General features: G+C 38.0%; 2 protein-coding genes across 13 annotated transcripts; one reads left to right on the forward strand and one right to left on the reverse strand.

Moving 5' to 3' along the window:
• Window positions 1-13,841: 13,841 nt before the first annotated feature.
• PDLIM5 (PDZ and LIM domain 5) lies at window positions 13,842-211,474 on the reverse strand. Of its 12 annotated transcripts, XM_036411287.2 has the most exons (16): window positions 211,327-211,384; window positions 208,190-208,338; window positions 207,433-207,566; window positions 147,331-147,482; window positions 95,454-95,496; window positions 93,427-93,845; window positions 86,805-86,819; window positions 84,531-84,548; window positions 84,098-84,270; window positions 83,396-83,432; window positions 56,272-56,459; window positions 34,964-35,138; window positions 25,711-25,891; window positions 22,429-22,549; window positions 18,756-18,871; window positions 13,842-16,958 (listed from the first exon to the last, which is right to left on the reverse strand). In XM_036411287.2, exons 3-16 carry the CDS (start codon window positions 207,526-207,528, stop codon window positions 16,869-16,871), a joined length of 1,824 nt encoding a protein of 607 aa, XP_036267180.1. In that variant the 5' UTR covers window positions 207,529-207,566; window positions 208,190-208,338; window positions 211,327-211,384; the 3' UTR covers window positions 13,842-16,868. The 12 variants fall into 12 exon arrangements, with proteins under 12 accessions (XP_036267180.1, XP_036267204.1, XP_045426658.1 ...); XM_036411311.2 differs by lacking the exon at window positions 208,190-208,338 and having other exon boundaries at window positions 93,427-93,518; window positions 211,327-211,469; XM_045570702.1 differs by lacking the exon at window positions 208,190-208,338 and having other exon boundaries at window positions 56,272-56,456; window positions 211,327-211,469.
• A 64,529-nt stretch (window positions 211,475-276,003) lies between these two features.
• LOC118722439 (NEDD4-like E3 ubiquitin-protein ligase WWP1) lies at window positions 276,004-286,790 on the forward strand. The gene is given in 5 exon segments (XM_036443931.2): window positions 276,004-276,055; window positions 284,368-284,432; window positions 284,434-284,485; window positions 284,488-284,843; window positions 284,846-286,790. Coding segments are annotated over 5 exon segments (1,530 nt in total). The 3' UTR covers window positions 285,851-286,790.
• Window positions 286,791-288,358: the final 1,568 nt, after the last annotated feature.

Consider the following 288,358-nt stretch of genomic DNA (forward strand, 5'->3'; position numbering starts at 1 on the left):
TCCTCAGCATCATCCCCTACATAAGCCATGCAGCTCCCTGCGGTCACAGCCAACTCCAGTGCAGGGCGATTCTGACTTGGAAGAGAGATGTCTTTCTGGCGGTTGCTTTTTCAAAACCAACAGGGACCAACTGCAACAGCCACGACCAGGAACCTCTTCGACCCCTGCAAGTTACATGACAATAGCAGCATCGATGATAGAAACACCTAGAATGTATTAGCACAGCCGCTTCCTCTTATATCCCCCAAACACGGCCCTGGTTCTGAGCTGCTAACAAGATCCGCCGCTAATGGAGCTCCGGGCTCTGTTCAGACTGGATGGTGAAATGCTTTGGACGCACCCAGGTATGCGGAAGCCCGGGGAGTGTTTTCCATCAAAGCCTCGCTGCAGCGATAAGGCTGCTCCGGGGCAGATAAGCGAGGCCCTCCCGCAGCAATCCATTTCAATATCTGTCCGGCGCGGATCTCTCTGCAGATCTGTGTGCGCCGAGTTTCCATGATGTCACATGGAGGTGGGGATCTGGACGCAGAACTGGAGAGACGTGTTCTGGTGAATGATGGGTCAAGGCGGGTGGTCACGGAGGACACAGCACCCATGAGCCCTCTGATACGGGATAAAAGATACCCTGACAAATGTCCGCAACATCCTGAAGCTCTTGCACGCCGGCCGCGCACACTGGCGAATGCTCACCGTGCTCTGGGGTCCAGCAGGCACAAATACTGGGGTGACCGTAAGACATTCTTACATGTGCTCAGAGAATATTGAGTGTAGAGCTTTGAAGACGTTGTCCCGTGGCCAGAACGCAGTTTGAAGAACAAGAGGAATGTGGTCCAGCTGGATGGAAACTCAAGAAGACGAGCAAAGGGCAGGAGGGAGGAAGCCGTTGCATTGACGGCACTGCACAGCCGCACCACACATTCATACCCTCCACCACCACGCCAGTCCCCCGCACAGACAAAGCCTTCACGTCTTCACGTACTCTCGTAACACGCAGACATGCGTGATATGTTTTACAAATCCCTTCTACTTCTGAACTGCTCCTGATAGCTCTTTTTCCGGACAAAAATGTTTGGGCTGGGGATTACATTGTGATTTCCCAAAAGCTTTGCTTGCTGGCCTCTAGGACAGTGGCTAGAGCCGCTTGAAAACTATGAGACAATTGAATTAAAAACAAACAAGTGTTTTCAATGTCAAGTGGAGTTCCCCAACAGCTCCTTTGGGGGCTCCTGGGAAGAAGGCAGACACCATTCCTTCACCTGTGGATGCAGGTACATCGACTTCACCTCCCGGGCTTCCGGCCACTTACCAGCTGGTCACCTCACCTGCTTCCCCCTCGTCCTGGGCCTTAAGAACCCCATGGGGAGCCCCGTCCCCCGGCCTCAGGGCTGATCTGAGCGAGGGACCGTCCAAGGCCACCTCAATGCGCGTGTGGTGGTCCTGTGGGAATGAGCTTCCTCCAGCCCCAGAAACAGCAAGAAACAAGAAAAGGAAAAACTGGAGACTACTAAATTTTGTGTTACGGAAATGAGAGGGAGTCCAGACTTGTGAAATTTCATCAAGATGAGAACTACATAATTTCTCTTACAAGCCAAAAATAGAGTGTTCAGGAAGCCCTGCCCTGTGAGCAAATCACAGTAAAAGTCCAAGGTGGTTAGTAACGCTGCAGACACACTCGGGCCTTCATTCATTCCGACAGTGGAATGCGGCCCTCCAGTTGCCAGGGACCTGCCTCACAAGTGGGGATGGAGGGGGAGAGAGAGAGAATGAATAACATATACCAACCTAAAGGACTTGTTAACTATTTATCATTAAAGTAAAAGCCAAAGTCCTTAAAATGGTCTACCAGGCACTCCGGGGCCTCCCCCAGCCCCCTCCCACACCCCCTCTCCGATCTCCCCTCTCTCTCCCCCACTCACTCCATCCCCGTTGGCTCTCTGCTGTTCCCTGAACATGCCAAGATTTTTCCTTTGCCTGGAACAACCTTCTTTCAAAGTTCCACGTGTTTCCTCCCCTCCCTCTCACCCTCCCCTCCTTGCTGTCTGGTTAGCCCACACTTACATTCCCCTCCCCCTTCTTTATTTCTCATTTACCATCTGATATTCTGGGTAATCAGTCAGTGCTTTATTTATTGTTTTCTCTCCTGACTGGAATGTAAGCTTTTGGAAGGAGGGGACTTGTGTGAAATCCCGGGCGACCCAAATGGTACCATGTACATTCTAGGTACTCCAATACAGATGTGTTCAATAAACGAATGTGTGAAAGACTGGAGGAGGCGCCAACATATGTGGACCATATTCTCTTCCCTCCCTTGCACATATGTGTTCTGAGAGGAGATTTACTATTTTGCTCTCAAGCAGCTGATATAAAACATGACTTCCTATACAGGACTGTTTTTCCTAGCCATTCAGACTCTGAAAGCATGGGCCGTGTTGCTACCCAAGGTCTCTCACACAAGGACCCACACAATAAATTCCTTCCAGAACCCAGGGCCAGGAGGCTTCCCCAGAATGACGCTAATTTGCATCTTTTAAACCTGACTGTGCAGACCGCATAGTGCCTTTCCTGGAGCTGCCAGGAAAATAACTTAATGCCATTGTTGTTACTAATGCGTGGAAAGGGCGTGTGTGTGTGTGTGTGTGTGTGTGTGTCTGTATGTGTGTGTGTGTGTGTGTGTGTCTGGTGTGTGTCTGTGTGTGTGGGCTCGCACGCACGTATGAGCGGCCGTCCTAATTAAAAGGACCTGTGCTTTTGTCTGTGGTAGAGTTCTCCTTTGCTGTGTTTATACTTCTCTTGCTACAAGAATGCATGTGCATTTTCTAGCTCCTACGCTGCATGGAATCAGAAGTAATATGATTTCACTGTTTCTTAGGGGACTTTCTATTTCTTAAAATTGCTTCTAAGTCCTCCGAGATGAGATGGAGGAAACTCAAAGACAGGGCCAAATATCATTGTACTAGAATAATCCAAAAGGAGAGTCATGTCCAGAGACTGTGTGTTTTTGCAATGGTGGTGGTGGTGGTGGTGGGGTGTGTGGAGAGAGAGAGAGAGAGAGAGAGAGAGAGAGAGAGAGAGAGAGAGAGAGAGAGAGAGAGAGAGAGAGAATTATTTTTATTTTTTAATATATTTTATTGATATTTTACAGAGAGGAAGAGAGAGGGATAGAGAGTTAGAAACATCAGTGAGAGAGAATCATCCATCAGCTGCCTCTTGCACACCCCCTACTGGGGATGTGCCCGCAACCAAGGCACATGCCCTTGACCGGAATCGAACCCAGGACCTTTCAGTCCGCAGACCGACGGTCTACCACTGAACGAAACCGGTTTCGGAGAGAGAGAGAGAGAGAGAGAGAGAGAGAGAGAGAGAGAGAGAGAGAGAGAGAGAGAATTAAAAGAGGATAGCCCTACATGGAACAGACTGGCATACCTCAATGTGGGGAGGAAGAGATAAACCAAAGAATTTATATACTTACATACATAGCCCATAGCAATAAGGTAATGAAGATTGGGGAGGGGGGGCAGGGGAAGGAAAGGAAGGCTGAGAGGAGGGGGCTACAAGGGGGGGGATAGGAGATATCTGTAATACTTTCATATATATATATATATATATATATATATATATATATATATATATATTTTTTTTTTTTTTTTTTTTTTTTTTTAAGAGAGCAGCTCTGAGACCCTGGTGGAGGAGGGGGAACACTGTGCTCCTTTGCCTCCAAACGAACCAAGGGTGTCCTGGAATCTCCATTACTCTGCTGAGCGCAGCATTCAGGCTGGCCTCCGTCCAAGCAGGTTTGGTGGGAAAAGTATTAACGCCTGCAAGGTGGTCCCACAGCAAGGTCCCCGCGGACAGAGGCCGCAGTGTACCGGGGGAAGCCAGGACTAGGCGGATTCCAGCCCCACGGCGTCGGTGGCCCAGTGACAAGGCACTCTATCATACAGCACACTGCCCCTTGAGAACGGGGCGGGCAGAGAAGTGACTGAGACCCGCGTCCGCAGACGGAGGGAGACCGAGTGAGCGGCGCTGTCCTCGAGGAGCGCAGCCTGCAGAGCAGAACAGGCGCGGGTCTGTTTAGGTCTCAGCCATGGCAACACCCTTCAGCTCCGCAGCTCTCACAACAGCTGTGCGAGGGGCCTTGGGCAGGCCGGCACCGGTGTTGCTGGGCTCCCAGCTCAAGGCCCTGCTGCATTATATCTTCAATCAAAAGGCACCTAAGTGTTAACCCTCCAGTTCATTTGCACAGCGCAGCTAAGAAAACAAAGCCAGGCCCAGACCTCCCTGCGTGGCTGCACACACCCTTTCTTCTTACCTCCCCTCCCAGGCTGAAGTCCTTGTCAATAGTTTGTGTGTGTGTGTGTGTGTGTGTGCGTGTGAGTGTGTGTGTTGGGGGGGGCGGTAAACAAACTCCCTGCTTGATAGTTTTAGAGGGGAAAGCATTGAAGAAATAGATTATGATTAAAAAGAGAAACAAGCCGAAACCAGTTTGGCTCAGTGGCTAGAGCGTCGGTCTGCGGACTGAAAGATCCCAGGTTCGATTCCAGTCAAGGGCATGTACACTGGTTGCGGGCACATCCCTGGTGGGGGGGAGGGGTGCAGGAGGCAGCTGGTTGATGTTTCTCTCTCATCGATGTTTCTAGCTCTCTATTCCTCTCCTTTCCTCTCTGTAAAAAAATCAGTAAAATAGCTGAAACCGGTTTGGCTCAGTGGTAGAGCGTCGGTCTGCGGACTGAAAGGTCCCGAGTTTGATTCCGGTCAAGGGCATGTACATTGGTTGCGGGCACATCCCCAGTGGGGGGTGTGCAAGAGGCAGCTGGTCGATGTTTCTCTCTGATCGACGTTTCTAGCTCTCTATCCCTCTCCCTTCCTCTCTGTAAAAAAATCAATAAAATATATTTTTTAAAAATCAGTAAAATAAATTTTTAAAAAGGGGAGGGGCAAATATTCAAAAAATAAATAAATAAAAATAAAAAGAGAAACAACAGCAACAATTCCATAGGATAGGGGTGTCGAACTCAATCAGAGAAGGGGCCAAAATCTAAAATCCAGCCTAAATCGCGGGCCGAATGGTTTACTGAACAGTCATAAACTGTCATTGTGATGGAAACGCAGCGGAGTGCAGTGATGACAGCGCGGTGCGGGCCACATTGCAAGGCCTGGCGGGACGGATTTGGCCCGAGGGCCTTGTGTTTGACACATGTGCCTTAGGAGAAGCCAGGGTCACTGCAGGGAAGGTGACCTAAGTGCAGACACACAACCCCCACATGTGTCTTCTCGTGGGACGGGAAGAACTTTCCCCAGCCTTCCAGGTGAGTGCTGCACAGATCTCCTGAGAACCTGAGGAACCCAGCGTTTTTTTGTTTTTTGGGGTTTTTTTTGGTGCTTTTGCAAATCCGAAGTGTCTTCTGCTAAAGGATGGAGAAATGAGAAGTGCCAAATGCTCACCCCTTGCCTGTTTTCCATTAGGTGTTGAAGATGTTTCAAAGGAGAATGACAAACAAAGTGTAGAAACCACTGAGCAGGTTCATTTTTATAGGAAAGGAAGGCCTGGTCGGGATTGGGTAAGTACCATTCCCCGGATCAGAGAATTCGTGATCAAACTGGGCCGGCACTCACACCCATTACTCCCGGCTCTTCCGTGACTTGCTGTTCCTCCCCCTGAGCTTGAAGTTCATCTTTAAAGGTCAGGAAAGTGCACATTCCTGATCTGAAGTGATGAGATCAAACCCGGAGCTGCCATCTGCAGGCTGCACGTCCACCTTGGGCGCCCAGAGGCCCAGCCTGGCTCAGCCCGCCTGCGGGACCCGCCGCCCGCTCTGCTCCCAGCGGCGCCTGGGAAATACAGATCCAAATAAACCTCCAAACTCCCGGGTACATCACGCTCTCACTGCATCTGATGTTCGGAAACAGAAGGGCGGGACTCTAGTTTTAGACACGAGAGGAAGAAAGGAAATGCTGGTTGTACCTGGAATCGCTGGAGACTCCTCACCATCGCGTTTCAGGAACCTGAGCAAAGTATGGCCGGTGGGCCAGCGGCCGGGGCACGGGGGCGCCTCGGAAGGCAGTGTCTACCCCCCCGCACCCCCACCCCCACCCCCACTAGGAAGCCAGCGTCTCAGGTGGGCCTGGGGCTGCCCCTGAGCACAGCGCAGGGCTGCATCGGTGTGGGTCTGGAGCAGGTGCTTCCTGCGCGCGGAGACCAGCAGGATCCGCTGCACCTGGGAACAGGGTTGAAATGCAGGTTTTCACCGGTTCCACACATGCTGGAGTGGAGCCCAAGAAGCTAGTTAAAAAAAATAAATAAATAAATATATATATATATATATATATATATATATATATATATATATATATGTGTGTGTGTGTGTGTGTGTGTGTGTGTGTGAATACATATATATGTATATATGTGTGTGTATATATACACACACATATGTACAATATGTGTGTGTGTATACACATATATATGTATGTATGTATGTATGTATGTATGTATAATATTGATTTTAGAGAGGGAGAAAGAGAGAGGGAGAAAAACATTGATGATGAGAGAGAATCATTGATCGGCTGTCTCCTGCACACCCCCTGCTAGGGATCAAGCCCACAACCCCCGCATGTGCCCTGACGGGGAATCGCACCCTGACCTGCTAGTTCATGAGTCGACGCTCAACCACCGAGTTACACCAGCCGGGCTTAACAAGGGGGTTTTAACAAGCTTTCCAGAATATTCTGACGCACACCAGAGTTTGCCAACCACTAGTTTAAAATGTGAAGAAAGGCATGACTCAGGGCATTCACCCTAAAACACAGGAAAACATAAGCCAGTATTTCTCAAATGGTATTATGTCGAATAAGGCATTAACAGATGTTCTGTAAATAAAGGGGCTTGTGGTCAATGTATTTGGGAAGTACCTATTTAAATTTTTCATGGCAAGACTATTCTGCTTATATATACATTGCCAAGCTCTTGAGATAGTTGATGGCAATTTCCAGATTTATATGGCAACACAAGATTTAAGCTATCGCGGTTATTTGCATATTACATACTAGGTCTCATTTTCTGAACAAAAGATTGACAACTTTGATTAGTTGTTTGTCTTTTTTGAGTTGTTTCATCTTACCATCTCCTCAAACAGAGGCCTGATGGGTTCTTTGTGGCTCTGGTATGTTCACACTCATTCAAGTGTTGCAACAAACCTCCAAGACATTAGAGAAGTGTCCTTCAAGAGGGTGAGGGACACACAAGTAGAACAAGAACAACAAAGAGGTTCGACACGTTCTGCGGCTTTCCCACAGTCACTGGGTTCATGGGGAGGGAACACCACTCAGAAGCTGGTTGCCTGCCCAGGGTGCCAATCTAAAAACACCGAGGGGAACCTTGTAAGATGGAAAACATTGTAACTGATGAGGGTGACCCTCTGGAGAGAGCTCAGTGGGGTTGGAAGGGGTTGATAAGCAGCTGAGAGTGAGGCACTGAGCCGCCTCAGGGAGGTGGAGGAGCAACACCAACTCCCCCTGATGAAAGGCTGCTTTGCTGAGGATGCAGCAGAGCTCGGTGCGCCCAAGCTTTTTAGGAGGTTATCTCTGCATCCAGGGACCCCTCCCCCCAACCTCCGTCCTCTCCACAAAGTGCTCAGCCATCCCTCTACTCAAATGTCCAATAAACAGCAAAGCAAGTGACACCGTTGATTTGGAGGTGATCCAAATTAGCCTGCCTGTGGCAACCCCATATACGAGTTCAACTGGGTGCAATCAAGATCCACGCTCAGAGGGGTCTATCCAGTGCCAGTGCCAGTGTCCTTCAAAGCAGAGTCCTCTCTCTGTGAGAACCTGACCCATCAGGTACACACAGTGCCCAAGCTCAGTGTAACCAGAGCTGCTCTGCTTGCACAACAGCTTGCACTGATCTGGAGATAAACCGAACTGTGTTCTTGAACATATTCCTGTGGCGTCCGGCCTTATTCATGGGAGAAGGAAATGTATTCACACGAGAGTAAACTTCATTACCATCTTCAGGAGAGTCTTTTTTTTTTTTTTTTTTAATTTTTCAGAACATTTCACTCTAACCTGGAACTCAAGCAAGCATTGCACACCGAAGCCATGGCTTTCAAAGAAGCTGGGAGTCAAGTCAAGCCATGCAGGTTCTTGATGTATCTTAAACGCAATCTTTCAAAGTCTAAATGACAATATTTTATCAAGGTTATTTTGCGGGGAACCACTTTAAGATCCTGCACATTTCAGACTTCAGCCATAGCCGTCCATTCACATAGTTCACAATCCGTCTCATTTTCTGAAAGAAGGATTAACAGCTTGAATGTAAGAAGCAGGTGTGAGCACTCTTGGTAGGTCAAAGCCTTAACACCACCCAGACAAGTCTATAATTTCTGGGCACAATACATGGCATGCGTGAATTTTGTTTCAATATGTTTTCCATAGTGATAGCTTAGAAAGTCATATAGCCATAACCTACCCAGACTTCCATTCCCGGTGGCAGAAGAATTTGCTGATGATTGAAAGGTCATGCAAAACAGATGTGAGGGCAGCTGGATTTTCCAGCTATGCTTCAGCAGACCTCACAGTGTTGCCTGCCACTACCAAATTGCAGAGATTTTATTTCAATTGAGTAAAAAAATAAAATAAAATAAAATAAAAAATGAAAGAATCTTAGGCAACCTGGCCAGTGGACTAATAATTGGATGTATATGCAGTTTCTCATTGAGGTCACACACCTTCTCCATCTTCCGTTCTTCAGATTCACAGCCCGGAACTAACTTTATCACACTGCAGGAGCACGGAGCTAGGCGGCATCCATTCCGGCCTGTTTTCCAGCTTCTTGTAAAGAGCTGTTATGGGGCTCTGTCTGTGGAAGTCATTTTTATTGCATTTCCTGCAGCCTTCCCAGCATTTGCGTGGTATCACATTTGGTGCTACCTACACTTCAAACAGACTTACTCTGATTCCTGCACTTCTTTGAAATGTAGCAAAAGCACAAAGGACAGCAAATGGTGCATTGCGGAGAGGCCGACCACATCACACATACCCTTGCAGAACAGATGGTCTGATTGCAAACTTCCCAAATATTGACATCTGTGTTGCAGGCAACTGCATCAGTCAGATATACAGCTTTTAAGTTTTATGTACTTGATCAAAATTAAGTAATTCCTAAGCCTGTTCTTTACTGACTGAACACTTGGGATTGTCCCTTATTAAGAAGAGAGACGCTAAGATAATGTGGATGCTATAGTAAATTTTCTTTCTAATCTATTGGAATCTATTAGAAAGTAGAAGTCTTGGGTTTGTTTTCAGTTTATGTTTTCAGAGTATCATTTCTTTGAGTTTTCATTTCTTCATCTCTAATATGTGTGTTAAAAATACTTGCCTCTTGGAGTCTCTCCAAATTTATAACCCTGCAGTAGACTAGTGTAACAGATAATATACCACATGAGTTACAAAAAACATAGAAAAAATATGTTATTATAGACTCATGGGGCTTCATCCTTCATGGTTTACTGAGAAAGGGAAATTGTAAATATGTTTGCTTTCTATTACTGAATATGAAAATAATCATTTTTATATGCTAAAGGTTTAGGTTGATACATAAAAACTTTTAACTGAATTCTCAATTAACAAACCCAAACCTTCAATTAAGATTTTATTAGTTTTAACTATAGGAAACTCATTACAGTATATAATAAAATTAAGCCATTAAAAACCCATTGCTTATTTATTAGCACAGATCTAATTAAATCTCTGAAATCTTTAGAACTGTTTGATTATACTAGATGTTTAGAGGATAGACCTTGAAAAACACAACCCATGAAACATTATATTTATTTTTCATAATGAAGACATAATATTAGAAAGGACTGTTGAACCTCAAAGGGAGGGTGGGGATAAAAGGGAGAGATCAACCAAAGGACTTATGTGCACACATATGAGCCTAACCAGTGTTTAAGGACAATAGGGGGGCGGGGGCATGAGTGGGGATGGGGTCAGAGTTTGGAATGGGGAGTTGAGGACAAATATGTGATGCCTTAATCAATAAAGATTTTTTTTTTTTTTTTTTTTTTAAAGAGAGAATTGAGTGTTGACTTTCAACTTTTCCCTAAAAATATGCATAGATGTCCTGGATTATGGAAGTTTCAATATGGTTGAAAATCTAATGTTATTTTGCACCCAGATGTGCCAATTGTCAATTTATTGATTTTCAGTTCCACGTTTACCCTCACTCCCTGCTCTGTGACAATAAACTGGACTCCAAGCTTTTCTCCTTGGCAGTGTGCACTGCTTATCAGCCATCAGCCGAGGGAGCTGAAGCAATGTTTCAGAAGGAAGGTCCTCTCCTGGTCCCAGGCGCTGCACTTTGCTTTTTCTTGCTCCAGCTGTGCGGTCCATCCGTGGTGTGTGTGGGGGGACATCTGGTGGAGCCCTGCCCTGGAGTGCATGCAGAGTGCACACATCGGTGACTTCACATCCCCAGCCGGGACTGGTGGCCACCTTGCTGCAGCCCCTGGATGCGGATACCCTGTGTTCCAGGCCTCAGACCCACAGCAGCACCCCGACTCCCTTTGTACACCCACCCCCTTGGCTTACCTGCATTCTAGAGGGTTGTTGCCTTGTTTCCAGCCCGTCTCAGCAGAGAACTCTGCCCTTCGGTTCAGTAAACCACAGCCACACTCTCCAACAAGGATTCCTTCTAAGGTTGTCCTTCCCTGGATCCTCTCTCTCAGCCCTACAATACCCTTTGGACTGTTCTTTTTTCATAGTTATTTTATCACAGCTTAGTAATTCTTCACACTAAACTTCTCCTAAGTTGCTGTGTGATTTCTGTCTCCCAACTGGACCTCATCTAACCGCCCCCACCCCAGGAGTAATCAAACACTTTTTCCCACTAAGCTCTGATTTACTCTCAACGTCTATGCCATGTGGATATTGTTAAAGATCATCTAGAACTTCCTGGATATTCATGAATAAGCAAGTTATAATAAATTCACAATACTGATTTATATCTTTTCTTGGGACAGAAGCACTGGGTTCACTTTAGTGCTTATTGAGTTCACGCTTCATCTGAAGCACTGATAATGGTGCCGGGAAAAAATTATTCAGCAACAGCAAAATCATTTATGCAGAGCAAAATGAATGGCGAGTCTCAGTTTGTAAATTCAGAATTATTTTAACTTATATTTCCAAGCTTATACTTGAAAGCTCCATGCTTTCTCCTGCTCGAAGGAGGCCTGAGGGCTTCAGGATTCGCAAGCACACAGGGACAAGAGCGAGCTTCCGGGCCAAGTGACATCACTATCGCATCATCGGAGCAAAGACTTTTATTTATATAAAAATTCATCCTTGTGTGGTAAGTACCTGGGGTTCAATTTACCGTCTTATTTACCAAGGGAACAGCTTGCCGTATCAGTGACACACCAGGGGAAAAAATAAGACACCTTTGAAGACATTATAGTCTATTGAAAAACTTGGAACAATGGCATTTTTGAGTAAGTGCTTAGAATAGCACCAGCTGTGTGAGCTTTACAAGCGAAAGAAAAAAAAAACAAAGGAGAAAAAAACAAACCTAAGTATATTTGAACTAGAGAGCAAATGTGACAATTGAGAGCATGAGGATGAAAAACTCATTTGGAACCCAATTATTACACACAAACCTTGTCCCTTGAAACACTGGGTGCATTAGAGGCCGTGTCAATCGGTTCAGGGACCTGGCACAGAAGTCGTTTTCCTTGGGAACTATATTTGCCTGAAGAGAAATTGAAAAATTATCCTCTCTGTGAATGCCAAGTTGTTTTACTTTTCTCCCCCTGGTCAGCGATCAGTGATTTTTCTGACAAGGAAATGTTTTATCCTTATTCTCCTATGCTAAGGAACGGCTCACGGCTTTATTGTATGTGATCACACACAGTTACAAACACAGGGGGGGAAATGCCTTCTTGGCAAATTCATTCATTAGGGCTCCCCCCGTGCTCTGCCCTTGGTGCCAATCACGAAACACACCTTGCTCTCCCTCAGCGCGGCATTCAGGGAGTGGGAGCCACACCTTCCCCTTTAATCATTGCTGTGATCTGGCTACCTACCCGGACAGCTTCAAAATCATGGACGCGAGAGTCCAACTTCAGAAACACAAGACAGCAGACTGACGGTGTGTTCTGTGTTCTCTTCACGAAACAAGGAGTTGAGCGAATCAGACACTTGCCACATTCAAAATACTCTGCATATCTCCTGGGTATGATCACTACCTCACAGCCCACAACTGATTTTTTAGGGGGGAACAGGTCCTTTCACCAACTTCTGGGCATGGTGCTTCCTGAGCTCAATGCTCTCATTCATAAGAACACCACAGCACGGTATGCGTCTGAGAGTCCTGTTGGGTAGCCATGTGTCCTAGCCCCTTTCCTCTTTTAAATTTTAAATAGTGCAAAGGAACCATTTTCCCCGCGAGGCTCCCACACTTGGGATGAAACCTCCTCTGCGGAATTTTGGCACCCTATTAATTAGTGGTTATGAGTGGGAGCTGCTCTCTCTCAGCAACTCCTATTCTGCCATCAGTCAAGTGTGATTCTGTAATAAATTCCCACAAAGCAAACTATTTCTGGTAATTCTCCCTAATTAACACCAGGCCCGCTAATAATACATCAGTACCTATGTGTTTCTGATATAACCAAGATCTTGTCTGAGACTACTCCAAAAGGGAAACCGCCAAGCTAAATTAAGCTTTTGCAGGCAGAAAGGATTTTATATGTAGTTCTGTAGGAAAACCTTTGATAATCTTATATTGGGGACATTTGACCAGCAAACATTGAACGGCAGGCAGGCTTGTTCTGGTCTGAGCACTGAATGGGGATTTATTGTGAACACACACTGTTGAGTCTTAAGCCTATAAATCTTGTACTGGATTACTGTTTCTTAACGAAGGAATGACAGATCTCTTATTTTGTCGGTGTATTTTAATGTGCAATGACGTGATTGATAGAAACCAAACAGCAGCTATTAAAATGTCAGATGTAGACTTGATGCCCTTATAAGTTTGGCTTCTGGAGTTTAATATACTGTGAGCAAATAGACTTGAATTTGTCTTTTATTCCCACTATACAGCCTGCGACAGAAACATTCCTCTTAACTTTGCACAGTTGGGGGGAAAAATTCTTACTCAAACCAATAAACAAATGAGGAATAGGTGAGCCTATCTAGTCATAGGAAAGTTAGCTAATGAGAGTGGGGTGGGTTAAGCATGAAGGAAAGGACCCTAGCCAATGAAAAATGTGAAAATGTAGACTTCTGTTGTTTGAATATAATATATGACACAACAGAATGCTTGACAGAACAGACTGCTCTAATAATTTCAGTAATAAATATTTTTAAAGGACAAAGAGCTTACTTATCGATAAATTCACAATATTTGTGAATGTGTGTAACATGCAGAGTGTAAAAAAGGTTAAAGTGTCCAGCCAGTGTTGCTCAGTGGCTGAGCATCAACCTATAAACCAGGAGCTCACAGTTCGATCTCGAGATAAGGGCACATGCCTGGGTTTCAGGCTTGATCCCTAGTAGGGGCAGCTGATCAATGATTCTCATCATTGATGTTTCTCTTTCTCTCTCCCTCTCCTTTCCTCTCTGAAATCAATAAAAAACACTTAAAAAAAAAAGGGTTAAAGTAAAATAAATGTGACAATATTTTCAAATGTTTTGTTTCTGGGAAATTTGATAAACAAATGTCAAAAGGTGATTCTCCTGAGAATTATTACATCTCTTCCTGTCCTTTGAACATGATTTCCCCCCCCATGATAACTTAGTAGAAACTACTTGCCACCCCAAAAGAAAAACCAGGAGAGCTAGTCTATATCATTGAAGCCATTTATTTGTTATGTGCTCATTAAGGTATTAATTTCTCATGTGATTTTTAATTAGAAAATACATCCAAAAGCAAAACAGCACAGACATATATGTATATAAACTTAAAAAATGTAAAGAAACAGAAAATAGAGATTAATGGATAAGGCAAATGATACAGTGAGAATACAAACCCAAAACCTTAAAATACCTGGGGGATGAAGAGTGACAAATGGAAGCCATGCTGAATATGTGTATCATTCTCAGCATGTGTCCCCCTCCTGCCTGCCAGCCTCTCCTTCAACAGGGGCTGCAAACATCACCGACAGGTTAACAAGCTAGCAGGTTCACGCTTGATCAGGGACAGGAAGACAGGATTCTTTATAGAAGTGACCCAAATATAGTTCCCCTTGAAAATGGTACTACAAAGACATTTTTGTTGTAGATATTTTTTAAACATAATGGTGGTCTGATATTTTGAAGATTTAAACTCTTATTTCTGTTTATCTTAATCCTGGTCAAATGATTAGGTTTTAGCTTTAGACTCTAAGTGTAACCTGAATGAATAGAAAGTATGCAAGCTACTATAAGCACAAGCATAAGCATAAGCATAAGCATAAGCATAAGCATAAGCATAAGCATAAGCATAAGCATAAGCAAGCACAGGGGATTCTTGTTAGGCTGCTCCTTCAGGGGCAACGTTCCGTCCTTGTTATTCAAACTGGGAGGTCCTAACAGCGGGTGTTTTAAAAGTCAGGTACTATGACTTTAATATGTATTGTGCCAGGTACAGCTTTCCAAAATATACATCTAGAGAGATTAAAAGTAAATGCTCTACAATAAAGAGGTAATAATTTAAAAATGCTACTGACAGGGAACATTTATAATCAGAAAAATAAATATTCAGGGAGCTCACCAGAATAAGAAAGTGCTCTGCCTGAGTTTTTAAGAGATTAACGCTGGGGTGTTAAATATGGCATTCCCCACTGGAAAACAGAGATCCTTCTGGGTTATAATCAGTATTTATTTCATAGAATTTAACTGTTTTAGGAACCAACAGTAAAGAAGGACAAAGCACAATGATGATGATACATTAGGAAGTAATGTTATACACTCTTGAGAATAAAATTTAGAGAAATGCAACATCATGCTCTATGAAGAACATGCAGAAAGAAAAGTCTAATAAAAATGATATATTAATGTAAGATAATTTTATATGCAATCCAGGTCAAATAAATTTTGAAGAAGATATCCAAATGCCATAGACTTATCAAATACTATCTGGGCATATAAGCTATAAAGGCAAAACTAAATAACAAAAAGAAGCTTCTACCACACCACAACAAAACCACCAACTACTTTATACTGCGTAAAGCAAAAGACTGACATTAAGATATGACAACGCATATGAGCCAGTATGTCTTCTTTAGGTGGTTTCAGCAGCAACAAGAACTAATACACAATTCAGTTCCAGCGCTTAACACACACACAAACACGTCCCGCTTCCCTACAAGGGGCAGGTGAGAAGATGGTGTGGGGTTGCTACCGGTGAAGCATTCCGTTTGTCATTTTGTGTCACTCTTCTCATTCTTTTATCCCCAGTTAATAATTACCTGCATATAATTTAAATCTGCTAGACCATAAATTAACAGCTTTCAGGACAGATGCCTTAAAAAGTTCTTAGGGAAGTCCAACAAACACCGTAGCCTAACACTCCCTTCTGATACAAACAGGTACACAACGGGAGTGAAGTCATTAGTAAGTGATAGGAGAGGAAGGACTTGGAGCTCAATCTTAAATTTGAAAGCACCTTGCTCCCAACAAATTTAAATTATAACTTAGTGGAATCACGAGCTTTCCTCCATCCTGGAAACACAAAGAGAAAAACTACCAAACGTTGTAATTTCTTTTCTTATTTTTCCACAGTTCTCTGTCTTCGTGTGGTAACTACATATATTTTTTTCCCCAAATGAAGAAAACAAATAATGGGCCAGCCTGAATAATTAACCACCAAACCTCTGTGCATAAAAGTTTTCAAACTTCGCGATCACACCTGGAAGTGGTTCATTTATTACTGAGAGAGAACCATCAAAATAAAAATAATAAAAAAATCTAAATTTTATCACATGTTCAAACCAATCTGTTATTTTCTAATAGAGAATTCGAGAAAAAAATTATAATGCAAAGTCTCAAACCTTCATCAGTCAGTAGTACAACTCTGAAACTAATTCATTGTCAAAAAAGAGTAATTTTGAGAGGGAAATATACTATAATTCCCAATCACATTCTTTCTATTCATTCTCTTTAAGAGAGAGAAAACTCTCAGTCTCAAGTTACTCAATTAGCTCTTTACCAGAGCATGAAGGAAGAGAGAGAAAAAAAGAGTTTGACTACTATAAGTAATAAAACAATGAATAAAAATGGTCATATTTTTAAAAAGGCAAAAATTTGAGACTTACAAGTTGCATGGTGGCATCTCTTATTGGCATGACACATTTTGATCAAAATCTCATTGATCAACTGTAAAATTTAAAAATGCATAGTTTTTAAAAAGGGACACCTACTACTACTGATAAATAAACTCCTATTTACTTTTTGAAAGATGAACACTAATTTTAAAAAATACAATGTTTTGCTTATTGATAAAGTATAAGGCATTTTCATTGCCTTTTACAAATTTACTTTTAACTACCTAAGAAGAAAAGCATAATTATTTCAGCATAGAAGTTGTAGTTTTTATTCTAAAATTCAATTCTTTGCTAACTTATTTAAGATGAACCAGGAAATTGGTTTTTATAAAAGTTACTTTATGGGCAGAAAATACAAGGAAAATGTAATAACAAATGTCAAACTGTCCCTTTACATTACGAAGCCAAATATTTCCTCATAGATTTGGTTTTTAAAGCTAGAATTTATCCCTTCTGGGTTACTATTATTTTTAAAAAATCCATATAAATATTAAACCTAAAAATTAATTGGTAATTTTAATTCTTCTCTTTCTCTTCAAATTTCTTTCTCTTCTCCTGAACTGTAGACTTTCAAAAATTCACAGAATGAGCATGTTTCTTGCAAAGTGGCTTGTCCTTCTTGGAGAAAAAGGTCTGACCTTCCAAACTTTCACAACATACCTGGGGGGGGGGGAAAGCATTATATGAGAGAATATAATTACTTTATTAAATGCGCATGAAGGAGAAAATGATTTCTCACCCAATAGTTAATAAAAGCACTTTAGTTGGTTGTTAGACATCCTGACATTCACAATGACTATATTTCATCAATCTTTCAAGAACAATGAAGAAAGATTTTTTCTGAATGCATTCTAATCTATTTAAATTATTTATCATTATTTATCTTTATTGAGGGTGAAGCAATTGGCCCTAAAGAAAAACTAACGCCTAAGGAGGTCACACTAAATATAATTCCTCTTCCTAAATTCTAATCAATGCTTTTAATCTGCCTCCTTCTGTAGAGAACCAAAGCATTCAAACATAAAACACAACTCCTTTACCAAACATTCTCAAGCCCCAAAAACATAGGCATAGAATACTTGAGAGTTCTTTTTAATACATCTCTTTGTTTTTTATAGTGAAAACTCTGGTCAGTCATCTCACTGCTAGATGATTATGCAGTCAGTTAGCTATCCACGTATGTCTTCTTGTCTTACCTAATGCCTTTGTTAATTATAATGCTCATGAAGATAAATCTGCTGAAAGTTTTCATTAATTTTTAAAAAATGAATTTTTACTGATTTCAGAGAGAGTGGGAGAGAATCATTGATTTGCTACCTCCTGCACGTCCCCTACTGGTGATCAGGCCCATAATCTGGGCAAGTGCCCTCACCAGAATGAGTATGACTTCCTGGTTCATGGGTTGATGCTCAACCACTGAGTCACACCTGCTGGGCTAAAAGTTGTTCTTTAAGTAAATTTTATAACATCTAAGAGACAATTGAGGTAAACTAGAGAGTTGAATGGTAACATTTGGAATAATCATTTGGCTTCAATTAACATGTATTTTCTCCCTTCACACAATAGGTCATAAAAGCTATTTGTTAAAAACCAATTTTTGAAAATTCAAACATCTAAACAAAGTATCTTTATTGATATTTACTTGCTAAATTTCAAAAATATATCTTACATTAATGTTAACCTCTGAATCTATGCTCATAAAAATTTTTAAAACATTAAATGCAATAAGTAAACATATTACTATATGTTTATTATAGTCTCAAAAAATATTCATGGACTATTGCTAATGAAAAAAAATCACCCTATACTTTACTTCCAATGTTAATTCAATAGATTTTTTTAAAATATATTTTTATTGATTTTTTACAGAGAGGAAGGGAGAGAGATAGAGAGCCAGAAACATCGATGAGAGAGAAACATCGACCAGCTGCCTCTTGCACACCCCCTACCAGGGATGTGCCCGCAACCAAGGTACATGCCCTTGACCGGAATCGAACCTGGGACCTTTCAGTCCGCAGACCGATGCTCTACCACTGAGCCAAACCGGTTTAGGCAGATTCAATAGATTTTTTAATAATTATTTATTTCTATTTTAAGAAGTACCTGTGCTTCCAAAAATTACTAAAAACATTCCATTAAGAGATGGCTGTTTTTTTTTGTGTTTTTTTTTTTTTAAATAAAGGACTTTTAACTGTTTTTAAATATATATAGCTTCTCCTTATAAACAAAAATGTATTAAAAATATAATTTTCTCTAATGGGTAAGCATCTTATTCTAAGCCAAATAATTTTTAAAAGTGCCAAAAATGTTTAATGAACAACTTTCAAAATCAGTGTAAAAATATTTTTAGGTTTGAAGGATTGAAGATACAATCACTGTTATTTCCAGTTGGTGTTTATGCTTGAATTGGCCACACGGTGCTCCTTTGTTTGGGAGACTGGGAGACGATTCACTTACTGAGCACACAAAGCAGGTGTCATGCCAGGTATAGCCCAGGGCTTCCAGGAACATGTCGCCGGCTTCTATAGGGAATTCACATCCGCGGCAGATAGTACCAAAGAGGGCATAGTAATCTGTGAGGGAGGAGGAGACGTGATTTAACATGCCGCTGTAGAATGACAAGTCCTAGAAAGCAGCAACAAACTCTGAACTGGATGAGATGATGAAGATAAAGTCACTAATAACCAGAAAACTGTCAGGTGGCATATTTGGCTTGAGATACTCTTGGGTAAACATTATTTATACAACTTAACATTCTTTATTCTATTTTTTCCATGTAATATCTTTCATTTCTCTCCAACTACTTCAATGCCCAAATATGTATAAGAAGAACACATAAGTTATCAATAGACATGACTGTCTCAATAGAATACAACAGAACTTCTAATAACTAGCAATAATAAGACTAATGAACTTAAATCAAGAAGAAATACCTGGAATTAGCAAATTTTATAGTATATCTGACTTGGTAAGGAAGGGGGAAAAAAGTCACAGGAGACTTCCATGAATAAACGCCACAACTGAGTTTCTAGCTGGACTATGTTACAATATTAGCCACGAAGTAGAGTTCTCTTGCTATATTTTCCTTTCAATTTTATGACTTCATGCTTAAAATCATTAGCTAGAGAACACCACTGACTTGACAGAGGTTGTAGTTATAAAATATTAGTAGGACTTCCTCCTGAAGAAAGCAGTTTTGATAAGATGTTTCTTCATTATCACTAAGCTAGAGGCTCAGTGACAGAATTCATGCACAGGTAAGGTCCCCAGTGGCTGCCGGCTGCTGGCCAGGACCTCCCTTCCCACAGCTGCCTGCTGTCCCCTGGGGCCTTCCTTCCTGCGATTGGTCGGCCAGCCCCACCCTCTGGTTCAACTCCCAGTCAAGGGGACAACTTGCATATTAGGCTGTTATTATATAGGATTAGATTTATTGGCATTTTAATTTTCATATATATATATATACACACACTCATGGTTCACTTTGGTCTTTGACGTTTTTAATCCAATCTGGGTTGGAAGAGGATGTAGGCTATCTTGTGCAACTTGATTCACCTTTCTCAGCAATCTTTAATATTCTTTAGCACTATTTGTTCAACACAGCCACAGAGTTCTACTGTGTGCTAGGTACTGTTCTAGGCTCTGGCTGGAGGTATGGTGGTGAAGAAGACAGATGTGATTGCTCTCCTCATGAGGCTTATATTCTCCTTGGGAAAAGATTGTCCTAATTTATTGTATTTTCAAAATAACTACCATGTTTCCCCGAAAATAAGACATCCTCCAAAAATAAGACCTACTTACAGGTTTCCTTCTGAGTGAAATATAAGGCATCCCCCGGGAAATAAGGGCCCCCCCTAAGCTAAACATGAGAGATTTGGTCCACTGATTCTGAAAGAAATGGAGTCACAAGAAATTCACCAGGAAATTCAGGAATTGGATTATTATGATGATGTTCCAGAAGATGATGACATGATTGACATTGAATAAGTGAGTAAATTCTTGATACTGTAGGATTCAGTTTGTCTGGTTTGTGTTGACAACTACCATACTACCATACAGTATACAGTAATAAATTTCCTTTATTTTCATTTAACAATAAATGTATACCGTATTCTTCTTCATGGAAAAATAAGACATCCCCTGAAAATAAGACCTAGCGCATCTTTGGGAGAAAAAATTAATATAAGACACTGTCTTATTTTCGGGGAAACAGGGTATCAAATAATTTCAGATTCTTAAAAGTACCATGAAGGAAAGAAAACGGTGATATAATATAAAATAACTGAGGGATGTAAAATAACTGTTATATAATATAACATTATAGATGGGTTAGAGAAGGCTCTCTGAGGAGGTAATAGTTATGTTGAAACTTGAGAAGGGAAAGAGGGACCACCACGGAAAAACTGGGGAAAACATCCAGTGAGAAGAAAGGGCAATTCAAAAGCTCTAAGGTGGGAAGGACCTTAACATGCTCAGAAGCAACACAGGGGCAGGTATGGCTGGAGGCTAGAGGCCAGTGACTGGCAGGAAGGTGGCAGGAGTGAGGGTGGCAAAGCCGGCCCTGGGAAGGAATCTAGTTTTTACTCTAATGAAAGCCACAAAGGTATTACGCACTATCGGATTCACACTTAAACAAATGTTACTATAACTGGGGAACAGAAGATTATACAGAAGATTATATTGTACAATTTAGTTGTCAATTACAATGCCCAGGCAAAGGGTGAGAATGCTTAGGATTTAATGTTATGGCTGAAAGGAAGAGAAAGGAATGAATTCAATATACAGATTGGGGGTATATGTTAGAACTTATTAATGAAATTGGACGCAGGGAGAAGACCGGTAAGAGCATAATCCCAGATGGCTCCTAGGTGTTGGAATGGTGGACTGGGTTAAGAACAGGTCTGGGAGGTTAGAGAAAAAGAACAAAAATGATTAGAAGTGACATTTAAATAAGTCTTCAATAGTGTTTTTTCCTTCCTGTAAGCAATTTCAGGGTTTCAAAAATATGACTTCTTAGACTATATTAAATATTATATTAAGGCTAGTTTTATATATGTTTTGACTAGATAGGAATCACCGACAGTTAGTCAAAATGTCTTGCAAAGCTTTTAAAACAAACAACAAAAGCTCTTTCTTCAGAAGAATTAAGTGGCATTACAAAATGTGAAATATTCTGGTTGAATCAGGGCAGACAGCTTATAGCCAACCTGTCCCCCAAAAGCTCATGGGAGGTAGTTCACTGGAATTTCCACAGGCTTCTGGCCTGACATAGATCGAGATTGGTCCTAACTAGGGAACTAAGATAAAGGTGAAAACAAGAGGACACTGAGCGAGCAAAAAATGGAGTGGTGTTGACCAGCCTCAAATTAGAAGCTGACTGCTCCTTTAACTTGACTCTGTGGAATAGTTCCTGATTCCAGCATCACACTTTGATATTCAAGGAAGAACAACAATAAAACTCCATAGTGGGAATGCAGTATAGTGAGTGGAGAAAAAATATTTTACTTTTGAAAAAAACATGTATGTGTAATAGTAATATCTAGGTAAGAGTAATATTAATAAATAAGCATTATGAAATACAGCCTTTGGGAAGGAAAAGGAAGTGTCCAGAGTTAGTAGATTGGTCCTTAGAGTCTACTTCATTAAAAATAACTTTACCAAGGGAGTAATCCAAGCCAGGATTACCCTCCTATTCAGTAAAAACACAGGACTTCCAATTTATTGTCAAGGTAATTATCTTAAAGAGAAAATCAGTACCATACCCAAAAGTTGAACAACTGTCATGTTTATAACCAATCAGAATTTACTTACTGAAGTTGAAGATGTGGCTGTAAGCTACATGATTTGTTAGAATTTATAAAAATAAGTTATTGAAGATTCAAGCAAAAATATTTTTCTTCTAAGTAATGCTCACATGCTCAGATCTCTTAGTTAGGTTGGGAATATCTATTCTGACAGAGTCAAATAAAATTACATATAGATTTTTGCTATATATTTAGGGTAACATTAAATGTTCCTAAAAGAATTAGGAAAATTATTTTGCCTCATATTTCCTTTCAACTTTATAGTAATATAGGGGTTGCTGTTTTACCTTCATTCAAAACTTAGGAAACTAGCGGCTTCAGAAGCTTACCGGTCTCACAGTAAGGCTCACCATCCTCCAAGTGGAAAACATTGTTACGGATGGGATTTCCACAGGCCACGCACACAAAACAGGAAACATGCCAAGTTTGTTTCAGAGCATTGATGACTTCCTGTTACAGAAAAAGAATTGGATGTGAAAAAAAGATGACAACATACAAATACTTATTCTACTAGTTAAACCAATAGCCATTCTAAACTGACCCAAAGTAGACAGCTGTAAGTTGTCTTTGTCTTGAGCTTTCCTCCTAAGTAACAGGAGATACGTAAGGACAGACTTGAAAATCACCTCAGCTAATGCACTTTTTGTGCATTTCCCACAAATACTACCAATAAACTTGTTTAAAGAATGATTAGTGTGTTAAACATTATACAAATGGTGAATAAAGGAAGCATTTCATAAGCGCTTGCTATAATACATTCTGCTTTCTCTCAAAGGGTGTCAGGAAACACTAACTTATAAAGGTTTCATAAGATTATCTTGAAAATCTCATGGGTGAAGGGCAAACATTTAAAAACTATAAAACAAACCTATACTTTGGTGCATTATGAAAACAACAACATAATCAGTGTGACCCAATCCGTTTAACAAGTGTTTAGTGTTTTGGGAATCAGCTGTGACTGTACTAAGCATACTCAAAAGAGTATCTAAAATTTGAACCATAAAGCATTGATTTTAGCCAACAATGACCCTATGGTTAAATATACCAAGTATCAAATATTTTAATTAGTAAAAGTCTTAGGCAGTTGGTTTTGCAAGGAATCATTTCTTTGGACTGAGAGAAAGAGATGGAGCCATTAAAAAAATCACTTTTGAAGAATAGTTAATAACATGGGAATTTACTCTTTCATAATACTTATCACTAAAAGAAGATGCTATACATAAAGTATGGTTATTATTCTGTAAGTGATTTATTTATAAGGAGCAAACTGGAAGAAAATCCATCCTAAGGTTAACAGGAATTACCTGGGATTGGTAAATATATAGGTCATTTTAATTTTCTTTACATTTTTTTGTATTTTCTAATAGTTATAAGGAGAGATGTTTTCTCTTTTAATAAAAATATTATGAAAACAAAAGAAAATGATATAGACTACATTAGCCATAGAAAATGCCAGAGTTCACTATGGAAGGATAATGGAAAGAAATGACAGTTATTTAGATCCCAAAAGATTACCATGAACATGTACTACAATTGTGCAATCAACCAAACCATTTCCCAAGGCTTCAAGTATATCCTTCCCTTTATAAACTTGAGACAGGTTACTATTCCTTCTTTAGTAGGTATTCATGTAACAGTGGGGATTGTAACCCACCCCACCATTCTTTTGACATTGTTTCTGTCAATGCTGACTCTGATTAATATGTTGCTTGTAGATAAACAGCATGTTTGTGTAAGAATCCTAGGAACTAAATTCAGAAGATAAGAGACTCGGACCTTTGGCCATCCCAGTTCCAGGAGATTTGCTGACCTTCAACCATACAACCAGGATAATGCAGAACTGGATGACACCAGACCATCACTGGACCACTTCAAGATCCTTATTGGAACGGGCTGTGCTGGTCTTAACATAGAGAACTTTTCAACCCAACTCCCTTGATTTCTTTGTTTTGCCTTCCCTCTCCCTTCTTATAATAACCTCTTCTTTCACTGAGGTGGGGAAACGGGATTTGCAGCATGAGTCCCCTCTGTCTTATCAGGTGACTGGCACTTGTATATCAAGCTTCTTTCCTTTTACCAGCATTTGCCTTGCGAGTCTGGTTTTCCAGTGGCAGGCAGTCGCATGGTTTCGGTGACATTTGAACAAGTAAAACGCAATCCAGTGGCTCTGTCCTTTAGTAAAGGGCTGGCCCACCTCTGAAGCAATGAGTGTAAGGCTTCCATTTCCTAGAGCAGTGGGTGGCAAACTGCAGCTCGCGAGCCACACGCAGCTTGTGAGCCACGGTTTGCCACTCTGTAGACTAATGAGTTTGCCGACCACTGTCATATACTTCCCTTTACCTCTTTGCACACAATATGCCACAACTGCCTAATCCTCATAGCTTCCAACTACACGGTGACATTTAGTCTAGCAGTGGTCGGCAAACTCATTAGTCAACAGAGCGGCAAACCATGGCTTTTTTTTTTTTTTTTTTTTTTTTTTTTGGCCAACCACTGTCCTAGAGCATCATTTGGATCTAAGACTGTTTCTTGACTTTGTTTTATTAATTATTCTAGAATCCTTAGATTTATATACTAAAACAGTATTAATTTTTATTTGGGAAGGTACAGCCTGAATCATTCTATCCTTCTGTTCCAAAAATATTGTATAAATTAATAATATAGAAATATCTCATGTGGTATATTACTGATTTCTAAGTGTCCTCAAAGTTTTAGGCATACTTAAAGGTATATTCTAACACGAAGACTACTCTATAATTCATGCTCACTTTTCTCTTGATATTAATTTAGAGTTTCATTATTATATTTTCATAGTGAGAATAGCAGAATTCAGCAATGCCATTTCCAAATTTTGTGTTCCTGGTATGAATTTCGTTTGAGACCAGGCAACTTGGCTGCTTCTAAAGTAAAATTCCAACTCCTGGTAGCCCATAGGAAATGCCTGACTCTTACTTTGTATTGCAAACTAGGTATTCCAGGGTAGAAAATTCATTCATTCATTGTTATTCGTTATGTGCCTGACACCTAAATTAGTCCTTTTCTTTCAAAAAAATTAAAAAGGTGTGGTTTTATTATTTTTCTATAGTCTCATAAAACTGAGTTATATTTTTAAACATTATATGCATTCAAGAAAAATATATCATTTATAAGCCTGTTTTATATACTTCACGAGATCGGTGCCCTGTGCTTGAACTCTGACAAGTAGGGAAATGCTGCTCTTATAAAAGCTATGGAATTTAATTTAAAACAGTGAAGGTGTCAGTTCTGAGAACTGATATGTGTGTGGTCCTGTACGGCCTCTTCATTCCTGAGCACACAGGGGCCCGTGGAGGTAGCACACCCACGGTAAATTACTTTTCCTCACAGCGGCTAGACTTCCACCAGACAAGCCAACACTCAGTAAGACAAAACCAAAGACAACCTACCACCCATAAGGCCTATCTGCAGAGGTCTGTTTAGTGTTGCTTTACAATAATAAATAGTGATGAAATAGAGAAGGTATCCAGCAACGAGAGAAAAGAAAAAAAAATGCCACAATGATAGAAGGGGTTTATAACAAAAATCATTCTATTTTAAAATTCACTCAGAATGAGAAGATTTCCAATACTTACTCCAAGGATCTTCCTTTGGCATCGGCCACATTCCGGAGCGAAGAATTTCTCGTAGCACAGCTCGCAATACAGAGCTCCCTTTTCCTCCACAAACCCGATGTAGGCCATTGTGTTTTTGCAGTGAGCACAGTTAAATTCCTCCGGGTGCCAGGATTTGCCCAGGGCCACGAGGAACGGCCCCCTGCCAGAAGGACAGAGATCAAGTTGGCTCAGGAATCAAAGTTTCTCAGCTTTGCCTGGATCGGACCTCTTTTATACAATGTCTAAACAATGAAAGATTTGCTCACTTCTCCTTCTCAAGGACTCAATGTATGGGTGCTGTAAAGGTACACGGGAACTCTGTGCGTTTATGTGAAAAGAGGGGAGGAGTAAGAACACTGAAGGGCCATACTCCTGCCCCTTTATTCTATCTTCAAGAGATTTGGTAGGCCGAAACTGGTTTGGCTCAGTGGATAGAGCGTCGGACTGCGGACTGAAAGGTCCTGGGTTCCATTCCGGTCAAGGGCATGTACCTTGGTTGCGGGCACATCCCCAGTAGGGGGTGTGCAGGAGGCAGCTGATTGATGTCTCTCTCTCATCGATGTTTCTAGTTCTCTATCCCTCTCCCTCTCTGTAAAAAATCAATAAAATATATTTTTTAAAAAGAGAGATTTGGTAGTTATGTTTTTTTTCCCCCCTGAGTTATAATGAGTCTGTCTGTGTCATGATTATGATTAAGAATGAGGATGTTAACTGTGATAGAAAATAAAATAAATAGAAAAAATGGTGGTTTAGGCAGAGATGAGAGTTTGGCATTTCTATAAAATAAACAAAATAAAATTCTCAATTTGGTAATGTTACAGTCTTAGAAATAGTACTGCCCGATATGACATCCCACTCAATTTCTCTTCCCCACTCATAGTTTCGTATATTTCTCAACTTTATTAAACCCATCAAATCCTCACTTCCAAAATGACTGTAGAAATTGTAAACTTATATTGGAGATTGTTTGAAGCTCCTTGGAAAGGTTTTATTTAATTGAAACATTACTTATTTTCAACGCACCTGTATATCAAGGTAATAAACGTTTGTAAAGAGCTTTTTCCCCCTACAAAATGCCATACAGTCATGAACCATTAAGATGGATTCCATTTGCTTGACAGGAATCCATTATGAAGCCTTATCTAGTCACGAAGCCTGCAGAGATTAACCATTTCAGCCTCTGCAACGTTCTTTTCAGTAGCTGCATCCCACGAATTTTTATTCATAGAGCAGCTTTACCTCCAAGCCACTCTTACATTTATCTAATTTGTCCGCACAACATCCCTGTGAGAGAGTCCAGGGCAGTCATTAAAAACCCAGTTTAACAGATGGAGAAGCTGAGATAGAGAATGTTTAAAATATATGACAAATTCCGTAAAATCACTGACTGAGTAAAGGCCAGAAGCTGAATTTCCTGATTCCTAGTATGGTGACGGGGTGACAGATAATTTGCATATTACCCTTTTTATTAGATAGGATGAGTACATCTTCAGTTCATCCACAAGCCTGGATGGCCCCATGAGGCCAGTATCCTTAGGCTTCTCAGTATGTAAAAGAATCAACCAACCTCAAACTCTGAATACTGTTAAAGCAAAGGGTTGGTATGTAATTGGAATAAAGTTTTACTTCTGGAACACATCTATCAGTGTTACCAAAGAGTTAATAACATTCATTTTAAAAAAAAAAAAAAAAGAGAGAGAGAGATTTAAGAAAATTGGTTAAGAACAATAAAATTCATTTTATAAAATATGTGTTGAGATCAACGCAAGTCCAGCAGAGAAACAGGTTCTGCAAATCCGAGAGACCCATTCCACAGAATCATTCCTTTAATGGCCAGTGTTCAGTGTGATGCCATCAGTCTGCACTGACACCTGCTTCAGAACATCGCTCCATGGAACTCACCTCTGCTCCCCCTACTGTTCCAGTGTTTTTCCTTCACCCACAGGGCAATTTCCACAGGCTTCCTTGGGAAATTCCTTCCAGACTTTTGCAATAAGAACAATTTTGCTTCTTCTGAGTAATATAAGTATTTATCTCATTGTATAGTAATTTGCAAAATTTAACTCTTTTTGTTGACTACTACAAGGCTTGAAGCCAAATTTAGCCTAACCATAGCAAGTCTGTGTGTCGTTGTAGGTCTTATCCAATCTCAATGACAAATTTCTGTCCAGTGTTCATTTTTAAGAGTCCCAGTCAAGACTTTTATTCTTCTTTTGATCCCTTTTGCGATTTAGAAGGTTTTCTTCATTACATGCATTCTTTTTTTTTGAAAGCTTTCTGGACTAGAGTCCATACAAAAAATAGATAAATAATATTGTCCATTGAAAGGGAAATTTTAAGATATTTCCTTAGTTTCTTTATCATATTTGAATAGTGAATGATCTTAACAAAAATAAAGAAACTCCCTCTGCACCTTTAAAGTGTGTTGAAAATGACCCTTGCTCCTGCCAAATCTCCTTTCTTAAACAAACACGCTCTGTGCAGATTCTGACCTAACCTGATACTCCTTGGCTGCACTGAGAGTATCTTCCATCAATGCCCTTAAAGTTATGTAGAGATTAAACAATAACATCTTCTGCTTATAACAAAGTACTCTCTTCTCTGTGTTGGCAGAGACTAATTTAACAAATTCATTAACACAGGATTAGCACTGAAGCAGTTCTTCTAGTTCCGGGTAGGACTGGGTTTCCATCTGTAAACTGGAATGACAGGCTTGGATAACCGCAAAGTGGAATTAAGTATTCAGCTACCTCTTATGATACTCCGCACCTCATGAGCCCTTACTTAATACTTGTTGACTGACGAAGGGAGGGAGGGGAAAGAGTTAAAGCACTGATTGGCCGAGGGAAGGGCTTTGGCGTGAAACTTTCCTCTCTGTTTCTCTTCTTTGAGACTTATGCCAAAAAGAAAAAAATAAATAAAGAGCTAGGGAAAGAAGCTAAGAGGTAACAGAAAAAGAAAAGATTACAAACAGAAAAAGAAAAGATTGCAAATTCATTTTTTTAAAGATTTTTTTAAAATTGATTTTTAGAGAGAGAGACAAACATAGATCAAGCACGTTGACCAGGAATCAAACCGGCAACAAGAATATGCCCAACCAACTGAGATATACCAAACAGGCACAAACTAACAGGGATTTAACTTAGAAATCAAATGCTTACTTCTTGCTTCCCTTTGTTATTTGGTTTTCACAATAACTCCCAATGATAGACATGAACTCTATAAACAGATGAAGCTAACATCTTAGAAGTTTGCTAATTTTCCTAAGGTCCCAGTGGATGATAACTGTAAAGCTGGGCCCTCTAAGGCCCAGCCACCAAAGATTAATCATTGTATTTGACTACAACTTTCTGCATCAATAAGTGTTAGAAACAAAAGAAGTTTTTAAAAAAATGAAAAGTTAATCAACAAAAGTTTAAAACAAAGCACATAGAAAAGAACTCACATGCTCCAAACTAAATATGGAATCTAATGTTCTACTTAACTAGATATAATAAATAATAAAAATGTATAAGCCAGCATTTATTATGCTCAACTTTTAGGGAGGGCCTACCATGAGTAAACAATCTAAGAAAAGCACATCTAGAAAAACAGAATGAAATAAAAAAGATTATTAGGAGAAGATGCACAGCACACACATTCAGAATCATAAATACACACAAAGACACATGCAGGAAGAGAAAAGAGTAAAAGAAAATGAAACGCAGAGATTATCTTTCAAGATTTATAATACTTCAAAGTAGAAAGTCTAACAATCCTTCTAAAAATTTAGAAACATTGTATTTTGACACCCTTAATTCTTCATTCTCAGTGGGTTATGCCCAAACTTTCCAATTTGGAACACAAAAAATATATAGTTCTTCTTTCATCGAATATCATCTTTAACTTAATAATCCTTTAAAATACTGCATTTAAAAGGTTGTAAAGCCTTTTTATTTTGAAAGACATGCTTGGTAAGAATAAATGCGTAGGTAAAATGAGCCCCAATATAATAATGAATCAAAAGAACAAGTTCTAAAACATGGTTATATAGATAAGTTAAAAACAAGTTTATTGGAGGCAATTATAGTCAATTCTTTATGTTGGGGTTATTAGAAAATTAGAAAAGCAGGAGAAATGTGTGATTCCATATGAGACAAGTGGAATTTAATTTCAATTTGGCAATACTGATATTATTCATTTCTCCAAATATTTTTTTAAAGCAAATGTTTTTTTTTGTGTGTGTGTGTTTTTAAAATATATTTTTATTGATTTTTTACAGAGAGGAAGGGAGAGAGAGAGAGCTAGAAACGTCGATGAGAGAAACATCGACCAGCTGCCTCTTGCACACCCCCTACCGGGGATGTGCCCGCAACCAACGTACATGCCCCTGACCAAAATCGAACCTGGGACCTTTCAGTCCACAGACCAATGCTCTACCACTGAGCCAAACTGGTTTTAGCTGTCCAAATATTTTTTAAAAAGTTCCTTTATCAACTGAACAAGTATTTATTAAAGGCAGTAATATGTGCCAGGCCCTGTTCTCAGAACATATTCTAAAGCAAGAAACAAAGCCAGAAAAAGCCCTGCTTGCATGGAGTCACACTCTAGTATAAGGGAGAGAGACAACAAAAGGATAAATAAAACATACAGTATGTTAGATTTTAAATGCTGAGGATACAAATGAAGAGGGAGGGAGATAGGGGGACTGTGTATGTGTATGAGGGGAGGGGTAGGCCAGGAATACCCTGATAATTGAGTTAAGACCCAAAGGAGAAAGTGAGCTATGCAAATATATAGGGGAAAGAGAATTTAGGCAAAGGAAATAGCAATTTTTCAGTACAGTAACTGAAATTTTGGTCTGCTTTGCTCATAAATCTTGGTCTGAGTCTTTGGTTGTTTCCTTAAATTCAGGGACTAACACATTAGGCCAAAAACCTTTTATTTTCAAGTAAAATCTTAACTGGAAGGGAAAATAAACAAAGCCTATAATAAAGGAGTGCTCAGAGATTGTAATGGATGGTGAAGCAGCCAAAACACCCTGAGATGGCTCTCCTTATGAAATGACTGAGTGAGAAACAATTCAGTAATTTAAAATTCTCTTTTTCGCTGCAATCAACAATGGGTTGACTGAATGTGATTGTTCTAGTGCAGGCAAACACAGAACGATAATACTGGGGCATTTTTTTTTTAAAGCATTCCATATCTAAGAAGAAATTCAAGCACCATAAATCCCTTACTTCTTTCAGAAAGACGCTAAGAGGCTAAATACGAATGGCCCATTTAACTCCATGTAATGCATGCAAGTGGTCAACAGATTTTAATGCCACCAGATGTGACAGGCAAGGAATAAGCTAGAGTTTTCATAAACCCGTTCGACCAGGGACTAAAATGTGGTTTTGGCTACATTAGTCTGATTTTCTGTTTCCCTATTTCACCAGCACTCCAACAGTCAATCTATTCATGGGGTAAGAGTGGAAGAAATGGTACCCCTATCAAAAATGGATTAGAACGGTTCCATAGCAAATTCAATCACTGTTGCAGTATTATTTCTTAAAGTGTAACACCCTACCCATCTGTAAAAAGCAGCTAACTAAAGTAATGCTAAAATAATACAATTTAGGCAAAAGATTCATAATCTTTTCTAGATTCAAATTAAACAAAAATTTAAATATTAGATACAAATAAAATGATTTACGAAATTTTAAACTAAATATGGACTATTAAGAGATAACAGGTCAGCCCTGGCCAGTGTTCTCAGTGGTTAGAACATACTGCAGGTTCAATCTTGGCCTGATAAGGGTAAGTGTGGAAGGCAATCAATCAATGTGTCTCTCTCAAATCAAAGTCAGTCTCTCTTTCTCTCTCTTTCTCCCCCCCCCCCACCTTTCTCCCTCCTTCTCTCCCTCTCCCATTACCTCTATCTAAAACTCAATGGAAAACGATTTAAAAATAATAAAATTAAAAAAAGATAACCACTTCAGCACTAACATTTAGTGATTCAGGTTTCTGAGGTTTTAAAAAACAATTAACTTTGCTAAAAATAAAACAGCCCTAGCTGGTTTGGCTCAGTGGATAGAGCACTAGCCTGCAGACTGAAGGGTCCTAGGTTTGATTTCAATCAAGGGCACGGGCCCAGGTTACGGACTAGATTCCCAGGAGGGGGCATGCAGGGGGCAGCCAATCAATGATTCTCCCTCATCATTGATGTTTCTAGCTCTCTCTTTCTCTCTTCCTCTCTGAAATCAATATATAAATAAAAAAATAAAACACAAAATTTGCCTCTAAACGGCTTCAATAAAAAATGTTTTTGAAAATGTCAAACATTTAAAAACAATATATAAAATAAGCAATATAAACTTAAAACAAACAAAATAAAGTACACTGTGGTAAACAAAATTACATATTGTAAACAAACAATATAAATTCTGAAATCTTAAACTGCTTAGACTTTGCCAGGCTGCAATATCCTGTATGGAATGTATCGAGCTTATAACTGCAGCTTGCTTTTAAAACAGGTGTACAAGAGAATGTCACTTGATCCAACGCCTCCTTGCTTTGGTAAGTGATACTGGCATTGAGGCCAAGAACTAGAATTAAGCTCTGACTGGGCCTATGAACTGACACAGTCTATTCAAGCTGCTTCAGCATCTGAGCACCAAGCAAATGTGCTGTGTTAGTTACTGTTAGAAGATCTTGACATGAAGTAATCCTGGGTCCTATTAATTTCCCAATAAATGAAGCATTAAAGTTTAATTAATAACAAGTGCTGGGATAATTCAGAGCCATAGAAAATCTAACAGGTGGGGAGCAATAAGCAATGGCCACTCATGTAATTAACATAATATATATTGATTTCACATGACAAGGAGATTGTGCATTAAAATCACATCCTGATCTAGCATTAAAACTAAAACCAAGACAGGAAGGGTGAGGAATGTAATTTCTCTCCAGACTACGTTTTTCAGATGTGCTGATGGTGGTGATTACAGGCTGCCTCAGAATTTGATAATCAGACAGCATGAATCAGCAACTGATATAGTTTGACTTTTTGTTAACCCATCCAATTACGTACATGCTACAACAACACACAAATAGCAGCACCTCCTGCCTCCACAGAGGGTGTCTCTGCCCACCATGAGGTATCCCGAAATACCAGTCCACATAACCAGAGCACCATACTTAAAGAAGCAATGTGACAAGTTAGAAATTTTTATTTCATTCATATTAAACCTAATCTAACTAAAAAGTGTTTCATTTACTGGAGTAAAACAGTACCAAACTAAATTTTGTAATAGTTTAAGTATTTCTGCAAGGCAATAACCACATATGTAGTACTTGTAGAAAAATGAGTCTATCTGAATTAATATTACAGCCTGAACGATGAGTGAGTCCGCGTGCCCTGTTCCTGTCAAACATTCGCTGAGGACCTCTGTGTGCCGGATACTGCGCTGGACTGTGGGAACCTCTGATTTCTCCTCTTCCCATGGCCACTGCCGCTGCTAACACTGCTCCTGGCTAATTCCTAGTAAGCAGGCGCTACTCAGTATGAAAAATACAAGCAGCTTACACAATATCGTAGGATGATTCCACTTCTGTAAACAACATCGGTCCTGTGTTTGTTTTAAACGTGTAAATTAAAATACTAACAGTGGCTAGCTTAGGAAATGGAATTAGGGGTGAATTTTTGCTTTCAGTTTTTCTATATTTTTGATATGCCACAATGAACATGGACTACCTTTAAAATATAAAAGCTATTTTATTTTTAATCGCTCATTATTTAAAAGTGGGTTCAGGAGCCAGTTTGGCTCAGTGGATAGAGCGTCGGCCTGCGGACTGGTCTCAAGTTCGATTCCGGTCAAGGGCATGTACCTTCGTTGCAGGCATATCCCCTGAACGGGTTGTGCAGGAGGCAGCTGATCGATGATTCTCTCTCATCGATGTTTCTAACTCTCTATCCCTCTCCATTCCTCTCTGTGAAAAATCAATAAAAATATATTAAAAAAAAAAAAAGTGGGTTCAGGAGAAGTGCATTTATATTTGGTTCTTAAATAAGGTATTGAAGCTTCGTTGGCTCCCTTGGAAGCATTAATTAGATACATGAACTGAAGCAATAATTACATAACAAAGGAAGGGAAAATACAAGTTAAGTCTCAACCTTAGAGAAACCATCATTTCCATTATTTCAAAACAGAATAAATTAAAAACAAGGGGGGAGCATGAGCAGTCATTTCAACTGGTCATTTGCTACCACCAACAAGGCAACTCCCAAAGGCACCAGATCCTGCTGGTGGGATCCCTGCAGTCAATATTCACACCTAAACCTTGGAACTTTTTTATTTTGTGTGTGTGTGTGTTTTTTTTAAATACATTTTATTGATTTTTTACAGAGAGAAAGAGAATAGAGAATAGAGAGTTAGAAACATTGATGAGAGAGAAACATCAACCAGTTGCCTCCTGCATACCCCCTACTGGGAATGTGCCAGCAAACAAGGTACATGCCCTTGACCGGAATCGAACCTGGGACCCTTGAGTCTGCAGGCCGACGCTCTATCCACTGAGCCAAACCATTTCGGCCCTCGGAACGTTTTAAAAGCCACTTATTAAGAAACGCTCAGAGTAATAAGTACCAGTACAGTGCACTCACTTAAGATCTCTGGGCCTTTTTTCCTATGTAGAATTTAAAAGACAATAAGATAAGATTTGGATAAAAATATTATAAAGAAGCAAGTTTTGATATAATTTAAAATTTAAAGCATTTATGTATATATAGACCTGAAGGTAATTATATCTTTCAGTGCTTAGGTCTTCAAAAACCCAATCTTTTTTCCTATAGGACTCAATGTTCTTTTTTTTATGTCACCAGTTATTTTTCATCTAAATGCAAGTTCTCACTTTTATGATTTACAAAATAATGAAGTTCAGATAAATGATTTTCAGGGTCCCTCTGAGTCTTAACATTTTACCATTCCTTGAAGGGCCACATTAGTCATTATTTTTCCTTAGGAATAAATAACTGAAGAAAAAAACACAAAGGTATTTTTAGTCTTAATTTCAAACGCCCAGAATTACTTTTCACTACAATAAATTCTAACAAATGTATTCATATTTTTCTATTTCAATAATAACATTTACATAGGAAAGTGACAAGAGTGTTTTTTCTAATAATATTGTGAACCTTTAGGAAAATAAAATGTAAATGAAAATCAATGTTCTTATCGAGTACTACGGAGAAATTCCAAAGACAACCAACCTGATGACCTGGTTGCAGTGAGCGCACATGGGAGTCCGTTTCCCTGCCGGGATATGCTCCGCTCTCTGCACGAAAGTGTCCTGGTCGCCTGGCTGCGGCTGCCCCCCAGCGGAGTTGGCCGGGGCCACCGCTCCTGAGGAAGTGGAGCTATTTGAGATTCTCCCAGTGGAAGGTGCTAGGGGTCAAACACAGAAAAATCAGAATGAGAACGGGCCAAATGTAAGCTTTCTCTAACAAATAATAATAGTTCTTTTAAAAATAATCTACTCACTGTCTTATTCACTCACACAGTCACTCACATTTAAGGAGATGTTACGTACCAAACGCTGGACTGTGATTACAGAGATTAACAGAAATGAAAATCAAGGATTACAACACAAAGAGTCTCGAAAGACGCGTGCACAGCCTGTTGCAGGAAAGAGAAATACTTCTGTATCCTGGAGGAGATAGTTAAGGTGCTGACAACAAGGTATTTCTAGTCATATATACATCTCTGCTAAGCATTAATTAGATTTCACTTGAACTATATATCACAGGCACATTAAAACTCTCGATGGGTTGAAAATAACACTTCTATATTTTTATCTATATTCTTCTCTTTTATTCTTTAAGAAGACTGTGCAGTCACCCAGTCACATAAGGTAAAGGTCCTACGAAAAATCATCCTAGGACCTTCTTCTCCCTCATCTGTGGTTATAATGGGTTCTGTTCATTTTATTTCACAATAATTCTTAGTTTTGCCCTCTCATCTCCATTCCTACAACATTGTTCTGGTTTAGGTCCTCAACGTCTGCCACCTTTTCTGTCTTGTCCTCCACGAGTGATCCTCTCAACTGCCACTGAAGACTTCAATCTGGCCTAATCATAGACCCACTGGCAGGATTTCTCTGTCCTCTGAGCACCAAATGTAGTATCACCTTCCAATCACCGCAGGCAGGTTCCACTGGCAGTCTCTGCCTGGCCCGCCACGACTGCCTTTTAGTTGGTGCTACTGTAACGCCTAACTGCCTCACTTTTTCTTGTGAATGGGCCTTCACTGTTGTTTCTCTATGCTTCTTCCTCTTCACCTAGTAACTACAACAATTTATTAAGATTCAGCCCAAAAGCCTATTGTTCCAAAAATCCTCCTTGAATTATCTCTCCCTGCTGCCCCTTCCATGTTCGCATAGTTTTCTGTGAATTATTTTATTATTGCTTCTATTACACATATCTGTGTCTTCTGTTCTCCAACCAGCTAGTAAGCTCCCTGAAGGGAGGGACTATGTATTATTCATTACCCTCACATCTAATACAGTGCCTGGAATAAATAAACGAATGAAGGAATAAACAAATAAACTGGAACCAATACGTAAGTAAATGAGTGCAAAACTGTAAAGACTGAAACCAACAGAAGGCCAGCTTGTTACCCACAGGCAATTAAAATGTAATGGAAGAGAAAAAAACATATATATTAAAAGGGTTTAAAAGGAACAACTTTTAAGAAAACCATGCAGAGCCCTAGACGGTTTGCCTTAGTGGTTGAAGTGTCAGCCAAGGACTGAAGGGTCTGGGGTTCAATTCTGGTCAAGGGCATGTACCTCAATCAACTGCAGGCTCAATCACTGCCCGGTCAGGGCATGAATGGGGTCAACCAATGGATGTCTCTCTCACATTGATGTTTCTTTCTCTGTCTCTCCCCCTCCTTTCCACTCTCTCTAAAAATCAATGGGAAAACATCTTCAGGTGAGGATTAACAAAAAATAAGGAAGGAAGGAAGGAAGGAAGGAAGGAAGGAAGGAAGGAAGGAAGGAAGGAAGGAAGGAAGGAAGGAAGGAAAAAGCATGCACAATACAAGATAATATAGTAGTGTATGTACATATACATGTGTGTGTCTATTGACAGGATCTATACTAAAGGTGTGGTCAAAACTGGATGAGAACAATTAGGATAATAGAAAGGACAATTCTCCCTCCCAGAATAGAGCCTGTCAGCAATGACATGCAAGGACAGAGCCAGAAGCCATGCGTTTATAAATACTCCGCACGTCTCCTGAGGAGCTCCGCCTGGCACTGGAGCTGTGAAATGGCACTTTGCAGGCCAGGGAACTCGACTCCTGCCCATGTTTTAAATGAGTCCACTGGACTAGGAATATGTGTTCATTCTCTTAAACTCACACTCTCTCTTCTAGAAACGGGAGAGAAAATTATTATAACATTCACTGTGAACACTCTCTTCCTTGTGACCTCATTCACTCACACAGTGCAACTGGGGTTCTTCCATTGCTGTGTCCGGTCTGAGTTCTCTTGGAGCACCAGGTGAGCACTTCAATGCCCAATCTGGCCTTTCCATTAAGGACATACAGTGTATTTCACCTTCTTGTCCACACTGCCAGCTCTTCACGAGAAATCCTATGGTTTGAATTTTCCCACGTACTCAGACATGGCCTTCTGCCTCCCTGACACGGTCCCCAGATGCCAACAAGGGTTTCATTATAACTGTCTGCAAGGTCTGTCCCTTCTTATTAATCCAAACCCATCCTCTATCGCTGGAGTCCTGGTTTGAATCCCTCCAGCCCGGACCATTACAAGTCTCCTAAGCAGTGTCTCTGCTGTACTCTCTTCTTTAATCTCTTCTGCTAAGTTCTTTTTCCCCAGATACCCTAGTCTGACCATATATTCTTTTTTAGAAAGCTTTTGGTAAGTCCCTGCTCCGCACTTACCAAATGCAGTCCTGATAGTCCAGCCCCTTAGCGAGCTCACTCCAATCTTTCTTACAACCTGGTCTTTTATGATCACCCGTGTCCTTGTCATCATCATCATTCATTCTTGATTTTATTTATTTAATATTTAACTTGTGCTGGCACTATTCTCAAATCCTTACAACAGCCCTATGATTTGGGCATGATCAGTACCCCTTTTTTACTCTGAGGTCAAACTCAGAACAAAAGGCAGTCCGAATCCAGGTGGTGGTCTGGCTTTGGAGTCTGCTCTTAACCTGTGCTCCAGTCTAGTCACTGTCCCCTGAACCTGCCATGCCATCCCCTGCTCCTATGGTCCCCAGGCAATGAAAGGGCCCTTTCTCCTCTAAGACTCAGTTTTTCCATTCTGCGAGGCCACGGATGTTCCATTTTTGTTCCCAGCATCCCCTGAGCACTCCAGCTAGAAGTGCTCTCTTGCTCCCCTTAATGTCTATCAACACCCTGCCTGTATAATTTATTTGTTATTCATCAGTAAGTCCTATTATGCCTTTTTCTTATTAATTCAGTTACAAATGCTTAAAAGACAAACTATATATTCCTTTCTAGCCACTACCAGGAAACTGCCTTAAAGAGTGAAGTCAAAAAAAGTTAATACTTAATCAAATAAATGGAAAAGGTAAGGTTGTGAATCACTTTCATTTTGCCTTGTGAAAAGGCCACTATAAAGAAAGACGTTTTTAAAACATGTACTGGGTTCAAGATTTCAAACAGTGGGAAAGCTACCAATTGAAAAATCTGAAAAAGAGACCTCAAAGAGAGCCCAACCCTTTCATCTACCATATGCCTTTATTTTATCACATTATCTATGCATAAGCCCTAAAGTCCCGAGTCGCTGAGACAGTTTTAGCAATGAAAGTGTGTAGTAATTCTGCATCAGTCATTGTAAAAAGCGACATAACCCATCTGGCCCCTGCCTCCAGGAGAAGGTGCATGGGGAACTAACTTATTTAACATGAGAAGCTGTTCTTAAACTTGAAACATCTGACCATCTTAAGCACATATAAAAAGGCTCTGAGCTCAATGCTGTTCCTTGCTGGTGAAGAAAGCCTCGCTTTCTGTGGCTGCCCCATTTTCGCCGCGTTGGATAAGACCGAAGTTCTCACACCTTCGTTTTGTTGCCGTGTTGCTAGCACACTGGCCCGCACACAAAGCTACCCGAACCTGTTAATTACCAGGCCCCAAACATGCCCAAGCCCCAGTTATTTCCCATATGAATAAAGTGATGATGTTTCATTTCTTCAGATTGAATTTCTCACTACGCTCGCACAGAAATGGGCAGCTTTGGAGCCAGCCCGGCCTCTCCTCACTTGGCTTCCTGGGGGCATGGAAGTGTGAAGAGGAGAGGCCCTGGGTGTGGGGAGACGGCACACAGGAGCCCTGCTTCCTTTAGGATTCCGAGGAGCACTGAGCTACCCTATAGGGCAAGCAGTCTTCCATGGTAACAGTGATAACACTACTTCAAATTTAGTGAACCTGTTCTAAAAATCAACCACTTTAAGGTAGAAAAAAAAACAAACACATTTCTTTAGAATAGCAACTTAAAGATGACAATCTACTTAGTTGCAACAAATGGGGTTTCTTTTCTTTTAAGTAGTAGTAGAACTATTAAATAAGAACATGGAATTAGCCCATTTCATAAGCTAAGGATCTAAGTCAGAAAAAACTTAAGTGACTTACACTAACTGAATAATAAATGAGTCCGTAAAGGTCACAGTGGGAACCTTAGGGAGTTCTTGACTCAAGGTTTCCTTTTTAACCTTCACCTTGAGCTACTTTTATTAAATTTGGCTTCTTTTGTGGCTAATCTCTATCCCATTAAGGTTCTTGTTTTTAAAATAATTTTTTTCCCTTTTGAATCAGATACACTTCAGCACAATAAAACTCATCTAGAAATTGAGAGCCACTAGCTACTTTCCAAACCAGTGTTGGTGAGAATACCTTCTATTCGTTTTAGAATGGCTGAGTCTCCTAAAGTTTTGAATGACGTGCACTCATAATTAATCTATGCTTCTGTTTTTTAGCACTGACAGTCAAACCCCAAATTACAAAGATTATCATTAAATAAGTAAACATAAAGTAGTGGGAACACCCAGCAGCACAATAGACTACTTTCTTAGTTTATAATATGTAAAGTTGTTGAATTAATTGACAAAATAACTACTTAAAAAAAAAAACTTAAGCAACAACAGATACTGCTCTTACTGGACACAGTGCTTTTTAATTGCTGAACATATTCAGTAGAACAAGTGAGGGGCTGGAACACGAACTGCTCACAATGCAAAAGATACATAACTTGATGACTTCTTACCAGCTCCACAGTACATCCTGGTCCAAGCCACTATCATCTTGTTTGATTTATTACAGTTACCGCCTCTATTTTACTTCCACACTTGCCAACAACACAGAGGCCAGATTATGCTGCTACTCTGCTCAAAATCCTCCAATTGTTCCCTCCTAAGTTATAACTAAAACCAAAGCTCCTATAGAATCTGACTCCTGCCATTTCCCTGCCCTGATCTGCCCCTCTCCTCTCTGCCCACTACGTATGAGCCGCACTGGCCTCCTTACTATTCCTCTCAATGGCCAGCATGCTCTTGGCTCAGGGCTTTCGTCCTTTCCATTCCTCTGTCTGGAAATCTTTCCCCAACTTTTGCACAGCTTGTTCCTGCACTACCTTTAGGTCTCTGCTCAAAGGCCATTTTATCAATGTGGCTTTCTCTGACCATCCTATATAAACAGCATCCCCTCCCCACAAACCACATTCCCTATACTCCTTAACTGGTTTACCATCCTCCTTAGCATTGATCTAACCTATTTTACACGCTTTTTATTGCTTTTTACTATCTATCTCTTCACACTTTGAGGCCAAGGACACTGTATTTTATTTGTTGCATAGCAGTCTCTGGCATATTGCTTAATAAATCTTTGTTTAGAGAATGAATGATTCCAGCCCAAAATAATTGTCTTTCCACTAAAAGAAACCAGAATTTTTAGAGAAGCTGCTGACTCGAGGTCTGGGACAAAAAATGAACAAGGAATGTCTAGAATATCTTGTCAGATTAGAAAGCTGTCAGAAAGTACTACAGTTGCATCAAATGGATCTGGCAAAGCAGATAAGACAGTTTCTGCATTAATAAGAATAACAACTCCAAAAGAGCAAAGTGCTTCCAAAATGTTTAAAACAGTTCTGGATTTTCTTTAAATTGCATCACCTTTAGAGAATGCTAAGGAACCAATTCTTTATTTTAAAAATCAGCAAAATGTAAATATAAGGAAATAATCGAGCTTTAACAAAGTATTGTCTCATCATTGATCATGTGTCATCTATATCCCTCACACTCCCTTGCATCTCTGAACTATTTTGAAGCAAATTTAAGAGTTATCACTTAATACAGACTATTTCTGTATGATCTATAAGAGAAATCTTAAAAAAAAAAAACAAAAAAACCCCACCTAACCATAATATCATTATTGCACCTAAAATAACATCAAAAAACCAATCAATTTTCAATTTTTTTAAGACTGCCCTCTGTATTAGTTTTCTACTGGATTGAGCTAGAAGAACTGATTCCAGAGTCATCATTAAATTGCTAACATTTGAGGCTGTGGGAGTTAAGGAGATGGCTCGAGGAAAGAGGAACGTGAAAATTGAAGAGCTTCCAAGGCATAAGGCAAATGACAAATACAAAGAGAAAGGCAGTTGGAGGAAAACCAGCAGAGAGCATCATGGAAGCCAAAGGAGGAGAGTGGACATTGGGACAATTTGGGATCCATGACCACACGTGCCTGACTCCTAAGCCTCTGTCCCTGTGCAATCGTCCATGAAATACTTATCATGTGTCTTCTGTCAGTCAATCAAAATATGAAGGCAGATCTCCACACATGTGATCTAACCCAGGAAGTACTAACTTCTGGACCAGTTTAGAAGGAAGGGATAATGTAATTGAGATGATTAATTTCTCCTATTTTAATTTATTTAATGAGCTTGGTAGGATAGATTAAGGAATAATTGATCAAAATATTATTTTTATTTGACCTGATGCCTAGCATGCTTAGATTATCACTTTTAAAACTTTCCTGTATTCTATAAGAGATTAGTTTAGCATCCTACAGAGATGCTTCTTTCCCTAAACCTGGCTGCCGATAATTATAATCAATGGCTGCAAAGTTGTTGAACTGAAATATAAAATTATAAAGCTAGATTTTTCACATTTTGAGATAATTTAAGAGGCTTCATATAAACTGCTTCAGAAATGAAAATATAATTTATAGATCTAATACTACTTTTACTGAGGATAAACCGGTTGAAACATTAGAATTCTGTATTCATTTTGTTGTACGCTTTTTATTGGTCTAAATATTTCAAATACTACATTTGAATTAAGATACAGGAGCAGAAAATGTAAATTTAGGGATGACCATACTATATACTTTAAAAAAAAAACCTATATTGTTTCATTCTTATTAAGTTTGAAGTAAAACCCACCCCCAAAAAGAAGAGAGAGAAATATTGACAGCCCTGCGACTACAGAGGTCACCTGTGAGGTTTTATGGTGTGAAAAACAACTGTTCAACTGCAAGGGGCGCTCCTGTTATAAACGGAAGCTAATGCTGTCCTCAGAGAAATAACTGGGCTACATCAAAGTGGCATTCTGGCACTCTTGGGGGGATGAAGTATTGTAATTCAACATCGCAGAGAATCTGTGCGCGAAGGCATGGTAGAAATTTTACACGTACTAAATTGGGCAGCAGCGGTGGCAACACACTTGCACGCTACCACACTCGGCCAGCGCTTTCTTCTTCCTCCCATCCCCGGCCAGCTCAAACAGATGGTGGCAAGGGAGGCATAGGATCTGCGCATTTTTTCTGTCAAGCTCCTTATGTTGAAAGTATAAACAACAGTCTACCCTCCATAATCCAGGCATGAAACTGTATCCAGTACAAACAGAAAAAGGTTTAAAGTTAAACCAAGATTTAGGATCAGAGGGAAGTACATTCTGGAGAGGTTTCTGCAAATTTTATTAAATGGAATCAAGGAGTTTTTAATTCAATGATTAAAAGCAAAACTGGACAGATTAAACTATTATCATTTCTCTAAGTAGTGGAGAATGCTGGTATGTGCGCCATAAAGAATTGGAACAGGTGCGCCCAAGACTAAGTATCAAATATTTCCGCAACTTCAGGAGGTTAGTTTCTTCCATTAGCAACCAGCCTTTCAACTCTAAGAACTCTGATTAAATTGGATCTAGAATGTCTTAATTAAAGTGAGTGTGGGGAGCTGGATAAGGTTCCATTCTCTTCTTTTTTAATATGTTGCGTTATACATCATCAACGTTCGGGAAACACAGACTTGCCTTTTTCTCTTCCTTACTGACCTGACAAAGAAAACTTCCATGTGTTTAGTTACAACTAAAAGAAACCCAGTCTGTATCTTGCAAGGAGATGAAATCATAAAATATCTAGTTTACCACGGTTCATTTAGAAGTCAACAAATTATTTGTCACTTATACATAGTAGTTTCTAAATAATCTCAGTATCACTGTTCCAACTTCAAATTTTGTAACGGAAAGACAAATCCATGCTCTATCTGGCAGCGGCCAATATGCTTCTACGAAAGAGCAGGGAGAGAGGTAATGGGTAAGAAGGAAAAAAAAAAAAATCTCAGATAAAATATTTTAAAAATCTAAAACAAATATGAGGCGTGGTTCACGATCTCAGGAATGCTGTAGAGTAGGGGTGTCGAACTCAATCAGAGAAGGGGCCAAAATCTAAAATCCAGCCTAAATCGCGGGCCGAATGGTTTACTGAACAATCATAAACTGTCATTGTGATGGAAACGCAGCGGAGTGCAGTGATGACAGCGCGGTGCGGGCCACATTGCAAGGCCTGGCGGGACGGATTTGGCCCGCGGGCCTTGTGTTTGACACATGTGCTGTAGAGAATCACTGCTGACTGCATAAAGACTGTGCAATCTAAGAAGTTGTTTAACACTAGAGGCCCAGTGCACGAAATTCATGCATGAGTAGGGTCCATAGCAGCTGCCGGCCAGGGCCGCCCTTCCCATGGGTGGCCAGCCAGCCCCGCACCTGTTCGAACTCTTGGTCAAACTCCTCATTGAGGGGACAATTTGCATATTAGGCTTTTATTATATAAAATATTATTCAATACATTTCTAGAATTTTGCTCATATTTGGAGTTCTGATATATCTTATTTCCAAAATAGTCTGAAACCCAAACTGGGCTTGGCTTTTACCATTTTCCGACTGGTGTTCATTTATATAAGTGAGAAAGCAGCCTAACCTCATAAATAAATGAGAAAAGTCCCTCAGGTTTGAACTGCTCATAAACGTAAAATTCTTTTAAAGTGAGCAACAACAAAAACTGAAGCAGAGCTGAAAGCGATTTGGCTCAGTGGATAGAGTGTCGGCCTGAGGACTGAAAGGCCCTAGGTTTGATTCCGGCCAAGCGCTTGTACCTTGGTTGCGGGCACATCCCCAGTAAGGGGTGTGCAAGAGGCAGCTGATCGATGTTTCTAGCTTTCTATCCCTCTCTCTTCCTCTCTGTAAAAATTCAATAAAATATATTAAAAAAAAAAAAAAAAAAAACTGAAGCAGAAAAAGAAGGAATACTTACATAGATTTCCTCATGTCAAGCAATATCAATAACTATATTGCTTTTTACATTTCTATCGCCACTATGAATTCTCTAAGATATCTCTCTCAATTAAAGTTATTAGGTCCCTGAAATAAGTACAATTTTATTATCATAATCCAAAGTTATGTTTGAATTTCACATCTTTTACTAGTAAAAAAGCAGAGAACATTGCTGAGATATCTTATGCCGGAGGAAGCAGTATATATAGAGAAGGACTAATGTTAAGATACCTTGTTCTGCTCGTTTCTGGCTGTGTGAACTTAGAAATGTCAGCATTCTGGGTCTTAGTTTCCTCAAGTGTAAAACAGCAATCCTAACAACTCCCTCCAAGTGTGAGAGAGTTAAATGGGATAGTATAAGTAAAGGGATGACTTACAGTTCCTTGAATGTGTAAGATGTGCTTCATAATTGTCAATTATTACTGCACCCTCTTACCTGATTTAAAAAAAAAAAAATAAAGTGTCCATGCACGCATTCAACACTACTTACTAAAAGAAGATACAAACAATAATTCAGATATAGGAACTCTTCTGGTATGAATGACACACCCAAGAATAAGACTCTTGTCCCAGAAGAGTTTAAAGAGACAACAAAGTGCCTTACTGCTCATTAGTGTTGTCCAGAGTGTGCATGATGCCCTATTGCATCTATTGGGCAGAATTATCAAGCATAATTTTTCTTATTCCTATGGTTTAATTTTGTTGGCAATTAATATGGTAGGCAATTTCTTTTTCTATAAATGACCAGAAAATAAATATTTTAGATTTTGTGGGCCATATGATTTCTGTTGAAACTACTCAGCTCTGTTATTGTAGCATGAAGGAGCCTTAGACAACATACAAACAAATGAGCATGGCTGTGTTTAAATAAAGCTTTATTTACAAAACTAGGTGGTGGCCAGATGTGACAAAGAGCCAGTTTGCTAACTTCTGGTTTAAACCATATGTATCAATAAAAAGTATCAATTCTTTATTAAAAGCATATGTGAATAGATCCAGGTATCTTCCTTTACAAAAAATATAATACTTTAATCTCAGGTTGAAAGGAAAATGGGGAGAAAGACGAGCTTTTACAATGTGCACTGGAAAGCTTCCAACATGGAAATAAATCCCAATAAGATGACATTTAGAAGAAAAATAAAGAAGGCAGTTCATGGTAGTTACTTTTTTTCTCCTCAGAGTCATGATTCTAAACAAAAATCTACTTGCTATATAAAGAGATACAGCATATCGACATGCTTCACACCAAGGTTTTGACAATGGACAGCTCCAGCCAGGCCTTTGTGTCCAGTGGACTGTTTAGTTTAATGATGTCAGAAAGCAGGGGAGCAGATGGCAATAAAACATTATTAGAAGAGATGAAACATAAGCAACTGGTAGCAGTTTACTTATTCATATAAAAATGGAACCAATAAATCTATCCATCTTAGCTAAGCAAATCTAGTTATCTCGATTTATTACTGCAGCGTAAAGCCTACAATGAAATTTGGGATGGTTGGAGAAACAGTAATTTCCTTTCTCACCCCTATCTCCTTTAGATTTCAAATAAAAGATAGAATTTATATCCACTTACAACTGAGATGCACATCATTCAGTTTTTGATCTAATCAGATCTCACAAATATATCGGAGTCTTCCTTGAAAAAAATCCCTACAAAGAATATAAGATCTCTTCAAAGCTCTTTCCGTAATGAGTAAATAAGCTTTTCTTTATTTCTAAAATGCAACACACATCAGAGACAGAGTATAATAAAGGGTCATGCTAACTAGAATCTTGGCTAAATTAGAATGGACTTTAGATGCAAAGAAAATGTTATTTGAAACATCTTAATAGTTGTTAGTCACTAGTTTATCCTCCCTATGTAAGGCAATAATCCTTTCTACACTACCAAGAGACTCAGTTCCCCTTAAATATATTTATTGATGTTATCTTCTAACACAGGAGAATGAACTACTTAGTCAAAATAAGTGATTTGTGTTCAAATCACTAAAGGACCCTGGAAAATTCTTTTGACTTCTCTTAGACTCTGTTAGTTCATTGGTACAATGTCCATTTAAATTTTTCATAGACTTATCTGACTGTACACTCTAAATAAAAAAGATACTTTTAAATTTTGAAGGAATTATACGCCCAGCCGGTGTGGCTCAGTGATTGAGCTTCAACCCAGGAATCAAGAGGTCACCAGTTCGATTCCTGGTCAGGGCACATGCCTGAGTTGCAGGCTAGATCCCCAATAGGGGGCGTGCAGGAGGCAGCCAATTAATGATGTTACATTCTCATCAATGTCTCTATCTCTCTATCCCCCTTTCTTTAAAAATCAATAAAAACATTAAAAATGTTGAAAGAATTATAAAACCAAGTATTACTACCTACCATTTTACTGTTAAATGAGGTTGGTTGCCCCCTCCAAGGCTACCCATTATATTCCTGAGTTCCAAATGCCCAAATAAGGATAGTAAGTAAAATATTCATTTTGAAAGTAATTTTGTGTGTCTTTTGTCATTTTTTATTTCACCCCTCAAAAAGTCCTATGTCCTTAAAATACCTACAAATGATCTCAACTTTTCTGTTTACAAATTACTTGTACTGTGCTTCTTCAAAACACAATTTATATTTTATTAAAGAATCACCAATTTTTATAAATCTGTCAATTAAGAGCTCTTGCCTTTACTACATATGTTAAAACTGTTTCATAAAAAAAAAAAAAGCAATTCACTAATAAAAAGTTTATAAACCTACAAGAGGCCCAGTGCATGAAATTCCTGCATGGGAGAGGGGGGAGGTTGTCCCTCAGCCCAGCCTGCACCCTCTCCAATAAGACATCCCTCTCACAATCCAGGACTGCTGGCTCCCAACTGCTCACCTGCCTTCCTGATTGCCCCTAACCTCTTCTGCCTGCCAGCCTGGTCACTCCCTAACCACTCCCCTGCCAGTCTGATTGCCCCTAATTGCTCTCCCCTGCAGGCCTGGTCCCCCCCAACTGCCCTCCCCTGCAGGCTTGATCACTCCCAACTGCCCTCCCTTGCAGGCCTTGTCCCTCCCAAATGCCTTCCCCTGCTTGCCTGATTGCCCTCAATTGCCCTCCCTTGCAGGCCTGGTCCCTCCCTCAACTTCCCTCCCCTGCTGGCCATCTTGTGGCAGCCATCTTGTGTCCACATGGGGGCAGCAGCCATCTTGTGTGTTGTAAGTGATGGCCAATTTGCATATTACTCTTTTATTAGATAGGATTATATGATACATATAAAGGAAATAATGCCCTAAGTAGAATAAAGGAAAATTAATATTTTTCAATATGGAATATCAGAGCTTAAGCATGCCTACTACTAAATGATAAAATACTACCAGTGTACTGAGCATGTCACTATATCAGCTAAATGCGCCTGTACTTTCCTCAGGGGAATGTCTGCCTCCATGGACACATCCTAATAAAAGAGTAATATGCATATTGACCATCACACAAAGACACAAGATGGCTGCTGCCATGTGGTCAAAGATGGCTGCCCCCATGTAGACACAAGATGGCCACCACAAGATGGCCTGCAGGGGAGGGCAATTGTGGGAAGTTAGGGGTGACCAGGCCAGCAAAGGAGGGCTGTTGGGAGTGACCAGGCCGGCAGAGGAGGGCAGTTGGGGGACACCAGGTCAGCAAGGGGGGGTCCAGGCCTGTAGTGGAATGCAGTTGGGGGGGGTGGGGAGAGAGAACTAGGCCTACAGTGGAGGGCTATTGGGGGGGAGGGCAGGCCTTCAGGGGAGGACAGTTGGGGGGGGAGGGGGTCCAGGCCTGCAGGGGAGGGCAGTTGTGGGTGATCAGGCAAGCAGAGAGGGCAGTTAGGGTGACTGGGCCAGCAGAGGAGGGCAGTGGGGAGGGTTGGGGGGAAGCTGGCCTGCAGGGGAGGGCACTTGGGGGGAACCAAGCTAGCAGTTGAGGGCAGTTAGAGCCAACAGTCCTGGATTGGGAGAAGGATGTCCCAGATTGGAGAGGGCATAGGAGGGAATGAAGGACACCCCCCCCCCCCATTGCACAATTCCATGCACTGGGCCTCTAGTTTAACAATAAAAGTAAAATAAGATAAAATAAATCCACAACTTTTTTTTTTAATTCTTTTGTTTTTAATATATTTTTTATTGATTTTATACAGAGAGGAAGGGAGAGAGATAGAGAGTTAGAAACATCGATGAGAGAGAGTCATCAATCAGCTGTCTTTTGCACACCCCCTACTGGAGATATGCCCGCAACCAAGGTACATGCCCTTGACCGGAATCGAACCCGGGACCCTTCAGTCCCCAAGCTGACACTCTATCCATTGAGCCAAACCAGTCCTGGCTAAATCCACTACTTTTTTGCCAACATCGCAGGACATACGAATAAACAGGGAGTTACGTGTATATATGATTAAAGAAAACATGAAGGTAGCATTATTTTATAAGGCTATAAGTACAGCTAATGAAAACAGCTAAAAAAAATATTTTAGCACATCTAAGTAACACTAACTACAGTGAAAGAAAACATAACAAGTTGTGTGTGTTTTTTCCAATGGCTCTATGAAATAGTCACATTCCTCTATAGAAAACTGTGATTGCAGTATTAGCCAATATTGTAAAGATTGCTCAATGAGTTTTTGAGAAAAAAAATCACAAATTTATAATGGTAATACATTTAAGTATCATTACAAAAGCTCTCAAAATCAACATATTTTAAAAGGTGGAAAAGAAGAAAAAAACCTGTAATTAATGAAAAAAATTAAGGCCTATCTACAGACAAAGCTTTCTGTACTACATACAAATGATAAGCAATTAATTTTTGACCTACAGGGTTCTACAGAATTTTTCTTCTTTTGGAAGAATCAATCCTTTTCCAAGCTCATCTTTGTTTCCATGACAACAAGTAGTATAAATGTTTTGTGCAAAGGTAAGCTGTACAAGGAGGATCATGCCAAAGTTACCAATCTCATATTTGCAGATATAAAGAATGGAAAGAGACAATATTTAGAAAACGCTAATTTAGAGGAAATATATGCACTCCCATGAGGAAATGCTATAAAAATAGACTAGTTATGTTATAAAAGTAAACTTTACCTTATTTCTCAAATACAAGATGCAATACACTCAGTTATATTTTGTAACTAGACACATTACATTTAAAAAACTAAAGATACATTCAACCAGTTTTCCTGCCATAATCAGACTTACTTAGAATGAAGTATAGGTTCTCCAAACCGAATATATTCTCTACCGTTTTAATAGAAGATACATTATACTCTACAGGGAATAAGGCTCCCTGGAAGTGCAATGGCTAGAACGTGCATCCCAGTCAAGTGAGAGTGTAAGCACTTGGCATCCTCTTGCCCCTAGAATGCTCTCCACTGCCATTGCCACAGTCATTGCCCAGGGTGATACTCCTTATCATCCTGTCTATGCTGGATTACCTCAGCACCTCTTAGAGCAAGCATGTCAAACTCGGGTGTCCAGGACTGCAGGGCGAGCGGCTTATCCTTCTCCTGGGCTGCAGCCCCAGCTGCTGGCTCCCAGGACTGTGGGGTGGGTGGCTTGTCCCTCTCCCAAGCCGCAGCCCCAGCCGCTGGTGCCTGGGACCACAGTGCATGCGGCTTGTCCCTCTCCCGGGCCAGGCTGGGCCTGGGCCCGTGGGGTGTGTGGCTTGTCCCTCTCCCAGGCCACAGCCTGGCTGGTCCCAATTAATAAAACTTAATAAAAATGAAACTTTTATTAACACGTTTTTTACACACCGTTATATTGATGGCCTTTGTATTTAGCATGTCTCTATTGAAATAAACCTATGTTTCTATGAAAATTGAAGCTTTTGTGTGTGTTTTTTGCAGCCCACATAAACTTAAACTTTTTATTTGGCCCATGTTAGCCTTTGAGTTTGACATGCTTGTCTTAGAGAGTCTCTAGGACTCCAATCTTAATCTTTTACACAGAGATCATAATGATCTTTTAACAATGCAAATCTGATTGTGTCACTCCCCAGTTTACAAATCATTTAATAGCTTCCTTTCAACATTAATCCATACTCCTGACTTTCAATGACCAGGCCCCCAATAACCCATCCAACCTTCCTTCTGGCTACTATGCACTGCTGAACACACCAAACGACTTGCCCTTTTTCAGAAGCCAAGTTCTCTGTGAGCTTTTGCACATGCAGTTCCCTCTCCACCTTGGCCTCTTCCTAAAAATATTCACGGGGCATTGATTTTACTTCAGACACAAACATTAACACTCTCTTCCTGCATAAAATTTGACTCCGTCATAAAAAGGGACATATTCTACCTTGGAATTGTATCACTGAATTTTACTGGTCCTTTAGGATTGATCCAGACCTCCAGGTCTTCTGACCTGGGCCTTATAATCTGACTTAACTCTTGGCACTTTTTGTGGATTTCTGTTATTTACTGATGCTTTGTATCCAAGTTAATTTTCCCACAGCGACAAAATGAGTGTCATTCCTAATAGTTCCTCTGTATTCGACCGCTTGGTTCCTTATATGCCATAAATTTCCATTTTTATTTTTTTTGGGGGGAAGGGATGCTACCATAGAGCTTCAGATCTATTACTAATTTTTTTAATTAGTGAAAATGAATAGAGTTTTAGCACTGCCTATAGTCACAACTATTAAGTCTTACAGGAGTTTAGAGCTTCCCCTTGTTCTTAAGCAATCTGTGTATTTTTAATGGCAGCCTTTGGCAGACAGCATGCCCACCTTCGTTCAATGGCTGTTGTGGCAATTTCAAGTCTGGTAGGGAAAAAAAAGAACAATATCTTGGTAATCCCTCAAATTATATGAAGGTGTACAAAACAAGACAAACTGACCTACCCACCCACTCATTTATTCCCTCATTGACACTTACTTAAGGTCTATAAACTGAGCCAGGTATTGTTTTGATGCCATAAAACAAAGACTAGTGAGACTTGGTCCCTGTCCTACAGGAGATATACAAACAGCAGTAAAAGACACATATGTAAACAATTAAAATCGTCATGATAAATGCTGTAATAAGGCCATCATCAAACAGAAAGGACTAGCAACTATTTATACGCTCAAGAAAGGTTCACAAAGGAGATAGCATCTGGTCATAAAGAGGGAGTAGAAGTGTTCAGGGGGAGAAGGGTGTAAATGCAGGAGCATGTCAAATAAAAGGAGCTGCTGGTACAAAGCACAGAGGTGTGTGCCCAAGGAATGTATGACCTGATGAAGCTGGAGAAGGCCGGCACAGGCCGTGAAGGGACCGTCCGGCCTGTTAAGGAGCCAAACATTTAACGTGCGTGCAGCAGAGACCCCAAACATTTTCAAGCAGGAAATCACATGAGAACTGTTTTTGTTGGATGGAAACAGCATAAATTATTGATGCTATTCCTAAAAAGAATAAAGGGGTGAAAACTTAACCTTTTTTGAGTATTGTCTATGAATCAAGCACTTGGTTCTATCACATGAGCTTCACAAGAAAGCTCTAAGGGACTTTGTTACCTTTATTTTAACGGGTAAACAAATTAAAGGCTTAAAATGCTCCACTTGGGCTCATTCCTGGCCTTCTGAAATTTAACTCCAGGGGGTGGACATTCCTGTTCTTCAGAATCTAGCAAACTGGGCTCAATGGACAATAGGCCTGATCTATCTAGAAAAGCACTCATATTCTAACAAATTGGTCATCCTCATTTTGTATACAATTAAACTCAACTTGGAAAACTGACGTGCTTCCAACATATAATGGCTCTTTATGGCTTTAATACTGGGTTTGGGAAAAACACCTGACTAGATTGGGTAAGACAGTAATATTTTATACATATACTTGCATTGAATGAACTAATCTGGTATCCATAACCTAAACAGAATCTAGGAAAAACATTACATAGCAAATTAGGTCACCTACATAAATACAAGAACATATTTTTAAACTTATACCACTACATTTACAAAGGTTTTGAAAATACCTATCTAACCACTTATAATTATATATAATATGAAGTTTTCAAATATTACAAAGCCTATTAGACATATAAACATAGTGAATTAAAATGTTTTAAAAAGTATATATATATCTCCAATTCTGAAAAATGACAAGACAAATCTCACCTATTTTTCTAGATCAAGTCAAATTTCTAAAGGGACTATTGCTTCTGAATTATGGAAGTCTAACCAAATATACAGGTGAGTGGAAAGTTTTGTAAAATTCAACCTTGGATTCTAAATTCTTCTGTATCTTAATTCTTTCATGCATACTATGAACTTTTGGACATTTTGCATCCTAAACTATTTAGCACTTTAAAAAAAAAAAAAAGTTGATTTGAGAAAGAGGAAGGAAGGGGGAGAGATAGGGACATCAATGATTAGAGAGAATCACTGATGGGCTGCCTCCTGCAGACCCCCTACTGGGATCAAGCACACAACTGCAACCCGGGCATGTGCCCTGAACAGGAATTGAATAACTTCCTGGTTCATGGGTCAACGTTCAACCACTGAGCCACACCAGTCAGGCAAAATATTTAGCTTTTTATCAATCACCAGTGTGGTAGTATATACTAAACTATAGGCCTGAGGAAAAGAAGTTCCAATCTGAGCTATAATGCTGTTACTGGTATACACACACACACCTGGTTCCTAGATATCAACTAATATAGCAATATTGTGTTCTGAAAGGCTTCTGGTACACAGGCTATGTAACACCAAAATGATGGAAGATTTAAAGTCATACCTTCAGTGGAGGTATCAGAAACCTATGACAGGTTCAGAATATACTAGTAGGTCTTCAAATTCCAATTAGCCCCTTCAATGCAGTCTTTTCTTTTTTTCAAGCTATCATTTCACAACTACATTAATCATCATCCAACAAAGTGTGACTAAATACTATTTAAATAAGTGACTCCCAAACTTTTAAACTATAAAACACAGTATTAAATATACTTTATCTGCTGACCTAAAATATGCTTGTATGAATATATATATTAATATATATATATATAGCTACTTACATACACACGATAACTAAAATCACATTTTCAAAACTTGATACCTCCCTTAATATATTAATATATTTTCTATTCTATTTCATTTTTTAATGAAAATACTATCTATGATCCACTAAACTAATTTCAGGATCAACAACGTGGATCACAGGCTGCAATTCCATGATTTTGATACCATCCTTCTGTAGGAATTATTTTTAAATGACATCACTAGTAATAGTGATTCTTTGGTGATGGAGGGAATGGAGGATTAAAAAAATGTACTTTCCCTTTATTCATTTACACCAGTGCACAACTGTAAATCATCAAGAGAAAGAGCCTAAAATTCCCTGTGAGAGGAGTCAGGCCACCTGCCTTGATGCCTTACCTAGTCCTCCAGCCCAGCCATCGGCCTCTGGAGTTCTTGCATCCCTTTGGATGAGTGCAGTTCTCACAGGTGAACTGTGAGGAGCACAAGAACCCACGAGGCACCCATCACCCTCTAAATCCAAAGAACTTCTCATTTGCATTAGGAAGCTCTTGAAATTGTTTATAAGACTCAGCACAGATTCTGATGTGTTTTCTTTTGTTTTAAAATATAGTACACTGTTAGACAGAATAAAAGAATTTGAGGAGTTGGGAATTTTTTTTACTTATTTCACACTTGTACAAAATAATGTAAAATAAATAACATCTATAATAATAAAAGTATAATATGCTAATTAGACTGGACAACTGAACGACCTTCCAAATCTCCTTCCAGACAACCTTCCAGATGAAGCCACAGCTGTGAGGGCTGAGGCTAGCTGCCTCAGCTGCAAGGGCTGGCCCCCTTACACGAATTTCATGCATCGGGCCTCTAGTTTACATATAACATAATAACTCATTAAAGGTCAGTATGAAGCACCTAGAGCAAGATAACCAGCATGGGCTGAGCTGCAGGTGTTCTGCAAATACTTTCTGATTTGAGTAGAGTAAGCATCATGATGAAATTCAACAGACTTCACAATGGCAAAACATTTTCTTTTTCTAATATTAATGCTTTACAATGTGATAATGCTTTATAATGTTTCATATTGTTATAGTTTTGTTCAAATTAAATTCACTTATACGTTCGTAAAAATGTGTAACATTTTAAATACTGACCATGTGAAACATGACTAATTATAAAGCCTGCCTTGATTCTTCAGAGAAGAAAGGATTCTGTCGCCCTCTTGTGGTAATTTTGCTGTAGCGTATTCTCCAGAAGTTCTGCTTCAAGTGAAATTTTTCCTTTTCACTTTAATAGGTGAAGTGTTATTTTGACCGTAGTTTCTGAATTTCCAGGTTACATGTTTTCTGCCCTCCCCAGTACATAGACTTTGTGCCCTCCTTCAGTTTCTATCTCAGAAACTTAATCTTGTCCTTACTCTTTTAGGACATATTCTCTGTCGCTTTCCAATTACCATACCAGAGAAATCTTTGAGGTATGTTCTGTATTTTAATGCACATACAAAATATTTACAGCAAACCTCTATGGTCATGGATAAACTTTAAGTAAATGGAAATAATTAAAAATGCATGGGCTGAGCTGTCAGCATTTTTCACCAAGGGAAAAGGTCTGCCTAAGTTGTTTAATAGTCTAGAAATTTCAGAGGCTGATGATGTTAATCTAAATATTTAAAGTTTTAAAAAGTAATAAAACTGTGTATTCTTTCATATAGTTTAGATCAAACCCAATTGGGAGCAGCAGGAGAGGAGCTTGAGGAGATAGCGGGGCCAGAGTTAACAGGATCTTAAATGGCAGAGTAAGCAAAGCACCTGTAGCAGGACAGTGATGGGTAAGGTAAGTTGGAGCTGCAGAGAGATCACTGGCTGAAGACAGACAGGAGGGGGCAGGGAAATTAGTTCAAGTTGTTTGGAGAACAAGGCCTGAACCAACGGAGTGGAGAGAAGAAAATAAGTTGGAGAAATACTAAGAAGTGGAATCGTTAGATGTTAATTTCTTGGAGGACAGGGATAGGGAGTGGGAGGTGGCAAGTTCACATCCCAGCTTTGGTGACTGGATGTGTGCACCACTCAGAGATAGGCAGTGACATTTTCGGCCATGCTGCATTTGAGGGGCTCCCTGGAAACAGCAAGTAGGTCAACGTGGTTTGAGGAAATGAAGTCCGGGAGAGAGGACTGTATAAATCATCAGCGACTAATAGAAATCTGGATGGAAAATCATCCAGGGAGAGTGCAAAGAATGGAAAGAGATGAAAGCTAAGTGTGGATCTGGCAACCTTCACTAGTAAGTACAGTCCCATCTTCCTGTTGAAACAGTTACTTCAGTCCGACAGTCATAAACTTAGTTCACGTTGGAACAGATCATTTAGTCTGCCTATATCCTGCAGACCGGGAAACGGGATCAAAGGGGTTGAGTGACTTTATGTAAAGCTACTTATCTATAAAAGAGACTCAAAGCTCAGGTTTCCAGACTGACCCTATGCTGCTCCATCCTAACACCGTTCAAAAGCTCCCTTTCTAGTACTGGGTCCTCCTTCTACTCTGCCTGTGAATCTTCAGAGGACAAGAAGACAATGCTTCTTCCTTCAGTAACGTCTGATGGCAATCAATGCTTCTGTTGTTATGTTTCACATATCATCAAAACTAAAATGTTCTATTTACAAGGAAACCTCCCAACAATATAGCTCGTTAATAAGACCCCAAATTTCCAATTCAACACATGCTTTCTGAGTAACTGGGAAACAAGAAATTGCCCAATTCTGCAGTTATACACAGCAAATGGCAATAACACCAAACACACAGAGAAAATGTTTATGAAACGCGTCAGAGAGGAAAACAGCCGTAGCTGTTCTCTGCAGCCCTTTTAGACAGTCGATAATCGGTTTCACCGATGGACTCTATCATATATCCCAGAACACATTTCCATAATTACACTTAAGGAAAGCAAAAAGCTGGCGATTGCCGTGGCGTACCTGCTTGGCTTGGCCGCTGCCAGCTCGGAGACTTGATGGCACTGGTGTCGCCCAGAGGCTTGAAGGCAGCAGCGGTTGTGAGCCCGGCCACCCCTGGTCTGGCGAAGGCTGGGCTCTCCCGCCTCTCAGGCACACTCTGTGCGGACGCTGCAGACGGCGCCGAGTGTGGAGAAGGCTCCTGGGTGCTGCTGGGAGGAAGATAAGAAAACATGTTTGGTGAAGTGGTAGCAAGCCAACCTAGCACTGATCATTTGATTTTCTCAGTCTATTCAACCTCTAAGGAAAACAAAAATAATCATCACTTAATTGATATTTTAAAAAAGAGTACTCTAAAACCATGACTCAGGGATTGACTCTCTAAAACACACACACACACACACACACACACACACAAAACACACACACAAAAACAAAAAAACACACAAAAAACACACACACACACACACAAAAAGAAAAGGAGTCAGAATGCATTTGTCCAATACTTTAGAAATCCTCTTCTAAAGGTCTACCATGAGAAACTAGGCTATTAAAAAACTTACACAGCCAATCCTTTGATTTCCTATTCCTCTCTATCTCAACACTCAATCATCTAGAATAAAATAAGCCATTATTAAAGAGTCCCTGAAAAATCTCTATGAAACAGCTCAGACGTTTCTTTACTGTTTCCCACATTCTTCTGGTATTTTATGAACCAAGTTTCTCTGACGTCTCGGCAGTCAGTCTTTTGCTCACAGACTCGGTCACTCTTTCATTCAATAAATATTTAAGCACTTGTGCTCTGCCAGACATTGTGCTTCACACTGTTCGCACAGTGGTAAACAGAGAACATCTCCCGTCTAATAGAACATCCACTCTTCTATGTTCATTACACAGGCAACAAGAGGCAAGACCACCACTATCTGCTCTCAGAGTTATTTGCTTAACAGGAGGCCTTATCTGTGCTTGACTTAGAGGATCATGTGGCTTTTATCACCCAGTTATTTATTATTTACGATTATATGTCATTTCCAAAAAAAATCTACATAGCTCAGATAAAATATGCACTTTGGAATGACACAATACAATAACAGATTTTCTCGATTGAAATAATAAGAATTGCTATAAGAAGAAGAAGAATACATCCTAACTTTTCAATAAAAGATTGAGGTCCTGGTAACTTAGATAATTGCATGCACAGAAACTCAATTTCTTCACTATCTGAAAGCAACAGCTGGAGCACCCCATGGACAAAGATAGGATACTGTATTAATGACTTCAATAAAATAAATACTGCTTCATTATTTTGTTTGATTGATAATATTTCAAGGAAAATAGATTTTGAATTCCATCATGTGCACTAAGCTTACAAATGAAGAGGAATAGCTGATTTCCCCAATGCCTCTTGAATCTGGGAAAACACCTAACTAAGGAGCCCCGAGGCTGCCTTCCCTCAGGAAGGCCCACTTGCAAGGTTGGCCTTTGACTGGCATTTGGGAGTTGGCTTGTAAACGGTTCCCTCCAGTCTTATAAAGCTTTCTCTGAAAGATAAGAGCTGCTCACTGTGCCCAAACGATATATACAATATTGTTTATGCTGAATACTGCTTTTCTTCTTGAGAGTCTGAATTTCAGTGTGAATTAGGCACAGCGTGCTTACATAATGAGCCTCATTAAAAACCTTGTCTTAGGTACTTGGTTCCTAATGAGCTTCTGGTAGACAGCACTTTGCACGTTTTGTTAAAACTCATGGCTGAGGAATCAAGCACATCCTGTGTGGCTTTACTAGGAGAGGGCTTTTGGAAACTTGAGTCTTATTTCTTCTAGACTTGATCCCACAACTTTTCCCATTGCTGATTTTGCTTTGTATTTTTTCACTGTAATCAATCTTAGTCATGAGAACAAGAGTTCTGTATCCCTCTAGTGAACTGTCAGACCTGGGGGTGGTCCTGGGCACCTCTGACACTGAACAGTTTTGAAAAATCATACTAATGCTATTTTAACTTTCTTGAAATAGTGTTCTCCTAAATTCGGGTATAATACAGCCACTACCTTCTGTTATAAGTTCTAATCAGTTTTTAAAATATATTTTTTTTATTGATTTCAAAGAAGAAGGGAGATGGAGAGAAACGTCAATGATGAGAGAGAACCTTCCATCGTCTGCCTCCTGCATGACCCCTACTGAGGATTGAGCCTGCAACCCAGAATGCCAACTGGGAATCAAATTGTGACCTCCTGATTCATAGGTCCATGCTCAACCACTGAGCCATGCTGGCAGAGCATCTAATCAGTTTAATGAAAAACAAAACCTGCCTGATGTTAAAGCATACTATACAATGAAAATTTTAAGCACTCTGATAATTTTCATAATAAATAAAAAAATGTGAAAGATTGCTTACTTAATGACAATGCTGGACACAATAACCAAAAAAAAAAAGATGACAGAATAAGTAATATTAACAGAAACAGCTTAAGCATTATAGTATAACTAGAGGCCCAATGCACAAAATTTGTGCAAGAGTAGGCCTTCGTTCCCCCAGCTGTCAGCACCTGCTTTCCCTGTGGCACCCGGGATCCAGGCTTCCCTCCAGTGGGCATCAGGCACCCGGGACCTGAGCTTCCCTCACAGCCCTGGCTTTGTCTGGAAAGTTGGTCTAATTAGCGTATTACGCTTTTATTATTATAAATGGTTTTGAGCAGCTTTTAAAGCAAACCACCACTGATGGTATCAAACCCACAATCTGGGCACATGCCCTGACCGGAAATCTAACTGGTGACCTTTCAGTGCAGGAGAGAATGCTCAATCAACTGAGCCACACTGGTGAGGGAAACAGAGAAATACTTCTAAGTTAATGACTCATTTTTAAAGCTAGTGTGTAATAATTACCTAAATTAGATTGGTATCTTATTTCTAAAGACTCATTTTTCCCCCTAAATTTAAATTGTTTAAGGTATACCTAAATTCTAAACAAAATTAAAATGCGTTCAAAAAGATTCTAATGAGGAAACTAGAAGAGTAAATCCACAAACACCCTTGATTCATGCCACGGAAGGTAAGAATCAAATATGGTCATGTTCACTAGTTTGCCAGATAAACAAACAATGAAATGAAATGTTAAATTAATATTTCTTCCATCTCAAGAATACCACAGTTTTTGTTTGATATTTCAAAAACTGAAAATGGAGAAAAACGTACTAATAAAGCAAAGATTTCTTTTTAAAACTGAGCTAATGAGGAAAAACAGAAAAAAGGAAAGAAGTTTACTTTCAGTGTCAGCAACCTGATTTATCTTGAGTTTACATTCCTTTCCCACATTTGTTTAACTATTAAAACAAATAAATTTCAGCTGCAGATTGAGAACAGTTGGAAATTTTAAGTCTATTTTCAAAGAAAAACTCTGTTTGAAGAATACCCTGGAGGAGACTTTACTCTAATTACATACCTAAATTTTTTAAAGGGCCAATTGTATAGCATGGGTTTAATTATATCAATGTTTAAATTAAACAGTTTTTACTAAATCTTATAAAATTTTGTATCTAATACACAGACTCTGAAGTGGTAGGAAATGAATATTTATAAAGGAGTCATAATTATAAGCAACTTCTTATTTTATAGATTTCTCCATCAGAATTCCGTAAATGAACCTGGACATATATAGGAGTCACGAGTCTCCTTCCTTCCAGAATTCTGTTTACAATTTTTTCTTGTATTTTTCTAAGCAAAATTCTTTAACTTAGACTTCTGTACCAAAATTAAAAGTGTTAAGTACACTACAGTGAAAAGAAACAAGTTTGGTATTCTACGATACTTCATTATAATTTTAAAGATTACTATTACATAAAAGTAACATCCAAGATAAAACATCTCTGACACTGTTCCTCCCAGCTGCTCTTCAGTCCCTTCTCACTGCGGTAGCAAGGCCTCCTCAGGGTATCCTGTGCTCCTGTTTTTCAGAATGCCAACTAGCTAACCTGGTACAGAACCACTTTTCTTTCCCAAATATCAAAATATATTTAGTTTGTGCCAATTGCTGTCAGTAAACAGTGGTGATAATGACTACTAACACTAGCTCAATCAGCCCATAATACCTTTTTTCTTTTTTTAATAAAAACTTTATTTAAGCAACAAGGTGCTTGCTTGACTTGAAGGGAAAAGTATCTAGGATTTATTTCTTTTAGAGTAATTCATTGCTGCTTAAAGACAGATTGCCCTATATGTAGTAGCTATATACAAAAAAGCTATAAAACTGTTCTTAGTTTTACAATAATAAGTGAAAAGCATTAAAAATCTCTAATTGAACAAAATATGCAAGAATTTTTATGTTGTTCTTTTTTCTGTTAAACAGTGAGAGCAAAATAACTTACTGGAATGCCAGAAGTGGAAAAAGGGAATATTTTCACAGAACCAGTATTTTTCCCTACCCCATCTCCATTTGTTGTCGATCAAAACATACCTCTGGCCATTTAGTGTGTATGGGATTTCTTAAAATGCACCAGGTGCTTTTTTGGAAAGACTATTCCAAATGTGGTCAGTAACCAGTCACTGTGCAGTCTTAACTGTGACAATGAAAAAGAACTGCTCCTTTATTACTCATAACTCCACAAATAAAACATAACTTCAGATGTTTCTTCTTAGAGCAAAATGGACAAGGATCTCTCTCTCCTTGTTTAAACACCTCCCTTAAAGTTACCCAGGATTATAATGAAGTATATAAAAAATCTCCATACCAATGGACAGGATACACACCCATGATCAAGAGAGAGCCCATGTGATACCAGGCTTTTACTAACTTCAGTCACAGTTGGATACACTGCCATTAATTTATGTTCGGTCAGAAATCATTTTAGAGTTATTTCACTAAAATTATACCATTAGTAAGGAATACTTGGGATGTATTTACTTTTGGTTATACACAATAATTTTTGCCATGATTGTTAAGTTTAGGAGAAAATTAATTTTGTTTCAGTATTTCTCAGATACTGCCCAAGTACAACCTTCATATTTGAGAACTGCAAGACAGTAGACAAAAAAAACAATTATTCTATTATTCTTTGCCATTTTTTTCAGAAGCTATAAAGGTATGTCTTACTAAACATTTAAATATACTAGTATAGCTATACCCATGGAATAAGAGACAGGGCTTTACTATGATTTAAATACTTGCACTATGACTCATACCTTCATACCAAACACCAACTGTGTTAACAAAAGATGTCATGAAGGGTTAAAAGGCAAGTTAATAACCATACAAAACAGCATGCTGTGCATTAGCAGTGCACTGAATGTAGTTAAGTGAAAACTGGACACAAATCCGTTCTAGGAATTTCACATCTGGCCTGTTAATATGGTGGTTAAGTGGTACAGAAAGTGTCTTTTACAGCAAACCACCACTGTGACATCTGCTCCCATCGTACCTTGTTTTCTTAACCTGGATAGAGCCAGTCGATTTCCTCGAGGGCTGGAGATAGGAAAAAGCTAAAGGCTTGGAAACAGGACTGATGCAAAGTGCATCCAGGAGTGAATGATACTTTACAGGACCGGAGAGCCTGGTGAGCAGTTAGAAAGACTTTTAAGTTGGAAAATCACACTACCAATAGCAAAAAGCAGTGAGAGATACAGAACTAAGCAGTAGAAAGAGGGTGAAAAGAGGGCTAAGAGTGTATTAGATTATTATACTCATTAATATAGAGTAGATTAAATTTTCACCATTTATCAATGCAATCTTAAAAGCATTTGTTGCTATAAAAAGACACTAGAAATTATGTATAAACAAAACCCCACAAAACAATAATCTTTTATTCTTTTACTGGGAGTATTACAAAGAATAGTGATCACTCTCAAATATAGTAAGTTTGTGGGACAAGATAAAACCAGTAAAAACTTAAAATACTTATTTGTACCGGATTCTGTTTAAGATATAAAAACTACAAATTATAACATCCCCAAAGTCAACAAGGCACACAACATGCAATAACCTACATAACTGTTAAGTATCACAGACAGAGGGCAGTTAAAAGGATACAAGGATGATTTAAAGCAAAATCTATAACACACACTGTGGAATGTATATACAACCTAGACAATATGGTGATGATCTCATAACCAAAGGGATGTTTTCTTTGATGTGATGTGTTAAGGCAGTGAAAAGTGTTGGCATCACAACAGACACACCCTGTACACACAGCTCTACCTGGTTTTTGCAGCAAGAACAGCAGACACATGAGCGGCTGTGCTGCTCAGAACTGCAGCACTGTATCTAGCAGGAGAAGAAAAGGTAGGAAAGTTTTGGAAACCTTCCAAGGAACTTGTCACCACGTTTCTTGTAGAGCTGCTTAATTGATAGGTAAGGAAAACAGAAAAACAGAGAAGAGGAACAAAAAGGAAAGTAAGAAGAGGTAGCATAATAAAGATAAGCTTTATCTATATTAATAATTAGACATACACAGGTGTGACATGTCAGAAAGATAATAGGAGTTCAGGTCATTTATTGTGGCTGTGATTTCCCCCCCTGAAATTAACATTTCATATACTAGAATCCTCCATAAAACTTGTTTTTGAGGTACAAACATTTATGAATGTATTTTTCACTGTCTCTAATCCTATTTAAAATTAAATCAATATCACATAACAGCAAACATTTGAAGACTGAGTTGTCAACAACTAAGCAGAAAATAAACTAAACGTGAAGTGTGAGCAGAGAAAGAAGAAAGGCTATGTCGACCATTCCAAACTGTCTCTCCAGAAAGGGTCTAACCTTACAGATGACACAGTCCCAAAGCCTGACATTTTAATGAGACTTGTGTTTTCAGGGGAAGTAGATAACCACCAGCTACCTATTCAAAAGCAGTAATGCATAATAATATGAATAGAAAATAACTGTTTAAAAGGTTGAGAGTAAAGCTGTTTGGGAAGGGCAAGTACCTTCGTAAAATAAAAAGTACAATAGTTAAGACTAAAACAGCACCTTCTGTGTTGATGTTGATAATTTATTTTCAATTTTCTCTGTAAAGATTATTATAAAAATGCTGGTATGAAGTTTTATCTTCAGGACATTTATTACTTAAAACTTTAATTATTTTCCTTTGGTCTTTGAAAAATGGTCAAACACCTGGACAGGAAGGAATGAACATTCCATCATGAGGGCTGTAATGATTTCCAAATTCGATTATCAAATTGGAATTGAGAATTTCTTTTTTATTAAGAAGAAAGTCTAAAGCGAACAGTGTAAAACCTGTAACCTCTCTTCTTCATTTATGTCTACAAGTTATTAATGGATATTCTTAATAGACTATGACTACTTTTGACAGAATTCATGACAGTGGCTACTTCCAACACAAAGTAATTATGTGCCAAATCCATTCCAGGTTAATGAGAGCTCAGATGTAGAAAACTGAGGTTGACATAAATCTCTTCTCCTTGTCAGAAGCTTTTGATAATCCATTATTCCTTATTCCTTTGGCTACAATTTTATAAGCCATTAGTAGTCAAATTAAAGAATGGTGGCAAGCCATGTTTTGTTTTTTTTTTAAGTTAGGAAGATTTGTTCAAGTGTAGGTATAAACTTTTTAGCAAGTCTGTACTTTAATTGAACTATGTGGCCATGTTTTAACAACTGCTGTGCATGGCGAGGAGAGGAGGAATGGGGGCAGAAATGAGAAAGAAAGAGGCTGTCAGGGGCAGAGCAGGATAGCATGCAAAGTGGAAGAATAAAGTTACCAAGTGATGCAACTTTGAGTTTCTCAATTACTCTGTATCTTTGAGGCAATGGCTACAATATTTGGGGGAGTGAATAATAACCAGAAACATAAATCTATTTTAAAAAATCAGCTAAAAGACAAATCAGCTAAATTATCTTTCTCCTTTAAGAAGAAAAGGAAATTTCTTTCATCTTACTGAATCACAATCCTTACTAATAAAAGCCCAAGTAGTCATCACGCCGCCGTGATGCCCTTATAGGGTCACAGGTGGGCTGGGCTTGATGCTACATGCGCTGCATGGAGACTGCCTGGGAGCCCCACCTCCTCCCAGCTCCCCACTGTGAGGCCTGCCTGGGAGTCCTGACTCTGTGTGACAAGGCCTCTCAGCTCCACACAGTGCAGAGGAGGGACCCCCTTCCCCACCCACTACTCTGGCCTAACTCTTTGGGGCAATCCATTGAGGAGCCCAGATGGGTGGCTGGGGTCTACCACTTTGGGGTGATTAATTGCAGGCTCCTGCACAGTGAGAGGGCACAGGCCATGAATTTCATACACCGGGCCTCTAGGTCACATGTGTCAAACACAAGGCCCGCGGGCCAAATCCGTCCCACCAGGCCTTGCAATGTGGCCCGCACCGCGCTGTCATCACTGCACTCCGCTGCGTTTCCATCACAATGACAGTTTATGACTGTTCAGTAAACCATTCAGCCCGAGATTTAGGCTGGATTTTAGATTTTGGCCCCTTCTCTAATTGAGTTCGACACCCCTACTCTAGGTGAATGTGTTTGTTGGTTAAAGTAGACTTATGACAAACTCAAGCAAGTTGACTTTCCAAATCACAGTGAATAAATAAAAGGCATAGCTTTCCTGATTCTACATTAGAACTTAAATCTAAACAAAAAGTGAAAAATACAAATGCAGTGTAAAGCGGTGTTCCAGGGCTCAGTGCCAAGCTTCCTTGTCTACATATTAATGATGTCAGTTCTGTACTCTATGATCTCTTTTGCTTTTTAGTCAAACAGGTTTAGCATTTCATTTCATCACCAGCATTAAAATTTAGACACACCAGGAAGAAAAGAAAAAAACTCTACCTAGAATGTGTAGTCACTTTAGAAAGTGTGGCTACTTGGCTGCGGCTATTTAAAACCTGAGGAGCTGCCAGTGGGTGAGGCCCACTCTTAGGTGGTTCTTCCAGAGAACTGTCAAACCTAAGTTTTCAGAAGTAAAATAAACAGGGCAAGGGAAATACTAATGAAAAGTGCAGGTATTTATCATCTATAGTACCTTTTATTGCACATCGCTTTTATTTTTGGAAACTGCTAGTTGTGTTTTTTAACTTTCTATCTGTATAATGTTAAAAACCAAAACTAATACCCTCACCACTATCAAATGCAGGCTGTTTTCCCCCACAATTTTTTTAACATGTTACTTCCATCTGATAAAGGATTATGACTACAGGGGAAGAAAGGTGGATGGGAATTCCCATACACTATGTATTTTGCATGCATCAGGGAAACTTCGCCTCTAAGAAAGTAGGTTGTCCAATATCATATACCCAATAAGGGTCAGATAGAATTTGTACCCGACCTGTCTGTACCCTACATACTCCAAAATGCTCTCCAGTACACCACAAAAAGCAACATTCCAAGTCAGAATGTTGTGTTTGTAGAATTGGAATTATATGGATGTTGTTTGTTTTACTGTAAATAAAATATTTTCTCCAGTCACACAAATTGTTTGCCTATAATTGTGTTACTCTTAGAATTTTTTACTTTGTTTTTCTTTTGAATGCCAGAATTAAATTTTAGGAGAACTATTACCAAGTATGAAAAAGGATGAAAATTCAGTGTGAGGTTTGAAAGGAGAAAGCACCAAGTATAATACTTTGGGAAGAAATAAACGAACAGGAAACATAGTGTGTTACCCATTATTAACAAACAAACAAAAAAAAGCCTGTGAATAAAAAATAGAATTGGCCAGTCATGTTAAAATGATTTTCAAATGGAAAATGTAATAATAATGTAAAGAAATAAAAAAAAAGAGAGGTTATGTTCCCATTTTTTATTTGGCATTGATCAAACCTTTACCAGTGTTGAAAAAAATGTAGACAACTTAAGTAAAATTTTGTGGTAGAACTAAAATATCATTTAAAAGGCACAGCAGAAAAAGTTAAAAGGGGTCAGAAAACCTGGCTCTCAGGCCAAATTCAGCCGCTACCTGGCTTTGCATGTCCTGGGATCTAGGAGTGATTTATGGTTTAAAAAAAAATAAAAAGAAGATTCCATAACTCATGAAAATATATGAAATTCAAGTGTTAGCATCCATAAATAAAGTTTGATGGAACACAGCCAACTTTATTCACATCCATATGTCTATGGCTACTTTCACACCATGCACAGAGCTGAGGAATTGGGGCAGAATTTATGGCTCCAAAACCCAATATATTTACTATCCAGATCTTCACAGAAAAATTGTGCTGACCCCTGTCCTAGAGTAACATCTAGGACACAGCTAGCAGAGTACAGTTTTAACAGTGCAAATCTTTTTTTAAAAATATATTTTATTGATTTTTACACAGAGAGGAATTGAGAGAGATAGAGTTAGAAATGTCGATGAGAGAGAAACATCGACCAGCTGCCTCTTGCACATCCCCCACTGGGGATGTGCCCGCAACCAAGGTATGTGCCCTTGACCGGAATTGAACCCGGGACCTTTCAGTCCGAAGTCCGACGCTCTATCCACTGAGCCAAACCGGTTTCGGCAACAGTGCAGATCTGATCCTGCCTGTCGCTTAGACCTTCCAGCACAGCTCCGAGGACAACTGTGATGGTGGGCTACCTGTTACATTCTCCAGCCACATCTGTCAGAGCTCTGCCTCGCCCTCCCGCCTGCTCCATCCACCTTGTCTCCATTTCTTCTTAAACAAGCCAAGCTTCTTCCCACATGAAGCCTCTGCACAATCTGATACATCTCGCTTTCTACACCCATCTCTCTACCATACCTTCACTAGGCTAATTCCAAAGTGTCCTTCTGGCTTCAGTTTAAATGTCACCTTCTCAGGAAGGCCCACCACTTCCCCAAATCCCCGTAGGCTGCCCATGTCATATGCTTGCAGAGAACCCTGTACATCCCCCCCCACCCCCCCCCACCCCCCGCCACACACACACAGAATGTTATGCTTGCAATTATACAATTTGTGTGATTATCTGTTTCGATCTGGACTCCTTCACTAGATCAGAAGCTCTCTGAGGTCAGGGACCACCATGTTTACAATATAAACAAAGTGCTTACTACAAAGTGAATGATAAATAAGTATCTTTTGAATCAATGCATGAATGAATTTTTTTTTTTTTAAAGTACAGAACTTACAATATACAGATATCTTTTTTTTCTTTCTTTTAGGAGGATTCGCTTTATTTATTTATTTGACCTTACTGGGATGACATTAGTTCCTAAAACCACAGAGGCAATTCAATGAAACATCATCTGCATGCTGCATCATGCATCCATTGCCCCAAGCAAAGTCTCTTTCCATCCCCATTTCCCCCCAATTTTGCCCACCCCCACCTACACCAGTCCCCTTCCCTCTCATATCACTACACTGTTGTCTATGTGATACACACACACACACACTAGATGCCCAGTGCACGAAATTCATGCACGGTTGGGGGAGTGGTGTCCCTCAGCCCAGCCTGCACCCTCTCCAATCTGGGACCCCGAGAGATATCCCGATTGCCCACCAGGACTGGGCCTAAATGAGCAGTCAGACATTCCTCTCACAATCCAGGACTGCTGGCTCCCAACCACTCACCTGCCTGCCTGATTGCTCCCTAACCGCTCCCCTGCCAACCTGATCGATGCCTAACTGCTCCCCTACTGGTTTGATTACCTCTAACTACCCTCTCCTGAATGCCTGGTCACCCCTAACTGTCCTCCCCTGCCAGCTGGGTGCCCCCAACTGTCCCTCCTTGGTCTGGTCACCCCTTACTGCCCCCCTCTGCCAGCCTGGTTGTCCCTCACTTTCCCCCTCCTCCCCACTGGCCTGGTCACCCCTTATTGCTCTCCTCTGCCAGCATGGTCACCCTCATGCCCTCCCTGCCAGCTTGGTTGCCCCAGGAAGCCTGCTGTTCAGTCATTTGGTAGTCCCTCACTAATCACCCTGCCTGCCTGGTCACCCCAAGCAGCCTGCTGTTTGGTTATTACTGTGAGGGTGTCCTGACCAATTTGCATATTATCCTTTTATTAGTGTAGATGAGAACAAGTAAGAAAAGGGAATTGAAGTTGAGTCTGCTAATTCTTCCAGAAACTATGTTGACTGGAAAAATGGGAGCTACTTGAGAAGAAAGCTCATATAACTCATGAAATTCCTTCGAAAGCCAGATTTCTAATTTCTAAACAAATGCACTTGGGAGGTTTCCCACACGTGTCACACTTATCACCTATTCCTTTGCTTAGCCAATCTTTAAAAATACTAGGCTTAAGAAAATCAAACTACCTCGCTTAATATGGAACACACATCAATATAGACTCTCATTCCCTAACATTTATTCTTTTTAGGGTTGGAGGAAGCTCTGGTTAATAGCACCTCTACAGCAAACAGACTTTTTGCTTTGTCTGTTATATAAGTGAGTTTTCATTTCTCACCAGAGAGGTATGAAGGCTTTCTCCTTCCCAGATACGTCTGGAGATTTGGGCTTGTAGCCTTTTGGCCTGTGTTTCTCAGGAAAAAATGAACAAAGAGCTATTTTGGCATTATCCTTCCCTGCACTGCACCTTTTTCTATGCTTTTCAGTGGAGAACCATGTGAGCAATCTGTCCAGGTTAAAAGCAGCACAAAGTTGCCCATCTCACTACCTTACTGTCCTGACCACTCTGCAGGGCCAGAGAGAGAGGAGCTGTCCTTCAGCTCCACAGTCCCAACAAGTCAGACAGCAACATCCGTATGCTGTGTACTCCATCTCCTCCTTTTTCTGAGGCCTCAATTAGTCTATTTCCATTTCCCTTGCATTTCCCATTTCTCCTTCTCCACTGCATGCTTTGCAACTCTGTTCAAAAATGCTCTCGTTTCTCTTAAAAACAAAAAGAGCAAAACTGACATTGCCTTCAACTTCCCTATTCTGCTCAGCATCCAAACTCCGTTAAACAGTTTCCTCACCTGCCTGTCACTCTCCAACCTCATCCCCCAACCTCTAAAAAACCTACTGTTGTTGAGGTCACTAATGTGGCTAAATTCAATGGAGTTCTTTTTTTATTGTGGTAAAAAAATATATCCAACAAAAATTTTCCTTAACCATTATCATTAATTGAAAAGTTCAGTAGTATTCACATTGTTGCACAACCAATCTCCATAACGTTTTTCATCTTGCAAATCTGAAACTCTGTACCCATTAAACTCCCATTTCTTCCTCCCACACAGGCCCCTGGGAACCACCATTCTACTTCCTGTTTCTATAAATGTGACCATTTGGTTGCCTCATATTAAGTGAAATCATAGTGTTGTCATTTTGTGTGCATTCCTCAGTGTCTTTATCTGACCCAGGAGACCCCTCCTCTTCTGTCTTCTGTGACTCAACCCTATCCACTTGCCTGTGTTTAGTACTATTTCACTGGCTATGCCTGGTTGCAGGGTGTTTAAGCTCTCCATCAGTAATAAAATTGCAAAATCTTAATCTGGCTCATCCATATTTTGATAAAATGACATGTAAACTATATAAGCATAACTTCTTCACAAATTGATCTTTAAAATCCCTGAAAAAGGATACAGAAATTTTCTTTTGAGCATGAAAACATCAATTAAAAATTTCAATATCTCCTTAACTCTCCATATAAACATCATAAAATAATCAAACAGTGTGACTTATTACACCCTTACATGGCAAGCTTTCCACTAAGAGGAGAAATTCAGAAACCGTAAAAAATGTATTTTATAGTAGGTAAAGCAGAAAAACAATAAAATTGTCCTTGGTGTCTTCACTCTTCCCCAAAGCAAACATTCATACAGTAATGCTGCTCAACAGAGGGTGGAATATACGAAGGTCATGGCAGCATTCTAAGCTTTTGGGAGTCATTGGCATAGCAAAGCTATTTATTTCAGCCAAGGAAACCTCTAATCATCTGGAAAAATGAGTATCTTCCACTGGCTTCCTGACAATAAATATGGTGTGTGTGTTCACCTGCAACTATAATTTATTTTCCCTTCTAGAAAATAAACTAAACGAAACCACAGCTGGAAATTCCTGGCACTCTTATTCACAAGCTAATTGATTGATTTCAACAGCTTTTGTTGTAGCAGTCTAAAATCTATTTGAACCTACTAATTCTACATTTATTATGCAGGGCATCTTGAAGAGAATTTAAAAATCAGCAAGTAGGGGCATCCTTGCCCCGTACAGACGGAAGCAGAGAACGCTGACTGGCAGAAGTTAAAGATCATGAAGTAAACATGAAAATACCACCCAAAATGAGGTTTACCTTAGTATTTGTTTTGTTTTAAGAGTTTGCTCTTGGTTGATATATCCCACTTTCTTTACTATCAAATGCTGCCTTAATTCTGACATGCTTCTCGAATGCTGCTTTCCCTAATGATTTCACCATTAAATGTCCAGTCTTAATATTATGTGAACTCTTAAGTCATCTATACTGTTCCTTGATCTCTTCAGAAACAATGTAATATGGGTTCTAAAGAGAAGATAAAAAAAAATAAGCATGTATTATACTATGCCTATCTAAAATACCAATATAATGTAAAGATTTTAAGGTATAATATCAACTTAAAAATCACATGGAACAATGCCCTGATACTAGCCTGACACTCTCAGTAACTTGCAGGATACTCCCCACTAACCCTAGCCCCTCTCACTTCGCATCATCAATTTCTTCCCTGGATCATTCCTGTTAAGTGATTTCAGCACTTTCTAGCAGCTAGAAATAGCTTCTTCTATGGGCAAAAATCTGCCATTTATAGTATTAACATAAGCCTAATGTTATCAAAAGAGTTTATGTATGATAAAGGTAGATTTTCAGATTCAGAATAAAAGGATGCATTATTCAATAAACAATGTTGAGTCAATCTGTTACCTATTTGAAAATATAAATGTATCTGTCTGAATGCCACTGTGAGTCCAGGTGTCTTAAAAGAGCCACCATAGCACCTCACGCAGCAGCTGAGTATCCAGACAATGTTAAAGAACAAAAGCCAAGGGCCACATCCGTACTCTTTAACTGAATATTTTGGGTCATCTATCCTGAGTTCTGCCGTTCAGTCAAACCCTGCATTCACTGATTCATTCGACAATATTACCGTATTTTTCGGACCATAAGGCACTCCGGACCATGAGACGCACCAGTTTTTAGAGAAGGGAAATGAAGAAAAAAAGATTCTGAAACAAATAGTGTCCTAAAATATTTTATGTGCATTAAAACCCAACATCACAGTCATAAACACATGTAATCAACCCTGTAAAGTAAACAGCAGCATTTAGAACCATTTTAGAGCCGGGCAAGCACACAGAGACCACACAAAGCCGGGCAAGTAAAAAAACTTTTTTTTTAAAGTATATGTGTAGGCTATATTTGGACCATAAGACGCAGGGACTTCCCCCCCCCCCCCCCACTTCTGGGGGGGAAAAAGTGCGTCTTATGGTCCGAAAAATACAGTAGTTGAACTGCCACTTCATACTAGGCATTCTCACATACTCTATGTCTACTTTAATTCCCTGCCCTCATGGAGCTTACAGTCCAGTGCCCACTTTCTTCAAACGGACCATGAGGCCAAGCCCATCATAGTTCCCATCCTGCTTCCCTGCCACAACCAGAGATGCAAACCCCTTGAGTCGCCTATCATTCCTGGACTCTAATTTTTTTACTGTTTTGTGCATTTCCTAATCTGATCAATATCGCATTCTTCTCAGCCCTCAAAAGCCCTTTATCATTCTATATCTTCCTTGCAATTCCTTTCAGAGATTCCCTTTTCCCACATCACACACGTTTATAAACCTGGAGGTGATTCAAGCTCCCCCTCATTACTGTTTCTAATTACTGAGTCATCTTTGACTCTAAAATCCTAATTCCATTGAGGCTTCCGTCATCAGACTATCCAACTCACTAGCTAATGTGCATTTTCTTGCCTCTACCTCACCTATTTGCTTTAGCCCCCAGCTCACTGCCTTTCTCTTTACTCAATTCCAATCATCTGTCTTGCTGACTTTAACGTTATCACGTTGAATCACTGACTGCTAAATTCTTTGACTTCTTCACCTCAACCATAATTCCTAGGTTATCTTAATTCTACAATACCTCAGCCCTGAACTCCAGAATTCATAATCTTTACTATCTTATCAACAAGTATGGCATGTCTAAAATCTGGATTGGAGAACCTTCTCTTTTTTCCTCACTTGTTACTCTACCTCTTGATTCTATTAGCTTTTTTACTATAATGAATTGACTCTTACCAATTTTATTGACTGGATTCTTACCAAATTCGCTGACTCAGCAATACCCCATTATCTACCCCACAACCCCTGATATTTCCACACTCTTGCAAAATACAAACCCATCCAATTCTCTACATCTCCATTAGTACCTCCACAGCCTAACCCACTATCCTTTCTTGCCTGACCTAAGGGAATACATAGAACTACTCTCCTGCTTTCATTATTTCTCCCTTACAATCAATTTTTAAGAGTGACCTTTTAAAAACATACACCAGATGTTACTCTCATGATTAAAATCCTATACTTGGCTTCCTATTTAATTGGAACAATAATCTGAATCCCTCAACACAACCTCCAAGGCAATTATTGGATTTGTCTATTATGTATAATATATTTATATGTAATAAACATGCACAGAGACCACTGCTAGTCTATGAGGCCTGAGATAAAAGGAGAATGTTTGGAGAAGAAGAAGACATGGCTATGAATTTAGGGCCAGGAGCTAGCCCATATAAACAGCTAAAACCAATTACTCATATAACTTCTCTGACCAGAGACAGCTTAATTATTCCATGATTTTTCAGTTTATTTTATTGGAATTACTTATGTAATTGTCAGAGGTTAATGCCAAGGATTAAACATATGTGCCAGATGAGATTTTCCTAGTTCTAGTGTGGGATAGAACTATGGCTTGCCTTATAATTTTAGGAGCCTTATCACACAACTAACTCATATTGGGTTTTTCTTCTAAAATCCATAATTTAAAAAAAAAGTTGTATTTGCTAACTATATCTTCCCCCCCCCCTCCTGTCCCACGAAAGTTAGAATGATTTGATACAAACTGTATATAACCATATCAAACTTTTATTTTCCTTTCTTTCACTTTCTCTGTTTTTAAAAAACTAGATCTGGTCCACTGACTTAGGCTTCCAATATGCTGGTTATGGAACATAATTGCTATTCCTTCCTGCTTCAGGATACCCACAAATATAGGCAGTGAGCGGCAGGGCTCCTCATCCAAGTCACCGACTGAACCTTTAAACAATATCCTTTGGTTACATTTCCTCAACCTGATAGGAATCTACACCTGACAGTCATTAGCCTCATTTCATTTTTAAATTCAATTAAACTTGAGTCTTTCTTTGGTTACTTGTTAAAATTAGCACTTCCCCAATCTATCCAAAATGGGTTAATGAAGTTGGAAATCATTTATTTCTGAGGACTTAATTTTAGGTATTGACCAGTCTGCCTTCTGTTCTTAGTGCTCCCTAGCCGTGCTTCTAAGAATGCCTTCTAAACTTTTTTCCAGGTTCAAGTTCAAATTATAGTTTTAAAAGTTAACCTTTTTTTTTTTTCTTTGAAAATCAGTACTATATTTACCTGTTCCCAGTCTTCTATTTTCTTTCCCATTCTCCAGGATTGTTTGTTTGGGGATTTTTTGTTTGTTTTTTTTTTTTTTTTAATGCACATACTGTTACTTAGCAAATCCCACTTGTAAATTCTCTAAATCACATGTGTCAAACACAAGGCCCGCGGGCCAAATCCGTCCCGCCAGGCCTTGCAGTGTGGCCCGCACCGCACTGTCATCACTGCACTCCGCTGCGTTTCCATCACAATGACAGTTTATGACTGTTCAGTAAACCATTCGGCCCGCGATTTAGGCTGGATTTTAGATTTTGGCCCCTTCTCTGATTTAGAGTCTAAATCATTGCGAAAAACAGACTACAGAGAGTTCATTTCAAAACACTTTTTACTGGGGCTTCAATTCCCTCCAGAATGTAAATAAAGCAAAGTCTTTCCCATTTGGGGTGATTTTTATTTGCTTAGTTACATTTTTCACAATGAACACTTACTAATTTCATAACAACCCTGGACATCACCACTTCAGTGTATTACTTTTTATTTCCCAGATTAACATTATCTGGTTGTTTTACTTTCCACATTTAAATGTGTGTGTAGTTTGTTTGTTTTTGTATGTGTGGGTGTACATTTTCTAACATTCATGTGGAATTACTTCAATATCCCTGCTAAGAGATTTGCTGATTTTAATGAGATGTTAGACTCCAGTGCTCTAGGCAAATGCACTGTTTGAGTGTAAAAGTGTTGCTTCTTTGTATGAAAACCTCAAATTCATCCATTATCTAAGTAGTGATATACAACTACTTGACGCCATTAAAATCTTTCAGAAATATTCTCAAACATTTTTTTTCTGATGAACTATTTAGGATATTGGGATAAAAAATTAAAGGACCTGGCTGGTTTGGCTCAGTGGACAGAGCATCGGCCCGTGGTCTCGAATTTGATTCTGGTCAAAGGCACATGCCCAGGTTACGGGCTCAATCCCCAGTAAGGGACGTGCAGGAGTATGTTTAGTAATATTAATGTGTAATATTAAATGGTAACTAGATTCTCTCTCTTCATTGATGTTTCTCTCTCTCTCTCTCTCTCTCTCTCTCTCTCTCTCTCTCTCTCTCCTCCCTTCCTCTTGAAATCAGTAAAAATATATTAAAAAATAAAAATTAAAAAATTAAAGTATGTTAATCTCTCTCTCAAAAATTAAAGTATGTTAACACAAAATAAATGTGTTCCACTAACTCAAAAATTGCAGAAGTGTCATCCTAGCTTTAACACAGTCTTCTGGTTAAAGAAATAAATACAGACATTTCAGGAGTAATTAATTAGTTGCATCTGGGAAATGAACACCCATCAATAAAGTTGGACATAGAAGAGGCACCCAGCAAATAGTTGTTAATAGATATTAAAATGGAGAAACACAAAAGAGGAGACATGGACAGTTGAGGATGCTTTTAAGATTAATTTAATTTGAAAGTAGTTCTTCAATTTGACTAAGAAAAATAAAGATGCCAAAATATACATACCTGTCATAGGTTTTATACTATATTATGTAATATAATTTTAATTTTCTTTTATAATAATCTTAACATTATTATAACACATTTTCACATAACATAAAGGTAGAAAAACCTGGGTTTCTGAAACTTTCAATGTGGTTGAAGTAGTAAAATTGAATAGTGGCAAAAAGTAGAAAATTAAGCCTTCCATCATGGTAGAAATTGCCTAATATCAGTGCTCCTAATTCACTTTAAGTTATGATTTTCTTTTTTAATTTAAAAAAGTAAACTTCAGGAGGTGTCTTCAATATTGAGTTCTAGTCAAGAAGGTGTTTTTTTTTATTTTCTGGTTTAATTCAATAAAATAATTTTGTTGTGTTATCTCTCTAGAGGTAAAGTGGACAGAATTTATCCAAACAACACTTATAAAAGAAGTGTTGCTGGTCTGATAAAACTTCTAAGAAACTTAGTGCATATTCTGGACTATGAAAGCCAATTCTTACATATTACAAACACAGATTTTTGTGAAAAAATCTTTATGTGGTAGTATTTCCAGTGTAATTTGAGAAATGTACATGAGTATTTCCATAATTAAGCAGAGAATTAAACAACTCTGTGTGAAAATATACTGTATATGGTAAATAGGAACTATGTTTCTTGCTTCAATAATTGTAAAGTACTATTCTCATAAGGAAGTGTAGTAATTATTTATGTTCAATAGATGGCGACCTCTCCATGATAGTCACAAAACCAGCATTGGCATAGTGTAATCCACCAGAAAAAAAAATGAAAGGAGGTAAATTACAAATATTCCACATTTTACAATAGACAAAATTATTACTTAATTATATACCCATTTTTATTTTGTCTTGTGGTCTTTTTTCCAGGTTGGTGAAAGTACTTTGCTTTATAATATCAGATAAGAGATTCTATTTGGCTAATATTGTTTTATTTTTATTTTTAAAAATAAGACTAAGCACCCTGGACAGTTTGGCTCAGTGGATAGAACATTGGCCCATGGACTAAAAGGTCCCGAGTTCGATTCCAGCCAAAGGCACATACCTCGGTGGCAGGCTTGATCTGGCTCTGGTCAAAGCATGAGGGGGAGGCAACCATGTGTCTCTCATACATTAATGTTTCTCTCTCTGTGTCTCTCCCCCTCTATTCTACTCTGTCTAAAAATCAATGGAAAAATATCCTCAGGTGAGCATTAACAAAAAAATAAAATAAAATTAGACTATTCTGTGGAAGGACAGGTGTTTTTTGTTTTGGGACAAATTCAATTGTTAAATTCTCATCTCATGAAAATATGAGACTAGGGAATGATTTGTGATTTCTTTGCATAGCTTATAAAGGATAGTAGTTTTAGGTTATTTAATCAAATGTCATGAATCTTAATAAGGGTATGCAGCAAGAGTCCAGTGCATTTGTGAAACAAAGCAATAACAAAGACATGGCATAGGTCAGCAAACTGTCTCTTCATTAACCTCTTTTATGCTGGTTGTATGATATTTGTGAACAAGCCACTAATTTTTAAAAACGTACTGTTCAAAGAGTATGTTTAGAAATGTTTATGTAGTTTCTGTTCAAGAAGTTACTTAAGATCTGTTCTGACAGCCTTCAGCTAGAAATAATGAGGGCATCATCTAGTGCTATGGGGCAGCCTGTAAGAGGATATTTTTCCCCCATAACTGTTTCAGTTTTGTGTAATATTAAGTGGCGACTAGATTAAAACCATTTTCCTGCTGAAAGGATAGGCAGTCACTTTCCCCTTGTAAGTATTTTAAATCTTTGAAAACTGCAAATCTATATCATACACTAGTATTAATTCTTAATCATATAAAAAAATCAAAACCTATCATTTTTTTTCACAATATATGTAGAATCTATCACTTCTTAAACAAGATTTAAAAGACTGATAAAAAGTATGTTTTCGTCATAATATACATTTTTGCCAAATAAAATTACTACCATATACTTATTTATCGATATATAGACCTAAGCCTAACCCCAACGTGACAGTATGTTGAGAGAGAGCCTCAAAGGAGGTAACTAAAGGTAACTGAGGTCACAGCGGGAGGCCTCTGACCCAGTAAGGCTGCTGTCCTTGTCAAAAAGGCAGACACCAGAGCTCTGCTGTGTGCACAGAGGAAAGGCCACACGAGGACACGGCGAGAGAAGGTGGCCATCTGCAAGCCAGACAGGCCTCACATAGCACTTCTGCTAACATCTTAATCTTGGACTTCTACCTTTTAGAACTCTGAGAAAATGAATTTCTGTTGTTTAAGCCACCAAATCTGTGGTGTCTTGTTATGGCAGCCTGAGCTTATAAAGTACATTTCTAATTTAAGAAGCAGTTCACCAGAAATTAATCTTACAGTCCTAATACCCATTTTCAAATTGAATTTGTATATATTTGTATATTATCCTATATAATAAAAGGCTAACATGCAAATTGACTGAATGGTGGAAGGACCGGTTGCTATGATGCACACTGACCACCTTGGGGCAGATGCTCAATGCAGGAGCTGCCCCTGGTGGTCAGTGCGCTCCCACAGGGGGAGTGCCGCTCGGTCAGAAGGTGGGCTCATGGCTGGCAAGCGCAGCGGCAGTGGTGGGAGCCTCTCCCACCTCCATGGCAGCGCTGAGGATGCCTGCAAGGAATGGGCCTAAGCTGTCAGTAGAACATCTCCTGAGGGCTCCTGGACCACGAGTGGGCAACAGGCCAGGCTGAGGGCACCCCCCCCCACATACACACACACACACACACACACACACACACACACACACACACCAGTGCATGAATTCTGTGCACCGGGCCCCTAGTATTTATATATACATTTCTAATAAATTTCCATTTATATACATGGAATTATATATTCAATGTACAGAACTTTACTTACATAACTCCAGTTGCATCCAGGAAGAAATACCATGCCTATTAGAATGCCTTTTCCTCCCAGTTTATACTATTACACAAATATCCATAATACAAATTAGAAAAGGAGGTGCCAAAAAAGGATGACAATAATATAGTATGTAACTTCAGAAGTAAAAAGATTTCTACTGCTGAGGGTGGTGCACTGTGGGTAACAGTGCGTGGTTGGCATTTTAGGAAGGAACAAGGAAACCTCTGGAAGAGGAAGCACTCGCACTCAGTGCCGTTCTCAGTGGCACGCCCTGGCATTTGGAGCAGCATGATGCTCGCATCTGTTGGCTGATTCGGAGCATTACATTTAGCACCCCCAGTCCCTCAGGAGCACTCTCCTGGCCTCATCGTGTCTGTGTTATCTACATGTTCTCAAAGGCTACACAGCACCAGCATCGCTTCCCAGAGAACTAGAGGTAAAATTTAAAGAATGTAAACAGCAGAGATGATCAAATGAAATGTTTTAAGTGACAAATAAATGACTAATACATTTGATTCTAAAATGCTGCATATGGAAAATTATAACATACAAAATCGTAATATTTTATTCAGTGCTGCCTTCCAGTTACAAGTGTTCATTACATTTACTCAGAGTGAACCCTAATGTTCTATTTTAAAGCTTCCCATTTCACTGACTCATTCCTAAAGCCCTGACTCTATTTCTAAATACCTTTACATACTCATTACTCCAGGATACTTCCGATGCAGTCAACAAATATGTTTTCCTTTTGACTTCCATACAACTTTCAGGCTGACTTACCTGGTATCATCTCTTTCACTTAATTATGTCCCTAAGTGGTGTTTGCGATCTGAGTTGAAGATTTAAGGAGAAGGGACAGGTGACCAAGGCGGAGTGAATGATGAGAAGATGAAGACAAGAACCACACTGAAGAGAACCCGTGTAACCCAGGCCCCAAGGTGCACCTAAAAGGTTATGATTCTGCTGCAGATCAGGTTCCCCAGAAAGCAAACATCAGGACTGAGGTCAGCATGGAGGTGCTTATTAAGTGCCCGTAAGATCAACAGGGAAAGGAAAAGAAAGAAAAGCGCTGGATCTAGAACAGTGGTTCTCAACCTTTCTAATGCCATGACCCTTTAATACAGTTCCTCATGTTGTGGTGATCCCGCCATAAAATTATTTTCATTGCTACTTCATAACTGTAATTTTGCTACTGTGATGAATTGTAATGTAAATATCTGTGTTTTCCAAAGGTCTTAGGCGACCCTGCTAGGGGTTCTCACAGGTTGAGAACCACTGCTGTAGAGCCTAAAATTGTAGACAATTATCTCATATTATCTTGTTCATATTTTTATCTATTATTCACTATTGAATCCTGGACACATACCAGTGCTTGGTATTTAAATATTTAATAATTACTCATGTAAGGAAATGAATGCAGACAATGAATGTTTATGATTTATAGAATTTTAAATACACATCAGAAATACAATTGTAAAATTATTTGTCTAGAGGAAATCATTCTATATTTCTGAATAAATTTGAATTTAAAAAAGGACTGCTACTATTTTAATAGTAATATTTTCTTAAGCTTAAATATTTTTAATCTGAATCTTCTTAAAAGTCATAATGTTGCCAAAAAAGAATATGTTTGTTTCCACAAATAATGTATTTTTAAAAATTATATTTTATTGATTTTTTTCTTTTTTTTTTTTTTTTTTACAGAGAGGAAGGGAGAAGGATAGAGAATTAGAAACATCAATGAGAGAGAAACATCAATCAGCTGCCTCCTGCACACTCCCTACTGGGGATGTGCCCGCAACCATGCCCTTGACTGGAATCGAACCTGGGACCCTTGAATCCGAAGGCCGACACTCTATCTACTGAACCAAACTTGTTAGGGCAATAATGATTTTTTTTTAATGTTTTCTCTGAAGGTTTCTTTTTTTTTTTTTAATTAAATTATTATATGTGCACATATCTTATCATTGCCCCTTTCCCCCAATAATGTATTTTTTGAGGTAACAAAACTAATGTGTGGGAAACATTCCATATTCTGACTGTTAAATTTTTTTTAAGGAAAAAAATGTTGAAAATTCTTAAGACTAACTTCCCAATTTTACATTAAACAACAAGCCTATGATAAAGAAAATCTGTACAAGAGAGACAAACAAAAACAAGGTATAAATTAGGCCACTAGACTTACAATAATATTTTTGCAAGAAGCTTTTATAATTGGTGGCTAGTGTCTAAGCTAGGAATATAATATGTCCCAGAAGATTAATTGAGTTTCGGAATTTAACCTCTGACAGGGTCAAGAGGAATATCCTTTGTGATCTTGGCTAAACATTTACCCTAAAATTCAAATACAGACCATTCCATTTATCTAAGTTTATATTTTTAATGCAACATAGAAAATACTTAATTTTCAGCTGGACAAGGTATTAAATTCTTATTTTCATCTGCACCAATTTCAAGTAATACAGTTCTATACACAATTCTCTTCTCTTGAATAAAGGAAACATTCTCTTATTTACCTAAAAACTCTCCTAATAGTTCTTTCTATCAATTCTGTAGTTATTCTAGAAGTTTGGTTCTTAATGGAAAGTACTATGTTCACTCTACTCACACAATTAATTTTCATGAGAATTTAATGAGATTTGATTCTATCTTCTTTCAAATGTCATTTTTGAGATCAATAAGGCATTATTAAGTATAGGAAAACCTATACCTTATTTCTTATAGAAACCAGAAACTCAGTCATAAATGGGACTGATATCAGGATAATAAAATCACCACAGTATATGAAGAAGAACTGAATCAGTAAAAGAAAGACATTTTATTATCTTATGAAGTAGAGAAGAAATGAGCATAGATAAATACTATTATTATTTTATTTTTTAAATATATTTTATTGATTTTTTTTACAGAGAGGAAGGAAGAGAGACAGAGAGCTAGAAATGTCGATGTGAGAGAAACATCAACCAGCTGCCTCTTGCACACTCCCTACCGGGGATGTGCCCGCAACCAATGCACATGCCCTTGACCGGAATCGAACCTGGGACCTTTCAGACTGACACTCTACCACTGAGCCAAACCTGCTTCGGCCTATAGTTATTTTTTAAATGCATTGAGCAGGCCAAATTTTAGATAGTAATCAATCACTAACTGAAATTAATGTAGTTTCTCTAAATTATCAGGCAGTTGTCCTAGTCAATGGTAATATTAAAGTAACATGGACAAATTAAAATACAACCTTGAATTACGGCAAGATCCTTCAGTAATCATTTCCACACAGAGTAATTCTAGGTTGTGCCATCGTCTATGATACTTAAAATATGCTAAATAATGTAACAATTGGGGGGGGAGGGCGAGTTAAATAAGGGCCTTTATTGTACTCTACACTCACCTTTTAGTACACTCAAAGAATTTAAAAGGGTTCCCAAATGACATGTCATGATAATTCTTTATTTTACCCAAGTAACATTATTAACAAATCTTGGCTACATTATTATCAGCTTCAAGGAAACAGAAAACAAGGTACAAAGCTAAGTTAAAAGCAACTTTATTACAATACTTTTCCAAACTTCAAAATGCATTTAGTATTGCATTTAGACCTAATAATATTATACATTATATTACAAGACAGAAAGCATTTCTGGTCAGATATTTAGTTTGAATATATTAAAAAACAAAACAAAACAAAAAAACAGAGCTTACTAGGAATAGCGGCAACACACAATAGTTTATATCACTAAGTGAAATGTTTCTCAGATATCTCAGAAAAAATCACTCATATTTCAATCCATTTTATGTTTACTCCTCTGATTTAGAAACAAAGCAAAGCTATATTTTCTATCACTTACTAGTTAATGCCTAGAAGTTGTCTATATCCTAATTATATCCACCAGCTTAGAAATATTTCCTATGGTAGAAAATATGACATTTTAAATTAACCAAACCAAACAAACAGTGTATTTTTCCCCACTGCAAACAGGGGCAGAAATCTCTCCTTTCCTTTTTTGGGGAGCCAAATCTTGGCTTCCTCCTCTTCATGTAGCCATCCTATATTATAATTAACTGCTCTAAAAGATACCCAAGTCTATAGTGAAATCTATTCTAATAAAGTCTTCTTGTTTTAATTCACAACCCACTCTGAACATCATGTAATAATGAACTTAAAAATAATCTTAGGAAAGGTAGTACCATAAGGAGCTATTTTCCAAATTAGACAAAGGACATTATTTGCTCACCCACCTCTGCTTCAAATGACTAACCCAATTCACCTTACGAAAATAATTCTTTTCCCAAGGTTACTACTCTGATAACAGTAAATCCACTAAACAGCTCTAGTCCTTTAATGTTAATTGGTTTAACATCTGTGAGCTACCGACTAGCACAATACATGTTCATCCTCCTCATTTTCACAACAGCAGGAAATGGTTAGAAAAGTATAGAAAAGGTCCTATTGTTTTCTTATGGCAAATTTAATACAGATTTTGTTCTGAGTTGGAGAAAAGAAAAAGTGAATGAAAAGGTATGTGCTGGCTGCTTGAGGGGGCAAAGCTCATAAATCACTGTACGTTAAGAGCACGTGCTGAAACTTCATGGTGCCAGTCACGTAATTTTGTGTATTTGGGACTAAACACGTGAAGGGGTATCTTTTCCCTGTGGAAATAGAAGAGAAGAAAAAAGAAAAAAAGAAAAGTGATAGAAGAGTCATAAGAAAGAGCAAGAAAAAGTTTCTACACTACGATCATCATGCAGAAAACATGCCTTCTAAAGCTTAATTTCACAAAGCTGTGTTAATTAAGAGCAAAAGATTTTAAGGGTAGAGAGCATTTTTTAAATACAAAAATTAACTATCAGAGCCCTCTTGAGAACTTCCATTTTTATCCCAAAATAAAGTGACTGCAAGATCACATGAATTCATTCATAGACTACAATGTTAAAAAAAACACACAAAACACTCCAAACACACCTTTCCGCCTACTTATTTCAATGCTTTCAATGCTAAAGAGAAGAAACTTTAGACATAAAATCCAGACAATATCTATTAATTATGAAATCTGTAAGTTGTACATTTAAGTTCCACAAAAGGCACCACAGTTAAATGCTTAGCTTCTGGTTGCAAAAACAAAATGCCATACCATTATACTTGCAAATGCAAATGACAAACTGAAACCATTCATGAAAGGAAACCATTCATTCAATATACAAAAAAAACACACACACACACACAACAACAACAACAACAACAACAAAAACGGACAACTTACTTTGCCTTCTTTGTATTATCAGTTTCAGCTTCTTTCACTGAAATATAATAAGCGATATCCAATATTAGTTTGTTTTTAAACTTTAAAATCACTTAAGCCAGTGATCTTCAACTGGTGTGCCACAACAATTTTTAAAACATGAAATACCTGACTATTTGGATCAGGGGCACTGACCTTTTTTCCCTTAGATTGTCAAATTTAAAAAAAAAATGACAACAGCCAACACAATAAACAGCCATCAGGTGTAAATGAATCAAAATTATACCTATTATTTTTGTCAGATCAGCAAAAAACATACTTTTGGTGTACCACAGAATTTTACTAGTTAATGTGTGTCATCAGATGAAAAGGGCTGAAAATTGCTGATTCAAGCAATTACATGCACCAGTCAATAACAAATGGTCAAGTTGAACAGAGCCACTAAAAAAAAAACTAAAAAAAAAAAAACAACAACAATTCTATATCATCTTATCACCTGGTCATAGACTATAATCAGTACTACTATTACTGATACTTTTGCACTTTTCAATGAAACTCTCCTGAGCTGATTTCTTATTTACAATAGCCATGTTATGTAAGGCATAATTTAAAAGCAAACTGCCTCAAGAAAACTACTATTTCCTAATAACTGTTTATCTGTCTAAATGCTACTTCTCTATGGGAAAGAACATTCATCTATGAGAATCCTCGGTATTCACTTACGATTTTCAGTCCCAGTGATCTGGGCCAGGATTCGGAAGGAGCGAGACTGAGTGGTGCCTGTCCTCGGGTGCCAGTCTTCGGTATCCTCAATCAGTCTCTTCTTGCTGGCATCGCTATGAGTAGGTATGTGATAAAACTCTGTGTTACGCTCCACAATGTGTTTTCTCGGTGGGCTAGGATTAGGTAGAAAAAAAATGAATGAAAATTTTATAATTATATTAAGGATAAATATTCTCTGCCAAATTATTTATAATGCATACATTAATCCTTAGTGTTCCTTTTGTATATTTTGCTTTTGCAAGCATACACAGCTTCAATTTTTTTAAGAGCACCCTTCTAAAATAAAGTAGATGGAATTTTTTAAATAGAAAAAAGGCACATATATGCTAATATAATATCAATAGTATAAGCAACTATTCAACAGGAAGGTTACCGTTTAGGTGGGGTTTTCCTTTTTAAGTGACAGAAGAAGGCAGCAGAAGAGAGAGTTCCAACATGAAAAGGAAAAGAGAAGATTAAGAAAAGAAGGAAACAAAGAGAAATCTAAATACCCACAGAAGTAAAAATAGAACAATTTAAAATTATGTACTTATGTTGTTCATCTATTGCCTAACAAAATATAGATATGTACTACATTCAGAACCACTGCTAAACACTGATATGCTGCTAAAATGTATTAGCTTTCACAAAAGTAAATGACCATGTCTTCATTAGACCCAGGAAAGAAGTTTAGTACAGGCTAAACCAGCAATTCCAAACACAATTTGGTGTCATTTTCTCATTCATGTGCACAGATAGATATCTCTCATCCCTAACAAGACTGTGCAGAATCAGCATAGTAAAGAAGAGCTATGGTATATGATAAACCAATGAAATATTTATCAAAGGACCCACATATAAATCTTGGCTCTATGATTTTTCAGAGGTGGGATTTTAGACAAGTCAATCTCACTAGGACTCACTGTTTTCATATATATATAAGATAAGAATATCACATACAAAGTCATATTGTTCTGAGGATTATATGAAATAATAAATGTGTAAGGAATCTATAAACTACACAGTTTGCTAAGAACATTCATTTTTCTCTTAATAAAGCATAAATACTGGGGAACTTACAAAGTATACTTTACCACTTTACCCTAAGGCTGTGGTCAGCAAACTGAGAAGCTCAAGAGCCACATGCGGCTCTTTGGCTCCTTGAGCGTGGCTCTTCCACAAAATACCATGGCCTGGGCAAGTCTATTTTGAAGAAGTGGCATTAGAAGTTTAAATTTTAAAAAACTGACTCTCAAAAGAAATTTCAATAGCTGTGCTGTTGATTTTTGGCTCTGTTGACTCATGAGTTTGCTGACCACTGCCCTAGGGACCTTATCAAAACTGTGACCGTACACTAGAAGTGTTTTTGTCCATCAAAGAACATGATAGAATTAACATTAACACTGGCTTTAGAATGAGGAAGATAAAAGCTCAGGTACTATATCCTCCACTCAGCGTGTGTTTAATGCAAGTCATTTAATTTCCCCAAATCTAGATTTTTCCCATCTAAGAAATGGGGACTACATCTATCTTGATGGGTTGTTTTAAGGAATAAATAATGTATGTAAAGTGTTTTCCACAGTGCCTAACAGTAATTATTTCATATTGTTTTCTCTTATTATTACCAAAATAATTATTAGTTATGCATGCTCTAAAACTATGGATCATCTTCATATACAATGAATAGCATCAAAAGTATTTATCTACAAAATTAGTAATACCTACTAAAATTTATAAGTTTTAAATATACCAGAAGTGAAATCTCTAAAACACCTTTTACTAATATTGAACAAAACCAAATCCTTTTTATAAGACAAAATTTTTAAAAATTAAAAAAATAATAGGCATAGATAACTTCATAACAACAGTCTTTGGCAGATAGAAATTCCTAAGCAGACAATACTTAAACTTATGCAATTACCTGAATAACTTTATTTTAATATTAAACTTATAGCTTTAAATTTCTCTGTAATTAGTGACTGCAGTTTATGCTTAAATGGCAGCAATTTCAGGTATAAGACTACTGTATAGTTTATAAAAGGTTTTTTTCTATAAAAATATAAAACAAGAGTGTAAAATTAAGACACCACGAATTGTAAAATGACACCATTTAAGAATGCTTTTAGCTGTGATTCACTTGTGATCCTCTGTGACATTCACCACAGCAAAGGTCTTGTGTTAAAAGATATGAATTCATTTAGGTTTTTTTTCTTCGAGCTTTCAAACTCTAGACTCTGATTACTATGATTAGAAAAGAGAATAATCTCAATGATTTTTTTTAAGTACTTAAAAATTTAACTAGCAAGAGCAATTTTTTTCAAAATACAGGCATTAAAAATCAGCAAGTTTATTCAAATCTTTTTTAAAACACACACACACACACAAAACACTAAATGGAGAGGCTGAACTACAACTCTCACAATATACATAGTGTATGATATTTATTTATCTTCCTAAGGGTTAACTTAAATGTGGGTGCTGTACACATACCCCTGATTCATATGAAGTTCTCTAGCATGAAAAACGTTCCTGGGCTCCTTAACATATTTGAAAATTCTTATAATGAGAAGATATTATCAAAATTTGCTGATGTTAAGTTGAAAGCAAGATGGAAAGTTACAGAGACAATGATGAAAATGACGAAAGGAACCACTGATTAGGTACTTACACGGTGCCGGGGTTACTGAAAGAGAAATAACACACACACACACAAATGTGAAAGAGTAGAGAAGACATTGATGTTCCCAGGATGATGTAAAATCGACAAAGATGAGGCCAGAAAAAGAAGAAAAGGAAAAAATGAAATAACAGAATTCAAAACAATGAATTTATATGAAGATGTTACACAAGCATCATGCTTCAAAATAACCACGTAAGCACAGACAAATAAAAATGAGCAAATGTTAGTCAAAACTTTGTTACAATTATTGGGACAACAGTCTTATCTGCGTTTTTGTTTGTTTCCCAAAACACTAAAAAATACTTTATATATCATTGCTAACTCAAGTCTCAAGCTACTAATACCAAGAGAGAAAGATCCATTATTTTTTAAACTTTTCTAGGTTTTTATAAGTTTCATTTCAGTATGAATCCAAATTCCTATTATGTTCCTAACAAAAAGCACAGAATAAAACAATTATTAGATGTAAGATGTGAAATCAAATTGTTTTAGAATAATTTTTAAATCAGAGAGATTAGGAGAAAAACATTTTTACATAATATATGTAGTAGTATATTTACTCTTCTCTAGCCCATATAATAGAAATAGCAACTGTAATCACACATAAATTATCCTGAATTAGGAATTATGCACTATTTGAAAATTTTCTTAACTTTTTTAATGTGGTAATTATGGTGAAAAATACAGAAAGCACGGGTCAAAAATAATGGGCATTAGTATTCAATTTTCAAACTCTCCCCTGTCTACCACTGTTACTACTCTCAAACACAAGCAAATCCCAGGGAGTTTAGAACTGAATTTCAGAAACTCCAGTTCTGTCTTACCAACTACCTTATTTACCCAGAAAGGTGTGTCTGATATTATATAGTAAAGGACCTAGATTAATAAGATCTAAAGAGGGAAAACCTCAAAACATAATTCACTCACATAGCCTATTAGTTAACAGAATCATTTAAAAAATATAACCCTTGAACAATGTGAAAGTTAGCTGTGCTGATCATCCACCCTCCCCACCCCACCCCACCCCCACAGCAGTTGAAAATCCAAATATAATTTTTGAGTCCTCCAAAATTGTGTTGTTCCCTGGTATCCTCCAGGGACTGGTTCCAGGACCCCTTGGGATACCCAAACCCTCAGGTGTTCAAGTTCCTTATATAAAATGCATGGAAAAATACATGCAGTCATCCTTCCGTATCTGTGTTTACCAAAAATAAGAATAAGGAGAGTCGACTGTGTATTTACAGAAAAAAAATCTGCATATAAGTGAATCTGTACAGTTCACACCCATGTTGTGCGAAGGTCAACTATATATTCTTATTACGTTAAGGACAGAGAAGATAAAGTATAAACTCTAGCTTTTTTACACACAGTTTAACCAATCGTTCCACAATAGAGTTTTAGTCAGAGTAACTAATAATTCATTATAAACATAGTGAGAATAACTTCCTACCAGTTTTAATATTAAGACTGTGAATGTGCCTATATCCCCAAATGTCAAAGTCAGTTTTATAAGTTCAAGAGAGGCTGAGTTTCACTGAATGGGGTAGGATGTAGGAGTAAGTTTATCTCAACAGTTTATCAATATTTACTCTTCTCTAGCCCAAGTGCAAAGCATTCCCTCCTCTGCCTTGCTGTTTTAAGTAGTAGGGAAATTACAAAGTTTTGGGAAACAGTTGTATGTCAACAGGAAGTTGGAGAGAATGTTCTATAGTATGGTGAGGAGCAGATTGTTTTTCAACATTAATGCCAACTTGAATATGCCAAGTATTTTCATGCATTTTAGAAAGTTTGCCCAAGTAGAACAGCCCATCATACACCACAGTACCATTGTGGCAGTGAGATGACTTGGCTTTTTGCCCTGCCTGTGCTGCCCACTTCCCCTCTGCCCTGGGCAAGCTGCAATCTACAGAAAGAAGCCCCTTTTTCCTCGACAGTGAAATGGACTGCAATTTCTCTCTCCCTTAGTCTCGTTGAAGGGCATATGTTTAACATATTTATTTGAAGGTACTCTGAAACTATACAAATACAGATGTGTTCTTGGGTTATATACCTCCAATGCTCATTATTAAAAACTAATAGCAAACCCAACTGGAGTTTATGCATGTTATGTACTCATATAGCCTCAATTCACTCAATTTAGCTTCACGTCTATAACCATTAAAAACAAATATGAATTCAAAGTAACAGAAATAAGCCCAGTTCACAAACAGGTGATATAGAATAAGATATACCAAAATTTGACTTCAAAAGAAGTAGGTTCCAATCTTAGCTCTATCACTTACAAGCTACCAGATTTGAGAAATTTGAGTGACTTCTCAGCATTCAGTTTAAATGAGAATTAAATCACATTAATGCATTTAGAAACACCTAGCACAATGCACAGTAACACATAATAAATTCATCTGAGTCTGAATCTTAAATACATATTTAACCTAAGTGCTTAAATTTCATTTTCCAAGTCCCATTTTCTCCCCCTTTAAAGTCAAACTGTTTCATTGGAATCTAGTAACTAATCAAAGTCTTTGTGCATAAGAATTTAACTTTAAATAGACAAACAGTAAATCAGGGTTTGGGGATTTTTCACCAGCACATTGGTGTGCAATATTTCTTGTGTATGTAATGTGAAACTATTCAGTTAGCAAGACCAAAGCCACACTGGAACATAGTTGCTCTAATAATTCAGCAGTTAATTCTTGAGTGTAGCTAAGATATTCCATACTCCCAATTCTACTCTCTTAGAGTAATGATAAAGAAATTTCAGCACAACTCAGAACATTAAAGCTTAACACAAAATTATTTTAAATTCTAACCTAATATGATTGTAACCTATTTTAAAGTTAGCAATCACAGGCAGTTTACTGTCAATACCAACAAACAACAGCAAGGTTTTTAAGTTATACTACAGTGATTTCCAATGTCTATGCCAACTACCTGTGACATTTAATAAATTGATAATTATTTATCTTAACTAATTTAAAAGGTGTATAGACTTTCTATCATCCAAGGACACATAACTGCACATATACAGATTTAAATCTTTCAGCCTCATTGTTTGAAAAATCAAAAATGTTCTTAGAGACTTTACCTGGAAAATACTTGTTTTGTTATATGAATTTGGAAATCAACTCAATCTTACATATACCAATACTAGTGGTATATGTTTTCTGCTTTCTCTCTTACCTTTACTTTGTCTTCTAGTAGTCTAGACTGATATACATTCAATTCCCCAAAGCATTACTTTTTTTAGCCACTACACAGCACACCCCACATATATTTTAAAACAAAAGTCAAACACTAATATTTATTACTATAAAACAATTCACCACCACATAGCAATGCAAACCAAACTCACTAAAAAGACTAAATGTGGTTATTCTAAATTATAGCTGTTTTGCAAAATTTAACTTAATTTTGCAAAAATCGGGCATTCATGCTGTTTACTCATATATAAATCACCATATTTCCTCTCCAGTAATGTAGATACTAACTTTGTCACGTGTGTTTTCTGCAAAAAGAAAAGTATTTAAAAACATTACTACTATATCATTAAATGTCGTATCTCCCAAGGCCAGGTTCTTCAAAATACCACATAGGAACTGTTAGGAAAAATTATAGTCCAAAGAAATTGAAATTAATAAGGATACATGAAAGACTTACCTTGAAAGCAGTGGCCATTATAATGCAAGGGCATATGGAAGGGGGAAAGGTAAATCACTTACACTACTTGATGCAAAACAGCTTATCTTCCAGTTTGGAATATAAGTCCCATTTTGCTCTGAGTACAGAGAATGGTAAAAAAAAAAAAAAAAAAAAAAAAAAAAAAAAAGTAGCAAGCCAAGACCAATAATTTTTATATGTTAAAGAAAAATTAAAAACTTCTTCAAGTGCCTTGTTCATTATTATTTATAAGAAACAGGAATGCTGGCATCATATTAAAAAATATTCTGAAACTATCAACATAATCATAGATTTCATATTAGATAGGATGAATAACTATTTCTCAGTTATGGTACATAATTAATAAGCACTTGTTTGTACCTTATGTTTACTTATCCTATATAAATTTGGATGAGATGTCTATCAAATTGGCAAAGTAACTATTTTATAAATATATATTTTTTTTTCTTAATTTTTTTATTGATTTCAGAGAGGAAGGGAGAGAGAGAGAGAAACATCCATGATGAGAGAGAATCACGGGTCAGCGGCCTCCTGCACACCCCCTACTAAGGATCAAGCCCACAAACTGGGCATCCGCCCTTGACCAGAATCGACCCCAGGACCCTTTGGTCTGCAGGCCAATGCTCTATTCACTGAGCCAAACTGGCTAGGGCACTAGTTACTTTAAATCACTTAAGAACTAAGACCTCTTGTTTTGAGGAAAAAAGATAACATGTATTGAGCTTTACATCCTTCTAAACTCTTAAATTTTTTATTAATGGTACATATTATCTTTTAAATAAAAAGAAAGTAACAATTCTCAACTTTGAAAATGTTTTGTTGCAAATCTCTTGTAACATAAAAATATGGAAAATTTAATAATCACATAATTAGTAAAATGTCTGACAGTAATTTAAAAACAAACTGTCTGGCACCTGATACAGGAAATGCAAATATCATAAAACATCTACCCTTCAAAATGACACATCATGGACAAGTGTGTGATCTATTTTTTGTTTCTTTAATTACATGTAGTAAGAGAAAGGGCACTGCAAATTTGTTTTAGAATTTCAGACACCACATTTGTTTTCAGAATAATCAAATTTTCATTGCCCTAACATCTGGACAACATTTGAAATCAAGCTATTTTTAAACACATCCATTTGCCAATGATGGCTGTTAAAGATGCAAAATGCATAATGATCCCTTTTCTCCTGACTCCTGCACAGTGCTGGGCACCAGGCCTGTGCTCAGTAATCACATGACGATGGACTAAGAAGCCACCATGAAGGTCCTGTAACTATACCACTGCCTACAGTTTCGGTTTGAAATGATACGCTTTCAATCACTTCAAGTTTGATCATCAAAGCTATACTTATAAACCACAAAATATAAAACTTGGTATTTTCATATACTTTAAAAGTAGTACTTTACCATAACCTCAATTTGCTTTTAACTCTACAATTTTCCCTTAGGAAGACTTTCATATAAAATTTCAAGATGTGTTAATAAGGAGAAAAGATTTTAGTTCAAACACTTCCTTCAATGGACTTTTTCCTAGTGAACCTGGAATTTAATAAAGGTAGTAAATTTCTGCTTTTAGTTTTCTGAGGGGCTAGCATTTGAAAGGGAGCATCTGTCTTTTCAGAATATGTACTTTGATGACTCTATAGTCTTAAAACAAACAGACAACCAAACACACCTCAACACTACATACTATTCTTCTTCCTCACATGAAAGAATAACTTTCTTAGAAGGACACTAATTTTCTGCAATATACACATCAAAACTTTTTAAAAAGCCACCCACAACCACAGAACCACATGCAGGGCCCGGTAGCTGTTCCTTCAGACCTCCTCCTGCTCTTTCAGCAGCAGCCTGGAACCCTGCCACCTCTCTCTCAAAGCCCCACGGTTGCCATGGTGGCAGTGCTACCCAAAGCACAGTCCCTTCATTACATGAATTACCATTCGGAAGGGATTATCTCAGAAAGAACCTATCCACACAATTATTTTAATTATATTTTCCTGGGAACTGGCATTGGTAAAACCAATCAGGCATGGAGATTATTTCCCTTTGTTTTCCTTTTAAAGTAAATTTTTGCCACAATAAATCTGATCAAATAAATTATTGGCTTAAAGTCTGATCAATGAATTCAACGAACAAAATGACCATCTATAAATAAAGACTGTTGAAAACAAACTTCAAAAGGGAAAAATTATAAGAAATAGATTTTTAAAAACACTTGACATTATATATTTAGTGCCTATTCATTTAAATCCATTCGTTTTAGAAAAATCTTTACAATGAAAATACCTACTAATTTGCTTCTAAAGTTTTTCATGCATCCCTGGACATTATTGTTTTGTCATTACTGTTTGCTTTTAAAGACTCAATTCTAGCATGAGTTTACCTGAAAAGAACAACGCTTGCATTTTAACCTAAGCTAATGCATCAGGCACAGACATGAGTCAAAACTTTGATTTCTATCTTTCTAAGACTTAATTCCTAGGGGGGAAAAAGTTTCTTACAAACTCATTTCCTCTCTGCTTAGGATGTGATACATAAGCTGATAAACTGATAGAAATGCAACCACTGTTGAAACTTTTGGTGACTAATAAAGGAATGGAAATTTTGAGGAAGAAAGATGTAAGATTTGCCTTGCATTATAAGTGCCAGCTGCTCAATGCTGTGCCAGGACTTGGACAAAAAGAGTTACAGTATGTTACACGGTTCATAACATGTCAAAATGCATAATTAGGTTTTGATTAACCTATCATTGCCTTGCAGAAAGTGCAGTATGTGTATAATATAAAGCTACATGCTAACAAAGCAAATAAAACCTCATCTCCCTTTTTTCAAAGAACAGCAGATTTTGAGGGGATTTAGATTGTTTCCTGGAAATTGCCTGAAAGAGTTTTGATAAGAGCAGAAAGCACCCTTGGCCACCTACCCATTTTGCTGTTTACTGTCACCCTGGGATCCTCTTCTCTGTCCCTCCGCTAGCTCCTGAGCAGTCTCGGAACACACGCTGGTGACTGTGGGCTGCCGTGGGACATTAACTGCAGGTTTACCAGCGCTCAGTGCAGGTGAACGCTGGTCAGCACTAAGATTGGCATTAGCATGCAGTCCAGATGAAGCGAATGGGGGAGAAGTGACAGCAGCCACGGGTGGAGGGGAAGCATGTGATGAAGTGGTGGCATAGGCTGGGGTGAAGGCAGACGATGGTGATGGGATGGATGTGACTTTTGGTGAAGACACAGAACCAAAGGGCCGTGGTGCCTTATTGTAGGCCATGTTGGCTGTGGAAGTGACTTTGGACACAGCAGGAGATGTAATGGGCACAGGTTTAACTACTTCCTTAGGTTCTCCCTATGTAAAATAAAAATAAACATATACAAAAACACACCAGATACATGCAAACCAGATTCTCTTAAAAGAACAAAGCTTGTTTTTAAAAAAGACAAACATAATCATGTTAGCAGCTCAAACTTTACAGGTTTCCCGATAAAAACAATTACGTTGATATAGCATAACATGCATGCTAACTGCTTCCAACATGCATAACACAGATGCACACACTGAGTACATTTTTTAAAATAAAAATAAAAGGAGTTTCAAAATATTTAGAAAATGGAGCAGGAAAGCTATCAAAAAGCCTAAAGGCCATCATAAGTGTCAATTTAGACATATTCCAAAAGAAAAATTTTCAAATTCCTCACAATAAATAATACATTGCTAATCAAAATGTTTATTTTAAAATATCCAGAGCCTCAATTATAATTCCATCTTTCAAGCATATTTAATTACTCTCCAGAGTACAATCATTTGATTCAAGCAGAAGCAGTAGCATATTTCTAACTCTACATGAAAAAAAAAAAAGAAATGACTATTTTCAACTAACTCAGAAATGTGCACATTCTAATTAATTATTTTGAATCAAGAAATTGCTTTTTTAAAATCAACATAAAAAACAAGTGAACAAACAAAATCAAAATCAATTCTTTTCTAGTCCTGCAATCCACCAGTTTCTCTCTCTGGAATGTTTTGAGATATCATTCAGGGAATAAAAAGGAATAAAATTATTTTCCTTTTCAAAAAAAAAATATGTTTAATAGTTACATGAGGAAAAAAATGATCTTAGATGTTTCTTCACTGCTATCAGCTAAAGAAAAAATAACTAGTAAGAAAGATCAATTCTTTCTAAAATTAACAGAATTTGTGCTTACAAATCTCTATTCGAAAGCAAGTATTAAGTTAAAAAAAAAATTTTAAAGAAATCCCTACTCATCCTAACATCCTGAAACAAAAACAATAAAAATTTTTAAAAGCATACAACGGCAATTTTATTTACTTCATTTTAAGAAAGCAAAGGTAATCTAAAAAAAATCTTATAAAAATTATAAATCTAACTAAAGGGTAAAAGTAGCTTGTTACCTCAGTAAATCAATACAATAAGCATTTGATAGTAAGATACAAGTAAAATTAAAGAGAAATTCCTAAACAGCATTAAGCAGATGTATATGAATAATGGTTTGGAACAATTTGAGGATATAGATGAGAAAAAAAAGGCATTTGCCAGTAATCTAATTACAAGAATACTCAGCAAATGTAACTTAAAACTTATTAATATTATGAATAAAATAAGATTAAGAACTTATAATATTCATTTTTAGTAAACATTTATTATCTTTAGAATATATGAATAAAAACTAGCAAGTTAAAAGTAATGTAAAAATTTTGTATATAAGTCATTAAAAATACATAATACTGGAAAAATGTTTTAAAATATAATTAGAAAGATTGTAATTCTGTATGTATTGATTTCCATTTTCCCATCATCTTTAAAGGAAAAGAACTGTAAGGAAAACTGTATTGAAACTATACATTGTCAGTATGGCGTGAGAAAGGAATGGAAATTAGAGTATTTCAGGAGGGACTATCAAATGGTAGCCTAGTGACAATAGGTTAGAAACACACCTTTTGAACAGGTACTGGTTCTGGCCTGGATGTAGCAGATGCTCTGGGGGAAAAAGAAGAGAAAAAAAATAAGAAACATGAACTGTTACAAACTTATTAATGGAATTTGTTATTAAATACCTTAATATACTAAATAATCAGAATTTACAGTCTTATAACTCATTATTTTTGACTATTCACAATCTACTAATTAGTTTATAAAACTCAAATGCTGCAAGATCCAATAATTCCTCTACATTCATTAGTTCTCTACACACTCAAATGAGGAAAGACAAACACCAATCATGTTTACTACTGCACGCAAGTTTAATCTTCAAAGGGCAAGGATAATAAATGTGACTTTTTGATCCTTGAGTGGCTCCTGAAACATCATCTGAATCATCTCCAATAGTATCTGCCTTTTCCCCTCACATCCATGAAACCATCCATAGGATATTGGCCTCTTTGTGAAGATACTGAATAAACTCAGGTTGAACTGAGTTACCAAATAAATATTTATTTTGCATTCAGATTCTTCTCTGCTTATCCAAGTTTACTCTTGATATTAAACTGTAAGTTCTTTAAGCTATAATTTCAGCAAAGGTGATGACCATGTACCATTTGTTTCTGTCAGTACTATACCTGCCATGAAAGAGTAATGAGTGTTAAAAGAGAGAGCAAGAAAGTAGGACAAAAATTCATGTACAAAATAGACTTCACTATTTCTAAATCCAAATTAATTATTTTTAATATATGCTTTTTGTATTATTACCGTTCCTTTGGTTAGTGTGGATTAATAGTAGTAATAATTGATTTACAGGAATTATCTCATGCAATCATAAAAAATAACCAAGTGGAAACCGTCATTATCCTGACATTTTAGATGAGGGACTTCAAAGTTAGAGTGAATAAATTACTTATTAGGATGGAGCTGAGGCCACTAGTCAAGGAAAGTAACTAAATGATTGGGAACGCATCTAATGATTTAAAGGCTTTTTACCCAGCATTAGGTACATGTTATGTTTAATAAGCAGTTGGGCTCTTCCATCACACAAGCCTGAGGACAAGCCATGAAGTGCAAAATTCAAGAAAAATAATTATAGTAAGTAAACGAGTAATAATTTTAAACTACAAACTATGAGACTGTTTTACTTATAGAGAAAGAAGATGCCAGCGAAGTGTAATTGGTCTCTGTGAGCATAACTTAGTAACGAACTCCAAACATGTTAGCAGCAACTGATTTTTTCCAATATCTAATTTGGTTAGCTGGGGCAAGCACTGACTGAATAATTGGCTAAGCTAAGGAATGGCCAGAATAGATGCAAACACTTGGTTATGGTTATATAGAATTATATACAATTGCATAACTTTCCATGTGTACTCTTAGGCAGACTTTCCATTCATACTCTCAAGTTTCTCTTTTAGCTCAGAAGGTCATTATAACAAGCAAAGGAAACAAGTTCAGTACAGAACAACGGAATCTTCCTTTCACTGAAATTTCACAATAGGCTGCAAATCACAAAGGATCTATATTAAAAGCACCCAAGGCATTACTGACAGTTTGCTATAATAGAGACGATGGTATCCCATTTTTACTTCTGGACACTTAAACTTTTCTAGCAACATAAAAACAGTTTATGAAAAAGAACATGTTTACAAATAGAATAAAAAGCACAGGTTATATATATAAAAAATAAAATCTCATTTTTTTCCAGATGTTTCTTCTTTAAAAAAATAAAATAAAAATGTTTGATTTCAGAGAGGGAGGGAGAGGGAGAGAAAGAAATATCAATGATGAGAAAGACTCATTGATTGGCTGCCTCCTGTATTCCCTATACCGGGGATCAAGCCCACAACCTAGGCATGTGCCCTGACCGAAAATGGAACCGTTTTTCCGGGGTTCGTAGGTCCACGCTCAACCAGTGAGCCATGCTGGCTGGACCAGATATTTCTTCTTATTTAAACAACGTTAGCAACAACAGCAAAAGCCACATAATTGTTAGTTTTCATTATTTTTTTTTAAGAAGAATACAATAACAATAAGTCCTGATACACTTTACGCATTGAAAGTTCCACAAAAATACTGTTTGGAATTTTAAATTCACAAAAAAATTATAAATCAAAGGCTTAAATCTGTTTTCCCTTCCTTCCTTCTAATAAGGTTTTACTACTGTAGTGACATGAACTAAGACAAGTAATCAGAGAAAAGAAGGGCAACGTGCCCTGAAAACTCCAGGATTGAGTCCATTACACATTAAAAACACAACCGTTTTATAGAAAAAACATAAACTAACTTACAATTAAATGTCAAATAAAATGGCTGACACCAGATGCGATAAAAATTAGTTCTGTTGGTTTAAATTTTTAAATAACCACAAAATTACTCATAGAATCATTGAAACCTGGAAGGTTCTTTAGTGCTACTTTATCACATTGCCAATCAGGTACTCATCTGACCTCAGCTTGAATGTTTGCAGGTGCTCACAATTTAAGCCATGTATTTCCTGAACATTTTTGTTTAAACTGGCCTTCAGCCGAAACCGGTTTGGCTCAGTGGATAGAGCGTCGGCTTGGGGACTGCAAGGTCCCAGGTTTCATTCCGGTCAAGGGCATGTACCTTGGTTGCGGGCACATCCCCAGTAGGGGGTGTGCAAGAGGCAGCTGATCGATGATTCTCTCTCATCGATGTTTCTAACTCTCTATCTCTCTCTTTTCCTCTCTGTATAAATTCAATAAAATATATTAAAAATAAATAAATAAATAAACTGGCCTTCATTTGTGTGTGTTGTTTTGCTTCTTGGAGTAAACAGAGTAAGTCAATCCTTCCACATTAAAAATATTTGGAAAAATGTTTTTTTAAAATATATTTTACTGATTTTTTTACAGAGAGGAAGGAAAAGGGATAGAGAGTTAGAAATATTGATCAGCTGCCTCCTGCACATCCCCTACTGAGGAATGTGCCCACAATCAAAGTACATGCCCTTGACCAGAATCGAACCTGGGACCCTTCAGTCCACAGGCTGACGCTCTATCTACTGAGCCAAAAACGGTTAGGGATGGAAAAACATTCTGACACACAGATTATGTACATAAAATCTATAACATACATTAATTATATTTTAAAATATCAGTCGACTACAAAAATCTTAAAAATTTGCATACTCTTATGACACAAACTATTGTGGTTAAGGAAATTAAGAAAATAGGAAAAGTAAAATCTGCAAAATTAGATTGTAATAACACTAGTATTTAAAAAAAAAACTTTACTAATTATCACAGAATAAAAAAATAAAAAGATTTTTACTTTCAAATATGTAAGGACTAGAGGCCTTTGCACAAAATTCATGCAAGAGTGGGCCTTCCTTCTCCCGGCTGCCGGCACCAGCTTCCCTCTGGCACCCAGGCCCGAGGCTTCCCTCCAGCCCCGGCTCATCAGGAAGGTCATCTTAAAGGGTGCCCAGTCTAATTAGCACATTACACTTTCATTATCATAGATTGGTTTCAATGTTAATACACAATGCTTGTGCAAATAATGCTATAAGTTGCTGGAAGAACTATGTATCTTATGATTCTTTTGGAAACTAATTTGGCATTTATTTACAAAAAAACTCATGACTTTTGATATAATAATCAACTTCTGGGAATCTATCATAAGGAAATAATCTGAAATATGGAAAATACTTATGTATAAAAAGATTTGATCCTATAATTAAAAACAACTAATTACACCATGAGCAAATGTTTAACTTAATAAAAACGTATGATGAATCAGTATACAATGACTAAAGTCATTCTCAGAAAGAATTCTGAATTATGATAACATGTTTTATTTATAATGTCAAGTGAAAAAAGGAAGATATAGCACATACAGCATGAATACTGCAAAAAGGAAAAGGGGATGGAAACACATCAACATTTTAATAGAGGCTCCCTATGAATAATATTTGTTTCTTCTCTTTTGTGTGTGTTTTCCATATTTTATACAATACACATGTGCTACTTTTTATAAGTAAGACTATTTCTCTAAGCTTGCTTAGCAGAAAACTACTTTCCAAAACACAAAATAAATAAAAAGGTTCTGTTTTCAAAGATGTTTGGAAAACTTGAAGTTACAAAAGCATCTAAGCAACATGACTTCTCAGAGCCTTTAAATGCCTACAGAAGAAAATACTGTGGATTGTTGTCCATACCCATTTAAGTATGGAATGCTTATTTATTTAGAATACTCATTCAAGAAACCCTTTACAAGAATGAAGTTAGGAAGTTAAAAAAAAATTCTCTAGGAAATGTTAGTTAAGAGAAAATAAATATATGTAAGTCTGAACTGTTTACTCAGGTCTTCCAGAAGGGGATAAAATTAAGGGAAAGAAATATTACAACCCATAAACTTAGAATATCATTCTTATCCAACTAGTACTTTCTCAAACTTTAATACGATACCCAAAGACTATGTGCATAATTTAATCAATGTTTAAGAAGGAAAGTCCCACTTCCTTCATGAAACTAAAATCATAATATATGAATAAAGAGCCAAAGGCAGTTTGGCTCAGTGGATAAAGCATCAGCCTGTGGACTGAAAGGTCCCAGGTTCGATTCCAGTCAAAGGCATGTACCTTGGTTGCGGGCACATCCCCCATGGGGGTGTGCAAGAGGCAGCTGATTGATGATTCTCTCTCATCGATTTTTCTGACTCTCTATCCCTCTCTCTTCCTCTCTGTGAAAAATCAATAAAATCAAAAAATCAAAAATCAATTTAAATATAAAAAGAATAAAGAAAACTATTTCTCAAAATTAAAAAATTTATAGTTGTCTTTCTAGAAAAAATATATTGAGCATCTGCTCCTTTACTTAAATGTCATAGATTACTTAAAAGCAAACACTTTTTGTCACCTGATTTTATGGTAATTTTGCCAATTCAACACCAACAGGGATCTCCAATTTGGGATGCGGTGAAGAATGAAATTTTATTCAGTGTAAAACAGCTCATTTGTGATATAGCATGGTTGTGGCTATGATGTCCCTCTCTCTGGCTAGACAACTCTGCTCTGCTCCTCACAAGTCTGCTTTATTGTGCACTGGTCTGCTCCATCTGTGCCTGTCTACTCCTGCCTGTACTGGTCTGCTCTGCTCTGTTCCAGCGAGACATGTTGGGTGTTTCAGCTCCAGCCTGGGAAACACAGTCTTCAGTGGAAAGTGCACTCAAACCCAGAGGGGCCTGACTTAACATAGACAGAAGCCACCCCCTCCCCCCTCGTCCCTGCTTGGTCTGTCACTGTGCAAATGAGGGCTTCATATCCTTGCCGTTTGATTGGTCCAAAAGGCACTGTCCTGATTGGTCATAATGGAGTCACGCTCATTGGCTGATGGGGGACATAGCTAAGCAGCTCAGAATGGATGGGGAAAGCCTCGGTCCTATTAGTTGAAATAGGATCCTAGGAGCTCCTTTATAAGGACTGGCTCAGATGGCAGAAACACAGTGCAGGCAGGAAATTTAATGCACAGGCAAGTACTAGTAGTTCAATGCAGACTTCTCTCTGAAGCGCAGTTTGTATGAGAGACCTCTGTGTAGAAAGGGCTGCTAAGCTCTCTGTTTATTTTTAATTTGAGCCCAGTTAGCCATGAGGAGCCCTTCTTAGGAGTTGTCTCCTTTCTTAGGGTCCACTTTTAATAGACTTTTAAAGAAATAAAGTTTGAATAATAAGCTATAATTGTTAAAAAGTATTCCTACATTTTTCTTTTCTAATCCTGGGAAATATGTAATGGGATAATATATCTTCCTTTCAACCGCCATGATCATCACAAGCCACTTTTGTGTAGTGTGTGTTTCAAACCAGCAGAGATCCTGGCCATGGCTTAGTGCCATGAACTCAACAATTTGCTCATTGTTCTCTCTTCCTTAGTGTGAAGCCACTGTACAGGAGTAAGCCATAATGGTGAGAGCCTACTGCCTTGGCTCAGGCCTATCCTCAGCTCATGGAATTTAAAGAACAAAGACGTCACTGTGGCTAGAACAATCTATTTTGAAAGCTGATTGATTTTTATAAGAATGGTATCCAAAATAAAAATCCCTGATACATTACAACCAGTTTCAGAACTTCTGGCTGAACAGTTGAAAGGAGTTCTAAGTTATAAAAGATCATATTAAAAACTAGAATTGTGGTTAGAATAATGTATAGGAAAAATGATGCCATAAATAAGCAATAGTTCTATCCAGGACAAGATTCAAAGGAACCAACCACCCAATGAATGGTGTTATATTTAAGTTATATTTTTCATTAATAAATGCATTTTAATACTGCTTTATAAAGTAACATGTTTTAGTTAATAAAGTAGCCAATGAATGGCCACATTAGTCTTTAAGAATGAGGAATTAAGCAACAAAACTAGACTGATAAAGGTTATTCACATTACTCATTATGTCTTCGTAACTCTTTCAACCATATCTAATATACTTAACTCATAAACAATTGTTCAGAAAAGAGGAGGATTTTTGTTCATCTTCTGTGAGATGAGCTCTATCTAAGTTTCCCACAGTATGGCCATCTTTGGGCTCAGTGACCTCAGGACCCATAAACACTAGGGTACATCATTAATCACTTTAATTGCAAAGTTGTCAATTTGCAATAACAAAGCAACTCCAGAAGGGAAAAAGTAAGCACTCAAGTGTGCAGAGGGATGTCTCTTTATACAATTTCCCCATATTTTATTGTACTTCCAATCAGTCTACTTTCCTAAAAACTTAAACCTTAAACATTTAAATCACATGTCAAAGTACCAGTGGCTTTTTATATATATATATAACTTGAGAATATGTGAAGATTATGTTTTCCATAAGCAAAAGTGCAAAACAGTTATGTATAAGCACCTTTCAGCTTATAAAAAATTATACTTATCACATACACAGGCACCCATACACAGAGTCTCTCTTTCTCTTTCATTGTTTGCATCTTTCCTGTCTTATAATGGGAACTAATGAAGTACATTTTTCCCCTCCAGAGAGAAAGAAATAAGCCAAACTAGACAGACTTTGAAGAGTGGGATAAAGACTGTAAGAGGAAAGAGCAAGGGAATTGCTCAAGCCCATCTCTGCGTGGGTTTGGCTGGAAACTGCGTGTGGATCTGCTATATCCAGAGCAGGCAGCTGCTACTTGATAATTATTTCCCATGGTAAGGGAAAAGGCTTCTGTTTTAAAGATCCTTTTCAGGTTAATGGGGTTTGAGGAGAAATTTTCATCAACCAATTCTGAAACCCAGAGAGGATGAGAGGGAAGAAAGAAGAAAGACACCAATGAGCTTCCCTAATCCACATGGTTACACTATTTTCGGGGGGGAGGGGGGGATGCAGAGGGGAGGAAGGGGGAGTAGACAAGGGAACCTTAGGCAAAATTTAAAATAAAGTATTGATATTTCCCATCATACAAATAATGACAGCATCAGCATTATAGCTACCATTTATTGGGGTCTTACTAGAGGCTCAATGCTGAATTAAAGGCCTTATGCATAATATATCACTTACATTTCAGAAATAAAGCCTAGAAGTGTTAAATAACTTGACCACTAAAAAGTTTGTCTACATAATCCTCCCTCTAATATATCTATTTACATAATCCTCCCTCTAATATATCTATCTCACCCAACAAGAGCCAACAAATTAACAAACACTTTTTTCTCTTGTGGTATACTGTTCTATTTTCTACTAGAGGCCCAATACACGCAATTCATGCAAGGGGCTTCATCCGGAAGGAGGTCCAGAAGGATTTTTGGCTATCAGGTCTAATTAGCATATTATGTTTTTATTATTATAGATGGTTGAAATTCACCAATTCAATGCTATTAAGATCTTCAGAAATGTACACTGAATACTGGTTAATTTAAATAACTAGTTTTGGTGACAGTTTTATACACTGAGTGACCAGATTATTATGAAATCTGAATGCATAATAGTCTGGCCATTCAGTATGTTTATGTATATGTATAGGTATAGGTATAGGTATAGGTACAGATATATAGATATATAGATATATAGATATAGATCTATGATAGAGATATAGATATAGATATATAGATATAGATATATGGATATAGATAAAGAGAGAGGCAGGCCTGGTGCATGAATTTGTTCATGGGTGGGGTCTAGCCAGGGGGAGGGGACATGGGCAGTTGACCGGCCTGCCTGCTGGTCAAACTCTGGTCAAGGGGGCAATTTGCATATTAGCCTTTTATTATATAGGATATGCACTGAGTGGTCAGATTATTATGCATTCAGAGATCATAATAATCTGGCCACTCAGTATATATTACTTGGCATCCTTCACTTGAGATCATCCTTCTATCTGTACAGTCATCAGTATTTGTTGATCCATGGGCCCTGTTCCAGGGTTTAGGAATACTGTGGTAGACAAGTCAAAAAAGGTCACTGTCTGAATCTTTATTCTAATGGAGGAGACAGATAATAAGCCAATAAGTAAGATAGTTTCAATAGTGATAAATGCAAAATTTCACATTATTCTACTTGATTTTAGAACTTTATTTTTAATCAACATTTATGTCCACAAGAACATTTTTATCAGGGAAGAAAGTTTTATCTGTCAATTATGTCTTATGTCCACATTTAAAATAAGCTCAGAATCATTTAAGAGGGTGGGGTAAAACATTTTTTAGAACTAGTATTTATAAAATAATTTCTATAAAAAAAACTGTTGAAGCAATTATTATAGATAATATTTTAGATGTGTTCAAGATTAAATAAAAGAAAATTCAAAGTTTAAGATAATTCATTCTTATCTGGGTAAAGTTCCTCTACAATGAAAATACTATTTTAACAAAGGTTGTTATAAGGAATCTATTTTACATGTCCCATTGTTAAGAAATGGATAACTTTGTAGAAGTCCAGATAGTCAATATTTAGGCTTTGTGGGTCTCAGGATCTGAATTCAACTACTCAGCTCTGCCATTCTAACAAGAAAAAATAACAGAAAAACTCTAAATAGGTGAACATGGTTATATTCCAATAAAACCTATTGGTAAAACTATTTATAAAAATAGTCAGGAGGCTAGGTTTGTCCTGTAGGTCCTAATTTACCAGCCCCTGGTTTAGGTCATTTTATAGTGTTGATTATAACAAACTTTCTGGGATATAGTCCATGACCATAGCTCTTTTGGACTCTACACCTAATAATCATTCTGCAGAATGAAAAAAACCCTAATTATAATTTGTTCAGAAAATGAGTTTAACTTCCCATTATTCTTTCTGTGGTTGCATGGCAGAACCTTTTAATTCCTCTTAACTCCTCTACCTCAGACTTTCGTATACTACTTGCAAGTGAATGATCCAACTAAACTTCCAAACTACCCAACACTGACATCGAAACCTGGTAAAGGGAGAGATTTAATATTATTGGTTTGAAGATGACATTTAAGCACTATTTTTAACTCTTTGACTCAGCACCTCACTTCACTTCCTAATAATGATAAAGGCTACTGAAATCCTTTGCATCTTCTGCTTCTATGTATTAGAAATAGAACCATTAGTTAATTTTGTAATTGAGGTTTTTTTAAATCCTAAAATAACAACTAAAAGGGATGCACATGCATTCTGTATAGGAAGCTGTAAAGTATAATAATGTCTTTCCCTTTCTTTTTGACCAAAACTATATACTTTAGTTCACATTAGACATAGATTATAATACTTGAGTTGCATTTTCTGAATAGTATTTCATTACTGATAGGAAAATAATCGTTTACAAAGCAAATAAACTGCCTGTGAAAAATTAGTTCCATTTATAGATATACAATTTTCTGGCTCTTTCATGACACTATAAAATGCCAATGAGCTATGAATGTGGTATAGATTCATATTAGGAGAGTAGGCATTAATAACAAAACAAATACATAGGCTGGATTTTTAGACTTCAGGAAAACCTTGATAATGGTTAAATGCTTGAGAATAGGATGAAAGTATTATATGCAAAAAAAATGGTATATGCAGGCACAATTCATAACCTGATGTTTGTCTACTTTTTTCTTCTTCATTTTAGGAAAAGCATAGAATCTTAAAGAACAGAGCCTACCTTTCATATAGAGGAATTCTTAAGAAATAGGAGAAATAGCTATATGGAGGCTGCAAGTCTAGGTTAACAACAAAATAACTTAGCTACTCCAAAGTTTTCTTTGTTGTTACAATGAGGATAGTATTCCCTCTCTTGCAGAATTGTTTTGAGGGTGCAACAAGGTCTTGGATACAACACACCTAGCAGAGTGATGGGCACAAAATAAGCAATGGCAGACATTGTCTTCTGACCCCTTATGTAGATTTGGCCCTGGAGTTCTGGAAAGTATTTTGTTTCTAATTATATACTGTTATATTCAAACCAAATTATCCACCAAGCTGTTTCAAGAGAAAATAACAACAAACTCAAAATTGACGAGAAAATATTCTTCCTGAGAATGTAGTATTGTTGTCATTTTATATATAGGAAAGAAAAGCTAAAGTAGGTAAAATAATTTGACCACAACTTAGAATCTGAAAAATGGCAGAACCAGGATTTAAACCCAAGCCCCTCAGATGCTTTATATGCACTTTGCCTTCCAGGAATAATATCCAACTGAAAGTCACAAAAGTAACTTTGGTAAGAAACTTCAGAGAGAAATGGTTTCAAACAGTTAACTTTCTATTAACTAATAACTATTTGTTTTCTATCACATTATTTATAGAATGCCATCTTAGGTTTGATTGCTGTAAACACAGAAGTTAGTATAATACATACATATAGGTATATATGTAGTTAATATAGATATATAGAGAGAATATATGTAGATATCTATCTACCTATTTCTTTATAGAAATGCATATTTTACAGCTTGAGTGATATAATCATAAATAAGTTTAAGCTCTTCAGAAAATTCCCAATTAAAGCTTAATTTACACACACAAAAAAAAATAAAAAGAGCCTTCAATCCGTCCTTATTTTTCCAAAGAGGAGGAGGATTTTCCCCTATAGCAACAGGAAATCTCTAATAACTTCACTTCCCAGCAGGATGGGGCTTGTGGTTCCTTAAGGAACATCATCTGTGTATGAAACGCAACGTTCCGTACAAAATAACAACCAACTTCTGATATTAGTAGCAAAGCAGATCAGATCCCAAGATACCATGTCACAGGATATTGTTGTGGGTATATGTCAAGAACCTCATATTTATATCTCCTCTTCCTTGAGGTCTTAAGGAAAATAAACTGTAATCATAGTCCCCTATTACAACTACTGATGGGATGTGCTACAGTAGGCCAGATGGAATCAGACATCAGGCTGATGAATGCCCTGTGATACAGTGGTTATACTGAGTATGTAAGATTACAGAAATATCTGTGATATTTCTATTTGGTTTGGCTATATATTCACATATACTTAGTCAATGAATATATATCTACATACATAAATGTACATACATATATACCTGGTCATTGAATAATACATTTTTATAATATTCAATTCATTTTTAATCTCTCTGTACTTTATAAACAATCACACACCTTTAACGTATTGTCAGAATCTACCTACTGTTAACCACCATATTTGTTATGACTTGGCTTTCTCTATTACCATGAGTTACTTTATTCAAGTACCTTCTCATTCTGAACAATGTGTACTTTTTTTATTGATTGGTGTGTTCTTTAGAGAGAGGAGGGGCGGGGGAGGGAGAGAGAGAGAAACATTAATTTGTTATTCCACTTTATGCATTCTTTGGTTGATTCTTGTATGTGCTCTGACTGGGGATCAAACCTGCAACCTTGGCATATCAAGGACAATGCTGTAACCAACTGAGTTACCTGGCCAGGGCTCTGACCAATATCTATTATACCCAATGTCATTTCCTTCAAGTTCAAGGGCACTCTGTGCTTCATATGTTTTCATTAAATTAATTTATCTAATTTAATTTATTTATTAATTCCCAAATATTTATGAAGCCCCTAACAAAGCAGGCTCTATTGTAGGAGCTGGGGCCACAGTAATGAATAAAACAGACAAAATCCCTACTGGGAAGGTGTTTACATTCTACTTGGGAGAGGCAGACTAAAAACAAAGAAGCAAAGTATGTCGCATGGTAATGAGTACAATGAGTATAATATATCAGAACACAGGCAGGAATATATTATTTTATATAAAGGAGTCAGAGAAGCCTTCATAATAAGATGAAACTGGAGCAGAGATCTGAAGTAGAGAATTCCAGGCCGACCACAGCAAGTGTAAAATCTCCAAGTCAGGAATGTGCCAATTGAGCTAGAATGAGAGTGAAAGCTGGGGGAACACTGAGAGATGAAGCCAGCGAGATAAATGGGAACCAGAACACATAAGCTACATTATGCCATATAAAGACCTTGTCTTTTACTCCTAAGTGAGACAGAAAAGTATTTCTAAACACAGTATTTCATTTTGTAAGAAAGTTAAATTCAAATATCAAATTAAAGAAGATAAAATCTAAATGAAGTCTTGAGCAATAAATTGCCCTGTATACATGTTTGAACTGTATAAGCCTATTTAATAATTAAGAAGGGGAAGAGAGGGACAAAAACTTGCTCCCAACCTTAAGTATATAACAAGGCAAACAACTATTTATGAAAAAAGCAAAATGTCTATCTAGTTTGTTCTTCATATATCCAAAGTGTAAGATAATGAATGCTCTTTGAGTTTCACATTTATAAATGCTCTCTTGCTAATGTTGTAGGCAAACTTTGCTAATAACTATTTCCAAATATATCTCTTTTTCTTTTCTTGCCTAGGCTAAACACATTAAATTGGAAACATTTTTTGTAAAAAGGATATTTTTAAGTATTTCAAGTCAGGCATTCCAGCATTTAGCACAGCCTTATTAGGAAAAACAAGTCAGTCTGTTGTCTTGTGGAGAGCACAGAAATGAAAAACTTTTCATTCTTCATAGTCTCAACTTAAGTCTTTCCATTTATTTAACCTTTGGGTGGGTTTAAGTTTTTCTTAAAATTCGGAGACTCAGAGTCAAGGAATGTAAAAATTCATAATCAAATATGGCTATATTAGCCATCGATAAAGCCAGATCTACCTTTGCTTAATAATGAACCCCTGACTTCACATTTAATGTTTAGAAGTATTATCTTTAGTATCATCCTCAATTCTAAATTTAATTTAATTTAATGAGAACTAAGTTGGTGAGGGGAACCAGACCACCAGGGGAGAGCAGTTTGGGGCAATGAGGCTGGCAGGGGAGCATTAGGTATCAATCAGGCTGGCAGGGGAGTAATTAAGGGGTGATCAGGCTGACAGGCAGAAGCAGTTAGAGAGAGGCAGGCAGGCAGGCAGGCAGGCAGGCAGGCAGGCAAGTGGTTGGAAGCCTGCAGTCCTAGACATCCCTCAAGGAGTCCCAGATTGGAGAGGGTGCAGGTTGGGCTAAGGGACACACACCCATACTCACTTCCGTACACAAATTTCATGTACTGGGCCTCTCGTCTAACATATTAGAAAATGATCTTAGAATAGTGCTTCTTAGCAGTACACAATTCACAATATATATGACTCATCACACAAGTTCAACACCACCCAAACTGATCTACAACATCTTTCAATGGGACAAATACACTGATTAGATGCTTGAAAATTATGGCTATGTCAAGTTGCTACAAAAATTTCTAAATGCTTATTCTCAATTTCAGCACCCATCTCATTGTAGATCAGGATCAAACAGTTCAAACTGGTATCATGTCCAGAGACAACAAATTGTGTAACACTGACACAGACCCCTATTTTCAAACTTTGTATCACAATATATAGTCAGAAATATTTTTTACTACAGGCCTCGTGCATGAAATTCATGCACTGGGGGGTGGAGGGAAGGAAGTTCCCTCAGCACTGCATGTGCCCTCTTGCAGCCCATAGGGAGGGACCTAAACAGTCAGACATCCTTAGCGCTGCTATGGAGGCAGAAGAGGCTCCTGCCACTGCTGCTTCGCTCACCAGCTGTGAGCCCCCTTCTGGCTGAGCGGCACCCCCCCTGTGGGAGCACACTGGCCACCTAACTCTTAAGACAAATAATCTGAAAGGTATTAGATTCTTTAGTGGGGTAAAAAAACACATCCTTTTATCTAATGGCTCCTTTATGTTAGTGCTAAGCATCCCTAAGAGAACTCTAGAGAATGGGAATAGAAGATTCTTCTCACGTTTACTTTCTCCTTTATTAGATTCAAAGAAGGGCCTGAGACCTCACAAAGAATTAGAACTATTTCATAGAAAAACACACAATGTGCTCTATACTGTGATCTTTAAACACATACACACACAAACAAACAGAAGTATCAACTATTTAAATGAAAAAGTATTTATGTAACTTTGGCAGCAAAGTTCCTAATTCCTTTCCAGATAACTGCAATTCTTTTCTTCTGTAACTATTCTGATATTTAGCTCTTTTGGCTGCTTTTCTAAAATGTTCTTGCCGAATACCAACAGTGGCATCTTAATTAAAAGGATTTTCTCTTCATTAGAGTTGTAGATCAGGATCAAGCAGTTCCAAATGTGCTGCTACTTGGAATGTGTGGTCTGGGTAAAAGTTCACACAGGAGCTGAAACAGTGTTTCAGGGGGTTTTTTCATAGAAGGCTAGACCAATTGGCTCATAAGGTCCCTTCAAGCTCAGGGGAGCATATACACCTTTGTAACAGTTTATATCATATCATGCAGAATTCTTTTTCAGTCTCAAAATCTGTCTATATTAGCTAATTTCTTTCATTTCTCTTAGGAATGCATTACCTATAACAAGGTAGAAGAGAGTCAGGACACACTGGCAAATAAGCCAGGTACTAATACTGGCCACAGGAACATAGAACACATAGATACATTTTAAAAATTCACCTACCGTATTTTTCGGACCATAAGACGCACTTTTTTTCCCCCAGAAGTGGGGGGAAAAAGTCCCTGCGTCTTATGGTCCAAATATAGCCTACACATATACTTTAAAAAAAAAAGTTTTTTTACTTGCCCGGCTCTGTGTGGTCTCTGTGTGCTTGCCCGGCTCTAAAATGGTTTTAAATGCTGCTGTTTACTTTACAGGGTTGATTACATGTGTTTATGACTGTGATGTTGGGTTTTAATGCACATAAAATATTTTAGGACACTATTTGTTTCAGAATCTTTTTTTCTTCATTTCCCTTCTCTAAAAACTGGTGCGTCTTATGGTCCGGTGCGTCTTATCGTCTGAAAAATACGGTAAGTCTTAGCTTGGCCACTTTGATAAGTAGTGCAGCTGCTGGAATGTTCAGTATCTTACAGAGGTAAGAACAGACTGTCTAGATTCTATCCTAGCTCCTCCATTAGTTATCCACTGTAGGGCAAGTGACTTAAGCTCTCTCCCCCTTAGTTTTTTAACCTGTAAAATAAGAATAACAATACTTATTGGGTTACTGTGAAAACTAGATGAAAAAAAGTCCCTAGGTGCTTGCCATATAAATAGACCCTATTACAATCTCTGCCATCCTTCATGACATAAAAACCTAACATAAATGGCAGTTACAATCTTCCAGGCTCTAGCATTTTTTTTTTTTTAGGCTCTAGCATTAAACAAGATATAGTTTTGTGAAAGCCACCTCAGAAGTCTCACTTCAGAAAATGCAGTTCTTAGCTACCATAACAAATAGGGCAGAAATGGGGATGATGGGAAATGGGAGAGAGAACCCAATTCCAAATGATTCATAATATACAAAATCACCCTAGTCCCCAGAGTGGAACTAAACTTGACTGTGTTAAACAGGCTTTCAAACAGCAGTCCTTGGGGCTTCAAGGTGGCTACGTTCACTTCTCAAAAATGAGATTGAGGAAAAAGCAGTATGTTGAATCACCAAGGCGAAGTCGATGATTCTCTTCTTCTGAATTTCCCTCAAGCACTTCACCGAATCTAAGTTACAAGAACAATACCTAGGCTCACCATGGCATGCAATTATGGGCACTTTCACTCAGAGGTAACAATTAGGGAACAGTGTGAGTCTTGGATGCCTCTGAAATGATCCCAGTGATTGAAGACAGTCTGCAAGGATAAGAAACTAGCCAGAGAACTATTATAGTTCTGTTCCTAATCCCTATGTGAAAATCCAGCATATTAAAACTTCTAAGTTCTGGGGGTGGAGGATAATGATGACACAAATAGCCAAAGCTAAAAACATGTATGTTACCATAATCCAACATGTTTGCTTCTTTCTCATTTTGCATCAATGGTTATAACCCAAAGGCTTATACACGTCAATATCGATAAAATATAACAATTAGCAGCTGTGTTCATGGGCCACATCCAAAGCTGTGGGTGAGCAGCATACTTCATTTAATGTTGGGATCCATATTTGAGGAAATTAAACTGGCATTATAACTTTTGTTCCCGTTTGGACATGCACAAGGTTTAAGAGTTTGGCTAATTTCACACATGGCCTTATTTTTTGCTGTCTGTCATATAAAATTGCAATTTAGCAAACTCACTGAACTCCTGTTTTCCAGGGAAGCCTCCCCAAAGCAAACACAGACATATGCTTCTGCTTTGGGGCTCCTATAAAAGCAAGATGTGGCACGACTCACCGCTCTTCCTGTTGAATTGTGTTTATGTGAGTTCTGAGAAAGAGACCAGCAGTTAAATATGCTGAAATATTGATGAGCATGGCTATACGAAACCAGTTATTTAAAAGGAACATTTGTAGAGATAGAGCAAACTTGTAAAAAATAGCACTAGATAGGTCTGGTTCAGATAATTACAGCTCTCCATTTCAGAGTCATCAAAAATATTTGCTGTAACCTAGATATGTGCTCAATAAAGTTGACTACTAAGAAAATTAGAACAGTTTCTGAAAATTGACATAATTCTCAGTAAAGGTTTGAGGAGTGAAACAATCACATAGATCTTCACAGATCATCTAATTTTACACAATATCAACATCAAAATCATAATAATTTTCCTTTTTAATTTTTCAAATTTCCTGACAAGCAAGTAATAATAACTTAGTCTATGTCAAATTATCACAATTTCCTACTAGTCTAATCAAAATCCTTTTTTCTATAAGTTTATTTTATTTAATTTATCAAAAATACTGAGAATGAATATCTATCTATACAGAGCTCAAATATCATTGCTCTAGACTAGGGGTGTCGAACTCAATTAGAGAAGGGGCCAAAATCTAAAATCCAGCCTAAATCGCGGGCCAAATGGTTTACTGAACAGTCATAAACTGTCATTGTGATGGAAACGCAGTGGAGTGCAGTGATGACAGCGCGGTGCGGGCCACATTGCAAGGCCTGGCGGGACGGATTTGGCCCGTGGGCCTTGTGTTTGACACATGTGCTCTAGACGAAAAAAAATTCATCATAACTATTTGCAGAGGAAAGCCAACACATGGTTCTATTAAAAACACTCATCGCCGAAACCGGTTTGGCTCAGTGGATAGAGCATCAGACTGCAGACTGAGAGGTCCCAGGTTAGATTCCGGTCAAGGGCATGTACGTTGGTTGCGGGCACATCCCCACTGGGGGGTGTGCAGGAGGCAGATGGTCAATGTTTCTCTCTCATCGATGTTTCTAGCTCTCTATCCTTCTCCCTTCCTCTCTGTAAAAACTCAATAAAATATATATTTTTTTAAACAAAAACACTCATCAAGATTTTTATTCCCAAACTAGGTTAGTGTTGTAATTCCTGCACTTGAATATATTTCGAAGTCCAATATATAAAACCAAATAAAATGCAGCCTCTTTAGCTGAAGTACAAATATAGGTAGAAACGCAGAACGCCCTCCACTGGCCTCTGGTCTCACCACTCTAGGACCCTTCAGGAGAGAGTTCGATAGACAGAAAAACCGAAGTTCAGAAAGAATATGCTGACTACTCTTTGTCTTTTCTACTACATGAAATCTTTGTCTTTTCTATGCCTCACTTTTTTCATTTGATAATCAGGTAAAATAACAAAGGAACAAAGAATGCAATAGTGCCAGGAGCCATACCTCTTGGTGGTTTTATGATAAGACAATTGTTTATAATAAATACTATCACTAGTTTGATATTTACCTGGGTTTTCATGCCATTCTGGCTGTTACTAACAAAAATATTTATGGCTACATTTTAAGGAACACAGATAATTATGAACTAGAAATCTTTGATATGCTTGCTAAGGATAGTGAAGTTGGCCAAAGGTCACAGTATGAAACTTAAATCCAGGACACAGAGATTGACCTGGTTTTATTCATATCAACATCTATACACATAATTATCTGGAACACTGTATGCTTAAAGTCTGTGTTGAAAGAACGTATAATCTGTGTGTATATTTGTGGTCAGACTAGAAGAACATATACCAAAATATGTTTGTTTTCCCTGGAGGATACATAAATTTCTTATTTTCAGTATCTTCCAAATGTTCTTCAATAGAAAGATAAAAATTCTTTAAATAAAAATAATGGGGGGAAAAAGGAAAACAACAGCATTGATTTGAAAGTCACTTATACTCAAATAATTTGTAATCCTTTGATAGAAGATGGCCTGGTAAAGGGACTATGACATGTTCTCAGGAAAAGGACCAAAGAAAAATAATTAACTACTTTTAAATAATAAAACAATAAAAATTGTATAAAAACAATAGAAAGGTTAGAAGCTCTATGATAAAAGGGAAGATGAATGTTTTATTCCTAGCAAGCCATTTATCTTCCAATGCCTCTGAAATGCTGGATTTCTTTATACACAAGATGGGGCAAAAGTAGGTTTATAGTTGCTCGCATAGAAAATATAATAATTAAATAGTCATACAGGAATAAACTGTTTCATGTACTCAACTACAAACCTATTTTATATAAGAACTAATTTTCAAACATGCAGGTACTAAACACAATACGTGGAGTGCTCTGCAATTTGGCAACAAGATGAGCTCCAGGGTCGCTGGCATGGCACACAAAGCTAATCCGTGTGGATTAAGTGGGCAGTGCTCACATATTCCCCTTCAGGGCTCACAATACCTGGGAGTGCTCCCATGTAGACTCTGACTCAGAGTTCTGATAAACGGTAGACTCTTGTTTAATTCTAATAAACTGATTTCTCCCCCAACTTTAGCTCAGCAGTAATTATTTATATTGCCTTAAAAATGAAAAAAATATAAATTTTAAAAATTTATTAAGTAATCTTCCCAACAGGATGACACTGACAAAATGGTAAGAGAAATAGAGCTATTAATAAGGAAAAATTTTCACCTGCCAAACAGGGAACTAGTGAATAATAGTCAAAACTGGTGATTAAAAAATTAGCAGATGATTATTATTTAGAAATACAAAAGAAAATACCAGAATAAATAACTGGTTGCTGCTGATGAAAGAGACAAGGTACGGGGAGGCATGAAAAAGGAACTGCTGAGGTTTTTTGGCATATAATCCTTTTAATTTATTATACTATTTATAAAATACATTTTGATAAAAATAAAATAACTTTTAAGAAGCACATTTGGTGATTTAAAGTATGAAATAAGTATCTACACTAATAAAAGAGTAAGATGCAAATTGACCATACCTTCATGATGTCCACCAGCCAATCAAGAGTGTATATGCAAATTAACCCAACAAATATGGTGGGTTAATTTGCATATGCAGGTGCTATCATCCAGAGGCGGGTCAGGACTCAGGCATTCTGCCCCATTCCACTCCAGGCCTCTGGGCAGAGTGGGAAGGCAGAAAGGCAGCTCCAGGCCAAAGCGAAGGTAGTGCTGGCAGCCAGGGGAAGGAAGGCCCATTCTTGCACAAATCTTCATGCATTGGGCCTCTAGTTTATATATAAAGAGAGTATATATAGCTAATAATTTCAAATACCACATATGAAAATAAGATTTACTAAAAAAAAAAAAAAGAAAGAAAGAAAACCCACAAAAATGTACATATCTATCAACATATACACCTTCTCTACATTTCTAACTACTCCCCTCCTACTTCAGTTGCACTAATCAAACTAGACAAACTAAAGTCACCAATCTAGCCCTGCTCTTTCCAGGCTCCATGACCACCTACATCACAGATGTGACTGGTATGTTCCCTTGATGTGCCTCTTTTCCTATTGCAATCTTATGAAACTAGATCAATCTTTTTTTTAGCCAATATCAAATATTTTCCCCTTAGCCCAACCAGTGTTGCCCAGTGGTTGAGCATATTCCTATGAACCAGGAAGTCATGGTTCAATTCTCGATCAGGGCACATGTCCCCATTGCGGGCTCAATCCCCAGTGTGGGACATGCAGGAGGTAGCCAATCAATGATTCTCTCTCATCGTTGATATTTCTCTCTCTCTCTCTCTCTCTCTCTCTCTCCCTTTCCCTTCCTCTCTGAAATCAATAAAAACATATTTTTTTAAATAAGACCTTTAAAATATTTTTTTCCATTATATTTTGTTTTATCTTTTCCTCGTCTGTGATTCTATTCTTTCTTAATTTTTTTTCTTATGGAAAATTTCATATTCTGATATATTTGTATAATATTAGTAGTATATACTAAGACAAAATTTTATCTAGAGTAAATTTTGATATACTTAAAGAGATTTTTATATTTATTTTTTATTCAATTAGTCAACAGTCTACTGAGCACAGAAAGTATTATCAGAAATTAATTTCAATATTGTCTCTTTAAGAGATTTCTATTGAAACAATATTTACAGAATTAGAATTTAGACTGTTTTCATTTTGAAAAAGACTCTAAATCTCAACTATAAGCCATTTCATAATACAAGCTTTTAAAAAATCTTTTAAACAATACTTTCATTTTCTCCCTATTTTTTCCAACCACAAGAATGTTGCCCACATTTCTTTAAACAAATCTCTCAGCCACTCAACCTGACAACTTGTGGATATTTTAAAATTATATTACAGTATATATTACTCTGTCAAGGAACAGTTGTTACTAAATGGAATAAATGACTTATAAAGGAGGAGATTAAAGGCCTTAGATTCTGAAAATAGTTAACTGTGATGATGCATAAAATTTAATCACCAAAGTGTTTGTTTTACAACTGCAGGAAAACACATGGACATATTATCTACAGGTCATGTGAGCGAGGGAAGACATTAGATAGCTCCGAGGACAGTGATTGAGCCAGCTTTAAAATTGTTGGCCAAGGTTAAAGACTTACCTCAATTAAACAAACTTTACTATACAGTATCTTTGCCTATTTAATGTATAAGAAATAATCAGTCCTTATATAAGAAAAAAAAGTCAACCAGTCCTTCTGTAGAGAAGAAATAACATTATTTTCTAAAGCTACAAGACAGGACATTTCTTCCACAGCTCCATTTCCTATTGGAGAACAATTTATACTCACTCAACTGCCCAGGAAGACTTTCCTTTCTGAGCTAACCTCAGTTGTTATCATTTTTTTTCCTTTATGGGTCAGATACTAGATATAGTGGCTAGTTAAGTAAATCACTATGTTGCCTGGATTTAATTCTTGTTTATGCATACTTCAGTGTGGTAAGAACATTATGGGTATTGTAAGAACATTATGGGTATTGTAGGAGCTATCACATTGCTGAATAAAAAATTAATCTCTCCTTCAAAGTTCTTAACATTTATTTGGGGAGATGAAATAAACGAACAGTAAGAGCCCAGTGGCTAAATATTTGGGCTGTGGAGTGAGAAAGACTTGAGTCTTAGAATCAAAATCTCTGGGGATAGTACCCAGTAATCTGCTTCAAGCATTTTTAAATTCAATATATAATTTCAGGGCCTTGATTTTGGAGAATCTAAGGGAAACCCCTGGATTTACTGAACACTCATATAAATTCATTAGGATCCAGTTTTAGCACAAGTAGTTTACGGAACCCCTTGCAAACAGTAAATCCAAAACTCTTCAGTCAGATTACTAATTTTTCTATCCTTAGCATTTGGCAGAATGGTTATCATGAAACAGGTACACAATAGTTTACTAAATAAATACTGGTCGATAAATTAAACAATTTTAATTTAAAAAAACTGTGGGCTTACCTAAGCTAAAACAGACTAGCTAGAAACCTCTGAAATGGGAATGATCTTTTCTAGTGGAAGTATTAAAATTCTTCTACAATGTCATATCACCAAGTCTGCACTGCCCTTAGCTTTACATTATGATACATGGTACAGTAATACTCTCACCTTGTTCTTCAAAATTTTCTAAACTCTTCTTGAGTGTCTGCTCTTCCATTTGGATTTTTAAATCCAAGTGTGTTAAGTTCAAGCTTTTATTCTTTTTCTTTTTCTTTTTTTCTTTCCTGTTGGCATTTCTCATTCTCTTCTTTCTGTATCTAATTTTTATTCCAAGAAGGACTTCAACCTCATAGCTCAGATAGTGTCTACTTCTAAGAAAAGTTACACACTATTTTCAAAGATTTCTTACTAGTAATGCTTGTGCAAATATGATGGGTAATTTTTAATAAGAGAAACAATAAAAGCATCATTAATTATAAATATTCCCTTTTCCACTTAAATGAGAGAACTGCTATCAAACACTATAAAATATCAAAAGTAGAGTTTTAGCATTCAAACTTTTTTCCAGAAGTGGACATTTATGGAACTGCAAGTCAAAGCTTAAGTCAATCTGTTGTATGTCTGATGAGTAAGCTAAAAAACCACTGAAGATAATACACGAAAGTTATTCTGAGAAGTGATAAGCTCCAGCCAAAGTCACATTGTTTCCTGCATCTTCCAGTGTGTGACAACAGACAGAGCTTAAAATAACTTTACAAGGACAATAGCACATGTTAAACACTTGGTAACAAGTCTTAAATTCATCATCTTCAGTGATTCATTTATTTTTACATATTAGAAAGTAATTGAAAGGTTTCTACTAAATAATGCAGATATTTTTCTGAAACAACTTAATTTTGAATACAAAAAAATGAGGGTAAAATGGATTATATATAGAAAAATAATTCATATGTAATAATCATTGATTAGGACAACAATGATAAATTTAACACTACAGAGATATCTTAAATCAAACTTTATTTAAAAAGCAAAAAAAAGTATCAGTTTACAATTCTATTGAATCATTACATAATCCTGTATACTGCGTGATAATATAATTAACTCCCATATAATTAATATGTGTGCGTATATTTTATGTATGTTGGATAATGTATCATTGACTTCAGCAAGGAAACATATAAAAAGCTTTATCTACAAATTATTGTGCAAATATGGGCTAATGGTATCATTATCATTTCATTGGAGATTTATATTCCTGAAGATTTACTGAAAAATTTTAGAATCAAGAGATGTATAAGACCTCTCAAGACATAAAGCCTTCTGTTCATGGTACAATTTACCAATCTCAATTTTCCTAGCAATTGTAAAAAATTTGGCCCAAGAGATACTAAGTATTTAAGAATTAGTGTATAAAGTAGCTAGCAAAAACCATTAAAGTTTTAATAATAAAACTCCTCCTTTGATAACCAGAGCTATTAAATATAGCTAGGAAAAGTGACTGCTCCATTCACTGGGCCAAAAGAGAGAAGTGCTCTGATGGATTTACAGCCTCTGTACAATACTGGTAAGTAACAGGTGTTAAAGATTAAAAAAGGAATTCAAAAAGAACAATCCTGGAGGGTAATAAGCCACATTGACAGTGATAAGAGACAGTGTGGCAAAACACCACCACCACCAGGCATTCCCTCCATTAAAAATAACAGAGAATAAAAAAGTGAGTGAAAGTACAAATCTAAATTTAGTACCACAATAGTACTTTGGCCATAGGGCATTTGAGCAGAGCCTGTGTTTGCGCAAGACAAGAGGGAGGGGAGAGCAAGCAGGTAGAGATAGGCAACAGAAGGAAGCTGATAGCCATTTAGATTTCAGGAGTCTTTAAGAGCACCAAACTGCCACATTAAAAATACATCTGCTAAATAAAAGTAGTATACCATAAGGACTATGGACTCCATAGCCAGGCTGCCTCGGTTCAAAGTAGGGTGCTGTCATTTACTAAAGGAGTAACCTCAGCCAAGCTACCTAATCTTTCTGTGCTTTACTATGCTCATATATTAGAGGCGTGGGAAGGGAATATCATTTACTTCACAAGGAAGATGCTGTATTATATGAATTTCTCTATATAAATTAGTTATTATTAATTAGGTATGTGACAGGTATTCCAGAACATGGTTCTTGTTTTCGTTTTTTACCACCTTCCTATAAACTCAGGAGCAAAGTGTGCCTCAGACAATGAATGTTACCAGAAAAGTTCATTTATACAGGCGAAATACAAAACTCTGGGACTATTATAACATGTTAATGGGCCAAATATCAAGAATTCAATTCAAACTAGAAAATAAAATTTTTGCAAATGCTCAACATTTGCAAATGGTCATATGTCAAAAGCAGAAGAACTGCATCTTCTGAAGCCTGAGGAAAATTTGCAAGCACTGGAATAAATAAAGGTGAGGCTAAATTCTTATGTTCATCAAGATTGCACTCCAAGAAAATTCACATGCAAGTAAAACAGAGTAAGGGTTATAAGAAAGTACCTGCTTTCCACTGTGATAGGGAGATTTTAAAACCATCAAAGATAGTGTTTTCAGTCTTGGCATGATATGATCACATGTCAAAGGACATAATGTAACTTTAAAGAATTAATTATTTTTAAGGAGAAAGCTATTTTGGAAATGTTTGCTCCTGTCTCTGAGACACGAACTACTTCTAGAGGAGAACAACCACATAACAAAATCCAAAGGGCTCATTCTATGAGTAGGGGCATATTAAAAGCAACAACAATGCTGACATTCATGTCATCTCAAAAAGCTGGACTCAACTTGCATTCAGCTGACCCATGCCCCACAATATCCTGTGCTTGCTACAGGAGGGACAAAAGAGAAGCAATGTTATTTGAGCACACAAAACACTATCCAGACAGCACTCTAATGTCTGCTGGGTCTGCTCCCTTCTAAAGATAAAGGATGGACATACCCTCTGACCTCCCAATTCCATTTCTAGATATTTACCCCCCTGATATACGTGCACATGTATGAAATGAAGCATAAAGTAAACCATTAAAGCACTGTTCAAAGCAAAATGAATGTTTATAATAGGAAACCAGTTAAATGTATGTTGGTAGATCCATATAACAGAACATTATGTACTATTTTTTAAATGAGCAGGTTTTTATTATTAATACTAGAGGCTCAGTGCATGAATTTGTGCACAGGTGTGGTCTGGCTGGCCCAGCCCCAATCAGGGTCGATCGGGGCTGGGCCTGTCAAGAGGAGGAGATGGCGGGAGGTTGGCCTGCCAGCCCACTCTGACTGGGACTGATCAGGGCCGGGCCAGCTGGGGGAAGGGGCTGAGGGTGATTGGCCAGTGGACCCCGCCCCCGACTGAGGTTGGGGAACCAACTGGGGGTGGAGCCAGCCATGAGGAGGGGCTGTGGGTAGTGGGTCAGTCAGCCCCACCCCTGAATGGGGTTGGGGGAGGGGCCGTAGAAGGTTTGCTGGCCAGCCTCACCCCTGATTGGTGTGGAAGAGTATGATCAGGGGCTGGCCAGCAAGGGGGAGGGACTACGAGGTTGACTGGCCAGTCCCACCCTCTAACCCACTGGTTCAGAGGGCATTATAGCAACCAGTTGTTACAGTCATTATGGCCATTATGGTCACTGGCATTTTATATATACAGATAGAAAGAGGCCCAAGGCAAGCTATGTTTAAAAAGTTTAAAAATATATGAGACAGTATACACAGTATCTACCATTTGTAGGAAATACACATATGTATTATTCTTATATGCATAAAATATTTGCAAAGAGATAGCTGCATAGTGTTTCAATATATGGTTGTATCAAAATATACTTAACTGTCTTCTATTGGTTGCTCTAAAGTTAAGAAATGAATGACTATGGGACAATGGGGAGAACTTTCATTTAAAAAGCTTTGTATCTTTTGGTTTTTGAAGTATCTTTTATACTACTCATTGAAAAATAAATTAACAAAATTTGGCCTTTTAAAAAAAGAAGAAAAAAATTTCATAAGGTCCCATAGCTAGTAAAGGGCAGAGTGGAGAACTAAATCTTGGACTTACAGCCAGATGAAAATTTTTCATTATACCATGCTGCCATCTACAACTGTATCTTTGGCACCTTATAATCCATGTTACTTATATAACTCTGTCAGAAATGTTAAACCATGCATGCTCTAATATAAAAATCAAGTCAATGTTACCAGAATATACTTTCAGCTCTGACACTGAAGCCCGTGTTCTTTCTATTGTATCATGTTTTCTCCTTCAGCTAAAAAGAATAATTCATTTATCCAGGAGACTCTGATAGTAATAATTTGCTATAGCCAAGAAGTTTTCTTAGGTTTTAATTGAATTTTCTAAGCCCCGAATTATTATATATATTTTTTCAAAACACTTTTGCTAGAGGCAGTAGCTACTTGCAGGATATTGACTTGAATAGTTTAGACCAGTTGGATGCCAAACCTCTGTAACTTCAGTCACTTATTGGTTATGGTTTAACCAATGAGGCATAAAAGATTTCTAGATCTCCCTAAAAGAGCTGTCTAAAAAGAGAAGAACAAGAATCCTAATTTCTAATACAGTTTCCTACTTAAAGAATTTTTTTTTTTTTTTTTTGATTTCAGAGAGGTAGGGAGAAAGAGAGAGACAGAAACATCAATGATGAGAGAGAATCATTGATTGGTTGCCTCCTACACACTCATACTGGGGATCAAGTTCACAACCCAGTGTGTGCCCTGACCAGGAATTGAAACATGACCTCCTGGTTCATAGGTTGACACTCAACCACTGAGCCACACCAGCCATTCGAGAATATGTTTTTACATACTATTCTCTTCTACAAAAAGAAAAATTCTCAACTAAAGTAATGTAAATAAGTTAAAATATAAGTTCCCATTGTCTAAGCTCATATTAACCAAGTGTCTTTTCTGAGAATATATACAAATAGGAGAATGGAAATGCATACAGTAAGTTAGAAATAAAAGAGTATAGCTGTGATTTAGCAACTAACCATATATTACTCAATAAAAAAATTCCACACTGTATACACATAAAAACATAAAGATTGCAGGCACAATGCCCCACAGTACTGGCATACAAATAAAGTGTCCTAAACTTTAGGACAGTACAAATATATATAAAAGGTATGTTTTCTGCAAATAATTATTTGTGAAAACCAAGAATGTAGAAAATAAAAAATGTAAGAAGAGCAGCCAATTAAAGAAAAACACAAATTAAAGGACAAAATAAGCATCATTACGTACTTAGTACCTTTGATGGATTTTCAGCTCACAGAAACATTGCTAAGGCAATGGAAAGCTTAGGATTTGGTGAAATATTTGTTCGTCAGGCATTCATTTGTGTAAGGAAGAAACTGAGAACAGGAAGAATTTGGCCAGTAACAGGACATCAAATCACCGCTGGCAAGGTGACTGCATAGCAAAAGTGGTGAGAGGAGTAAGACCACTTTATCCATGAACTATACTAGGCTTACAAGGAAGTGGGTGTGCCATGGAGAAGATTAGATGAATTCCTAACGTGTTTTTAAAGCAGAATAATGTGAGTGACTCACAGGGAGTAAACAGGCACTTTAAATCCTGATGTCTTTTGGTTCACCCTTCATTTCCTCTCTTATCTTCCCTTAGAAGGTCATGAAAACAGCCCAATTGCTTATCTCCTCCTAAAATGAAAATCGGGAGTATGTGAACTATTTCTACTGCATCTACTAAAACATAGGCATTATCCCTTGAACTCCCTTTAAAGGGTCCTGCAGAGTGAAAAGTATTCCATTTTACCATCTTCCTGGCATTCATGTAATTTACATTCAATGTAAGGGTCTCCCTTCCAGTTGCAAAGGCCTCTTTATTAAAATGTTAAAATAAATGGATTTCAAAAGAAAAGGCTCAGGGCTTGAAATGAATGTTGGATAGCAATTCAGTCCAGTGATAAGCATGGGCTCTCCTGGATTAAGTAACCTGGGTTCAACTCCTGAAATAGCCACTGATGAATAACCTTGCGTAGTTACTCAAACTTCCATTTCTTCGTCTTCAAAAAAGAAAGTACTCTTGTATAAAGAAAAAGTGTGAAGAACAAAGGGTGGTGCAGCAAGCATCAAAAAGACTAGGGCAAGACTAGAATCTAATTATGATCAGATGTTTCAAAAAGCTGTCACCTTAAGTGACCTGGAGTCAGACATATCAACTATGGTTAATAGTGAGAGATCTAAGATGGGAAGAGCCTTTTTTTTAGGTAATAAAGACAGTAAACAACTAAAAGATTACTTCTTAGTGGTGTCAAACACTGATCTTCATCTCAACAATAGCTCTTAATGACTTTGGTATAGAAAATCTCTACTGTGTTTGTAGAAGTATAGTAACCTACAACATATACAAGAGAACCACAAAGAAGGCCCACCAAACACGCTGAGGGGAAACCCTAAAGGGATATTTAATTTCACTCCTGGGTAATATGTGGTGATAAAACAAGTCCTCCTACCTCAAGCAATCTGTATAGCTGCAGTCAGTTCAGTATATATAATTCAACACTTTAAAAAGGCAAAGTGTGGTAGGCAGAATAATGGCCTCCCAAAGATGTCCCTGTCTTAATCTCCAGACTTGTAAATAATGCTAAATTACATGGCAGTGAGAAATTAAGGTACTTTAAAATAGAATTTAAACTGCTTATCAGATTACCTTAAAATAGGAAGGTTATCCTGGGTTATCTAGTGGGTCCAATGTAATGACAAGGGTCCTAAAATGTTAAAATGATGTGATGTGACAGATTCCTTAGCATTTGCCACCTCTGAAGATGAAAAGAGGAGAGCCAAAGGAAGCAGGCAGTCTCTGGAAGGTGAGAAAGGCAGAACAGATTCTCCCAGGGAGTCTCCAGAAAGGAAGACAATCCTGCAGACACCTTAATGTCAGCTCACTGAGACCCATTTTGGACTTCTGACCTCCAGAATTATAGAAAAATACATGTGTGAGGAGTTTTCTGCTACTACATGTGCAGTAATTTGTTGTAACAGCAATGGGAAACTAATACTAAAAAAAATTCTGAAAGATTTTTATAAAAATGTTATAGTAATCATTTTAAAGAATTGAGGTATTCAATGATTATTTAATTAGACATTTCAGGTATTCAGAATTAGCCATGCCATAAAGTTTTTGGGATAACAAGTTTTACCACCAACTTTAGATAAATGCTTTTATTTCTAAAACCTAAAATCACTAACCGTTAACTGTATACTTAGATGTTATTATGCTGAGGTAACAACAGCAAAACCCAGATGTGATTTTTAATAACTTAAATCCACTAAAATCTTTTTAAAAGAATGGCCTGTTGCCAAAAGGAATATTAGAGTTGAATATATTAAGTAAAAATTATAATATGTATACTAACATATTAAAGTTTTAAAATTTGAAATGGCTGATTTTTTCATACCTCTTACTATAAATTAAAATTGGCTTTATATTTTAAAAGTTACTTCAAATTATACCTAGGATGTTATAAAAATTAAGAACACATAATATACATATTTCTCAAAGCATCTATCAATTATCTACTAATTGTTTATATTTACTATAATATAAACAAACACAGTATTTCCCTAAAGAGTAGGAGTATCAGGAAACAGAATATGTCTGGGACCTTTTCACAGAGCCTTCCAAAGATTTCCAAATAGCTTTTGTTTTATATATACATACATACATATATATATATATATATATATATATATATATATATATATATATATATATATATATATCGGGCCTAGTAATAATTAATGTCGTTTTTAAACATTCGTTTAAAATCTTGCTTGGCGTTGACTTGTATTGACATAACCTTCAAATACGTGGTATCTACAGAACGTGTGAAGTGCAATTAACAAGTTTTGCTTGAAAAAGTTTGTGTTTGGTTTGGTTTTTGTTGCAAAACTAGAGCTAAGAAGATGGCGGATGAAGAGCATATTCGGCACTGCATGCTTTATGAGTTCCAATTAGGAAGAAAAGCAAGTGAGGCTGCAAAAAACATCTGTAGTGCTCTTGGTCAAGATGCAGTTAGCGCCAGAAAATGCCAGCGTTGGTTTGAGAACTTTCGCGAGGGAAGTTTTTCGTTAGATGACAAGAGTGGTCGAGGCCGTGTGTCCAATTTTGATCAAGAAGCTCTTCAAGCTCTTTTGGTGCAAAATCCTCAAATTACCCAACAAGAGCTTGCGACAACTTTAAATTGTTCACAAAAAAACAATTTCCAATCAATTGCGTGCACTTGGCAAAGTCCAAAAGTTTGGAAAATGGGTTCCTCATGAGTTGACCGACAACAACCGTAATCAAAGAGTCACAATTTGCAGTTCGCTCCTCTCTCGTCAAAACCGTTTGCCGTTTTTAGAGCAAATTGTTACCGGAGATGAAAAATGGGTGCTGTATGTTAATTTGAAAAGGCGGCCTCAATGGTTGGACAAAAATGAGGCTCCGCAGCCCACGCCAAAACCTGACTTGCATGCGAAAAAAGTGATGTTGTGTGTTTGGTGGAATTTTAAAGGAATTCTTCATTATGAACTTTTACCATCTAACCAAACCATTACAGGTGCAGTGTATAGTGCCCAATTGGAAAGGTTAGCCCAAGCTTTAAGAGAAAAAGAACCCGCGCTGATTAATCGGAAGGGCATAATTCTTCACCACGATAACGCACGACCGCATACTGCAAGAATCACTGCTGAAAAACTGCGCCAGTTGGAATGGGAAGTTCTCCCTCAACCTGCATATTCTCCTGATATTGCCCCTTCTGATTACCATTTCTTTCATTCTTTGCAAAACTTTCTTCTTGGAAAAAAATTTAATAATGAAGAATGCCTCAAAAATGCATTGACCGAATTTTTCACATCAAAACCACAAGAATTTTACAACAGAGGGATTAAAATGCTTCCTGAGCGTTGGGCACAAGTAGTAGAAAACAACAGCAACTATATTGTTGATTAAATTTTGTTGTATTGTTTAAATAAATTTGATTTAAAAAAGTATTAGAAAACGACATTAATTATTACTAGACCTAAAATATATATATATATATATATATATATATATATATATATATATATATATATATATATATATTATATATATATAGTAAATACAAAGAGGAAAAATACTACTTACTAGTATATATACTTTTCTAGGTTAAGTTTATCCTCTTTTTTCTACATTGTTATTTTCAATTTTAAATTATTCTTCTTCGGATAGAAATGTGAGTATATGCATATGGATGTGGAGGTCCTGGTGTTTAAATGGGTTGTTGTAGGAATAAATCATTTTCTACTCCAGGAGGAAGTTAATAGTAGGGGCAGTAAGTAATGCAATATCATTTGGATCAGGATACTTTTAAAAATCCATCACTGTATTCACTTCTGTGACAATACATTCTTCTTAAAGCATCATAAATGTTAATGAACAAAGCAAATTTTACATCAATCATTTGTATTATATGCATGAAAGGAGAAAACAAATATCTATAAATACTACTGAATTGGGCTTACAACTTCACAGGCTTTTGCATTATGTAACCAATAATTCCATTTAAAATAAATTACATTAACTCCAAAACTTACAGAGAACTCATATAACTTATCAAAAGGAAGATAAACAATCCATCAAAATAATGAGTAAAGGACCTAAATACTTTTTTGAAAGTGGACATACAGAAGGCCAAGAGACGTATGAAAATATGCTCAAAGTCACTAATCATCTGAAAGATGCAAATCAAAACAACAATGAGGTACCATCTCACACCTGTCAGAATGGCTATCATCAAAAAACGACAAGTGCTGGTGAGGATGTAGTGAAAAAGGAACCCTCCTGCACTGCACTGTTGGGAATGCAGACTGGTGTAGTAGCCACTGTGGAAAACAATATGAAATTTCCTCAAAAATTAAAAATGGAACTCTCATTTGTCCCAGTGATCCCACCTCTGTGACTATATCCTAAGAAAATGAGAAGCACCGATCAGAAAGGATATATGCACCCCTATGTTCAAACAGCACAATTTACAATAGCTAAGATTTGGAAACAGCCTAAATGACCATCAGCAGATGAGTGGATTAAAAAACAGTGGTACATCTACACAATGGAATACTATGCTGCTGTAAAAAAAAGAAAGAACTCTTACCATTTGAAACAGCATGGATGGACTCGGAGAGCATTATACCATTGAAAGGAAAATATCACATGATCTCACTCATTTATGGACTATAATGAACAGCATAAACTGATGGACAAAAATAGATCCAGAGATATAGAAGCACCAAACAACCCATCAAACCTCAGAGGGAAGAGGGTGGGTTGGGGGAAGAGTGTTGTGAGGAAGGGTTAGAGATCAACCAAAGGATCTGTATGCATACATATACATATGCATAACCAATGTCACAAGTAGGAGGGTGAGGGCATGTGCTGGAAGGTGGGAGTAGCCAAGAAAAGGTCAATGGGGGGAAAGGAAATATATGTAATACTTTAAACAATAAAGAATTTAAATTTTGCTGAAACCGGTTTGGCTCAGTGGACAGAGCATCGGTCTGTAGACTGAAAGGTCCAGGTTTGATCCCAGTTAAGGGCATGTACCTTGGTTGCAGGCACATCCCCAGTAGGAGGTGTGCAAGAGGCAGCTGATAGATGATTCTCTCTCATCGATGTTTCTAACTCTCTATCCCTCTCTCTTCTTCTCTGTAAAAAAATCAGTAAAAAATATAAATAAATAAAAAAAAAGAATTAAAATTTTAAAAAAGTGAGACCAAAAAGAGAAAATAATCTATAATAATAAAAGCCTGGGCTGCAAGGAAAGCCCGGATCCTAGGTGCCTGCCTGTGGCCGTTGCCGGCAGCTGGGGGAAGGAAAGCCTACTCTTGTACAAATTTCATGCATCAGGCCTCTAGTTCTATATAATAAAAGCCAAATATGCTAAGTGTCCGACTATTCATTCGACCACTTGACCAGTCACTATGACACATACTGACCACCAGGGGGCAGATGCTCCGACTGGTAGGTTAGCTTGCTGCTGGGGTCCAGCCGATCAGGATGGGCGAGGCGGGCCGGACAAACCCTAGAGCCCTCCCTCAATCCCTCAACGGCCCTGATCATGCACCAGTGGGATCCCCCGGCCTGGCCTGGGCCCTCTCACAATCCGGGACCCCTCAGGAAATGTTGGAGAGCCGGTTTTGACCCAATCTCAATAGGTCAGGCCAACGGACCCCACTGGTGCATGAATGTGTGCACCAGGCCTCTAGTACCATAAAATAAATAATAATACAAGAATAAATTCTATGTTCCATGTACTCAAAAATAAAATAAATTACATTAAAATGAGTCTTAGAGTTTTTATTAAATATCAAAAAATAAGACATTACAAAAAATATACATTTTTTATTTTTTTTCAGTTGACAATAATTTAATAGGATAAGAGAGACAATATGTCTGTGGGGGAGGAGGGAGAATCAGGCCTTTCATTAAAAAGTAGATGATAATACCTGGAAAATACTATGATAAGTCAGAAAAAGACAGGTATTACATCATCTCATTCATGTCTGGAATCCTATGAACAAAATAAACTGATGAACAAAACAAATCCAGAGACATAGAAGCATGCAACAGACTGTCAAATCACAAAGGGAAGGTGGCAGGGATGGGGGAATGTGTAATACTTTCAACAATAAAGGTAAATTTTTTAAAAGATGGTAGATTTCTCAATGTCAAATTCACTTCCTAATAATAAAAATATATTCAAATGTAAAAAAAAAAAAAGGTGAAACTATATCCGACTACCATCACATTATCCAATAGGCGTATGCACCCATGAAAGACAAACAAGCATAAGTAAGAACAACTAGACTGGCACAATTTGTTTTATCAACATCCAATTCTCTCTACAAACATCTGCTATAAAGGACAATAAAATGAAGGATGTTCATGTTTCCTGTCTAGAAAATACTATTCAGAGTTGGAACACAGTGCTCTTAAAAAGAAACAGTGACCAACCTGAATTAGAATGTCTCCTTAAAAAGAAGCTATGTATCACTGACAAATTCTGGAACTATGATGATGAGATATAACATTCTTTCTGATAATTTTCCCCTGTTTGGTATATGTGTCTAGCACTTGGTAAAAGGAGTGAGCCTTTTTTTGTTGTTGTTCTCTTAAAAATACACAAACAATAAAACCAACGTGTGTTGAAGGAGATAACACAGACAGGCAAAGTAAATATTATTTGAGCTTTAAAAAAGATACCATATATGTACATGGATAATGAAAGATGCTGACCGATAAATTTTTTTAAAAGGAGCAAACTTCATCATTTGTGATATAGAGAATTGTTTTAAAATATAACTTTTATTACTAGTTAAAGATGGCAAAAATAAGCCTGAAGAAATTCATAGACATAGGAATTATATTTTAAAGTATTTATATGCATAGTTTAGGCAACTTACTTATTAAATGTTCAGATTTAACATTTTTAAGTAATCTAACTGCTCTACAAAATAGGGATCCCTAATTTATCAGTAAATAAACCGAAGTTCTAAGAATTGAAATAACTTGCTCATACTCCTAGAGCCAGTAAGTGATGAAGTGAGGATTAGAACTCTGATGTTTCTGGTTGGTTCCACTGAACCAGAAAACAAGAATAACACCTGTGTGTGCATCAAGAAATTTCATCAACTAATCCTATGCATATCCTTCCCAGCACACACACTCTGCAGTAAGTAGAAAAAAACTTAGCAGGTGTGAGTCCATTCCTAGAGAAATGACTAAACATACAAGTAATTCCTCAAAACAGACCATTTACAAATAGGGTGAATAAATCAGCATGACATCACCGAGTGGTGGTAGAGAGGCACAGCTCCTGTACTTAAGATTCGCCACTTACTGTCTCCCTGGAAAATGGGGGTGATAAAGAGTATGTACTTGTAGTGGGTTGAATAGAGCTCCCCCAAAAGATATGTTCATGACCTAATACCCAAATCCTGTGAATATTACCTATTAGTTAAAGATCTTGAGATGAGATCTTTACTACTGGGTGTAGAACAGACCCTAAAGCCAAGACCAATCTCCTTAAAAGAGACAGAAGTAGGGAAGACACAGACACTCAAGAAAAGGAGGAGATGAAGTGACTATGAAGGCTAATTCTGTGGTGACACAGCTGGGAGGAATGCCCATAGCACTTTACAGCCACCGGAAGCTAGAAGGTGGAAAGAAAGGATTATTCCTTAAAGCTTCCAAAGGAGTGCAGCCTTTCTGCCACCTTGAGTTCAGACTTCTGGCCTCCCAAACTGAGATAGAATACATTTCCATTGTTTTAAGTAACCCAGTTTGCCGGTAGTTTGTTACATCTTATACAGGAAATGCTTATGTACCAAAACAGTGTTGAAAGGATTTGTCGAGTGTATTCAAAGCACTTTGATATCTATCTATTGTATAATAATAAAAGCATAATTTGCAAATTAGACCAGACAGCCGAATGACCTTCCAGACATCCTTCCGGACAACCTTCCTTACAAAGCTGCAGATGCGAGAGCCGAGCCCCTTGTACAAATTTTGTGCATTGGGCCTCTAGTATACAGATATTAGCAATTACTATTAATGAATATATGAGGGGCAGCCATTCTACAAGCAAATGTCTGTTTTTGCATTTTCCCAATGTGGAAAATATCACCTATTTCTTTCTTCACAGTGAAATGAACTGCCAAAATGTACCTTGTGCCCCAGTAAATACATTTTAAAAATTAGAGCTTGTCACCATTAAGCATTGTTTCTTAAGTAAGACATAGTTTTTCCTCTTTTAATGATTTTTCTCATTTATTTCACTAACTTAGGCTAAAGTTAAAATTACAGTAGCCTCAGAAAAGGTACCATTCACTCTTAACCTATTAAATGCACAAAATAAAGATATTTTATACCATTGGAAATAGAATTATAAAATTAGGGTGAGTAATTTAACAAAAGAAAGGGAAAAGATTCATTACCCAACAAGTGAAATATTGCTTTAGTCAGTGTGTAACTAATGAAGGACAGCGATTTCTTCTTCTAACCCAAAGAGACACATCAGCCCCAAACCTCCTCTCACCTAGAAGGTAGGTGTGTCACCAAAATCTCCTCTGAAAGGCTACGACCTACCAAAGACTGGTTGGTAAGTGAGAAGTCAATGTAAGACCTTTATAAGTGCAAGCCCCCTTTAAGGCCCAAGATGCAGGGCTTCTGCTTTGTGTTGGAGCAAAGAGGGAACTCGTTTTAAATTTCATCTCCTTGACTCCATTCACTTATCAAAGCAATAGATAAAAAAAAGAAAAAAAGAAAGAAACAGGAAGTGAGAGACGGCCCAGGCACATGCCTCACCTGAGGAGAGGTGAAGAAGTGGGACTCAGAGACTATAACCCTACTATGGAACACTTTATTCCTCGTTGGTACATGTGGCCAACTGACTATCAAATTAGGACCAAGAAGGCACAGACTCCAACTCCCAGGAGAGGAGCTGATCTGGATGGGCAGACGCTGTATTGTACATCAGTCCCTCTCAGGTGGGCAGAGAAGCTGTGAATGAAGTTCTGTCCTCACAATGCACAGAGGCAGAAGGAAGGAGAATGAATTACCTCACTCCCCAGCTAGTACTGGACATATAATCTATGTCTAAAAATGTAGGCAGAGAGGAATGTGGCATGTGGGACTGCCCCACAAAGCTGTTCTTACCAATCAGCAACCACGACTTAGTGTAGTATTTATTATTTAGCATCACAAACCTGTGTTCAAAGCCTAACTCATTTCTGAACTTTTCTGTGCTTTCATGTGCTAATTATCGGTAGAAGTATTTAAGTAAACTTTCACTCTCAGGCGCAATTTTCAACAAATAGTTTTGCACACATCCTGTGGTAAGGCTGCAGAAAAGGTCAGGACATACTACTGTACATAGATAGGTATGGCCTTTGCCCTTAGGCATTTATAGTCCAGCAGCAAATGTGAGTGACATTTTGCGTTAACGAGATTTTTTTTTCTCTTAAGGCCACAGTGTTGGGGAATCTGGAAGGGGTATATGGTGTGTGTGTTAGAGAACACTGGGGTACCCAGCTCCGACCTCTTCTGACTCGTTTAGAAGCCGTAAATCTCAACGGCCCAGCTGAATTACCTCAAATGGCTTTAGAAATACAAATGGAAGATGAAGTATACGGTCAAATGAACACAGCTCTACCAGAAGCTTGTATCGTTCCTCTGACCTCTCTCACGCTGACTTGAATTACAGGTTCTATATTTAATCTTACTCGTCATATTACATCAAATCTCTCCTTTAAGGCAAGAACTATGTCTGTCTGTCTGTCTCTCTCTCTCTCTCTCTCTCTCTCTCTCTCTCTCTCCCCACCCCCTGTAATTACACTAATGCAGACTCACACCAACTAAAAACCAGATAAATATTTGTTAAAAGAATGAGTACCTAGGTGTAACTAATAGGAAAGAGGAGAGAGGAAAACTAAACAAAAGGAAAGGACAGAGTTTGCAATGGAGATAAGCAACAGAAAGGAGGCAATAAGACATGGATCAGCACAGCTGCTCAACAGAAAGTTACTCAACCAGTTTTGGAACCTTCAGCCTTCATCAGAAGGCTCACTCCTCCACCCCAACCCTGTCCTAGCCCAGGGCTTCCTCAGTTCCCAGGTACAATTGTGAAATAGTCTCCTCCCTGGTCTCCTGTCTCCGCCCTACACACAGTAGCTCAGCCAGAATACCTGGGCTTGTCATCCAGGTGGGTGACCTTAGGTATTGTTTCCCTTCACTTCTTTATCTTTCATAGGAGACTTGGAAAAGCATCCCTATTTCACAGAGTTCTTAAAAGGATTAAATGAGTCATATGTAAAGCATTTAAAAGAATGTCTGACACACACTACCTGTTCCATAAATATGAACTATTATTATTAAATATGTGTGTGTGTATATATATATGTGTGTATATACATAAATACACATACACACATAAATACACACACACACACACACACACACACACAAATAAAAGGGTAATATGCTAATTAGACTGGATAGACCACACAGCTGCCTGGATGTCCCAGTGCCTCGGCCCTGGGCTCATGGCTGGCGAGCACAGTGGAGGTGGCGTGACCCTCTCCTGCCTCCACGGTAAGGGTTAAGTAAGGAGAAAGAGGTCCTGGGCTGCGAGAGCCCCAGACTGCAAGAGGGATGTCTGAGTTCCAGTTTAGGTCTCTGGGCTTTTATTATATAGGATATATGTTTTCAGAAGGAAATTGGGGGATAGGAATTATATATATAACTTTTTTTCCCCCCACAGAAAATTCAGTACCTCTTGTGACTCATTTATATACTGCCAAGGTTCAAAACTTTCAAGCTTCTTAATGTGTGCTTTATCCCAACCTCTAGCCCAGCTCATCTCATTTGATTCTTGGGAAAACTGAGTACTTTCTGTACTAACTTTTAACTTGCTATGGATATAAGCATGGGATCATTCTGAACTAGGCTCTCCCTTCTCTCAGATCCTGACAAACTTTCTCACTATCCTTAGTCTAAAAAAGTCTCCCTTTTTTAGAACTTCAAACTTCAGGTGACTGAACAATGCTACTTTACTCCTTCCTGCCATCACATTCATCCCACCTGAGTATGTTTGGGGGAAATGAGAGGAGGGGTGGCTGTACTTCATATTTTTAAGGTTTCTAGGTCTCTATGTTCACTGAAATTAACAAATATTTTTTCCATTACATGTAATTCAATTACATATGGTTTATTAAAGCTCCAGAAATGTATCATTTGGACAGGACATTTTGAGACTTTAAAGTGGAAGGGTTCAATGCTCTAAAGAAAGAAAGAAACGAATACAGGAAAATGAGCAACTTAAAGAAAGTTGGAGAAGGTAAGAGAAAACATATTAGTTTAACATTAAAGGCATTTGTTAGAAACCAATATATCACTAAATCCAGCATATTTCATACTCTCAGCAAAAGAAAGCTAAAATAAATAAATAAATAAATAAATAAAAGCAGTGTAATCAGACCACCAATAGATGAAGAAGAGTACAGCTCGCGTGTAGGAGTAGGCTGGCATGGCTCAGTGGATGAGTCAAGATTCAATTCCCAGTCAGGGCACATGCCCATGTTGTGGGCTCGATCCCCGGTGTGGGGTGTGGAGGAGGCAGCCAATCAATGATTCTCATCACTGATGTTTCTGTCTCTCTCCCTTTCTCTCCCTCTCTGAAATCAATAAAAATATATCAAAAATAAATATTGGGAGAGAAGAGAGAAGAGAGAAGAATACAGCAGGGAACACGCATGTCAGATGAGATAGGTTAACCCCAGTCTGTTCTCCCTTTTCTCCTCTGCTGCACAACTCCAGTCCCAATGTCACTACAGTCACAGAGCTGTCACTGTCGGTATGTTTTTACACAGGTCAAGAAGAAATTTCCAAGTATAAATACAGACAAATGGCATAGATGGATGGACTAACAGCTCTACTGGTTGATAGTTGGTGTTGCTTCAAAGTCTAAAATGCTATGAAAATATGAAGTCTGTTCTCTATACTTGAATTTGGCCATGCATTTTAATTCAACTGCAAAACAGTTTTTCAGATGAAGTTACTTTTAAAGCTGCTTAAATTTACCCAGAGAATGCATACATTGGCGCTGCTAAAGGAATGAATGAGGTAATATTACTGCTGGAATATTTTGTGACATTTGAAAACAGCAAATTTTTCAAAGAGCATTCATTGCCTTCTTGCTAGTATTTTCCATGGCATCTGAAATTACTGGAACAGCAAACAAATGTCTCCATAATTGCCTGTTGCTCTGCTTCCTATGGAACAAATTTAATGGTAAAAATTCTTTTGTGGTGTATTAGGAAGAGCAAAATGAACTTTTAGACAAAGGCATTACAATGACTAGACAATAAAAATATTTTGAATTCCTTTATTTAAAGAGACAATGTGATATTGTAGAAAAACAATTATGTTAGGAGGGAAGCAGACCTGAGCTTGAATTCTGGCTCACTTACTTACAAGTTATATGACTCTGAAGTACTTACTTGACCTCTCTGAGAGGTGGGGTGATAATTTCTGCCACAATAATTGCTATGAAGGTTAAATAGCTAAAGAATATAAAGTTCCTAGCTCAGTAACTTGTTAGAGTAAGAATTTAAAATGCTAATTTCTTTATTTTTAATATGCTTTACTTACTGAATTCCTACTGTGTGTACTAAGAAATAAGACAAAAATTGCTTCCCTAGCAACTGAAACACTTTTTTCATCGGATATCTCAGAAAAAAACAAAAAAACTATTATCTAAATTTGGAAATATGAATATTTTATAAACAATATAAGCTTCTTTGAATAAATAAAAATGACCTCTTTTCTGCAATTACTAAAATAATCTCATTGTAAATATACAACAGCAGCAAAAATTAAAAACATCACAGCAAAGTTTCAATAGAGGAACAATTCACTTTGATTCCTGGAAGACAATTCTTTGTCTCACTAGAGTGAATAGACTTCCCATTAGAAAATGAAATCTAAATGAACATTATAGAATTTATGAATCTGGAAAAGAGATATTGCTCTATAATCCAGGTTGGCAAGAGATTAAAATGCTACTTTGAAATAAGCCGTTAACTAGCCTATTTTTCAAATACAAAAAAAAAAAAAAAAAAAAAAAATGTTTTCTTACTTTTAAGGATAATTTGTTAACCAAACATATTCTCAGGATAATAAAAATATTCTGAACTAATGAGTAATCCATTGTTTCTAAGCACAATCCATATAACATAATTCCAGTAAAACAAAAGAATCTGGAAAGTCCCTCATGTCCATTGTAACAGGATGAATTACATGGGAAAACAGTACTATACACTTCGGCCAAAACAATCAAGATAAAGGCAGACTCAACTGTAAGGGAGGTCATTGAATTCAGGGTTATCAGATTTTTGTTGTAATGCAGAAATGAAGCCTTGCTATACTACCCAAGAAACTAAAACTCATAAACACCCAAAACAACAGATGAACAAAAGACTTTTTCATATCCATTTAAATTTCAGAGGAAAGCTGTTCATGGCTGGTAAAAGAATTTATTGGGACTGGTGACATTGAGAAACCTGTTTATAAAGCTGGCTTACTACGAAAATGCAGGCTTTAAAATACATTAAAGAAAATGTAAGCTGCAAAGTTTGACAGTGGAAATACTCTGCCACATATGTGCTTTACACAATCACTCCCATTTACTTTTAAACTCATATAAAGCCTAAGCTATTTCAGTCTCTGAAACCCTTAATAGCAGCAACAGCCACTGGAAACAGTTGGGAATGACTTGAATTTCAATCCTTTCAAAAAGCTATGAACAAAATTTTTTATTTGGAACTCCAAGGAGACTGGTGTCATTAAATACACAAGAATGACCAGTCTGTCACTCTATCTCACTAATAAACTGCTTGTGAATTATTTCTGAATTTCTCAGGCCAAAGCAGAAATACTTTGTTTTTAAATGCTCTACAACTCAAGGTAATGAATATTTATTATATTTTATGTCCAAGCCATGGTGGTAGGCACTGGAGAATGTAATAAATAGAACGTTATTTCTACCCTTCAGAAGTTACACGTGACCTTCTTGCCACTTAATCAGCGTTCACATTACATCTTACTCAGCTATTCTTTTTCATACAAGGACACATTGAATGCTTCTCATTTTAAATCTCTGAAATTTAACTTTTTTTCTTTCTTAAAATGATAATGAAGGTTAATATGGTATTATTCAATGCGTGGAATCATGGTCCTTTTAATCTATCAAGCAGGCGTAACCAGGAGAATCTTCTCATGTTACTCTCCTCCTCCAGCTGTCCTGCTGTCTATGTCCAGCTCCGGTTCCCTCCACACCCTCAGTCTCACCTTCCCTGTGGCTGTCTCTGCTTCCCTGTCTACTTTCAGATGGCTTACAATGTTTTTTGGTCAGTGGTTCCCAATCAGTGAACCACACCTGAAGCAGGTAACATAGTTTCACAAGTAATCCACAAATTTATCTGTGTTTTTGGGTATTTCTGATCTTGGTAGCAAACTCTGTTTAAAATCTGCTTAAATCATGCATATATCTGGATTTTTTAATAAAAGCATATTCCAGCCGAAACCGGTTTGGCTCAGTGGTAGAGCGTCGGTCTGTGGACTGAAAGGTCCCAGGTTCGATTCCGGTCAAGGGCATGTACATTGGTTGCAGACACATCCCCGGTAGGGGGTGTGCAAGAGGCAGCTGGTTGATGTTTCTCTCTCATCGACGTTTCTAGCTCTCTATCTCTCTCCCTTCCTCTCTGTAAAAAAATCAATAAAATATATTTTTAAATAAATAAATAAAAGCATATTCCTGTACGTAGATGTAAACAATCTTCCTCTTCACTTAAAATGGCAATACAGTATTTGTAAAATCTGCAGTTACTAAAAATGCAATTATTAATGTGGTGGGGGGAGGCTTGCCCAGAAAACATTTGACTTTTTTTTTTAAAGGTCCTTATTGAAGGTTAGAAACCAGAAGTCCACTCTGTGAGCTCCCTGAGGACAAGAGTGAGGACTTCCTTTCTATCCCCAGGGGTCAATCAGTTCAAGCAAGTATTCAATTAGTAAATGCTAACAAATGAATCTTAAACATTTCTGTTTAAGATATAGGCATTATGACTAGGAGCTGTGTCTCTCCCCACCACCACAGCCTGAAGCCATGCTAATTTATTCTATTCTATTCACAGTCCACTTTAAGACATATACAAGCAACCTAACAGGTGGTTAGAGATGAATGTGGGAGGTTCAGGCAAGGAATGGGTGTTTCTGATCTTGGTTAATTGGGTGGCTGGTGGGCCATTCACCAAGATAAATTCAGCAGGAGGTGCAAATTGGTGATTCAAGGTGTTGAGCTCAGTTCTGACCTTGTTGAGTTTGAAGAATCTGTGAGACATGCAAGTGTGAAGTAGTTCCAGTGACAACATAGGAGAAGAAGCCAGACACTGGTAAGTAGAAGAGCAGGGAGAGTGAAAGAACAGCCTGAGTCTAGCAGCTAAACCTGAAGGATCTTTGGCTCTTCCCTCACATCCGCACTGTGGCTTTTAGAATTACTGTTCACCACGTCTAATTTTTCTCATTTCTCCTGTTTTCCATTTCAAGCCCACACTGAGCCAAGTCACTGGCATACTTGCCTAACCAGCCTCCCTGTCTTCCAGGGTCTCTCTACCTTCTTCCAAAGTCTCTCTAAATACCGTTTTTTCGGACCATAAGACGCACCGGACCATAAGACGCACCAGTTTTTAGAGAAGGGAAATGAAGAAAAAAAGATTCTGAAACAAATAGTGTCCTAAAATATTTTATGTGGATTAAAACCCAACATCACAGTCATAAACACATGTAATCAACCCAAGTAAACAGCAGTATTTAGAACCATTTTAGAGCCAGGCAAGCACACAGAGACCACACAGAGCCGGGCAAGTAAAAAAACTTATTTTTTAAAGTATATGTGTAGGCTATATTTGGACATAAGACGCAGGGACTTTTTCCCCCCACTTCTGGGGGGGGGGGGGAAGTGCGTCTTATGGTCCGAAAAATACGTATAACCCTAAAAATGTCACTTTTCTGATCAAAATCTTTATTACTTCAGTGTCCAAGACCCTGCAAAGCACTATTCTAACCTAGCTTTCCTTTTATTCTTGTCTCTATTCCCAATTGGTTAATATCAACATGCTCAATCCAACATATGCTGGGGAGCGGCCACCTCCACACTCCCTCAGGGGGATTCTCCATCTGAGAGGTCCTCCTTATCTTTCAAAGATGAACCCAAGTTTCAGCACCCCCAGAAAACCTTTCCATTGGAATGGAGTGTTGCCCCTGTAGTACTTTCTGTCTGCTAATCCCAATAAATAGATATAAATCCCTAAAAGGCAGAAATCATAAATCATGCTCATTATATCTACCTTTTATGATTGCTAGTCATAAGGTAATTCTAGAGGAAAAGTCCAACTTTTAAAAATTTGGAACATTGTGAGATTTTTTTTAACTCAACTTAAGTAATTACCGAAAGTGCTGATGAAAGATGAAGAGAAATTTCTAGTAAATGTATTAAAAACACAGCCCAAAAGTCCATATGTTAACTTGATTTTAATGTTTACCTGGGAATTAAAGGGAAAAGACATGAATTTGGATGAGAGAGTAAGAGAGAAACTTTTTTTGTGGGTGTCATTATGAATTAACTAACCTCAGTTAAAGAAAATTACAGCTGCCTGATTCCTCTGAGAACAAGAGGAATCAGCAAAACAAACAAGACTAGGTGTGTCGTGGTTTCTCTCTGCTGCCATAAATCACTGGATAAGACAATAACTTTAAAGGAAAGCAGCAGTTAGCAGGCAGTAAACATAATGATTGTAACCACTCTTTTAAAAAGCTTTAATTATACTTGTATGATCAAAAATCACTCACTGGACTAAACAAGCCTTTCTACTAACACTTGCATCACCATCTGAGTTTCTCAGATAACTACTTACCACACTGCCCTCTCATTTTCTCTCTGTTTCCCTCTAGTCACACCCATTTTGTTGCTAAGAAACAAAATAAATATGGTCTTCCAGAAGTAACTTGACAATGCATACTCTTATTAATACTCACTTATCAATTAAGGAGAGAAGTAGGAGGAAAGGAGAGAAAACTTATCTTTATTATGTCCTAGGTTCTTTACATGTGCTATTTCACTTTATCTGTATAATAGCCCTATAAGGTAATTATTACTATACAAATGGCTAACTGAAGGTCAGCTACATAACTTGCCTAAGGTCACACAGCTAAAAAGTGGTGGAATCAAGGTTTGCACGAAGTTTGCCTTATTTCAAAGCCAGTGTTATTACCATTCTCCTTCCTTATATTTCCTTATATTTCCATTTTGGGGCCTAATTTAAAAATATGAAAAAAAATGTGCGTATTAAAATTTTATAATAAAGCTTTAAAAATAAACAGGTTTTTTTTTTTTTAATGCTTCCTAGGATTGTTTCCCCAAAGATTACACACTGAAATAATTTTTCCTTCAGAGGAATAAAACTTTTATGTTAAAAAACAACCAAACACTTTCAAGATGCAAAGTTCAAAAGGAAAAAATTTCAAAATGTAAAGTCCACCTTGACAACCTGTTTGCCAGATTTGCAATGCTCAAATTACTACAGACCATCAAAAAAGATGAGCTAGTATGAGCCTTCAAGTTCTTTTTAAAATTTTTTATCCACACTGAATAAAAGAAAAAGATATCAAATAAATACTTCTACACATGCTGATTGGTTTGTTGATTGACAATCTCTTTTCAACAGTGTCATATTGAGCAAAAATTCCTGAATCCTTAATTACTCATGGAACCCAATGATAGAAATCTACTGAAAAACTAAGTCTTTAAACTTTAATCTATTTGAAAATAAATTAGCAAATTTAGTAAATAGGCTTATAAATTTGGGATGGAAAAATAAAAAATGACATTCTGATAAAAGTCAGCAGCCATAAACATAAGTCAGTATCCAAATGAATGTTCCTATCTGGTGGCCCACAAGCCTATTAAGCATCTTTTTTTTTTTTTCTCTTACTTTTATTCTAATATATAGGGTCTATGAAGCACATAGAAAATAATTTAGGTATAATATTTATTATAGAATACTGACAGGTAAGACTGATAATGTAAAGTATGTTTTGGACAGAGATGCTGTTGCTCACGAGTACAAGAGTCAAAGAGTCTATCTTATCAAATTTAATTAAGAAAACTACAGTCACTAAGTCCCTTGCTACACAGGAAAAGTAGGAAGGGCACAGATTTTGAACTGTTCTGGGTTTGTTAAGCAAGTAACATAAATTCTCAAAGCCATAATATACTCTTCTGAAAAATGGGCATCTTAACTCCTTCCTGAATGAACTGATATAAGAATTAAATGATATATGTGAAAAGTCTTGCACAAAAGAGATGTCATTGTGTGCCTGTCTTCTCCTTTCCTAAGCAGCACTTCTAATTTTAATAATGGGGAAGATGCAATCCAACTCAATCCTAGTGAAAAATAGTCATCCTCCAACTGAAGAATTAAAAACCAAAACTAAAACTAAAAAAAAAAAAACACAAAACAAAAACACAAAGAAACAAGCAAACAAAAAACAGTAAAGCCTAAACTGAAGAGCAGACATTTAGAAAAGCATGTAAAATACCCTGGGGGGGGGGGAGGGGGGAGTAACTTGAAATGGGATAACATCCAATTCCAATGAAAAGAAAACTGAACTAAACACCTTTTAATTCACATGAAATATCCCAGATATAACTGAAAACTTTGACTAAAAAAAAAAGAAATACTTTCTGAAGTCTAGCCTCTATGCTATTAGTGAAAGAACACAGTTGAACTCATAAAGCTAATAGTAATAGAATGTTAAGCAATCATTAAAATGAAACAAAAGATGGCTAAGAGCCTCAGTCGGTACAATGACTACTTTTTCTTTTTTATTATAACAAAATGTACCTATTAAATTATTCCAAGTTGTCATTCATTGGTAGTAGTTATTGGACCTCTGACAATTTTCTCTGTTGTTGTTTGAAGGATAAGGAAAAAGGGGGAGTACATCAATATTTTTCAAAACTCAATCCTTCTAGATCTTTCATTTCCAATCATAACAACGTACACACTAAATGAATTCTAAAGAACAAAAACAAAAGAAAACACATATATGCCAATACCAATAATGTAAAAAACAAGGAAGATTAGAAAAGCTATATTCATTCTCTGTGATCATAACAGAATTAATTTAAAAATATAAAATAAGAAAAATTATATAAAGTATTTTAAGTGATTGCATGCTTTTTGAATATCCATCTGACCACGCTTTCATCTTAAAGTCAGCAGAATAGTACAAGTCACTTTGCTAACCTGGTACAGTTTAAGATAACTACAATGAAGAAACTCCAGTTTCCTGATTCTCTCAGCCAAAATAAGCAAACTTAAGTTAGTTTGATCTATTACCAAGCTCTAAGGAACTTATCATTTTACAGTTAAAAAACCAGAACAAGAATCCGAATTTATAGGAAGTTAGAAATCACCCATGACCTCATTTTATGGTCAAGAAAATTAAGGCCCTGAAGTTTAACAACTTGCCCCAATTCATAAAGTTAGTAGCAAGTTTATCTGTCATGTGGAGAATTATGGAAATAGATTGAAATAATAAAAAATCTTATTCATAGATTTAAACTCTTATATATATATAACAGTGTTCTTGGACATCAAAGTTTTAAAAAAGGTGCCCTCGCTAGTTTGGCTCAGAGGATAGAATGTTGGCCTGCAGACTGAAGGGTCCTGGATTTGATTCTGGACAGGGCACATACCTCATTTGCAGGCTTAATCCCAGCCCTGGTCTGGGTGTGTGCAGCAGGCAAACAATATGTCTCTCTTGAATCCATTTTTCTCTCTCTTTCGGTGCCTCCTCCTACCTTCCACCCTCTCTAAAAGTCAGTGGGAAAATATTTTGTGGTGAGGATGAACAAAACAAACAAACAAACAAAAATGAAAGAAGGTAGGAAGGAAAAAAAGGAAGGAGAGGGAGGCAGAGAAACAGAAAGAGGGGAAAAGAAGAAAAGCTTTAAAAAGGTATTTTCTTCTTTTTATTAGTTAAAATAATGTAGTTTTTTAAATGATCCACTTTGACTAAAAAAATGAAAAGCATAGTTAAATGAGTTTCGATATTTAAAAATAAACACATTGCTATCTGCCTAATTTGCACAAAAAGAAAAATAATTCCAAATGGAATTTTTCTCTGTAAACTGTAGTTCTCTTAAGAATCAGTTCCAGCCTGGCCAGAGTAGCTCAGCTGGTAGGAGCATCGTCCCTGATCAGGAGCACATATCTGGGTTGCAGTTCCAACCCTGGGGTCGGGCACATACAGAAGGCAACAGTTCACTGTTTCACGCGCTCTCTCTCCCTTTCCCTCCCTCTCCCTCTCTCCTCCAGCATGTCCTCAGATGAGGACTAAAAAAAAAAAAGTTGTAGAAATGTTTTTATTTCTAATCCTTTTCAAGGATAAAAGACAAATCAAAATGAAAACTTCTAAGCCTCTGCATTCATTAGCTATCCAGAGTTTAGTGAGTCAGTCTTACTGTTCTAGGATAACACAGAAAGATAATGTTTGGTTTATTACATATCCCTAAATTAAACTAGATAGAAAAAAAATGTTACTAATAACCTTAACCGAGTATCTTTTATTTTACTTTTTCCCTCTTAAATTCTATTTAGGATGCTGAGATTGGACCTAAAGCAGAGACAGGTTTTTAATTTTTATTGAATTTATTGAGGTGATACTGGTTAAAAAAATATATAGAATATACAATTCTATAATACATTATCTGTTTGTATGTTGTGTGTCCAACCACCCCAAGTCAAGTCTCCTTCCATCATCATTTATCACCCCTTTACCTATTTCTACCACACCCCACCCCTTTTCCCTCTGGTAATCACTTGGATTTTTTTAATAGATACATAACAACACTTATGCCAATAAATAAATAAATAAATAAAATAAAAATCACAAAACAAACTTGCTGGCAGTGTTCATTTCAAAAAACAAAAGTGGGTTTTCTCTCTCATATTCTCCCCCTGGGATTCTTGGGTGGAGGTGAGCAGGAATGCCGCAGAAGTGGTTAGCAGCCAGTGTTTCTACAGGAAAAGGCAGAGCTGCCACTATCAAGACTGGGACAGGCTTAGTCTGCTCCTTCTTCAAGCCCCTCTTTCCAATATGAAGTCATTTCTATCCCAAGCACGGTAACTCTCCAAGTCTTTCTCACAATTGTTTTATAAGCCCAGGAACACTGAAATTCAATTACAATAGTTCAGTGACCAACAGGCCCTACACACCGTCCCACCCATTTCCTTCCTGCCACCTCTCTGGCCTCACTTCTTACCAGTATGCCTTCACCTGCTCCGCTCCAGGCCACTGGCCTCCCTGACAGGGCCACTGCTGCGCAGACTCTTTCATCTGCCTGCGACACTGAGGACCCAGATATCCAATCACCGTCTCACTGAGGCTTTCCTGACCACGCCGTTTTCCATTGCAATTCCCTACCCTGGCCTTTCCTATCTCCATCATGGGCTTTATATTATATTTCCCCATAGCACTTATCTCCACGTGACATACTATACATTTCTTCTTGTATGCCTTTGATCACTAAAAAGTCAGCACTAAAAGGGCAGGAATTTTTATCTGTTCTGTTCAATGGTGTGTCCCCAACATCTGTAACAATGCCTGGCACTTAGCAAGAGCTCAAAAATATTTGTGGAATAAATAAATGATTCCAATTTGGGGGGGGGGGGCGACCCATAAAATATTTATTAGACATTAAAAACACAAAACTATACAAATACAAATAATGCTCAAACTGGAAATGTATCCAAACAGGGTAACCTCTAGTTTTCATCAGTTCTTATGGGACCTACAAATGGTTTCAATCCTATATAATAAAAGGCTAATATGCAAATTGACTGAATGGTGGAAGGACCAGTTGCTATGATGCACACTGACCACCTTGGGGCAGATGCTCAACGCAGGAGCTGGCCCCTGGTTGTCAGTGTGCTCCCACAGGGGGAATGCCACTCAGCCAGAAGCAGGACTCGTGGCTGACGAGCACAGAGCTTCTCCCGCCTCCATGGCAGCCCTATGGATGTCCAACTGTCCAACTGTCCAACTGCCAGCAGTCGGACATCCCCCAAGGACTCCCGGACTGGGAGAGGGTGCAGGCTGGCTGAGAGACCCACCCCAAGTGCACAAATTTTGTGCACCAGGCCTCTAGTAGAAAATAAAATACTGGGTCCTGGGTCATAAAATAGGGAACACAATATGAAAACAAGTAGGCTGGTTTGAAAAAAATGATACACATTCCAAGAAAAGAGCTTATACTCTACATAAACTTTCAACTTTAGAATTTAAGAAACAGACCATCATCATCTGTATTTGTTTTGCTTTGTTGATATCTCAAACAGTTAAGCTTCTTAACTTCTTGATTTCCTTTCAAAATCATACTTAGTAAAAATACCCATAAATAAAAATGAGTACTTTCATTTATGGGCAGAAAGAATACTATCAAATATAACTTTTTGAGCAAGGTTATATTTCATATTGATTACTTTTATATGCATTAAAATGTATAATTAATAGTTAACAAAATTTAAATTTATACAACCTTTGACTCAACAGTCCTGAAAGGAATTTTTCTCAAGGGGAAAAAAAAGAAACTGGTTAGAAAATCATGATACAACAAAGTAAATCTGTGAGTCTAAGTTCATAAAAAATTTTACTATTCAGTTTTAAGACCAAATTGATACTCCAGACAAGTACATATAATTTACCCTGTATATATCCTTTAAATAGTCCCAGGAGAGATTAAAAAAAGTGGCCATAGCTACATTTGTAAGGCACCACATGTTATTTCCCCTCTTAAAAGATTTACAATACACAAGATAATTTATGGAAGACTTTGAGATGTTAGGGGGAGAAATGGTATTTTCCAGATTTTATAGAACAGAAATACTTTTGCAATCATTAAAAACAAGACTTGTTTAAAACTTTTCATAGCCACATAGTAAATGACAGCCACCTTCCTTATAAACCTAAAGGTTCAAAGCTACACTCAATCACCCTCTCTTCATTCCTTCTTTCTACTTCTGATAGCCAAGATACTGCAGTGGTTTTAACTTTATAATTCATAATAATCACAGGGAATTGATTAAAGTACTAGAGGAGGCCTGGTGCACGGATTTGTGCACCAGTGGGGTCCCTAGGCCTGGCCTGCTCCCTCTTGCAATCTGTGACACCTTGGGGGGTGTCAGACTGCTGGTTTCAACCCAATCTCCACAGACCAGGCCGAGGGACCCCACTAGTGCACAAATCTGTGCGCCAGGCCTCTAGTACGCATAGAAGATCTTTGGTTAATCTTTTCTCACCCTCTCTCCTTCCCCCTCTCCTCTGAGATTCATAATAATCTGTTCCAAGGTTCCAAGCCTGTGCATTGAGTGCCTTGTCCCTGGTGGTCACTGCGTGTCATAGCTGTCAGTCAGTCAGATAGTTGGGTGGTCGCTTAGGCCTTTATATATATAGATAGTTCTTGGCCCTGGCTGGTGGGCTTAGTTGGTTGAAGCAACATCCCATATACCGAAAGGTTGCAGGTTTGATTCCCAGGCAGGGCACCTACGTAGGTTGTATATTTGGTCCCAGTTGGGGAGCATACAGAAGGCAACCAATTGATGTTCTCTCTCACATCGATGTTTCTCTTTCTCTCTCAGGTGAGGATTGAATATATATAAAATTCTTGGTTCTTTCTTGCAGATATTCTGAATCCTATCAGTATTTTTAAAAAGCAATTCAGGTGATTTCAATGTAGGTCAAATGTTGAGATATTCAAAATGCCTCACACATTATCATCAGCTATTTTATACTTAAGGACAGGTAACTTTAAAAAACAAAAGGAAGTTCAGAAAATTTGAACTTCATATGAGTATATTAAAATTTTATTTTTCTACCCAGGAACAAAGAGAAAAGACATACTAAGAAAAGTCAAATCATACCTTAAAAGAATACACTCAAATATAATAAAGATTCTTAGCCTGTGCTCCACTGAGAAATGTCAGGAATTCTTAAAGTTACTGAGCTATACACACAATTTTTGTCAGTATAAGAAAACATGCCTTCTTATGGAGAAATAATCCAAAGCTTTTACCAATTCTTATACTGCTCAATAACTCAATTTAAGAGCCATCATATTTCTTATTTAACTGAAAAAAGGCTAGTAAAAATGCTTTTTAGTTAACACTATGAATTAGATACACGAACACACATGCCTGAGTTGCTTTCTGTCTCAGAGCCAAACAAAAAGCAACTTACCTTTGCAGAGTCATATTCAAAGAGCCTGTACAACCCTTAATCTTGTTCTGGGCTTCAAGATGAGTCATTCCATGGGCACTTATTCCATCAATGCTAAGAAGCACGTCGCCTATTCTCACATTTGCTTGAGATGCTTTGCCACCATCTTTTAACTGTAATAAATAAATTTAATTAAAATTTATTAAGAAATAATAATAAACAGATGAAAATTATACTTCTGTTTACATCAAAAGAAATATGTATTAATATACTATTAGACAAAGTAAAAATTATCTTAACAGGTAAAGTTAAAAATTAAGTAACATTCATGTTTATGTTCTTAAATTTTTATCTGCTCTATAAAACTAAAATCAGCCGAATCCAGTCTTGCTCAGTGGATAGAGCATCAGCCTGCGGACTGAAGGGTCCCAGGTTCGATTCTGGTCAGGGGCATGTACCTTGGTTGCGATCACATCCCCGGTAGGGGGTGTGCAGGAGGCAGCTGATCTATGTTTCTAACTGTCTATCTCTTTATCTCTTTCTTCCTTTCTGTAAAAAATCAATAAAATATATTAAAAAATAAAAATAAAAAACTAAAATCATTTTATGAGAAAGGTCCCCTGATAATTTCTCCATTTCTGTATTGTGTAACAGTAGAGTGTGATTGTTACAAATGAGGAAGAGAAATATTAGCTAAAGAAAAAGACTGTAAGCTTAATAAGGTATTTAATATTAGCTTTTAAAAGTAATTTTAAAATTCTTTAGACAGCTGCATTTTTGTTTGAGCACAAAAAGTAATACAAACGGAGGATCTACTGAATAATCCTTCCTGTTGAGTCCAGTGTTGGGGGCGTTGAATTCTTTCAGATCATAGGCCCAAATATCTTTTCTACTGATGTGTTTCCTGCTCCAAGCACTTAGGCGGGGAAGGAAACCAGTGTGTCTGAGATTGTCAGACTTTTTTTGTGTACCTCAGTCTTTAATCTCCAATCTTTCTGCTTTTCTCTGTAGAATTTTCTACTAGAAAAAAATATCTATTTGAGCAAGGATATGTAAAATCTAACAGATATAAGATATGAAAAATATTTCAAACCTTCTAAATGAAACATTCATATATATGGTATAGTGATTTTATTTTCCTCTTTGTACTAATAGAAAAAAAACAATTCATTTCAGCTGCCCAGATATTTGAAGGTAAAGAAAAATTAATGAAATGTTGGCATTAAAGAAATAAAATTTCCAGATTAACAAAACAAATAAAAATTTAACTCATATACAACTTACCAACCTAACTATATTATATATATGTGTGTGTGTGTGTGTGTGTGTGTGTGTGTGTATATATACATATATATATGACATATACATATACACACTTTTATTACATATATTGTATGGCTGTCAAAGTAGTTTAGAAATTTAATGAAAATTAAATGAATTGGATTTCAGGATCACAGGATCAAGAATGAAAGAAAATAGAACTTTATTATATATTTTTTTAAATACTTTATCAACAGTATTTTTAAAATATTAAAAAAAATATGTGCATGTCTATTTTGGATTTAAGAAAAAGTATTTTAAATTAACAAGTACATTAAGTAATATTGTTTTACTACAGTTGTGCACTGCATAAGGATATTTCTGTCAACAACAACTATATATACAGTAGAGATCCTATCTATAATAATAAAAGGGTAATATGCTAATTAGACCAGAGGTCTTCCAGGCATCCTTTCAGACAAAGCCATGGTGGCGGGGGGTGAAGCAGAGATGGTAAGAGGTGACCAGGCCAGTTGTGGAGGGCAGATAGGGGTAACCAGGCCAGCAGGGGAGGGCAGTTAGGAGAGACCAGGCGGGCAGGGAAGGGCAATTAAGGACAATGAGGCAGGCAGGCAGGTAAATGGTTATGAGCCAGCGGTCCTGGATTATGAGAGGGATCCCAAATTGGAGAGGTTGCAGGCCATGAGGGTGCATGTGAATTTCGTGCACCAGGCCTCTAGTAAGATTATAATGAAACTATAAATTTCTTACTACCTAGTAACATCATTGCTATAGTAACATTGCAGCCCAACCCATTATTCATGTGTTGGTGGTGATGCTGGTGAAAACAAACCTACGGGCAGCCAATCTTATAAAAGTACAGCACATACAATTATGTACTGTACATAATAGTTGTAATCATAATAAATAACTATGTTACTTGTTTATGTATTCACTATACTACACTTTTTATTGTTAGATTCTATTCTTTGTATTTATTTTAAAAAAAAAGTTTGTTGTAAAATATTATGCCATGTTAGGCTGGTAGCTGCTTCGTATACCTCATATTTACCAGTGTCTTGACTGCATGAATCCCTTTCTTCTGTGCTTGATTTATCTTAACCTTGTGTTGTTTTGTACAGTAACATGCTGTAAAGCAAGCACGTCAAACTCAATGTTCGCTAATGACTGATTACTATAATCATGTTGCATTCATTTCCTTTATGTGCCTTACACAAAGGTGCACCATTTCTCTCCACTAATACTAGCAGCAAATATGTTAGCAGTCAATTCCCATGTCATTAGTCTTGTACTGACTTGTTTGGTATGCACAACAAGAAATATTTTGCTTTTGGAGAACAAGAAAAATATGTTTATTTGCACTATGCTTATTAATTTGTCAAGTTATTCAGTGTCTGATAAATTAATGTTCAAGAAGAAGCATTAATTTTTATTAAAAGGTTCTATTATTTTATGTTAACAATTACTAATTTATTTCAGCCCTTTGTATTCAGCATGTCTCTCTGGAAATAAACCTACGTTTCTATGAAAATTGAAGCTTTTGTTTTCTTGCGGCCCACATAAACTCAAACCTTTTTTGGCCTGTGTTAGCCTTTAAGTTTGACAAACTTGCTGTAAAGGCTTGTAGCCTAGAAACATCAGGTTATACCCTAGAGCAGTGTTTTTCAACCTTTTTTGGGCAAAGGCACACTTGTTTCATGAAAAAAATCACAAGGCACACCACCATTAGGAAATGTTAAAAAATTTAACTCTGTGCCTATATTGACTATATATAAAGTAATTCTCTTGAATAGGAATCAAATAAACACAAAGAAAGTATTTTATAATTACTTTATTATGAAATATTAAGTAAACAAAATAGTGAAAAATTATAAAATTCTTGTCTTGTCTGCACCTACGGCACACCAGGCAACATCTGTGCCGCGGAACAGCGGTTGAAAAACACTGCCCTAGAGCCTAGGTGTGTAGTAGGCTATATCATATGGGTTTGTGCACTCTATGGTATTCTTCCCAACAATGAAATCACCTAACAAAACATTTTTTAGAACGGATCCCAGTCGTTAAGCAGCACATGGCTATATATTAAATAATAGATGTGTCCCATCATTTAATAATTAGCATTTCTTTTTATTAATTAAAATATCTTAAAATTATGTAAAATCTAACAGATACAAGATTTCAATTTAACACAGAAATAATAATTGCTCTTCTCTAATGTACGGAACTAAATTGTTTAAATTGTGAAAGACGTTTACAAAGAAAATAGTTCCTGAGGTCAATAGTTTTCTATGGGACTTATTCACAGGATTATTATAATGACTATGTGAGATTACAACTCAATAAATGTTGGCATTATTACCATTCTCATGACCTCAGATTACTAATCTGAGACACATGGATGCTGTACTAGATGGTCTCAAAGACCCTCCTAAGGTCCCTTCCAGTTTTACAAGTTTACCTACTTGTCAGCATGCACACAGGTGTATAGATCTAATCCCCAAATAGGAGTCAAATTTGAAAGACTTTGATGACAGTAAAAAGGAACATCTATTCCCTATTAAAATCAACAAATGAATTAAAATTGAATACTGAAAAAAATATATAAATATAATTTATCCTAGATTTTATTTTAGCCAAGAAAGGCAAGCATAAAAAGAATAAAAATAAAAAAGAGCATAGCTAAATTACATGACCATTTTTAACATAAAATAGCCTTAATATAGAAACATTGAATCCCATGGAACATTTTTCTAAATGTACCCAACAAAAGCAATTTAAATACTTCGTCCTGTAATAATATAAAGATAAAGAACAATGTAGAAAGAAAATTATCAAATCTAGTGTCATTACTAGATAAAACTTTTCTTACCCCTTTGTTCTATTGCCTCACTAGATTCTAAGATCCTATGACCTCAAAATGTTCAAAACCAACATCTCAAAGTTACCTTTTTAATGTTGCTTTTACTTTGCCACCTTCTTATTTGCAGATAGAGCACAGAAATCCTATAACTCCGGTGAATTCTGCCTCTTCCAAGTACCACATCTAGGGAAGCTACTAAATTTTGTATATCCTTCCATTCCCCTCCCATGCTGGTCCACAGCATGATCATCTGTCACCTTGATCTTGCATTCAGCCTACTCCAAGAAGCTCTGTACGTATTCCTCCCCTCTCCTCCATCTTCACATTTCATAATGGTGGCCCTACTACTATTTTACACTGGGACTCCAATCATGTTAAAATAATGGTAAAAAATCTCCAAATATCTTCTTTCTACAATGCAGCATAAAACCGTAGCCTGAAATACATGAATCTATAATCTTTCACCACTGGTTTCTAATTCCGAAACAAGCACCATAATGTCGGGAATCATGCTTTAAAATAAGTTGCTTTTCTCCAAGATCCTTGATTCCTGCAGTTATCAGAAAATATCTGATTAAATCATAATAGAGGAGAAATCAATAAACCAGTACATCAGTTTAATATACTAAATTTAATATACTAATTCGCCAAAGAGCCAAAATATATTCTTATCTGAAAATGGTCATCTTTAATTAATTAGGCTGAACTGACATAAGGTAAAAAATCAAACCACATTTCTAATAGGACAAAGTAAATCCAGTGTGAACAGTTAGTAACGTACTTTTCCTATGACCTCCAAAGTGATATCACAAATCCCCCTTGGTAACTTTATTAAACAAGTATTAGAGCTTAATTATATTTCATCTCAACCCTTTCTCAATAAATTATCAGACATGGAAACAAATACCCATCACCATCTGTGTCATCTTTCATTATTATTTAAACTGTCACAAACTCATTTTTGTCTACAGTTTTTTAACTTAGTAATATTATCTTGGATTTTTTACATTAACTTCTTTTCTTAATCTCGAACTATCTTTATTATTCAATACTCAGGCTTTGTATCACATGACTTAAAGTAAAGATCGTGAAGAGCCTGAATTAATGCTGTACATATAGTGGGAAAGGACCAATGCCTAGAGACAAATTTAAGACTTGTATAGGTCGCATATCCTTGAATACTCCTGAGCTTCACTTATCCTCAGAACTACTTCCCCAAGCCATGCACTCATTGCAAAGATAAATTCCCTCCTCCCTTAATTGGGGATTATGCAGCATTATTTTGAATTGTGAGCAACTAAGGAAAAACGACAAGGTCACTCATTATTTGCATAATTCATTTTTTCTTTGTTTGTACAAGTCTAAATAGCTTGCATTTGTTTGAAGCAGTTACAAGTTTCTGTCATCAGTAAATCTTATACATGCTATATGACAGCCATAAGAGGGTGTGTATTTCATAAATGCACAATTTGTAGGAAGGAAACAGTTGTGGGAAGCTCCTGGGTCAAGCCCAATGTAAATCAAACTAATCAAAAGCAAATGCTTCTCTTTTGATCTTTAAATGCATTTTTCAGTGCTGCTATCCAATTTTCCATAAACTTAACTAAAGCTATATGCTTTTTTAAAAGCATTGCTTTGTGGTCTCACTTTAAGTTGCAAGCATACATGGTGGCACATGTTGGAACTACTGCTGAGCTTCTGTTTATTGATGCAGATGGGTAGACTCGGGGGGGGGGGGGATTTGCAGGAAAGAAAGGGAAAAAATACATCATAGACTTAGGCTTCTCCCACTTTACTCTAACTAGAAAATGCCCAAAGATAAATTTTCTTCAGTCATTTTAGGGGAAGGGGAGGTGGCTCCTTTCACATAGACTTTTTCTGCCCCGAGAAAGAAATGACCTGGAGAAAGTAAACTGTACTATTTACAGAGCACCAACGGTATGCCAGAGACTTTGGAGGCCCTTTATCATTCCTTATACTGCTATCAAAATTTTTACAGGATGGGGAAAGGGAGCTCAAAGAGATTAAATGACTTGCTTACATCCACATAGCAAGTAAAAACAAAGTACTGAACAGAGAGGCTTTGAAGTTAGGCAAACATGAGTTCACATTCATGCTTTGCCTTATTAACTGTGTGACATCAATTTTATAAACCTAAACTTCAGCTATCTCTCCTTGAAAAGTGGGGATTATAATCCCATCTGCCTCGAAGTGCTGCTGAACAGATTAAATAAAATACCAGCACAGCATATATCATACAATGCACAGAAACTGTTTTATTATATATAAAAGCCAAGTGACCAGAACAACCAGAATGACCAGCTGCTCTGATGCTCATGCGGCAGCCAATCAGTCTGATCGGGGCCCCAATTGCTCCCCCCAACCTCCCACGACCCCTGCCCCAGGCCAGCCTGATCCCCAATCAGCCCCCACACCCGAAACTCGGGTGGGGACAGCGGGCCAACTACCCACAGCCCCTCTCTCCAGCCAACCCTGCCCTCCCCCGCCCCCATCAGCCCTCCAGACCTCAATTGAGGGTGGGGCTGGCCAGCCAACCTCCTGTGTTCCTCTCCCCCACACCCCCTCCCCCCCCACCGCCGGCCCAGCCCCAATCAGCCCCCATTGGGCAGGCAGCCAGACCCTACCAGTGCACAAATTCGTGCGCTGGGCCTCTAGTTAATTATAGAATGCCACCAATTCGCACAGGCTGGACACCTGCTTCAAGGACCTAAGGGACAGGAAGACAGCTTTTCAAACTGACCAATCAGACCTTTTAGCTCTTTTCCCTTCTCTCCTTAAAGGAAGAGTAAATATTCCTCTTGATTCTCTTCTCTCTAACCCTCTAAGCCTAAACCTTCCCCTCACTCGGCAATCAAGTTCAATATGTCAGAGAATTAGGAAACCAGCTGACAGTGTCCTCCTTTCCTGTCTACCACTATCCAAGTCTGAATTTTCCAAACTCCATTCCCACAGAATGGTGACTTCATATCACCACTTCCCAGGAGTTAGGTGTTGACATTGCACTAAGAGCCAAAGGATAAGAATCAATAAGGCAATGTTCATGAAGAGACTTGAATTTGGGGGTCAGGGAAGGACAGGAAGGAAAGAAAACAAGAGACATACAATAAGGGGAACATAGGAGGATACTGAGTATAGGGAGGGAGTGGAACAGGGAATAAGACCATGAGAGCAGAAAGGGTCAGGAGGTATCCCAGGCTTGGTAAATTAGATTCTGGCCTTATCTCTAGGTGTGTTATCAATCCGTGTGCATATATACAAAGTAATATTTAAATTGAACAGAACATCAAAACAATAACTCATTACAGAAGAAAGATGTTGCATTTTGATTTGAATAACTAAAATAATCTAAATGACTATAACTAATAACTATAATTTAGAACTAATTAACTCACAGTAATACTTATGTGTATCATTAAACACGTCAGTAGCTTTATTGTACTTAAATAACATTATAATTAAGCTTTCCCCAAATGCTTAGCCTGCATACAAATGTGTGGTTCCAGCAGCATTCCATTTTTTTTTTTTATTGCGGGGGGGGGGGGGGGGGGGGGGTACATTTGTTGTTCTACCTATTTATGCATTCAATGGTGGATTCTTGTATGTGCCCTGACTGAGGATCAAACCCGCAATCTTGGCATATCTGGACAATGCTCCAAACAACTGAGCTGCTCGGCTAGGGCTCTCCTTAAGACTTTCTAATAAAGAGAAAAGTAGCATTGCATACTTATAAAACTGCTCAGAAAAGAAAATATTAGTACCTCAAGATAGCATCCCACTTAGACAAAGACCTAAAAATTGTACCAAATAAAAAATTTATCCTACCTTCAAAGAAGTATGCTATTTGGGATTCATAAAGAGTTAGATATATACTACTATATCAACCTTTCCTATAACTATTACCTCTTGACAACACATAAGCAAACCAATCGCTGGACTCACCAAAAAACAAACAATAAAATCAAGAAAAGCACTATGGAGTTTCATTTTTAAAAGAACCCAATGTGGCAGATATTATTTTAAATAACTCAAACTGCCTAATATTTCTCTTTAAAATAACTATTTAATACTTAAAACAGCTGCTATATCACCCTAAGCTTTTTCAAAATGCAAAATGTTTAGCCATAGTGAAATGTCTCCTTCCAAATCATAGGGAATTCTCAATATACACCCCAAACTTCTATTTCCCCTCCCTTGGAAATGAGCCAGCAGTTACAAACTTCAAAAAGTAGGTATCAGCAATAGAAATGATTTATTAAAGATAAACATGCCCAAGTATATTACAGAAATCATTTTATAATGTAGATAACACCATTTTAATAGTTAGATGTTCACTAAGAATGTCTATGCTGGTTGAAAAGAAACTGACTTTAGTACTTATCTGATCACATACTATGGATAGCAAGTAGGAGACAAATACCTATAAAATGAGCCACTACCAGTAAAAGTTTTCAACCTTCTGCATGTTTTCAACAAATATGGACTGCTTGGAGATGTATGACCCTAACAACATGGGCATGTCAGGAATGCTATCAGACTTACTAGTAAATGTGAAAAAGGAATATATAAATATGACATCTACAGAGGGAAACACTAACAGAAATTTCCCATGTCCGAAAACCATGGGAACTAAACCATGGGAAAATAAAGGCTATTGTTTTTCTAACAGTGATTTAGTAAAATTTGGAGAAATATACTAATAAAATTATACCACTATGACCAACAGAATTATCTTGAGACAAAGAAAACACTGAGAAAAGTCTTATTAAAAACAAACAAACAAACAAAAAACAACCTGATTAATGGTCAATCTTTAACTTTGCTTTAGAATGATATTTTCTAGTACCTACTTAAGAATAAACATTTGAATACAAACATATGAGCCTATGGTTGGAAGACTCTAGGTGTTTATCTCCCACTTATTTCCCAGAAAACCATGAGTGTGACTTTTTGCACACACCCAAAAAAACACACAAGATAGAGAACTCACAGATCTTGCTTTCCTGCTGAACGATGAGTGCTACTCAATCACTACCAAATATCACAAATGAACAAAAGTGGTAAAGTTTTTAACCACTAAAGTGAGAAATAAAAAACATTTGCGAAGTGCTGAATTTCGGCCCCCCCAAACATATCCTTCAGGGCTTTTTCAAATCCCAATTTATTTCCTATCATTCTGGTGCTTATTAATCAGCCCTACAATATTATTTAGCTCTTAAAGTTGTTCTGTCTTGAACTATTTATTGCTATATAATGTTGGTGCCTTGACCAGACTGTAAATGCTACTCAACTATATATAAAATGCCAATCTCTGCCTTGGATGTCTAATGTGAACACCTTAAAAACTTGAGGCTACATTGGCTCAGATGGTTGGAGAATTGTGCTGGACACCAAAAAGGTTGTGGGTTCAATTCCAGGTCAGGGCACATCCCTATATAGAAGGCAACTGATTTTTCTCTCTCACATCAAAGTTTCTCTCTCTCTCTCTCTCTCTCTCTCTCACTCAAATCAATAAACATATCCTCAGGTGAGGATAAAAATAAATAAAATAAAATTGGAGGCTACTCTGCATTCATTTTAATACCCTTTTCTATGAAATAAAATGATTTGGCATTTTATATGTTAGAATGGTGAGTTAACACAAGCGATTACTGATGTCTGTCTGTGAGTAAAATCCTGACTCATATAAGAACTGGTTACTTTAACTAAGGGCCTTATTTTTTGGCTTATGAGTCAAACTGTAGTCAGTTTTACCCAAAAGTCTGAGCATTTACCTTATATGGTAGCAATGGAGCAAATACCTCAAAGTATATGTCATTGTGCCTTACAAAACCAAAGGAAATAAGCAGATGATTATGCCTCTTTCCCGTATAGCCACTGGACTACCTCATTTAAACACAGGGCTTCTGCTTATAGTTTGTCCCAGTTGTCTAAATGCATTTCCCAAGATGAATCCTTCTTTTTGAAATAACATCTTTATTTTTCTCTACCACCATCCTACCAAAATTGATACATGCCTTCTTAATCTGTAATTTACTATTAAGATACCACATAACACATTCATATAATAGCTAATCCATGTGTTTAAGGCAAAGATTTAATGTGCTTTTCAGTTAATGTTTGACTATAATTCTACCAGAATTGTAAAAAGTAAAAAGTATGGTTGTTTAAAAAAAAAAAAAAAAGAGCACATCTACAAACATCTCAAAATCAAGCAAACTTGTTAAGAAAAGAGAAATTGGTGTTTCTCTGTATTCACTCTGTAATAATAAGGAAAATAGTAAAGAAAACAATTAGATAGCTACAATGGTTAAAAATGAATTAGTGAACTCTCGTTTACCTGGGAAGAGATTAACACTGAAATCCACACATTTCAACCCTCCCTGTTCACTTGGTTCTGTTCAATGATGAGATAAATTCCTTAAAATTATGTATAAGTATGCATAGCTTTCCCCAAATTCTCTAAGGCATCTATGACCAAAAGACATTAAGAATTAATGATTTAATGAAACCTTAGAACAGTGTTTCTCAAAATGTGGTTTCTAAACCACTATTGCAGCATACTTCTGGCAAAATAAATAAATTTTTTTAAAATCACAAACCGTTCAATATCCACAAGAGTAAGATGTTTCAAAACAAAAAAAAATCCATTAACATCAAGAAAATTTCAGAACTCAAAGCAAAATTAATGTTTATTCAAAATGGTGCAAAATCATGATTTCACATGTTAATGGAAAGAAAGTGTAGCTTAAAAAATTACTTGCTTTTAAAAGAAACTTTCAAAATATTCATGGTGTAATTCATTAACATTTAATAAGAGCCTATTATAGAGATTTTCAACTGGTATGCCACAAGAATTTTTAAAGCATTCAATACCCGACTTTAAGTCAGGGGCACTGACATCTCTGTCAAGTAAAAAAATGGCAGTAGTCAACATAATAAAAGCCGTCTGGTGTGAATATCAAAATTATAACTATTTTTGGTAAACAGACAAAAAAATATATTTTTGGTGTGCAGCAGAAGTTTAGTAATTAGTTTGTGTGTGCCATGAAATGAAAAGTTTGAAAATCACTGGCCTATTCTAATAAGGCACTAGCTTCGACACTGAGTCTTAGAAAAGCCTAAAACAATGGGTATGGCCCTTTCCCTCATCTACTGTTGTACACTATTTAACCTTTCACATGTGCATGCAACTCTCCATAAAGTGGAGTTCCTCAAGCCATCTGTGGTGGAAGACACTATTTGTGGTGAAAGTCACCCACCCCCTGACTCTGCCACGTCTCAATTGTTCTGGAGCCTATAACAATGATAAGTTACTGGAAAAACAAAATTTAAATAAGTCAGACAAAATACAAAATCAAATTTCTTATTATCAGATTCAGTAGACATAAAATTACTGTCAAACTACAAAAGTTTCTAGACACTTATTCTTCATTTCGTTTGTCCTTATTTCATCTCAAACTATAACCATTAGACCAGCAAGGATGCTCCTTCTCGGAAATGACTATATTTCTCTTTAGGTCCATTGTACATGGACTGAAACATAATACAAAATATAAACATTTGGTGAATTACCACACTGGAAATGAAAGGTATTTAATACATAGGCAATTATTTAGTAATTTAACTCATTTCCAATTTGTTTTACTCTTATGTTAAACATAATGTGATTAATTATATTATACATTTATTTTGGCACACTTATCTGACTTTTCTTTGGGAGTTGTTTTTTAAAAGGTATGCACATTAAGTTTTGATTCATGACACTAGACTGCCACAGGGATATCTGTGGCCATTAATAATTCTGCGAACTGTGTAAGAAAGTGACTGTTATCCATACCCTTGCAACTCTTAGTATTATAAAAGAAACCTGAGGGTAATTCTAGCTTTACCACTAATAAATCCTGTGACCTTGGGCAACTTATTTACATCTCTGGCCTCATTCTGCTCAGCTATGCAAGAAAGTTAGACAAAATGTTCTAAGGTCCCTTTAAACTCTAAACCTGGGGTGGGGAATGTCTGGCCCTGCCAAGGCATTAGGGCTGGTTAATTAAATGTTTGACCAAAGATAGCAGGCTAATTTTTAAGTTGATAATTTTGTATAGCCCACAAATTATGTTATGAATTCCTGGAAACATAGCAGAAAAAAAGGTTCCCCACCCCTGTGAAAGCCCAATAAACCAGTGCATAGTTGGCTTTTATCTAAGTAGATGACTTCTAGCATTCTTGTCCCTAGTTACAAAACACTAATTTATCCTATGTGTTTCACTTCCTCCACAGACAGCAAATGCACAATCACAAAGGGCAACTAGAAATGGAAAGAAAATGTTCTTCAGTCAGTTCCACTGTTTTGGTGCTTCTTTTCATTTTTTTTAAATTAAAATACATAATAATTTTGTATTATGCTGCTTTTAAATTAAAAGCAACACTAACTAGTCTTGTTCTGGTGCCTTTGGTACACCATATGCTTCTGAACTTGGGATAACAGGTTCATGACAGGGGCAGTTAGGAAAATATCAAGCAATGTCCCTGCTCCCAATTGTCCAGTCAGCACAGGGGTGGGAGTGAGGCAGCAGAGGGGGCTAACATTTTGATTTGCCAGGTAGAATATGCTTGATGCATACTGTCTGCTGTTCCATTTCACTGTTTCCACTCATGACATTACCACTTTGATTAATCAAACCACCTCTTCCCATCAGAGTAAGAGCCCAGATTCACTTACATATAAAGAGAAGACTAAATCCACTATTGTTAGAGAAAACAAAAATTTACTAGCAGAACTAAGTCTAGGATCTATAAAGAGCTTTTCTAATGTCAATCAAAAACTATCAATACTGATCAGTTTATAACTCATCATTATTGAATGATGAGATATCAGTTTTGCTTACAGTATTTGAATTATGTTAGAGTAGCTGACATGAAATCCAGTCTTTCAGGAAATGGTTAATGGATATATGGTATACACCAGCACATAACGTATCTTCTGGGGATTTGGGGCACGGAGGGGTTATACTTTTTAATTGTTAAAAATATATGTAATTAAAAACTAATATTTAGCTTAGCTGGCATGGCTCAGTGGTTGAGAGTCATTCTATGAACCGGAGGTCATGGTTAAACTCCCAGTCAGGGCACATGCCAGGGTTTCAGACTCCATCCCCAGTGTGAGGCATGCGGAGGCAGCCAATCAATGATTTCCTCTCATCATTGATGTTTCCATCTCTCTCTCCCTCTCCCTTCCTCTCTAAAATCAATCAATAAATATTTAAAAAAAAAAAAAAAAAAACAACTAATATTTATAAGACTATCATTTATTGAGTACTCACTAAAAGCCAGGCACACCAAAACCGGTTTGGCTCAGTGGATAGAGCATCGACCTGCGGACTAAAAGGTCCCGGGTTTGATTCCGGTCAAAGGCATGTACCTTGGTTACAGGCACATCTCCAGTAAGGGGTGTGCAAGAGGCAGCTGATCGATGATTCTCTCTCATTGATGTTTCTAACTCTCTATGCCTCTCTCTTTCTCTCTGTAAAAAATCAATAAAATATTTTTTTTAAAATAAAATAAAATAAAATTAAAAAGCCAGGCACTATTGCTAGGGAATACTTTTCTGCTTTTTCTTCTCACAAAGTCTTCCATTTCTACATGTAAAATGACAAAGTTCAAATAGCAGGAAAAAAATGTTGCTTTTGTTCTATTTCACAGGTTAACATTTCAGCTTGATATTTTGATGTATGCAAACATTGATTCAAAAAGTTAAACATTAAGAATATATTAACAAGAAAATCTAGCAAGCCCTTGTTAGCTTAGGTATTATTCTCTGCTGCCAATTATTATAAGCCATTTCCTCAACTTCCAAACAAGGTGGAAAATAGTATACAATATTATTTGAATTAAAAAGCTCGGACTCCAGGAGAAAAATCTTCTAATTAGTCTATGAATTCTCCAGCTCCACTGTCCATAAACTAGAGAACAATGTGCTCACATGTAATGTCTAATCTCTCAGAAACACATTCCTTGCAACAGGTAAGAAAGACACTCCTTGCACTAGATCCTTTAACTACAGGCACACTTCGTGGACTAAAAATTGTTCTGGCACTAAACCAATGGAATAAAAACACTTTTTTTTTTTTTAACTGAGAATTCTCTAAAGCATTACATAGCTAGTTCCAAGAGTATAGATTTTTTCAAATAAGTATCATTTTTTCTTTTGTTATATATATTTTGTTTGGAAGAAACAAGAAAGGAAGAAGGGATACTAAGCATTCTGCCTTACCAAAATGGTTTGCAAGCCAAAAACTTTTTCCCTTAAAGCAATAAAAATAAAAAAGAACAAAAAGCCTGGCAGACATGACACAGCCCTAACTGAAATGGGTTTTTTTATTATATTTACCTTTTTCACTCTGAAATCTGAAACTGTATTTGGGTATTAATTTAATGCATGAAATCTCCTTTCTTGATTTTTACTTAATAATCACTCTGTAATCATCGCAAATCATTTCTTAGAGCTGATTCAATATTTGTTCCCAGCAACATGTTATAGACTTAGAAGGTATGCATGTAAATTTGTAGGTGCCAAAAAGCAGGGTAGTATTGGGCTGTGGAAGAAGAACTTAAAAGCTTTTTACTGACTTGAAGATACATAAAATATACAAGGATAAATCTATAAACCAGTATTTAGATTCAAAAGCAAGAAATTTTTTTAATTCAAATTCAATAAAAGGCTGGACACGAAGCCCAGAAAAATAGAATCAGGAAGATTTTAGAAGGCTATGCTATCTCCATGAGTCAACAGTTCAACGGTCTATTGGTTTTTGGTGGTTGTTTTTTTTTTTTTTAATACTTTTTTAATACTTAGTAATATAGCCTTAGACTGCATTAAAAAAAAAAAAAAAAAAAAAAAAAAAAAAAAAGCCCTATCCATATCAGGAAAAGAAAGTGTTGATCCCACTGTATTCTATATGTTTTGACCAGATCAGGAATATTATGTGTAATTCAGTACCAGAGGAACAATCTCAGAACAGTAAAAGACCCAGAAGCAATATCATTCCAGGAATTACTTATTAAAAATGAGTGATGTTTGAAAAGACTGAGTGTATAATATAAGAATAGACTAGAAGTATTATGTTTTACAAAGCAGCAATTCATACACCTGGTTGATCAAAATCTCTCAGGAAACTTTTCAAAAGTTTAGACTACGGAGACTAATTACAAGAGATTCTGATTTAGAAACTCTGAGTTGAAGACAAAGGACTATAATAATCCTATAGGCAGGAACTAGGATCCATGGGTACAAATTCCAGAAAGAAAGATTTTTCTCAGCATAGTTAAGGATTTGAAAACATTCAGAACATTCCAGAAATAGAATGATTTCCTTTCAAAGTAATGAGGTTACTATTTCTGGGTATGTCTAAGCAGAAGGCAGACAGCCATGTGCCATGGTACTGCACAGGGATTTATCTGAATCTGAAAATGACAAGTATTGTAAGTATTCAATAAATTATTGGTGAGTAAACAACCAGACATAAGAACATCATTACACAATTTTAGTTACATGATGTAAATGGTCTTTTGCCATGACAGTAACAAAACCATAAGGCTCTGATTTTCGTTACACATCATAGTCATTTCAATCATATCAAAGATATTTTGCTTTCTTATAGCAAACACTATATGTTTCAATCTAGCTAGAGTTCAGAATACCTCGATTCATATTATTAAAATAAATAATAAACATAGCTTTAAAAGACAACACTAAAATAAACTGTGATGATACTGGTAAATAGAAGAAACAAGAGAATACATCATCTCCTAGGCCAGATAGAATTCTAATTATTCAGGGTTTTATATATTATCTCTACACAGGACATTTAAATTGTTCCATAAAGATGTAATAGCCATCACTCCAAACAGGAATAAAAAGATGTTATGTGAGCTAAATACATTTAATTTCCCTACTGTTCTGCATATAATAAACTGCCATGTTAAATAAGTTGATGCTAACAGCCCATATTACAACTTGCAGTTTAGGAGTCAAAAGAAATCAGCAGAATAAAGTGAGAATAGAAAAGAGGGAAAACTCCAAGCAGTCTGGAGTTAGATGTCCCAATGACCTTTCTTGCATATTTTATAGATAAAAAAGCAAATCTTGCTCTAGCCAGGTGGCTCAGTTGGTTGTAGCATCATTCTGAAAACCAAAAAGAGGTTACAGGTTCAATTCCCAGTCAGGGCACATACCTAGATTCCAGGTTTGGTCCCTGGTCAGGGCACATACAGGAGGCAATGGATCAATGTTTCTATCTCACATCTCTCTCTCCCCCTCCCTCCCTCCCTGTCTTCTTCTCTCTCTAAAATCAATAAAAGCAGCCGAAGTCGGTTTGGCTCAGTGGTAGAGCGTCAGTCTGCGGACTGAAAGGTCCCAGGTTCGATTCCGGTCAAGGGCATGTACATTGGTTGCGGACACATCCCTGGTAGGGGGTGTGCAAGAGGCAGCTGGTCGATGTTTCTCTCTCATTGACGTTTCTAGCTCTCTATCCCTCTCTCTTCCTCTCTGTAAAAAATCAATAAAATATATTTTAAAAATAATAAAATAAAATCAATAAAAGCATATCCTCCAGTGAGGATTATAAAAAAAATAATAAATAAATAAATAAATAAATAAATAAAAACATGCAAGTCTCAGGTAACATCAGAAATTGGGTGGTTTAATGGTAACAAAAAAATAACTTCTGGTGGCCAAGTGACAGATACAAGTGGCAGATCTCTAAAATAAATTCACATATGACCTGGCCAATATCACTGCTATCCTTGTCCCAGTGAGAAGTTGCACTATCTAAACATCTTCCTCCTACATGGTGAAAGACTATTATGAAACTAGAGACCAGGTGCATGAATTTTGTGCACTGAGATGGGAGGAGAAAAGGTCCCCTCAGCCAAGGGGATCAGGCCTAAACTGGCAGTCAGACATCCTTCCAATAATCTTGAACTGCTAACTCCTAATCACTCACCTGCCTGACTGCCTGGTAGCCCCTAACTGACCCCCCTGTCAGCCTGGTCACCCCCAACTGCCCCCCACTCCCCCACTGGCCTAGTTGCCCCTCACTGCCCGCCCTACCAGCCTAATTGCCCCCAAATGCCCCCCTGTCAGCCTGGTTGCCCCCAACTGCCCCCCTCTGCCAGCCTGGTAGCCCCTAACTGCTCTCCTCTGCTGGCCTGGTCACCCCAATATCTCTCCCCCGTTGGCCTGGTCGCCCCACACAGCCTGCTTGTTCAGTTGTTTATTCGCCCCTCACTAACCCCCATGCTGACCTGGTCGTAAGCAGCCATCTTGTGAGGGCATGAGGGTTAATTTGCATATTACCTCTTTATTAGATAGGCTATTATTTTGGGGAAAATCCCCATATTACTCAAAATGTACTGTCTAAAGAGAGGTCAAGGAATCTTCATGCAATAATAATTTAAATACTGAATTAACATTAAATAGTTATTTTTAAAACTAGATATACCTGTCAGTGAACTCAGCTGTCTGGAGCTTTTTCAGCTGTTCAGAAAAAGTGTGGTGGAGGAGAGGCAGTTTCGACTATATAATCTAGACTGTCTTGCCACTCTACAAATTTATTTTTTCATGTCTCTGTTTTGTGATAATCAATTCTATGGAGATATGGGATATAATTTAAGAAATATCCAAAAGCTGTCCTAGTCAGTTTGGTTTAGTGGATAAAGCATCAGCCTGTGGGTTCGATTCCAGCCAAGGACACATACGTTGGTTGCAGGCTGGATCCCTGGCCCTGGTCAAGGCACCTATGGAAGGCAACCAATCAATCTCTCTCTCACATAGATGTTTCTCTCTGTTTGTGTCTCTCCCCTTCCCTTCCACTCTTTCTAAAAATCAATGGGAAAATATCCTTGGGGGAGGATTAATAAAATAAATAAATAAACAAATAAATACCGTATCCCTCCCCTCCCCCCACCGCGCATAAGACAACTTTTGAAATGAAAAAAAGTCAACCGAAAATCAGGGCAAAAGACCAAAATTGCCCAAAAATTACCTGCAGATCTTGACTGCAAAATAAATCTTTTCTTTGAAGTGGGGGGGTAGTCTTATACAGCGAATATAGGCCTAAACCTATGTTTTAACTGTAAAATTAGGGGGTCGTCTTATACGCCGGAAAATACGGAAAGGCAAACCCACCTTTAAAAAAAAAAGAAACACCCAACAGCTAATATCTCCAATCTTGAAAACAAAAAGACAGTTACTAGCACAAACTTCTATTTGCTGATAAAAAGCAATAAAACTTCCAAAATGGCAAACTAGAAAAGAAGAAACCTCACCACGTGCCCATCCTGTAGTATATTTGGCTGGGAACTACACCGATGGCAACACCCACAAAGATATCTATTTCAACATGAGAGCTAGTACAGACAGGCTTGATGCCAATAACAGGGAAGTAGAGGAAGGAAGGGAAAACAACATTGCTGCATATTGATATTTTGCATGTTTAACCTCAACAAAACACTGCAGAGTAAGTACCAGCATTCCCATTTTACAAGTGAGGAAACTAAGGCTTATAGTACAAGCACAAGGCCCCAGAGCTAGAAGTCATAGTTCTTGGGGGTTAGAATCCAGGAAGTATGATTCCAAAGTCTCATGACCACCAGATGGGCTGCCCTCCCACAGGGCACATCACCTGACACTCTCCCTCCTAAGATAACACATCAGACATCCAGCCAAATGCATTGCTTATCCTTGAACAGTTTATTCTCTAAATCCCAGTAATCTGTTCCTCCCACTTAGATAAACTATAATAGACTGGATAAAGCAAGATAAGCAATATCTTTGCTTTAACCTTACCTCTAAATTGCTACCCTGGTTAACTGTCTCTAAGCCTTATCTAACTTCCAGCAGGAACACAGGTATCTAACATCACACAAGTTTAAAAAAGAGCTCCTCACCCAAACCAAAAAAGAAAGAAAAATAGAGGAAGTTGAAGAAAAAAAGGGAGAAGGAAGGAGGAAAAATAAAGAAGAGACAGTGAAGGAAGACAGGGAAAGTGGCAGAAACTGATGGAGCTCCCGAAATCTTTATTCATTTTAAAATCCCTGAATTAACCTTACTGTAAAATCTAACTGATGGGCTCCTCTGGTGAAGAGAGAAGTCAGCCTGCACAGTTCTACCTCCCAGAATGGGGCATCACCTCCCAGCATTTTTATATATGTTGGTGAGCGGATCTTCCCTGGCGCGTCCTTGAATGATGATGAAAGCCTTTCTCTGAAGAGTCCAGTGGAGGAATAACACTAGCTCAAATATGATATATCAATGACATAATATAGAGTATGGTTTCTCAAAGTATTAACCACAGTTACTCATCTGGAAGCTAGGCACACAGGAGAGAGGGGGGGAGGGTAAGAAGTCACTTATTTGGAGCACAGCAGAGCAGACAGTGGTAACAAAGAAATTATTATGTACCATACCTGGCTCTATACTGGGGTTTTTTTTTAAATATGAACCACATAAATGTATTACTTATTCAATAAACAAATAAATGAATTAAAGTTTAAGTTTACTGTTAAGAAATGGGAAGAAAATATATGAATAATTATTTTCTTCCTCTGTTTTATGTTTCATCTCCCATAACTGACTAAAGACTTATGCTGCCCTAGCTGGTTTGGCTCAGTGGATAGAGTGGATAGACTCAAGAGTCTTGGGCTTGATTCTAATCAGGGGCATGTACCTCGGTTGCAGTCTCAATCTCTGGGCTCATGTGGGAGGCAACCAATCAATGTGTTTCTTCCACATCGTTTTTCTCTGTCTCCAACCCGTCCCTTCCACTCTCTCTAAAAATGTTGTTAATGAGGATTAACAACAATAAAAGACTTGTGATCAAGGCAATAAAAAAAGATAATAATTTATGTACTTCTTGACCATAAGAAATATCTTCTACAGAGATGGCTTCACTTTTTTCAGAAACATCTATTAACACAAAGTATATTGTGGTGAACATTTGGTCTAATCAATCTTAATCAAATTATTTTAAAGTGTTGAAGATTATTTTTAAATTGTTCAAGCGCTCATTCATAAATGATCCATTTACTAAAGTACACCACAATGCCCAGCCCTCAGGGATTTTTCCCAGGAAAAATAATTTGCAATAAAAAACTATGGACTCAAATAAATAAAATCAGAAATAAAAGAGATGTTACAATTGATACCATAAAAATACAAAGGGTCATGAGAGAGTACTATGAACAAATATATAACAAACTGAACAAGCTAGAAGAAATGGATAAATTCCTAGAAACATACAACCTACCAAGACTAACTCAGAATGAAATAGGAAATCTGAACAGGCTGTTAATAACAAGGAGGTGAATCAATAATCAAAAAGTGTGTAACTCAGACAGAGAAAGACAATTACCATATGTTCTCTTTATTCATGGCATCTAAAGAAAGAAAAAAAACACAGATGCTCATAGATAGAGAACAAAGTGGATTTGCCAAAGGAGGAGGATAGAGAGTGAAATGGAAGAAATGAGTGAACTGTTTCTTTGCTTAACTAAACTGTTTAAATTTTTTAAAATACAACCTTTGGGTAAAGTTTTTTTTCCCCTGTATTTATACCACCAACAGGTTTTATACCTATTGTTTGAGCTATCAGACAGTTATAATTATGAAGTCACATAATGATGGGAAAACAGCTTTGATCAAAAACACGTAATTACTTTGTGAAAAGTCACACATTAAGGACTTAAGAACTCAGTTCCAAACACAGCTATAAGATAAAAAGAACCTCAAAACCTTATATATTATTCAGAGATCTTTCCTCCTAATTCAGTTTCACCTTCCTCATCTTACAATGGATACATGCATGCATTCATTCATTCTGTATGCATCCATTAAGCACAAGTAGGCAATGAGAAATGGGCAAGACAGCAGTGAACAACAACAAAACAAATACAGTTTCTATCTTTGTATAGTACAGGAAGTAGACTAAATAATTAGCAAAATTATGGTACTTCAATACAATTCTCATAAATGTACTACCTTTTTAAATATAAGGTATCATGAGAATAAATAATATAGGTATCTCATCCACTCTAGGTGTCAACCAGGTGGCAAAGTCCAGGTGTTAGCCAGGCAGAGAGAATATCAAAAAGAACAGTATGGCCCTGGCCAGTGTGCTCAGTTGATTGGACGTCATCTGAGCATCAAAGGTTGCAGATTCAATTCCTGTCAGATTTCTGGTCAGAGCACATGCTCAGAGGGTATGGGGGCATTCAGGAGGCAGTCAATTGATGTTATGCTCTCGCCTCTCACCTCTGATCTCTCTCTCTCTCCCTCTCCCTCTCTCTTCCTCCCTCTCCCTCCCTCCCTTCCTCCCTTCCTCTTTCTATAAAAATCAATAAACTATTCTTTTTTAAAAAAAAAAATCAGTATGTATGAAGATTCTGAGTTGGGAATATATCATTACAATAGCAAAATAAAATCAATGAAATATTATATATGAAAACACAAAAGCACCTGTTGATTTAGCCACTGAATTTGAGTGGAGAATAAATGTAAAAGTAATATTTCTCTGCAGGTACAATCCAAATGAGCCTATTTTTAAAGGACACACATTTGGTTTCTCAATGCTTAGCCCTGATCTCAAATCCCAGCTCACTCTTCAATTGGATTACTGGCTGAACATGTAGGTTTAGCTAAGCAGTGGCAAAATAACCATTTTAGTTCTCCAAGAAGGAGTCTTGGATAATTTCCTCTCAGGCTATGTGGCAAGTTAAAACTCCCTCAGTGCCTGTAGCTACACACTTGGTCTGGCAGCTTTGAAGAGAAAAGTGCTGGTGCTAACAGAAAAATCTATGATTTGAAATTGAAGGCCAGCACTCTAGATTCATATTCTTCTATGTGGCAATAACATATAGTTTAACACAAAACAGATTTCCATTTTATTAAATGAAGTTGTTTCCATGTCTTTGTGATATGTAGACCAGAGAAGTCACACTATAAGGAAGCTTTAAGCTGAACTCCAAAATAATTTACAAAGATGTTTTTCCATTTTATCTGGGAGGAACATCAAAGTAATCATACACACAAAAATAAATCTTAAATGAAAACAGTAGATAAATTCATTATCTTTCCAAAATGAATTTTGTATTGTACAACTGGTAACCATTTACCTATCATGATCATATCAAGTTTTAAACCGTTCACTAGGTTTCATGACATATCAAGTTTTAAACAGTTCAGATGTTTCTTTACCTTTTTTCCTATAATAGGATACTGATGTTATATGTCTGTATTATTTCCACTTCTTTAAATAAAAGGCAATTGCTACTAGTAGGATAAAAAAATCTATCTTCTCAACTTTAAAATACAAAGAGAAGATTTTACTAATAGTAAATATGTTGATGTTAAAACATGCCTACATATGTTCAGCAATATCACTTGGAAGACAATAACATCACAGGATTTAATTCAATTAAGTCCATTGACAATGCCTTGTCAATGGACTTAATTGAATTTGAGAAAAATAGTATCTATGGCAAAGAATCATACACAAAGTAGTCCTCAGAGGGGGGAAAAAACCTGCATCAGTGTATAAAGTCTTAAACAAATTTTAAATCACAATTCACTAATTTAGTATGAGCTTGAAAGTATCACACCTGCTGGGCTTCTGAAATCAGAAAGCCTCAAATGTAAACGCTTTTTATTTAACTATCAGTGAAAATGTACAGAGGAACTATAGTTGAGATATAATTTTAGATAAATCTGACTTTTCTGAAACTAACTGAATTTGTAGGCTGTTACCTATTTATGCTCTAGTGTTTAGGATTAAGTCAAATGGAACCTGAAATTGGCAGAGTGGATGGTTGGTTTTGCCTTCATTAGGTCAGATGTGCATCTGGCAAGCCATCAGCCCAGACATTTTCTGGGCATCGCTGTGTTGGCCAAAGAAGCCCCAGAATACTTCAACTGCTGCATTAGTGTTGTTCAAACTGCAAAAATAAAACATTTCCCCAGACTTTACTGGAAAACAGCTTGTACTGATCTTCATAAAAATGTCCTCTTACATATTCCTCAATTCAGTACGACTACCACAAAAATTCTATTATTGGCAATGGAATAGTCATTTCTGTTTTTACCTACACAGCAAGTAAGTCAACTACTTTGTAATTTCCACTTCACAGTCAAAACATTCTAATTTTTTAATAATATCCTAGATGGTTCATTATATGAAAATTATGTTTTCACTGCTTGATGGACAAATCTGTAAGCCTATAGGAGACAGACAAATAACTACAATGCTGAACCTTTAAAAACAAACTAAGTTCTGCCGAAATCGGTTTGGCTCAATGGATAGAGTGTCAGCCTGCGGACTGAAGGGTCCCAGGTTCGATTCCGGTCAAGGGCATGTACCTTGGTTGTGGGCACATCCCCAGTGTGAGGTGTGCAGGAGGCAGCTGGTCGATGTTTCTCTCTCATCGATGTTTCTAACTCTCTGTCCCTTCCTCTCTGTAAAAAATCAATAAAAAAAAAATTTAAAAAACAAACTAAGTTCTATTTTAATTTTTGCCAAGCTACGTAATAGAAGATGTTGTTAAGGTCAACTTATAACATAATTTTAATTAAACCATAATTATTAAAGTTACCATAACTTAAAAGAAAATCGTAAACTTAAAGTTTAACAAAATATTTTATTCTATAATTTTAAATAGTAAAATAAGACTATGTTTATACAGTTGGGTCACTTGAGATTATAAAATAATATTTTAATATATATGTTGATGTCATCTACATTCTCAAACCGAAGTGGGATCTTTAGTATAATGTTAGTAGTTAGGGGACATAATTACATTAATTATCTTTGAATATAGCATTATTACAAACTATAGAATATAATATAGATAATAAGCCTGATTTGATCCAGGCATAATTTAACTAATCAGCATTGAGGAAAAACCATTTATATATGCGAAGCATGATGGCAGTTTCTGGAACTCAAAAATAAATATTTAAAATGTAGTGCATGCTTACAATAAACTTATACTATGGGACTGAAATTGAGAAAGAATTCATTGAGGAAGGCCACATTAGTTTCAGCTCTAAAAAATATATGGGAATATTTAGGCATACAGAGCAGAAAAGCACAGAGATGTAGCTATAAAAGTCTTAACAATATATAAAAAGACACATATTACAGAAAGAAAAGTTTCAATGACCTGGAGACAAGAAAGTCAGTGTCTACTGTGTAGAATGAGAAGGTAGATTACGATATTCTATGGTCAATGCATACTTCTAATGTTTTTTCTGCTTCTCTATGTATTTCATTCTATGTAAAATAATATATGAATGATGTAGACTGTATTTTGAATATTTTAAAAATCTGACATTTATATATACCTTTTATTCAATTATTGTTGGAATAAAAGTTTTCTTAAGAAAAATTTGTCGCCGGGACCGGTTTGGCTCAATGGATAGAGCGTCGGCTTGGGGACTGAAGGGTCCCGGGTTCGATTCCGGTCAAGGGCATGTACCTTGGTTGCAGGCATATCCCCAGTAGGGGGTGTGCAAGAGGCAGCTGATCGATGATTCTCTCTCATCGATGTTTCTCTCTATCTCTCTCCCTTCCTCTCTGTACAAAATCAATAAAATATATTTTTTTAAAAATTGTCAATAATTATTGAAAACCTTAAAATTACATAAACTGTGACCACAGTAACAAGACCTCTAACTACTTACTGTCATCAAATAAAAGTGCAAAATGTTTATTTTATTTTTATTTAAAAATATATTTTATTGATTTTTTACAGAGAGGAAGGGAGAGAGATAGTTAAAAACATCGATGAGAGAAACATCGATCAGTTGCCTCCTGCACACCCCCAACAGGGAATTTGCCCACAACCAAGGTACATGCCCTTGACAGGAATCGAACCTGAGAATTTTCAGTCCGCAGGCCTACGCTTTATCCACTGAGCCAAACCGGTTTCAGCCAAAATGTTTATTTTAGAACAGCAGGTTTTATAATAGTAAATGGCCATTTTTAAGGTTTGGATTTTTTTTTTAATTGTAATGCAGTCATGAAATTAAATACTATTCCGTAATTAAAATAATTATGGAATTCTATCTCTTTTTATGTCAATAAATATATGATCTTTATCCTTAAATCTTAATTCATAAAATATTAAGTAAAAAAGTAGAAGACACATCACTAAAGAAAATACACAAATAGCAAAAAAGCAAATGAAAACGCTCAATCCAGTTATAAGATGAATAGATTCGGGTGACCTAATATACAAGATGATGACTATAGTTAATACTATGTTATATACAATTGAAAGTTGCTACAAGAGATCTTAATTATTCTCACCACACACACACACACACACACACACACAAACACAAACAAAAACAAAAAACTACAATTATGTGAGGTGTGATGTGTTAACTAAATCTTATTCTGGCGATCATTTTACAATATGTACGTGTATACCTCAGTATGATTAGCAGACATTTGGTCCTAACCGAAATGTCCGCAGAGACATTTGATCCATGCCAATAGTCTAGTTTCTTCTGGGTAAAATTCAAATTAACTTACTCACTTACTTATTCCGACAACATTGTTACTTATAAAAATGGTAGTTTAACATCTTGATAGCCAAACTCAAGAATGAATTCATAATTTATATATTTACCATTCATATGCAAATGTCTGTCCAGAATATGAATAATATACATATATATGCATTCATAGGAACTGCCTGTATATAACCTAAGATGATCAAACATTCCCAATCAATCTATAAGTACTAGAACCTAGGATAGGGTGTCCCAGACTGATGTCTGTTTCACAGCTGCTAGAACAACTACTTGTCTCAATTGTCTATCCCAGTGGTCAACAGAGCCAAATATCAACAGTATAATGACTGAAATTTCTTTTGAGAGCCAAATTTTTTAAACTTAAACTTCTTCTAACACCACTTCTTCAAAATAGACCTAGGCCATGGTATTTTGTGAAAGAGCAACACTCAAGGGGCCAAAGAGCCCCATGTGGCTCTCAAGTCGCAGTTTGCTGACCACGAGTCTATCCTATTCTCCTAAGACTAAAGAGAGCCCGCATACTATTTGAGACTAAAGACTGTCAAATCTTTTAGGACTACTTTTATTTTGTCAACAGATGGAAACACACCTTTATGACCACTCCAAAAGTGACATCTTCTGAAATCCCTGACTCTCAGTGGGGAGGTGTACAAAGTAATTCTTCCTGCAAAATTGTTTTCCATAAAAGGAGATGAGCTGTATTCTCTGGTTTATTTCACTTCCTTATAGTCTTACAATGGAGAGATAACTGCCCTTAAGGCAAATTCTTTATGGCATTTGGATTAGTAAAAGGCAAGGCATTTTATAATGACTGAAACAGCCCAATAAAGAGGGAGAATGCAAAACACATGCTTAACCAGGAGGCCTCAAAAATGCTACTAGCCAAACTGAAATTGGCATTGAAGAACTGACTCAAAAAGTATGAAAACTTTAAAATGTGCACGTGTTCTATTTTAAAATGTCTAAATTCACTTTCATAGAAAGGTCTGTTTACTTATGTCTTTTATTTGGAAGTGTTCCGTTCACCATCCATCTTAGTTGCTATGTCCTTTAAGAAATGGTCAGGCTGCAAGAGGTAAGAAAGTTGCAAGCAACTCACAGAAACCAAACTGCAAGAACTTAATCTGGACCCTAAGTTTTCAATTTATTATTCAGGAGAACAGTCTTGTATCATTATTCTTGGAGATATAATATGTTCAAATTACATGCCATTATGTATGTGTTTTCCTTATAACTTTTTCATCTGAGCTGATCAGGTTCTACACTGCCCCAAGTTCACTAACAAAATATCTGTGAGGTACTAAAAGTTTTTAATAACAAAGGCTCTGAATGAGATAAAACAAAATGTTTCTTATGCAACAAAGTTCGTACTGTATTCAGCTGCACATACCTAAAAACCCTTCTACAGTAGTTTTAATGAAAAGGAAATTATTTTCTTCATAAAGAGAAATGCACAGATAGGCAGGCAATCTGAAGCCGCTCCACAGTAACGTCACTACCCCAGACTCCTTCGATCTACCCTCAGTAACCCATATATATAGATTTCTTCTACTTTTTAATTGCCACAAGTTAGCAAGAAAGTCCAAGCACATATCCATTTTCCTGAAAAGGACAAAAAGAGAATTAATAGGGAGTGGGGTTAGGCAGGGGGAGCTGTGTTTCTGACTCAGGTTAAAATATAGAAATACTAGAGGCCTGATGCACAAATTCCTGCAACAAGTGGGATCCCTAGGCCTGGCCAGCGATCAAGGCCCCTTCAGGGCCAGGCCCATTGGGGCTGGACGGATCAGGGCCGAATAGATCGGGACATGCCAGCCAGAGGGTAGGGACCAAGGGAGTTTGGCTGGCCAGGGAAAGGGGGGGACACGGGCAGTTGACTGGCCGCAGGAGGTTGGCTATGGGAGCCCACTGACCACTAGTGGGAGCTCCTGCTTTTGAGCATCTGCTCCTGGTGGTCAGTGCACGTCATAGCAACTGGTCAATTGGTCATTCCAGTCATTCCAGTTGTTCAGTCATAACAATCACTTAGGCTTTTGATGATAGATAGATAGATAAAGAGATAGATAGATAGATAGATAGATAGATATAGATAACTTAGCCAGCATGTACTTAGACTATACTGCAATGTGCCTACAAAGGCAATTTCTTAGCTGGGCTCATTGTTATCCCCCCTGCCAAAAAGAGGGTACTGGAAATAATAAAAAAAGAAGCATGAAAAGTACTGAATAGGAAAATTCACTTGCTCCTTTAAGTCTGTATCTCCCACATGACTATGATCTCTTCAAGGAAATAAAGTATATCTTATTCATTTTATATCCCCAGAACCTATCAAAATTCACCAACTGAATGAAATGCACATTAAACTTCCCAATTATAGAAAATGAGCTCCACAGAAAGCAAATTGTGATTAAAAAAAAAAACATATAGAAATGCCTTCTAGTTAGTTTTATTAGATCCCTATGAAAACATTTTTTTAAAAGCAATGAATCTTTATTTCTAAGTATTTATTAAAGATTGTTACTAAAATGAATAAAATGTTACAAAAATAGATAAAATGATATTAATATGAATTTTCAAGAGAACTTATTTTGTAATTTTTTTAAATTTCATATTGCTTTTACTGACACATTATCTAATTTCATTCTCAAGAAAGTTCTGCAGCAAATCATTCTAACTTAGAATGACTGCTGCTTAGTTACTTGAAATAAGTTACCCAAGCTTATACAGCTTAGCTAATAAATAATAATGGAGCCAGAACATCTGACTTGAAATCCAGTGTCTTCACTATGGTATAAAACAAGACTCTACATTGTTATCAACTTTGACTAGTTGTGTGTCTATGGGCAAGTCACATGATTTCTTTGAGCTTCCCTAAGCTTCCTAGTTTATAAAATAAGAATAACTCCTTTATAGAATAACAAGATACAATTAAGAATGTATATACAAGAGTTTTGTAAGTCCTTTACAGCAAATATATTTAGATATAGGAACAAGAATATTCCTTACATATAAAACCTAGTTAAACATATTAATCTACACAAAGTAAATTAATAAATCCCATTTTCTCTGAAGTTCATATTTTTAAACAAGTTATTCTATTGAAATGCCTTCACAAATTTTGAGACACTTAAATAAATCACTGTTTCCTTAAACTACAATCTTCAAATTGAACTTTCCCTAAAAGTTCGTTCCTATTCAATAGAAAGAGAAACGTCTTCAGCCATTTATCAACAATAAACTGAAGATTTCAATGACAATTCAAAATCAGGTTCCTAGTGTGTGTTTTTTTCCTTCCACTATAAAATTACATATCACACGTAATGGAATCTGAACCTGAAAGATTAATATTGCTGAGCTGGCTAGACCATGATCTCAGATTGGTAACATATCTCACTAGCAGTGAACTAGTAAAACAATACTGTGCACAGAACGTACTATATGTTTGTGGAGACATGCACAAAATATATCTAAGGTTTCAAATTGGTCCCTCTTGGGGTAACGTTAGATTTCAACACATGAGATCAGTGGAGAAAATAAGGAGAAGCATTAATATTAATATTAAAGCAGTGCTTTCCTAGTATGTGGTATTCAACATGATTTTAAATGGTACATAAATAAAGAGGTTTGTCCTAATAAATTCATTTTACCATATATTTTAAAATACAAAAAGATACAACATTTCATTATTGTAAATAATTAGAATGATAATAAAGTATGAATTCTGGTTTTAAAGTGGGACGATAACTATAAGATACTAAGCAGAAAACAAATCTAGGATATGGCAAAAATCATGAACATAGTACTGTATTTTCCAGCGTATAAGATGACTTTTGAAACGAAAAAAAGTCTGCTCAGATTGGCCAGTCAGAGAGGTGGTCTATTAAAAAAAGAACTGGTGTTGCCTCGGAAGTGGGGGGTAGTCTTATACAGCGAATATAGGCCTAAACCTATGTTTTAACTGTAAAATTAGGGGGTCATCTTATATGCCCGGTCGTCTTATACGCCGGAAAATGTATAAGCAAATTACGAATCTAGAAAACACTTGTTGAACTATATTTCTGTAGCTAAGTTTTCCTTCAGTAAAATGTTTTTTTATAACAAAAATGATCTAGTTTCTTTAACATAAAATGTTAAGAAATACAGTCTTGTGGAAAAGGAGGTTATAGATTTAAGAAATTTATAGGCCCTGGCCAGGTGGCTCAGTTGGTTGGAGCATCGTCCCAACACTCCAAGGTTGCATGGCAGGTTCAATTCCCTAGTCAGGGCACATACAGGAGGCAACCAAGTACATGGATAAATGAGAAAGCAAACTAGCCAAAACCAGTTTGGCTCAGTGGTAGAGCGTCGGCCTGTGGACTGAAAGGTCCCAGGTTTGATTCCCGTCAAGGGCATGTACATTGGTTGCGGGCACATCCCCAGTAGGGGGTGTGCAAGAGGCAGCTGGTCAATGTTTCTTTCTCATCGACGTTTATATCTCTCTCTCTCTTTCTCTCTCTCTCTCCCTTCCTCTCTGTAAAAAATCAATAAATATATTGATAAAAAAATCAATCAAATAATATATTTTAAAATATATTTTAAAAAAAGCAAACTAATGTTTCTCTTTCCATCTGTCTCTTACAAACCAATAAATAAAATAAAATAAGCATCCTATCATTGTACAAATACTTTATAATGATGTACTACATTTCAGAAGCAAATAAAATAAAATAAAAAGTGATGACCTCTCTATTTAGAGATTTTCAGAATTCCAATATCCTCAAGTCAATAAATTCACCAATGAAAAAGGTAAGGAGTTAAGAATTTAGTAATCTAGCCTTACTTACTCTTCACATTTTGACTTTTACCTCTCTACTAAATTTAGACAATGTTCTATACCACAATTATCAGATTAATATGATTACAGCAACTGATTTTAAAAGGCCAAGTTCAAAATACATTAGACACTCATTACTCAACATGGTCACCTACTCTCCCACAACTAAAGTAAATTTAAAACATAAAAAGGACTGCCATGGCTGTCTTTTCTGGACCTGCACATAAAAAGCAATAAACAGAGATGCATGCATCAATACTGAACTTGTACCAATTTGTTAGTTAACATCCAAAGGTATTAAAATTAACCCAAATCACAACATGACATCCTAAACTTTTTCATCTCACTCATTTGTGGAATGCAATGAACAATATAAACTGATGTACAAAAACAGATCCAGAGACAGAGAGCATCTATCAGAACATCAAACCTCAGAGGGAAGGTGGGGGTAAAGGGGAAAGATCAACCAAAGAACTTGTACACATGCATATAAGCCTAAGCAATGGACACAGACACGAGAAGGGAACAGGGTAATGAGTGGGGGACCAGAGGGAGACAATGGAGGAATAAGGACACATATGTAATACCTTAATCAATAAATCAATCAATAAACTCTTTTCTTTTTCTTGAGCATGGTGGCCTGGTATATCAGCCATGGTCTGAGAAAGGAATGGTGACCAGGAGCTCACAACTCTCAGTATTGTCACTTAAAAAAAATTTTAAGAGGGTAGATCTTATGTTAAGTGTGCTTAACAAAATAAATTTTTTAAAATAAAATAAAATGCGTAATTTTGCTGTTTTAGAATCATGGCAAATGGGGGGGGGGGGGGTAAAAATCTCTTTAAATAGTCACTATGAACATATTTAAAAATGAAAGTACGGCCCTAAGCAGTTTGGCTCAGTGGGCAGAGCATCAGCCTGGGGACCAAAGGGTCCTGGGTTCAATTCCAGTCAAGGTCATGTACCTTGGTTGCAAGCTCCTCTCCTGCCCGGGCCTTGGTTGGGGCTCGTGCAGGAGGCAATCAATCAGTGTGTTCGTCTAGCATCAATGTTTCTCTCTGTCTTTCTCTCTCTTTTCCACTCTCCCTAAAAATCAATGAAAAAATATTCTCGGGTAAGGATTAACAAAAAGCAAAAAAATTTAAATTAAAATTAAAAAATGGAAGTACATTTAGTCAATAAATTAAGGAATTAGCAAAAATGATACTTCAAGTAAAATTTGAAATATTGCTATGTATCACTATCTACTAAATTTAGAGAAATCTAACATAGACAAGACAATTGAAAAAATAAAGACTCTCAAAGCATCAGTAATCATTAAAAACTGATAGTCTCTAAAATAACACATCAACCCACACCATTTCAGATGGATTAAGAGTTTAAAATGTTGAAATGCTAGAAAAAGCAGATGACAGGACAGACTACTCATTAAATATCTCAAGGGAACTGACTTTCTTATCTGTGAGGAAATGTTAAAAAAATAAAGGAAAAAATCTGAACAAATGAAAATGATACACTTGTGTGTCCAAAATAAACAAAAATGAAAAGAGACTGGCAAAGTAGATGCGGCAAATGTAGTAACAGTTTAATTCCATTAAATATAAATGGTTCCTGAAAACTGAGACCATGTACATCATAATTATTTCCATCTTTTACAGGGATCTGGAGGAAGAGGAGTGTCTTAGAATAAAATATGAAAGCATTAATAATATCTGTTTCCAGGAGGAAAAAATCAGCATGTTTTGTATTATTTGTGCTGGTCATTTATCTATCTGCTCTCAGTTCAAGTCCCTGCCCTTCACTGTCCTCTCTGTATGACAAGAAACTATTCCCTGGCTCTGGCTATCTGGATAGGTTCCAGCAGTAGGGGCACAATGGAAGAGGTCTGGAGGGTAGAAAGAGGAGAAAAGGCTTGGTATTTTCCCCCTTCCTGCATCTTCTCTGTGATTTCATACCTAGTGAGTTGGCCCCTGCTCCGGACCAGGATCCTTTCTGTGGTTTTAGCTCTTGTCAGAGAAGCCCTCTGTCCAGGCTCTAGTCACCACATCTTCCTACTCTCTCTTGGTCCTAAGGATTACAATGGGTTCCTGGTGCTGCTCATCTCTAGATGCCCAGCCACACCCGGTTCTACTTCTCTACTCTATCAAAACTTGTTCACCAATTCCTTGTATTAAATTTCCTGTTTAAAATACCTGAAGTGTTTCATTTAGTTCCTAAAGTCATTCTTTTCCTAAAATCAAGGCCTTAATGGGATGGGATATTTCAACAAAGGAGGTAGGTAATTCAAAATAAAACTTACTGTATCTTACTTTTTATGTGCATTAAAACAGAAAATTATAATGTATAAATTATCCATGATCCAGAATTACTTAACACTAATGACCCTCTGTGGCCCACATTTATCTAAAACGTCGTCATGATGAGTAAAGGAATTAGTGTTTAGAAAATGTTTTAAAAATAAATTAAATTAAAAGACGGTTGCTGATTTAATGACCAACTAGCTCTAGCTTCCTCTAAAACTCTCAACTTTTTTCTTCTTCCCCCACTCACCCTCCCACCACACGCACAGTGACATTTTCTCCAAGAGCAGGAAAAATTCAAAAGCTGGTGAAAGGCAGTGGAAATTTTTATACAGTAGCTTAAAACTTAGACTTATAACAACCTTTGCCAATATATTTCTACCAGGATTAAAAAATCAGAACCAAAGCAAAGACAAATGCCATAAATGATGACAACATGGATTGAAATAAACAGGTATGTGAAAAAATTCCCTAAGATATGATAGAATATTTTACCTATATCTTACATATATCTTAATATAAGACAGAATAGTCTAAGAATAATTTAGCTACTCATCATGGTTTACCTTGAAAACAATCCAATATACTTTGTATATCTCCTCATCAAACTCCTTTAAAGAGCCATTTTGGGAAAGAATCAAGAAAAATGTAAGAAAAAAAAAAAAAGAAAGAGATACTTTCTTTCTATCTAGCATGTTTTACAAAATGAAACACACCAATGTCTCTAGAAATCAGGACTCCATAAATTTCAACCAGTGGCCGAACACTCCCAGCCAGACTGAACTTCACTGGGACCTGCGTCAGTTGTATCAGCACATTAAACCATCTTCTACAGTCTTTAACTTCCTATGTGCTGACCTAATGATCAAAAGTGGAACAGGTATAAAAAGTAGTAGTCAGAAATCAAACATTATTTTACATGTATACTTACAAGAAAATGAAACCATGACAAAAGTAAAAATAAGTTCATTTGATTAGTAACTTTTCACTGACTTTAAGGATGTTCACAGAAAACTATGCCAAAATAAAATGTTACTAATATATGTAATCACAGGCCAAATATTCTTAAATAGTTTGTTTCATTGCATGTATTATATTCCAAGCCACTTTTTAAAAACCACCTTAAAGTTTAAAACTAAAAGTCACAGCTTCTCTCCTTTCCTCTAAATTTCAACTTTAAAAAAAACTATAAAAATGGAGAAATCAAAAAGGCCATTTCCAAAAAAGGAAGTGTCTCTCAAATAACACAGCCCACTATTAATGCTTTAAGAATGCTGAAACACACAAATCAAGTAAAGTTCAGTAAGGTTACAGAGTGCATCTCCAGGCTGGACTACATGCCAAAATTCACTAACTCATATTAACTAAATTGACTTTTACTGGCCTTGGGTTGAGAGCCTTTATAGCAATTCCCTAGATTCTAGGATATAGCAGGGCTGGTTCTACTTAGAGCGGTTCTAGTCAAAGGCCACCCATGATATGCCAAAGGCGATATGGCCAGAAAAGCAGGAATAGCTGCCAACAGTAACTCTACCCAGGGCTCTGAAACCCAAAATTTCCTTCCTACCATCCTCCTCTCACTCTACCTCCATCCAACAGACACATAATAATGTGAGAAATTTTTGAACAGATAGGGAACTAATTTGCAAAGAATTTACATGAATGCTTGGACTAAATCCTAATAATTTGAAACACATCTCTATCCTAAAATATGTGCAATACATAAACTTCATAGTAACAACAAAAATAGTTTTATACTGATATTGCATGCACTTTTTTTTAAGTATTTCAAGTACTGAAAAAATATGAACTAAATTTTCACAGCAATCCTATAATGTAAGTATACTGAGTCCCAGAGGAGTTTATAACTTACTCAAGGTCACAGAGAAATAAAGTGTTGGTATCAGAATTTGAACACTTGACAAACAGCTGGGTCCAAAGTACATACTCCTTCCTAAGCACTATGATATCCTCCTGCCTCTGTATTTGTTACACTGCTTCTAAACCATCCTATCTAATAAAAAAGTAATATAAAAATTGACCGTACCTCTGTTACACCCACAAGCCACGACCACCAGCCAATCAGGAATGTATATGCAAATTAACCCAACCAAGATGGCTGCAGCCACAGAGAAAGCAGGAGGCTTGGGTTTCCCCAGCAATGGAGGAAGCCAAACTTTCCACACACCCTGGCCAGCCCAGGCCTGCACTTAAGGCTACAAAGCTTCAATTATAGAAGATAAATAAATCCCAACAAAAATTGCGGCAGCCACAGAGTTGGAGAGAACAAGAGGCTTGAGTTTCCCCTAGCGATGAAGGAAGCCACATTTGCCTTCACTTGAGGCTACAAAGTTTTAATTATAGAAGATAAATAAATCCCAGATACCAGGGCCTCCATTTGCTTTGCCAGGGGGCATGGCCAGCCTGGAAACCACCACAGGCCCCTCACCCAGGCCGCCCCACACCCCAAGGGAACCCTCACCCTGATCCAGAAAACCCTTCAGGGCAAACCAGCCGGCCCTCACCCGTGCTCCAGGCCTCTATTCTATCTAATCCTATCTAATAAAGAATAATATGCAAATTGACTGTCATTCCAACACACAAGATGGCTGCCCCCATGTGGACACAAAATGGCTACCACAAGATGGCCATCTGGTTCCTGTTGAGAGGAACCAGATCTGCAAGGAAGGGCAGTTTGGGGGAACCAAGGCCCACAAGGGAGAATAGTTGGGGGACCAAGCCTACAGAGGAGGGCAGTTAGGGGCAAACAGGCTGGCAGGGGAGTGGTTAGAGAGTGATCAGGCTGGCAGGCAGAAGCAGTTAGGGGCAATCAGGAAGGCAGGCAGGCAAGCAGTTGAGAGCCAGCAGTTCTGGATTGTGAGAGGGATGTCCGATTGGAGAGGGTGCAGGCTGGGCTGAAGGACACACACTGCGTGCACAAATTTCGTGCACCAGGCCTCTAGTCAATACTTAAACTAAAAAAAGTATGAAACCAGAGTAAATCAATATAAAACAAACAAACAAAAAAAGGTGATAAAAGTATTTTTATTCTAATGATGCTAGATGATCCAAGATGCGTTGCTACATAAAGAAAGTCAGCCAAAACTGGTCTGGCTCAGTGGATAGAGCATCAGCCTGTGGATTGAAGGGTCCCAGGTTCAATTCTGGTCAAGGGCATGTACCTTGGTTGCAGGCACGTCCCTGGTATAGGGTGTGCAGGAAGCAGCTGGTCAATGTGTCTCTCTCGTCAATGTTTCTAGCTCTCTATCCCTCTCCCTTCCTCTCTGTAAAAAATAAATAAAATATATATTTTTTTAAAAAGAAAGTCAGTGACATGGCTGTTCTTAAAGATATTCATGAAAATGACCACAGTAGTTTTCTGAGTACTTGGATTTCAGGTTTTGTTTTTAGCTTTTTATTGTCATTGTTCCTACACAGTTTCAAATGGAATGTGTGTATATTAATTTTCTAATAAAATTTTTCAAAATTTTATACTCAAAGTAAATAAGTTGTTTCCCCTGAAATTTATAATTATCAATTACTACTTACAAAAAAGAGAAAGAGAACAAGCCTTAATTTAAAAAATAGCAATTCTTCATAATTCTACAAATTGTATTTTAGGTAGAAAGAGAGATTTGATTTATGTAAAAACTGAAGTTAAATATCTTATCCACCCAAGCAAAAACATTCAAAATATTGAAATTGTAAAATACATCCAATCAGAAAAATTGCTATAAAACTATAAAAGAAAGAGGATGACTCCAGATGGTTAAACACAACACTGGCTTTCTCATGTATGTGTATGCTATGTGAAAAACCATAAATATGTGAAGAACCATGTTTTCAGTGTGTTCAACAATAATAGTAAATTGTCAGGTAAATCCATAATTCACACTCATGAAATATGTGACTATACTTATGACTTTTTTTTTTTTAGTTTAGATATCATACAACTTCAAGAGCTACCTAATAGTTTAAAAGATCTGGGAGCAATACATATGCAACATTTGTGGCGTATGTGTGTGTTTAAAGAGAAGGCAGAATTGAATTGCCTTAAAGCTACTGAACTGAGAGGCAGTTTGCTAATTCTGCCAATCTTTCTACTGTCTTTAGAGGCTATTCCCTAGTAAATCTGTTCAACTTAGTTAAGAAATTAATTACCACTGTTATACCAATCCCTACAGTTAAATTTTAGTTTCTATAACTTAAAATAAAAGTTAATAATAGCCTGACTGGGGTGGTGCGGTCGTTAGCATTAACCCATGAGCCAGGAGGTCACAGGCTCCATTCCTAGTCAGCAGTGCCCATGCCTGGATTGCAGATTCCATCCCCAGTGGGGGTGGTGCAGGAGACAGCAATTGATGTTTCTCTCTCATCAATGTTTCTATCTCTCTGTCCCTCTCCTTTCCCCTCTCTCTAAAATCAATAAACATATATTTTTAAAGTCAATTATAATTTGCTCTCTGTTCATTCTATCTAAATGCTATTAAAATATTTATCAAATTGAAGATAAAATATGTATCTGTAATGCATATAAGAAATAACAAAGGTTTATAAGCTGATAATGTTCTGTTGACCAAAATAAAGTTAGATAACTTGTGTAGTTCTGCATATGATATTTATGATGAATTTTTTAATCAACAGAGCAGTTCAATATTCCACTATTTTTTCTCCAATTTTTTAAGTCATCTTAACCATTTTTAAGTCTGCAGTTCAGTACTGGTAAAATATATTCACATTGTTGGGCAACAGAGCTGCAGAACTTTTTAATCTTGCAAGACTAAAACCCAATCCCATTAAATAATTTCCCATATCCATCTCCCACTAGTGTCCCATTTCCACCATTCTACTTTTATCCTATTGGTTATTTTTATTTTCCTTCTTAAAGAAACACTATTAACTTTATTAAGGTTAAAAAATTAACCCCAATGCAAGTAATCATCCTCATTTCCAGTGAAGGCCAAATGTGATCATGAAACTCCAGCCAGCCACATTTGCAAAAAACCTAAATTACCAAAAACTGAACAAGCAGAGACCTTATTTAACCAGCCTTAATCAACTTCCAAATTTTGTTGGAGAAACTACTTGTTTTACAAAATCACTGAAAAATAAATTTTAAAACTGTAACCAACTCTAGAGGGGCATATCATCTATATTACAAACAAAGCTTTACCATTAGGCTGAATTTAGAAAGAAGCCCTCCATTAAATAAATCTGTCCTTTAACCATTTCCCTTGATAAGGAAATTTCTGTTTGTAACATTTCTTACCTCTCCTTCAGGCAAATAAAAGGGGTAGGGCTTCAATGACACAAAAGGTAATTCAGCTGATTATGAAACTTTCAATTAGGATAACTTAGATAACCGTCTAGAGACAATAAAACTTAAGTCTTAAAAAGAATGAAGATTAATGACGATGATAAAATAAAAACATTTCAAAAAACTACCCCTCCCTAAGAAAATATTTAGCTGTTTTTATTTAAAATTGGAACATAAACACAATCCCAAGGACTGTAAAAGAAGCCAAGAAGATTAGAATATGGTTATCAGATGACCTGATAAGTTAGTTGACTTCAAAAGGTCATTCCTGCCAGATTTAAATGAAATGTTTTAATGATCGTCCACTGTATTGAGACCAGTGTCCCAGAAAATGTTTCTGAAAACAAGCCTTAAAAGGGTATTTCAAATATTATTTGACAAATCCCTAAATATATATAATCACGTCATCTTTTAATATGCCTCATCTGTGTACATGTTACTTCAGTGATTATGCAAAGATATTAAAATTTTTCAATCTCTGTTATAAAGCTGAAAAATAAGGGCTAAGACAAAATCTTGGAATAAGGACAAAAATAATTTTTGTTTCACCTTACCATGAAAGTGAATATTATTGAAAGGGTGATGGCAATAAAACTAAATAAGTAGTCACTATCCCATAAAACTTATCATCACTGAATATTATATTTAATCTGACCCCACCTCCTTATAAGCAGTTACTCTTCCTACAAAAATAACCAAAGTAAGAATACAAAGACCCATTATTTATAACATGTTAAACCTTAAATACTATTAAAATTAACATCAGTCCTGAATGAAATAACACTGCAATGACGTTTCAGTCTTCAGAGAAAATAACTGCCCGTACCACAGTACCCTGGTACTGTGTTCCAAAAACAAACAAACAACCCTATGTTGATAGGCCTTATTTTAATTTCAAGGCAAAATGTTTCTGTCCTATCAACTAATCTGCTGTAAATGTTAATATTGGGAAATAACTACCCTTAACTCTCTAAAAACATCTCCCACCACTCTCACCCCTCCATCTTCTTTAGGCACTTGAAACTTGCTCTTCCTCAGAGAGGCCACACAAATGCTCATCTTAGGGTTTTTCACTCTCTGCACCCCAAGTTCTTCCCCCACTTCATCCAAGTCTCTGCTCAAATGTCACCTTATCTGTGACACCTTGTTTGCTCATCTTCTATAAACCGATAACCCCTATTCAACCACCACTAACTTTCCCTGTACTTTTTTGTTTTACCCCTTACTATTTATCACCAGCTATTTTTGTTTGATCACTTCTTCACTCACCTAAAATGCAGGTCTCAGAGAACATAGACTTTATTTAATCACACCACTATATCCCCAGTGCCTCAGCACAGTGCCTGGCATATAAAAGATGTTCAATAAATGTTTGTGGAATAAACAAATAAATCCCAGAGTGAACAATTTATATTTATTTGTATCACTCAAGTTCTGAGAAGTTAAATTTTATATTTTCAAAAATTTTAGAGCTTGTAAATAGTGTGATCACACCCAGATCTGCTGCTAACTTTGTGTACAAATGACTATATTTGGGTCAAGCAGCCATCCCAAGTCCAGTTGGCTATGGCCAGAGAAGCATGAGTACAAGATAAGGAGCACTCAGACCTACACATAAAGGCTGTTGATGTTACAATAATTCCTAGAAAGAGACAGTTTAAATGACAGACACAGTGCCTGATTTGTCTCCTCTACATTTCACTTATATTGTATTTTCTCTTATAATCACACTAGTGGCCCAGTGCAGGAAATTCATGCACATTAAAAGGGAATTAGAGGAAATATTTAATATTGCTACTTGCATTTTCTCTATAATAGAAGTATCAGATATGAAAGAAAATTAGTAAAATGTATATAAAAATCTTCCTCTTGTCAAGACTCTGGGGCATGCTGGGGGGACCCAAAGTCAAGTCCCCGCTCACCTGCACGCACCTAGAAATCACGTGAAACCCAGACCCGGCCGGCCCCACCCCCATTGGGCAAAATCCAGCCCTAACCCTGTCAAGCCCCGCCAGATGAGGGGTGCAGCCTCAGGTCCCCTGTCAAGCCCCACCGGGTCGGGGGCACAGCTTCAGGTCTCCTGGCCCGGCACCAGGGCACAGCCTGAGGTCCTCCGTCAAGCCACACCAGGCGGAAAGTGCAGCCTCAGGTCCCTGCTGATCACTCGTTATGGCTCATTACAGTAACCCTGGCTCCACTGTGGGCACAGCCATCTTGAGTTACGGGAACCCTGCCTTAGCCGTGGGCACAGCCATCTTGTGATGGTGTGACAAAGTAAGGATCAATTTGCATATTACCTCTTTATAATATAGGATGTATCCTTCAATGGAGAAGAAAATTGCTCCCTAGAGCAAGTGTCTCTCACCAGCAATATAGTTTATCATGTCACTTTAAAAATGTTTTAAAAGCCGAAACCGGTTTGGCTCAGTGGATAGAGCATAGGCCTGTGGACTGAAAAGGTCCCAGGTTCGATTCCGATCAAGGGCATGTACCTTGGTTGCGGGCACATCCCCGGTGGGGGGTGTGCAGGAGGTGGCTGATCGATGATTGTCATCGATGTTTCTCTCTATCCCTCTCTCTTCCTCTCTGTAAAAAAATCAATAAAAATATATTTTTTTAAATGTTTAAAAAAACAACAATATAGTGAATGGCAATTAGAGGTGCTACTGGTACCAACCCTCCTTTCAAATCATTTCAAATTTATGCCAGGTCATGACAGGTGGAAGAAGAAAATACCCCCTACATTCAACAAATATTTATTATATATCTTCTATTTTAAAAAGATGCTTAGTGAAATAATTCTAACTGCAGAGTCTGTGTATGTTATGTGTACGTACGTGTGTGTGCACACACATTGAAGGATGTTTCAAAAGAATCCTATATAAAAACCGACAAAAATGAAAACCAGAATTGTATTTTGAAAATGAAGTTATCTAACAAGGGACAGATCTTAAAATATATTTTTACAATACTTATTACTATAAGGTAACTTTTATTATTAGATAAACTTCACTGAGTACTATGTGCCAGGTACTTTACATGTGTCAATTTATTTAAATCAACAATACTATGATGTAAATATTATTTTTAACCTTCATTTGGCAGTTGAAGAACCTGGAGCACATTTGAGTAATTTGTCTAAATATACAAATAATTAGTAAATTACAGAGCCAGGATTCACACCAAGGTATTGAGCTCCAGGCTTATACTTATAGTATCTACAAAAAAACAGTACATAGAATCATGTCCACTAAAATCATAATCTTAAAACGGTGTGTTGGGGGGGAAAATAACCCAAAAGAATCATTGTAAAAAAATAAAAATACTAATATATTAGCTTTAGTAATACAGTGTTTACAGATGTTTGACCACTTATATTTTTATAATCACAAGGGCCTAAAGAGTTTTTTTAAGGCTAGAAGTTAATTGCTATTAGATTACTTTAAATCTTAAGATAATATCATTAAGAAAACTATATCTGTATAACTATTCATGGTGTCAGATAGATGCTAGATTTATCGAGATGAACACTTCATAAGTTATATAAATGTCTAATCACTAGGTTGTACACCTGAAACTAATATAACATTATACATAAACAATAAATGAAAAATAAAAAATAACTTAAAAAGAAAATTAATCCAAAAATATAAACTACAGCTAAAGTAACATTACTTTTATACTAGTATATTATTTTATAATCCTTAATATAATATAAATAATTCTTAAATTGGTTATAAAGCATTATTTTGAACCATATCCCCAAAATCATAGGCAACCTTTTTTCCCCCGGAATTTAAAAAAAGCTGACCTTAAATCTGAAGTTGCATCATTTACTATGGCATTATGATTTATTACATCAGACCTGCAGCTATAAGATATTGATGACTTTTATCCATTAACAAAAGGTTTAGGCATAAAAATTTGAATTTATGTGTCAACTGTCAGCCTTCCCTTATTAGATAGTAATCTGTTCAAATGACCTCTCTGAAAAGTTCAAAAATGAAAAACATTAAATCTCATAAACTGTCTCCACTTAAAATAATAAGAGGGTCACAAATATAACTTTTGGCAGTGGGAGCACTAACCAACCAATAGGCAAGAATATTCATTTTAAGAATAGACACATTTTAAAACCTCTTCAAATTATCTGAACTAGAATAAACAACCTAACACATCATCTTTGAGGCAAACTCAAACAAAAGTGCTACCAGCATAATTTGTAAACAATTCCTGAATGTGTACACAACATTTCTTTATTAAAGTAGAAAAGGTCATGACATCACAAAAAATGAAAACAGAAGCCATCTGGGATAGAAGCTGCTTCGTGGAGAGATAATAAAAAAATTTTGAGGAATACAAAATAGGAAAAATGTAAGCAGTGGATAAATAACAATAAAAATAATCATGTGTGTGATTTAACCATATATAACTTTTTAAAACAAACATACAATATTAAAATGGGTAAGTTATTTCTAAGTAGCTACCTTGGAAGGCTATACAGTTATTCCTTTGCTCAAAAAATTTTTTTTTTAATTCTTCCCCTGAAATGCCTACAAAAACTAATTTAAAAACACACCAATTAGCAAATCTGGTAAAATTACAATAGCAACCTACTCTCTCTAGAGCAGTGATGGGTAACATCCAGCCTGTGGGCCTGCCATCATTTGGTCTGGCCCTGCCGAGCCATTAGAGGTGAGTTAACTAAATGTTTGACCAAATGTTGCAGGCTAATTTTTCAGTTGATAATTTTGTAAGGCCCGAGAATTATGTTATAAATATCCAAACAGCCCTTGGCAGCAGAAAGGTCCCCCATGCCTGCTCTAGAGGAATCAAAAGCAAATCCCAAGAGTTGTCCCATCACCCCAATGTTATCTTCCTCACTACCTCAAATCTCCTTCTCTCTCATTCTGGAACCAGATATACTTTTCCTCCTTGCTCACTGCACTCCTGCCACACTGGCCTCCCTTTTATTCCTTGAACACACTAAACTCTTACCTATCTTAAGGCCTCTGCACTTACTGTTCTCTATGCCAGCAATGCTGTTCTCCTAGCTCTTTCCATGACCAGCTTCTCAATCCTGTTAAATCAATATTGCCTCCTCAGTCAGAACAGCCTGTCTGGACCACCCAATCTAACTAAAGCCTTTTGTGCACTGAGTCTCTAGTATAGGGGTGTCGAACTCAATCAGAAAAGGGGCCAAAATCTAAAATCCAGCCTAAATCGCGGGCCGAATGGTTTACTGAACAGTCATAAACTGTCATTGTGATGGAAACGCAGCGGAGTGCAGTGATGACAGCGCGGTGCGGGCCACATTGCAAGGCCTGGCGGGACGGATTTGGCCCGCGGGCCTTGTGTTTGACACATGTGCTCTAGTATGTAAATAAATAAGCAATGCAGTTTAATAAGGTAATGTGCAAGGGCATAATTGGGGTAAGATCAGTGTATTGGGGATACAGACAGTCCTCAGGTTATGTAGGATTTGACTTACATCATTTCGTGGTTACATCGCCATCTCCAATTTATTTACAAAAAAAAAAAAAAAAAGGTTCCGTCATTTTGACGTATGTACATATGTGCTTTATGTTTACTATTATTTATTTACCACAAGTAAAGGTAAAAAATTATTATCTTTCTTTTAAATTTTTTTTTACTGTTTCACTTCATTACTGCTATATATGTGCTCCAACTGAGTGACATAGGTGCTTATGTAGGTGGGTTCCAACTTAAGGCAAAAATAGTGTTACATTTCACAGTAGGAACAGATCTTCGACATAACCTGAGGAATGCCTATATCCCCAATACACTGATCTTCTTACCCCAATTATTCCCTTGCACATTACCTTATTAAACTGCATTGCTTATTTATTTATATACTAGAGACTCAGTGCACAAAATTCATGCACAGGAGAGGTGATCCCTCAGCCCAGCCTATACTCTCTTTCCCAATCCGGGACCACTAGCTCCTAATCGCTCACCTGTCTGCCTGCCTGATGGCCCCTAACTGCTCTCATTCCTGCCCGATCACCCCTAACCACTCTGCCTGCCTGCCTCATTGCCCCTAACTGATTCTGCCTTGGCACCTGCCACCACAGCTTCATCCGGAAGGAAATCCAGAATGACATCTGGAAGGTCATTCGGCTGTCCAGTCTAATTAGCATATTACGTTTTTATTATTATAGATTTGTAAGTCATTACTCCTTCTTACTAGAATATAAGGTCCATAACACTAAGAACTTGTTTTGCTTACCTCTGTATTATCAGTGCCTAGATCAACACTGAGCATATAGTAGGTGCTCAATAATACCAAATAAATGAGTCCATGCCAAGATTAAGTACAGAAAATTCTGTCAGTCACTGCTACATGTTTCTTCATCATGGGTTCTATAGAGCTAGTCTAGAAACTTCCTGCTATCATTAAAGGGCCTGAATGATAAAAGTACACATTACCTTATGGTATTTTCCCAGATATGAATACTTATATGTCCTCTCCTACTACCAAGCTCCTCCCTATACACCATATCATTTCCCATGTGCCTCTGGATCAGAAAACAGAGAACCATCTTCAAGGCCTAACACACAGTAAGGGATCAATAAATACAATATGTGTCGACTAACACCTTCTCCTCTCAGGTCTCTGGCATAAGTGATTCAGAAGGGTACCGTAGCTGTTCCAAGAATTTACCCATCACTCCTAAAACAATGATAGTAAAATTTCCAAGGACTAACCTTGACTACACCTCAATTGTTTCCTGAATTTCTTCCCATTAAGTTCCTTGATTTTTCTTGCATACAATGCAAACGTGGACAAACACATTCCTCTTAGGCTCTACTACCATAAATGTCCGGACAAGCCTGAGTTGGCACATGTATAAAGCTTAGGCTAGTTTTCGTTTTCTTCTCTTTTTAAATAAGAGACATACATACTGCAAAAATTTCAAACAGTACAAAAGTATACAGAGAAAACAATGAAAGTTCCATCAAGCTCATTGCACAGAGCAGATTCTAAATCCTGTACTTCAGTCACACACAAAAATTAGTTTCCTTACTACAAACTATATTTCTGCATCAGGCTTTAATAGGTCTAACATTTCAGTTCTAGGAGTCATAAAGAGGCATTTAAAAACTGACTTTAGTACTTTTAAAGGCAAATGCTCAGGGGCACATTCATACATTGTGTCATGATTGAAACACTTAAAGAATTGGCTTCCAACAGAATATCCACAGGACTCAAATAAAAACATAGCTAAGCCACCTCTTTGAAAAGCTACCATGTTACAGGGTCATTCTGTGTTGTGCATGACACTAAAGGACAGAAGTAGGACCCTTGGGTCAAATATATAGAAAACACCTGTGGAAGACTGTACCTTGGAAGCAGGGAGCTATCACACAATGTAACCAGTGGGAATTCTTCCTAGAAACTTAAACTTTCAATGAAATTAAAAAACAAAGAAAACCAAAATGTTTCATCAGCTAATTCTATCAATCATGTAAATTAACAAAACAAATGTAGAAGAAACTTGATTTCAATTGCCACCATTTATTCTCCATTTTCATTATAATAATTGGTCAACACTTACTGAAGAGTTACTGGGAATTCTAACATGATCTTGATTGAGTAAGACCCAGGGTGTAGGGGCCTTTTTATCCCTGGTGAGACATTCATGATTTAACAAAATATATAACCTATTTACTAGGTGTACTGATTAATAATGTGGATTTTTTTGTTAATAGATGGAGTTACATGTTGATAAATATGCAATTTGATATGTATGCTATTTTGCTGTACTGACAAGCTTCAAAACTTCATATGTCAAATTTGCTGAAGGTGTTAACATCATAGATAATTTTACACTTAAAAATGTTGAATTTCATGCACAAAAAAAAAGCAGTTGCGGTTAGTTATAATTCATTACTTTATTTTGAAGAAAAGTACTGCTGAATACTTCGGGAAGCTAATGGTGAACATGTTCCATCTCAAGATACTTGTGAACACTGGTTTAAACACTTTAAAAGTGATGATTTCAATGTGAAAGACAAAGAACATCCAGGTCAACCGAAAAAGTTTGAAGACCAACAATTACAAGCATTACTGGATGAAGATGCGTGTCAAACTCAAATACAACTTGCAGAAAGAATAAACGTTGTTCAGCAAACAATTTCCAACTGTTTACAAGCATTAGGAAAGATTTTAAAGGAAGAAAAATTGGTGCCACATCAACCGAAAAAAAGACAAATGGAAAACCGAAAAGTCATCAGTAAAATGTTGCTTCAGCGGCATGAAAGGAAGTGTTTTTTGCATCAAATTGTGACTGGCAATGAAAAGTGGATTTAATGTGAGAATCCTAAATGCACAAAATTATGGGTTGATCCAAGTCAACCATCAACATCGACTGCAAGGCCAAATATCTTTGAAAAGAAGACAATGCTCTGTGTTTGGTAATATCAGGAAGGTGTGGTGTATAATGAGCTTCTAAAACCAGCTGAAACCATTAGCACTGATGGCTATCGACAACAAATAAATCAATTTGAACCATGCTTTGATCTTGAAATGACCAGAATTTCTAAAAGACACGGCAAAGTAATTTTGCTTTATAATGACACACCATCACACACTTCAAAACCAGTTAAAGACAAGTTAAAAGATCTTGCCTGGGAAGTATTAACCCACCTGCCATATTCACCAGACCTTGCTCCTTCAAATTACCACTTGTTCCAATTGATGGCATACACGCTTTCTGAGCAGCACTTCAAAACGTACAAAGTAGAAAATTTGGTCTCTAAATGGTTTGTCTCAAAATAAGAAAAGTTCTATTGGGACGGATGCAATCTACAGTGACTGAACAATGAAAAATAGGAAAAGATTGGTAGTTGGAGCCAGCAAATCTGTCACATTTAGTCAATGACAGTTCCATTGTAACTTAGCCTTAATCTTTTTGCTACAATGATCTAAGTAACAAAGATCCATAATAAAATATTTTTTTGAATCAAGAATGCATTTGGTTCCCAAACCTTACTGTACAAATAGAACTCACATGGTATCAATACATAAAAAACATCTATAGAAATCATGTGAGAATCCCTAAACATACTGAATTTAAAGTCTGGAGCCTGGAATCTACATTTTTAAAAATCTCATTGATGATACTGATGATTAGCTTGGAGCCCAGTCATATTTTTTCTTAATAATCTCAATTATTTCCATACATACAAGTCTTTGATTCTACAGCATGTGTTCTCTCTTTAAGAAATATACACACAAACCTGGCTGTCAGTAGTGAAAACACTCATCTATTTCCAGAAAACAGAGCGTCCTGGTTAAAAGCATTACTTATTACTAGGGGCCTAGTGTACAAATCCATGTACCTTGAAAGGAACTGTGGGCCATGAGGCTGTGGTAGGCACAGGGGCAGGTCTTGGCAAATCCTCCATGTCCCTGCCTGGCCCCTCCTGCCACGCACCCCACCCATTCACCTGTCTGCCGGCAACCCTGCTCCTGCACCGCTGCTCCCATGCATTGACAGCGCCCGCACCGCTAACACCCACTGAAGGCGCAAAGCAACTGGGGCCAATGCCAGCAGTGGGTGCGAGTGGTGCCAGCGCCATTAACAGATGCAAGCGGCAGCTGCTGACCGGATTGCCCCTCAGGAGTGGGGGGGGTGGGAGTGGAGAAGCCCTCAGGAGCGATCAGGGCTGGCATCCACCACTCATATCCACTGATGGCGCCAAGTGATCGGGACTGGCGCCAGGCACCGGCAGCAGGTGTGAGAGGTGGCTTCTGTGCTGGCAGTGGGTGTGAGTGGCAGCTCCAGCACCAGCACCAGGTGCAAGCGGGGCCATAACCGGCAGCAGGTGCAAGAGGCAGCTGCTGGCCCCTATCTCCCCTCAGGAGCAGTGGGAGGTGGAGAAGCCCTGAGGGACAATTGGGACTGGCAGCTGCCACTTGCACCTGCTGATGGCACCAAGCAATCTGGGCCAGCACCAACAGTAGGTGCAAGTGGCAGCTATGGCAATGGCAGCAGGTGCAAGTGCCTGGCGAAACCGCGGCATGTGGGAGCAAAGAATTTTCAGTAACCATCAGAAGCTCACCTGGATGACAGCGACTGGCACCTCGCCTTGGTCTAGCACCCCACCTTGATCTGGCGCCCTATTCACCTGCTCCACCATCCCACCACAGCCAACACCCTCCATGTTCTGCCCACATCCCCTGGTGGTCAGCACACATCATACTGACCAGTTGTTCAGTTGTTCTGGTTATTCCGCCATTCGATCTATTTGCATATTAGTCTATTATTATATAGGAGGATATATATGATTACTCAGTTTGACTGGTTTTGAACCCTAAGCTTAACCAATTACTAGTTGTGTACAACTCCAGACATGTTTTTTAACTTCTGTTTCTCAATCCTAATCTGTGAATCAGAAATTTAAAACCTTACTTCCTCAGAGGGTTGTTATGAGGATTTAATCAAACATGTGCAAAAACCTATAGTAGGGCCTAGACAAAAACAAGGGCTCAAAAAATGTTAGCATACTTCTATTTTTATTATTTAACAGAAGAAAGAAAGAAGATCTAAGCGAGCCAGAGCACTCAAACATTACAAAGAACACCAGGTATATGAGTGTGCCTTGAAGGATGGACAGGGCTTTAGAGATAATAGGAAATAAAGATACGCTGCATACGAATAAAGAGATCAAGAACTTCAGAGTTCAAATTGGGCATTTTAGACTAAAATTCAGTTGTAATAATTAGGCCCGTTTATATGTAGCCCAAATGTCAGACTGAAAAGGTAAGCAATAACTCAACAGATAACAGGAAGCCCTTATAATCCTGTCTAATAAAAAGGGAACATGCAAATTAGCCGTCACTTCACAACCAAGATGGCGGTGTCCATAGCGGTCATGCGGGATGCTGGCATTGTCACCCGGGCAATAAGGTCAATGGTTTGCCCTCTGTATCTGCCTCCCAGGGGCGCACCTGTGCCAGCAGCTCCTACACACGGTTCCAACTACTGAGGAGCGGTCAGACCCCACGGCCACCATCTCTGCCTAGAACCAGGAGGCCGAGGTGAGAGCACGGTTCTGCCTCTTGCTTTTCAGACCCAGCAGGACACAGGAGCAGAGCCCAACCTTCACTGTCTCTCTGGAAGCAGCCTCCTGGGGCAGGGGAGTGGGATGGCTCAGACTCTGCGCCTTCTAGCAGGCGGGGAAGAGGCAGCTCCACCCCTCCTCCTCGCCCCAACCCCCTCCTCCCTTTCTAACCAGGGGCCTCACTGGAACTTAACTTTCTTTGTTAAACAAGGGAATTCTGGACAACGATTGTCCGACCTCTACGAACCCAGCAGAACACGCCTGGGGCCGGGTGCCCCCACCAGGCCCGGACCAGGGTGTCCCCATCAGCCCGGGACCAGGCAGTGACTGTGCACAAGCACACACATTTCTTCCCACGGAAGATGGGCAGCTGCTCAGAGAGCTCTGCCTGGGAGAGGTTACGAGAGAAGGGTGTCTCTCTGCCACAGGCGCTCCTGGCCAATCCCTCTGACACCCCCAACAGCAAGATTTCCCACGGAAACCGCAATGCAGGACAAGACCTGCATTTCCTCACCACCAAGGTCTCTGAGAAACTAAGGAAGAAGCTTCCAAAGCTGTAACTGTGAGCGCTTCATGCAAACCCACATGATCGCCTCCCCAGCCAACAACTGGCGCCTGTACCCCGAATAGGGGCGGGGCCAGCCAGCCAACCTCCCACATCTCCTCCCCCGGCCCAATGGGCCCCAATCAGGGAGGGCCAGCCAGATCCCACCCATGCATGAATTCATGCACTGGGCCTCAGATAGATAGATAGATAGATAGATAGATAGATAGATAGATAGATAGATCTTTTATATCCATATAAATAAAAGCCTAAGCAACCAAACCACCAGAACAACTGGTTGACCAGTCGCTATTATGCACACTGACCACCAGGGGTCAGATGCTTAACACAGGAGCTGCTCCTTGGTGGTCAGAGTGCTCCAAAGCCAATGTCCTATGGCCCCTGCTCCTGGCCAGGCAGCCCCATTGGCCCCTGGTGCTAAACCATTTGAAGAGACCTGCTTCTGTGTCTGGGTTTCATACATAGCAGAGCAGCTCCCTCGTTGCAATCTATTCAAAATCAGCCCTCAACACAAGGGTTTGTCTCGCTCCTGTCCTCTGCCTTCCCCTGGGGCTGCCCACCACCGACAGTGGTGAGGGAAGGAGGAGGGGGGAGGCAAGGAAACGTGTGGTGGTGGGACACCGACGGCAGCATCAGCATCCGGCATTCGTTCCTTCCACTCCCGGCCTGGAGACCATCGCCGCCTCTCCCGACCCCACCCAGGCTAGGACAGGGAACCGGAGGTGGGTGGTAGCAGACACAGCACCTTATCCAAGGGGGCTAAGGGCCAGCTCCCTCCTTGGAGCTGGCAGCCAACCTCCCACCGTCCCTCCCCCAGTCGGCCAACCTCCCACGGGGCCTACCCCCCCACACACCGGGCCTCTAGTGTGTGTGTGTGTGTGTGTGTGTGTGTGTGTGTTATTGATTTCAGAGAGGAAAGGAAAGAAACAGAAACATCAATGATAAGAGAGAATCAGTAATCAGCTGCCCCCTGCATGCCCCACACTGGGGATCGAGCCCACAACCCAGGCACGTGATCAAACCCACAAACCAGGGACCCTTCAGTCCAGAAGCTGATGCTCTATCCACGGAGTCAAACGGCTAGGGCCTCCTTCATTTTTAAGCATATAATATACAAATATCCCTGGTAGCCTCACTCTTTTTGTCCCAAAGTTAGCAACATATGCCTCTGCTGCTTACACCCAGGTAAAATGAAGAAATATATGGTGCCACACTTTAATATACCTCCACAATGTGTGACTCATTATGCTATAGAACACTATACAAACCTTTGTGATTTCATTTAAGCTCCACTAATTAAGGTTGATATGAAAACACAGTGAGGCTTCTAAGGGTGAGTTTCACTGTCACAGGACCATGCCTCACCGTGGCCAGTCTCTCTGCCACATCACTGAGAGGGAGCTAGAGAAGAGTAGGATTCGAAGTTACACACAAATCAATTTATTAAATGTAATTTGCTTATTTTTTCAGAAAATCTACAACAGGGCAGTATGCCAAAAACTGTTCTAAAAAACAAAACAAAAAGTCTTTCACCATGTTATTGAAAGTAATACATTAACAGAGAGAAAAAAATCCATTTTGAGATAGAAACAAATTATAGAGATAATGATTAACCAAAGTTCTGGGTGAAAAATTCAAATAATAGCATCCCTGGAAATTAATAAAATCATTTAAAGGCCATCACACTTTTATTATGTATATTCTCATGCAAAATGGAAAACAATGAACCACTTAAAAACATAGAATCTTCGGTAGACTACCTGTGACTAAGACCTACAATAAGGAGAAAGGTGGAAAAAGGCCCATCTGATTGGAAAAGATCAAAGTCTGTCGAAACGTGTGCTAGCACAGGTATGAGGAAACCAGCACTCTCATACTGTGGGTAGGAGTGTCTCTACAGAGTTATTTGGCAATATCCATCAAAATTACAAGTGCAAACAACCCTTTAAGCAATTCCATTTCTAGGAATATATCTGACAGATATCTCATATGCATGTAAAATAAATAGTAGTATATGTGCAAAAATCACACATATATAATTGCTCATCAATAGAAACTGGTTAAATAAATCATGATAAAGCCAAATATAATGTAGCTGTACAAAAAAAAAGATACATTACTGACTTAGAATTAGTAAAAAAAAAAAAAAGGCAAAATGCAAAAATATAAGTATATTTTTGTTGAAAAGCTGGGTGGTGAGACCATATATGTATTTACATATATCTATACAAATTATTTCTGCAAGTACACACAAGAACTGATAACATGGTTCTTCCAGGAAGAGGAAGTGAGTAGCACGGCAATAGGAGGCCTGTTCCGATAAACCATATTATATATTTTGGACTTCAAACCACATGAATGTCTTACCTAAAGAAAAAAATAAATTAATCAAACTTTAAAAGGGAAAAAGGAGAAGGGTTAAGATTTCTTAAGTACAAAATCTGACCTAGCAAGTAACTGGTCCCATTTTGACCTTTTTTAAATTGGCTCTTTCTCCTCTCCTTCCATCTAACTTGTTCTTTTTCATTCCCTCCTGTCAACTGTCCCAGGTAATTTTACTCTTCTCCATTCAGACCTATCAGGGACATTTGCTGACACTGCTTAACCCAGCTGGGAGTACTATTTGCCAACAAGGTTGATGAACTTTGTTCCGGTAATTCTAACACAAAATGGGCAACAACATCAGCTGTAAAAGAGATCTGAGTATTTACAGAAGGCTAGGTAACTCCACTTATGCAACAGAAAGAGGAAAAAAAAAAAAAGTTGAGGGAAGAAGGGAAAGTAAATAAGAGATTTATTTTTTAGATATATATTTATTATTATTATTATTATTATTATTATTATTATTGATTTCAGAGAGTGAAGGGAGAGAGATAGAAACATCAATGATAAGAGAAAATCTTTGATTGGCTGCCTCCTGCATACCCCATACTGATAATCAGGCCTACAACCCAGGCATGTGCTCATGGCCAGAATCGGTCCTTCAAATTGCAGGCCAACACTCTATCCACTGAGCCAAACCAGCTAGGGCTAAGAGATTTAGTTTTAACAATTTTTAACAATTCTTTCAAAACTATTTTTAAACACTCATTCAATATTATCAAGTCCACTCATAAATATTACCTAAAAAAAAAAAATCTTAATGAAAACAATATCTGTACTAGAAAAGTGACTTTTCTACTCCATAATTAAAATCCAATCTTACATTTCCAGTAGGGCTGTAGAGTGAGGGCTCTGCACCTAAATAAAGGGTCATCATGGTCACAACTCATTAGCTGCTTAAACCAATGTTTTCTCTTTTCATCTCCATTATTATGTCATTTGTTTGCAAAGTATACACAGGGAATGGGCAAAAGTAGGTTTACAGATAATACAATAAATAATAATACAAGTCTAAACTGTTTCTCATCCCAACTGTATACCTACTTTTGGTATATATTATTTCACATGCTAGGATCTTATTTTGTCATTGTATATTATATATTCATTATTTCTCATCTCTTCCTTGTCCAGAGCAATGTTTGCCTCTAGATTAACTAACTCATATCAGATTTCTCCTCCATGCAGTTGTAACTGGGAGAAAAGGTCATGACTGGTCCTGCAGAAATGGGAATCTGGGTAACATCTACTGCAAACATGATGTTCTGGAGTCATCTAGTTAACTGTATATTCACACTGCAGCCTGACCAACAACTATTCCAAAAAAAAAAAAAAAAGCCTTTTGCCTTGAAAGTTTTGAAAAATAACTGATAAAAAATTAAGTCCGTAGGCTTCAGTATTCAGTATTTTGTTTTAGTAACTAAATATTATACCTAACTTAAGAGTAGATGAATAGGTTATATGAAACTCGCCTTTGCAAAAACAAAAAGGACAATTAAAATAAATAAAATCTCCTTTGCTTTAGTCTAAAATGCTATTATTTTTTATCTTTATTCTTGAAAGTATTACTTATGTCCCCTTTTTTAAAGTGCTATTCTTACTTCACTCAATCTCTATAATACTATTTCCTTTAGCAGTTACAAAAGTACTGTATGCTAGTAAAATTCCTCTCATTTTAACAAATAACTTTTAAATTCATTACAATCTATAAAAGTTCCTTTTCAGCCTGAAACTATTAATTTGCAATAAACATGGTGAGAAGATTTTCGTTTCTTTACAAATAACAGACCAGAAAAACATCTTCAGAATTATTTTGACATTCCTGACCTTTTTGGTCAAATGATAGAAAACTGCCACACAAAAGGTAATTAGTATTTTAAAAGCAAAGAATGAGCACACTTGTGAAATACATATTATGAAGTTGCACAAACTAAATTATTAACTTTCCAACTTGGCATAATGACAGAGTAGTTGGGAGGGAATGTGAAGGAAAATACTCAACAGCTCAAAATTAACAATGGGCTCATTTATTCAAGGTGGGATGGTTCTCCCATTTCGGTGTGAGAGGACTGAAAAGTCTCCTTCCATCCTCCTCAAGGAGGGAAACTCTGCAGCTGGCCCGGCTGGAGAATCACTCAACTACATTCACAGCTTCACTCAGTCAAGGAAGAGCAAGAAAAGTCCTCTTCAATTTGCACTGAACCAACAGAGAAATGCTGACTTTGAAGTGTTCAAATTTCATCCTTCAAGGACCAGTTCAATTCATTTCTCCTATAATAACCTGGCCCCCACAAATACAAAAGATCTATGCCCACAGAAAATGAGGAATGCTTATCTGTATCTTTGCCATTTCATCAAGCACTGTCTTGTGACAGGTCCTATGACACTCTAGTACTGTATGTATATCTTTTCTCTCCAACCTTTGTATACTCCATTACTCTGTATCGTCTTCAATGGCTTCTAAGAAGTATTCCTTGAACTGCTGGATAAATGAATTCACAGTAAAATAGTTCATGCTGTGTCTTTCTCTGTTCTAGGTCACACTCCCAAACAGGAATCCAAACCCCAAGAAACAGTAAATATCTTCTGTTCTTCAAGTCCAACTAAAATCAAGTCTGAGCTGGTAACAAGTGATGCTCCCCTAACTCTTGAGAATCAGTTATTATTTGGGTATTAAAATGCCTGTCCTCTCTGTACAAAAAAAAAAAATCAACGAAGTGAAGAGAGCCCATTGTGTGGGAGAACATATTTGCCAGTGATACACCCAATAAGGAATAATTTCCAAAATACATAAGGAATTCATACAACTCAACAAAAGGAAGACAAACAATCCAATTTAAAAAAAATGAGAAAAGAACCTCAACCGACTCTTCTCCAAAGCGGACATACAAGAAGGCAGCCAAGAGACATGTGAAAGCATGCTCAAAGACACTAAGCATCGAGAGATGCAAATCAAAACGACAATCTCACACCTGTCAGAATGGCTATCATCAACAAATCAACAAACAAGTGCTGGCGAGGATGCGGAGAAAAGGGAACCCTAGGACACTGCTGATGGGAATGCAGACTGGTGCAGCCACTGTGGAGAACAGTATGGATTTCTCAAAAAGTTAAAAATGGAACTCCCATTTGACCCAGTGATGGCACTTCTAGGAATATATCCTAAGAAACCTGAAACACCAATCAGGAAGAATATATGCACCCTTGTTCACAGCAGCACAACTTAGTACAGCTAAGATTTGAAAACAGTCCAATTGCCTATCAGCAAGTTAGTGGATAAAACAAAAACAAAACAAAAAACTCTTACCATTTGCAACAGCATGGATGGACCTAGAGAGTATTATGCTAAGGGAAATAAGCCAGTCGGAGAAAGATAAGTACCACATGATCTCACTCATTTGTGGAAACTGATGAACAAAATAGATCCAGAGACACAGAACCATGAACAGGCTGATGAGTTTCAGAGGGTGAGGGAGAGATTAACCGGGAATATCATATACCCATAGCCCAAGGACACAGACAAAGGTGGCAAGGCTTGTGAGGGGTGGGTACGGAGGGGCTGGTGGCAAGGGGGGGGGGGGGGGGGGGGACAAAAACACAAGGGACATCTGTAATGCTTTCAACAAAAATTTTTAAAATAACCATAAAAATAAATAAAATGCCTGACCTCATTCTTATCTACTAGAGAAACATTATAGATGTTTTTATGAAAAATGGGAGATCCTCAGAAAATCCAAATACTGGCATTTAAATATTTACTTTAACATCATATATCAGAAAATAACATGCAACAAAGTTATATTCAAGTCTTGGATACTGTCTTAAAAAGATGTTACTCACAAAAATGTTATCCTTCTTATAATTCCATCATGAGAAACATCAATTTGCCAAAATATGGTCTTGAATTTTGCAACAGGTCTCCTATTTCTTCTTATAAAATATACTGGCAAAGACCAACAAACCCACACAGCTACAATAAAACCCATCTTCACATTCCATGGTTTCTAAGCAATTCCATAAATACAGGGTCATAAAAAGAGCCTGCAAACTCCTGTAGCCAGCACTCCATTTTAAGAATAGGAAACTGAAGACAATGGCTCCTGCCGACGCAGTTGATGGCAATCTGAGACTCTCTTAAGAGTTTGCAGAAATTACCAATCTTATCCTAGAAATCAACATACTTAAAGGGAATACAAAATTCATATAATATAGGTGACAAACAAATTTGGGTGAAAAATCAAAATTTTTACAGTTCAGATGCTTTAAGATACAAGTCATGTTTAGCATATTCATATGCTGGTAACAACAAAATCTCAAGAAACAGAATAAATAGCCGTTTGTAGTTCAAAATAATAACTGACCCAAGGGAAAGCTGTATACGTTTGAACTCTAAAGAAGTAGCTTCCTAGCTAACCACAAACTAGTGATTTTTTTTTTTTAGTTCTAACAGACAATAAGATAAAAAATCATAAATGTTATGTTTCCTACAATTATTAGAGATTTGATATTTCAAGTTTCTAAATAATTTTTTCTTTTTAATTTTATAATAATGAGAGTTAAAATTAAACTGCAGTATTTGTGTAGAAATGGGCCTACATTTAAAATTAAACTCTCATTATTTGCAACAGCATGGATGGACCTAGGGATGAGAGAATACTATGTTCCAGAAAGTGCTAAGAATTTCATACACACTATTAAAATAAAAGAAACAGTAAATTACATGTTTTAAGGCATGCATTCAGGTTTTAATTGCTTCTTGATAACTATTAATCTGGTGACCATTAAAATATATTATATAAAAGGCAGAATAAATATAACCATAGAAGTAATTAAGATGAGGTGCAACATTAATAATCTTACTACAATATAAATTAGTTACTAGGCACACATCTTTATTAGGCAATCTTACTAGGCATGTTTGAACCACACAAGGGGTTAAAAATAACTACAATGAAAAGCCAACAGCTTAGCAGCACAGTTGAGCCAACATTCCCTTCTCCTCCCCCTGCCCTCCCCATCCTCTCCAATCCAGAATGAACTGCATGCCCCACTGCACAAGGCCCAAAAAGGTCACAGGAGATGGCAGAGACTTTTGTAAGAGAACAGAAATAACTCAGCAGCTTTGTTACCGTGCTTTCTCTGAATCAGTATGTTCAAAATCCTTTAATTAGCACTCTGTCTACACAAGGAAAGCATTTCTTCTGTGCCAAGGGAGGGCACATATATACGTAACACAGTGTTCTGTTTTATCAGCATCACAACGTGGAGCTGGTGCCTCAAACTGTCTGCCAGGGAACTGAAGCACAGAAAACTTTTAAAAGACACAGTACCACATATTTACATACCCATTTGCATTTCCATTACCAAACAACAAAGTGATGATTAAGTTTGTTTCATTTAGGCTTCAATTATTTCTGAACTTTTTTTCAGCACAAATGGAAGTATTGTTAACTAAAAAATGTTTTTTTAGTCCATTATGGTAGAGTAGGATATTTGATCTTAATATAAAATAATGTTAATAGTACATAAAAACACACAGTATTCAAATATTGTTCCTTTGCTCATAATAGATCTTCCGTAGGGGAAAAAAAATTTGCCTCACTCAAACAGAAATAAACCAAAAGACCCATTTCTACACAAATACTGCACATTTAAAATTTAATCCAACCACAAAGTCTTGAAACTTGCAGGCTGGATTATATGTATATATTTCCTTGTAAAGTCTGAAATCAAGATAGAAATTAGTGATAAATCAATTGCAAGTATTTAAAAATCCACAGCCAAGAACATTTCATTAGTAAGCTGAGATTTGAAGTATTTTAATAGGGACATGTAAGTGTTACAAACTTATTTTTAATCTTTCAAAGTCAAGTTGAATATATATTATAAGAAGTAGCATGTACATATATGTTTACTTATATATATGTAATTAAATAAAACAATAATCTTCTAAATATCTGATTATAGAAACAATCTACTTAAATTTAAGGTAAAGTTTATTATTAGGGAGAAGCATAACATAATTGCTTGAAAGCAAACTCTTCCACACATGTCTATTTGTCATTTGAACTAATAGGCAGTTTTGGACAATACCACTATTTCGCAGGTTGGTATGAAAATTAAACAAGATGATGCATGTAAAGCACATTGCAAAAATCCCCAAGTTTGCTGGCAAGGCTATGAAAAGACGGGAAAGGTATTTTTATGCACTGCACAGAAGTGTAAATTATACAACCTATCATACTAGAGGCCCAGTGCAAGAAATTCGTGCATGGGGGGGGGGGGGGGGGGAGTTGCCTTCAGCCCAGCTTGCACCCTTTCCAATCCGGGACCCCTTAGGGGATGTCCAACTCCCAGATTGGGCCTAAACTGGCAGTTGGGACATTCCTCTCACAATCTTGGACCGCTGGCTCCTAATTGCTCACCTGCCTGCCTGCCTGAACACCCCTAATTGCCTCCCCTCCCCTCGCTGGCTTGGTTGCCCTTAACTGCTCCCTGCTGCCATCCAGGACACCCCCAACTGCCCCTTCCACACTGAACTGCTCCGTCCCCCCCCACCACCAGCCTGGTTGCCCCACGTTGCCTGCTTGTGCAGTCATTTGGTGGTCCCTCACTAACCCCCTTGCCAGCCTGGTCATCCCATGTAGCCTGCTTGCTCAGTCGTTTGGTCATCCCTTACTAACCCCCACTGATGGCCTGGTTGTAGGCAACCATCTTGTGAGGGCGTGAGGATCAATTTGCATATCACCTCTTTATTAAATAGAAATATATGCAAAACTACAGATATATTGTATCTGCTGCAGCACTGTTTGTGATTGCAATATTGGAAACAATATAAATATCCTTCCACAGGGGATAGTTAAATAAATGTTACTCCCCTACAAGAGAATTCTATATAGTTGTTTAAAACACACACACACACAGGCACACGCACAGGCACATCCACATGCGTGCACACACACACACACACACACACACACACACACACACGGATGCACGCACACTCACATGCATGCACACACCAAAAAACCCTATTAATAGGGGAAAATCCTATATTAATAGGGATAGTTCTCTAAGATAAACTGTTTAGAAAAAAGCAAGGTTGGAACAGTGTGTACAATATGCTACCATATAAGTAAAAGGGGAGTAGATGTTCACATTTATTTGAATATACAAAAAAAAAAACCTCTGGAAATTTATACAAGTAATTAATAGCAATAATTACCTACAAATGATGAAATTGAAACAGTACAAGCTCTAATAAATGAAAGCTATCATTACTCTCCTCATCATCATCAGGAAAACATATCCTTAAAATGTATATACAGAATTCATTCATACTGAGGTAAGCAGCCAAATCTCAAATATTCATAGACTATCTAGTTGGAGATCCAAGTCTTTTATTTCTTCTTCAAAGATAAGTAGCTTTGGGCCATTTTACTATTGGCCATCACCTTCACCAGAAAATAAGCTGAGGAATTAACACCAAAAATAGTCATTTCATTAATAGTGATCAGCAGTTTTTAATAAATAGCTTTGGAACTGAAAGGAACATGAAAAATTCCATTAATACAACCTTTGATTATTACATCTAAAGAAACTAAGATCCAGAAAATTCCCCAAATTAGTTACAGTTCAAAGATCTGAAGTCTACCCCCTAGATAAATGCTTTGCATTTTCTTTAAGGTGATGAAGGGAAACTGACAATAAACAAAAATTGAAATCAATTATCCTTGTTAACTTCCCTCCCACCACATCCTATATTTCAGGTAACTAAGTCTGTTGAGATCAAATCCCATATGCAATTGTAGTAAGTAGAGAATAGGTCATCCAGAGAATTAGTCCTGAGGTTTCCAGGATTAAGCATTGAATAAACATCTGTAATAAAATCTGTAAAGTTTGCTTACACTAGAGATTGTCAGAGGCATGTTGAAATCCTTGCCACCTTGCAGGCGGAAACCCCAAGGAGCTGGGCCAACCAAGGACACACTGTAGTTGCTCATGGTGTTAGTGGTTCAAAGTCCTATCCCAGAGTGTGAAACTGTGAAAAGAAAATCAGATGGTTAAAAATATATATTTACTTGAAGCCCTATTACATATTTAAATGTATCTAATATAAACCCAACTAAATTATGTTCAGTATTTTGTTTTGGGGTTTTGAAGGACCATAGAGCCTAAGTCTATATTGAGTTCTCATTTCAATCTGAGAAAAGGAATAAATGACCTAACATACAATTTCTAAACTCACGCCAATTTCCATAGTATAAAAATTCCACATCAGAATATATTTCTAGACACTTGATCTGTTTTACAACAATCTGTGGTTTCTTACAAACTTTAACTCAAAGTACTTTACAACACTGTTATATTTAGAAGAGCAAGATTTCATTTCATATTTAATTCAATATGATTTTCTCTTTCCTTCCACCTCATGCATTCTTTTGCCTGCAGTTGGCAAAAGATCTTCAATTTCACTTACTTAAATTCTAAATTACTCTAACATATGAAAAGGACTGCTAATTCACAGACTCTCATTCATGCTTACTAAATTCTTTAAAATTAAGTGTTTTTTCATATACAAAACTATTCTCTCCAATCATAAGCTATAACTCGAATTTCCTCTTATAGGGATGTGATATATCCCACACTAGGAGTAACATTTACTTTTTCTTCAGGCAGGCCATGATAGGCAATACTCTAGCACAGTGATATTCAATCAGAACCTTTTTGTTTATACACACACCTCATCAGGCAAAGTAGAGGGTGAGCACTTACCACATAGTGAGACTGACTAAATGTGATAGGAGTATAATCTTAATTAATGAAAGGGAATAAATTTAAAAAACAAACAACTTGATTGCCATCTTTTTTGTTTTGCTGTAGGTGCACTTATAAGGACTCTCATAGTAGCACATTTTTAAATATATTTTTATTGATTTGAGAGAGGAAAAGAGAGGGAGAAATAGATAGAAACATCAATGATGAGAGAATCACTGATCAACTGCCTCCAGCACACCCCCTACTGGGATCCAGCCTGAAACCTGGTTAAGTGCACTGACTGGGAATTGAACTCTGACCTCTGGGTTATAGGTTGATGCTCAACTACTGAACCACACTGGCCAGGCACGGTAGCACTTTTACATTAAGAGATAGATACAGAGACAATACAGAGACAGTAAAGCAACAAGCAGATTGTCAAATTTCAGCGGGGAGGGGAGGAGGATCTGGGGGAGATAATAGATCAACTAAAGGACTTGTATACATGCATATAAGTACAACCAATGGACATAAAGCTCTGGGGAGGGAGGGGATGTGTGGGAGGGAGGGAGGGGGAAAAATCAATAAAATATGTAAAAATAAATTAATTAATTAATTAATTAAAATAAAAAATAAATAAATAAATAAAAAGCAGGTAGAATTGGATAAAAAAAAGTATGAGTTCGAGTTTGGGGTTGGTTGTTATGGTGGTTACACGTGGGTGGGAGAAAATGGGAGAAATGGAGATTTTCTAAGATGTAATACTAAGAAACATAATATTTCCCTCTTTCTTTAAAAATATAGCACATGTACAACTTAATCATTTTAAAACTATATTTTCAAAAAAGCTTTTAAGACACACTTCCTTAGAAAATCTATGCTGTTTAATCAAATCATCACCTTGTATTACCTGTCTTATAATATTTCTTTAACCCATTCAAAATGTCTATGCCATCACATCAAATTGACAGTAGCAAATGTAGATATTAAAACCACTGGGTATATTAAAAGCAAATACATTCCATCTTTTCATAAGAAGAAAATGAGGCAATACTTTTAAATAAGTCTGGCTATTGAAAAATTAAATTCGTGAAAAATCCACGTGGCATCTACCTAGAAACTAAATTCGCAGTATACTGAAGTACTATGTAAAAATATATTACTTCAATACTGATGTATAGGCACAGGGCATTCAAAAACCAAAGGCCAAACCAGAAGGAAAACTGTGAAATACACATGAAAACAAATAGTAGGGAGATAATAAAGAGCCACATGTAATTTAAATCCTTCCCCCTATAATAAAGATTTTCATAGAACTAGAAAAGACTCTTTTGATACAGACACATTATGCAAATCAGAGGTTTATAAAGCCAACAGGTATTTCACAGTCAGCCTATTCTTCCTTCTTTTTTCATCATTAATTTTTGTCAAGAGAAGAGGGTTTGAGTTGGGCTCCACTTCTCCTGGCCCCACTGCTTCCTTACAAGAAAATGTAACTTATGTATCCGCCCGTGCACATGCAACCTTTTTTCACTTGGAAGTTCCCTTCCTGACTTATCCCATTTGTTACTAAAATGTCTAGCACTGGCCAAGTCATAACCACACTTACACTTCCAGTCAGTGTAGTCTCTAAGCATTCTCCCTCTGCTGGTTTCATTTGTCTTAAAATAATCTACACACACCCCCACCCCCCCACCCAGCAATGGTAATATTTCTGGCCTTTTCCAGATCTCCTTCATCTGGCGATCAGTGCCCAAACTCTTCCTAAAATACCGAGCAAGGCAGGAAATAGCAGCCTATCCTGCTTTCAAACTCGCAGAAAATGTTGGCGCTTCTGTGTAGCTCTGGATTTTCTCTTAGGGGAAGGCTAAAGGATGTATTCGCCCTGGTACTTTGGGAGGGAAGCTTGGTTATTTCCCACACTCCTATCCTCTAGGCGGGGAAAGAGAATGAGGGGGTGGGGAGGAGAAGAGAGAGAATTCCTGATGAACTGCTCAGGGTATCGAGAATTTCTGGGTCTGAAATTAAAGAGCAGCATCTTGAGATTTCTCTTTTTTTTTTCCCCAGACGGAGGAGACACATCGGAGGTAGAGCTGAAGAACGGAGGCCACAGGCGCGGGATGGGAGCGGCCAAGGAGACAGTCTCGCAGCAGATGTTCTCGCCTCGCCCCGCGGCCAAATAAGGCTCCTCCGCGCCGGCTGTTTCGGCGGCGGCGGCGGGCGCGCCCGGCGGCCCGCGGTCAGGGAGGCGGACCCGGGACGGGACCGGGCGCTCACGCCCTATAGACCTGCCCGGCCCGGCGCAGCCACGAGTGTTCTTTCCGAGCTCTGCCCCTCCTTTTCCCACTCATTGTCAAACGCGCGGGAGGCGCCGTCTTAGAAAAGCCCCAACAGGCACACGAGTATGAATAAGTCTGGAATGGTTCACGACAGATCTGTGTGTTTTGTTTTGTTTAAAACCAGCTTTATTTCGGGACGCGCGGAAGTTTTCTCCAAACAGGTTACAAAATCCTAAATATCTGGGGCGGGGTGTGGGGGGGGGGGGGGAGAATAAGTGCTTCTCCGTAGGGAGAGAGGAAACAAAAAGTAGCACGCCATTCCCACTGAGTCCCGCTCCCTCTCCGCACGCACCCCCGAGAGAGATCGCGCTGGACGGAGTGGCCGCGGGCGCCAAGGGGGGCGCCTGGGAGCGCCCGGAGCGCACGCCGGCGGGCCGGTGCGGGGCGCCCGGGGGGCCTCCCCGCGCCCACGCTCCCCGTCCAGCGCGCTGCGCTCCCGCGTCCGCGCCTTGGCCGCGCTCGCCCCGGCCGGCCGGACTCCGGGACGCCCCGGCCATGCCCGTCCACTGGCCGCGCCGCCCGCGCCCCGGCGCTCCTCTTCCCACGCCCGCCGCGCTCCCACCGCCGCCGGTCCGCGTCCAGAAAGCACCTGAGAGACCGCCCCGCGCAGGAGGCGCCCCCTCTGCCTTCCAGCCAGCCAGCCGCTACCTCCCCTCCTCCCGCCGGGGAATCACGGCCGCGCATCCCGCGCGGGCGGCCGCTCACCTCGGGTCCCGCGCCGCGTTGCCTTCGCCTCAGACGAGCGCTGACAAATGATTCGCGGTGCGTGCGCCGCCCTCACCAGCCGCGGGGACTTCCGCCTCCTCGCGCGGCAGGCCCCGCCCCCGCCCCTGGGCACGCCCCCTTCGCTCCAAGGACACGCCCACTTTGCCCCGGGTCTCGCCCTGGGGCCGGCCGGGCCGGGCCGCGCCGCGCGGGCGGGGAAGGTGCCCCAGAGCCCAGTGCTCCGGCTTGCAGGGGCGAGCTGAAGCCTCCGCCGCAAACAATTGCGCTGCGCAGGAACCTAGTATTGGTGAGAGTTGTCTTCCGCCGTTTTCGAGCAGTGCCCAGCAAAGGTCTGCTCGGCGAGTTTATTTTGCATTGGATGCGTTTCTCTCCGCAGGAACTGAATTGGCAAGCAGTTGCTCTGGCTAAAAATAGAAGGGGACTTTGGATAAATCCCTATCTGCGCAAGTTCAGCGGCGGCTGCCTGTTGGTTGTTGTTTTGAGAGCTTTCTATGCCCTGGGAAACGCAAGCCCTCAAGTTTGCTCGACAGGAAATTGACAATCAGACACTTTGATATCTCGAAGTTAAATCCTGTGATCACACCAGAAGGCAGTGATTGAAGTTCAATTACTATAGCCTTAGCTTATTTTTCTAAATCCAAATCAATAATAGTCCAGTTTCTATAAAGTTGCTTGAGTTAGCTTAAGGGATTTTTTCATAAACTAGTGGTCCAGTGCATGAAATTCGGGCACATGAAAAGGGAATTAAATTAAGGAAATATTTTAATATTGCTATTCACATCCCCAGGCCTGGCTGGCCCTGGGCAGGGAGGCAGCCTCACATTCCAGGCAGGTGCAAGTCCCCGCCCATCGGCACCTGCCTCACACGCAGCCTCTTGCTGTTCAGTTATTAGGGTGTCATGGCTTGATGACCATTTGCATATTAGTCTTTTATGATGATGATGATATCTAGCCCAGCTTTTTTATTATTATTATGTGTGATAAATTCCCGGAAATGTAATCATCCAGCCCAGGAGCCTGAATATTTGCTACATCCTGTCAAATAGTCTCCTGAAATGCTGTCCCCTACACTCCAGAGCAGTGCTATCAGGTGTCTGTTTCATCACACCCTCTCCAGCACTGAATATTGTGATTTTTTAAATGTACCAGGTATCTTTCCTTTGAAATTACTTGATTACCTTTGAAGTTAACATTTCTCATGTATATTAGTTACTTTATTTCTTCTTTAGTTCAAGGTCTTTGCTTGTACAGATTCTTCTTTGATTAATCCTATTTCCTTTGAGTTCATGGGAAGCAATAGCAGCTTCCATGGAGGAAGGCGGGGGGGGCTAGAAGGGGGAAAGTGGTGATGGACCGATGTGGTTGGCAATGGCTCCTGTTAAAGGTTAGATAGTAGGTGAGGGTTAGGTTCTTAGACTGAAATGTTAAGGTGAGGGCTTGCAGTCAAAGGTCACCGTTTGGGAGGTTGGGCCCCTGAGGGTCAGACCGAGTTTGGTGAGAGATGCAGGAGGGGAGCGGTCTAGCTGGGAAGGCCCATGGGTCTGGGCGGCTCCCCAGATTCAGGCGCCCCGCACTCACCGCCAGCGACAGGGCCACTGCACTGTCCAGGCCCCATGACAGCCAGACGGACCTGCAGCTTCAGCTCTGGGTGCGCTGCAGGGGCTGTGAGGAGTCTTGTAGCCCCCAAGCCTGTACCTCCTCACCTCTGAGCTGGGCATATGCCCCTCTTCAGGGAAACCGCCTGAACAGCCCCTCTAGATGACGTCGCCTGGTGACCAACGGGCACTCCCACACAGCCTGATAGTGCATGGGGTGGGGGAAACTTTATGGGAGGAGGTCCTCTGTCCCCTAACCCCACCACCACAGGCCCACAGCCCTCAGACCTATTCCCACGGTCGTCTGTAACCGGCACCCAGAGGCCAGGGTGGGGGCCAGGGATTCCCCCGGCGTCAGAAACCACGCATCCCAAGGGTCCCACGATCTCAGTGTTGCCACATGACTGCATGGCCTCGGTGTTATGCTGCTACTTTCTGATGCCATTTTTGCACCTTAAACTCTTAAATTAACTGCAAGGACAGCTTTCCTCTTTGCCCTCCCGGGACTCACAGTTCTGTTGCATACTCTCCTTTCAAACAGCAGTTTCTAGTTCTTGGCCATGTGGGGTGTTGCTGGCTTTTCATTCTAGGTTTGCACGTGGGACATCCTGAATTCTGTAAGGATGCTGACTCTGTCTGTTCTACAGCAAGCCTGTGAGTGAATAAATATGATCCCCATTTTACATCTACTCTCAGACTGTAGTAACATTTCCCCAAGTGAGACTGGATCCTATAAACCAATTCCCATGCTCCACTACACTGAATGAGAATGAGGATCCAAGCTCACCTGTCACATGAGGAGCCAGTGAGGCAGCCTCACGTCCCCGGCCAGTTGCCGGGCTGAGTGAGGCAGCCAGGTGCCGGGCTGGGAGACAGCCTCATGTCCCATGTCCCAGTGCACAAGTCCCCACCCCCGCCCTGAATGCTGCAAGTCCCTGCCCACCTGCTCCTGCTGTGCATGCTGCCTGCTGATCAGTCATTAGGTGACGGTGTCAATTTGCATATTACCTTATTATAAGTATAGATAAACTTGAATAATATTTATTGAGTATACTAGAGGCCTGGTGCATGAAATTTGTGCAAGGATAGGGTACCTAGGCCTGGCCAGTGATAAGGGCCATCAGATTCTCCACCTCCCTAGTTCTTCACCTCCTCCTTCCCTCGCTCCCTCAGCACCCTGCCACTGCTGGTCACCCACCGTATTCCGTGCTGCCCCCTGGTGGTCAGTGCAGGTCATAGCAAGCAATCAAACTTCCAGTCTCCCAAACTCCCAAGGGGACCATTTGCATATTAGCCTTTTATTATATAGGATGGAAAGTCACTTGACTTTTTAAAACTCTGAGTTAGCTTATAAAATATGAAAAAGGACAATTCCTAACCAAGGCACACAGAAAGCAAGGGTCAACTTCAAGGGGTCCGTGTATTCCTTAGAAGTGCAAACAAAATTCTAGAGAAAGTCCAGAACTTCTCTGTCCAAAATGGTAGCCCGTGAGCCACATGTGGCTATTGAATATTTCAAATGTTGCTACTGCAACTGAGGCACTGAATGCTTTGTTTTATATAACTTCCATTAATTTGAATTTAAAAACAGAAGCAGAGTAATCTATTTCCATTAAACACAACTTTATTGCCTGAGTAGAACTATATTTCACTTTACCTTTGAAATTTAGTGCATAAACTGACATGTGATGGAAGTGTAAAAAATGCACATTAGATTTTGAAGACTTGATATGAAAAATATAAAGTATAATACTTCATTAATATTTTATATTAATAACATGTTAAAATTATAAGATTTATATACTTGGTTGAATATATTATTCAATTAATTTCACCTTTCTTAATGTGAATACTAAAAAATTTAAAATTACATATGTGACTAGCATTATATTTTTATTGGATAGTGTTGGTCCATAGCTTTTATCACATTCTCCAAAAGATTATATTGGAGGAAAGGATTTCCTAGTGTGTGTGTGTGTGGGGGGGGGGGGGGGGGGGGGGGTTACATACTGCTTAAAATATGGTATCATGTACGACATCTCGCCCAAATTAAATAAACAATAACAGTAGCTGCCTTTTACAAATACATACCATGTTTGCAAGACAACGCCTGTAGTTACATCTCTGCTCCTTCCCCTCTGTTTGCTGCTGATACAGTCAATTTGAGCCTGTATCAACAAAAGTTGACTAAGGACATCAATAATCAGGTGGGCCCGGCCAGTGTGGTTCAGTGGTTGAGCTTCGACCTATGAACCAGGAGGTCATGGTCAAATTCCCAGCCAGAGCACATGCCCAGGTTGTGGACTCGAAGCCCAGTGTGGGACATACAGGAGGCGGCCAATCCATGATGCTCTCTCATTACTGATGTTTCTATCTCTCTCTCCCACTTCCTTCCTCTCTGAAATAAATAAAACATATATTTTTATATCTTTTTTTAATATATTTTTTATTGATTTCATACAGAAAGGAAGTGAGAGAGATAGAGAGTTAGAAACATCGATGAGAGAGAATCATTGATCAGCTGCCTCCTGCACACCCCCTACTGGGGATATGCCCACAACCAAGGTACATGCCCTAAACCGGAATCGAACCCGGGACCCTTCAGTCCCCAAGCCGACACTCTATCCATTGAGCCAAACCGGTCCCGGCTAAAATATATATTTTAAAAATAATAATAATCACAGGTGGTGTGTACTACCAGAGGGTAAGTATCTTGAGGTGATGAAGAAGAGTTAAGAGGGAAGTGTTGCTTAGTTAGGCAAACTCAGTTTTAGCCTACAGAGGCTAACCTGCCTCTGAATACTCCTCCTACTACTACAGTTTAAAGCTTGGGGTATAGAATAAATTAATCAAATTAAGGTGTGATGTATAGACCAATATTTACCCAAGTATTCTCAAAAAAAAAAACCCCAACTACATTAAAAGGACATGGGCAGCTTGTCAAAATTGCATTTTCCTGGCCCCTCCCAGACCCAGGATCCTTGTAACAAACACTCCATTTACCCCTCCTCCCCAACTCCACCCTAGGTAACTATTAAACTACAACATTTAAAAACCAGTTCCCCAGAAACATTTCTATGTCCCCAATTTACTGTGTATTGTGCTTAAGTGAGAACCCTGCATCCCAGATAGCAGCAACTTATTTCAGTTTCTTCATCTTAAAAACAAAACAAAAAGATAATTATAAATAACCTTTTCAGGCTAAAATGAGGGGTAGAGATAATTAATATATGTAAAGTACCACACAGCATACTTGGCCCCAGGTAGATGTTAAATAAATAAATGGCATCCAAACGAAACTTTACTAACCAATTGATTAGATTTATTCACGTGTCACAAAAGACAACTTCCACATTTATTATGCATGCACTTTGTTTTCACTGACTTATGTACATTATCTTAATTCTTATAACAATATAAAGTAGGTATTTTTTTCAAAGGAAGAGTGACTTGGAGATTAAGCAGTTTAACCAAGGCCACACAACTGATTAGTGATAGAGGGAGAGCAGGGGGTCTGACTCCAAAAACCACGTCCTTTTCCTTTCAACCCACTGCCTCTCGGTAAACTCAATAAGCCATCCGGCTTTAAAGGCCGGAGAAAGCTAAAGCAACACTGTTGAAGGCCAAAGAGGTAGAATGCATAGCAGATTAAAGAAATTCAACAAATGCTGAGTTATTTGTATAAGAGTTAGGATGAGCCCAAACCGGCTTGGCTCAGTGGATAGACTCGCAGGGGTCCTCAAACTTTTTAAAGTGGGGGCCAGATCACAGTCCCTCAGAGAGCTGGAGGGCCAGACTATATGAACTACTAATTCCTACTGTAACACCTCGGCTGCGCTCACTGCCCAAAAAACCTGGCGGGCCGGATCAGACTCCTCTGCGGGCCGCATGTGGCCCACGGGCCGAAGTTTGAAGACCCCTGGGAGCCTCGGAGCTGTGGACTGAAGGGTCCCAGGTTCGATTCTGGTCAAGGGCATGTACCTTGGTTGCGGGCACATCCCCAGTGGGGGGTATGCAGGAGGCAGCTGATCGACGATTCTCTCTCATTGATGTTTCTGACTCTCTGTCCCTCTCTCTTCCTCTCTGTAAAAAATCAATAAAATATATTAAAAAAAAAAAAAAAAAAAAAAAGAGTTAGGATGAAACTGCTGAACCACTTCTGGCAGGGGCATGTGCCTTAACTTGTTTAGAATGAATCTCCACTGAGCCATTCTGACTCCCTTCTCAGTTTCACTCTTGACTAACATCTTTGAAAAGGCTGCCCATATTTTGAAGGACAGTCTGTGAGGACAGACCAACAGGAAGAGAGCCGATCCATTGGGAAATCAGAGCAATGTCCTTAGCCTCGTTAACTCTGCCTGCGAGGCAATGAGGCCTTGCCGTAAAGAAAACCATACTAAAGTCTTCACTTTATTGTGACGGGAGCAGAGAAAGCTGAAATAGAAAAGAAAAAGTATATTAAAATATTAATAATTTAGCAGGAATATTTTTAAAGAATATTCCATCTAAACAGTGTTTACCTAAGTGTATAAATGTTTGCTCTAACATTTTACTATCCAGTGCATGACTCAGAATCCTCTCGCAGTGCTTCAAAAATAACAGAAACTTTTAATTGCAAAATGGTATGCTGTGACAAGTTTTTACAGTTTCACTCAATAAACTATAGAGTACCAGTCCTTAAAAAGTCCCTACATTACTCTAAGCCAATTCATCTTTTAAGTCCTAACCCTGAAAGGTAAATAAACCACTCATTGGTATGATTATTTAATGTTTCAAATCTAGAACGGAGAGGAAGTATTAACTATTCTAACACCTAAAGAAACATTTGGTAATCTAGGGAGAAAGAGACTGAAGGCATGGTGTCATTTTAAAAGTTCAGTACAGAATTCTGGGAGAAGGCCAGAACTAAAGCAAGCATAGACTACAAAGAAATAAGTGGATGAGAAAGGTTCTACGAACAGATCCATGAAGCCTAGTCAAACGTGTGACTGAGGAAAAAGTTAAGAAATCGAAGCTTTTAAAAATTAGATTCAAGCCCAGTCGGTGGGGCTCAGTGGTTGAGCGTTGAGCTGTGGACCTGGAGGTCACAGTTCAATTCCCCGTCAGGGGATATGCCCAGGTTGCAGGTTTGGTCCCCAGATGGGGGCATGCAGGAGGCAGCCAATCTATCAATGATTCTCTGCCATCATTGATGTTTCTACCTGTCTCCCCCTCTCCCTTCCTCCTTGAAATCAATAAAAATATATTTTAAGAAAATAAAATTAGGTTCAAAGTTTCAACTTCAGTTTTTGTGGGTGGTATTAATGACTGGTACTGAAGGAAGAGGAGCAAATTTGAAGGGGCTATGCATTTCACTGGAAGTTTCTAGTAAGAAGGAAAAAAAAAAAAAAGCGAATTCGTAAGTGAGGGATATGAATAGGAAGAGTAGAGAGTAACCGAAAAAAGTACAGGGAAGCTCCAAGTTTGAGATTTCAGAAGGGAGGACTATTACCTATAATAAGATCCGGATTTTGCCAGACTTGTTTTACTTAGATTGAATCATTGTGGGTAGTTGTTAGGACAGAGACTATGTGAATTTAGAGATGAGATAGAAACATGTATGTAGGTCAGTCATTACAAAGGTTTAGTATATGAAGAAAGATCGTATTTGAAGAAAGTGAAAAAAGTTAGAAAAGAAATAGGCCTGGGCACTGCTTCCCAATAACTTGGCCAAGAAATTAGTCTCCTCAGCCTGGGAGTCAGGACTGGCTGGAAAGAAGCTTTTTCCATTTTCTTCACTTTCCAAGTTCGCCTTCATGTAAAAAGAGTTGAGAAGCACTGGGATAGGAAACCAAAGAGAGATAAAGTAAGAAAGTGTCAGCTTTTCATGTACTCATTATAATGTCTTGTATCAATACATTTACAGTAAACTAGAGGCCCAGTGCATGAAATTCAGGGGGTCCCTCAGCCCAGCCTGCACCCTTTTGCAGTCCAGGAGCCCTTAGGGGATGTCCAACTGCTTCGGAGGAGGGAGAGGCTCCTGCCACCACTGCTGTGCTGGCCAGCTGTGAGCCTGGCTTCTGGCTGAGTGGCGCTCCCCCTGTGGGAGCGCACTGACTACCAGGGGACAGCTCCTGCTTTGAGCATCTTCCCCCTGGTGGTCAGTGCACATCATAGCGACCGGTTGCTCCTCCATTCGGTCAATTTGCATATTAGCCTTTTATTATATAGGATGAGTTAAGGGAAATGGAATGAAAGATGATTTAGAATGCTCACTGTGAAAATAGTCACTTAGAATCATTAATACCTCAGCATAAATCATTAAGATGCTATGCGTATTTCTTTTTTGAGCGCTTACCATGCTTCAACTCTGTTTATATGAGTGATTTTAAAAGCAAATTCCTTTTCTGGGGGGAAAAAATAAATTTTTACTTTTTGAATTTCTAAAATTGATGACTTTTTAAGTTAGGCATTTTACAAGCATCTTAAATTAAAGTGTTGTAGTATCACCCACCATCTCTTAGTACCTGGAAATAAATGTTTTCTTTTCATATTGCTACTTTATAACCAATGAAGGAGTTACTAAAAATTGTGTATATTCTGAATCACAAATAAAATATGTCTTAAATCAAGACCTTGTATATGCATATAAAGTTTTTTTTTAAGATCATTAGAGTCTTTTTTTAAATATATTTTTATTGATTTCAGAGAGGAAGGGAGAGGTAGAGAGAGACACATCAATGATGAGAATCATTCATTATAGTAAAGTATCAGTAGCAGTTATCTCTGGGAGATGGATTATGAAGCTGTTAATTTTTCACTTTATAGTGTTCCATATTTCTAATTTTTAGAAAATGTGTATGATATCTATAATAAGAATAAAGCAACACAAATTGTTTTATTAAACTATATGAACCCTGACTGGGTGACTCAGTTGGTTTAAGCATCCTCCAGTACACCAAAGGTTGCGGGTTTAATTCCCAGTCAGGATGCCTAGAAGGCAGCTGATTAATGTTTCTCTCTCTCTCTCCCCACCCTCTTTCAAATCAATAAACATATCCTCAGATAAGGATTAAACACACACACACACACACACACACACACACGTAACTATATGAATTGACTAAATTCATTATGGTAACATAAATTTATATTAGTCTCACATTAACTTTAATTGTTAAATTTCAATTTTTTTAAGCATGGTTTTCTCCCATAAGATTGATTAATCTCTACTGATCCATTAGGTGGTCTTTTGCATTGTCTGAGTTTAGAATTTTTAAAACATACATATTTTTTATTGATTTCACAGCTGGAGAGAGGGATAAGAAACACTGAAGATCAAGGCCACAACCCGGTCATGTGCCCTGACTGGGAGTCAACTGTGACCTCCTATTTCATAGACTGATGCTCAACCACTGAGCCATACCCACTGGACTGGGTTTAGAATTTTTTTAAAAAACATATATTTTATTGATTTTTTTACAGAGTGGAAGGGAGAGGGATAGAAAGCTAGAAACATCGATGAGAGAGAAACATCGACCAGCTGCCTCCTACACACCCCCCACTGGGGATGTGCCCGCAACCAAGGTACATGCCCTTGACCGGAATCGAACCTGGGACCTCTGAATCCACAGGCCGATGCTTCATCCACTGAGCCAAACCGGTTTCGGCTGGGTTTAGAATTTTTAATGTTTTTTTTTGTTTTTTTGTTTTTTTTTTGTTTTTTTATGTATCTTCCCATCAGTGCTGGAACTATGAAGACATAATTATTAATGAAACAAGTGTACAAATAAGGCCATTTAAACAAATGGTATTTGGGATTGGAAAGATCCTTGGGGGACTAATCTAACATGCTTTCTTTTCTTTTTTGGGGGGAGGGGGGCTGAAAACATGTTTATTGTGGTAAAGGGACATGTCAGGACCACTAATGAGTGTCTGTTGGGAAGGAGGGTGCAAGGAAATGGTTCCTAACACCCCCAGGGACTCATTCCTGAATGTAGATGTTGCTGGGAAGTGTAGGATCATCTGCTGGGAGTGTGTCCACCACCACAGGCCTGGGAGAGCCAGGCAGACGGAAGGTGAGGGTGGGGTCTCTCAGCTCCTGAAGCAGCTGGTCACAGCCTGGAGCCCACACCTGCACGCCTTGCTTCCAGAAAGCCTGGAGATGCCCTCCGACCATGGCCACAGCCTCCACAGCTTCTGTCATGGGGATCTCCAGAGTTCCAAGCCCCCTGAGTGGGGCTCCCTCTGGCGTCACCAGCTTCAGAGACCTGTCCATCGACACCGTAACTTTGTCTTCCTCCACCTGGGTCACCTGCACTGGTCCCTGGTGCTCTGTTTGGGAGAAGGAAGTTCACGGACAGACTCTGTGGCACTCGCCTTTCTCCTTAGCACCCTCTCCATCCCCACACAAGTAGGCTAAACCCCCACGGGTCCTCTCTTAACAAGCTTTATTTTCAATAAAATCTCTCCACCCCAAAAGACAGTACATCTACTAAGTGTTTATAAAGTTTTTGTACATACTCTGGGAAAAGCAAAGAAACTAATATTTTCATTGGAAGTTATCCACATGTGTAGACATAGTGGAATGCATAAAGGCATGCCACTCCTAGCCAAAATGTAAGGGGTGTAGTACGAAGAGTGATGAATCGATTCATAAAATATCCGATTAAAGTGTACAATTGTTTTTTAAGATAAGGAGTGATTTAAAGGAATGAATATAGATGAGTAACATAAACCAAAACAATACTTACTTTTACACACCACATCCAATTCTTCCAGGGTGTAATATGCACCTACCTATTGGTATTTAGTTCCATAAAATTAATTATGTGAAGTTCCTCAAATTCACTTTGTGCCAGCTGTGAAAGGTTAACTAATGAAGAAAGTAAGCAAGACTTAATAAACACACACACACACACACACACACAAAAGAAAAAAAAACTATGAGATATGAAACTGGAATTTTTAAATATTTTCATAATCTGATTACTTCACATAACAGCATATTTTTATACTACAGGTTAGCCAAAGTTTTATGCCTGCATCTTCTCAGAATTTAATAGCTTTAACAAAATAACTACAGTTTTGTGATGTATAAATAACAAAATTCTTCTATTTTTACTTTAATATTAGTACTTTAAATGTTAAAGTTTGCATTTTAAAATTCATGAAAAAAGTCTAGTATAAATGTTACCCATGTTTCCCTGAAAATAAGACATCCTCCGAAAATAAGACCTAGTGCTTGGAAAGATAAGACATCCCCTGAAAATAAGACCTAGCGCAACTTTGGGAGAAAATATTAATATAAGACACTGTCTTATTTTTGGGGAAACAGTATTATTTTTTAAGGTATAAATGTTATTAATGGTTGCTTCTGGGTAGTGAAACTTGGTGTAATTTTTTAATTCACTCTTATAATAAACTAGAGGCCCGGTGCACGAAATTCATGCATGGGGGTTGGGGGGGTGTCCCTCAGCCCAGCCTGTACCCTCTCCAATCTGGGACCCCTCGAGGGATGTCTGACTGCCCAGTGGGATTGGGCCTAAAAGGGCAGTTGGACATCCCTCACACAATCCAGGACTGCTGGCTCCCAACTGCTTGCCTGCCTGCCTTCCTGATTGCCCCTAACTGCTTTTGCCTGCCAGCCTGATCACCCCCTAACCACTCCCCTGCCAGCCTGATTGATGTCTAACTGCTCTCCTGCTAGCCCATTTGCTCCAAGTTTCCTCCTCTGCGAGCCTGGTCACCCCTAACTGCCCTCCCCTGCAGGGTTGATTGCCTTCAACTGCCTTCCCTTGCAGGCCTGGTCCCTCCCAACTGCCCTCCCTTGCAGGACTGGTCCTTCCCAACTGCTCTCCCCTGATGGCCATCTTATGTCCACATAGGGGCAGGATCTTTGACCACATGGGTGTAGCCATATTGTGTGTTGGAGTGGTGGTCAATCTGCATATCACTCTTTTATTAGATAGGATAGAGGCCTGGTGCACTGGTGGGGGCCAGCTGGTTTGCCCTGAAGGGTGTCCCGGATCAGGGTGGGGGTTCCCTTGGGGCATGGGGCAGCCTGGATGAGGGGCCTATGGTGGTTTGCAGGCTGGCCACGCCCCCCCACGTGACCCAAGCGGAGGCCCTGGTATCTGGGATATATTTACTTTCTACAATTGAAACTTTGTAGCCTGGAGTGGAGCCAAGCCTCCTGCTAGCTCAGTGGTAACAGATGTTTCTGTTTGGATTTGTTTACCTTCTATTATATAATTGAAACTTTATAGCCTTGAGTGGAGACTTAGGCCAACAAGGGCAGGCGGAAAGCTTGGCTTCCTCCGTTGCCAGGGAAATGCCTCCCTCCTGCTCTCTGTGGCTGTAGTCATCTTGGTTGGTTTTATTTGCATACTCGCACTGATTGGTTGGTAGGTGTGGCTTTGTGGAGTGGAGAGATGGTTAATTTGCATATTACTCTTTTATTAGGTAGGATTGAAAGTCAGGAGTAGCCTTTTTAGTACATATTAGTGCACATAATGTTATATATATATTGGCATGTACACATAAATACTTTTAGAACAAATTGAAATTATAAAATAATAATCATTACCTATTAACCACTAATAACTAGATACACTTCTAATCCTTTATATGTATTTACATATATTATCCTCAGCAATCTTAGGCTCTAGGTACTATTGTTTTCAGATGAGGAAATAAAAGGACAGTTAATACAACTCAAGCACTAGGCCAAGGAAAATTGTTGCACTTCTCCTCCCTAGCCAGAGGGTAAAAACCTTAAATCACCCTACTCAAGGAGACAGATAACAGAAATCCAATTAGTGTCATTCACCAACCACACCCAAGGACAGATGAAGTTAAGAGAATAAATCTTGTTTTGGAACATTAGCATAAAACTGATAAATATTTATTGGCCCTCCTTTAAAAGCCCTCAAAACAACCTACCTGTCATGGTTCAGTGGTTCAACCTATGAATTCATGGTTCAACCTATGAATGAGGAGGTCGCAGTGGGAATCATGTAGGAGGCAGCTGATATATAATTCTCTATTTTTGATGCTTCTATCTTTCTCTCCCTCTCCTTTCTTCTCTTAAATCAATAAGAAAAAAATTTTAATAAAAATATTTTTAAAAATAATCCATCAAAACAAAGGCCCCAGTATGGTGCATTCTTCCTCCCAGGAGCATGCCTACATCTTCCCCCAACCCTTCTTTTCCCACCGGCATGCATCATCTAAACTCTCAGGGCTTGCAACCAGAGCATCGATGGCCAGTGGCTGTAGATCCCAAGCAAACCCCTGAACCTGTCTAAAGACCCCATTTTTTCTGATTTCTTACTGAGCTAAAGCAAACCAGCCTAGGCCAATTTCCCCAGCCCTTTCCCTTTCATTGTTCCCAGCTTTAATAAACATTCTCTAAAATAATTTTTAAAATTTTAAAACAAAGAACAAAAAATTAAAGACAAAAGGAAAATCTTAAAGGTGGTGAAAAAGGAACAGTTAGTTATGCACATGGAATTCCCATAAGGCTGTCAGCTAATTTTTCAACAGAAATACTTCAGGGCAGAAGGGATTGACATGAAATTGTCAAAGTATCGAGAAGCAAGGACCTAAAACCAAGACTACTTCATCCAGTAAGGTATCATTTATAATTGAAGGTGAAAGAAAAAGCTTCCCGGACCAAAAAAAAGACTAAAGGATTTCATTACCAGCAAACCAACATTGCAAGAAATGTTAAAGGGTCTTTCTTAAATAGAAGAAATATTAAAAAGAGGAATATAGTTATAAAGAATAAAGGAGCAATAAATACATACCTATCAATAATCACTTTAAATGTGTTTTAAATGCTCCAATCAAAAGTCATAGGGTAGCTAAATGGATAAGAAAACAAGACCCACATATATGCTACCTCATACAGACTGAAAATGAAGAGATGAAAAATGATATTTCATACACATGGAAATAAAAAATAAAAAAAGTATTGAGGTAGCAATACTTATATCAGACAAAATAGACTTTAAAACATCCTAGCTGCCGAAACCAGTTTGGCTCAGTGGTAGAGCGTCGGTCTGCGGACTGAGGGGTCCCGGGTTCGACTCCGGTCAGGGGCATGTACATTGGTTGCGGGCACATCCCCGGTAGGGGGTGTGCAAGAGGCAGCTGGTCAATGTTTCTCTCACATCAACGTTTCTAACTCTCTATCTTTCTCCCTTCCTCTCTGTAAAAATCAATAAAATATATTAAACAAACAAACAAACAAAAAACAACCTAGCTAATAGAGGGAATATGCAAATTAACCATCACAAATATGGCAGCGCACACAGTGGAGGTGAGGTTTCCAAGTCACAAGATGGCTGCACCCACAGCAGAGCCGGAGTTCCTGTAACAAGCCTTAAGGAGTGATCAGCAGAGACCTGAAGCTCTGGGCCAGGGTAGGGGACCTCAGTCTGCACCCCCTACCTGGTGGGCTTGACAGGGGACCTCAGGCCATGGCCACCCCACCCCGGCAAGGCTTAATGGGGGACCTCAAGATGCACCTCCCACCCCACTGCTGGGCGAGGGGACCTCAGGCTGCTCCCCCCATCCCAGGGGACCTAAGGCTGTGCCCATTGCTCAGTGTGCACTGAGGGACCTGAGGCTGTGCCCCCAACCCTGCAGGGCTTGACAGAGGACCTGAGGCTGCACTCCCCGCCCAGCACTGGGCCAGGGGACCAGGGGGGGGTTGATGGGGGTGGGGCCAGCTGGGTCTGGGTCTCACACAATTTTGAGATGCTGCAGGTGGGCAGGGACTTGACTCTGGGTCCCGCAGTGCACCCCAGACTCTAATAGGAGGAATATTTTCATATACATTTTACTAATTTTCTTTCATCTTTGATACTTCTATTATAGAGAAAGGGCAAATAGCAATATTAAAATATTTCCTCTAATTAATCCCCTTTTAATAAGCATGAATTTCATGCACTGGACCACTAGTGTTATAATAAGAGACAAAGTATGACATTACATAATAATACCATAAAGTGATCAGACTAACAAGAGGATATAACCCTTGTAAACAATTGTGCACTCAGCATAGGAGCACCTAAATACATAAAGCAAATTTTGATGGACATAAAGGAAGAGATCAACAGTAATGCATTCATAGGAGGAAAGCTTAACATCCCATTGACATCAATGGATAGGCCTTCCAGTAAAAAATTATCAATAAGAATAGATCAGCCTTAAAGAACATACTAGACAGATGGATTTTATTGATATTTTCAGAGCATTTCACCGCAAAACAGAAGAATATATGTTCTTTTTAAGTGCACATGAAACATTTTCTAGGATAGATTACATGTTAGAACACAAAATAGGTCTCAATAAATTTAAGAAGATTAAAATCATATTAAGCAATTTCTCTGACCACAGTAGTATGAAACTATTATAGAAATATGAAAAACACACAAACACATGGAGGCTAATTAAAGTGTTACTAAACAATGAATGGGTTAACAATGAGATCAAGGAAGAAATCAAAAGTTACCTGAGACAAATAAAAATGAACACACAACAATACAAACTCTATGAGTCATAGCAAAAGCTAAGAAAGAAATTCATAGCAACACAGAGACAAAAAAAAATCTCAATAATCCAACCTTATACCTGTAGGAACTAGAAAAATAACAACAAACAAAGCCTAATGTAAACAGAAGGAAGGAAATAATAAAGATCAGAGTAGAGCCAAAACCGGTTTGGCTCAGTGGTAGAGCGTCGGTCTGCGGACTGAGGGGTCCCAGGTTCGATTCCGGTCAGGGGCATGTACATTGGTTGCGGGCACATCCCCGGTAGGGGGTGTGCAAGAGGCAGCTAGTCGATGTTTCTCTCTCATCGACGTTTCTAGCTCTCTATCTCTCTCCCTTCCTCTCTGTAAAAAAATCAATAAAAATATATTTTAAAAAAAATCAGAGTAGAAATCAATGAAATAGTAAAAAAATAAACAATACAAAAAGATAAATGAAGATGAAAGAGCTGGTTTTGTGAAAAGATAAACAAGTTTGATAAACACTTAACCAGACTCATCCAGAAAAAAAAAGAGAGAGGACCCAAATAAATAAAAAAGAAATAAAAAAGAAAGAGGACAAATGACCATTGACACCATAGACTAGGGGTGTCGAACTCAATCAGAGAAGGGGCCAAAATCTAAAATCCAGACTAAATCGTGGGCCGAATGGTTTACTGAACAGTCACAAACTGTCATTGTGATGGAAACGCAGCGGAGTGCAGTGATGACAGCGCGGTGCGGGCCACATTGCAAGGCCTGGTGGGACGGATTTGGCCCGAGGGCCTTGTGTTTGACACATGTGCCATAGACATACAAAATAAAAAAAAGAGTTATAAGAAAATATAGTGAACAATTTATATGCGAACAAGTTGGGCAACCGGAAAGAAATTTATACATTTATAGAAACATCTTATATAATAAAAGGTTAATATGCAAACCAACCAAATGGCGGAATGACTGGTCGCTGTGATGCACACTGACCACCTGGGGGCAGATGCTCAGTGCAGGAGCTGCCCCTGGTGATCGGTGCGCTCCCACAGGGGTGGTGCCGCTCAGCCAGAGGCTGGCTCACAGTGGTGGTGGGAGGAGCCTCTCTTGCCTCTGTGGCAGCGCTGGGGATGTCCGACCAGGGGAGCAGGCCTAAGCTATCAGTCAGACATCCCCTGAGGGCTCCTGGATTGTAAGGGGAACCCCACACCCCAGTGCATGAATTTCATGTGCCGGGCCTCTAGTACAATCTTATAAGACTGAATCAAGAAGCTGATTACCAGAGCGGTGAGCTAGGTGTTTCCCCTGGGTTCTGTCCCTCAACACTGAAAAATAAGCTCTGAGGATGAGAAGATTTAAGCAAAAGTGTGGAAATTTATTACAAGCAGTAATAAATATCTAATTTTTTGTATTGTATTTTTTATTTTCATAAGGAGCTTGATATAGACATGCCTTAATCAATCGTAGTATAGTAATCTTAATAAAAGCTATATTAAATGTTAAAAGATTATTTTTTAACCAAATACTAGTACATTTGACCCACTAGTTAAAGTAATATGAAGGAAAAAATTAAAAAAATTAAAATAAAAAAAAAAACCCTGAAAAACTAAAAAGAAAAAAAAAAAGTAATACGATGAAAAATAGTGTGAAAAGCAGGCAAGATTCGGGCTGCTCCCTCTTAAGCCTTGTAGTCCAGAGGTATATATTTGCCACAAGCCTGCTTCTATATCTATCTTGGTGGTCATCCGATTGATTCCCTCATTGTTTTTGCCCAGCAAAGGACTTGAACTTTCCCTGATTCTATGTGCTCTTTCTCTGTTCCTATGCTGAACTTTCTGTTTCTGTATGTTTGTATACCTTGTGAGCTCAGGCTCTCCCTGTTTTCCTGCCTCCTGCTTTGAATCCAAAAACATTGTATTAGTTCTGCCTGTGGCTAGGCTGCTCAAACTGCCTGCCCCTGCCTATGTTCCACCTGCCTTTGTTTCCCACCGGACCCCTGCCTCATCTGCCTGCATTTCACGTTAACCCTCTCAAAGACACAGAAAATCAGACTGATTACAAACCATCAAAATGAAGGAATAATAAAAAATTTCCCAAGAAACAAAAGTCCTGGGATAGATAGCTTCACAAGTGAATTTTACCAAACATTCAAAAAAGAATTGAAACCTATTCTTCTCAAACTAATCCAAAAAATTCAAGAGGAGGGAAGACTCCCAAGCTTTTTTTATGAGGCCAGCTTTATCCTGATTCCAAAACCAGATAACGACACTACAAAGAAAGAAAATTCTAGGCCAATATTTCTCGTGAACATAGATCCAAAAATTCTCAACAAAATATTAGCAAACTGAATCCAGCAATACATTAAAAAGATCATACAGTGCTAGCCAATCTGGCTCAGCAGATAGAGCATTGGCCCATGTACTGAATAAGGGTCCTGGGATCAATGCTGGTCAAGGGGATGTGCCTTGGTTGCAGGCTCAAATGCCAGCCATCGTTAGAATGTGCAGGAGGCAACCAATTGATGTGTCTCTCTCACATTGATGTTTCTCTCTTTGCCTCTCACCCTCCCTTCTATTCTGTCTCAAAAAATAATAATGGAAAAATACCCTGAGGTGAGGAATAACAATCAAACAAAAAATATATTAGAACTGATAAATGAATTCAGTAAATTAGCAGGATACAAAATGAATATACAATAATGAAATATCAGAAAGAGAAACTAAGAAATAATTCCACTTATAATTATATGAAAGAAAAGAAAATATCCAGGATACATTTAACGAAGGAGGAAAAAACAATCAAACAAACAAAAAAAAAACACCTATACTCAGAAAATTATTAGGCATTAAAAAAAAATTAAAGAAGATACAAATAAATGAAAAGCATGTACAGGAGTCTTGGATAGAAAGAATTAACACCATTAAAATGTCCATACTACCCAAAGCAATATATAGATTCAGTGCAACACCTAAAAAAATATTTATGACTTATTTCACAGAACTAGAACAAATAATCCAAAAATTTATATGAAATGACAAAAGACCACAATAAGACACAGTAATATTGAGGAAGAGAAACAAAGTTGGTGATATTACCTTACCTGGTATCAAACTATACTATGAAGTTATAGTAATCAAAACAGCATGGTACTAGTATAAAAATACACACATAGATCAATGGAACAGAATAGAGAGCTCAGAAATAAACCCACACACTATAGTCAATTAATTTATCACAAAGGAGGCAAGAGTATACAATAGGATAAAAATATTATAGTTTATTAAAGAAATGGTTTGGAAAAATTAGATACAAGCAAAAAATGAAATTAGACCAACTTCTTACAGTAAAGTAAATGAGACACATTTTCCAAACTAAAATCACCTGAATATCTCATTGAAGGAAATATATTAGGCTAAATCTTTATAAAAAGGATTTAATCATTAGGGGGAAAACTGAGGGCATCCTTAGTTTTCTTTATATCTATCTAGACAAAATTCCCATAGTCTTCTTATATTTAATAGAACTTTATATTACTTATAAGTTATTTATACTATTTATTAAATATATAACATTTAATAAAATTTTAAAATTTAATATAAGATATATAAATTACATATAAGAATTAAATCAGTGTGTTATTATTTCAGAATTTAGTCTCTGTAACACTAAAGTGTTTCTGCCCCCCAAACAGGAATATATATAAATTTTAATCAAGAGATCCTGCTTGTATAAGGGGGCAGAGACCTTGAAGAACAAGGAGAACTACTTTTACCAAGAAAGCAGAAACACCCCTAGGAAAACTAAAGTATTATCTATTTCACATATATTTTAATGTGATCAACTGGAGTAAGCAAGTATCAATCCCTCCTAAAAAAGAAATGAGTTGATTCATTACAACTTGAGCCAAAGTATCAACTGTTACCCATAGATCCAAATATAGTGCCTCCTGGCAAAGAAAGAGCACACAGCAAAAGGCGAGCTGGTGGAGAGACACCTGATAGCATTGCCCGAGTAACCTGAGCTACAGTTTTGCTTGTTGTGGAGACTAATACTCTGAAAATCCAGGCAGCAAAGAAATCACATTACCTCAATTTTAGAAAGTTCTTGAAGATAGATTTTAAATCTCCTGACATGCCTTTTGTTTTACCCTTTATTGTAGAATTTTCAACCATTCACAAAAAAGAAAGAATAATGTAATAAACTCCCAATGCTTCCATCAACCCAACCTCAACAATTACCATCATTAATATAATTTTAAAGTTTTATGCATAGTTTTAAACAAAGATAAGTTTTATATATGGCAAGACTTCACAAACTATCTTTCAGGTTATATGAAGGATATGGTTTTTTGTTCATCCATGTTGCCCTCAGGGTAAGGTGACCAGATTTTAACATTGGTAAAGCAGGACACCATTGACCTGGGGGTGTCCTGATTAAAAATTTGGTCTATATGGAGCAACAAAAATTTTCATAAAATGCAAAAATAGTATTGTAATATATTTTTTTAAATTTCAACATAAGTACAATTTATAAATATAATAAATAAAAATTATGCATAGTATTATTTTATTCTTTGGCATATTCTCATTTGAGTGAATTCTAACAACTGATCAACAATGCGAACTTTTTAAAAAATATATATATATTTTGTTGATATTTTACAGAGAAGAAGAGAGAGGGATAGAGAGTTAGAAACATCGATGAGAGAGAATCATTGAAAAGCTGCCTCTTGCACAACCCCTACTGGGGATGTGCCTGCAACCAAGGTACATGCCCTTGACCAGAATCGAACCTGGGACCTTTCAGTCTGCAGGCCGACGCTCTATCCACTGAGCCAAACTGGTTTCGGCAACAATGTAAACTTTGATAAGAGTTCTCCGTAATCAGTTTTCAACAATTATTTGTTATTATTAAAGTTTAACATTATAAAATTAACAAAAATAATATAAAACTCATAGCCACATGGCCACCGAAAACTGTATATTCCCTTCCCGTTCTCCTGCCCGTTCCCTAGCTTGTCATGCATTCTTTCCAAACACTGGGACTTTTTTGAAACGTCACGGGATGTGGGACAAATTGTTAAAAATTGGGACTGTCCCTCCAAAAGCGGGTCGTCTGGTCACCTTGCCTTAGGGATATGTGGTGAGAGCCTGGCCAGCTTGGCTCAGTGGTTGGTCATTGACCTAGGACCCAAGAGGTCATGGTTTAATTCCTGGTCAGGGCACATGCCTGGGTTGGGGGCTCGATCCCCAGTGTGCGGGGTTCAGGAAGCAGTGATCAATGATTCTCTCTCATCATTGATGTTTCTATCTCTTTCTCCCTCTCCCTTCTTCTCTGAAAGCAATAAAAAATATACATTTTTTAAAAGGTATGGTAAGAGAGAAAGGGAGAGATTGGGAACTTGGCGGTTTTGTGTGTGTGTATTTTTCAGATAGAAACTCTCAGGGCAAATAAATGTTTATGAGGATTCCATCAATTAAAACTGAGAATGTTCAGAAAACCACTTTTATTATTTCAACTACAGAAGAAACAGACTCTTGGAGACGCATTCATGCTGACACTAAAACTTGCTAGAAGCTAATGGAAAACCCAGAAGTTATTGTTAATTTATAATAAAGCAATTGGGAATGTTCAGTTCACTTTATTTCTGAGAAGAATCTAATAGAAAAATAAAGTTTAGGCTAGACGTTTGCTTATTAAGAATAGAGTCAAAGCATAAAGAGAGGGATAAGTTGGGATATTCAGGTGGGCCCTTCCCTAGTTGGGTGCTTACTTCATTTAGTAGGTGACTGTGGGTGCTCATAACACACCTCCTAGTAAGGACTTACTTTCAAACGCTTTCTTGTTAAAATTCCTTAACTCTTTTTTTTTTTCTTTCTATTTCTAAAACACCTCACATGAAGATGTATACTTTCTAAGATTATCGTTTACCTACCTGAGTAGCATTTTAAATTAGTTTCTTCCCATTTGGAGGGAAAATACCTAGGCGCTTGCTGAAGAGTCTAAGCCGACTCCTTAGAAACTGTTGACTCCTGGGTGTGCTACCTACCGCCCCTCAGGTCATGGAGACTTGACTACTTGGCAAAGCAAACTGCGTACAGATTTGTCCTGTTTTTACAGCTTTCAGAGAAAGGACTTTGACTTTGTTCCCTGGGTTTGTGAAGGAAGACTAGCCTATAACCCAATCTCTACAGGAGGACTTCTAAGAAGTCAGAGATCTCGCTTAGATTTTCAACCAGAACATCAGAATAGTTTTTGCCGTCTTTTTAAAGCTTGTTGATTCTTTTAAAATGCGTTTCTCTATAAGATTAATAAAACAGAGTTTTCCTCCTTTGTGTATCATGTACATGCTACCGATATATCATTATTGTCAGCTTTTCTTTATCAAAGGATTACAACAATTTCAAGAGTTCTCAGATTATAGAATTCAAATTTGTCTCATTAGCTCATTCTCGTACTAAGTAACAGCGGAGTGAGTAAATGAGACACTTTAGTCAACCGAGCCAGACGTTTCATGATTTCCTCCATTTGTTCTAAGCAGCTTCCTTTTTAACCCAACCCTAGCCTATCATTAAGAAGTTGACCTAATTGCCAAAACCCGTTTGGCTCAGTGAATATAGAGCATTGGCTTGCAGATTCAAGGGTCCCAGGTTTGATTCCATAAAGGGCATGTACATTGTTTTTAGGAACATCCCCAGTGTGGGGTATGCATGAGGTGGCTAATAGATGTTTCTAGCTCTCTATCCCTCTCCCTTCCTCTCTGTAAAAAAATCAATAAAATGTATATATATTTTTAAAGTTGACTTAATCAAACTGCCTGTCTACTGATATGAATTCTTAAAAATTGTTTTCAACCAAAAAGAGTTATACTGGAGGACACTTGACTCCTGATAATAATAAAGTTCGCTAGAAACTAATGGAAAACCCATTATACCCTTGAAGATTGCCAACACATTCTGATTCTGGAGTTTGTAAAGAGCAGTGTCCTCCTCTGTTACTTTGTTCCAAGATGGTTGACCAGTAGACCTTTTAGTGATAAATAGTGGGATGCTAAGGAATTTCCTTGCTGAAGCTTTTAGGTATCAGTAACATCTCTGAAATAATGACACTTATCTATTTTATATACAAATATAATGTTGGGTATAAATGGCATTATCAAAATAATTTACTTTCAGTTTCAAAGTTTAAAAAAAAATCCCGCCAAAACCGGTCTGGCTCAATGGATAGAGCATCGGCCTGCAGACTGAAAGGTCCCAGGTTCGATTCCGGTCAAGGGCATGTACCTTGGTTGAGGGCACGTCCCCAGTAGAGGGTGTGCAAGAGGCAACTGATCGATGTTTCTCTCTCATCAGTGTTTCTATTATAACTCACTATCCCTCTCTCTTCCTCTCTGTGACAAATCAATAAAATATGTATTTTTTAAAAATCCCTGTCTGGCTGGTGTTGCTCAGTGGCTGAGTGCCAACCTGTGAACCAGGAGGAAGAGGTTTGATTCCTGGTCATGCCTAGGTTGGGGGCTGGACCCCAGTGGGGGGTGGGCAGGAGACAGCCAGTGGATGATTCTCTCTCACCATTGATGTTTCTGTCTCTCTCTCCCTCTCCCTTCCTTTCTGAATTCAATAAAAACGTATTTTTTTTAAATTCCCACATTAGTTCTACAAAAGCTAATACAATTTATTTGTTTCCTTCAGATTTATTTACCTGTTTTTATTTTCTCATCTATTAATTGCAACCATTATGGATTGACAAGTGATTTCTTTGAAGACCTCAGCTGTAAATTTACAATAAAATTATCTGACAATATAAGAACATAATAGCTTTAGCTCAGATGGCCTACACATTGAGCATAAATACAATGCTTTCCATTCTTCACCGTTTTTCCTTAAAAACCCATAAGTGCCACATTGTGAGTGGTAGCATATGACTTTCTTGTAAATGAAATTTTGCAAGTAGAACTGGAGGACATGAGGAATGACCTTTAGGGATAATTTGTTGACAAGTTTATTATACTATGGAATTATAACAACTGAGAATAATTTTTCAGGCTTTTATTAATATGCACCTCTGCTTTGGTTACTAAGACTGTGTGTGTGTGTGTGTGTGTGTGTGTGTGTGTGTGTGTGTGTGTTAATCCTCACCCAAGGTTATTTTTTCTATTGATTTTTAGAGTTGAATGGGAGAGGGAGAGACAGAGAGAGATGAACATCAATGTGAGAGAGACACATCAATTAGTTGCCTCCTGCTCAAGCCCCAACCCAATTCAGGGATTGAACCTGCAATTTATGTACATGGCCTTGGCCAAAATCAAAACCATGAGCTTTCTGTCCAAGGTGGACACTCCAACCACTAAGTCAAACCAGCTAGGGCAGTTGCTAAGGGCTAACTAATGATTGTGTTATTGTGGGATGAAGCAATAGAAAGGAAGTAAAAAGTAGGGGGAAAGAATACAAGAGAGGAGATAAGGAACGCAAAGGAGAAAAGACAAAGAATTTGAAAAAGAAAGTGTAGAACAATAGAAGGCAGAATGTTCTTTAGAAAGAAGAGTGTATTAGTCTTCTAGTCAGTTTCTGGGTGTGTGAAGGAGACCTATGACTCCAGGAAGAGGAGGAGGAGGAGGAGGAGGAGGAGAAGGAGGAGGAGGAGGAGGAGGAGGGGGAAGAGGGGGAGGAGGAGAGGGAGGAAGAGGGAGAGGAAAAGAGGGAGAAGGAGGGGGAAGAGGAGGGTGGGAGGAGGAGAAATTCTGAGAGGAACAGTGGGTTTGTTTCTCATAGCAGTGTGGTTATTTCTGGCAACAGGACCCCAAGCAGTACTCCACAGATAAAAGACGCACATGTCCTGCGGTGATAAATACTCAGTTTTCAACATGTCCTTTTTATGCTCAAGTTAACTTTGGCTCCTATTAGTTATTTGTTCTTTTTCTGTTACCAAAAGCTGTTCATCTTTTCTTTTTTTCCCCCTCTGCCTTCCCTTTCAGTCTTAAAGTAAAGAGACTCCTGTTCCTCTCCTGTCATGAAGCCAGAAAGAGGAGCAAGCAGATGTTTAGGTGAAAGAATAATGAGGTTTCAGGAACCCTTTGACCCATCACGTCATCTCCTGAGTTAACAAGCACTCCTCTGCTAAGCTTCTGTAATGCGGGGATTATAAGCAACGTCCCCTTTTACAGGAGAGGAAGCTGTAGTCTAAATGCCTTGCCTATGGCTCCCCAGTGAGGGAATAAAAGTCAGAAATAGAACCCAGACCTCCTGACGTCAGATTCAATGTTCTTTCCACTTCACGGTGCCTAAAAATACAAACAAATAAAAAACTCCATAAAGCAAATAAAACCTTATCCATTTCCATGTTGTAAGTCACATCTTGGAAGCCTGAAGTTAAGTAAGATTGATTTTCTGTTAAATTCTAGCTTCTAAAATATACAACCCCTGAATCTGGAACAAATTGATCCATTTAAATGCATTTTGCTAAACAAAATTTTCTTAATTTTCATATTGAGTTCTAATATGAAAACCTAGTAATGCCTTATAATAATAATTTCAAAGAAAATTTTCCCCTCCTGTCATTTTTTAAAAAAAAGTCTTCGAAATGAGAATTTTTGTGGTTTTATTTATGCATTTGACTTACTTTACTGCATTCACTTAGTGCCATTTCTACAAATGTGTCTTGTTGACTCTGGATCTCAGTTTAAATGTCATGTCCCCAGGGCAGGCTTCTGTGACTCTTCAGAGTAAGGTATCCACCCCCACACACTGCATTTATACTTTTATAGCACCTGCACTTTTCCCTCACAGTCCTTGTTATGATAGTAATTATATAACAATTTGAGTAAATTACAAGGTGGGGCAACAGTACCTTTACAGTTGTTGGTATGGAAAAATAATACAATAATTAATGAATAATAATACAAGAATAAACTATATTTTGAGTACTCACAACTGCAAACCTACTTATGCCCCACCCTGTATTGTTGAATGCCACTATTGCCTTCCAGACCGGAAGCACCATAGGGCAGCATTGGTTTACCTTGTTCACTAACATATCCCAGCACCTACCACAGTGATTGGCACATATTAGGTGTTCAACAATTATTTACTTAATAATTGAATAGATACATTTCTCAGGATGACCACATAAGTTTTTTGCTTATCTGACTTAAGAAGATTCACAGATAATAATGGCTCTCTTTATTGTATGCCTACTGTGTACAGTGCACTAGGTTAGGTGATGTGCATGCATATTCTCACAACCCTATGAAGTGGCTACAATTTTAAATCACACTGCAGTGAGGACACTGAAGTTTAGAAAGGTTAAGTAACTTGCCCAAGGATACCTGGTTAGTAGTTGACATTTGGGTGATATAGAAATTTAGGGGGAGGGGGGGGAAATGCAAGGAAAATATTGTGCCATTTTTTCCCCCAAAGAGTGATCTCTCCTGATTTTTAATTAATGTTATACCAACACTAGGAGAAGTGGGAAAGGGAAACCCCCACTTTTACAAAAAAAAAAAAAAATCAGTGTCAGATTCTTTCACTTTAAAAAAAATATATATTTTATTGATTTTTCACAGAGAGGAAGGGAGAGAGACAGAGAGTTAGAAACATCGATGAGAGGGAAACATCGACCAGCTGCCTCCTGCATACCCCCCACCGGGGATGTGCCCACAACCAAGGAATGGAACCTGAGACCTTTCATTCTGCAGGCCTACGCTCTATCCACTGAGCCAAACCTGTTTTGGCCAGATTCTTTCACTTTGATTCCTGCTTAACATATCCCTGCTTTTATGTCTATGGGTTAAATGAAAACATTTCAGACTTTTTATTTCCATGTCCATGTATTATTTACATAGCTATTTAAAATATCTGAATTTCCATGGGTTCAAAGAGATGATATTTTTGCTTTCTTTGTTTGTTTTGTTTTTCCTAAAAGTACAAAGAAAACCAGAAATAATAGCAAAAGAGGTTATTGCAAAGAGCCAAGAAGGCCCCATTCAATCAAATGCTGTATCTGCTTTAACAGTACTGTATCAAATGTATCAAAATCTGCAATTTCTGGAACATCAGCATTCCCCTCAGGAAGATAGTGCCTGTGTCATTTTTGAAAAATAGTTTTGAAATATTATTTCTGTTTAGTTTGAAATCATTTTGATTAGGAATCCAGAGGTCTCCCATAAATATTTTATAGGCTGAGAGGCTATAACATGGTCTCTATAAAGTTACTCTCTTACTAATAGTGCATTTTTGTGGAGACACTTATCTCATACTCTTGATTCTTTATTATTACAGTCTTTACAGTAAGATCTGCAATATTCATATGTTAATGTTTTAGTGAGTCTGATAGGCAATAAAACAGGTAAAGACATTATTTTCAAATGGTGATAAATGCTGTAAAGACAGATAAAGCAGGATAAGGGGACTGTGAGAAATTACGTGATGGATTGGGTGATATTTTAGGGCAAGAGCTTTTTGAGGAGGTAACATTTAAGCAGCCTACTATGTGCCACACAAATATCTGAGAAAGAAGATTTCATGTCGAATAAAAAGCAAGAATAAACAAAAACAAAAAACAGAACAGATCTTGAGAAGGAAATGCATTCAATTTGCTTTCAGAACAGCAAGGAGGCAAGTTTTGCAGGAGTAAAAAGAACGTGAGGGGAGACGCCTGATATGAGATCAGAGAAGTAGCCAAAGGCCAGATGTCAGGCTTTGTAACCCATGAAGAAGTTGGATTTCATTCCAGTTTTCAGAAAGTCATCGGAAGAGGATATGGTTCCACAAACACAGACTTTTAAAGGTAAAATTGGATCAGGGAAACCATTAGAAGAGGGAGGGTAGCTTGAATCTAGGCACAGCAGTAATAGGTATGTTTAGAAGTTGTGGAATAGTACAAATACTTTGGGAGTGGATCTGAAAATATTTGCTGGCGACTTAGATATGGAGTTTAATATTTAAAAAAAAAAGAGGAATCAAGACTTATTCCAACATTTTGCCATGAGCATATGAATGAATGAGGCTGCTACTTACTGAGATGTGAAGAGAGGTCAGGGGAAATGGGAGAGCAAAGGTTTTTAAAGGAAAATCAGAGCAATGCTTGATGATATAAATATGTTTAAGAATTAGAAATAAGAATTCTTCAGATCTTAGGTACTACATCATAAAGATCACATTTATTCAAAAGTCTGGAGACTTTTTTTTAATTTATTTTTTACAGAGAGGAAGGGAGAGGGATAGAGAGTTAGAAACATCAATGAGAGAGAAACATCGACCAGCTGCCTCCTACACACACACACACACACACACACACACACACACACACACCAGGTATGTGCCCGCAACCAATGTACATGCCCTTGACCAGAATCAAACCTGAGACCCTCACTCTATCCACTGAGCCAAACTGGTTTCGGCTGTCTGGAGACTTTTTATGTGACATGTTTCTAAAAGAAAATAGGCAAGGGTATTGGGAAGAGAGGGCCTTTCAATTTTCTTTTTTATACATTCCTGTGCTTGTTCGAAGCTTTTCAAAAGAATCTTGTTCGTGTATTACTTTTATTGTAAAAATTTTTTAATATACCAATAAGTTAATAAGAAGTAATTCGTTAAATTAGAGGTTATATAGTAAACAGGTAGAAGAAATTTACCTACAATAAATCTATCCAACCTCCAAACCCTTTAATGAGCTTCGGAGGCCAACAGGTGCATCTTCAGATCCCCCTTCTAGCTTTACATTTGGCACTAATATCAACTTGTTTCTTAGTTTAAAGTTTGCTTTCTTTTCCCAGTGATGCCTTATGCTGCTCCATCTGTAGTATGATACGCCCTGCCTCAGGCTCTAAAATGGTTTATGCCCATCTATCTCAAAAGCATTTGCCATTTGTCCTAATCCAGTGACTGCTCAAGACCAAATCAAATGGCCTCAGTTAGCTAAATGAGCCCTGTTTGTTTGCTCTGTGGACTAGGCAGCAAATACAAGTATATTCCGACTTGCCATATTACCTGATGCTTTGGACATGAAATCACTCTTTCTGTTTAGATAGTAGCCAAAGCTCCCAGGCATATTTTAATAGGCTTCTATAGAGAAGGGATTAGGATCTCTATTAATACACTCAGTCCCAGGATTCCTGGAACATGGGCTATTCTACTGATCTTTTTCCTTCACATTCTTCCAATGTGTTACCTTTCTCTCCACACTGGGGTCTTATTTCAAGGGCATTCACTAGCTCACTTATAAGGTCAACTTGCTATTTTTAAAATGTGATTGTCAAATCATTAATTCATTGTAATGTCAGCTTTATTGAGGGATAATTTTAAATGTACAATTCAACATGTCTTAAAAATCTGTGCAGTTGTATAACCACAGTCACAGTCAAGATATAGAAAGTTCCTTCATTGCCCCTCTGTAGTAAATTCTCTCCTTGACCATGGACCTACTTTCTTTTTCTTTTTAAAGTTACTTTGTATTTCATACATTACAGAGTTGAAATCATGGGCAGCAAGAGACACCAAATCCTCGCCAGCTAGCATTCTGATTTCTCTGGGGACCTGAGAAGAAAGGGAAAGCAACAGCAATGAGAAGAGAAAGAGCAGAGTGAATCTGCAGAGTTTAGTTTTTTCTAGAAATTCATTTAAATGGAATAATATAGTATGTAGTTTTTCATGGATGGCTTCATTCCCTTCGCATAATACTTTTGAGATTCATCCATGTCGTTAGATGTATAGATAGTTTGTTCCTTTTTATTTCTGTAAAGTATTTTATTATATGAATTAGAGACACAGTGCACGAAATTCGTGCATGGGGGTGGGGGTGTCCCTCAGCCCAGCTTGCACTCTCTCCAATCTGGGACCCCTCAAAGGATGTCCTACTGCCCATTTAGGCCCAATCCTACGGGCAGTTGGCATCCCTCTCACAATCCAGGACTGCTGGCTCCCAACTGCTCACCTTCCTGCCTTCCTGATTACCCCCTAACCACTCCCCTGCCAGCCTAATTGCCCCTAACTACCCTCCCTGCAGGCCTGGTTCCCCCCAACTGCTCTCCCCTACAAGCCTGGGTCTCCCCCAACTATCCTTCCCTACAGGCTCAGTCGCCCCCAACTTCCCCTTCCCTCCAGTCCTGGTCACCCCAACTTCTCTCCTCTGCAGGCCTATTCCCTCCCAACTTTCCTCCTCTGCAGGCTTGATCGCTCCCAACTGCCCTTTCTTGCAGGCCTGGTCCCTCCCAACTGCCCTTCCCTGCTGTCCTGATTGCCTACAACTGCCCTCCCTTGCAGACCTGGTCCCTCTCAACTGTCCTCCCCTGCTGGCCATCTTGTGGCAGCCATCTTGTGTCTATATGGGGGCAGCCATCTTTGACCACATGGGGGCAGTCATTTTGTGTGTTGGAGTGATGGTCAATCTGCATATTACTTACTCTTTTATTAGATAGGATAGAGGCTTGGTGCACAGGTGGGGGCCAGCTGGTTTGCTCTGAAGGGTATCCTGGATCAGGGTAGGAGTTCCCTTGGGGTGTGGGGCGGCCTAGGCAAGGGGCCTGTGGTGGTTTGCAGGCCTGCCACACCCCCTGGCAATCCAAGCAGAGGCCCTGGTATCTGGGATTTACTTATCTTCTACAATTGAAACTGTAGCCTTGAGTGGAGGCCTGGGCAGGCCAGGGCTATGGAAAGCTTGGCTTCCTCCATTGCTGGGGGAAAGTCAAGCCTCCTGCTCTCTCTAGCTCCATGGCTGCCGCCATTTTTGTTGGGATTTATTTATCTTCTATAATTGAAACTTTGTAGTCTTGAGCAGAGACCAGGGCTGGCCAGAGCAGGCGGAAGCTTGGCTTCCTCTATTGCTGGGGAAACCAAAGCCTCCTACTTGCTTAGTGGCTGCAGCCATCTTGGTTGGGTTAATTTGCAAACTCGCTCCTCATTGGTTGGTGGGCGTGGATTGTGGGCATAGTGAAGGTATGGTCAATTTGCATGTTTCTCTCTCTCTTTTTTTTTTAAAATAAATCTTTATTGTTCAGATTATTACAAATGTGATCCTCTGCCCCCCCTCAATTGCTCCCCTTCACCAGGTTCCCACCCCACCCTCTGTCCTTTCCCCATCCCCCATTGTCCTCATCCATAGGTGCACAGTTTTTGTTCAGTCTCTTCCCGCACCCTGACTCCCCTTTTCCCTGAGAATTGTCAGTCCACTCCCCTTCCATACCTCTGATTCTATTATATTCACCAGTTAATATTGTTCATCAGATTTTTAAATTCCCTTGGTTTTTAGATTCACTTGTTGATAGCTACATATTTGTTGATCATAATTTTTATCTTTATCTTCTTCCTCTTCCTAAATAACCTCCTTCAGCAATTCATATAATTCTGGTTTGGTGGTGATGAACTCTTTTAGCTTTTTTTTATTTGGTAAGCACTTTATCTGTCCTTTGATTCTGAGTGATAGCTTTGCTGGGTAGATTATTTTAGGCTGTAGGTTCTTGTTATTCATCACCTTGAATATTTCTTGCCATTCCCGTCTGGCCTGCATGGTTTCTGTTGAGAAATCAGCTGACAATCTTATGGGTGCTCCTTTATAGGTCACTACCTGCTTTTCTCTTGCTGCTTTTAATATTCTCTCTTTGTCTTTTGCTCTTGGAATTTTAATTATGATATGTCTTGGTGTGGTCCTCCTTGGATTCCTTTTGTTTGGGGTTCTGCGGGCTTCCTGGACTTGTAAGTCTATTTCTTTCCCCAGGTGGGGGAAGTTTTCTGTCACTATTTCTTCTAGTACTCTTTCGGTATCTTGCTCTCTCTCTTCTGGAATCCCCATAATTCTGATGTTGGTTCGCTTGAAATTGTCCCAGAGGTTTCTTACACTATCTTCAACTTTCTGGATTCTCTTATCTTCTCCCTTCTGCAGAGGAGTGTCCTCTGGCTCTTTATGTTCTAAATCTTTGTCTTGATTCTTGCGATCTTCCAGTCTGTTTTTAGGACTTTGTATAATATTTTTTATTTCAGACAATGTTTTCTTCATTTCTTGTTGATCCCTTATTATTTCTAGTTGCTCCCTTTTCATATCCTCATAGGTCTCATTTATTTTATCGGCCTTTTTTAGGATATTGTTGAATAACCTTATAACTGTAGTTTTGAACTCAATGTCCAATCTTTTCTTTTCCTCCATCTCCTTCCTTTGTGTCCTTCTTCTTGTCTGCATTTTAGTTGTTTCCCTGATTTGATGGAATAGCTTTTTGTGCTATGTGTTCTGGTAGAGCCCAGTAGCACAGCCTTCCCAGTTACCTGCAGTGGACAGTCTTGGTGTAGCCCTTTGTGGGCTGTGTGTGCAGTCTTGTTGTTAAGCCTTGCTTATTGTTGGTATCACTGGGAAGCGTTGATCTCCAAGCCAATTGGCTGTGAGGATCAGCAGTGTCTCAGCTAGGAGGGTTTCCGTACTCTGCTTGAATAGGGCGGGGTCTCGGGGTGGTGCAGACAATCTTTGGTTCCCTGTCAGTCTCGCCTTAGAAAAGTCCTGTTCGTGGAGAGTTTTGGAAGATTGGTTGCAGGTGCGCACACCTCTTTGGTAAAGGCACAGACAAGCTTTGGATTCCTGCAAGTCCCTTCTTAGAGAAAGCCAGCCTCTGGGAGAGCTTCTGTGCTCAGCCACAGGTAGGGCAGAGTCTCGGGTTGGTGCAGACAAACTTTGTTTTCCCTTCGGCTCCTCCCCAAGTCCCGCAGTAATGGCCTCTGGCTTCACACACCTCCAAGAGATCTCTGCCCACTGCCTGACAGTCTGGCCTCTCCCTGTCTGGGGCCGTTTATCAGAGCAATAGGCTGATTCTGTTTTCCTCTCGGACAAGAAAGCCAGCCGCGTTAGCTGTTCGCCCTCTCCGCGCCAGGAGTAAGCCAGTAGCGAACTCAGCCCGGCCCGCCCTCTCTGCGTGCAGGGAGTAAGCCAGCAGCAATCTCGGTCCGGCCCGCCCTCTCCGCGCCGGGATTAAGCCAGCGCCTTTTCGCACACACAGTTCTTCGTACCTTCACAGTTCCTGAGGTTCAGCGTGCCTTCTCTCTCCTTCCCAGATGGCAGAGCCTCCTCTCAGCCAGCCGTTTGGCGCTTCAGGGCAATGCCTCCCCTGTTTTTCAGTTCTAAATTCAAATTTGTTGTGGTAGGCTGCATTCGGGTGTCTACCCTATGCCGCCATCTTGGTTTTTCCTGTTTCTCTTTTATTAGTGTAGATACTAGAGGCCTGATGCATGAAATTCATGCAAGGGGCTCAGCCCTTGCAGCCCTACCTGCCTCAGCCCTCACAGCCCCGGCTTCGTCCGGAAGGTAATCTGGAAGGTCGTCCGGACATTCGTTCCACTGTTTGGCCATCTGGTCTAATTAGCATATTATGCTTTTACTATTATAGATAGCATATTTAATTTATTCATTTAGCAGTTTACAGATATTTCAGTAATTTATACCTTACATGAACTTATAAAAAGTTTATATGGGGTGAGAGGCAGTGGTGGGCTATAAGGGGTCAGTGGAAGAAAAAGGGGACATATGTAAAACTTTCAATAAAGATTTTTTTAAATAAAATTTTCTAAACTTGGCTATAAATTTTTGTGCAAACATATGTTTAATTTAATTTGAGTAAATACCAAGAAGTAGGATGGCCAAGTTGGGTTTTAATCTACCCTTTTACTATTTGTTTTTTTATTTGTCCCATCTGTTCTTCCCCCACACCCCCTCTTTTCCTGCATTCTTTTGTATTAATTATTTTTAGCATTCCATTTTATCTTCACATTTGTTTATTAGCTTCAGCTTTTCTTTCATAGTTTCTCAGAGGATCAACAATACACATGTTTTTTAATTTAGCACAATATTTATTAAAATAATATACTGCTTGCCACATAAGAAACTTACAATAGTATTCTTCCATTTTGTCTCCTCCTTTGTGCTGTATTTATCGTACTTCTTTTTTATTTAAATATATTTTTATTGATTTTTTTACAGAGAGGAAGGGAAAGAAATAGAGAGCTAGAAACGTCAATGAGAGAGAAACACCGACCACCTGCCTCTTGCACACCCTCTACTGGGGATGTGCCCGCAACCGGAATTGAACCTGGGACCTTTCAGTCCGCAGACCGAGGCTCTACCACTGAGCCAAACTGGTTTCGGCTTATCGTACTTCTTATTTCTACATATATTATATATTCACTTTATAATTCGGCTTATCGTACTTCTTATTTCTACATATATTATATATTCACATTATTTCTACTCTAAATAACAAATATTCTTTTTTTTAAAATATATTTTATTGATTTTTTTTTACAGAGAGGAAGGAAAAGAGATAGAGAGCTAGAAATGTCGATATGAGAGAGAAACATCGACCAGCTGCCTCTTGCACACCCCCTACCGGGGATGTGCCCACAACCAACGTACATGCCCCTGACCGGAATCGAACCTGGGATCTTTCAGTCCGCAGACCGACGCTCTACCGCTGAGCCAAACCGGTTTCGGCAACAAATATTCTTTTTTTTATTATATATATATATATATATATTATTGATTTTTATACAGAGAGGAAGGGCGAGAGATAGAGAGTTAGAAACATCGATGAGAGAGAGTCATTGATCAGCTGCCTCTTGCACACCCCCTACTGGAGATATGCCCGCAACCAAGGTACATGCCCTTGACTGGAATTGAACCCAGGATCCTTCAGTCCCCAAGCCGACGCTCTATCCATTGAGCCAAACCGGTCCTGGCAACAAATATTCTTTTAAAGAGATTTAAAATAGAAGAGAAATGCCTGCTATAATTTGCATCTTTTAACTCTTTCTGAAATATTTATTCTTTGTCTGGATCCAAGTTTCCATCTAGTATTTTTTTTTCTTTTGTTCTTATTTTGACTTGTATTGTAGTCTTAGGTATGCTTGCAAGGAATTTTCTTAGCTTTTATTTACTTGAAAATGTCTTTGTCTCACTTTTATTTTGAAAGAGATTTTCACTGAGTATCAGTCTTAGGTTGGTAGGTTTTGTTTGTTTGCCTTTTTTTCCTCCCAGTACTTTAAAGATGCTGTTTCATGTCTTTTGGTTTGCATAGTTTTTGACAAATTTTTGTTGTCCTTATCTTTGTTTCCGTGTGTGTGTGTGTGTGTGTGTGTGTGTGTGTGTGTGTTTGTTGTTTTTTTGTTTTTTGTTTTTTTTAATTTCTCTCTTAGGCGATCTTCAAGATTTTTGTCTTCATCAGGACATTGAAGCAATGCAATTTTGATAAGCTGTGGAGTAGTTTTCTTTTACTTGGGGTTTGTTGATGTTCTGTGATTCACGGGTTTATAATTTCAATGAACTTTGAAAATCTTTCTGCCATTGCTTCTTCAGTTTTCTATGCTTCACTTCACAGTCTCAGACTCATGTTTATAGTGTTTACATGTGTATCAGAACACTCGATAGATATTGACCTTTATGTCATGAAACTCTGCTCATTATTTTCTGGCTCCTCCTCCCTCCCCTCCCCCGCTTCATCATCACTTTGTGTATATTACATCTTTATGTTTAATCATCTTCTCTGCTTCTCTGTGATGTCTAATTTGTTCTTAATCACATGGAGTATAATTTTTATTTCAGATAGTATACATATAATCTTTAGAAGTTTCATGTGGATCTTTTAAAATATCTTTAATTTCTCTTTGCACCATCTTCATGTTTTCCTTTGTCTTTCTTGAGCAGATAAGGAAATATTTATAATAGCTCCTTGATGTTCTTATCTCCTAATTTTATCATCTCTGTCATTTGTAGGTATGTTTCTGTTGATTAAAAATTTCTCCTGTTATGGGTCATATCTTCCTGCTTCTTTGCATGTCTAGTAACTTTTCATTGACTGATGAACATTGTGGATTTTACACTGATGGATGCCATATTTTGTTGTATCCTTTAAGTAATATAGGAATTTTTCTCAGGAACAGTTAAATTACTTAGAATTCATTTAGTCCTCATAAGATTGTTTTTAAAGCTTAGTTAGCATGTGTTTAGAGTAGTCTATCATCTAAGTGTATCTCCACTATTGAGGTGATGTTTATCCAATGCCTGTGTATTAGAAGTTGTTCCATTCAGGCTGGTGGGAACACAAACTGTTACCACCTCTATCTGAACCATAAGAATTATTTGGTTTATAGTTTTCTGATAAGCTTTCCCAACCCATGAGTAAGTAGTTTCTTCTCACACATATGCAGATCAGTACTCAGCCAAAATGTTCAGGAGAGCCTTCTGTAAACCTCTGGAGGTCTCTCTGTGCAGCTTGCTCTGCCTGACAAATTTAACTATCTTGGTCTCCCAGGACACTGATCTCTCCTCAGTCACTGAGAATTCTGAGCTCATTGGGTTTCATTTCCCTGAGCCATGGTTTGGAAAATGCCTCCAGACATTAAGCTGGAGCAATTATAAGGCTCACCTTATTTGTTTCCTTCTATCAGGAATGACAGTCCTACGCTGTCATTGTCCAGGGTTGAAAGGCATTGTTTCATATAGAATATTGTCCAGTTTTTGGTTAAGAAGAGAAGCAAATGTTGTCCCTGTTTCTCTATCAGAATAAATTCCATTAATTCTTTTATTGCTATAAAATAACTCAATACATTTATAATTAACATATTTGTACGCCATGTGAAGAAGAAAAAACCTGCAATAATCTTTGGAAATCTCTCAGCCATTGCTGAGAGAAGTTTTCTATGCTTTACTCCACAGTCTCAGACTCATGTTTATAGTGTTTACTTGTGTATCAGAACACTGGATAGATACTGACCTTTATGTCATGAAACTCTGCTCATTATTTGTATCAAAATACAAACAGGTCTTAATATGATTCATGCAACTCTGACAAATTCAAATACACAAGCATACACTCAACTACAGAGCCCTTGTGCATTTTGATATTTTGAAATTAGTTTGTAGCTCCCTCTCTGTACCTAAAAAGTAAAAATTAAATACTGAAAAAGAGGTGAACATTAACAAGAACAAGTAAAGAGAATGAAAGATAACGGTGGCTTCACTCTGCAAGTGGTCCATAGTTTTTCTTTACCATGCCCAAATTACGGTTTATATTCCAGAACAACAAGCCATAACACCAAACTTGGTCTTTTAAAAAAATTTTGTGGCCACATAAATAGACTGTCAGTCTTCCTTGGAGTTATGTGTAACAAAGAGACTGAAAATCAGCAGAAGAGACTTGTGCCACTATCGGGCCTGGACCATGCGAGCTCCATTCACAACCGACTGTGCTTTTCCTTGAGGTGCCCTTGAATACCACATATTGAAAATGGCAAAGTAGTGAGAAGGAAGGAACTGAGCTACCGCTTGCAGTAAAGCTCGCCACTTGCCAGGAATCCCTGTTTTGACTTTATGGAAGCAAGACAATAAACACAAACCATTATGTTAAAGCCACTGGTATGGGGGAATTTGTCTGGTACTTAAGTTAGTGCTACCTTAATTTGCTGTTCTCCCCTCAAACAACTCCTCGTTTCTTTATAGCCACTCAAACAAATGAGCTGTACTCAAAACTGCAAAGTTTTGCATTCTTTCTGTTCTATCTGTTTGTTTATACGACTGATGTTGAGAACATTTAATGTGATAAGGCAGAGCAGGGAACAGTTACAAGCATAGGCTTGGGAGTCCATCAGACCTTAGCGGGAGTCCCTGATTGACCTTGTACTAACCATGTGACCAGATATTTTAACTGAACAATCAGAATATTAGCTCTACCTCAGAGGTTTTTTATGAGGCTGCAATAAGGTGCTACACAGAGAAAGCTTTGCTCAGTGTCTGACACACAGTAAACATAAAAAGTTGCATGTGCTATCATTCCATCATATATATATATATATATATATATATATATATATATTAAACATATTTTATTGCTTTTCCACAGAGAGGAAGGGAGAGGAATAGAGAGTCAGAAACATTCATGAGAAACATCAATCAGCTGTCTCCTGCACACCCCCCATTGGGGATGTGCCCGCAACCAAGGCACATACCCTTCACCGGAATCAAACCCGGGACCCTTCAGTCCGCAGGCTGACACTCCATCCACTGAGCCAAACCGGTTTTGGCTATATATTGTTAATGCAGTCCATTTAATCATTTCAAAGTGTTCTATCATTACTCAAATATGCCACCACTGAAGAGTTCATCATAGTTTATAACTTTTTATTAATAATTTCTTTGTGAAAAAATACCAGAATATTTTTTACACAATTTTAGATGAGTCACTAATAAATTAAAGGAATAATTTCTTCCTTTCATAGAAATCCCTAGTTATCATCCATTTTTAAAATGAAGAGGGAAGTTCTGATGTCACATGAATCCTGTAGTTAGCACTCTGAGTTGTGGTTCAATTCAAAGGATCACTTGGGCCCCCAATGGCCCACTTAATCTTGTCAGAGAAGAGATAGCCAGAGTGAGGGAGTGTTTCTTTGCTCTAGCCTTCAAGTTATAATATTAATGGGTCTTATCTTAGAAAGTGTCTGCCAAAGTGCCTAAGTTCTTAAGACTAAAGTCCCATGGGATGTTTGAAAACGCCATAGTTATAGTTAAACTGTCCTAATATTTTTCCAAACTATCTCTATATGAGCTCTATAGGTCTGTGCCTAGGCCTCCATTCCTACATGTAAAATATGTTTGTAATAGTCAAGCTTATTACTCTGTTCCTATTAATCACATTAAAACATTCATTTCATTTCCAATACTGGATCCATTCCTCTGTGACTTAAGAAGGCATCCAATTTTAAGCTAATAAACCAGAGTAATTATTCAAAGCATGTTCTTTTAAAAAATTTTATCTTTAGTGTTGAAAGTTATACAGATGTTCCCTTTTTTCCCCCCCATGGACCCCTTCTATCCCGTAATCTTCCGCCACACCCTCCCCCCAGGCCTTTACCACCATGAGTTATGTATATATGCATGCAAGTTCCTTGGTTAATCTCTTCCCACTGACCCACCCCTGCCTCCCTCCTCAGATCCTGTGTTCTTTCTTATGCTTCTATGTCTCTGGATCTATTTTGTTCATCGGTTTACTTTGTTCATTGGATTCTACATATGAGTGAGATCATGTGGCACTTGTCTTTCTCTGACTGGCTTATTTCGCTTAGCATAATACTCTTCAGGTCTGTCTATGCTGAGGGTAAGAAGTCTTTCTTTCTTTCTTTCTTTCTTTCTTTCTTTCTTTCTTTCTTTCTTTCTTTCTTTCTTTCTTTCTTCCTTCCTTCCTTCCTTCCTTCCTTCCTTCCTTCCTTCCTTCCTTTCTTCTTTCTTTTTTTCTTTCTTTCGATGCATGACATTGTTTTACTTTATTTCACATTTATACTTCTTAAAATAGGGGAAAGGGAGCTTTTTGGTAGGGAGTTGGCCTTTTATAAAAGGTCGTTTGTTAAAATCTTACCCAAACATTTACTAGCATTTCCTTACAATGGTTTTAGGATAAAAGACATTAAATTTCAACTGTTAGAACTCTATGGTACATCTACACAATGGAATACTATGCTGTTGTAAAAAGAAGGAGTTTTTATCATTTGCAACAACATGGATGAACTAGAGAGCATCATGCTTAGTGAAACAAGCCAGTCAGAGAAAGATAAATATCACATGATCTCACTCATTTGTGGAATATGATGAACAACATAAACCTATGAACAAAAATATAACCAGAGTCAAAGAAGCATTGAACAGACTGTCCAGCCTATGAGGGAAGGCAGAGGGTGAGAGGGTAAGAGATCAACCAAAGGGTTTGTATGCATGAATATAAGCCTAACCAATGGACACAGACATGGGCCGAGGGAGGGCCTGTGCTGGAGGGGTAAGGGCGGGGGAAAGGTCAATGGGGGAAAAGAAAACCCATGTAATACTTTAAAGAAAAAAGAATTTAAATTAAAAAAAAAAGAAATGGAAAAAACTTAACATTTACAGGTGCGATTATGGGTTTTCTCTCAATTTTTATACTTTCCACACTGTGTATCAGCATATTCTATGATAATGAGATTTGAACTACTTCTGTTATTAAGAGAAGTGGTGATCTAAATGTTTCAAAATATAAGAAAGACTTTTATTTCACTTTAAAAACACAAAAATGAGAGTAATCTAAATTCATACTAAATATTATTGTATTCAAGAAATAAAAATGTTAGGAAATCATAAACATATTGGTTTATATTCCTGAGGAGTTCCAACTTTGGCGTCTTTTATTGGGATTTATCTAGTCTTCATATCTCAAATAGCAATTTTTAAGAGGCCATAAAATAAAGGAAATAACTGGTCTTTTATCTAATGTAGACTTCAAACTGCTAACCAGGAAAAACAAATTCCATGTCAAGACTTACATATCAATAAAAGGAACTGATTATCTTAAAATTGCTGTATAAGGAATTAAATCACAGGTTGTTGAAACTGGAGGTGTTATTTCAATGCGAGACTATATACTTAATTACTTTTATGAATGTACACCTCCCACATTTAAGATTTCTAACTTGAAAAATTAACTACAAAAACTTATATGCAATCAAACCTACAATTAAAAACTGCAAAGTAAGTGGGAATGATTGAGACATGCTTAAGAAGAAAACAAATGAGTGTAATATTTCCATTTGGGACTAAGAACAAAATCAAAGTAAAGAAAAGTAGATGCAGTGTTTCCCAAAGTGTGGTACGCGTACCCCCAGGGGTACGGGAAGAGTTTGGTGGGGGTACGTGTTGCACTGGAGTTTGGTGGGGATATGCACTGCACCGTGCTTAGCTGCGCCTAATTCTACCTTCTCATGAGTACGAGGGGTACTCGGTGTTATGAAAATTATAGAAGGGGTACACATATGTCAAAAGTTTGGGAAACACTGGTTTAGAGGAAGGACAAAGTGAATAAAAAACCCAACTTTTCCCATGAAAATGAACTGCTATACATTGACAGCTAAAAACCCTAAATTATTTCCACATTTTAGTGGTTTTAAACAGATCGCAACAAGTCAGTACTGAAATTGGGTTACTGGAGTATTTATTATGTGACTAAATCGAGATATGACTGACTATCCATTGTTGAGCTCCTAAGTATTTAAGTTGATCCCTTGAAAATTAAAGTTCAAAGTCACTTTTCATGTGACCATCTAAGACTATTAATCTCAAGCAGTAAGTTATAAAAGAAGGTATTGTAAATAATGTCTTCATGTATTGTGGAAATAATAATGAAAAGTTTTCTCATTTTCCTTAAGAGAAAATTCAAGGATCTCAAAAAAGAATCTTTTTTTTTTTTTTAATGAAATCACACTAATGAAGTATTATACTGTTTCCCCGAAAATAAGACAGTGTTCTTATATTAATTTTTGCTCCCAAAGATGTGCTAAGTCTTATTTTCAGGGGATGTCTTATTTTTCCATGAAGAAGAATATGGTATACATTTATTGTTAAATGAAAATAAAGAAAATTTATTACCTGTATACAGTACGGTAGTACGGTAGTTGTCAACACAAACCAGACAAACTGTGAATCCTACAGTATCAAGAATTTACTCATTTATTCAATGACAATAATGTCATCATCTTCTGGAACATCATCATAACAATCCAATTCCTGAATTTCCTGGTGAATTTCTTGTGACTCCATTTCTTTCAGAATCAGTGGACCAAATCTCTCATATTTAGCCTGGGGGGGGCTTATTTCCGGGGGATGCCTTATATTTCACTCAGAAGAAAACCTGTAAGTAGGTCTTATTTTTGGAGGATGTCTTATTTTCGGGGAAACATGGTATTAATTAGGGTTCTCTAGAGAAATAGAACTAATTGTGTGTGTGTGTGTGTGTGTGTGTGTGTGTGTGTGTGTGTGTACTTGCTATATGAAATTGATTTACATGGTTTTGGAGGCTGATTAAGTCTCAATATCTACAGGGTGAGTCCATAGCTAGAGACCCAGGGTGTGAGGGTTCCAGTCCAGAGGTCAGCAGGCTGGAGAAGCAGGAAGATCTGCTGTCCCAGTCACACTGGAGGATTCTTTCTTACTTGGAAGAGGATCAGTTTTGTTTTGTTTTTTTGTTCCCATTTAAACCTTTGATTGGATGTAACTCATTTAGATTAGGAAGGATAACCTGTTTTACTCAGTCCACCAACTTAAAAGGTAAAATTATCCAAAAATACCCTCACAGAAATACCTGGAATATTGTTTGACCACATATCTGGGTGCTCTGTGGCCCACCCAAGTTGACACATAACATATGAATAATGAATGGAGTTTTTGGTCATATTTTCTCCAGTCAAGTGTCCCTGCATTGATGTGGCAGTGCAGTGGGGTAGTTATAACATGAGCTAAGTGTGAAAATGTCTGTGTTAGAATCCTGTCTCCCTAATTTATTCCCTGGGTGACCCTGAACAAGCTATTGCTACATGTTTTGATTCTTAAGTAGTAAATTAGCAATAATAACAGTGCCTACCTCATACTGTTGTTACTGTTGTGAAGAAAAAAAATAAGAAGAAATGAGATATTACATGTAAAGCACCTAGAAAAATAACCAGCTCATAGCAAGAAACCCCCAGTAATGCACTACATTACATAAAATTATTGGAAATAAAATTATTTTTTAAAAATAATTGTTTCACATATTTTTCTTTTACACCGGACTTTTTATATAATAGGTTTAAAATAAGTTTAATATAATAGTCCACAATTTTTCACTTGCTCCAACCGTTTTTTCCTGCCAAGTGTTCAGTAGTACATATAGTAAAACCCCTCTAAACACGTTGACAGATTTATAACACAAATATATCTTATAGATACGTTGATCAAGTAGCTTTAAGTGGCTGTTATCAGCCATCAAGAGAATACAAAGAAAAGTAAGAAGAGTTAGACATTCTTCTTTCTAAAAATGTTTGGTTCATTCAATTGAGCAAGTAAATTAATATACAGGACTTGAAACAAGAATTAGAAACAATTCGAGACCAGTAAAGTACAGTACAGTAGAAACACAAATTCCTCACCTTCCCCACTACGCTCCAGAGCTGAGGATTTATTAAACTGGATGTTGGGTTTTGTTTTTGTTGAATTAGGAGAATAGGCAAAGTAAACAGAAAGCTTAAAACAAAAACTACAAAGCCAGACCAGCTAGTAGATCAACATAATAAAGAGGAGGGAGAGAGAGGAAGAAAGGAGGTGGGGAAACAAAATTTTTTTAATGAAACATCCAGGGTGAGTGGGTGGTAGTCAAACAAAGGTCTAGAGAAGCCACAAAAGTGTAGGGTATTCCAATGGGTGGGCTGGTCCTATTCTTTTACAAGTCATCCTCTCTGTTTTATGGCTCACCCTCCCCTTGCCATCGTATTCTGATTTTGCTGACTCCTGTTGATGCCTCTCTCTACTTGTATTTGTCCCCTCGTTTCTTTGAGCAGAATCCTGGGTAGACTCCCTCTGGGCTCAGTGCAGTCACTAATCTGTGCTATGGAGTGAATTTTTGGTGTGACCTCAGAAATGACCTTCCTCAGAGGGCTCCTCAACTAAAGTCAGGCCAGGCTGGGCAGGAAGCTAAGTAGCCAGACTTTTGCCTTCCAAGGCCTGGCCCCAGGTGTGCTGGGTGTCAGAGAGCAAGAACAAAGGTTAATGTTATTTACTTAATATTGTACAGTAATTACACCTTACATTTACTGTTACACTGGCATAGTTGCAATTGTTTTCTTTATTGCGATAAGACATAGAGCAATTTAGCATGATTTCAGGTGAGAGAAGCCGAAGGGCAAAAGATTATAATAGTCAGTTCGTGAATTACTAAGGTTTGTGAAAGGAACTGGTCTGCATGGAAATTGGTGCGTGTCAGAGAGATGCCTGCAAAGAGATCCAGCAAGCTCTGCTAGCCACAACAGTAACAGAACTAGGGGCAGTTAAGTGGCTCTGAGGTTCTGTAACAGGTAATGGCTGGACGGTCTTATAACAGATCCAGTGTGATGTGGACTAAAGCTGATGTAGTAAATTTCTCCCCATGGCAGAATTGGGGTTATGTTGGAGATAGAAAACAAGACAAGCAGACTTATTTGAATCCAAATAAATCCTTCCAAACATTTGCTGATACCACGGGATGAGCACTGCTCCCTCCATTGAGGGAAAGTGAAAACAATGATACTGCAATGCCTCTAAGGAGACATCCAAACAATTACTGACTTTAAAAAAATATATACGATGGTTTCTAAAACCCCTCCGAAGGGAAGACAGTAAATTCTAAGCTGACCTTTTGCAGGTACTGTCACTTAAAAATGTTTCTAGACTTCTTGAAGGAGGAAAGTTTGTTTCTATCAGGGAAATGACTATGGATCCTCACCTACTGGGCGAGGGAATGTTTATTTTTTTATTCAGATTGCAGGAATAAATTGCCTACGAATGTCTCTTACAAAGTACAATAAGCTAGGTCAAGGGAGAATTGATTTCACGAACCAGGAAAAGCCAGAAGTTCTGCCGCACCATGACTGACTTTCCTGACATGCTGACATGGTTTCCGTGCGTCAGAGGACTGAGGAACGTGTCTGCTAATTAACGTAAAGTCTTTAAGAGTTTAAATACTGCACTCAGGTTCCAGGGCTGTGTCACAGCAGCAGTGTTATAATGAAATGCCATTTGCTGGGTTTGGAAGTCAAACTTCTTTTCATGATCAAAGAAATTCATTTTAAAATCTATCTATTTAAAAAGTTTTCAGAGTGACATTGATGACACGCTCCTGTGTGAAAGATTCTCTGTTGGGTACTTTGGCTGAGGGGTATGGGTTTTTTTTTTGTGTTTTTTTTTAATGCCATTCTTCTGCAGTGTAAACAGGAAAGGCTTGGAGTGGGTGGATTAGTCAGAGGATGGAACAGGGCAAGCATTTGGGGATGGAGACTTGTTATGAAAGCCCAAGTGAGAGAAATAACATTTCTTGGCCCCGTTCCCAGTATTGTTTGCTGGACACAATTTGCGTGTGAACTGAGCTGCGTTCACACCCGACAATTCCGTGTGTGTTTTTTTTTTTTCTAATCAACTGGTGGTGCGTTTAAGTTTCTTTGTGGCCGTGCTTTGGAAATTAAAACTTCAAAGGGCTGTCTTGGCCTTCGGTATGCTTGCCTAGAGAGCAGACACCCAGCTGAAGAGCCTCACTCTTTTCCCTCCTGTCATCTGTATAAAATAAGCAGGTATTGCCAAGAGCAAACCAGCAACAGTTTCCTGATTCTGCCTTGAAGACTAACATAGTTCACTCTGAGGGACCCAGTGTGTCCCAGAGTAATTGGCAGGGAGTTGTGAAATGGTCTTCTTCTACGGAGTGCATGTAACTTGAGTAGTGTTTCCAAATCCTAAGGCCAATTTTCCATGTGCCGGAACCTCAATCTCACTAAGTTAGGCTACAGAAAAAAATGGGGAAAATAAATTACATCCAGCTGTGATCATGCTACATGCCTCTTCATAACCCTAAGGGATGTCTAGGAGGCTCAGAAGTTTCAATGAAACATGTGAAAATCAGTGCAAACTCCTTCTTGTTTACATTGAAATTCCCAGTAAGAATTTGACACGGCAACAACTGGGGGAAAAACAGGAAAAGCAGCCTTTTGTGGACACTTAACCTCCTTTCAGTGGCAGAGTAGCAGAAGACATGACATGAGACATTTGTTGAAAGACTTTTGGGAAAGATGTTTTTACATTTAAATTTAATGTATTCTTTAAAATTGCTAGCTAAGATGAGCTCTAGTGTAGTATGGTAAAGACCTGTGAACGTGGAGGCCTAAAGATAATTGGAATATAAGGAAAACTTGGAAGTTTAATAGATTAAATATTCTATCAGCAAGAACAAGAATGTACACCTCAGAACATGGTAGAATATTGGCTGTGTCTAAAGAAAATACAAATGAGGTAGCTTTCAAAAACCAAAAAGTCTGGAAAGATGACTCAAGCTAGTCCCTGATCCTGCTTCTGAGCTCTGGCCCTCTTCCTCTTCCTGCTCCTTGCTTTTTCCTGAACTTGGGTAGAAATGAAGGGCTGAAGTCACTCCTCTAAATTATCAGAGGAGGGAGTTAAAGAAGCTTATCTTTTCTTTTTCTAAATATATTTTTATTGATTTCAGAAAGAAGGGAGAGAGGGATAGAAACATCAATGATGAGAATCATTGATCAGCTGCCTCCTGCATGTCCTCCACTGGGGATCGAGCCTGCAACCTGGGCATGTGCACTTGGCTAGAATTGAACCCAGGACCCTTTAGTCCACAGGCTGATGCTCTATCAACTGAGCCAAACTGGCTAAGGCAAAGCTTTTCAATTTATAAGTTTATAATCAGCTAAGTCATTGTCCAATTAATTGTTTTTTCATGTACACAAATATTTGTCTTTCTTAGTAAGTTGGGAGTTGCCATGATCAAACTTTCATTAAATGTGTTGACTAAAGTCATAGTTTCTTTTTAGTTCTTTCTCAGATTAATGTGGGAGAAGGATATCTGAGGTTGCAAAGCCTCCTCCTCATGATCAGGCATGCTACTGAATTAGGAAAAGCTGCCATGACAAAGTACCATATTTCTTTTTTTTTTTTTTTTCCCTTGTTAATCCTCACCTGAGGATAATTTTTCATTGATTTTTAGAGATAGTGGAAGGGAGTGGGAGAGACACAGAGAAAGAAACATCAATGTAAAAGAGACACATCGATTGGTTGCCTCCCACACGAATCTGGACGAGGGCCAGGAATTGACCCTGCAACATAGGTACCTGCCCTTAACCTGAATCGAACCCAGGATCCTTCAGTCCACAAGACGACAAACCGGCTAGAGCCCAAGTACTATATTTTTTATATGGACTTGGGGAGAGCACTTGTCAAAGACCTGTGCTTGGTTGTATTGTGTCAGCTCAGTACTGGCTGTTCCTCAAGGGAAAAAATTGTGAAACTTCACAAACCTGAGTTAGGATTAGACATCACAGATGCCAAGTCATAGTTCATGGCTGACACTCAGGCGAGCCTATATCAGGATGAAGGATGTCTTATTGAGATGGATTACCAGTGTCAGGAGGTAAAGTTCTCTCTCTCAACTCATGTCACCTATTTGGATGTTCTTTTCCTTAATAGGAAATTGGCAGTGAACATTTGAAATGCAGAAGAGAATATTTCCAGAATAAGGTGAAAATCTCCCACACTTTGGAACAGAAAAGAAATAAAATTCTTAAAACAGCGATGAATAAAAATAAAGTTTGGGGGTAAAGAAAATGATAGACTCTGGAAATGGAGAAAAAATTAGAAAAATACCAAACACTACACAAAACGTTTCTACAAATAAATATTGCTATAATTCAGTTCTTATTTTTGCCTTTTGAGTGTTAGCTAAATTAGAAATATTTCTAATGATGGTTAATATATACTTTTACTAGCAATTTAAGTTTTTGGCTACACTTAACAGAACTATTTATGGACATTTTCCCTCGCCTGCCTGTAAAAATACATCACTGGTGTATTTTTAACAGCAACGCCTGGATGAGATAGTCTACTTCCTTGACCTGTCAGACACTTGTGGCTGCTCTGCTTCTAAGTAGCCTCGTTGGTAAGCCTTTGCTTCTGGGTTTTTCCCTTCAAAATTGGCATCATCTTTATTATTTTTTAAAATGAAATGAAGTAGCATGTATATTAAAATATACTACACATAGCTAAAATGTCACTTTACATAATGTCACATATCTGCAGGCATTTTGGCTACTTCTAGAAATAATTTTCAGATCCAGGTGATCCTGGAAAAGGATCTACTTTCTCTGTTCTTCTTCTCCAAGCTTCAGCATGTTTAACTGGAGAGCAAAGAAAAGAAATACAACCATACCATTTTCATAAAACGAGCAACCGTGGAGGAGGTATTCAAAGAGGTTATAAAATACGGTTCTCTACTTCCGAGAGGCATCTACTCACATCACATAAATCAGGAACGACAAACATGTTTCATTGCACGTGCCAATCAGTTCTCATGGATCAATTGCTAGCGGCTGCCTAGAGAATCGCATTGACAAGGCCTCAGAGGTTTGGCGAATGACTCCATAAGAATGTTTAATTTTGAAATCTCCAAGCATTTTTTTTTTTAATGTTAATGAATTTAGGGAAGCTGGCGAAAAGAAATGTTCTAGTGGGAAAGCTGCACAGGGGTTCATATCTGCACCCCCTGACTAGCATTCACTTGGATAAATAAACAGATTTTTTAAAAGTAAAAGGTCACTAAGACATTTGGAAGCTGTTACATCAGTCACTCATGGTTTAGTGGTAATTAATTAAGTAATCTAACTCCTGGGTGAGATTAGTGGAGCGCTGGGAATGAACCGATGCTTGATCATGAGAGAAGAGGAATAGTGATTTGTGGGCAGGAGATACTAGAAGGCTTCCTAAAATGTAAAATTCTTTTGAGAGATTTGGACACTCCAGGTTGCCAAGGTGTTATCTAGGTCACTGACGAAAATATCAAACAGAACCAGGCCTTGATCTGACACCTGCTAAACATTATTTATGACTTGAGCCTGACATCAAACCATTTGTAACCGTTCTATTTTCATTTCCTGAGCGCCCTTCTGGGTTTCCAGATCGGGAGGGCAGTAGTGCTCTCAGCGCTTAGCTGGTACATTTGCCTGAATATATAGTACTCTGAATTAGCATAGGGATTTTCTTTCAATGACTCTCTGTACCTTTACCTATACTGCTGACAGAGTGGAAATTGTGTGAGACAAAGATGAAGAGACTTGCGTTTTTGTTTTAGCTGACCCTAGTGAACGGTGTCCTTTTGTACAAATTGCTTCATCTCAATGGACCTCAGAAGATGAAGGTTAGCCCAGATCAGCATTTCACAACCAGTGGCCCTCAAATTCCAGAGAGGCCTGCCCACTGCTGAGCGCCCACAAATGCAACCCCGAATTGTCTGACTGTGTGCCACCACTGCAGGTGAAATATTGTGGAGTTTTAATGTGCCAAAGAGGACTGTTGAAAAAGGAGAGAAACTCCGGCATAGGTTATGAGTGAGCTTCTATGTCTGTTATCTTTTGACTCCTAGACCTCTCATCTACATTTGACAAAAGTAAGAATATTTGACAAGAGCAAGAATAATCGCCCTCGCCGATAGCTCAATGGTTAGAGTGTCAGCCCTTAGACTAACAGATCCCGGGTTCAATTCTGGTCAAGGGCATGTATCTTCACTGCAGATTCCCCGGCTCTGGTTGGGGTGTGTGCAGGAGGCAATCAACCAATGTGCCTCTTTTACATTGATGTTTCTCTCTCTCTCTCTCTCTCCCTCCCTCTTCCCCCACTTTAAAAATCAATGGAAAAATATCCTTGGGTGAGGATTAACAAAACAAAAAAGAAAGAAAAGAAAAAAAGAGAAAAGAAAAGAATAATCACTTCTATTTTACAATAGTATAACCTTGAGGCCTAGAAAAGTATAGTCAATTAATTTCCTTCATATTATAAAATGGATTCTTAATCATGTCTTTGGATTAAGTCTGTTTTCTTCAGTTTAGTACAAAATATAATTTTTATTATATTTGGTACCTTTTCCTGATAATAGTTAAACCACCATGCATGTGTAATTATGTATTTGACTTAATCAAAAGGTTGTTCTTTGGTTGACAAATTCCAATGAAAAGCAGGAGCAAACTGTACAATAAGTTCACTTTTGTAAAACATGCGATTTGTCTTATCCCAGAACTGAGTGGTGGAGTTTCTGTCAGCTAACATGAGCTGTGGCATCCTGGCTCTCAGCAGAGCTACCTGATGCCAGCTACTCTTTTAATAGTGCCAGGAGATAGTTCATCCATGATGTCAAAACTCGCAGAACATTTGAGCTAAGAATGCATGTTATGTACTCTGCAGGCACCAAAGAAAGTTGCTCAGGTCAAACAGACAAACTTGTATTTGGAATTGACGTCTTTGAGAGATCAAGCTTCCATTGTTATTTTTAAAACTTTAACCTTGGTTAAAAAAAAAATCATAGGTAGATCCTTAACTGGTTTGGCTCAGTGGATAGAGAGTCAGCCTGCAGACTGAAGGGTCCCGGGTTCGATTCCTTGGCAGGCTTGATCCCCAGTGGGGGACGTTCAGGAGGCAGCCAATCAATGATTCTCTCTTATCATTGATGTTTCTATCTCTCTTTCCCTCTCCTTTCCTCTCTGAAATCAATAAAGATATAGTTTAAAAAATAAACAAGTAAAAAAATATATTTTGTTTTTTAAAAATCACAGGTAGAACACAAATGGGAAACTATATACACACTGATGTCAGGTGTGTTTGTTGCTTGATGAATGACAGGAACTGTGGCATTTTTTAGTGGGATGCAGAAAGAGTTGGTGAAGTTTAAAAAAATATCTAACCGGAAAATATGTTTCCATCTTAAAAGTGGAGGTTGAGTGATAACACATAATTTCAATGATTCTCTTTTTTCAAATCCAAGACCATATGTTGTAGGTAAGGAGTATATTATGGGTTTATTTTAAGGGGTTCATGAACTTATGTAGGCAAAGAGCCTTAACTGTTGACTGACTGAATAATAAACTTTTTATATTTATACTAATATTTTTTAAACTAACATTATTGTGGCTATACAATATTAATTCATTAATACATGTCAGTGAAGTTATGGTGGCTTTTCTTAAAAGTCCAAGAGTTATCACCTGGGGGGTGGCCTATGAAATTGTGTTTGTAAAGGGCCCCCACTTTGAAAGGTTGCGAACCAGAATCTAAATGGATTTCAGGTAGAGTGACAGCCTGGTGGAGAGCTATTTTTGGCAAAGGGGCTCTCCTGCAGCTGCCTGTGTGCTGTGATAAGAGACAAAATGTGCCTTGAGAAGAAGCAATCTTAGTTTCCATTCAAAAGGTCAGACCAGACTTTAGTTCTAAGAATAGTCTTTGGTGTGAAAAATGATTGTTCTACCAAATTCTAGGTGTCATCTTATTTTTTAGTTACGAGACCAAAATAACAATAAAACATATTCTAGATGTTTCATTGTTCTTACACCTCTAAATTACTAGGATTTCAAAGTTAATGAAACTAACATAACAGATATTGCTGTGAGAGGAAGAAAATTATCAAGTATTATCTGGAAGAAATATTAAACAGCTATAGGAGTAAGTTATTCTTAAGTGAAACTTTAGTTATGCAAGTGAGGGGACTACCGCCCTCTAGTGGTGCCTCTCTCTCTCTCTCTCTCTCTCTCTCTCTCTCTCTCTCTCTCTCTCTCTCTCACGTCAAGCACCTCAACCCTTTCTCTGGGAAGTTTCCTCTTATTCAGAGTACAACTATTTAAAAAAACAAAACAAAACCAACAACAACAAAAGCTTGCCAACATAAATCTTTCATAAAAAATAATTTTTATTTTACAATTACAACTGACATAGTTGTAATTGTAAAATAGTTTCAGGTGAACATTCAGCATAGTGATTAGACATTTATATACTTAGAAGGTTATCACCATATATCTAATGACTACAATATTGCCTATATTCCCTATGCTGTATTTTACATTCCTGTGACTGCTTTTGCAACTGGCAATTTGCACATCTTCATCCCTTCCCCTTCAGGTGGCTCTCAGTGATGGTTCTTCTATAATTTAGTTGTGGGGTTAGGAGCAGGTGAGCACAGCATTTACCTACTTCACCATCTTGACTGGAAGTCTCCCAATATAATTTTCGTATTCTAAAAGGTTTTATCTCCCTTGCTGAAAGGAACACACTCATACATATTTTTAAATAATAGTAGGTTTTGTTGCTATCTTAGATGTTGACATTTAACAAAGAATATTTGTTGAATATCTGTTATGAAACCACCTATAAACCACCTATATACAACTATTCATAAAACAAGTACAAGATCATTCTTTTTAAAAAATATATTTTTATGGATTTCAGAGAGGAAATGGAGAGGGAGAGAGAGATAGAAACATTAATGACAAGAGAGAATCATTGATCATCTGCCTCCTGCACACTCCCTACTGGGGATGGAGCCCAAAACCCAGGCATATGCTCTTGACTGGAATTGAACCCAAGACCCTTCAGTTCCCAGGCCAATGCTATATCCACTGAGCAAAACCAATTAGGGCTACAAGATCATTCTTATTCCTGAAGAAACTTTTTTCTGATTCTTTTTTTAAATTTGATTTTATTGTTTAAAGTATTACAAATAGCAGAAGCCGGTTTGGCTCAGTGGTAGAGCGTTGGTCTGTGGACTAAAAGGTCCCAGGTTCGATTTTGATCAGGGGCATGTACGTTGGTTGCGGGCACATCCCCGATAGAGGGTGTGCAAGAGGCAGCTGGTCGGTGTTTCTCTCTCATCGACGTTTCTAGCTTTCTATCTCTCTCCCTTCCTCTCTGTTAAAAATCAATAAAAATATATTTTTAAAAATAAAAAATAAAGTATTCAAATAGTAGTACATATGTCTCCTTTTTTACCCATTGACCTTCCCCCGCGCCCTCCCCCTTCCCCCGGCACATGCCCTCACCTCCCTGCCCACTAGTGTCTTACATCCATTGGTTATGTTTATATGCATGTATACAAGTCCTTCAGGCGACCACTCAAAACCTCACCACCATCACCACCACCACCAACTTTCCCCAGCCTTCCTGCTATAATTTGATAGTATGTTCGATGCTTCTCTGCCTCTGTATCTATCTTTTTGTTCATCAGGTTAAATGTTATAATGTTATTTATTTTCCATAAATGAGTGAGACCATGTGGTATTTTTCTTTCACTGGCTGGCTTATTTCATTTAACATAATGCTCTTCAGTTATGCTGCTACAAAATGTAAGAATTCCTTCTTTTTTTATAGCAGTGTAGTATTCCATTGTGTAGATGTACCATAGTTTTCTAATCCACTCATTGCTGATGGGCATTTAGGCTGTTTCCAAATCTTAGCTATAGTAAATTGTGCTGCTATGAACATAGGGGTGCATATATCCTTTCTGATTGGTGTTTCTGTTTTCTTGGGATCTATTCCTAGAAGTTGTATTTTGGGGTCAAATGGCAGTTCCATTTTTAAATTTTTGAGGAAACACCATACTGTTCTCCACAGTGGCTACACCAGTCTGCATTCCCACTAGCAGAGAAGGAGGGCTCCTTTTCCTCCATATCCTCTCCAGCATTTGCCCTTTGTTGATTTGTTGATGATAGCCATTCTGACAGGTGTAAGGTGGTACCTCCTTGTTGTTTTGATTTACATCTCTCAGATGATTAGTGACTTTGAACATGTTTTCATATGTCTCTTGGCTTTCTGAAAAGTGTCTTTCAAAAAGTGTCTATTAAGGTCCTTGGCCCATTTTTTTTTATTGTATTGTTTATCTTCCTTTTGTTAAGTTGTATGAGTTCCCTATAAATGTTGGAGATTAAACGCTTATCTCACATAGCATTGGCAAATATGTTCTCCCATGCAGTGGGCTTTCTTGTTTGTTGATGGTTTCTTTTGCTGTGCAGTAGTTTTTATTTTGATGTAGTCCCATTTGTTTATTTTCTCCTTAGTCTCTTTTGCCCTAGGACTGTGTCTATAAAGATATTGCTATGATATGTCTGCAATTTTGTTGCCTATGGAGTCTTGTAAAATTTTTATGGTTTCCCATTTTATTTTAAGTTCCTTAGCCATTTTGAGTCTTTTGTGTATGGTATAAGTGGGTGATCTAGTTTCATTTTTTTGCATGTATCTGACCAAATTTCCCAGCACCATTTATTAAAGACACTGTTTTGTCTCCAATGTATGCGCTTTCCTCCTTTGTCAAATATTAATTGAGTATAATGTCTTGGGTCAATTTCTGCATTCTCTATTCTGTTGGTCTATATGTCTGCTCTTGTGCCAGGACTAGGCAGTTTTGAGAACCATAGCTTGTTAATATAGCTTGATATCTGGTACTGTGATCTGTCCAACTTTGTTCTTCTTTCTCAGGATAGCTGTGGCTATTAGGGGTCTTTTTTCATTTTATTTTTATTCCAGATGAATTTTTGGAGAGTTTGTTCTAGATTTTTGAAATATGCCATTGGTATTTTAATAGGTATTGCATTGAATCTATAGATTGCTTTAGGTAGTATGGACATTTTAATGATGTTCATTCTACCAATCCATGAATATGGTATGTTTTTCCATTTCTTTAAGTCTTCCTCTATCTCTTTTTTCAATGTCCTATAGTTTTCTGAGTACAGGTCTTTTATATCCTTAGTTAAGTTTAGGTATCTTATTATTATTAATTTTTTTTGGTGCAATGGTAAATGTAATTCCCCCCCTCCCCCCATTTCTCTTTCTGTGAGTTCATTATTGGCGTATAAAAAGGCCATAGATTTCTGGGTGTTAATCCTGGGAGGTATCCGAGTTCTTCTTGGTTGAAGGTAAGGCTAGGCCTCTGATCACAGCCACTCTCCCCTTTATGATGGCACAATCTCTGCAGCAGAGCAGGCTGCTCTAGGAGAGATTTTATTTTATTTTTTATTTATTTATTTATTTTTTTTTAAGTTTCTAGGGCACTCTTTTATTTATTTTTTTAAATATATTTTATTGATTTTATACAGAGAGGAAGGAAGAGAGACAGAGAGTCAGAAACATCGATGAGAGAGAGTCATCGATCAGCTGCCTCTAGGAGAGATTTTAGCAGCAGTAGAGGCTGCCCAGTCAGGGGAGCCCTATTCAGCAGTCCCCAACAGCTCCTTGGAATATAGCTGTTCCTCACTCACAAATGCAGACACTCCCCGCACATCCACACTCTCCTGTAGCTCTCTCACTCACATACTATCTTGCAGCCTGCCTTCCTGTTGGCAGCCATCTTCCAAAACCTCTGAAGAAACTTTTAATACAGAAAAGGATATGTACTAAGGTGAAATTTATAGTAATTTTTTTTTTAACCACAAAGAACATTTAATAATGTTTTATTTATTAGAAAAATAATTCTTTGATCTTTTGTGCTTGACTCAGTCATTGAAATGAGATGATTTTCAGTGTTTAGCAAATTCATTGAAAAGAAAATTATAATGCTAGAGAAGAGTTACAATGTTAAATAAAATTGGAATAGGTGTATGATAGGGGATGATGAAGTCGGGGAAGGAATGCATCCTTGTCTTAGCTGTGTCTCGTTTTATTCCTGACTTTAAACTGTCATATTTACTTGTTTCCTGTCTTGGTAGAAGATGAAAGGCTGGTAGCCATTCCTGATAGTTTCCTTTCTCAGGCCATTAAGAAAACATTAAAGGCCACATTGTCTTTGTAATGCCATATTTAGCACATTGTCCTGCACATGAGTGTCTAGAAAATGTCTGGCTTCCCAGTGAAATTATACCTCATGACTTCAGATTCCTTGCTCTCTAGGGATTAAGTTGTATGGTACGAACCAGAATAGAGGATTTAGAATTGTTTCTATAATCATGTTCAGTAAATTCTTACCATGCAAATAAAAGAATATAATTTGTACTAAATCATGCATGTTAATGTGGACCCACACATCAATTTTTCATCTCATGGCATACATAAAAAAAAAAAGACATAATTTTGATTCATTCACATTGGGCAGCTATTGTGGTATGAGTTGTCTTTTTTTTTTTTTTTTTTTTTTTTTACAATCTAAGGGAAAAGAGGTCAGTGTCCTTGACTAAACAGTCAGAGATTGCATGTTTTAAAAATTCTTGTAGCACACCAGTGTGCTTGGTGTGGCACACCAGTCCTGTTGAAAATTGCTGGATTATAGAACCATGTAATGGCAGTCAAATGATACTTTAAAAAGGCACTTTTACAGATTTTAAAAATAACCCTAAATATTTTTAAAAGTTTGCCCATGTCTATGAGTTTCCTTTGAATTTTGAATACGCATAATTTAAAAATAATTTTGGAGAATAATGTGTAAAAACATTTGAAAGAAAATTGTTCAGAAGATAGCCTGACTTTGAATAACCTCAGGGAAAATTTAGTTGATTTTACAGGATAAATATGAACTGATCATGTGATATCACAGGAAAAATATGTAATGTAGACATCAACTGCATTAATATAGTGTAATATTGAAATCATACTGCACTCTGTCCCAATCAGGCATGTATGAGGTATTGCATTCTAGTGTGGGCATCAGAATTTAATGATATAAAAAAATTAAAATTCCACCATTTTCTATATAAAATATATCTCAAATTTATACCTCTCTTTCTTTTCATTTAATGGATCCTAGATTTGTCCCAGCCTCTGTATTCTCAATGTTAGTACTTTATTTAGGATTATTCCAATAAACATTTATCTTGTTTTTACTGCTCACCCCTGACCTCAACTATTTTAATGTTGTTACTAAATATTTCTATTTAAAGCATAGTTGATGTCATGGAGATACGATGATTCTGAATATGGTTGACCTTTATCACTCCCATTTATAATTTATGCTGATTTTACCCTTTAATATTCTATTCTATTATTTGTGATGGGCCATCTGCTCAATTTAAGTTGTTTCTTCACTATCCAACATATATGTCACGCTCTTTGTCAGTTCCATGCCTTTTCCTGGGTTATATCTCTCATTTACCCACTCCTAACCCTCTGTTTGTAACAGATGCCTTGAGTTCCTATTTATTCTTTGAGAGCCATTACATGCCATTCTTTCCTTGAAGGTTTTCTTAAACTATTCTAGCACAATGATTTTATGTCATAAAGTGTATTTTAACTGTTCTTTAGGACCTGATTTTTTAGTAAGGTGTAGTTAGAAAATAATACTTATTTTATGGTATTGCACATGGATCTCATTCTAGAAAATTTTTATACTGTTGGGATAGTTATAGTGATGACCCCAATTTATCTATGCCCCCTTGTATGCCTTGGATAGACTCTCATGTAATGACTTTGGACTAGGCCATTTGACATAATTTAGCCAAAGAGGTAGTGAGTAAATGCAATGCAAAAGAGACTTGGAAAATGTTGTGCACTAGGGCTTGTGCTCTTTTGAGAATCTTGGGAACCCTGAGACCTACCATGTTAAAGAGCTTAGGCTATCCTGATGGAGACATGTGGCCCTGTCCACCCTCTTCCCTAATGCAGGGTCATTACCAACCAACAGCCAATACTAACTGCCAGACACATGAGTGTGGCTATCCTAGAACCACTAGCCCCCAGACAACCTAACCAACATAAAGCAGCTGTATCACTGAGCCCAGGCAAGACTCACAGAACTGGCCAACTGACATTACTAGCTGGCTTTGCCAACCCACAGAGTTGCTAGCTAAAAAAATGATAAAAGAAAGTGGTTAATAGTATTGTAATACCGGTGTAAGGTGCCAGGTGGGTATTTGAAATATCAGAAAGACCACTTTGTAAAGTATATGATTGTCTAACCACTATGCTGTACACCTGAAACTAATACAAAATAATATTGAATGTAAACTGTAATTGAAAAATAAAAATTTAAGAAAAGATTGTTGTTTTAAGTCACTACATGTAAAAGTGGCTTGTTTTAGCAAAAGAAACCATCAACAAAACAACAAGAAAGCCCACTGTATGGAGAACATATGTATTTGCAAATATTATCACTGATAAAGGTTTAATCTCCAACATCTACAGACAGCTTATACAACTAAATAAAAGGAAGATAAATGACCCAATTAAAAAATGGGTGATGGACCTAAATAGAATCTTCTCAAAAGAAGACAGAAGGAAGGCCAAGAGGCACATGAAAACATGCTCAAAGCCACTAATTATCCCAGAGATGCAAATCAAAACAACAATGCGGTACCATCTAACACCTGCCAGAATGGCCAACATCAACAAATCAACAAACGACAAGTGTTGGTGAGGTTGCGGAGAAAAAGGAACCCTCATGCACTGCTGGTGGGGATGCAGACTGGAAGAACTGTATGGAGCTTCTTCAAAAAACTGAAAATGGAACTCCCATTTGACCCAGTAATCCCACTCCTAGGAAAATATCCCAAGAAACTAGAAACACCAATCAGAAGGGATATATAATATGTGCCCCTATGTTCATGGCAGCACAATTTACAATAGCTGAGATATGGAAACAGCTTAGGTGACGTCAGCAGATGATTGGATCAAAAAGCTGTGGTACATCTACACAATGGAATACTATGCTGCCATAAAAAAGAAGGAATTGTTATTATTTGCAGCAACCTGGATGGAATTGGAGAACATCATGCTGAGTGAAATAAGCCAGTCAATGAAAGAAAAACACAACATGATCTTACTCATTTATGGATAATAAAGAACATTATAAACTGATGAATAAAAATACAGATATAGAAACAGTAAAGCAGCAAGCAGACTCAAATTACAGTGGGGAGAGTAGGGAGATCTGGGAGAGATAGGAGATCAACTGAAGGACTTGTATGCATGCATATAGATATAACCAATGGACACAAAACTCTGGGGAGGGAGGGCATGTATGGGAATTGGGGGGGGGGACAATGGTAAGATATGTACACAGATAATAATTTAAAAAAATAAATTAAAAAAATAAAAATAAAAACATTTTTAAAAAGAGTGGCTTGTTTTGAAAAACCAAGATGGCGGCATAGGTAATCACCTATACTTAATGCCTCTCACAACCACATCAAACCACAACTAAACGGCGGAACAACTACCACTCAGAACCGCGGGAAAACTGGCTGAGTGGAAGTTCCACAACCAGAGAGGTGAAGAAAGCGCACTGGGACCAGTAAGAGGTGTGGAGGCGTGGAAAGGGCTGCACCTGGATGTGCTGCTCTTTAAACCGGGAGGGAGATACAAGCTCCTGCTTGCTCTGAACTCCAGTTCCAGGAAAGATTCTGGGGGACCCAGACACATATGGGGAGAAACTAGACTGTCTGGCATCAGGACAGGAATGCGAGGGTGGCTCTCTTTCAGACAGAGGTGCATGGCAGCAGTCACTGTTTCTGCACAGGGACCTCTTCAGGGCAGGACTGACTGGCAGTCATTACTGTTTCCTCTGCCCTGGTTATTCCCAGAGACCCCACCCCACCCAATTTACAACCCCCCGCCAAACTGTGCAGAGGCTTTTGCATATGAATGGCCTGTTCTTTCGCCTAAAACAAACTGCAGCTGGGTCAGAGAGCCCCAGAGATTCCAAAAGAAGGCTCAAGGCAAGCAGCAACAGTGGCCTTGCTTCACAGCTGGGTCTCATCTAGGCACTTCCAAACCCCATACAAAGAGAAGGAATCTGAAGATCTCTCTATAGCTCCTGCTGGGCAGCCCCAGACAATGGTTGACCTAGCACCTCCTTGGATATGCAAGAGCCAGTGTACCCAATGGTCAGAGTGAGACCATACTGGATTACAACTCTTCACATCCATAAGAGACACACTCAAGGGGCAGCCTTAGTGAGCACCAAAGCCCTATTGAGGCAAGTTCTGCCCAATAAGGGTGTTTCCTGTGCAACAGATCTTCCAGTGTAGACCCAGCTGGTCATCACAGCCAATTGGCCTGGTGGTCGGTTCCTCCCAGTGATACCAACAGAAATTAACAGTTAACTATAACAAGACTGTGCAAACAGCCCACAAAGGGATGCACCTAGAGTGTCCACCTCAGGTGACTGGGGAGGCTGAGCCATTGGGCCTTATAGACCTCCAACCACACAAGGCCACTCTATCATCTCAGGGAGACTTAGCAGCTACCCAGTACATAGAAACAAACACAGGGAAGCAACCAAAATGCAGAGACAAAGAAACAAGTCACAAATGAAAGAAATGGATGAAAGCAAAATACTGAATATAGAGTTCAAAACCATGTTTATAAGGTTACTCGATAATCTTTTAGAAACTGCTGATAAATTAATGAGACCCTTGAGGATATGAAAAAGGACCAATTAGAAATTACGCATATACTGACTGAAATAAAGAATAATATACAGAGATCCAACAGCAGACTAGAGGAATGCAATAATCAAGTCAAAGATTTGAAATACAAAGAAGCAAAAAAAAAACACCCAACCAGAAAAAAAGAAAAGAAAAAGAAATCCAAAAATATAAAGATAATGTAAGGAGCTTCTGGGACAACTTCAAGCATACCAACATCCGAATTATGGGAGTGGCAGAAGAAGAGAGAGAGCAAAATATTGAAAGCCTATTTGAGGAAATAATGACAGAAAATTTCCCCTACCTGGTGAAAGAAATAGACTTAAAAGTCCAGGAAGCATAGAGAACCCCAAACAAGAGGAATCTAAAGAGGAACACACCAAGACACATCATAATTAAAATGCCAAGGGCAAAAGACAAAGAGAATATCTTACAAGCAGCAAGAGAAAAACAGTTAGTGACCTACAAGGGAGTACCCATATTACTGTCATCTATTTCTCAACAGAAACTATGCAGGCCAGATGGGAGTGGCAAGAAATATTCAAAGTGATGAACATCAAGAAACTACAACCAAGATTACTCTACCCAGCAAAGCTATCATTCAGAATTGAAGGTCAGATAAAGAGTTTCACAGACAAGAAAAAAATAAAGGAGTTCATCACCACAAAACCAGTATTATATGAAATACTGAAGGGTATTCTCTAAGAAGAGAAAGAAAGGGTAAAGATAAAAATTATGAACAACAAAGTGACAACAAAAAATATCTATCAACAAGTTAATCTAAAAATCAAGTGAATAAAAAACCTGAAAAATAGCCGAAACCGGTTTGGCTCAGTGGTAGAGCGTCGGTCTGTGGACTGAAAGGTCCCGGGTTCGATTCCGGTCAGGGGCATGTACGTTGGCTGCGGGCACATCCCTGGTGGGGGATGTGCAGGAGGCGGCTGGTCGATGTTTCTCTCTCATTGACGTTTCTGGCTCTGTATTTCTCTCCTTTCCTCTCTGTAAAAAATCAATAAAATATATTTTTTTAAAAATTTAAAAAAAAATCTGAAAAATAGAATAAACTGGTGAATATAATAGAATCAGGGGCATAGAAAGGGAGTGGATTGACAATTCTCAGGGGGAAAGGGGTGTGGGGGTGCAGGAAGGGAATGGACAAAAATCTTATACCTATGGACAAGGACATGGGGAGGGTAAGGGCATGGGGGTGGAGGGGAGCTATGGGGGCAAAAAAGAAGAGCAACTGTAGTAATCTGAACGATAACGATTTATTTTTAAAAAGGCTTGTTTTGTAGCAAAAGATAATGGATATAATGGCTTTTATTAGCCAGTTTTTAGTTAGGTATTACATCTGTTTAAGCATCTGCACTCTGAGTTACTTGAGAGCAAGAACCATAAAAGCTTTTGTAAAATCTTCGGGATTTTAGACAACATAGATATTAATTGACATTGCATTGAAAATTTGATTTAAAATTTCCTCTGATAGTTTTAATATTATTTTATTGGTACCATAAGTATTAAATTACTAATTTTTCCACACAATGACATCACTTGCACTTTCTAATTTTAGGTAGAATAAAATAATTTTTAAAATATAGTATTCATGATAAGTGTAATCTTGGATTGGACTTCAGATTTTTTTTATTTAAAGTACTAATTTTATTTTATTCTTAATGCATTTATTTATTTATAAAAGAAAAACACTATTTTTTCTAAGGATGTTAGATTTTTAAAAATTTTCTATAAAGAATGTCACTGAAACAATTGGCAAGATCTAAATGTGGACTGAATATTAGAAAACAATAATTTATCAGTGTAAAATTTCCCAAATTTTCTAATTATATTGTGGTTATATAGGAGAATAGTTCAACAAAAATACTAGTACTAAATTCACTTCTAATAAGTACATATATATACATATATGTAGCAATACAATTACGATTAATAAGTGTATAGTGAGAAGGAATGGGGGGAAGAGATAGAAAGAGAACAGGTATGGCAAAATGCTAAGAATCTGGTGACTCTTAGGTGAACAGAAATAGGGGACTCATTATACTATCCTTATACTTTTTAAATATATTTGGAATTTTTGTTCAAAATAGAAAGAAAAAAAAACGAGGTAAGAGCCACTACTCACCAATTAAACATTTTAATTTATAAAAGATGTAGGTCACTTGTTTAAAGTGGAAGGTCTGTTGGACACTAAGAATGAGCTTCCAATTATTCTATCAACTCTGCTGTCATCATTCATTTTCCTCAGGAATTTGTGCTTTAGTCTATGATGAAAGACTGGGGGCGGGAAAATGGGAAATGTTCAATGAATGTGGTAGACCGAGGGGCCAGAAAAAATGCTTGGGAATCTCCAGGCTTGTCAGTTCTTCTAATGTATACAAAATTTACAAGAACAAATTACTTCAAATTTTTTTTCTTCTAAAAATAGTGTAGCGCTGACCTGTCATCCCACCCCAGAGCCTCACTGTAGTGGAGAGCTGTTTACTTTGTAATTAGTAGCTGATGAAAGAGGAGAGAGGCTGCATTGCTATTTTTTCCTTTGAGTGAGAGATCCAGAACAGAAACCTAAATCGTTCAGTGATCTTTTATATGTTCAGAGTACTTTATTCTGCAGACTGAGCTGTGGGATCCTCAGGAATTTAGCACAGTGACCCTAGTTTAAATCTCTCTGAAATTCCCTGACTTCTTCTTTAAAAAAAAAAAAAAAAGTATGTTTTTATTAATTTCAGAGAGGGAGAGAGTGTTAGAAACATTGATGATGAGAGAGAATCCATGACTTCTTTACCACTGTAATGAGTACAAATAAGCAAACCCAGCAATTTCTGGAAAAACTCTGGTTTGCTACAGAAAAATGTGAGTTACTTATTATTTCAGAAAAAATTTTCACAGCAGGCAATTTAATCATTAGTTACAACATGTTAAAGATTCGATTTCACTAAAATGCACAACTAAAACAAACAAAACAGTCTGAAAAACTCCAAATGCTTAGTTCCAAACACTGTAAGAGGATGAGTACTCTATGCAGTTTTGGCATTGACTTCAACATCTTGTTTCAAAGTATTGAGTTTGGTAAGAAGTGCAGCTTTACAAAGTGAATAAATTTTATGCGTATGATAGGTCGGACTCAGTTAAAATTGTGGCTCTCCTCCTAGATATTCTTAAATGAAAGCATTGAATTCAAGACGGAGATGTAAAGCTTTGCTAATAAAATTATTGGTTAAACAAAGTTCTCAGATAACATTCTGGTTGAAATAAAACTTTTTAAAAAGATATGCTATGATTTCCATTGCTGATGGAAAACTTGGCCACAGACAAGACGAAATCTTTCTGTGCCTTCTCTATCTATCCAGTGCTCTAAGTGCAAAGGCAAACAGCTCTAAAAGTGCTGTTAACTGTTACCTAGCAACAGTGAACAAAATCGTGATCAGAGCACATTTGGGTGAGAACTCTCTTACCAAACACAAGTACAAAGCATGTAGCTCTAGTAAATATATTAATAACTTAGTTATTATACAAAGTACACAAAGAGTAATACTCTCTTAAAAAAACAAATAAAAGTTTCTAAATTAGATTTAAAAATATTTATACTGTAATTTAAACTTGGGTTGAGGAAGGAAATGTTTCTCTTGAAATTCTCAAAAATCTGATTTCTTGTGTTTCTGTGATTTTTTTTTCTTGTATAAATGCGATAACTGAGTCATAATGACTCTTATTTTAAAATACGTTTTACCCTTTCTGACTGAGCCCAGATGCCTTACCATTAACGGTCCCTGGTTCAGCTCCATTCCTTAGCACTCCAGAGTGTCACTGGTTGGAAGTGATGAAGTATGTCTTGGTTTCTTCCTATTTATAGAACAGAGGTGAAGACCAAAAACGACAGATGGAGCTTATCTAATTAGGTTTTAAGTGAAAGTCTTAAACTTCAAGCTTGCATTAGCATCCCCTTCTCCTTTGCTAATCAATTTCTATTAATCAGCCATCTATATTAATAAAAGCATAATATACTAATTAGACCAGGCGTCCCTCCAGACGAAGCTGGGGCCGTGAGGGAAGCTTGGGTTCTGGGTGCTTCCTGGTGGCTGGAGGGAAGCCCGGGTCTCAGGTGCCAGAAGGAAGCCAGTGACAGCAGTGGGGGGGCAGGTGGGGGGGAGGGGTGAAGAAGGCCTACTCTTGCATGAATTTTGTGCATCGGACCTCTAATATATATATTATTAGAGGCTATATATATATATATATATATATATAGCCTCTAATAATATTGTATATATATGAACTGGAAAAGGCAAATTATCTTCTCTTACCTACTAAATAAGAACTTCTAAATAATTGTAAATCTCTAAATAAATGAAGCTTAGTATATCCTTGTATCTATTAGAAAGAGTTTTTTCCCCTATGCAGCCTGAAACATTATGTTTTAATACTTTATATTTACTTAAGAAGAAAAAGCAATTCATTATCCCATTTACATTTGTTCACATCCTATAGATATACCACCCTTTAAATGAAAGAATATGAGTTCCATTAATCTCAATAGGTTAAATTTTATAAAGGTCAAGATTAAGTACAAGGTGCTATAAAAGCATGTAGAAGAGCCACACAACTCAACCTTTGGAACAAAGAAATTTCCCAGAGAAAGTAATATCTGAGCTAAGAACCAATGGACAGTAGGAATAAGGAGCTGAAAACCAGAAATGATGGGGGAAAGGAGCAAGGAAAAGATGGAAAAGTATTTTAGTGAGAGGTGCCAGCCTAAGCAAGACCCCAAAGATTAGAGGCAGCATGATGTGAGCCTAGACAGTAGGGTGGAGTGAGAAGAGATGAGCTTCCCGCTGTCAAATACTGAAGGCAACTCCTATCCTTGTTAGAATTTGGAGCATTATGCTGAAGGCTATGAGGAGCCATTATAGATTTTTATCAATGGGGGCAGACAAAATTGAAATCACTCTGTCTGCATTTGGAAACGGATCAGAGCAATGAAATGTTGTTAGAAATACAATTGACCCTTGAACAACACAGGGGTTAGGGGCGCCAACTGCTCCACCCCCACAGCGGAAAACTCACATGTAACTTTTGACTCCCTAAAAACTTAACTGAACCTGCAAGGAGTTGGTTCTAGGACCCACATGGGTACCAAACTCCACAGATGCTCAAGTCTTGTCTATAAAATGGTATGGAACAATGCATACAATTGTTCCTCCGCAACGTGGGTTCCCACCACAGATCAAAACTATTGTTTTCCATCTGCAGTTGGTTGAATTGGGAAGATATAAAACCTGGGTGTATGAAGGGTTGGCAGTATATTTATTTGGGGGGGGGCGGGGGAAATCCACCTACCAATGCAGTTCAAGCCCCTATTGTTCAAGGGTCAGCTGTATAGTTAAGAAGCTATTGCCCTACTGGTTTGGCTCAGGGAACAGAGTGTCAACCTGTGGACTGGAGGGTCCCAGGTTTGATTCCGATCAAGGGCACATGCCCAGGTTGCATGCTCCATCCCCAGTATCCCCAGTACTCGTGCAGGAAGCAGCCAATCAATGATTCTCTCTCATTATTGATGTCTTCATCTCTCTCTCCCTCTCAAGACCTCTCTGATTTTTTTTTTTAAGAAGCTGTTGGAATGATCCAAACAAGAATGATTATTTAAATCAAGGAATGAAGAGAAGTTGAGAGATATGAAAGAGATTTAAGAAGTGGTTTGGACCCAGAGAGAGAGAGAGAGAAAGAGAGAGAGAGAGAGAGAGAGAGAGAGAGAGATTAAAAGCTGATGTTTACAATTCTAACCAGGGCAAATGGTGGACAGTAGACATACAAAGAGTTATATATGTACAGTATTGTAGATATGGAGAGAATTCAGGTTCCAGATAAAGATTTGAGAGTCATCAGCAAATACTGTAATTAAAATTCTGAGCATGCATGAAACTATCTGGGGTGTATGTAAGTGACTAGAAGAATAGGGCTGAAACATGAAGGAAACCAACATTCAAAGAATGAATTAAGCAAGATAAACTTGCAAAACAAACTGAGGTGGAATGTCCAAAAAAATATTGACTTGGAAGCATAGACTTGGTTGGAAAGTCTGTAAGGGGGAATCTCTGAAAGGATGGAGGCCTCTGGGGGACCTTGCTGAAGGCAGCAGCCCCTGCCTTGACTTTTTCAAACAAAATCTGAGCCCCCAGGTATTTACTTATACACATCCTTACTTAAAGGACACTGCAGATACATATGCTTTCTCAAAGATGCTTACTCTGCTGATAGTATCTAATAGTTAATTTCAGTTCAAGCTGTTGTTACAATAAAAGCCTAAGGAGACAGGCAGTTGAGGCTGTTTGCTCCTATAGCTAAACAGTCCCTTAGCCTCTCCTTCATAGAAGTGTGTGTCAGAGTAATCCATTCATCTGTCGCTCATGGTCTGCTGGTCAGTTTCCAGCATCACTTAACCACTCTCCTTTGTTCATCAAAAACTTTGGCATCAGACTCACAGTCTCTGCTCTGCTCCAATTCCTGGCATCATTGCAGGTGGCTTCAATATTCAATGTCCTTTCCACACTTTGGCCTCTCATTTTCTTACCCTCCTCATCTCCATGACCGTTTCTACTCTACCTTAGTTACTTCTTTCCACAGGCACACTCCGGATCTTTTAATCATCAAAATAATTGATTTTCCAAATTAATAGCTTAGCATTGAGCATTCTCACCACCTTCTCTCATCTTTTTGGCTTGCTTCTTCAATGACTTCCACCTTAACAATTCTTTGACCTCTTTGGACCCTCCAATGGAGGACCAGTCTCCATGTCTATATCTTCCCCTTTATGTTTAACTTTCCTTCTATTTAGTTTCTTTTCCATGGTCTATAATTTTAAGAACAATTTTGTCAATGCCATAAACTCTCTCTCTCTCTCTTTTTTTTTTTTTCTTATCTCTTCTATCTGGCAAAAACCCCTCCAATGTGATCCCAATTCTTCACTTTTCTATATCCTTATCTGGACAATAGAGCAATTAGGGCCAAAAACTCACCAGCCAGGGCATATCAATACCACCAAAATTTTATGATCACCAACTTGGAGCTCTCAGTGTGGCCCTGAAATCCTAGTGTGTTTCCTAGGCAACTTGCTTTCTTATTTGCTTAACTATTTTATATTTCTCTAGTCACCTGAATTCCTTAGATTAGATATTTTCAACCTTTTTCATCTCATAGCACACATAAACTAATTACCAAAATTTTTCAGCACAGCAAAAAAATATTTTTTGCCGATCTGACCAAAAAAAGGTATAATTTTGATTCATTCACAATAGATAGCTATTGTAGTGTTGTCTGTTGTCATATTTTTATTTGACAATATAAGGGAAAACAGATCCATGCCCCTGATTAAAATAGTCAGGTATTGCTGTTTAAAAAAATTCTTGTGGCACACCAGTTGAAAATCACTGCCTTAGATGTTTATTCCATCTTCTCAATTAATTCCCCATTTTCAACTCTCACCTTCTCTCCCCATCCTTGCCTGATGCATCTGAGGAGTGTCCTCTTCTCTCATCTCGACTGATTTCCCATCTGTGTTCAGGAATCTTTCTCTTGCCTTTCAAGAACCTTCAGATTTGCTTCTCCCTTCTCTTCACCATACCTTTATCCCCTCTGCTCTTAATGAGCTTTTCCTGTGAACATTTCCATTTGATCAGTCATTCTCAGCTTTAAAAAATGCCCTTGCCTCAACAACATAGCATAAATTTAACATTAACATATTCAATTTCATTAACAGTCTTACTATCAATGAAATCTATAAACCATCCTGAGGAACAGCCTCATCAACAGTATTTTTTCTATACACATGAATGAAATTGCATTGTAAAATATTTTCAGGGTTAACTCTCTACTGCCAGCAGGTGGCTCTGTGTCAAAAAAGAAATAAAGGAAACAGACAAACTATTAAAAGCAATCTAAGACTAGGACTCATTACTACTTATTTTGTTTATACCTTAATAGTTACCACCTGAAAGCTGTTTATTCTCCAGAGATGAAGAGAATACCCGTGAAGAAACAAATAAGTAAAACATGAAAATAGCCAGAACCGGTTTGGCTCAATGGATAGAGTGTCGGCTTGGGGACTGAAGGATCCCGGGTTTGATTCTGGTCAAGGGCATGTACCTTGGTTGTGGGCATATCCCCAGTAGGGGGTGTGCAGGAGGCAGCTGATCCATGACTCTCTCTTATTGATGTTTCTAACTCTCTATCTCTCTCTTTCTCTCTGTACAAAATCAATAAAATATATTTTTTAAAAACATGAAAATAAATCAATAATTCTTTCAAGAACATTTCAAATAAACTTTAGACCTATTAATGAGAAGAGGGTTTTTTAATGTGTATTTTTATTTTATTTATTTGTATTTTATTTATTTACTTATTTAGGAAAAAAGATAAGTGGGGAAGGGCAGTGCTCAGATATGAAAAGCAGATATACAGAGCTAAAATCTTTTGCCCCAAGACCTAAAATAGTTATCTTTTCTTCTTTCAAATGAGAAAGGTTAAATACATGCAAACTGAAGATCACATCCCATCTTCTTAGGATGTTGTGAGTCACTCTCAAGCCTCTGTTTTATTGAGTTGAAATATCCCCACCATGTGAAAATAGACAGGTCCAGGGTTTCCTAGAAGCAGTGCTGTAGCTATCTGCAGTGTGATAACAACACCGGAGCAAAAACTGTCAGCTCTCACAACACCTCCTCTTGCGTGATGGATAAGGCAGTATTCAATTGTCTGAAAGTCCTACAAGGCTGAAATACTTTTAGAGATCTTAGAAAATGAGCCACGTATATTTTTAAATGAAGTACTCCACAGGGAAATGTATTTAGCTTTTATAGAAGATGTATTGGTGTGAGTAAAATTCTCAACCACCACCACATCACTTCTCAAACAAAACCCAAAATCCCCCGGACCAAAATACGTGAAAATCTGTTTGGGAGGAAATATCACATTGGATTATATTAACTCATAAAGACAGGATTCTGAGTTACTGCCTGTCCCTGCAACTCTACAGTGTGCTCGCTACTGGCAGATGGTAAAGCGATTTGTGTCCTGAAGAGCTATCTGGGGAAGGAGATTCTATAACGCCGCTAGGAATTCACTTAGCACTTTATGACCCTTGCTGTCAGGAAACTATTCTTCATATTTAACCTAAATCCCACCCACCAAAGTTTAGACCCGTTTCCTTTGGTTCAGTCCTCAGCGGACGTGGAGAACAGCTGGTCACCATCTGCATAATCTTCCTTTATAAATTAGAAGGCTGAGGTCATCCCAGTCTTCTCTTCTACCGGATAATGATCCCATTCGTTTAACCTGTCCTCTTACCACCTATTTGCAAGCCCTTAATCATTTAAATCCATGCCTGTGAATGCTAAGTTTTTCATGTCTCTCATAAATTGTGTATAAGACACTTTAATATTTGTAGCAGAGCTGAAGGCAATTCTTTTCTTTTGACAACTATGTCCTTAGAATCCCAATATTATATGCACTTTTAAATAATATTGTGCATTTCCAATAGGCTATTATTTGTGTTCTCTGTGATTACTGTCTTCTCTTTAGCTGAGCCATGCATTCTTGAATTCAATTAGTGTATTTTTTTTCTTCTGTATTAGGGTCACTTTATGAATATAAATCTCTATTTTTATTTTTCAATGCAGTTTACATTCAATATTATTTTCTATTCATTTATTAAAATGCCTCATAGTGGTTAGACAATCACATACTTTACAAAGTGTTTCCCCCAATATTTCCAGTACCCAGCTGGCACCATACATAGTTATTACAATGTTATTGACTATATTGCCTATGCTGTACTTTTACATCCTCCTGACTATTTTGTAACTATTAATGAATATTTAAACTGAATTCCACTTTTTTTCTGATTAAGACAAAATATCTGATCAAAGTGGCAAATATCTTATTCTACTTTGAAATTACCTACGATCTTAAATTACATGCTCTATATTCCAATATGATCATCATGTAATATGAAAATATAACATAAACTCTACAAAATAAGTGGCTTATAGGTTACTATACCTTTGAGGGTTGCCTACCCACTGCCTCTGGGAAATGTTTCCATTGAATAATAACTTCAACGAAGCAATCTTTGGGGGCAGCACACACACATACTCTGTTTAGGGTGTTGATCTGTATTGCTGTTGGACTGAGTTCATTCTTCAGGCATCATTATCTTTGCTTATAGACAGACCAGAAAAGCCCCACTGTGAGCTTGTGCCATTTGGCTGCAGTATCTGCTGGCCTGTTCTGCAGCATGGTTTTATCAGAATGCCTCACTCCTGTGTGTGCCACCAAACGGTGGCTATGAGCCACAAAATCTTACCATAACCACAAAAGCAGTGTGTGCAGAAAGCTCCCTTACAGTCTGCCTAGAGACTGACAGAAAGGAAGGGCTGACACTCATGCCAGACTGTACTTTTCTAGGGTCATGATTTCCATTCCTGAAGTGACCCTATTAAAGCTGAGATAAATTGTATCTATTCTGACTAGTTCTGTCATTCTGCAAAATAGCTAGATTGGTCCCATAGGATATTTTCTTCACAAAGCCCTGCTGCTTATTATTCTGTTGTTCCTGAAGTATTTAACAAATATTTTGTAATGATTAAATTTAACTGATTGGAGGGAATAGTGGTTGAACTTTTAAGCCTGCAATTTCTAAGCGTCATTGGAAGGAAGAGGTATTAACTCTGAAGTTTATAATTTCTAAAGTACTATTTCTTTTTTAAAAAACATCAAGCAATGCATTAGTTCCTACTAATAGAATGTACATTACCAAAGAAATACTGAAATTGGCATTTAAAAAACGAAGGTAATGAACCAATTCTTTGATTTTGTCTTTTTTAAAAACATATAGCAAAATAATATGAAAGTTTCCAAAGTAGTTCTCCATTCTTTTTCAGATGTAGACTTACAGAGAATGTCCTTTTTTAAGTTGGCCATGAATTAGGTAATGCTTCCTCATTGCTCTGAGTTGAAAAACAGTCTGTATCTTTCAGAGTTCATTCAGAACTACACTTCACAAAATGATTTAAACATTTCTAATTTAGCACTGTTGAATTAAAGAACTGAAACCATTATTTAAAGTTCAAAGGTTTTAAAAAAATAAAAAAAAAATTTTAAATAAAGTTCAAAGGTTTTCATTTAGATATATTTGAACTTAGAGTTCCCTCATCATTATGTATTGGAATTGGAAATTATTCATATGAATGGTTTGCTGCATAGTCCCTAAAGGACTTTTATTCAAGAAATATTTTTTGAGCACCTTCCATGGATGGTGCTAGGGAACAACATTCTACGAAGAGCTGTGTTCTCCTTTGGAGAACATTTCTGTTTGATTTTCATTCTTGAACTTTATGACACTGTATGGCCCTGGACTAGCTGGGACATAGATGCAGGGATGGTAATAAACCATCCACCAGAGCAGAGCAGGTCTAAGAAAACCTGCCTCAATTATAGTATTTGATAACACAGATTTATTCTTGCAGAAAAGCCTATATCCACAGGTTTCAACTGTCTTCAATTACAGTTCAAGCAAACACCAACAAAGGCCGTTAGTACACACTGAAGCACCTGGATATTCCAACAGGCTGGAGGGTCCTACAACAGAGATTGCAGCAAGACTATGTAGAATATGAGTCATGCAGTGAGACAGAGGGCTAATCTCTGTATTAGCCTTCTGACCTACAGAACTGGAAGATAATAAATTTGTGTTGTTTTAAGATGCTAAATTTGTGGGGGTTTGTGAAAGCAGCAATAGAAATCGAATACAGCACTCAAAATACAATAGTTTCTTAAAGGAAACATGATGTGATGAATTATCTTTCTTTACACAGCAAATAATGATAATAATGGCATATATACCATTGAATAAAATTAATGTCTTTCCTGATACGAATAGATAAATGGATAAATACCAGAAGCACTACTTTACAGTAGAAACCCAACTAATAAGTATAGAAGGAAAGATGAAACTAGGAAGTCATCAATGGATGTTAAAATGAGTGGTGGAAAGTCAGATAAGGATATTTATAGTCAAAAAGAAAGAGAAAAGAAAAAGAATCTGAGTAATACAAATATCACCAGGGAGACTAATCCGCAGGTAGCTGGGCTTCTGGTTACCAACAACAATCTGTAACTTGATGGAGAACTTACTTCAGCAGCTTTTACCAAGATATGTTGGTCTTTAGAAGGAAAGAATGACAACTCTCACTGAAAAAAGGAGAACATTTGGTGCAGATTATTTGCTTCCATTAAAACAGAAATTTCTGACATCACATGACATTTCTGCTCTAACCCAGACCAACTCCTCCTCTGGTTGTGCTCTGGTATTGGGACTCATGCACATTCCACTTGAGGCCTGGCTGGTTGCTCAGTGGTTAGAGCGCTGGCCTTTGAACTGAACGGTCTCAGGTTGTGCAGTCCAGGACATGTACAGCGTTTGCAGGCTCGATCTCCAGCCCCAGTCAGCATGTGCAAGAAGCAACCTGTCAATCTCTCTCTCTCTCTCATCAATGTTTCTTTCTCTGTGTCTCTACCCTTCCCTTCCCTTCTCTCTAAAAAATCAATGGAAAAAATATCCTTTGGTGAAGAGTAACAACATCAACAAAAAGAAGTAACTGATGGGTGCCCTGGCCAGTGGCTCAGTTGTAGCATCATCTTTTACACCAAAAGTTTGAGGGTTTGAACCCAACTGGTGTGGCTCAGTGGTTGAGCATTGAGCTATGAACCAGAAGGTCACAGGATTTGATTTCTGGTCAGGGCACATGCTGGGCTTGCAGACTTGATCCTCAGTTGGGAGCATGCAGAAGGCAGCTGATGAATGATTCTCTCTCATTATTGATGTTTCTATCTCTTTCTCTCCCTTCCTCTCCAAAATCAATAATAAATATAGATTTTAAAAGGTTGTGGGTTAGACCCCTGGTTGGGCCTATGGGAGATGACTGATCAATGTTTCTCTCTCTGCCCCTTCCTCTCTCTCTAAAATAAATTTTTAAAAAATATATTTTTATTGATCTCAGAGAGGAAGGGAGAGGGAAATAGAAATATCAATGATGAGAGACAATCATTGATTGGCTGTCTCCTGCACGCCCCCTAGTGGGGATCAAGCCTGCAACCCAGGCATGTGCCCTGATGGGAATCAAACCATGATTCCTGGTTGATGCGTGGGGCTCTCTAAAATCAATTAAAAAAAAATTTTTTTAAGTAACTGATGGGGAACAGATAGTGACAACAGCCACCATGAGTTCAGCAACACCTTGACATTTTATTACTTTTAGGGGCATCTACATAAATCTGATAATTATTAATACATACATTTATAAGGCATTTTTAAAAATCTAAATAAAATTAGTGTTTAATGGGCATATAAACTCCTTACTTAGTTTTAAAACCTTCAGTGGTCTATGGACTACCCTGTTTCCCCAAAAACAAGACAGTCTTTTATATTAATTTTTGCTCCCAAAGATGCGCTAGGTCTTATTTTCAGGGGATGTCTTATTTTTCCATGAAGAAGAATATGGTACACATTTATTGTTAAATGAAAATAAAGAAAATTTATTACCTGTATACAGTACGGTAGTACGATAGTACAGTAGTTGTCAACACAAGCCAGACAAACTGTGAATCCTACAGTATCAAGAATTTACTCATTTATTCAATGACAATCATGTCATCATCTTCTGGAACATCATCATAACAATCCAATTCCTGAATCTCCTGGTGAATTTCTTGTGACTCCATTTCTTTCAGAATCAGTGGACCAAATCTCTCATGTTTAGCAATGGCACTGTCTTTAAATGAGTACTTCTTGTCAAGGTAGCCTGCTCGCAGTGCATTTGCAATGCAACTGTCAGTGATTTTCTCCCATGAATTCTTCACCCAAGTCACAACTTCTTGCAGTTTAGGTTTCACAAAGTTTCCACGCTGATTTCTCTCCATTCTATTTTCAATGTAGTCATTAATTTCCGTGTGCACATTGTCTTTGAATGGCTTGTTTATTGCAATATCAAGAGTGTGGAGCCCCCATGGAGTCCTGCTCCTGACCTTCATCCTGTGTCACTGCTGTCCTGGGCCTTGCTCCCAGTCAAGGAAGGAGGACAGAAGGACTGAGAGGGCCATGACGTGGGAAGGAGATGGCTCTCTAGCAATTGCTCGCTCTTTTATGTGGAAGGGAGGCTCTCGGCTTCGGTGCTGGCTGCAGAAAGCGACCCGTACGGGCCTTTGCTGCCAGGCTGGGGAAAAAAGAGTAGATTCAACAGACAGAGTTTACTTCGTGAATCATAACACAAAAACACGCAGTGGGAAGACCCAAGAACTCACGGCTTACAGAACGAAGAGCCCCTGCCCGAGGGCTGGGACATCAGGTACACGCGGGAAGGCGTGCGGTACTTCGTGGACCACAACACCCGGACCACCACCTTTAAAGACCCACGCAGCGGGAAGTCGTCCGTAACGAAAGGCGGCCCGCAGATCGCCTACGAGCGCAGCTTTCGGTGGAAGCTGGCTCAGTTCCGGTACCTGTGCCAGTCCAACGCGCTCCCCAGCCACGTGAAGATCAACGTGTCCCTGCAGACGCTGTTCGAAGATTCCTTCCAGCAGATTATGGCATTAAAACCCTATGACCTGAGGAGGCGACTCTATGTATTATAATATTCAGAGGAGAAGAAGGACTTGATTATGGTGGCTTAGCAAGGGAATGGTTTTTCTTGCTCTCCCACGAAGTCCTGAACCCCATGTACTGCTTGTTCGAGTACGCGGGCAAGAACAACTACTGCCTGCAGATCAGCCCCGCGTCCACCATCAACCCGGACCACCTCTCCTACTTCTGCTTCATCCCCGCGTCCACCATCAACCCGGACCACCTCTCCTCCTTCTGCTTCATCGGCCTCTTCATCGCCATGGCGCTTTTCCACGGGAAGTTCATCGACACTGGCTTCTCCTTGCCCTTCTACAAGCGCACGCTGAGCAAAAAGCTGACGATTAAGGACCTGGAATCCATCGATCCTGAGTTTTATAACTCCCTTATTTGGATAAGAGACAACGACATCGAAGAATGTGGCTTAGAAATGTACTTCTCCGTGGACATGGAGATCCTGAGGAAAGTGGCCTCGCATGACCTGAAGCCGGGCGGCGCCAGCATCCTGGTGACGGAGGACAACAAGGACGAGTACATTGGCCTCATGACCGAGTGGCGCTTCTCGCGTGGCGTGCGGGAGCAGACGCAGGCCTTCCTGGACGGCTTCAACCAGGTGGTGCCCCTGCAGTGGCTGCAGTACTTCGACAGGAAGGAGCTGGAGGTGATGCTGTGCGGCATGCAGGAGGTGGACCTGTCCGACTGGCAGCGGAACACCGTGTACCGGCGCTACACCCGGAACAGCAAGCAGATCATCTGGTTCTGGCAGTTTGTGAAGGAGACGGACAACGAGGTGAGGACGCGTCTGCTGCAGTTTGTCACGGGGACCTGCCGCCTGCCCCTGGGCGGCTTCGCCGAGCTCATGGGAAGTAATGGGCCTCAAAATGGGAAAGACACCTCGTTACCAAGAAGCCACACGTGTTTCAACCGCCTGGACCTGCCGCCATATAAGAGTTACGAGCAACTGAAGGAAAAGCTGCTTTTTGCCATAGAAGAGACGGAGGGGTTTGGACAAGAATAGAGGAGCTGTGGCCGGAGGCTCTGCGTCCGCACCTCTGCAAACATAAAAGGTTCCGTTCTCACTGAATATGCAAAAGAACTCTTCTTTTCTACTTTATTTACTGTTCCCTTGAACTGACCGACCAGGAAAACGATCTCCCTTAACTTTGGAAGTGAGACTTTAGCGGCTCTAGTTTTATAGAGCTGCTCGGCGCCACGCCAGCTCCTGATGCCCACGTCCGGATGCTGCTCCTCAGCTCTGCCCGCCCGCCCCTTACCCTCCCCTGCCATCTCCACACTGTGTGGTTCAGGAAGGCACTGAGGCCCAGGCCAGAGCTGACAGATGTGAGCTGCGCTGCTGGCTGCTCTTTAGACGGTGCTGGAGCCGTCAGTCTGTTGGAATTAAACGCGAGAGCTGAGCGCGCTCACCGCACCGCGACGAGGGGGTGAGTGGCAGCAGCTTGGACGGAGTCCCCTGACCAGACCAGCACCGCCTGGCCCAGCGCCTGGGCCTGCAGGTGCGCGCTCCTCCGGGTGCTAGCACCTGTGGGACTAAAGCGGGCAGCCTGCACTATTGAAAACGTGATGGTCTTTACTCTGAATGCACAGTAAATGGATGCGATCTGATACTGAGGGACATAAAGGTAATGTCAACTTTTCCACAAACTGTCCCAAGTTTCGGTTCCTAAAACCAAATGGACGGAAGAGTTCATGAGCATCTGACTTCCAACTAATGAGTCTAATGATTTCCTACTAGTGTCTTAATATTTCCTTGAAAATTTATGAAAAATTCTATGTATCTGAATTAAATAAGCATATAAAGAAGTCTTTTGTCCTCCCCCCCTTTCTATATAGATCATTATTTTTGTCCTAAGTAAATACTTTTTAATTATTTTTCATAGTCAAGGGCATTTGCTGAACTACAAATATGAATAACAAATTAAAATCTGATGTGAATGACATTAATGCTACTTTAGCATATGGGGGCTTCCTTATTAATACAAAAATTTAAATTTGTATTATTTCAATATGCACTGTAAATTAACTTAAAATTTTTTATAACCACGGAAGTAACACCTTAGAATGTTAATATATTTCACTGCTGAGTACATATGAAAAATATCAGTATACAATTTAATTTCCCTAAAGTTTGTTTTGCCAAAATTTTATTTTTCTATGTATATTAGAGATTGTGTTCTGCATTTTCTCAAACTCAGTAAAGATGCAATAAAGGCAGTAACCCACAAAAAAAAAAAAAAAAAAAAAGTGTGGAGATAGGCCGTCATTCCTGCGGGAATCATTATCTGATCTATTTTTCTTTCGTGAAGAAATGTCTTCATATCTTTAGCGCAGTGAGTGCTGGCTGCATCCCAGACTAGCAGACCTCTTTGGCTCCCTCAAATATAATAAGCAGCAGCATTAAATCCACCCACTTCCTTATAACTGCTTGTGTGGCCCAGGCTTTTTCAGTTTCAAGAATAAAAACGCCCAAAACACATTCAATCTTTTCCTTCTTGCCCTTAGAAATGATTAAAGGTGGGATTTTAGTGCCATCTGGACGAATTGCTAAAATACAGGACACACGTGCACTTTTGTAAGCAGTAGAGGGAATGTACACTAAGGAGGCACCCCACTGTTCAATTGTTGTTTGAGATGATTGGCCCATAAACACTGCAGTTTCATCCATAGCCATCATGTTGGAAAGATTGTATTTAGAGAAGTCAGCATCATCAATAAAGGTCTTGAATGCAAGTGCTCGCTTAATAACCTGAGTATCTTACAACCTAAACAATGTTGTAGATCTCCTTAAAGACAGTTCACTTCGCTGAAGGAAATTATCCAGCCAGTGTTGTGATGCTTTGAAGTCTTCGGGGGCTATGTCAAACTGTGGTGCCATTGCAAGGGCAAATTCTTGATCTGAGCCCTATTCGCAACCAAAGCCTGTGCTCTCCTGTCAACAAACCATTCACAGATCAGGTCTTCCAGCTAGGAAAATAGTGGTTGCCAATCTGATACACACTTGCGCTTTTTAGCATTTCCCTTGTCCACTTGTTCAATGAGGTTACCATATTCTGCTCGCCATTTTTGAATCGAATACTCAACATCTTCTCTGCAGAAAGCAGTAAGATTTTGGCCCCAAGAGTCTTCCACTATTCCTTTCTTGTACTCCACGGAGTAGCTTTTTCTTTTTGCACTCATTTCTAGGGGTAAAAAAAAGGAATTGGGGTATCAAGGTGGGGGGAGGGGATCACTTAAAATGACACAGGGGGGATCAGAGGGGGGAATCAAAATGGCACAGGAGAATCAGAGGGGGATTACCATTTTAGTAACCCCTTTTGATCCTCCTGTGTCATTTTGATTGTCTCCTCTGATCCTCCTGTGTCATTTTAAGTGATCCCCCTCCCCCACCCCTGTGTCACTGAACACCTTCACCAGACATCCCCCCTACCCCTTTATCAGATATTTACCCCCTGGGGCCTGCCTGGGGACTGTAATTGGGCTTGCTGGGGCCTGGATCTGGGCTGGAGCA

Source organism: Pipistrellus kuhlii, unplaced genomic scaffold, assembly GCF_014108245.1.
Source record: "Pipistrellus kuhlii isolate mPipKuh1 unplaced genomic scaffold, mPipKuh1.p scaffold_m20_p_1, whole genome shotgun sequence".
Lineage (NCBI taxonomy): Eukaryota > Metazoa > Chordata > Mammalia > Chiroptera > Vespertilionidae > Pipistrellus > Pipistrellus kuhlii.

Excerpts from the sequence above, each read along its gene's own strand:
- PDLIM5 (XM_036411278.2), bottom strand. The coding sequence starts at position 207,528 with ATGAGCAACTACAGTGTGTCCTTGGTTGGCCCAGCTCCTTGGGGTTTC. Across the intron at positions 83,433-84,097 it reads GATCACTGGGACTGAAAATC|TGAAAGAAGCTGAAACTGAT; the intron begins GTAAGTGAATAC and ends ATTATATTTCAG. Across the intron at positions 56,460-83,395 it reads GATAATACAAAGAAGGCAAA|CAGCACCCAGGAGCCTTCTC; the intron begins GTAAGTTGTCCG and ends TCTTCCTCCCAG.